The sequence below is a fragment of the Rana temporaria genome, chromosome 9, assembly GCF_905171775.1.
Source record: "Rana temporaria chromosome 9, aRanTem1.1, whole genome shotgun sequence".
Lineage (NCBI taxonomy): Eukaryota > Metazoa > Chordata > Amphibia > Anura > Ranidae > Rana > Rana temporaria.
Genome location: NC_053497.1, coordinates 141,079,317 through 141,367,674, shown reverse-complemented (window position 1 = coordinate 141,367,674; position 288,358 = coordinate 141,079,317). Strand labels below are relative to the sequence as shown.

The window sequence follows — 288,358 nt, the reverse complement described above, 5'->3', positions numbered from 1 at the left end:
ACTCAGTAGTAGCCCCAGCTCTGCTGATCCCCAACTCAGTAGTAGCCCCAGCTCTGCTAATCCTCCACTCAGTAGTAGCCCCAGCTCTGCTGATCCCCCACTCAGTAGTAGCCCCAGCTCTGCTGATCCCCCACTTAGTAGTAACCCACAGCTCTGCTAACCCCCCACTTAGTAGTAACCCTCAGATCTGCTGATCCCCCACTCGGTAGTAGCCCCAGCTCTGCTGATCCCCCACTCAGTAGTAACCCACAGCTCTGCTGATCCCCCACTCAGTAGTAACCCACAGCTCTGCTAACCCCCCATTTAGTAGTAACCCTCAGATCTGCTGATCCCCCACTCAGTAGTAACCCCAGCTCTGCTGATCCCCCACTCAGTAGTAGCCCCAGCTGTGCGGATCCTCTTGTTTTCTGATCCTCTTCTCTCTTCGGTCCTCACCTCCTGCTATATTGCTCTAATTCTGTGCTCCCCAGCTTATTGGTACTCTTATTCAGCAGATCCCCTGCTCAGTAGTACCCCAGTTCTGCTGATGCCCCATTCAGTAGTAGCCCTAGTTTTGTTGATCGCCCACTCAGTAGTAACTCCCAGCTCTGCTGATACCCCACTCAGTAGTAACCCACAGCTCTGCTGATCCCCCACTCAGTAGTAACCCACAGCTCTGCTGATCCCCCACTTAGTAGTAATCCTCAGCTCTGCTGATCCCTCACTCAGTAGTAGCCCCAGTTTCTGCTGATCCCCACTCAGTAGTAACCCACAGCTCTGCTGATCCCCCACTTAGTATTAACCCTCAGCTCTGCTGATCCTTCACTCAGTAGTAGCCCCAGCTCTGTTGATCCCCCACTCAGTAGTATCCCCAGCTCTGGTGATCCTCTGGTTTTCTTATCCTCCTCTCTCTTTGGTCCTTGCTCACCTCCTGCTATATTGCTCTAATGCTGTGCACCATGTGTGACTTCTGCTAGTTTCTCTGGCTCCAGTCGCCCAGCTTTGCTAATTCTTCGCTGCTCAGTCCTCTCTCTCTCTAGTCCTTTTTACCTTCCACTATAGAGTATCCATGTTGCATATCTCATGTGCCACCTGCTAGTTGGCCAAAATGTATTCTGCTACATGTCGTGGGTAAAAAATCCCAATAAGTGTAAATTGATTGGTTTGCGTGCAAATTATAGCGCCTACAAACTATGGTATATGTAGAGGATTTTTTTATACTACTAATGGTGGTGATCAGCGACTTATAATGAGAGTGCTGGGGACTGAGTGCGGCGGGAAATCTGACACTAACTGACACTGGGGGGGGACTGACTAACTGCCACTGACAATACCAGTGACACTAATACAGTAATCAGCTCTAATACTATACACTGCCAGGCTGGGTTCACACATGTGCGGTGCAAATTGAATCTCTGTTTTCACAGCTAACTGAAGAAGTTGTTCAGTGTTCCAGGTCAGTTTTTTATCAGGATCAGGTCAGGATTGCATCAGGATCAGTTCAATCCACACTGAATCCTCACTCCAGCTTCTTCCGACATAGGTGAACAGGCACAATAAAAAGCAATGTTCTTTCACATGTCATGCGAATTGGATCCGGTTCAAAACGCATTCCAATTAGCATATGTGTGAACCTAGCCTGAGGCCCCATACACACGATAGAATCCATCCGCAGATAAATCCCAGCAAATGGGTTTCTGCGGATAGATCCTATGGTGTGTACACGCCAGCGGATCTGTTTCCGCGGAGAAATCTCCTCTGGGATGGATTCCAGCAGATCGGATATTTGCTGAGATGCACAACAAATCCATCTGCTGGAATCCATTCCAACGGATGGATCCGCTCGTCTGTACAGACTTACCGGATCCATCCGTCCAAAGGGATTCCCCGCACGCGTCGTAATGATTTGACGCATGCGTGGAATTCCTTATATGACAGCGTCGCGCCGTCGCCGCGTCATAATCGCGGCGACGGCGCGACACGTCATCGCCAGAGGATTTCCGCGCGGATTTCAATGCGATGGTGTGTACACTCCATCGCATAGAAATCTGCGGAAATCTTTGAGAGGATTTATCCGTGGAAACGGTCCGCTGGACCGTATCCGCGGATAAATTCTCTCGTGTGTATGGGGCCTCACTGTACTAATGACACTGGCTGGGAAGGGGCTAACATCTCTAGGGTCATCTAGGAGTTAAATGTGCACCTAACAATGTTTAATGTGTGTAGTGCGTGCTGCTTTTTTACTAAAGATCTATTTGTTTCTTATCCCTACTTTGCAGGGATAAGAAATAGAGAGATTGTTCCCTCTGTACAGAGCTCTGTGTTGATTGCCAACACAGGGCTCTGGGCTGTGATTGGCCAGGGCCTGCTGACAGACTCCCGCTGTGTACAATCACAGTGGATGTTGGCAGGGATGTGCCCACCCTAAACCCGAAAACAGGCAGCAATGTACCAGTACCTCACTTTGCATGTACCAAAATACTGTTGTTGACAAGCTCAATAGTGTTTGTTGCAGTCACATACATTTTAGGCCAGGTTTACACTACTGTGATCCAATTTCGATCCGGCTTTTAGTGCGATTATGTAGTGTTACTTGGATGCAACTTGGATAGGGTTTGTATATTCTATGGGGCCAAAATCATGCTGGAATCCCAGCAAAGTAGTACAGGAACCTTTTCCAAAATCGCTCTGTGCTAAGTCGCACTGATGACAATGGGCACCATCAGGGCTGGACTGGGACAAAAATTTGGCCCTGGACTTCATCCAGACTGGCCCACTTTGATAGGTCTCTCCCATGGCGGCCGGGCAACTCCCGCACCCCCCCCCCGGCCACCCAAGCCCCCTCTCCCCATTCACTAGCCGTTCTATTTTATTAGAGTAGAACGGTTGGTACTGGTACTCTTATAGGCAGTACCAGTGGCGAAGCTAAACATTATTTCACCCGGGGCAAAGAATCAGTTTGGTGCCCCCCCCCCTTATGGGACAAGATTAGGCAGAAGTGAGAAACTCCCAGGCCATAGCTGTTGAGTCAGCTGTCTGTCCCCTCCCCCATGCTCCTCTGTCGTCCCCCCTGCTCCTCTGTCGTCCCCCCTGCTCCTCCCCCTGCTTCTTTGTCCTCCCAGGTGAGTGCTGCGGGGAGGGAGAGGAGGTGAGCGCTGCGGGAAGGGAGAGACAGAGGAGCGGCGGTCTGCTGTCACTGAAGCCGGCCCACTGAGCCATCGGCCCACCGGGAAACTCCCTGTAGTCCCAATGGCCAGTCTATCCCTGAGTACCATTGAAAACAATGTAATTTCCATTGTCATGCTATTCTCTGAGACTCAAGTCACATCTGAAATCGCTAAAAATAGCGTCTGTAAAGTGCCTTAAAACGCCTCCCTTGCCACCCCAGTGTGAAAGCCAGAGTGCTTTTAAACTGGGCTGGCAAGCTTGAGGGACGTTACAAAAACTCCTGCAAGCAACATCTTTGGGGAGATTTAGGAGCGGTGTATACACTGCTCCTAAACTGCCCCTGCCCATTCAAATGCATAGGCAGTGCTTCTGAAGCGCCTGAAACGTGCTTTGGAAGCGCTGCTACATGGGCAGTTTTAACCCTTTCTTCGGCTGCTAGCAGGGGTTAAAAGCACCCCGCTAGCAGCTGAAAAGCACCGCTAAAATGGCGGTAAAGTGCCGCTAAAACTAGCAGCGCTAATGCGGCGCAGCCCCAGTGTGAAAGGGGTCTAAGAGTTATAATTATTACTTAGAAATAAGTAGCTGTAAAACAGGGATGTTAATGAAAGTGAAAAACATCTTTAATGTGATCAACAATATCAGGAGTGTACAAAAGAGAACTTTGTCTCCATCTAGTGTAGGGAAAACAATTAACATTTTAAAGACATGAAGCACTTGACCTCCAGAAGATTTACCCCCCATGACCAGGCCATTTTTTGTTTAAAAAAATTAGAGCTTTCATTTGGTGGTATTTGATCACCTCTGCGGTTTTAAATTTTTGTGCTATAAACTAAAAAAGTCTGACAATTAAAAAAAAAACAATATACAAAATATCCAATAAAAAAAAATCAAAATTCTGCTACATATTTTTGGTATAAAAAAAATACACGGGACGCTGGCAATCATCCTGATCCCCATGTGAAGGTTGAGCGTGCTTTTACTACTTTGTTAGATTAATTATGTATCTTGTTTTGCCATTAAAATTCACTTACTGTTCCTAGTTGGTGTCTCTTTTGTCCTCTTTTTTTAAGCATACTCTCACGGCGACCATGGCACACCTCAGGTCGCAGTGGTTGGGGTTACGTCTCCTCCAGTATCTAGACTCTGACTACAAATATACATATATTTCTGCCATTGACACAAACAATGGGTCAGTATTTCTCCCACTGACACCAACAGTGGGGCACTATTCCCAGGGCCGTCTTTAATATTGATTGGACCCTGGGCAAACATTTCCCCCCAATTCAATTTTGTTCTCCACCCCCCAGCACACCCCCATACCCCCCTACCCCAGCACATCTCTGCACCTCCAGTACACCACTTCCCCCAAGCACCCCTCCATACCCTCTGCACATCTCGGCACCCCTCCATACCCTCTGCGCATCTCGGCACCCTTCATCTCTCTGCACCCCTCCATACCCTCTGCACATCTCTGCACCCCTTCATACCCTCTAAGCCCCTCCATACCCTTTGCACATCCTTGCACCCCTCTATACCATCTGCACTTCTCCACACCTTCTGCACCTCTCTGTACCCCTCCATACCCTCTGCACCCCTCCATACTCTATTCACCCCTCCATACCCTCTGCACCCCTCCATACTCTCTGCACCCCTCCATACCCTCTGAAACTCTCCATACCCTCTGCACCCCTCTATGCCCTCTGCACCTCTCCATACCCTCTGCACCAGTCTGCACCCCTCCATACCCTATATAGTCAATCCAAAGCAAATTCTAAGTTTTTCTTTCTTTTTCTTACATCTCTAAACATCATAACAAGTATTTAGCCACAAATAATAAAAACGTATTCATAAACATACTAAACACAAACAAACAAACAAAATAAATAAATAATAATAAAAAAACACAGGTTACTGTTCCATATCCTGCCCACTATAATATTCTATGTATCTGTACTTATATAAAAAGTTACCTCTGCCGGCTGCTCAAGTCAGTAAAGTGAAAAAATCAATGCCACTTATAACTTTATTAGCATGGTTGACTGAAAAAAAATGCTTAATCTCATCTCCATATGGCCAACTTAAGAGATCATATCGAGATGAGGGTGTCAGCCTGGTCAGAAGAGGGTGGGAGCTAGATATAGGGGATGATACTTGGCAAATAATATTAGAAAGGGAACCGCTAGTGTCATTATCACCAGCACAATGTTTGACGCAATTACTTATAATATACTGGGTATATAGAACGCTGGTCAAATTATTTAATTGGGGCAGGTGTGATTTCTCGGACTGCCCACGGTGCCAAAAATCTCCTGCTGATTTAATACATATGATGTGAAACTGTTCTAAACTGGCTAGATACTGGCGAGAGGTGGTGAATACAATTAATGAAACCTTTAATACATATATCCATAAGGACCCCAAAATCTGCCTGCTGGGTTACCTCGATGAATAATTTATACCCCTTGAGATTCTGATACCAGTTAGCAGATTACTGTTTACTGGCACAAACGCTGAATGCCCTAAGGTGGATATTTGAGGAATGGCGCCTTCAGATAAACGACAATATTTTGAAGGAGCAACAGATCTATTGTAACGGAGGTATACCCAAGGATTTTGGTTCCACGGCTAGCCCCACCCTTATTGGCTCTCGCTGATCTTTAGAAGGGCGGGCATGGAGGTAGAGGGTTATATCAGTGGGTAGAGAAAAAATTACTGATCTTGCATCATCTTATGTAACATCCCAATCTTTTAATCTTTGCAACCTGTTTAAACCCAATGGAGACATATCGTTCCGTTCCTCAGACTACTGTGGCTTCTTTGGTGGCAGTGGGACTGGGAGTACACAGGGGGAGTAACTCACACGCAACCTTGTGTAGTTGGGTCATTAGTGTTGATGATACTGACCTCTCTTTTCACCTCCGGCAGTGAGGTAGGAACTCAGAAGCGGCTTCAATACACTAACTTGGCTCAAGTACTGAAGCTGGGGCTGCCCAACACAGACACTCCTCTCTATTCCATAGTATAGCGTAAGTTGCTGGAGGTGAAGAGAGAGGTTCAGAGCAGCAGAGCTGTACTCTGGTCACCACTAGAGAAGCCACAGAACTGCTAGCCGAAGGTTCAGAGTGAGGGTCCAGGAACCGCCGCAGCTGCACCAGTGAGCCCGAGGCTGTGATCCCAGGACAAAGCCATAAAGGGCGTGTATGCTATTTGCGGGCAGAGGGGGCAGCTGCTTTTGGCCCCACAACAGCAATTGTGCCCAGGGCAGCTGCCCATTTTGCCCTGCGTTAAAGACGGTCCCTTACTATTCCTCCCACCGACTCCAAAGATGGAGCAGTATTCCCCCCACTGACACCAACAGTGGGGCACTATTCCTCCCACCGACACCAATGATGAAGCATTATTCCCTTCAGTGACACTAACAATTTCTCCCACTAATACCAGAGATGGGGCATTCTTTACTACCACTGGACACAGTCTGCCCCCCTAAAATCTGAAGGACAGTAAACTGTGCTGCTGTGTGCCTGGCTACTATTGCACTAATCTGGGACCAGTGTTAATTTAGTCGACTAAAACATTTTAGTCGACTAAATGAATACTATTTTAGTCGACTAAAACTAAAACAATTGAGATGACTAAAATACAACTAAAACTAAAATGCCTTTTTAGTCAAAAGACAAATGCCGCGTACACACGATCGGTCCATCCGATGAGAACGGTCCGAAGGACCGTTGTCATCGGTTAACCGATGAAGCTGACTGATGGTCTGATGTGCCTACACACCATAGGTTAAATAACCGATCGTGCCAGAACGCGGTGACGTAAAACACAACGACGTGCTGAAAAAAACGAAGTTCAATGCTTCAAAGCATGCGTCGACTTGATTCTGAGCATGCGCGGGTTTTTAACCGATGCTTTTGCATACTAACGATCGGTTTTGACCTATCGGTTAGGCGTCCATCGGTTCAATTTTAAAGCAAGTTCTAATTTTTTTGACCGAAGGTTAACTGACCGATGGGGCCCACACACGATCGGTTTAGACCGATGAAAATGGACCTTCAGTCCGTTTTCATTGGTTTTGACCGATCGTGTGTACGCGGCCTAATTAAAATTTGACTTCAAAATTACCCTGGTCTGTATTCATACCTCAATACCATAAATAATAACTTATTAGATTTTTTACTCTAGCAGTATATAATGGGGTAGATTCAGGTACATTTGCGCATTTTTTACGGAGGCGCAGGGCAGCGTTTTTGCCCTGCGCCCCCGCAAATTTTCTGCGCTACCCGCGATTCACGGAGCAGTAGCTCCGTAAATTGCGTGGGCGCTCCGGCAAAATGCCCGGCATAAGCGCGCGCAAATTAAATGATTCCGTAGGGGGCAGGAAACATTTAAATTAGGCGCGTTCCTGCAACGAGTGTAGAGCACATGCTCCGTCGGGAAACTTTCCCGACATGCATTGCGGCAAATAACGTTGCAAGGACGTCATTTGCTTCAAAGTGAACGTGAATGGCGTCCAGCGCCATTCACGATTCACTTACGCAAACTACGTAAAGTTCAAATTTCGCGACGCGGGAACGACGGGTATACGTAACATTGGCTGCCCCCTAATAGCAGGGGCAGCCTTACGCGAAAACCGCCGTACGCAAACGACGTAAACTGCGTACGCAGGGCTCACGTAACGTTGTGAAGTTTGCATACTATACGCTGAGCACAACGGGAACGCCACCTAGCGGCCATCGCAAGAATGCAGCCTAAGATATGCGGGCATAAGAGGCTTATGCCACGCATATCTTAGGCTGCAGTCGGCGTAACAAGGTTCCTGAATCAGGAGCATTCGTTACGCCGGCGCAAGTAAGCAATTGCGCTGCGTAACTATGGTTACGCAGGCGCAATTGCTCTCTGAATCCGGGCCATGAGTTTGGAAGTTGTAGAGAAATGTTAACTAATGCATTTACAATTTAATTATACCCATTAGATTTTAGGCAATTAAAATAAGTTTTAGTCGACTAAAATATACTGGAGATTTAGTCGACTAAATATGACTAAAACAAAAACAATTGCAGAACACAAAAATGGGACTAAAACTAAAATGCCATTTTAGCCCTAAGACTAATGCCTCGTACATACGACCGGTTTTCACGGCGAGAAAACTGCCATTTTTATTGGTCGAGAAAACCAGTCGTGTGTATGCACCCTAGCAGTTTTCTCGATGAAAAAACTGCCTGCAATTTTTTTTTAAACCAGCTCGTTTTTTTCTCGTCTTGTTTCACGTCAGTCTTTTACTCATCACGAAAAACAGTCGCGTGTACGCGGCATTAGACTAAAACTAAATTGAAATTTGCTGCCAAAATTAACACTATCTGGGACAGGAACCTGGGACAAATCAGTGGAGCCTTTTGGGAGTGAGCACTACAGTAACATGAAGGCTGAGAGGGGAAGAATAACAGCTTCCACCAGTGCCTTCCCACAAAGTATATATATTTTTTTAAGAGTCCTTTTTAAAAGCAAGCCTGTCACTTGGATGATTGTGTTTAAGTGAGAAAAGGACCTAAAAGTACAAACTTCAAGATGCTTATATGTACTCTACGAGCCCATTCACACCTAGGCGTTTTGTCGCCTGTAGCGCGACGCTCACAAACGCCAGAGGGACCAAAATACATGAAAGTCTATGGGGATGGTTCACATCTGAACGCTGATGCGCCTCGGGCGGTTTGGGCGTATTTGAGCGTTTCCATTTCCCATAGAAAGTAATGGAAACGCTCGATTCAAGCGACTTGCGCGACAACGGGCGTTTGCTACGGGCGTTTCGTCGCTTTAATCAATAGAACTTGTCGCCCATGCAGAAGATTAAAAAAATCTACCAACATAGCAACAAGTGATGAAAAGATGATAGTTTTTCCTATTGGCTGAAATAAAAAACGTCAAAGTACAAAAACGTCGGACAACGCTGTATGCAAACGCGCAAATAAGCATGAATACGCGCGACAAAACGCCGGAAAAAAACGCCGAACGACCGACGCTCAGGTGTGAATGCAGCCTAAGCCCCCATTCTCACCTAGGCGTTTTTACGCCTGTAGTGCTACGCCGCTGCCGCCAGAGGGATGAAAACACATGTCCCTCTATGGAGATGGTTCACATCTCCACGCTGAACGCCGGACGCCTGCCGCCTGAAAAAAGGTCCCGGACCTTTTTTTCAGGCGGCGTTCGGCTAGGAGATGGGAAGCATCTCCATAGAGGGGGTCAATCTGGGGCACATCTAGGCGGACAATACCGGCGTTTTGTCGCTGCAAATCGCGGTACAAAACGCCGCTATTTGTACCGCGATTTCCTATGCCCTGTGTGCCAGAAGACAGCTTTCCGATCTTCTCTCTAATGCAGCATTTGGGGGGAAACTGTCTCTCCCCTCAGGTTCCTGTCTGGCTGAGTCAGTCGGGGCTTTCAGTGCCTTTCACAGCTCCAGTACAGGTGGGAGGAGCAGGAAGAGGAAGTGATCAGAGTGCACCCACGATCTCTTTCCTCCTGTCCAGCACACAGCACAGCTCTCCTGGGGATGATGAAGAAGATCTGAGGACAGACAGCAGCTTTTTACCTGTGAGTACTGACCTCCTCTGCCTTTTCCACTATACAATTCTGTGCTGTAAACCTGCTCTGTACTTTGCAGGTTTACTGACAGAGAAAGTACAATTCTTGAACAGGTTAGAAATTCCTGGGACTTCTGAGGTGTTACACAAATGTATTCCACATACACATTATATCCTGTTAAAAATGTTTTTTTAATAACTTATAATGTGTGTGTATATGGAATACATCTATGGAGCAGCTCAGAAGTCCCAGGAATTCCTAACCTATCAAAAACTCTTGTCATAATAATACAGCCCAACTCCAGGACAGTAAAAAAGTCCAGCCTTGGGGCCCTTTCACACGTGTACAGATGAAAAAGGGACATACATTGGTCCCTATGAGATCGTAGGTGATCTCGCCCGCCTCCGCATTTTTCCATCCGTCTGGTGGATCGGATCAAGTGAACGCGGACAGACGGTCCGTGTTCATCCGATCCCCCCCCATAGGGGAGAGCGGAGAAAAGACAGGACGGTCCCTGCACAGTGTGCGGGGACCGCCCTGTCATCCGCAGGCTCAGCGGGGATCAACAAAGCGATCCCCGCTGAGCAAGCGGTGGTTCACGGGGCGGATCATTACTGATCCGACCCGTGTGAAAGGACCCTTACAGTGTGAGAGGGAGGGGGGTAACGTCTTTCACTTACCCGATTCTAATTTCTCTTCCTTTACCCCAAAGCCTTAACATCATCACATACCATACAGGCACATTAACCCTGTATGCTATGATGGGAAGGCTGGAGTGTGACCACAGCCAGTAATTTAAGACCCATTTCCTACTAAGGCATTTTTCAGACATTTTAGCACTAAAAATATTGCCTGTTAAGCGCCTGAAAAATGCCTCCTCAGTGTGATATACAGGGGTCAAGTCCTGGGGAAAAAAGTGTGGGAACTCCCACCCAAGATCCACTCCCCCACCTAAAAAAAAAAAAAAAAATTATGCGCTCATATGCATCATTACTAAACCGCATGTTTTTTCTAAATCCCGCGATAACTTGCGGCAGACCTCCGCAATGTCTCCTGGGAACAATGACAAAAGCTCCCAGGAGACATTGCGGCATCGAGGAAGTGACGGAATACCCGCACACTACCTGATGAATCCAGATACAGGAAGCGGCCAGTAACATTAAGGATTACTAAGGTTCACCTGCCCTTGACAGTAACTCGAGCTGGGCATCGCCGCCTAGTGAAGGATGGGCTGGGGCGGCTCGGCTGCTCTAGTCCTGCAAAGGGAACTGAGTTCCTGCTGTGAAAAAAGTGCAGGAACTTCGTTCCCACGCGTTCCCGCAGGACTTGAGCATTGGTGATATCCCAAGTACTTTCACACTGGAGCAGTGAGCTTGCAGGACGTTAGAAAAGGTCCCGTAAGCAGCATCTTTGGGGTGGTTTTGTAGCGCTGTATACACCGCTCCTAAACCGCCCCATGCCCATTGGAATGAATGGGCAGTGCTGGCGAAGTGACAGCAAATCGCTTTGGCAGCGCCACAACACAGACGGTTTTAACCTTTTCTTCAGCCACTAGGCGGGAGTTAAACGTGCCCTGCTAGCGTCTGAAAAGCGTTGCTTAAACAGCGGTAAAGCGCCGCTAAAACTAGCAGCACTTTACCGCTAAAGCATCCCACACCCCAGTGTTAAACGGGTCTAAAAGCTGAGGGGACAAGTCGCAGTAGTGGAGGGGGGCCTGCTGGAGCAAGTCCAGTTGAGCAGGCATGGCTTTAATTTCAGTTTGGGTAAAGCCCTCCCTGTAAGACAGAACCTTGTTCAATTAGTGGCTTGCAGCCAATCTGCTACAGCACTAATCAGTGTATTTTGACAGTGGGGGGTCCCCCCATCAGAATACAGTGTGTCAGCATCGTTTGTGTAGATACAAGCACCTGTCAGCTAGTGATCTAAAAAAAATTGTGCACGTATAGCAACTTTAGGCCTGGTTCACACCTATGCATTTTTTTTCAGAAACGCACTACAGTCCATGTAACATGGTTTCCTATGGATGTGGTTCACATCTGTGCATTTTATGGAAAGTTTCAGGGACCAGCAGGTTGTGTTTTTTGGTTCCATAGACTGCAATGGATCAAAAACGTGTATAGAAAAATGCAAAATGCACCTAAAATATGCATCAACTGCAACCTGCATAGGTGTGAACCAGGCCTAAAGGATGAGTTCACCTTTTAGAACATGTTGCATGTTACACCCGTATACAGGGTTTAACATGTTTTAGTTGCCCCCTCCCCTCCTCTGCACCCACACAGCCTCATCATTAAGGCTGGATTCACACCTATGGTATTTTTAGTGCTTTTTGCATTTTACACTACAGAACGTATTTTATACGAAACCATGTTAAATGGACTGTAGTGCAAATCTTCAAAATGCAAAAAATGCCATAGGTGTGAATCCAGACTTAGTCATAGGAATCTGTGAATGTATAAACTACAAGTTCAATCCAACATGGCAGCCGGCACACTGATCAGCACACCTGCCTACAGCTCTGCAATGACAGCCATACAGTTCTATGGGCAATAGAACTGTAGGCAGTGTCTGCAGGAGCCTGACACTTCACCCGCACTCTGCTGATTGCAGGCGCAATACTTTGCAGTCTCCAGTTTAAAAAAAAGAATAAATGCCCTAGCAAAAATCTATGGATTTATTATTTTTTAATAAAAAGGTGAGCGAAGGCACTTGGGTCAGGCAGGCACATAAATGGGTGGTTTTATGTACATATATGTGAGTGTTTGTGTATATACAGTGTAGCCCGGATTCACAAAAGCACTTGCGCCGACGTATCTCAAGATACGCCGACGTAAGTACAAATGTGCGCCGTCGTATCTATGCGTCGACCCACATACTAAAAATAGGCTTCCTACGACCGACGTAACTTGCCTACGCTGTCGTATCGTGGGCGCATATTTATGCTGGGCGCATTTGCCACTCCCATTGATTTTCTATGCACATATGCAAATGAGGGACATACGCCGATTCACGAAGGTACTTGCGCCCGGCGCATAATATACGCGGTTTGCGTAAGTCGTACGTCCGGCGTAAAGTTATTCCCCATATATGAGGCGCAACCCATGCAAAGGTATGGACCAGGGAACACAAGCCGTTGTATTTTACGTTGTTTGCGTTGTACGTGAATATGGCTGGGCGTAGGTTACGTTCACGCCGTAGGCAGTGATCCGTCGTATGTTAGGCATTCGTTCCGACGTGATTCTGAGCATGCGCACTGGGATGCGTCCACGGGACGGCGCATGCGCCGTTCGTTATTCGTATCTGTCTGGCGCTCGGCCCATCATTTGCATGGCTCACGCCCACTTCCACTTACTACGACTTACGCCGAGGAAACCCAGTGCAGATTTGGGAGCAAGTGCATGGTGAATTCGGTGCTTGCCTTTCTGTGCTACGTCGGCGTAGCGTATATGAGATACGCTACGGCGGCATAAATATGCGCCGATGTATGTGAATCCGGGCCATAGTGTGTGTGTGTGTATGTGTGTATGTGTATATATATATATATATATATATATATATATATATATATATATATATATATATATATATATATATATATATATATATATATATATATATATATATATATATATATATATATATATATATAATTAATTATACACATACATACATACATATGCGCGCATTTGTGTGTTTGAGTTTTGGGGTGCACACCCTAATGCATTAGGCTGTGCACGCCTATGCTCATGGTTAGTGTTTGGCTGAAGCCATTAATTATTAATCAAGTGCATTTACTCATTTTAAATTATAATGACAACAGAAACTACCCAAATGACCCTAATCAAAAGTTTACATACCCTGGTGATTTTGGCCTGATAACATGCACACAAGTTGATACAAAGGGGTTTGAATTGTAATAAAAGTTAACCATCCGGACCTGTGATCTGTTTGCTTGTAATTAGTGTGTGTGTGTGTGTATAAAAGGTCAATGAGTTTGTAGACTCCTGATAGACCCTTGCATCTTTCATCCAGTGCTGCACGTACGTTTCTGGATTCTGAGTCATGTGGAAAGCAAAATAATTGTCAAAGCATCTTCGGTGAAAAGGTAGTTGAACTGTATAAAACAGGAAAGGGATACACAAAGATATCCAAGGAATTGAGAATGCCAATCAGCAGTGTTCAAACTCTAATTAAGAAGTGGAAAATGAGGGGTTCTGTTGAAACCAAACCACGGTCAGGTAGACCAACAAGAATTTCAGCCACAACTGCCAGGAAAATTGTTCGGATGCTAAGAAAACCCCACAAATAACTTCAGATGAAATACAGGACTCTCTGAAAACATGTGGTGTGGCTGTTTCAAGATGCACAATAAGGAGGCACTTGAAGAAAGATGGTCTGCATGGTCGAGTCGCCAGAAGAAAGCCATTACTACGCAAATGCCACAAAGTATCCTGCTTACAATATGCCAAACAGCAAAAAGACAAGCCTCAAACCTTCTGAAACAAAGTCATTTGGAATGATAAGACCAAAATTTAGCTTTTTGGACACGACTATAAACACTACATTTGGAGAGTAGTCAACAAGGCCTATGATGGTATATTATTCCTACTGTGAAACACGGAGGTGGATCTTTGATGTTTTGGGGATGTGTGAGCTACACAGGAAACTTGGTCAAAATTGATGGCAAGATGAATGCAGTATGTTATCAAACAATACTGGAGGAACTTTTGCATTCATCAGCCAGGAAGCTGTGAATGGGACGTCTTGGACAAATCAACATGACAATGATCAAAAACACAAGGCCAAGTCGACCCGTCATTGGCTACAGCAGAATAAAGTGAAGGTTCTGGACTGACCGTCTCAGTCTCCTGACCTCAATATCATTGAACCACTCTGGGAAGCGCTCAAACTTGCAGTTCATACAAAACAGCCCAAGAATTTACAGGAATTTTTGCCAAGAGGAATGTGCAGCTTTACCATCTGAGAAGATAAGGAGCCTCATCTACAAATACCACAAAATACTTCAAGTTGTCATTGATGTTAAAGGGCGCAATACACAGTATTAAGAACTGGGGTATGTAAACTTTTTATCAGGGTCATTTGGGAAGTTTCTGTTGTGATTATGATTTAAAAAGAGTAAACACAGTTGATTGATAATAAATGGCTTCAGCCAAACACTAACCATGAGTGAAAGAAAAGTTTTTGTGTTATCATTCATATTCCCTGAAAAATGGCCAAGAAATCCTAAATTCTGCCAGGGTATGTAATCTTATGAGCACAACTGTAGTGCCTGCGTCTGGCTCCAGAGTGGGAGGTTTACTGCGCATTCTCCAAATCAGTGGTAAAGTTGAAATTTCTATATTGTGTAACCTGGGATCAGAGGCTTCCAGGTTGCTCAACTTTGCAGCGTTTGCAAAGCACAGACTGTCAGATTGGAAAGCCTATAAATTCATCAGACATCTGAACATCACATGCATTTATTGACCTGGGCTAGGCACTCATGCCAATAGCTTTTTGCTAGGGGAGTATTAGCAGCTCAGTCTGGTTGTTGGGCAAAATAAACTGAGTTTCTGGATGTGCATCCAACATGGATGCTTTCCAACTGTACCCATAAAGATAACCTGCCAGGATAAAAAAAAATGGTGCCTAAGTGAAGAGAAATAGAAAGGTCTGAAGAGAGCATGCATGCTCTTGATATGGCTCAATGTGTAAAGTGCTTGTCTTGTAAGTTGAAGATTGCGTGTTCAAATCTGCTTGTCTAAAACCCAGTTTTGTGTTACATGAGCCCCAAATGTTTTCCAATTGTTCTTATCATGTTGTATTTGGTATACAGTTCTACAGAACAAAAAGGTTCCTGGGTAGAGCATGTGGTGCATGGTGTTGGTGTGCTCCTGTTCAGGGCCGATCCTAGGCAGGGTGCTCCGCAAACAGGCGCCGCAGAGGTGAGGGCGCCGAAGCTCCAGAGTGCGCCCCTCCCTGCTTCTCGTCTGTGTCCAGAGGCGGAGCGCATGTATCGGGTGCTGTGGTTCCCCATCCCGCTTGCTCTCTCCGCTGGCAACTGACAAGAGCGCATACCTCTCACATTCCGGTACTAGGCTCCACAAATTATTCTGTCCGGTGGGCGTGGAGCAGTCTGTCTGTCCCGCCCCCTCTGCGTGTGTCGGCTCTTCTCCCATAGGCGGTGTAATGAAAGGATTCAGGGTTGGCCGGAGCTGCTGCCAATTATCCTGTGCACTCCCAGAAATGCTCTCCGAGTGCCACCCTCCTAGAATTGTCTGGGGGCTCGAACAGAAGCTCTCTCTGTGTGCATTAGAGCAGTGGTCATCAACCCTGTCCTACAGGGCCCACTAACAGGCCAGGTTTGCAAGATAACTGAAATACATCACAGGTGATATCATTTGCTGCTCAGTGATTGCAGTATTCTAGACTGCATCTCCCCATGGTAATACATAAAACCTGGCCTGTTAGTGGGCCCTGTAGGACAGGGTTGATGACCACTGAATTAGAGAGACCCCCCTCCAGGTCCCATTAGTGTACTAATTTTCTTTATAGTTAAAAGACCATCTGAGGATCCCAGGGTAATGAAGACTTCTTAGGGGAGCATCTCTGTGTTTGAGTCGTAGCCATAGAACCATTTGCAAAGGGGAGGAGTTAGTAAGATGACCACGCCCATGTGGGGGGCGCCAGAAATATTTTTGCACCCAGGTGTCTGCCTAGGATTGGCCCTGCTCCTGTTGAAAGCCCTGATTTTCTTAGTTAGAAGCTGATGTGGAAACAATTAAGTCTTTCCTGGGCCCCTAAATGTTTTTCAATTGTTCCCATCATGTCGTCTTCAGTATGTAGCACTACCCCTGAAGGAGCTGCTGGTTTGTTTTGGGTGGCATGTTACCTCGTGGCTCCTCCGCCGTCTGAGGGTGTGAGGGTGTAAGAATGTAAAATTAATAACTAATATTCTTATAGCTTCAAGGGCGTATCTGAATGAAGATCATTCATAGTCAGGTTGATTTGAAAATAACGTGTGAGTTTATTGTCACACAGGTGGCATCACAAACACAATGAAAAATAGTATAAAGTTCAGGTTAGCGTAGATGAAAATATCTGGAATTGGATCGATAGTGCTGTAGCAAGCTTATTAAAGCATGTGTGCTGCCTCAGGCCATGTTGTCTTCTGAGATTTTCCAAAGTGATGCAGGAAGAAGCAGGAAATGACGTTCTTAGACTTCTGGCTTCAGCTGTTCTCCTTGTCAATATGTCAGTATGTCAGTGTTGTCTTTCAAAGAGGGTGTGAATGAGTGTGTCTTAGTGTGAGTGAGTATCAGTGTGTCATGTAAGTGTGTGGTGCAAATGTGTCCAGCCTTCTTTAAAGCAAAGCTTAAATATATGTTACAAATGAACGTCATGACCTCATACGGTCCAGACTTAGACCCTTGTATGGCAAACATTAATATCTGCTATGTTCAGCAATATGTTATACCAAGGAAAGGTTTTAGCACATACGAGTGTCGTATGGAGTTTGATTGACAGGCACACATGTGACACTCTATAGTTAGAATATACTGAGTGGTGTGTAGATGATGCAATGTCATAAAACCTATATTATCAGCTATAAAGCTATAACTTCATTAAGTAACTATATACCAATACATACTAGTATAAATACGATTTTACTAAACTAGCTTAACAATAGATATGAACTAGTATATTATTGATATCACTACGTAAATACAGATCTATTCTGAATCTATTCTTGTCACCCTACACCAGGATTCCTTATATGTCATTCTCAAATTGGCTATCCGTAATACTCAGTTTTGGATAGAAGAATTATGTCATATCAATTGATCAAGGTCATTCATTCATACCTAATTACTATGATTAATCATAAATCAAAATATGTTTTGCAAGCTTGCCATAAATTATGAATTGCCGAATTATGAATTTGAAATAATATTCTAACAGAGGGTGTATGGTGGATGTAGCATTAACGGAATGTCCACGACAGGTGTCTTTTTCTGTGCTCTTTATTACCCAGCCGGGTAAAAACAATAAAACTTTGTGGCTATAGAAGAGTTGAAGTAAAAGGAGAAATAGCAGATTCAGGCGTATCAAAAGGGAAGTCCTGCTTCCAAAAACACTTATAGCTAGATTCACGTAGCCCTGCACAACTTTAAGGCGGCGTAGAGTATCGTATTTACGCTACGCCGCCTTAAGTCAGAGAGGCGAGTACTGTATTCTCAAAGTACTTGCCTCCTAACTTACGGCGGCGTAGCGTAAATGCGGCGGGCGCAAGCACGCCTAATTCAAAATAGGCTGAGGAGGCGTGTTTTATGATAATTTGGTTTGACCTGACGTGATTGACGTTTTTTTGGAACAGGGCATGCGCCGTCCGCCTACATTACCCAGTGTGCATTGCGGCTAAGTACGCCGCACGGTCCTATTGATTTAGACGTGGACGTAAGTGACGTAAATCCCTATTCACGGACGACTTACGCAAACAACGTAAAATGTTCGAATTTCGAAGCGGGAACGGCGGCCATACTTTAACATTACTATTCCAACTATTTGTTGGAATAACTTTAGGCCTGATAAAGCGTTACGTAAACGGCGTATCTGTACTGTGTCGGCCGGGCGTACGTTCGTGAATAGGCGTATCTAGTGATTTACATATTCTACGCCGACCGCAATGGAAGCGCCACCTAGCGGCCAGCCTAAATATTGCACCCTAAGATAGGACGGCGCAAGCCGTCGTATCTTAGATAGGTTTAAGTGTATCTCTGTTTGAGAATACACTTAAACTTAGGTCGGCGCAGATTCCGAGTTAGGTCGGCGTATCTACTGATACGCTGACCTAACTCTATGTGAATCTAGCTATTAGTCTTCTTCATCACTCCAGCCGGAGTGGGTATAGTGTACCAGGACAGGCCTCTCTCACTGACCTGGCAGCCAGAGTATCACTCGGAACTTGGAGGAAAAGTCTCTGCCACAGACCCTCCTTAGGATTGAGGTAATGGAGGTAATCCTCCTTAAAAGACTCTGGCCTGGATCTCCTTCAGGTAGTTTACAAGTGACAGACTGACAGGTGACCAACGTCCATCCTTTCAGTATTCGGTTCCCTTGATGATTGTCGAGACCCTATTGGATTGCCAGCCTCTCTTGGCTCTCCTCAGATGGACTCCCTACGAACAGCTATCTCGCTTGGGATCTTCTCAGGATTGGGGACCCAGTCGATTACTGGAGCCCCGCCACAGCTTTAAAGAAACACCGCGTGGCACGCGCACCCGGCATGGTAGGCCATTTCGCCGGGGGGGCGTGATGCAGTCACCCCAAAGATGGGTGCCGCACTCGAAGAAGAACCCAGACCAATGGCATCTGTCTCATAAAAATCCTCCCCCAGCTTGCACAGCGAGGAGAAACCCTCCTGATAGACTGCTGAGGAAAAGCACCCAAACCTTGACTCCCCTGCTGCCACCTATCGTCCTGGGGTGGTAACAGCATCCCAGGAACAACAGAATAAGCCCACAGCACAGCCAAGCTGAGACAGAGACCCAATTTGAATAGATTAACTGGATCAGAGCTACCTAACTCTCTGATCCCCCTCTAAATTTAACAAAGCACCGGTACTAAGTTGGAAGTAACCAGGTGCTACAAGTATATAGGTCTACAGAGAAGCTGTTTTGCTGGCTAGAGCTTGCGGTGCATATTGTGCTGCTGTTGAGTACAGAAAACCCTTGTTTTCTTGGTTCAAATCTCTGATGTGGTGATGGTTTAATGTTTCAAAGGGTTAGAGAGTCTAGATCCATGACATAGGTGCACTAGTAACAAATGCTGATGTCTTTTGGTTCTGTGGCGCAGCATGAAAGCTCCATATGTATGAATCTAACAACTGTAGGTTTGATTCCCATGAGTGAGCAATGATGGCTTCTTTGAGGGTTGTGTGAAGGGTGGATAAAACTGCAAGACAGTGGTCATGAACTGACTAAGTTGATGGTGTAGACCACTGTTGCTTAAAGCGGAGGTCCACCCGTTTTTTTAAAAAAAAGCCAGCAGCTACAAATACTGCAGCTGCTGACTTTTAAAAAATGGACACTTACCTGTCCAGCCCGCCCGCAATGTCAGCAGACGAGGCTGAGCAATCGCTCGGTCCTCGGCTGTTTCCACCACCATCCTCGGTGAGGGAATCGGGAAGTGAGGCATGCGCGAGGATCGCGGCGCGCTGTCACTGGTCCCCGCTCTCTCATGGGAACAGTGTTTCCCAGAAGACAGCGAGGGGGGGTTGACATAACGAGCCTGGACTCCCACGGGAGTCAGAACCCGGAAGTGGTGCAAATACCTCTTAGACAGGTATCTGCACCCCCCTCCCCCTGAAAGGTGCCAAATGTGACATCGGAGGGGGGGAGGGATCCAAAAAGCGGAGGTTCACTTCTTTTAATTAATAATGTAGCGCCTGGTTACTTTCCAGAACCGGTGCTAGTGTAAATTTAGAGGGGGTCAGTGTGTGACATAGCCCCAGACGCCCGAATGGCCGCCCGTGGACTGTGGTATAGCAGGCGTACCCAGGAAATATATGAGTCCCTGAAGCCGAATCGCATAAGAATTTCCCACAAATACTCCCACTCAACCCTATCAAAAGCCTTCATAGCGTCCAATGAAAGCAAGGCCCTCTGCCCTACATTATCCGCCCGGGATTGCATGTTGAGGTATAGTGTCCGCAAATTGACAGCCGTCAGCCGTTGTTGAGAGTTAGCTATCCTGGCCAACAGGTGCCCGTGCTCTCTCCCTCCCCAAAAAAAGCCAACTTAGAGAAAAAAAGTTTATTTTCTGCCGTTGAGGACAGCAGCCGCTCATAAGCTGATTGAGCCGACTGCCATGCCTCCTTGGCAGAATCCGTCAGGGTTTCCACAAATGCCTCTTCTAGAGCCGTTTTTCAAGGTCCTCTCTGAGCCCAGAAGAGTTCTTCTGTACCTTATCAATTTCAGAAATAAGCATCCCAGATATACCTTATAGGCATCCCACTGTGTCACCAGGGAGTCAGCAAAGTCCTGTTTATTGAGAAAGTCCCCCATGCTCCGCTCCACCTCTCCGTGAGTCTAAAATAGTTTCAGCTAAAAAGGAATTACATTTCCATGGGGCTCTCGGAAGGGTGGATGGTGGGGAGACAATCAAAGTGATCACTAGGTGTGAGTGATCCGACACACTGCAGGGCCCATATATCACGTGAGAGACGGATGGGAGCATGGCAGGGTTAACCACAGCCAGGTCAATTCTGGACAGCGTCCCGTGAGTTTTGGAGAAGCAAGAGAACTGTTTATCCAAAGGGTTTTTGAACCTCCATATATCAATCTAACCCACTTCATTGAGCAGTCTCAGCAATGGAGACTCCCTCAATGTGGCAGAGACCCCAGAGTTGGGGTGTCTGTCCATGGAGGGACTCAACCAGCAATTAAAGTTACCCATGATCAGTAGCGGGAGATCCGGCTTGCCATCCAAGTAGGCCAGCAACCACCGAAACACCACCATCGTAAACGGCGGGGGTATATACACACAAGCCAATATACAGTACACCTTTCCCACCCGGCAATGCAAAAATATAAACGGCCCTCAGCATCAATACATACATCAATTTCCTGGAAATCCACGGAGCCATGAATCATTACACTCACACCCCCTGGAATATGAGGTGTGAGTGCAATGGTAGTCCTTACCTACCCATGCATATTTAAGACAACATTGCGTTTCATTGTTTAAAGCGGGAGTTCACCCATTAATTAAATTTTTGCCCTTGTCCCCTTAGATTCCTGCTCGTTCAGTCTAGGGGAATCGGCTATTTGTATTAAAATATGATCCGTACTTACCCGTTTTCGAGATGCATCTTCTTCCGTCGCTTCTGGGTATGGGTCTTCTGGAGCGGGCGTTCCTTCTTGATTGACAGTCTTCCGAGAGGCTTCCGACGGTCGCATCCATCGCGTCACTCGTAGCCGAAAGAAGCCGAACGTCGGTGCGGCTCTATACTGCGCCTGCGCACCGACGTTCGGCCTCTTTCGGAAAATCGTGACGCGATGGATGCGACCGTCGGAAGCCTCTCGGAAGACTGTCAATCAAGAAGGAACGCCCATTCCCGCAGCCCATACCCGGAAGCGACGGAGAGGATGCATCTCGTAAACGGGTAAGTACTGCTCATATTTTAAAACAAATAGCCGATTCCCCTAGACAAAACTAGCAGGAATCTAAGGCTAAAAAGTGCCCTCTAAGGGTGAACCCCCGCTTTAAATGCATTTCGTGCATACATAAAATCATAGGGTGATATTTCTTTAGACAGGTGGATACCATCATGCGCTTAAGTGGGGAGCCTAAACCTCTCACATTCCAAGAAACAATTGGTAATTCAGCCATTGGGAGAAAGCAAACATATTCTTAATGGGGGGTGGAACACCAACACAGTGTCTAGAAAGGTGTGTAAGAGATCTGCAGGTAGGTAGGTAAGAGTGTCTAGAAATGTGTGTTAGGACAAAACCAATGAGCATGGACCGAGTTTCAGTTTCATCGGTCCAAACCGACCGTGTGTATAGCCCATCCGTCTGTTTTCCTTCGGTCCAAAATTTTAATGCTTCAAAACCGAACCGATGGACCGCTGCCCGATCGGTCCAAACCGATGGTTAGTACAGAAAGCATCGGTTCAAAACCTGCGCATGCTCAAAATCAAGTCGACGCATGCTTGGAAGCATTGAACTTCATTTTATTCAGCACGTCGTGTGTTTGACGTCACCACGTTCTGACCCGATCGTTTTTTGGAACAATGGTGTGTACGCACATCAGACCATCAGGCCACTTCAGCGGTGAACCGATGAAAACGGTCCGTCGGACCATTCTCATCGGTTTGGTCCGACCGTGTGTACAAGGCCTAAGAGATCTGCAGGTAGGTAGACTCAGGGGGTCTCCCACCGCAGAAGTGCACAAGAGACAATTGTAGCAAGGATAATCCCCATTTAAGGGGTGCAATTCTAGGACAGACGTCAAAAACTCTGGTAGTGTCCAGGATTGCAGGGTCACAGTTCCAGAATGCAACAGTAGGTATACATTGCTCTCGGTATAGGTACAGTAAGTGCAAAAAAACAAAGAACCAAGCCGTCAACAGGACAAGTAGCCTGAAAACAAAAAACGGCACGATGATCTTGAAAAAACATAAGTCCGGGCCGCCAACAGAGCAGGCCACATAGCTACAATAAGGAGCAGAAACAAGTGAGGCACATTTGTTCTACAGCTCACGTAGAGAAATCGCATTTTTCTTGCAACTTTACAAGATAGAGTGAGTAACTTGTATACATAGTTTGCTACAAATGCAAACTAAATCGCCTCAAGGCGCTGTAACCAATGTGATCATCCAACCACGCTTCAGAAAAGATGGGTCTTAAGTTTTTTTCTGAGGGCCCGATGATTTTCCTCCAACCGAATGTCTGTGGGTAGAGCATTCCATAACCAAGATAGCTCAAGGTTCACATACAAATATATTGTCTCCCAGCAGAACAAAATGAAGAAGGGGGGTAAAAGATAAACACATGGTGAGCTTTCCATAGATGAGCATGCAGGTGGTGCAGTAGAAATACAGCGTAGTGCCTTGTATCAACGCCATCAGGTTAATCACCTTCCTCCTCTCTGTCACGGTGACTTAAGGTCTGTTCATTGCGATCCAGCCATAGTGCAGCATCTTGGGCTGATTCAAAAAAGTGGGTTTGCCGATTGGCAGTAACTCTCAGCTTGGTGGGGTATAACATGGCGTAAGGTAGTTGTAATGCACATAGGCTCCTCTTTACATCAGAAAACTTGGCCTGACGTCGCTGCACCTCCGCAGATAAGTCCAGGTAGAAGGACACCCGGACTACATTCACCTGGACATTGGCCCTCTCCCTGGCATGTCTCAGCACCACCTCCCTGTCCCTATAGTGTAGGAGACGAGCAAGGATGAGCCTAGGGGTGGCGCCAGGCTGTGGTGGGCGGCCTGGCATGCGGTGAGCCCTCTCTAAAAAAGGGGGAAAAGGCCTCCTTTACGAAAATGTCCAGCAGCCACCCTTCAACAAAGGTGGTGGGGTCCCGCCCCTCAGTTTTCTCTGGCAACCCCACTATACGTAAGTTGTTCCGCCTTAAACGGTTTTCCATGTCATCGGCTCTTTTATTATATGGCTAGCTGATGTGCAACATGGGCCTCCCGAGCAACTGGGGGCAGCTTATCTTCAACCTCACTCACCTGGCTTTCCACCGCTGTTGTGCGTTCACAGATCTTTTGTAAATCCTGTCTCAGCAGGGATACATCCTCTCTTAGTCGCCCAAACAGCTCTTTAAGGGTATTCACTGAAGCGGTGCAAACGTGCACCGCCCTGAGTATCCCAGCCAGGGTCGGTTGCACCGTGTCCTCTGTATCTGTGTGCAGGGGAAGAGACTGCTCCACTGTACCGGCCTGTTCTCCATCGCTCCCCACCTCTCCAGCAGACTGCTCCCGTTAGGCCTGCACTGCCATGTGGGACTGCTCTGCGGCTCCCCCTCAGTCTGATCTTGGGGATCCCCCAGCTTTTAGGTATAGTAATTCATGTTCCTCGGGTAGTCCTTACCCTTAGCCTTTGATGTCTGCTTGCTGGTCCCCTCCTTGAATTTCTCCGCACCGAGCGGCGTGTGCTGAGCCAGGGCCGCGGCGGCGCCACCTTGGATTTCGGGCCCCGTGAAATCATCCTTTTTCTTTGCCATTCCGCGGGTGCAGAGAGCCGGCGGGTGGACCGGGAGGGTGACCGGGTTGGTAGCCAGTGGGATAGCTGTTTGGAGCCGTCGCATCACTGCTGGGAGAGGATCATTAGACTGTGCTGTGGAGGAGCTGTAAGACACACGTCTTCTCACATGCCGGTCTTGGCCATGCCCCGCCTCTTGTGATGTTAACATAAGCAAAGGCAAAGAGCAAATGAACTGGAAGGCTTTAAGTAGGCAGAGCTGACTAGCAGGATCATCAACAGGTGGATCACTGTGTAGAGATGGAAGCGGGCAATTAGCTGACAGCTGAGCTGCCAGCACAGAGAAGGAAGGGCTGAGCCCAGCCCTGACAGTACCCCCTCCTCAATGACCCCTCCCCCTCGGAGGACCACCGGGCTTGAGGGGAAAACATCTATGGAAATCACGGAGGAGGACAAGGGAATGTACGCCTGAGGATGGGACCCAAGAGCGTTCCTCTGGACCGTACAACTTTCAATGCACCAGCTACTGTATGCGTCCACGGAACCTACGGGAGTCAACCATGGACTTTACTTCATACTCCTCGTGGTTCTCAATCTGTATAGGGTGAGGACGTGGCACTGAGGTGGAAAAACGGTTGCAGATCAAAGGTCTCAATAAGGAGACATGAAACACATTAGAGATACGCATACTGGAAGGAAAGTCAAATGCGTAAGCCACTGGGTTTATCCTGCGAAGGATACGGAAAGCCCCAATAAACCGAGGTGCGAACTTCAGAACACGATGTCGGAGGTTGCAAGATGACAGCCAGACCCTGCCTCCAACCTGGTAGGAAGGCGCAGGCAGGCGTCTGTGGTCAGCATGGAGTCTGTACCTCTTGTTAGCCTGTCGCAAAGCCTCCTGGACTAGTACCCAAGTGGAACGAAGACCACGAAGATGTTCCTCTAACACAGGAATACTTTGAGGAACAAACGAGTCGGGCAACATGGAAGGTTGGAAACCATAGTTCGCCATAAACGGGGACAAACGGGAGGCAGAAATCAGAGCACTATTGTGAGCAAGCTGAATTCCCAACTGCACAAAAGGCTTGCACAAAGGACACAAACTGACTTCCCCTGTCAGAGACCATGATCTTGGGAAGACCATGTATGCAAAGGATTTCCCAAGCAAAAATGGAAGCCAGTTTCTTAGACGTAGGCAACTTCTTAAGTGGGATAAAGGGAAACTGCCGCTCCAGGTGAGTGCATTCAGCAATCAGTGTCCTCTCAGAAGCGTCGGTGTAGGCAATGCACGGAGCGAAGAATGGAGAAAAAGACTGGACAGCTGCACTTCCACGAAATTCTTAAAATGTTGCTTTTAATAGTAAAAAATGGAAACAGCACTACAAGTCACAGCAGACAGTGGGGTGGATAGCTATCCACCCCACTGTCTGCTGTGACTTGTAGTGCTGTTTACATTTTTTACTATTAAAAGCAACATTTTAAGAATTTTGTGGAAGTGCGGCTGTCCAGTCTTTTTCTTAAGTGGAATACAGTGAGACATTTTCGAGAACCGGTCTAATTCCATAAGGATAACTGTGTTGCCCTGGGAGTTGGGGAACCCCACAATGAAATCCATAGACAGGTGGGTCCGGGGCCTCTCTCCATTGGGTATGGGTTGTAGAAGGCCCACTGGAAGGTGTCGTGGAGTCTTACTCTGAGCACACACAGAACAGGCAGCTACGAAGGCAGTTACATCAAAACATAGACTAGGCCACCAGAATTGTTGGGAAATGGCCCAAAAGAGTTGATTCTTCCCAGGGTGGCCAGCAGCCTTGGGAGAATGGTAAGTCTGGAGCACGGCAGTATGGAAACTCTCTGGAACAAAGCAGCGGTCACAAGGTTTCTCAGGAGGGGCATCGACCTGAGCAGCAAGAACTTTGTCTCCCAAAGGAGAAGTGAAACTGGTGAGAACCGTAGCCAGAATACGATCACAAGGAATCACAGGAACCGGAACCGTATCCAAGTCGAGGAAAATTGTCGTGACAAGGCGTCAGCCCCTACATTCTTAGTACCGGGTAAGAATGAGACAATGTAATTAAAACTCGACAAGAAAACAGCCCATTGTGCCCTTCTGGGAGAGAGGTGCTTAGCCTCAGACAAGAATGTGAGATTTTTATGGTCAGTAAGAATGAGAACTGGCACAGTGGTACCTTTGAGGAGATATCTTCATTCTTTCAGGGCTAAAATGATCACCAACAGCTCTCTGTCACCAATCTCGTAATTGCAGGTGACAATTTCTTGGAAAAGTAGCCACATGGATGCATAGCGCTGTCAGAACTAGGACGTTGAGACAGAAGGGCGCCAACTCCAGTTTCAGAAGCATCAACTTCAAGGATAAAAGGCAACGTAGGATCAGGATGTGCCCACACAGGAGCAGAAACAAAGGTAGCCTTAAGACTCTCAAAACCTTAATGGACTCTGGAGACCAACTCTGTGGGTTACCGTCCTTTCTGGCCATATCAGTTAGGGGCTTGACCAGAGATGAGAAGTTACGAATAAACTTCCGATAATAGTTGGAAAAGCCAAGAAATCGCTGCAGAGGACGTAAACCCATGGGTCAAGGCCACTGTAGGACAGCAGAAAGTTTCTCTGGGTCCATCGAAAAACCAGCCGTGGAAATTACATAACCAAGGGATTTGACCTGTTCCCGATGGAATTCACACTTCTCCAGCTTACAATAGAGATTGTTCTCTCTTCGTTTCTGAAGCACTCGACAGACATCTGTGTGGTGGTTCTCCAGGGACTTGGAAAATATGAGGATATCATCGAGATAGACCACCACACACAACTGCAACAAATCTAGGAGGACGTCATTAATAAACTGCCGGAGCATTACAGAGGCCAAAAGGCATTACTAGATACTCATAATGACCTGTTCTGGTATTAAAGGCAGTTTTCAACTCGTCGCCCTCCTTAACCACTTCCAAACCGCTGTACGTCTTTATACGGCCTAACTTTAAAGATGGATATCTCGGTAACGGCAGCAGCTGCTGCCACAACCGAGGTATCCATCTTTAGTGTCAGCGGTTCTGTTAACGATAACGGTGGTCTCCGCGGCGCAACGAGATCGCCATTATCGGCGGCGGGAGAGGGCCCCCCCCCTCCCACCGCTCTCCCGCGCCCTCCGCCGCTTACCGGAGCCGTCGGTAGCGGCGGAGGAGATCGGGTGTGTTCGGCTGCTGACTGGGGACGAGACTGAAGGAAAAATCTCCTTCGCCCGTCCCCATAGGTCTGCTGGGCGAAAGTGACGTCAAAACGTCAGTCCCGCCCAGCCTCTTAAAGAAACATTTTTTTTTTTTGTCATTTGAAAAAATGACAGTTTCAATTTTTTTTTTTTTTTTTTGCATTTTAGTCTAAATATGAGATCTGAGGTCTTTTTGACCCCAGATCTCATATTTAAGAGGACATGTCATGCTTTTTTCTATTACAAGGGATGTTTACATTCCTTGTAATAGGAATAAAAGTGATCATTTTTTTTTTCCAGTGTAAAAAATAATAAAATAAATAAGAAATTTTTTATTTTATTTTTTTAAAGCGCCCCGTCCCGACGAGCTCGTGCGCAGAAGCGAACGCATACGCGAGTAGCGCCTGCATATGAAAACGGTGTTCAAACGACACAAGTGAGGTATCGCCGCAATCGTTAGAGCGAGAGCAATAATTATAGCACTAGACCTACTCTGTAACTCAAAAAATGCAACCTATAGAATTTTTTTAAACGTCGCCTATCGAGATTTTTAAGGGTAAAGGTTTGACCCCATGCCACGAGCAGGCGCAATTTGTAAGCGTGACATGTTGGGTACCATTTTACTCGGCGTAACATTATCTTTCACAATATATAAAAAAATTGGGCCAAATTTATTGCTGTCTTATTTTTTAATTCAAAAAAGTGTTTTTTTTTCAAAAAAAGTGCGCTTGTAGGACCGCTGCGCAAATATGGTGTGACAAAAAGTATTGCAATGATCACCATTTTATTCTCTAGGGTATTAGAAAAAAATAAATATATAATGTTTGTGGGTTTTAAGTAATTTTCTAGCAAAAAAAACTGTTTTAGTCTTGTAAACACCAAATCTGAAAAACATCCAAAGTAGAGAAGTGGTTAAACCTCACAAGATTGTATGCCCTTCTCAAATCAAGCTTCGTGAAAATCGTTGCTCCCTTGAAGCGGTAAAATAATTCCGTAATAAAAGGAATCGGGTAGGCATTCTTAATGGTGAGACGATTGAGACCCCTATAGTCAATGCAAGGTCTTAGTTCACCACTCTTCTTCACAAAAAAGAAACCAGCACCACCAGGAGACAAGGATTTGCGGATGAAACCTCGAAAGAAGAATTAAAGTCACTTGAAGTAACTAAAACCTGGACTCTGACAGAGCTCCCTCCTTACCTCAAAGCTAAGTAAGTAAACTTTCAAGGTAAAGTCGACACAGAAGGGAATACAAAGCCAGACTAGTTACCAAGGGTTACCCCCAGAAATTCCGTGAAGATTATGATTAAACATTTGCTCCCGTCGTAAAATACTCCACCATTAGAGTGCTTCTTAGCATTGCAGCTGGGAAGGGCATGCAAGTCAAACACCTAGATGTTAAAACTGCTTTCCCATATGGAGAAATTAAGGAATAAGAAACTGAATATAATTTGACAAATTACATGCTGTTGAGAAGGGGTGTTGGAAAGAACAGCATGATTGCATATAAACTGACTATACACTATGAATTATACCTATCTATGCAGCAGGTGGCGCTGTAGTTTTATAGTGTATAGTTCATGTATTCTATGATATGAGGTAATCAGAGGAAGTACTATCCTTATTATGTTAAATGCACTTGTCTGTGTTCTCTTCCTGTTCCATGATAAAGATATTCTCCATTAAAATACAGTCATTCTCTGCAAACAACAAGCTTCCAGCGCATCATTTCAATACTCTGACAACACTATAGAGATTGAACAATGCGATGCAATTTTAGATGTGGTTCCTGCACCAATGTACATGCTTATGTTATAAAAAGCACAAGAGCAGGCCCATTTCTATTCCATCATAAGCTAATTGCAAAAGCCGTTGCAGAGGACCAGGGTGGCTGAATTTTACAGTGGTAATAAAAGTAATTGTAGTTTTTCAAAATGTATTTGTCTTTAATTACTTGCGTAATTGTTCATCTACACTATGAACATTTTAATTAGCAGCTTGGAATTTTTCCATAATGCCTGTCATGTTTTCTGTTTGAACTTTAGGAAGGGACGGTTTATTGCCCTTTAATCATTTTACAAAAATGATCTCAGACTATCCTGTTATCCTGCATAAATCTCATTGTTCATATTCGGCACTGGGTTCCGGCATGTAATGGAATCCACTGGCATCTCTTTAAATTGGTTTTGCATGAAGTGTCTTGTTACCTAAAGTAACTCTTGTAAAAACCACCAGGATGGTAATTCCCCGAGTCTAGACTGAGCTTCAGCCTCCTGTCAACGTCACAGATAATCTAGCAGACGTCACAGACACGGCCACATTTAAAGGGAAACTAAACCTAAATGGAGTTGCCCCACCTAATGGTGTTATGAACAAACTTTAATCACTTCAGCTCCGGAAAGGTTTACCCCCCTTCATGACCAGGTAATTTTTTGGCAATATGGCACTGCATTGCCGAAGCCCAAAAAAATGTATGTCCTTTTTTCCCCCCACAAATAGAGCTTTCTTTTGGTGGTATTTGATCAACTCTTTTGCGCTATAAACAAAAAAAGACCGAAAATGTTGAAGAAAAAAAAAAAATGTTTTACTTTCTGCTATAAAACATTCCCAATAAATAATTAATAACAAAATGTAAAAAATCGAATTTCTTCATCAATTTAGGCCAATATGTATTCTGCTACGTGTTTTTGGTAAAACAAAAATCCCAATACGCACATATTGATTGGTTTGTGCAAAAGTTGCAGCGCCTACAAATTATGGGATTTTTTTTTCTTTTTTACTAGTAATGGTGGCAATCAGCGGCCTATAACGGGACTGCGATATTGCGGCGGACAAATTAGACACCTAACTGACACTTTTTGGGGACCAGTGACACTAATACAGTGATCAGTGCAAAAAAATATGCACTATCACTGTACTAATGACACTGACAGGGAAGGGGTTAACATCAGGGGTGATCAAAATGTGTTCCTTTAAAAGATCAGTACATTACCTTCTCACAAAACAGCGATCTACCTTGTTTACATAGGCAGACCGCCATTTGTCCTTTCTGCTGAACGATCGTCAGGTCCCACCGACATTGAGTCCACCAGACCCACTGATTGGATCCCGTTGTGTCCAATCACAGCGGGAGAGGGTTTCCGGCAGCGAGTGCGTGGGCCCCAAACCCAAAAATCCGTTAAAAAAGAACAGATGCTGAAATCACTATATATTACTACTTATAAGGCCAGTCTACCCGAAAGTGATATTTCAGTTTTGTTAGATGGTGAGAAAAAAACGTATCCACCTCTCGGAAGGCCCCCCCCAGTGTTTTGGCCTGTCGTATAATCACCAGACAGCAGCAGTGGGCAATCCTCAATACTGCGTGTAGGCAGGTGCAGTCAATGGGGCAGATGCTCATACAGCGGCGCATCTGTACGCTGGGCGCAGCGTATCTAAGATACACTAAGCCGCCGTAACTTTTTTTTTTTTCGAATCCTGAAAGAATTTGCGCCGCAAGTTACGGCGGCGTAGTGTATCTTTGGCGGCGTAAGGGCGCGGGATTCAAATGGATGTAATGGGGGCGTGTTTTATGTAAATATGTTGTGACCCGACGTAAACAAGGTTTTTTTTTAACTGCGCATGCGCCGTCCCTGGGGGGATCCCAGTGCACATGCTCGAAATTTAACCGGAACAAGCCAATGCTTACGACGGTGACGTCATTGTGACGGTATTGGTATGATATCCCCGTCAAAGATTCCCTTCTTCCATAAGAACGTCACCCAATATTCCACTAGGAGGAATATTCCTGAGATCGCCCATTAAGCCACACATTAGTCCAGGCTTACTGCTAGAACAAGACAGAATTTAATGTTATATCACACAGCTTATATGTAATTTCCAAAACTGTTAGAAATGACAAATCTCCGCCCCCTCACACTGGGGCTTCCATACAGATGATTAGGCAGACACGACGGAGCCGATCAGTGACGCTCGACCCCGCATATAGAGAGATAATTACCACAATGGAGCAATCAGAATAATTAACACAAGCCACTTAAACACAGATCTCCTTCACACAACACAATAGATCAATTAACCTTTAGAAATAGTGAGGGGACATTAGCACGTCAATAACCTGTTAGCCGAGGACAGAATCACACAGGGCAAGCAGGGAGAATTAAACTGAGACATATAGGCAAATGCATCACAGTCATTCTACGCAAATTCCTATTCGCGAACGACTTACGCAAACGACGTAAAAAATTCAAAATGCGAGGCGGGAACGACGGCCATACTTAACATTGAGTACGCCTCATAACAGTAGCTTTAACTATATGCTGGAAAAAGCCGAACGCAAATGACGTAAAAACAATGCGCTGGCCGGACGTACGTTCGTGGATCGCCGTAACTAGCTAATATGCATACTCGACGCGGATTTCGACGGAAACGCCACCTAGCGGCCGTGGAAAAATTGCAGCTTAGATCCGACGACGTACTAAGACGTACCCGTGTCGGATCTAGCCGAGATGCCGTCGTATCTTGTTTTGATACAAAACAAAGATACGACGCGGGAAATTTAAAATTACGCCGGCGTATCAATAGATAGGCCAGCGTAATGCTTTTGTGGATCTGCCCCTGTAAGTTGTGAGGAACTTTGTTTTTTTTAATTCCTGAGGTAACAAGGAGACAGCTGTCCAATTGGCACCGTCACCTACCACCAGATGCAGCTTTTCACCTGCCGCCGTCACCTGTCGCCTGATGCAGTGTCACTTGCCACTGTCGCCTGCCACCAGATGCAGCATGCCACCATTGCCTGCCTGCAGATGCAGTGTGTCACTTGCCACCGTCACCTGCCTCCAGATGCAACGTGTCACGTGCCACCATTCTGTGATTGAAGTAGAAAGGTGGGGTGGTGACATCAAAATCTCCAACTTGTACAATGAAGGCATTTATTGAAAAAAATGCAAGGCATTCTGTGAATGGCACTCGTGCTAGCCGACATATACATACAGTATATTACCACAAGTATTGGGACATCTGCATTTACACGCACATGAACTTTAATAGCATCCCAGTCTTAGTACGTAGGGCTCAGTATTGCATTGACCCACCCTTTTCAGCTATAACAGCTTCAACTCTTCTGTGGAGGCTGTCCATAAGGTTTTGGAGTGTGTCTGTGGGAATGTTTGATATTCCAGAAGTGCATTTGTGAGGTCAGCACTAATGTTGGACTAGAAGGCCTGGCACGCAGGCTCTAATTAATCCCAAAGGTGTTCTATCTGGTTGAGGCAGGCCAGTCAAGTTCTTCCACCCCAAACTCACTCATCTAGGTCTTTAGGGACCTTGCTTTGTGCACTGGTGCGCTGTCATGTTGGAATAGGAAGGGGCCGTCCCCAAACTGTTCCCACAAAGTTGAGAGCATGAAATTGTCCAACATTTCTTGCTATGCTGATAAATGCTGCTTAAGAGTTCCCTTCGCTGCAACTAGGGGGCCAACCCCTGAAAAACAACCCCAATTCATAATCCCCCTCCACCAAATTATTTAAGGCTGATCTCGGCTCATCGTACGTGTTGTACGTCACCACGTTCTTGACGGGTGTAATTTGGTGTGACCATGTGTATGCAAGACAAGCTTGAGCGGAATTCCGTTGGAAAAAGCATTAAAGGTTTTTCTGGTGGGAAAACCGATCGTGTGTACGCGGCATTAGGTTTAAAATGCCTCTCACGAGAACATTTATGAAAGAGTTAAAATTGCATGGATGTCAGCAAAAAAAAAAAATTGGGAGAGTCTGCAGCAAGCGTTCTCATTTAGAACTAAATTGTAGCCGTAAAAGTCATTCCAGATAACCACAGCTAACTCGTCTCCTGCGCAGAAATACATTAAAGACGTTTTAAGAGTTGGAAAGAAAATGTGAGTGCCAGACACAGCATTAACACTGGGGCCCGGGAAGAGGTAGATGGATTCTTCTGCCAACACTCTGTACCCCTGGGTACTCAAGAATAATGTTCCTGAGCAAACGTTGCATTCTCAGTTACAAATATGTGTTGTATTTATTTTGGTGTGTCACAAATCAGAGCTGGCATCTCAGGATTATACAAACATCTCAGGTTTTCTGTTACAGGTCAGGCCTTTGCTGGGTTCGAACAGACATTTCTAGGGAAGAACGTGCTTGGGACGGGACATGATGACAACGCAGTGCATTTCTGAAGAATGCTGTGAAGGGTGAGCATGGGATACCTTGTAATAGATGGGATTTAGGGGCTTGTGGTATTCATGCTCCTTCTTCACCAGCCCCAAAGTCTCACCAGCTGGATCTCATCACTCAATACCAATGTGATCTGGAGTGCAATATATAGCTGTCAACTTAGAAAAATCAGGAAAATCCTATGTATTTTTTTTTAAACTGATCCCTGAATCCAGGCTTGGTACCAGAAGGGGCTTGCGGGTCTATAGGCAGGACAGTGCTAAAAGGAAACTACAGTATAAAGAGTTTTGATTCAGTTGTATTTGTTTATAAAGTTATGTTATACAAAATCTTCAAAGTATAACCCCAGCTTCTAGTTGATAGAGACGAAAAAGGTTAATAACCTCAAACTTTATTGAAAGAGCTAAGCTTGTAAAACAACCCATTCAGTTTGAAATAGAAATGAAAGGCAAAACCTTTGTATATAGATATAAAAAAACATTATAAATAACTTCCCCCCCCCCCCCTTTTTTTAGAAGTGATCACATATCCTCTGTTCTCAGCTGCATATGAGCAAGGGAAGGAGAAACAGCAGTACACCAATCTTCTCAGTGAATGGCTGTCCAGGGACGGAGTGTGTCAGGACAAGTCTGATCAGTGGAGGAGAGCAGGCTGAGTTTCCAGCACAGCTAGAAAACTGACCACGATTTGTTCTCCATCTTAGGCCTTGTACACACGAGAGGACCGTTTCCGCGAATAAATCCTCTGGCGGATTTTGATCTGATGGTTGTACTAACCATCAGATCAAAATCCGCGCGGAATTCCCTCCGCGGTGACGTGTTGTGCCGTCGCTGCGATGATGACGCGGCGACGTGCGCGACGCTGAAATATAAGGACTTCCACGCATGCGTCGAATCATTACGACGCATGCGAGGGAGGGAATCGGACGGATTGATCCGGTAAGTCTGTACAGACCACCGGATCAATCCGCTGGACTGGATTCCAGCGGATAGATTTCTTAGCATAAATATCCGCTGGGTCGTACACACCAGCGGATCTATCCGCTGAAACCGATCCGCGGATAAATTCCAGCGGATAGATCCTCTCGTGTGTACGGGGCCTGAGTGTAGTCAGTTTTTAGGATGGACTGAAAGGAACACCAGGGATTTCACACAAGGGAGCAATACATAACAAACAGGTTACTTTTTCTTACAAGTGCATGGTACGGCAGGCACATATCAGGAATATGAAATGTTGGGTTTACATATCTTTTAATTGCTGCCTGTAATAAAATTTCTGTCACTAAAATAAAAATTGTGATGGAAAAAAAGGGCTTTGACTATAAAATCCTTTTTTTGGAGTATGTTAAAGGACACAGGGTGAATTAATTTGGGTACATTGGGATATCCAAAAGCAGTCCAACTATCTGGTGGATAACACAGCAAACAAATGCTAACAGGCCCACAAGTAACCATGACCAAAAGGTGTCAGGCCTCACATGAGGCCTGAACATTCATGTTTTTGATATGCTTTTGCATGCAGTTTTCTTGCAATTTGCTTTTTTTCTTTAAACACACTGTGAATAGATGGTTGCTAAGGATGGGCTGGGAAGCCTGCCACCGCATCCTTAACCACTGATGTGTCATCAGTTGTTAGCGGGATCCCCGCTGACAGCTAAATGTACAAAAAAAATTCCCGGCAAAAAAAAAAAGACAGGAAAAATACAGTGTTAGGTCTCCCCCAAATCCATACCAGGCCCTTTGGGTCTGGTCTGGTATGGATTTGGAGGGGAACCCCACGCCAATTTTTTTTTTAGAAATGGCATGGGCCCTCCCAAAACTCCATACCAGACCCTTATCCAAGCATGCAGCCCGACAGGTTAGGAAAGGCAGGGGACAAGCAAGCGAGAGCCCCTCCCCCTCCTGAATCATACCAGGCCACAGCCCTTAACATGGGGGGTGCTTTGGGTCAGGGGGACTCTGCCCCCCCACCCCAAATCGCCTTGTCCCCATGTTGATGGGGACAAGGGCCTCTTCCCCACAACCCTGGGCGGTGGTTGTGGGAGTCTGCTGGCAGGGGGCTTACCGGAATCTGGAAGCCCCCTTTAACAAACAATGCGTGTCCCACAGCCAGCCTGCTGATCCAATCCCATATAAGAAGGCTCACAGGGTCACAGCGATGGCACTCAAACAAAGAACAAGGAAGCCTCCATAGCATAAAATCATCTACAATTTATTGTATAAAAAAATTAGTATCACTCAGACAGAGCTGTATAAACAGCATGTGTAGTAGCATGTGTCTCCGCGCTGTGGTCGCGAGCAGATGATGTCACCAGCAACCCTCCTTCCTAGGAAGCAGGAGGGTTGCAGGTGACGTCATCTGCTCGCGGCCGCAGAGCGGAGACACATGCTACTACACATGCTGTTTATACAGCTCTGTCTGTGAGTGATGCTCGTTTTTTTTATACAATAAGTTGTAGATGATTTTATGCTATGGAGGCTTCCTTGTTCTTTGTTTGAGTGCCATCGCTGTGACCCTGTGAGCCTTCTTATATGGGATTGGATCAGCAGGCTGGCTGTGGGACACGCATTGAGCAGCATTTCTATAGGCTCAATACAAGCCTCTTTAAGGTAAGGGGCTTGCAAAAACACTCATCTTAACACTGTGGAAAGCCTGGCGTTTGTGTTTGCAAGCACGTGTGCATGCTTATCATCAAGCACTGAAGTATTATCTATGGACTTTTGATTATGAGTGGAGCACTTATGCACTTTTTTGGACCTATTTTATTTGCATGATTGTGCACTGGACACAATGTTTATTATTTATGACACTTGATTGTGTTTGATCCCTTGGTGTATTATATGGGACACCTTCACTGCAGAAAGATTATTGAGTGGGTCCTGTTCACCCATGCATGTTATTGAACATTTCATTTTCAAGGAATTTTGCCTACAAAACCTTTTTTTTGGACTATATTCACTATTTATTTCACAGATTATTGCACAATGTACTTTTAGTGGATGAAGCACTTTTATGGATTTTCACATTGTATTTATTTACTATTTATGAATAATTATTGCTTTTATTATCTGAATTTTTTCTTCATGGTGATTTTATTGTTTCATTTTTCACCTATTAACACTGTGCTGTTATTGGCACGTCTGTTTACCTGATTAGGTATTTTTATTATTATTTCACTCTTATTACCTTCCACATTATTACATTGATGTTGGGTGGTATTCTTGGTTATATCTAGAGTGGAACATATTTAGACCCACAGCAGGTGGCAGATATACTCATTAGTAATTGGGATTTGTTCATATTATTCTTGGAAAATTGGTTTTTACTTTATTAACAGGAATTGTTATTATGATTTATTTATTCACTTTAATATTTGCAAGCGCCATTACACCCCCCCCATTCTTTAATAGTCCAGCCGACTGCCGATAAAAGCATTGACCATGGGGACTTTATCCGCTTCGTCAATAAAATGGAATGTGGAATGCAGAAGTTTCAGTTGGTAGTGACATGAACTTACCACCTGGTTTACCTGCGCCTTCAGTGTCAATTTAGAGTTTAGGACAATTCCCAAGTCCCGAACCTGGGTGGCCGGGGACGGAGATGGAATAAACAAAGCCGACCAAGAGGGAAAGTCAGTCGAACTGACTTTGCTCTGATTACTGAAGATGATACATTCAGTTTTGGAGCCATTTAGTTTTAAGTAATTGGCTCCCATCCAGGACTGTATTTCCCCTAAGCAGGAAGCCAGATCCACCTGGACTTCCTCATTCTTGGGCAGCTTGAAGTAAATCTGTGTGTCGTCTGCATAGACGTGGAAGCGGAAGTTGTGGCGCCGGATGATATACAGCAGTGGCCGCATATAGATATTAAACAGGATCGGTGATAAAGCCGAACCCTGGGGGACCCTGCAAGACAGGGAACTATCAGATGAGTGAAACGTCCCCAGTTTCACCCTCTGAACCCTGCCTTGCAGGAATGAGGCCACCCATGTCAATGCAATATCATCTAGCCCAGCCACAGACACCAACCTCTCCAACAGTCTAGTGTGGACGATGGTATCGAATGCAGCCAACAGGTCCAGAAGTACTAATGCCGAAGCCTCATTTCTGTCCAAGGCCCAGAGGCAATCGTCCTGAATTTTAATCAGAGCAGTGTCTGGACCTCTACCAGGGTGCAATCCAGACTGGTAATCATCAAAAATGGTTCTAGACTCCAAATGAGGCTGAAGTTGCCACACAACGGCTCTCTCCATGAGCTTTGCTAAAAAAGGCAAGGTGGAAATAGGTTGGTTATTGCTCAAATCGGATCGTGGCAAGTTAGACTTCTTCAGGAGGGGGATTATTACCGCCTGCTTCAGAAAACTTGGCACTATTCCGGTAGCAAAGGACATACTGACAATGTCTGCTATAAATGGTGCCAAGGCAACAGCAGAGTCCTTCACCAACTGCGCAATGCAGGGATCAAGTGATGAGGATGAAGCTCTAAGAGACTTGAGGATGGTCAAAATATCTGCGCTAGTGACTGCAGAGAAACTAGTAAAACATACCCCTTCATACACAGGAGATCTTTCTGTATAGCAAGAGTCAGGCATATTATTTCTTATATCTATGATTTTTTGCTTGAAATATCCTGCTAAATTCTCACATAGTTCCGGAGAAAATTCCTCCTTAGTATCTAAGCAGGTGGGGTTAGCGAGGCTTTTAGCAACTTTAAATAATTCTGCAGCCTTATTTTTTGCCAGCTTAATTTTTTTGGCTATTTTTATTTCAACTTTATATTTTTTTAAAGCCGCAGTATATGCCTCTCTAGTGATGGGATTGGGATCTTTCCTCCATCTTTTTTCTAACGCTCTGCAACTCCATTTTAGCGTACGGGTATTCTGATTAAACCAAAGCAGGTTATTTGTTGGAGATCTTATATTTTGAGTCTTCTTTTTTGGAGCCAGAAGATCTATAGTTTTCGTTATAGCTAAGTTAAATACTTCTATTTTTCAACACTAGGTATCGTTTTAAATGTCATGATATCTGCGTTCTCTAGAAATATTCTAGAGAATGCCTCTACAGAAACCTTTGAATAATTACGTATTAAAAATGGCTTAAACTCTGTTAGGTATATGAGGATGCTTTTTGGGTGCTTTCCCATTATTTTATAACCAATAAAAAAGTGATCACTCCAGACCACCTCTAAAGGGGGTTCAGTCCTGATTACACAACCATTGTGCAATATCCAGTCTAATGTATGCCCAGCCCTATGGGTGGGTTTACTTACTTCCTGTGTGTATCCCAGACTATTAGCGTAGTGACTAGCTTAAAGCGGAGTTCCAACCACAATTAGCATTTTTTAAATGTATGTCCTTTCATCCTGCGTTTTTATAATATAAATCTGGTCACTTACTAATTTACAATCCGCCGCCGATCCACATAGATATTCAAAAAAGATAGTTTATAAAACTATATCTACACCGTTGTCATTTTGCTTGTGGGCAATGTGAAGCCTACAGGCACTTACTTCCTGGAAGTCTTGGATGGGGAGTGATAATTGGACAGCGCACTGCATCCTGGGAAATGATCACACACATTTCCCAGGAGCATTAGAGGGAGATGATGTCAGAATCCTAGGTGGATTCAAAGGCAGATTTCGTGGGACCGCATAGCAACAGGCATTTCCAGATGAGTAAAAAAAAAAAATCTTTTTTTTCTTTTTTAGTCGTAAGCTAGAGTTTAAAGCAAAATTGTTTTTTTGATGGAACCTCCACTTTAAAGGAACCTATTTAGAAAATAAAAAACAAACCTTTACAACCCCTTTAAGCCTTCATCAAGGGGTGAGAGGAAAGCAGTCTTGGGAAGAGAACTGGATTGTGATCTGACCCTAATGGTACTCAAGGCCAAAAGATTGGTTGAGGTCAGACTGGAGAAAAGACAGGAATCGTCCCATGTGGTACTTCCTGGTGTGGAATTTCCTTGCCTGGCAACATGAGAAATAACCTTTCCAGGTGTGATTATAGACTGTTCAAGAAGATGATAGCTTTATAGCTTTTAGGAGTAGAGGGATGAACAAATCAGGCAAGCCCCTGTCTTTTAAGAACCTGAGCTTTAACAGCCAAGTCTTTAACGACAGTAACTGAGAATCAGAGACAGAAGGTCGGGATGATCTGGGAAGGTCCACAAATGCCTCGTTTCCACTGAGCGGATTGTTTCGTGTTGGTTCAGTACGGTACGCTATTTTGAGTGTTTCTATTATGAAATTGGCCCATACAACCAAACCATACCGCACCATTCTGGGTACTGGTTCAGATGTGGGGCCATAGAAAATGGTACGGTTCGGTTGGGGCGTAGCTATAATACATTCCACTGATTTCTGAACCCTGTATGGACACTAACGGTCCGACTTGCAGTGGAAGCGCTCACCTGAATAGGCCCGACCATTCTAACCCTTCCAAACTGTACCGACCTGCACCGTTCTGCTCAGTGGAAACGAGGCAAAAGAGTCTGTCAGGAGTCTGAACAGATCCAAGTACCATGTCCATCTTGGCCAGTTTTGTGCAATGAGAATCACTGGAATGTTTTCCATGTTTCATCCTGTAGAGCAGGCGAGGAAGAAGTTTTAGAGAAGGCAAGGCATAGATTAGATTGAAATGATCTCACAGTCAGAAGAGCTTACGCTTCAATAGATAGCAGATTCCTGGACCTGGAAACAAACCTGATCATTGTTTTGTTAAACCTGGCAGCCAAGGGGCCACTTCCAGCATCCCCCACCTGCAGCAGTCTTAAAACATCTCTATGAGAAAAGTCCAGATGTTGATGACTGAGGACATTTGCCTACCAATTCCCATGCCTGAACACAGCAGACAGGGCTGAGAGATTGGGATATGCAAATAGGTGTCCTTGATGTCCACAGAGGCCAGAAGATCTCCCAGATGGAAGGAAGCAATACCTGACGTGGCAGACTCCATGTGCAATTTTTGTGATGAAGAAAGGTGTTGAGAACCTTTAGATCCACTATGTGCAAAATGCCCCTTTTGGGAACTGTGAACATGTTTCACCAAAAACAAAAAAACCTTGAATAGGTTTGTGTAGATCCTGGATTCTTTTCTCTAATGGAACAGGGGAATGACCCCTTGGGAGAGGAGCAATGTTAGAGCATCATGAAGATCTGCTGGTCTTTGCAGGGACTTTGGCAGCTTTGACAACATGAAGCAGGCAGAGATTAAAATTCTAGTTTGTAGCCCCTGGAAACCACATTCTGGATCCAAGTGTCTGAAATGTCCTGGGACCAGGTTTCCGCGAAGACAACAGATGTCCCCCACCTTTAAAAGTGAGGAGGACTTTTTCTTGGGTTTGGCGAACTTGGTAGTCTAGGACATATGGCATAACTGAGTCCCATGCTACGCCTTAGACTTGGAGGCCTGGAAGAAATGAAAGAGACTGTTCTTATAGCTAGATTCAGTAAGAGTTAGGCCAGCGTATCAGTAGATACCCCGACCTAACTCGGAATCTGCGCCGACCTAAGTTTAAGTGTATTCTCAAACAGAGATACACTTAAACCTATCTAAGATACGACGGCTTGCACCATCGTATCTTAGGGTGCAATATTTAGGCTGGCCGCTAGGTGGCGCTTCCATTGTGTTTGACGTTGAATATGTAAATCACTAGATACGCCTATTCACGAACGTACATGCGCCCGACGCAGTAAAGATACGCCGTTTACGTAAGGCATTTTCAGGCGTAAAGTTATTCCATCAAATAGCTGGACTAGTAATGTTAAGTATGGCCGTCGTTCCCGCGTCGAAATTTGAAAATTTTACGTCGTTTGCGTAAGTCGTCCGTGAATAGGGCTGGACGTAATTTACGTCCACGTCGAAACCAATACATCCTTGCGGCGTACTTTGCCGCAATGCACACTGGGATATGTACACGGACGTCGCATGCGCCGTTCTTAAAAAACGTCAATCACGTCGGGTCACAGTTAATCAACATAAAACACGCCCCCCACATCCTTATTTGAATTCGGCGCGCTTACGCCGGCCTATTTACGCTACGCCGCCGTAACTTAGCAGGCAAGTACTTTGTGAATACAGTACTTGCCTAGCTAACTTACGGAGGCGTAAGGGGAAATACGATACGCTACGCCGCCGCAAAGATGCAGCGGTCTATTTGAATCCACCTTTTAGTCTCAGAGCGAGATGGTTTCCCAGACAGAGGTTTAGCCCTCTTTTGCTGGGGCAAAAGGCTAAACTTTCCCTTTGCGGCGTCCTTGATGACGTTGTCCAGGTCTATAACATCTGCTAGTCAATCAAAACAACAGAGTAGGACCACAGGACTGAGTTCCAGTTGTTGGAGGACAGAAGGATTTGTTAGAAATCTGTTAGAAGAGCCAGGGTTCTGAGACATATGCTTGGACCAGATGTCCAAGGTTTGGCAGAGGGACAAGACCGCAATGGCAGGTTGCAGGGCAAAAACTGTAATGGAGCTATAAAGGGCTTTTAGCCTTGTATATACAGTGGAACCTCGGTTTAAGAATAACGCAGTTAACAAGCGTTTTGATTTGCGAGCAACTTTTTAAAATAAATTCTGACTCGGTTTACGAGTGTTGTCTCGCAAGCCGAGCAGAATTCAACCTAGTAGAGCCTGCAGTACCACATTTGGCCTGAGGCACGGGGGCGTCGCTGCCGAGCAGAGCCGAACAGCAACGATCGCAGCCGATTGGCAATGCTCGGAAAGACACGGAAATACACAGTTTCCGAGCCTTTCCGATGTTTGCCAGGGTTAGCTGACGTTTCCTCTGGCCTTTCCGGCTGTTTCCGAGGCTCTCCGATACCCCCCCCCTCTGGTCGCATGCGGTATTGCATCCCATTGAAGTCACTTTGATATGCAAGTTCTTTGGATTACGAGCATTCTCCTGGAACGGATGGGCAGTGGTGAACATGTAGAAATAGCTGTAGCAACACGGAAATTTAGAGATGAACTCTGGAGGGAGGGCATGGTAGTATGATTGTGACCCCTGCGTTCCGAGTCACCTAACATGACTGAAATTTTCATGGCTGAAATGTACATAAACTCAATAGGGACAGGTTCCAGTGGCAGAGAGTTATTTAACTCAAGGGCTTAGTTTTACAAAATGTTTTAAATATTCACAGAATAATACAGCCAACTTTTTTTACTGGATTGGGATTCCTTCTTCAGAGCTCCAAATCTTCCCTACTCTATTCAAAGCTTATTTTTTTTTACGTTTTTTGGCAGAGTTTCACTTTAATCAAAGATGAACATCTTTTATCTACTAACTGACATTTATTTTAAGGTTTATACATGACAATATGTTGACAAAATATGTTGGGCTTACTAATAAGCCCACCATTAAAAAAAAAAAAAAAAAACCTGCAAGACAAAGCAGTTTTTTTTTATTTTTTTATTGGGTTTACATTGCATACTAGCTCATTATGAAATACTTACCCTAGAACAATGCTGTTTCAGCGCTCATGGCACCCCGCTGTGACCGGCGACATGTCATCCCGGAGTTATTTCTGGGTTCGCGGGCTCCGGCTCTGTGATTGGCCGGAGCCGTGATGACGTCACTCCCGTGCACATGCACAGGAGCCACCGGTAACGGCACAGCAGCTGAAGAAACGTCACAAGCGAGCCTTTTCTTCAGTGCGCATGTGCCGATGACATCGGCACATGCGGACACACGGCTAGATTCACGTACGGCGGCGTATCTTTCTGCCGGCGTAGCGCATCCCATTTACACTACGCCGACGTATGATAGTGAGGCAAGTACTGTATTTACAAAGCACTTGCCTCCTAAGTTCCGTTGGCGTAGCGCAAATGGCCCGGCGTAACCCCGCCTAATTCAAAATAGGCAGGTAGGGGGCGTGTTGTATGGTAATGAATTCACGATTCATTACCATACATGTAAATGAAGCGACGATCGTACGGCGCATGCGCGCACATGCTTAGTATCACGTCGCAAATACTCCTTGATTTCGACGTGAACGTAACCTACGCCCAGCCCCATTCTGAATCGGCTAACGCAAACGGCGTAAACGATGTGAAATTCGGCGGCTGTCCGACGTCCATACTTAACTCAGACGGAGTTCCGATGCTTCCGAGCATGCGCCGACTTGATTCTGAGCAAGCATGGTTTTTAGTCTGTTGGTATTGCATCCATATGTACGGAAATTCCGATAACAAAAAATTCATCTGAAAAATTGAGAACATGCTCTCTATTTAATTCCATCGGAATTTCCGATGGGCCACACACACGGACGGAATATCCAATGAAAAGCTTCCGTCTGAAATTTCTGCTCGTGTGTACAAGGCATAGGGCTCCCATGGAGGCTGACTTGTCTTCTGCTTCAGCTAATGGCTGAAAACTAAGGCCCGGATTCTCAAAGCACTTACGCAGACGTATGTTTATATACGCCGCGTAAGTGCACAGATGTGCCGTCGTATCTATGCGCCTGATTCCTAATGCTAGATACGCCTGAAATGTGGCTCCATCCGACCGACGTAAGTTTCCTACGCCGTCGGAGCCTATGTGCATATATACGCTGGCCGCTAGGGGCGCTTCCATTGATTTACGCATCTAATATGCAAATGACCAAAATACGTCGATTCACGAACGTACTTGCGCCCGTCGCTGTAATCTACGCCGTTTACGTAAGGAGTACGTCCGGTGTAAAGTTATTCCACCATATAGGAGGCGCGCGCCATGCAAAGGAATGGACGACGGAACAGCCGTCGTATTTTACGTTGTTTACGTAAGTCGTACGTGAATGGGGCTGGGCGTAGGTTACGTTCACGTCGTAGGCAATGAGCCGTCGTATCTTAGGGAGTAAATTTGACGTGATTGTGAGCATGCATGCGCTGTTCGTTCGGCCCATCATTTGCATGGGGTCAAGCTTCATTTAAATGGATCACGCCCACTTCCTTCCTACTTTGAATTAGGCGCAACGTTGGGAGCGAGTGCTTTGTGAATACTGTTCTTGCCTCTCAATGTTACGTCGGCGTGAGATGCGCTAAGCCCGCACAAATATACGCCGATCTACGTGAATCCGGGCCAAACAGTCTATCCAGGCAAGCTAAATAGTGCCTTCAGCATGCTAAACTGCTAAATGTTGTATGTGTCTTCGCTATCCCCACCAAGAGAAAGCTGGAGGTATATAAAGCTCGGCACATTATTATTTCCTTTATATAATTCATTTTATTTCTTTGTTTTGGTAAAATACTGTACACATAATAAAAAGTCTATCATGTATTTTTCCTATAAACAGATAGAAACATTAACTTCAGAGCTACAATTCCCATGCTAATTCTTTAATTACACACAGATTATTGTAGCCTACATGAAATGTATTATGGGAGATATAGGTAAGCAGTCTTCTAATCTATCCAAGTCATGTTGTACTTAGTAATAGTTATTCACTTTCAACTGGGCTTGTTCTTTAATGTTGAAGACATTTCATGGTTCATCCCATAGCTTCTTCAGCTGAGTGTCAGGAACATGCCCAGCATTTATAGCCAGTCATCTTAATCCAATCAACGTGGAATGTGTCAAGGCAGACTTAGTTGTCCAAGAACATGATGGGAGGTGTGAAAGGGTAATTTCACAAATGTTCACACCTCCCATCTTTTTCTTGGACAATTAACATCTGCCTTGACACATTCCACGGTGGTTAGATTAAAGTGGCTGAGTTACCCGTATTATAACTTTAAATACTGGGCCATGTTCCTGACACTTGTTACAGCTGAGGAAGCTTCTATGTTCTGCAGCATACTAAGGGCTAGATTCAGCTAGCCCTGCGTAATTTAGTGCGGGCGTAACGTATCTCCGATACGTTACGCCGCCGTAAATTAGGGCGCAAGTTCCGTATTCATAAAGAATTGCGCCCTAAGTTACGGCGGCGTAACGTATGTGGGCCGGCGTAAGCCCGCCTAATTCAAATGGTGATGATGTGGGCGTGTTTTATTTAAATTATTGTTGACCCCGCGTATTTTACGTTTTTTACGAAAGAATCCCAGTGCGCATGCTCGAAATTCCGCCGCAAATCGTCATTGCTTTCGACGTGAACGTAAATTACGTCCAGCCCTATTCGCGAACGACTTACGCAAACAACGTAAAAATTTCAAAATTTGAAGCGGGAACGACGTCCATACTTAACATTGGTTGCTCCTCATATAGCAGGAGCAACGTTACGCCGGAAAAAGCCTTAAGCAAACTACGTAAAAAATTCTGCCGGGTGCGCGTACGTTTGTGAATCGGCGTATCTGGGTCATTTGCATATTCTACGCCGAAAACGACAGAAGCGCCACCTAGCGGCCAGCGTAAATATGCACCCTAAGATACGACGGTGTAAGAGTCGGATCTTAGGCTAATTTCGGTGTATATTGCTTTCTGAATACAGAAAGAAGATACGCCGGCGCAGCTTTGAATTTACGCGGCGTATCTATAGATACGCCAGCGTAAATTTTTGCTGAATCTAGCCCAAAGTATATGTAGGTTGCCATTACTAAATTGCTTATAAAAATGCTTTAACTTAGCTGATTCTCTGGCATTAACAATTTCTAAAGCTGGGTATACAAATGCCGAAATTCAGCTGGTTCAGCAGGAACCGGCAGAACTTTGGTACATGTGTACAGCTGTCTGTTCCACAGAAGCTGGTCTAACAATCGACTTCTATTGAATGGTCATGCTGAAAAAACAGCATTTGATCACCTGCTGCAGCCTAGTCAATGGCTGCTCCGCTGATCTGTGTATTCTCATAGGATGATGGGGGGGGGGGGGGGCCTGTCAGTAAAAAACCCAGTAGGAGAGATTCCTACATCCACATCGCTTTTGTGAATGCGGGGATCTGTTTTTTTTCCCTATTTAATCTGCTGGTTGAACGTTAAAAAAAAAATGATGCATGTATACTCTACCAATTCATGATCTGGAGCACCTAGTTAGGTCTGACTTCACTTGCTACATACTTGCTCCAGGTCAATGACTTAAAGCGTTTGTTAACCCCCCCAAAAAATGGATCCTGCTCCTTTAAAGCATGTTATATGACACAGTGCTTGTCCTGTGTAATTTGGCCCCCTGTAACACCTAAAAAAACGTGCTGATCCTGCCAGTTTCTACCCACCCCTCTGTAAACTGACCATGGTGTATCACGGCTAATGAAACCAGACACTGTGGTCAGTTTACGTGCTTTTGTCATCAGTTGCATACTATCTGCTCTCCTCTCTGCTCCTGTGTCCTCCCCCTCCCCTCTCTGTCTGTATGTGAGTGGGCCCTCCCACTGCGCTCGTAACCCTAACCTGTATACACCATCAGCACTGCCTCCTATTGCAGTGATGATTTATAAATATAAATGCTGTAAATACCTAATTTAAAGCGGTTGTATAGGAAAAACATTTTTTTCCCTGGCACCTGTAAAGGAAAAAGCATAATGAGCTAGTATGCACCGCATACTAGCTCATTATGAAATTCTTACTTTGCAACGAGGCGTCGTCACCGCTGCCGGTCTATGCCGAGGGAGATGACATTTCCCCTCGGCGTCTCTTCCGGGTATCGTGGCTCCAGCCACTCACAGCGCTGGTAACTCGCATGCGCGCGGGAGACTTCTGTCCGGCAAGTTCCGGCAGCTGCCGGGCCTTAAGCCGAACATCTCCTGTGCGCATGCGCCGCTGCATTCAGCGGCTAGTTGTGAGGGGAATATCTCCTAAACCGTAAAGGTTTAGGAGATTGTTTTTTACCTACAGGTAAGCCTTATTATAGGCTTACCTGTAGGTAAAAGAAAAAAAACACCCTATAAAACCACTTTAAGAGCCGAGTTTGCGATCACATGACCAGCCAGCTCTCTCCTTCTCTCCTCCCCTCCAGACTGACATCAGCAGAGAAATCTCAGCCAAGCCCACTGCATCTCTCAGAACAGGAAAGGAGAAAGCTGGCCAGTCATGTGATCGCAATCTTGGCAATGAAATTAGGTATTTGCAGCATTTATTTTTATAAATCACACTACAATAGGAGGCAATTCTAATGTGTATACAGGTTAAAGGGGTTGTAAAGGTTAGTTTTTTTATTTTCTAAATAGGTTCCCCTTAAGCTAGTGCATTGTTGGTTCACTTACCTTTTCCTTCGATTTCCCATCTAAATGTTTTTTTTCTTTGTCTGAATTTCTCACTTCCTGTTCCTCCTCAGTAAGCTTGCTCCCATCATCCAAGCCGTTCTAGTCAGCCAGAACAGCTTACTTAGGAGGAACAGGAAGTGAGAAATTCAGACAAAGAAAAAAAACATTTAAAAAGGAAATCGAAGGAAAAGGTAAGTGAACCAACAATGCACTAGCTTAAGGGAACCTAAGAAAAAAAATGAACCTTTACAATCCCTTTAACAACCACTTTAAAGTGTTAATGTCAGAACCTAGTGTTTTTAGAAGGAGGTCTGCAGCTTAGGCATTTCACTCATGACAAGTTTTGCTTATTCAGTAAAAATTTTTTTTAGGGAAAAGCGGTAATTTTTATATATTTTTTTTTTAAATGCAGTGTGTCGCAAAGCACTGTGTTTTGGTGTAACTCATCCCAAAAATATATGGACGGGCTTCAGACCCCATCGGTCCGCATTCTAGGACCCCCTCCCTGGAAAGCAAGTAGTATGATCCGTATCCCAGCAATCCCATATACTTACCTGTGTTTAGAGGAAAAATGGAATTGTAAATTGCAGCTTAAAAAGAATAGGATAAAACTGTAAATATTTTAGGGGAAAATAATACATTTTCTTTGGTTGTGAACCACTATTTTACATTTTTAATGTTGCGGCGCCATAACACATTGTTTGCATGTTGCATATCGATTTTCAAATATAACATTTTGTGAGTTTGGGTGCATGAAGTATGAATAGTTTGCAGGATTTCTCTGTGATATAGCAGTAGATGTGACTCTGCTGTCACGTAGTGGTTAAATGTGGTACTGCACATACTCACAGAATATTTTGCTTTCTGGATGAAGGAAGACTTTTTAATAAAGAGAAAAAACAAACAAAGATTATAAACCCCAGCTGTCTATATATTTCAATGACACTCAGTCAATCCTAGCGAACTACTTATATCATTGACTGTATATGTTAGCATTATTTGTCCTTACTAGTAAAACCTATATACTGTATTTCTCTTGATATATGATATTGCGTTTTGTGCCACTATTTTGTACCTAATAAAAAAACAAAAACAAAAATATTTCAACTTGTATTGCAACAGTCAGCTACTTCAGTGGATGGTCTATGGGCATTATAATAAAAAGTGGGATAGGGTTGTCAATTTATGTTTTTAACCACTTCGATACCAGGCACTTTCACCCCTTTCCTGCCCAGGACAATTTTTCAGCTTTCAGCGCTGTCACACTTTGAATGACAATTGTGCGGTCATGCTACACTTTACCCAAACTACATTTTTATAATTTTCTTCCCACAAATAGAGCTTTCTTTTGGTGGTATTTGATCACCTCTGGGGTTTTTATGTTTTGCTAAAGAAACTAAAAAAGACCAACATTTTTGAAGAAAAAAAAGTTTTTCTTAGTTTCTGTCATACAATGTTGTTTTCCCCTTCACTGACGGGCACTAATGAGGTGGCACTGATGGGCACTGATGAGTTGGCACTCATAAGGTAAGTGGAACTGAACAGTTGGCACTCATAAGGTGGCACTTATGGGCACTGACGAGGAGGCACTGATATGTAGAATTGATGGGCACTAATAGGCAGCACTGATATGCAGCACAGATGGACACCAATAGGCGGTACTGATATGCAGCACTAATAGGCCACATTGATGGGCACTGACAGGCGGGTGTGATGTGCACTGATAGGTGGTACTGATTGGCACTGTGGTGGACACTGGCACTGTGGTGGACACTGATGGCACTGTGGTGGGCACTTGCTGACTTTATTATTGGGGCACTGATTGGTAGCTGATTGGCACATCTGAGGGGGCTGTGCTGATAATGAATGTGCTGATTATCAGCACAGACCCCCGCCTCTGACAAGGAGAGCCACCGATTGGCTCTCCCTGTCAGCGCGAAACAAGGAATGCTGTTTACCGACACTTCCTGGTTCACGTGATGATCAGCTGTGATTGGCGTTACGTAACTAATGGCGCAAGTTCTTTCTGCATACGGAACTTGCGCCCAAAGTTATGCGCTCATCTTTCTGAATCCGGCCCATGGACTTCACATTTAATGTTTAATGCAATTCTTACTTGCTTTTTATTTACTGTTTTTGTGACTGTGTTACACAAAATAATTGCTGCTTATTCTTTAGGGATAGATGGTTTATAGCACAGTTTATATATTTTTTTATAAAGATTATATCTCACCGATTAGTATTATTTATTTTTGTCCTTTTAGCTTAATATGAATTAATGGATATAAATATTTAATAAGTACAGCTTCCACCCAGAAGAGAGGGTGTGTGAGAGTCTGGTACTCCAATGTTCCTGATTTCCTGCTTACTACAAGCTGTACAGATATTGGGCCAAATTCTCAGTGGAGATACGATGGCGTATCTCCAGATACGCTGTCGTATCTCTGCGTTGTGCCGTCGTATCTATGCGCCTGATTCTTAGAATCAGTTACGCATAGATACTGTATCTGTTAGATCCGACAGGCGTAAGTCTCTTACGCCGTCGGATCGTAACTGCATATTTACGCTGGCCGCTAGGTGGTGCTTCCGTCGAATTCCGCTTTGAGTATGCAAATTAGCTAGATACGCGAATTCCCGAACGTACGCCCTGCGGACGCAGTAAAGTTACGCCGTTTACGTTAGGCTTTTCCCGGCGTATAGTTACCCCTGCTATATGGTGGCGTAAGTGCAATGTTAAGTATGGCCGTCGTTCCCGCGTCGAAATTTAAAAAAGTTACGTCGTTTGCGTAAGTCGTCTGTCAATGGGGCTGGACATCATTTACGTTCACGTCAAAACCAATGACGTCCTTGCGGCGTACTTTGGAGCAATGCACACTGGAAAATTCCACGGACGGCGCATGCACCATTCGGGAAAAACGTCAATCACGTCGGGTCACAGAACATTTACATAAAACACGCCCCCCTGATCCAAATTTGAATTAGGCGGGCTCCATGATAATCATGAATTACATTATACTTGCTAACTGTTCCCAGATTTGCTGGGACATTCATGCTTTTTACTAAGCTGTCCCAGGATGGCCCGGGCAGAACCTGTATTGTGCCCTCCTGACTCCCTTTGTACTCTGTTATTCTGAAACCACCACCCACCTTCCTGTGCTCTTCTTATTGTTTATAATTCATTTTATTTAAAGCACTAATAAATATATGTTTAATTCTATCAACTTTTTATACTTTAATTCTTGAGAGTAGGAGTGTAAATTGGGGCAGACTGATAAGTGCCCCAGTGCATGGCTTTGCCCAGGGGCCTAGGATGCTATTAAGATGCCCCTGACAGTCACATGTCTAAAATAAAGATACTTGTCTTTAAACGGGTTCTAAAGGGAAAAAAAAAATCATAATAAGCATCCTTTACCTGCAGTCATTCCTCTTTTCACTTCCTCATTGTTCGTTTTTGCTCAGAATTTGATCTATTTCTTCTCTGTTCTGTTCACTTCCTGCTTGTCTGATTTTACTCACCACCGTGACGGGAGGCTTTACTGCGGTGGTCAGTGACGTGCTCGCCCCCTCCTGGGAACTACATCTGCGCGGCAGGACGCTCTCTACATGTTAGAGACTTTAAGGAGGTGTGAATTACTGGGCGTGCCGCAATGCATACTGGGAAATGTAGTTCTTACATGAACGAGCGCCGCAAATCCCGGAAGTGAATGTAAGAACAGAAACTAGAATGCCGGAGGTGATATAGATGAAGGAAATTAATAGGTATTTACTCGTTTTTTAACAGAATCATTACACTATTCTGTCTACCTTGCAGACATTCATTTTAGGCAAAAAAATGTTTTCCTTTACAACTCCTTTAAGCTTTGTGAATTAAGCCTAAAGTCTCTTCTCTTGGAAATGTATGAAATGCTCTGGAGATGTGTAAAGCCTTATTTACTGAACTCTGAATCATATAAGGGTTCTAACATGAAACATGATAAGATATAGGACAGTGATGGTGAACCTTGGCACCCCAGATGTTTTGGAACTACATTTCCCATGATGCTCAACTACACTGCAGAGTGCATGAGAAATGTAGTTACAAAACATCTGGGGTGCCAAGGTTCGCCATCACTGATATAGGATGTCATGATCCATGAAGATCTGAGGGGTACAGTCCCAAGGGGTCTCTGGTGCAGCTTGGAATGTCCTCTGAAAAAAAAAAAAAGAGTGAGGCGGAAGAGCCATTATAGTGTTGTAAGTTGTCCCCAAAAATTTGTGGTTGGCTCAAAAGGTTCAATAGGAAAAGGACATGGGAAAATAACTTGCCTCTATTGAGGCTGAGATCACCCTGCCGAGTGGAGATCTGCAACCTTCCAAGCATGTATGTGGAGAAAAGTTGTCTCCACTCAGGATTCGGTTGGTCACTCTGGATGCCGCGGGGTTCCCAATCCTGGATTCTCTACAGAACTCTCAGACGGGTTTGTGAAATCATTACATGACAAGAGGTTTTGAAAAAAGCTCATCATCGGTGGTTCGATCGGCAGAGGCGTCTGTTGTCATTTGTCTAAGGATAGGTCATATGGTTTAAAGGGGTTGTAAAGGTAAAAAAAAAATTCCCTGAATAGCTTCCTTTACCTTAGTGCAGTCCTCCTTCACTTACCTCATCCTTCAATTTTGCTTTTAAATGTCCTTATTTCTTCTGAGAAATCCTCACTTCCTGTTCTTCTGTCTGTAACTCCACACAGTAATGGGAGGCTTTCTCCCTAGTGTGGAGAAAGCCTCTTGAGGGGGCGAGCAGGAGAGTCAGGACACTCTCTACTTTGCAGATAGAGAAAGGAGCTGTGTGTTAGTGGGCGTCCTGACACTCCTGCTCGCCCTCTCCCCCCTCAAGAGGCTTTCTCCACACCAGGGAGAAAGCCTCGCATTACTGTGTGTAGTTACAGACAGAAGAACAGGAAGTGAGGATTTCTCAGAAGAACATTTAAGACATTTAAAAGTAAAATGGAAGGATGAGGTAAATGAAGGAGGACTGCACTAAGGTAAATGAAGCTATTTAGGGATTTTTTTTTTTTTACCTTTACAACCCCTTTAATCATTCAAGTTAATCAATCAATCAAGTTTCTTTATTTCACCAAAGAAAAAAAAACGTGTTTCATGGACACAAATTGCCAATTCCTCAGTTCAGGGTAATGTACTGATGTTGGAGAAGATGTCGTGAGGTCATCAGATCCAGTTTGAGGTGTAGAAGCCATTGCATCAAAGCACAAACTCTCCAGCAAAATGTATCAATTTTTACATGGATGAGAAAAAACACTTAACACTGGCAGAGGTGATGAAAATGATCAGCTTTTAATTATTCATGCAAAACCTTTATCTTAAAAGGAAAAAAAAATGTTTGCTGTAACTGCTTATAAAGTACGAGCCGGAGTTTAGCTTCAGTTTGTTAGCGTATCTAAATCTGCTAGTACATTTAACACTACCCCCCCCCCCCCCCTCACTGACAATGCTGCTGTCTGCTATGCCTCTTGTTTTTATTCCTCCAGAGTTGCGTTTCACTCATACAGAAGGTGTGTTACTGGCCAAATAGTGAAAAAGTCAAAGAAAACAAATGCAGAATTCACATCTAATGATTGGTAGGCTGCAATATATTACATATTTAGTTTTGAGTTTAACCGCTAAGGACTGACTAACGCCGATATACGTCGGCAGAGCGGCACGGCTGGGCATAAGCACATACATGTATGTCACCTTCAAGATGCCCAGCCGTGGGTCGCGCGCGCAGCACCAGCAGCGCACTCGCGACCTGATCCTGTGCTCCGTGCCCGTGGACCCGATCGCCGCCGGTGTCCCGCGATCGGGTCACAGAGCTGAAGAACGGGGAGAGGTGAGTGTAAACAAACCTTTCCCCATTCTTCCTAGTGAGAGTGTCTCTGATCGTCTGTTCCCTGTCATAGGGAACGACGATCAGTGATGTCACACACCAAGCCACACCCACACACAGTAAGAATCACTCACTAGGGCACACTTAACCCCTTCGGCGCACCCTACAGGTTAACCCCTTCACTACCAGTGTCATTTTCACAGTAATCAGCGCATTTTTATAGCACTGATCGCTGTAAAAATGACAATGGTCCCAAAATGATGTCAAAAGTGTCCGATGTGTCCGCCATAATGTCGCAGTCACGATAAAAATCGCTGATAGCCACTATTACTAGTAAAAAAAAAAAAATATTAATAAAAATGCCATAAAACTATCCCCTATTTTGTAGACACTAAAAACTTTTGCGCAAACCAATCAATATACGCTTATTGTGATTTTTTTTTACCAAAAATATGTTGAAGAATACGTATCGGCCTAAGCTGAGGGAAACAATTTTTTTTTATATATATATTTTTGGGGATATTTATTAAAGCAAAAATAAAAAAATATTGCATTTTTTTCAAAATTTACGCTATATTTTTGTTTATAGCGCAAAAAATAAAAAGCGCAGAGGTGATCAAATACCAACAAAAGAAAGCTCTATTTGTGGGAAAAAAGGACGCCAATTTTGTTTGGGAGCCACGTCGCACAATCGTCAATTAAAGCGACGCAGTGCCAAATCGCAAAAAGTGGTCTGGTCCTTTAGCAACAAAATGGTTTGGGGCTGAAGCGGTTAATACCACTTTGAGACAACTCTTGTTCATCTGCTCAGGAGCAGAGTATTTTGTACATTGTGAAGTAAGTCATATTGAAGGGTCTGAAGGTAGAAGCAGAATTATTTTATCATGTTTCATACATCTTTCTTACTATGCTGTATAGGAGGTGTTTGGAAGTCTGTGGCCACAGGGGGGCAGCAGAATAAATGTTGCCTAGGGGGAAATACAATTTAAATCTAGCTCTGAATAAAGTTGAGACACAGCAGTGCTTCCAACAAATGCCAGAAGTTCCATATAGTAAGTAAAAACCTGCCTGAGGCTATAAACAGGCAGATATTTTCTGAAAACAGTAGGGAAATGTATGCCTGTCCTCCCCCAGTGCCGATCCTGACCTCCCTGGGGCCCTAAGCAAAATGACATGTCACATTAAAGTCGAGATGGGGGGGGGGGGGGGGGGGTCAGGGATGTGGGGGCACTGCAGTGACATGTCACATTAAAGATTAAAGTTGAGAAGCGCGGAGAGGGGGTGTTCTGCTGTCAGAAATTACATCTTACATTAAAGTGAGAAGCGGGGGGGGGGGGGGGTGCTGACTTCTTACCTCTTCTCCCATGCAGCCAGCGAGTTGAGAAGCGGGGTGATGGGCCGAAAATGACTTCTTACCAGGCGGAGCCTCTAGTAATTTGGGGGGCCCTCCCCAGCTTTGCGGGGCCCTAAGCGGCTTGCATAGTGAGCCTATAGGGCGGATCGGCCCTGCTGAACCCTGTAGACTCCATCCTGGCTTTCTAGCAGCCCAATTATTGCAAGCAGTGCTTCCTGCTATTTTTGGGCTTGTGATTGCCAACATTATGGTTTGAAAAACAATAGATTCAATAACATGAACCTGTGCTTTGCCCAAAGGTGTTCTATCAGGTTGCAATCAGGACTCTTTGCAGGCCAGTCAAGTTCCTCCACCCCAAATTCCCTCATCCATGTCTTTATGAACCTTGCTTTGTTCACTGGTCCAAATCATTTTGGTGGAAGGGGGATTATGGTGTGGGGTTTGTTTTTCAGGGGTTGGGCTTGACCCCTTAGTTGCAGTGAAGGGAACTCTTAAGGCGTCAGCATACCAAAACATTTTGGACAATTTCATTCTCCCAACTTTATGGGAACAGTTTGAGGTTTGCCTCTTCCTGTTCCAACATGACTGAGCACCAAGGTCCATAAAGACATGAAGGGCGGAGGATGCAAGCCAGGCCTTCTCATCTAACATCAGTGCCTGACCTCACAAATGCGCCTCTGGAAGAATGTTCAAACATTCCCATAGACACCCTTCTAAACCTTGTGGACAGCCTTCCCAGAAGAATTTAAGCTGTTATAGCTGTAGAGCAGGGATCCTCAAACTACGGCCCTTCAGCTGTTGCGGAACTACACATCCCATGAGGCATTGTAAAACTCTGACATTCACAGACATGGCTAGGCATGATGGGAATTGTAGTTCCTGAACAACTGGAGGGCCATAGTTTGAAGACCCATGCTGTAGAGGGTGGGCCAACTTAATATTGAACACTACAGACTAAGACTGGGATGCCATTAAAGTTCATGTGCATGTTAAGGCAGACGCTTCAATACTTTTGGTAATATAGTGTGTGTGTGTGTGTGTATATATATATATATATATATATATATATATATATATATATATATATATATATACACACACACACATACAGTGGAACCTCGGATTACAAGCATAATCCGTTCCAGGAGAATGCTCGTAATCCAAAGTACTTGCATATCAAAGCGAGTTTCCCCATTGAAGTCTATGGAAGTGAAAATAATTTGTTCCGCACTGACTTCAGTGGCATGCAATACCGCATGTGACCAGAGGTCGAGGGGCGCCGGAAAGCCTCGGAAACAGCTGGAAAGGCCTGAGGACCTCGGAAACTGAGTATTTCCAAGTCTTTGTGAGCATTTCCCAACAGCACCGATCGACTTCTTCGATTTGGCCTGAATCCTACTGGTTTTGCGAGACAACACTTGCTAAGCGAGTTAGGATTTTTAAAAATACAGTGCTCGTATTGCGAAATGCTCTTTAACCGCGTTACTCGCAATCCGAGGTTCCACTGTATAGAGCTGTGTGGGGAGCACTAAAATGGACCAAATAGACCTGTTGCTTTGTTCTTCATGGGAAAAGCAAAGGTTCCCTTTAAGCCTAAACAATGATGTTACTATACCAATCAAAACAAATAAAGCCAATTCAACCAACCATGCCCACCTTTGAATCAAGAAGAAGACCTGCCCCTGAGGTCCAGGAATATGGACTTCCCTTCCAAAATATGGACAGATTTAAAGCATATAGCATCATGAACATTTAATTAGCATAGCAACAATATGACACACAATTAAAAAAAAATACAACAGGACTCACATACCACTGAAGAAACAGGACAAATAAAAGTTTCTAAAAACACTTCATCATTGTTCTGCACAATACACAATATTCTTCAGAAACCGTGAACACTATTATGGAAACAAAATGTCAGTCAATACTGTTAACATTGTTAGAGTACACAGTCTTTGCAGATGCAGTACTGAGCTGCATCCCAGCCACTGCAAGGAAATGGCACCTTTCACATGGTCCTAGTGGATTCCATTACTGGATTCTCATTTACCAGTAAGAAGTAACAGAGTAGAGAATCTGCAGAGCCATAGAGAGGCAGGGAAGCTGAGCGATGCTGTAGGCCAATGAACGTGTCGGAGCTTTCAAGGAAAACACATAAGCAACTGTGTGTACTAGACGGCCCACGAAGAAGATGAAGAAATGAATTCTGGCGATGTTTAGGTTGGGATCCAACAAGGAGTAGATGGCACCAAGGAACAGGAATGGATAGATGTTCTCCATGTCATTGCGATGAGCTCTGCGGAAAATAACGAAGATCATAGTGAACACAGTAATCAAGGTAATGTTCTTTAGACAGGTTAACTCCAGACAAAACCTAAGTAGATCAGTGAACAGCTTATCTTAACCCTCCTGGCGGTATCCCCAAGCGTGACTCGGGGTGGATTTTTTGTGCTAAAAACGGTAACTCCGAGTCACGCTCGGGGTAGCTATGCAGAGCCTGCAGCGCGCGCTGGCTTACCTTGTCCCTGGATCCAGCGATGCCACTGCGCTGTGTGAGCGAGCGGGACCTCGCTCGATTCACACAGTGTCCTCCTGTGCCACCGATCTCCGTTCCCTGCGACATTACAACGCACGGGGGCGGAGATCGGCGCCAAATTCAAAAAGGTAAACAAACACTTTACATACAGTATACTGTAATCTTATAGATTACAGTACTGTATGTAAAAAATACACCCCCCCTTGTCCCTAGTGGTCTGCCCAGTGTCCTACATGTACTTTTATATAATAAAAACGTTTCTTTCTCCCTGCAAACTGTAGATTTTCCATAGCAACCAAAGGTGTCCCTTTATGTCAAAAATGGTTTTAGAGCAGCTAGAAAACAGCGATAATAAATTATAATCACTTGCAGAATTGTGCGATAGCGATTTGTGGGGAAATTCGTCATAAAAAAATAAAAGTAATGACAGCGACAATTCTGCAACCGAGCAAATTTCACTGATTTTGAGTTGATTACATTATTGAACAATTTTTATTAGAATTATATTATTATTTGTTATAATTATTTATAATTATTTATTATATTATAATTTATAATTTTGTTTTTAAAAAAAATTCATACCCGGGATGCCTATTAGACTCTGGTTTGGTCAGATTTAAGTGAGTTATTCCTAAGAATTACTGGCCTACAGTATAAAACGCCAAATTTCCTTGCAAATAATGGTACTGCTTTCAGCATCTTTTTTCTGAAAGAATCATACCGCCAGGGAGGTTAAAGGGGTTGTAAAGGTAAAAAAAAAAATCCCTAAATAGCTTCCTTTACCTTAGTGCAGTCCTCCTTCACTTACCTCATCCTTCCATTTTGCTTTTAAATGTCCTTATTTCTTCTGAGAAATCCTCACTTCCTGTTCTTCTGTCTGTAACTCCACACAGTAATGCAAGGCTTTCTCCCTGGTGTGGAGTGTCATGCTAGCCCCCTCCCTTGGACTACAGGAGAGTCAGGATGCTCTCTACGTTGCCGATAGAGAAAGGAGCTGTGTGTTAGTGGGCGTCCTGACTCTCCTGTAGTGCACCAGTTTTAGTAATTTTCCCCCGTTGGAACTAACAATCTAACAGGAAAGAGGAGGAGATGTGCTCCAAATTTTCAGGGACATGTTTACATCCCTCTAGCACCTCCTATGCTTATATACACACTATATATATATATATATATATATATATAGACACAGTAAAACCTTGGTTTGAGAGTAACTTGGTTTGAGAGGGTTTTGCAAGACAAGCAACATTTTAAAATAAATTTTGACTTGATATACAAGTAGTTTCATGTCACAACTGAGTATAAAAGTGAAGAGAAGTGAAGTGTAGCAATATGGTTACATTTAATGAAAGTACAACATTTAGCAAGATATTTCTACACTTAGGCCCCTTTCACACTTGGCGCAGGTGGTGCGCTGGCGGTATAGCGGCGCTATTTATAGTGCCGCTATACCGTAATTTTTACCGCGATATTCGGCCACTAGCGGTGTGGGTTTAACCCCCGCTAGCGGCCGAAAAAGGGTTAATACCACCCGTAATGCGCCTCTGCAGAGGCGCATTGCCGGCGGTATTACCGCGGTTTCCCATTGCTTTCAATGAGAAGGAGTGGTGGAGGAGCGGTAAACATCCCACTCCTTCACCGCTCCAAAGATGCGGGTATCGGGTCTTTTGGAGCGGTCCTGCTAGCGCACCGCTTCAGTGTGAAAGCCTTCAGCTGTCGTAAATTTCTCACTTTTGCTGTCCTAAATTTCCGATCATGTGTATGGGGCATGGCAGTACTGAGCAATGTGTTTAGTCACACCCTCTCATTGGCTTTTCTAATCAGCTAACCTTGGTTGGTATTGGAATGAGAATGGTGGAAAATGCAGGATGATGTCAAAGGAGTGATGTAGTCCTCCAGGAAAAACGGGTAATGTGATGGTGGGGATCCATATTACCCTTAGAATGGTGGAAAGTGTAAGATGGTGTCAAAGGAATGATAAAGTCCTCAGAGAAAGGAGGTAATGTGATGGTGGGGATCCGTAGTACCCTTAGAATGGTGGACAGTGTAAGATGGTGTCAAAGGAATGAGGAGGTCCTCAGTAGACATGTGCACAACAAAAATGTTCGTATTTTTTTGTTCCGTTTCGTCTGCACAACAAAAAAAATCGTATTTTTTTGTTCCGTTTCGTCTCGTTCCGTAGATTCGTAATTTCGTAAGACTCAAGTTTTCCTATTTGGACGCGTTCGTATTTAGTAAGACGCAAGTTTTCCTATTCGGACCCGTTGGTATTTTCGTAACAGTTTTATTTTCGTTTATACTGAATGATTCATAATTCTATATAATTTATTTTCGTTGATTCGAAATTCGTAATTTTGGTAGATAATAATTTTCGTTTAGTGGATTCGTAATTTTGTACTTTCGTAAATACATAGCAACACGCGGCTAATCCATATTAAGATATACTTTCTCTTAAGCCCCGTACACACGGTCTGACTTTTTGCCAACAAACGTCAAAATGAGCGTTTTCCAAAAAATCCGACCGTGTGTACGCTCTATCTGACAAACTTTTTCGGTTTCAAAAGTCCGGCCAACTCCCTTCAGACAAAAATCCATGGAAAAGTTTGTTTGAAGTCCGATCGTGTGTACGAGGCTTTACACTGTACAATGTGACTCAGCACAAAAGAGATAAGCTGATTGGCTAAGATATTAAGTAATCACTCACTAACTACACTGCCCAGTGCCCATTCGAAAGAACGATACAAGTACACAGATTTACGAACAGACAAAGAAACGGATTTACAAAACACACAAATGAAAATACGAATGAAAATACGAACAGACAAAGGATTTAAAATGCGGAATGCAAATAGTTTGTTATAGATGTCATTTTCGTTCTTTTGCTTTTTCGGTGTTTCGTATTTTAGTAAGATTGTCCAATTATACGTTCGTATTTTTGCTTGTTTGTTATTTTGCTTATTAGTAATTCTGTAATTTTCGTATTTTGGTTCTTTCAGCTTTTCGGATGTTCGAATTGATAGGAATGTACGAAAACGAAGAAATTCGTACGAAAATCCATTAGTTACGAACGGGAACGCACATGTCTAGTCTTCAGAGAAAAGAGGTAATGTGATGGTGGGGATCCGTAGTACCCTTAGAATGGTGGACAGTGTAAGATGGTGTCAAAGGAATGATGAGGTCCTCAGAGAAAAGAGGTAATTTGTTGGTGGGGATCTGTAGTACTCTTAGAATGGTGGAAAGAGTAAGATGGTGTTAAAGGAATGATGAGGTCCTCAGAGAAAAGAGGTAATGTGATGGTGGGGATCTGTAGTACCCTTAGAATGGTGGAAAGTGTAAGATGGTGTCAAAGGAATGATGAGGTCCTCAGAGAAAAGAGGTAATGTGTTGGTGGGGATCCGTAGTACCCTTAGAATGGTGGACAGTGTAAGATGGTGTCAAAGGAATGAGAAGGGTCCTCCAGGGAAAAAAAGTTAATGTGATGGTGGGGATCTGTAGTACCCTAAGGCCCCATACACACGTCCGAGAAACTCGACGGGCTAAACACATCGTTTTGCTCGTCGAGTTCCTTGTGAAGCCGCCGAGGATCTCAGCGAGCCAAGTTTCCTCATTGACTAACGAGGAAATAGAGAACATGTTCTCTATTTGGCCAGACGAGATCCTCGTCGGTTTCCTCGGCCAAAAGTGTACACACGACCGGGTTTCTCGGCAGAATACGGCTCCGATCGAGTTTCTGGCTGAATTCTGCCGAGAAACTCAGTCGTGTGTACGGGGCCTTAGAATGGTGGAAAGAGTAAGATGGTGTTAAAGGAATGATGAGGTCCTCAGAGAAAGGAGGTAATGTGATGGTGGGGATCGGTAGTACCCTTAGAATGGTGGACAGTGTAAGATGGTGTCAAAGGAATGAGGAGGTCCTCCAGGGAAAAAAAGTTAATGTGATGGTGGGGATCCGTAATATCCTGCCAAAATTGGAAATCAAGCACAAACAAATGTTTCCACAAAAGCAGATTACAGACAACAAGGAAAAGACACAGTGTGGCCTGGTAGTCAGCAGATATGCCTGAATGATAAGCCAAAGGCCGGGTCATATTAGGGTGTCCCCCCCCACTGTAGTTTATTTTTTTACACTTTTGACTGCTGTGTACCTTTTAAATGGAGCATAAGCATGGAATGAACATCATTTCCTGAGCCCCATACACATACAAAATGCATGACTGTAAAAGACAAAGTTGCAATCATGGATCTTAGAGGAATTTCAGCTATTTTGCTATTAGCGGTATATTTATACAGCATTTTTTTCTGTTTTGTGACATTTACATTAAAAGCTCTCTTTCATTCAGTGTAGCGGTTTATACATACATCAACAGCAGTATGTTATTACAGAGTAAAGAGTGCTAAAACCACAACTTGATTCAAATAAAAGAACTACTAACAACATAGTAAAAAACAACATTCTGTATATATTATATATTGTACACATACAGCTCTGTAGTATGACTGGGCACATCGCATACATTCTTGTAACTTCTACAACAATCTTCGAATGTTAAAGAAAGTTTCTTTATCGTACATCACGGGACACAGAGCGGCATTCATTACTATATGGGTTATATGGAGTACCTTCAGGTGTAGACACTGGCAATCTCAAACAGGAAATGCCCCTCCCTATATAACCCCCTCCCATAGGAGGAGTACCTCAGTTTTACGCCAGTGTCTTAGGTGTTAGTCATGGTTTAGCTTGCCTCCGCATCCTTGGGATTAGGTGAGCTACCGGTTCTGTCCAAAAAAGCCTCAGCGCTAAAGTGGTCAGTAACCGGACCCCAAACCCTTGGGGTATAGCCCATAATGCTTTTCTTTTTAGAGAGCTGGACCCTGGGCCCAGAACTTAGAAACCTTTGGGTGCCTAATGTTTTCTGTTGCCAGGGTGCTATATGGGCCCAGGACAGTGGATCCTTCATAGGAACCCAGGGCCTGAAGGTCTAGACATCCCCACGGAGATGGGGGAAGATTGGGCCTCTTGCTTGGCAAAGTCCTGCGGCATGGAGCAGGTAAGTGAGGGGAAAACTTGCGGAACTTGGTTCTTAGCAGGTTTTTTCTGGGGGGTCACAGGGGACATGCCTAAAGTTATGCACTGCATCTGGCAAACTAGTCACATATCATAAAGATAGGATGGCTCTCTATGTATTATTCCCCATAAGATGTGACCTCCCTTGTAGTGTTGGAAAAGCATTGAGTGGGGCCTGTGTTATATAAAAATATATGTGTGTGTCAGAGAGCTGTGCTTACCTGCAAACCTCCAGGCGATGCTCCATTCAGTCTTCCTCCTCAAGGCCTGCAAAGCAGGCAAAACGCTGACCTCCTCATGGTTCCAGGCTGCAGGCTGCAGTTTGCTGGAACAGAGAGGTCCCTTCCTCCCAAACCCCCCCCCCCCCCCTGTCGGGAGGGGCATTTCCTGTTTGAGATTGCTGGGGGGGAAGGGCGGGTCAGTGGCTTAAAGGAAGGGGCGGCCCTTCCTTGTTTGTTCCATTCAATACTTTGGAACTGAGGAGAAAGACCAGAGCGGCAGCACGGGGGCGCCGAGGACACACAGTGGCCAGAAAGGATATTGCAGTCTTCAGAGGACTGTTTTTCAAGCCTAGAAATAGGCTGTTTCTTTCCATCTCATAGTTTTTCTTTGCAATACTACTCAGGGGGACAGAATGTTTTTTCTTTCCTGGATTTGAAAAAAAAAAAAAAAAAAAGTCATCTAGGGGAGAGGAAGCATTTTTTATCCCCCAAACAGGTGTTTGGGCAATTAACTTTTATAGTTCCAAATACCAATAGGTAGCAGGTGTACCTCGGTATTGTACCATGGCATCCGGGTCAGAGGGTACAAGAGGTGGGGATTCCCCCAGAGAGTCTGAGGTCTCGGACAAAGCTATGCCGCTGCTTTCCCCACAGGGAGCCTTGGGGCCATCGGGATCTGGGGCTGGAGCTGACGCGGGTCAGTCCAACCCTAAGATGGTCACGGAGGAGGTATTACTCACCTCTTTAAAAGAGATGCAGAAAAGCATGGGCCGCAGCTATGCGGGGCAGTAAGCGGAATAGATCTCCGTCGCCCGAGCGCGGACCCTCAGAAGAGGAGGTCCTTTCCTCAGGGGAATTGGACGACCTCTTGGACAAGGACCAAGTAGGTTCAGGGATCGAAGATCCGGATACAGAGGAGTCTGGGGCAGTTCAACTTGCCAGTACCAGATCTCCAGGTATCGACGGTTTCAGCTTTGGGCTCACTGAGGGCGCCTCAAAGCAATGCTGTGTTTCCGATCCATCCTCTATTAGAGGGAATTTTGTTCCAAGATTGGAACAAGCCAGATAAGATCTTCTTACCACCTAAAAGGTTCTCTGTCCTATATCCTATGGAAGAAAATTTTTCCAAAAGATGGGCTACTCCTGCAGTGGACGCAGCCATCTCATGTGTTAACAGATCGTTAACATGCCCTGTAGAAAACATACAGGTGTTCAAGGATCCAGTTGATAAGCGCTTGGAAGCACTACTTAAGAACTCCTTCACTACTGCAGGGGCAGTAGTACAGCCAGCTGTGGCTGCGATTGGGGTCGCTCAAGCATTATCGGATCAATTTAAGCAGATGCTTAAACTTATTCCGGCCCAGCAGGCAGAAAAATTTTCGGATGTCCCTAAGGCCATATGTTTTACGGTAGACGCAATCAAGGATTCTATCCAGCAAGCGTCACGTTTATCGTTATCCCTTATCCATATGAGAAGACTCTTATGGTTAAAAAAGCTGGGAGTCTGAGCCCCCATGCAAGAAGCTCCTGGTAGGGTTCCCCTTCCATGGAGGACGACTCTTCGGAGAAGACCTAGATAAATACATTCAGACCATTTCAAACGGCAAGAGTACTCTCTTGCCAACTAAGAAGAAGGTTCAGGGACCTGCGTTTAAACGACAGTATTCCCCTGGGCAGGGGCCCTCTAATGCCAAGCAGTATCGACGGCCTCCTGCAAAAGCAAACTTCGGCTTCAACAGCAAATCACAAGGACAGGCTGTTAGAGGCAAAAGGCAGTGGTTTCGCAAACCAGCAAAACCAGCCCCCAAGCCAACCTTATGAAGGGGCGCCCCCACCCACGAAGGTGGGGGGAAGGCTGCGACTCTTTTCAGAGATTTGGGAAGCCAGCATTCCCGACGAGTGGGTACGGTCTTCCGTGGCCACAGGCTACAAATTAGATTTCCTAAGGTTTCCTCCTCCTCATTTCCAGAAGTCGAGGATTCCAAACGATCCGGAAAAGGGAGCCGCATTAAGATCGGCATTAGATCATCTACTTTCCCAGGAAGTAATAGTAGAGGTACCAGTCCTGGAAAAACAGGGGCTGGGTTTCTACTCCAACCTATTCATCATCCCAAAATCCAAGGGAGATGTCAGGCCAATTTTGGACCTAAAGATGGTAAATGCATATCTAAAGATCCGCTCATTTCGGATGGAATCCGTGCGGTCAGCAGCTGCCACACTCCAGAAGGACGACTTCATGGCGTCCATAGACATAAAGGATGCCTACCTTCATGTTCCAATTTATCAGCCACATCAAAGATATCTACGCTTCATGGTGGCTTCGCGTCACTTCCAATTCGTGGCGCTTCCCTTCGGGTTGGCTACGGCCCCCCGGGTGTTCACGAAGGTCCTAGCTCCGATCCTAGCCAAGCTAAGGATCCAAGGGGTCACGATCCTAGCATACCTGGACGACCTCCTAGTCATAGACCACTCGTCTCCCGGCTTGGAGCGAGCAGTGGCCCTCACGGTCCAATACCTCGAGAGGTTCGGCTGGGTCCTAAATCGAGAAAAGTCAGCTTTCCAGCCCACAAGGCAGTTGGAATATCTCGGCATGAGATTAGACACAGAACAACAAAGAGTGTTCCTACCTCTGAGGAAGGTAAAAGCCATCAAGGAATTAATCCTACTGGTTCTAAGCAAGAAAGAACCGACTATTCGCCTATGTAGGAGGTTACTAGGCAAGATGGTGGCCACATTCGAGGCGGTACCATACGCCCAGAGCCACACTCGCATCCTACAGGCAGCCATCCTGTCAGCATGGAGCAGAAGGCCACAGGCCTTGGATATCCCGTTGCCGCTCTCATCAAGAGTCCGACAAAGTCTGTGTTGGTGGTTAGACCCTCAGAATCTACTGAAGGGGAAGTCTTTCAGCCCAGTGGCTTGGAAGATAGTGATCACAGACGCCAGCCTGACGGGCTGGGGAGCAATTTTGGATGGTTGCACTCGCCAAGGTACTTGGGCAAAGCCAGAGAAGCAGTTGCCCATCAACATCTTGGAGCTCAGAGCTGCTCGACTAGCCCTCAGGGCTTGGACGTCAAAATTGCAGGGGTTCCCGGTGAGAATTCAATCAGACAATGCCACGGCCGTGGCATACATAAATCACCAAGGGGGAACCAGCAGTCAAGCCGCTCAGAGAGAGGTGAGCTTGATTCTCCTATGGGCAGAGGCTCATGTGCCCTGCATATCGGCAATATTCATTCCAGGAGTGGACAACTTTCAGGCGGACTTCTTAAGCCGCCAGACTCTATGGCCGGGGGAATGGTCTCTGCATCCACAAGTCTTTCAAGCACTCTGCCAAAGATGGGGAGTGCCGGACGTGGATATCATGGCATCGAGACTCAACAAGAAACTAGACAGGTTCATATCCCGCTCAAGGGATCCGATGGCCTGCGGAACCGATGCGTTGGTTTGCCCTTGGCATCAGTTCAAACTTCTTTATGCGTTTTCCCCGCTCCAGTTACTACCCCGCCTGCTGCGCAGGATCCGGGTGGAGCACATACCAGTCATCCTGGTAGCTCCAGCATGGCCCAGAAGGGCATGGTACTCACTAATCTTAAGGATGGTAGTGGGAGACCCGTGGACTCTTCCTCTACGGCCAGACCTGCTATCGCAAGGTCCGATCCTCCACCCTGCCTTACGGCATCTAAATTTGACGGCCGGAAGCTGAATCCCTGATTCTCAGGGGAGAGGTCTGTCTCAGAAAGTAATCTCTACCCTAATCAGAGCCAGGAAACCGGTCTCTAGGGTGATTTATTACAGGGTCTGGAAGGCCTATGTAGGCTGGTGTGAGTCCAAGCGATGGCTTTCTCGCAAATTTACCATCGATAGAGTATTACGTTTTCTCCAGCTAGGAGTGGATAAAGGATTGGCATTAAGCACAATCAAAGGACAGATTTCTGCTCTGTCAGTGTGGTTTCAGCGGCCGCTGGCCACCCACTCGCTGGTTAAGACCTTCCTTCAAGGGGTCTTACGTATTAGACCTCCAGTTAAATCCCCACTTTGTCCGTGGGATTTAAATGTTGTTCTGTCAAGTTTACAGAAACAACCGTTTGAGCCGTTGGCTGATATTCCTTTGGTTCTACTGACAAGGAAGTTAGTATATTTGGTTGCCATAGTTTCCGCAAGAAGAGTTTCGGAGCTGGCAGCCTTATCCTGTAAGGAACCATATCTTGTTTTTTATAAGGACAGGGTCGTTCTCCGCCCTCATCCTTCCTTCCTACCGAAGGTCATATCCAGTTTTCATTTGAACCAGGATTTGGTATTACCATCCTTCTTCCCTAAACCTACTTCCAGAAAGGAAGGGTTGCTGCATACCTTGGATATTGTCAGGGCCATGAAGGCCTATCTTAAAGCTACAAAGAAGATCCGGAAAACAGATGTGCTGTTCATTCTACCAGATGGGCCCAAGAAGGGGCAGGCAGCTGCAAAGTCCACCATTTCTAGGTGGATTAAGCAATTAATCACTCAGGCCTACGGCTTGAAAGGGTTGCCTCCTCCAGTATCATTAAAGGCTCATTCTACTAGAGCCATGGGCGCATCCTGGGCAGCACACCACCAGATCTCTATGGCTCAAGTTTGCAAGGCGGCAACCTGGTCTTCTGTCCACACGTTTACAAAATTCTACAAGTTGGACGTAAGAAGGAATACTGATACTGCCTTCGGGCAGGCAGTGCTGCAGGCTGCAGTTTGAGACCCTCGGATTCCGGGGGCTCCTCTTGTTTGAGTTAAATTTAAAAATTTAAGATTATTTTTCTCAACTAAGTTGGATTTATTATGATTTGAGTATATCTCTAAATTAAATCCTTTTGTCTTGGAGATGTTCTCCCTCCCCTCATTGTAAGCATTGCTTTGGGACATCCCATATAGTAATGAATGCCGCTCTGTGTCCCGTGATGTACGATAAAGAAAAAGAGATTTTTAATACAGCTTACCTGTAAAATCTTTTTCTTGGAGTACATCACGGGACACAGAGCTCCCACCCCTCTTTTTTGAGGACCATTTTGGAGGCATACTGCTTGCTACAAAACTGAGGTACTCCTCCTATGGGAGGGGGTTATATAGGGAGGGGCATTTCCTGTTTGAGATTGCCAGTGTCTACACCTGAAGGTACTCCATATAACCCATATAGTAATGAATGCCGCTCTGTGTCCCGTGATGTACTCCAAGAAAAAGATTTTACAGGTAAGCTGTATTAAAAATCTCTTTTTTCCTTGAAATTAGAAGTATGGGACCCACTACTGAACTTACACTTCATTAGTGGGTTCCATACCCAAGTAGAAGTTGGAATTCGTTAGAAAATGAATAAACAAAACCTATTTTAATTGATTTCAATGAAATGTGTTACTATTCGTTAATTTTTCTTTCGGAGATTCGGATACATCCAAATCATCGAATAACCATAAATTCGTCTGAATTTATGTACGGACCGAAAGGAATTGCACATGTCTACCTCATATCAGTGGGAGAAATAGTGTCCCAAGGGCAAGCGAAGCAGTTTGGAGGCCACTGCGCTAAACGAACACATCTTCAATGCACCCATGTTGTAGGGCATCCCTACACACAGTAATGCACCACGTTGCAGGGCATCCCAACACACAGTAATGCACCACGTTGTAGGGCATCTCTACACACAGTAATGCACCACGTTGCAGGGCATCCCAACACACAGTAATGCACCACGTTGTAGGGCATCTCTACACACAGTAATGCACCACGTTGCAGGGCATCCCAACACACAGTAATGCACCACGTTGTAGGGCATCTCTACACACAGTAATGCACCACGTTGCAGGGCATCCCAACACACAGTAATGCACCACGTTGTAGGGCATCTCTACACACAGTAATGCACCACGTTGCAGGGCATCCCAACACACAGTAATGCACCACGTTGCAGGGCATCCCTACACACAGTAATGCATACGTTGCAGGGCATCCCTACACACAGTAATGCACCACGTTGCAGGGCATCCCTACACACAGTAATGCACCACGTTGCAGGGCATCCCTACACACAGTAATGCACCACGTTGCAGGGCATCCCAACACACAGTAATGCACCACGTTGCAGGGCATCCCAACACACAGTAATGCACCACGTTGCAGGGCATTCCAACACACAGTAATGCACAACGTTGCAGGGCATTCCAACACACAGTAATGCACCACGTTGCAGGGCATCCCTACACACAGTAATGCACCACGTTGCAGGGCATCCCAACACACAGTAATGCACCACGTTGCAGTGCATCCCTACACACAGTAATACACCACGTTGCAGGGCATCCCTACACACAGTAATGCACCACGTTGCATTGTTGCATACTGCGTTATGGTTCTTCCACAACCTATTCAAATAATTGGGTTCCTTTAATGCACTGCATATTTACTTTGGACATGACGCTCACCATTGGACTATCTAGGAGCAAAGGGGGCCTAACAGAGAAAGTTTTTGTCTTGAGGGCTATTTTTATTCTACTTATTTCACAAAACTGTCCATTGACAATAGTTCATCAGAGGATCTGCAACAGCTGCGACTTTTTACTGCGCGTCTCGTCTCCAATTTCCCATGTAGCCTTGAGCTCGGCAACTGAGCCAGCAAACCTCCCTGACAGAAGGCAAGGCTGTCTGTGGAGCTGAAGCTTTCCTGCTGCATGGTAATTAGGAGCATGTTTTATATATGGAGTGTGCCTTCTCCACTTTCCCCGTTGGAGAGTCAGACCGACAAGTGAGACGTTATATAAACAGATTCATATAAACACGAGAAGGGGAGTTCCTCTCTTCCTTGCAGTAAAAGCACAGGCTATGTATACACAAATCTGCGCTGTATATACACACAGGGTAGGCCAATGTTTGGGCTGTATCCGCATGTCCCAGGTCCTAATTACTAAAGTGCTCTGCTTACAACCTATTCGGAAAGGAACAAGACTTGGAAAGGACTTCAGACAGCAAGTGAAACCTAGGAGCCATTCAGGAAGCATGTCTAATAAACCTATTAAACATCTAGGAGGAAGGAAAAACAGGTACATAGGTAAAGCACCCAACTGTCTCTGATTTCGAGGGACTGTCCCTGATTTGGAACAAAGTCCCTCTGTCCCTCTTTCCTTCTCATGTGTCCCTCATTTTGGTCTGATCCATATAGTTGTAAACCTTTCATCCAATTTCTAAATTTCGGCATTTTTCCATTTCAAAAGCCAGTATAATGGAAGATTGATCTCTATCAGTGTCTGGCCGAGCATTGGTTAAAGCTTATAGACAGAGGCCCGGATTCTCAAACCAGTTACGCCGGCGTATCTCCAGATTAAGGATGAGCTCCGGCATGTTCGCATTGAACACGTGAGGAGCCCGCCAGGAAGTCGGCACCCGCGCTGCGCTAATCACAGCCAGGCAGACATTTCCTGATCTCTGCAGCCGAGCATCGGGAAATGTCTGCCTGGCTTTGATTAGCGCAGCGTGGGTGCCGTCTTCCTGGGGGGCTCCTCACGTGTTCAATGCGAACATGCCGGAGCTCATCCTTACTCCAGATACGCTGTCGTAACTCTGAGTCCGAGCCGTTGTATCTATGCGCCTGATTCTTAGAATCAGTTATGCATAGATTTGTATTAGATCCGACCGGCGTAAGTCTCTTACGCCGTCGTATCTTAACTGCATATTTACGCTGGCCGCTAGGGGCGTGTACGCTGATTTACGCCTAGAAATATGTAAATCAGCTAGATATGCGAATTCACGAATGTACGCCCCGACCGACGCAGTACAGATACGCCGTTTACGTTAGGCTTTTCCCGGCGTAAAGTTACCTCTGCTATATGAGGCGTAACATGCGGCGTACCAATGTTAAGTATGGACGTCGTTCCCGCGTCGAATTTCGAAAATTATACGTTGTTTGCGTAAATCATTCGCGAATAGGGCTTGGCGTCATTTACGTTCACGGCGAAAGCATTGTTTACTTGCGGGTTAATTTGGAGAATGCGCACTGGGATACTTTCACGGACGACGCATGCACCGTTCATAAAAAGCGTAATTTACGTGGGGTCACATAAAATTTACATAACACACGCCCACATCTACCACATTTGAATTAGGCGGGCTTACGTCGGAGGCGTAACGTAAATAGGATACGTTACTCCCGCACAAAGATACGCCATTCTACGTGAATCCCAGACAGAGTTTTCATTGTCCCCTAAATGGTCCAATGAGGTTGCAGGATCCCTGACCATCTTTCTGGATAATGCTGATTGGCCCTGTGCTGATCACATGCACCCTCCCAAGAAAAAAAAAAACTCTCTAGCAATACATACCAAACTGAGCATGTGCAGCTTGCCCCCAAGGTACTGTTCTATCAGGCAATGGTTTGGGGACTTTGGAAGGTGGGGTGGATCAGAGAAGACAGGATTGTAGCTGGCCAGCTAAGACCTGTCCTAGGTTGCTAATGTGACTTACATGCATATACAGCTAGACCTGCTAACAACCTTAATACAGTTCATATGCTCATAGGTGAGAGATAAAAACAGAGTTATTTACTGTGACTTTATGTATGGATGACATGTAACAGTTGTATATTGTGTTCACAGAAGCAAAAAGGGAGAATATGCCTTTTAAGATTTGTTGCGTGACTGTAATGTAAGATCAAGACCCAGCAGAATTGAAACCAGAAAGTATAGAGTTAAGCTGTTGTTATTCAGCAGGAGTTTTGGCCAATCACAGCCAATCTCGCACTGAGCAAGAGTCTTGGCCAATCACCACCAGCCTTACACCCATTTTTTGTCTGGGAAATCTCCCAGCACACTGCTAGAAATTATTACACCAGTTTGTTTTTTATTTTCTAAATAGGTTCCTTTAAGCTAGTGCATTGTTGGTTCACTTACCTTTTCCTTCCATTTCCCTTCTAAATGTTTTTTTTTTCTTTGTCTGAATAACTCACTTCCTGTTTCTCCTCAGTAAGCTTGCCCCCATGTTCTGGCTGGGGGTTAGTCAGCCAGAACAGCTTACTGAGGAGGAACAGGAAGTGAGAAATTCAGATAAAGAAAACACAAAAAAAAATATAGATATTTAGTGTATATGCAGCCGCTGGCGTCATCGGCGCATGCGCTCTGAAGGAACGGCCATTCCTTCAAAGTCCTGTGCTGTAAATGACAGCTCTCCTACGCATGAGCAGAAAAATAAATAGACTGCTGCACACCCTTAAGAGTTAACTACAAAAATGAATTAGAATAAATATCAAGAAAGAACACATGTATGCATGGTATAAAAACACAAGTCCCCTATGATGGGGTAAACCTATCCAAGAAATACCCCCATGGGATAAAAGTCTACAGCAAAAGGAAGCTAAATGGATATTCCTCTTAGATTCCATGACCCCTAAGGGGTTAAACAGTGATTTATCCTTGCAGTGCTTTCTGTAAGATGTAAATTTCTATGTATGTACAATATGGTTTGTCAATATGCTAGATCTTATATAGATGTATGAATTGGCATTGAAGGTGTCATTGACATACATCTATGAGTAAAAGACCCTATATGACCATATTTATATTGCAAACTAGATCTACTATGCTAGACGTTACCCAGACTGCATAGACAATTTGGGTTTATTATACAATCTATTTTTACTTTTATTTGTGATCCTCTTTCATCTCATGGATACACCACAATAGTGTTCTGCTTAGTGGGTAATAACATCTATAACTGGATATGATAGTTATAATGCTGTTTTGATTCGATCGTGGAGTGAGAGTTGGATGGTATGTGGAAAGGCTATACGATATGGAAAAGCTTATAACCACCATTGGTTTTAAAATAGTGACACTCTTAGATATGCTTTAAACTAATGGATATATGTTATATAGACGTATGAATGCACTACTATATGAATGTACTCCCATAGGGAGATAGTCTTTATGTTCTGTATGGGGCAGCACGCACTAACACCGGGTCTTTTGGTTATGGGTTTTTAAACATATGTTCTTAATTGAATTTGTTGAGCATCAGGTAACTCATGAAATAGTTAACCAGACAATGGGTTGGATACACCTGAATGTTATTTTGGTTGATTACAGATAGCTCCGGCTACCTTTTTATAGGAAGCATTGATCCATAGCTCCCCAGTTCTGACGAAGTTCCAATGCCTACGGAACGAAACATGTAAACTCTTGGGGAACAGGGACCCCCCTATGCACACTTGAGCCTCACGGTTTGTTCCTTCATCAGCTCGGTAACACTGTACCTTGAGCCGCTATACCACTATTTGAAGGATATCGCATGGAGACATGAATAGCACACATTGAGGACGACTACAACGCTCGGCTTAGAGCTTTTGTTTTAGGAGACTGAACAAAATTTTTTTCATCTTGGATATATTACCATCTATTATTATCAGAGACACTGCACTACCACTGTCCTATCTTGGATACTTTCACATTGATTCACCTGAAAATTGCAGCTTTAAGGAATAGCGCTTCAGGCTCTGTGTCAGTACACAGATGGATGGCTTGGCTGCAATCCCTCCGAGCAGCGCGTGATTGGCTGGAATAGCTACAACTCTGAGCTATGAGTGACAGCAAAACAGTGAGTAAACCCAGCACTAACACTGCTGTGGAATATAATTACAACACTGTCATTCATCAACTAGCATACTATATGCCCAATCACCTATCACTCATCCATACCTGTTGATTAAAATCTCATGGAATATGAGCTGCTTAATAAAATAAGGAAGCATTATATGGACATTTCAGTTTAAAATTCTGAATGGACTTTACCCATACGTAATGGGAATCTGCTAATGGTAACATTATTGCATCCTTACATAGTGCATTCCAGGTGAACCCGATGCTGAAGATAATTATCACTGTGCCTCTGTTATTTCATTATTCTTTGAAAGTCTCCTTAAAACTTATTCATCAATGAAATCACACTTACAAGGAAATAGTATCAAGCCTGACACGGCGATTTCCATGGGAGGACTTTCTTCAGCGAGCTATTAGGCTCAGGGTCCTTCTGATTTTTTCATTGTTTTTTCTGTCCATCATCAGCTTTCGGTGGATTAGGATTTTATCACCACTAGCTAGTGGATTTTTTCATGTCCCATTGTTTGGTATCCATCTAGGTTGCATTTCCCCATTTAGTCAGTGATTTTTCACCTGTGTTTACAGGGAACCACTGCCTGTTGTGGGATCCATTAGGAATATATTGCCAATAGTTGGGGCTCCTCTGTGCTTGTGTGTTTGGGGAGGGGGGGGGGTGTCTGTATGTTGTGTGGAAGGTGGGTGCGCTGCTTATAGACCCTGATCTCCATTTGGGATGATCGAGCGCTTTTCTTCCGTCAGTGACGGGTATATGCCGTTCTTTTGAGTGGGTATCCATGGGGGTATTTCTTGGATAGGTTTACCCCATCATAGGGGACTTCTGTTTTTATACCATGCATACATGTGTTCTTTCTTGATATTTATTCTAATACATTTTTGTAGTTAACTCTTAAGGGTGTGCAGCAGTCTATTTCTTTTTTTGTTTTATCCTTTTGTTACATTGTATTTTGGATTGCACCCCCCCGATAAATATCGGTGAGTACTACACTGCCTAATATTAGGTGGGAATCCCATACTCTCCCACTCTCTTTACTACGCAGGAGTGACATTATCGTTGCTCTGGTCAGTCCCAAAGCCGGAGTCCGCGGACCTGGAAGGAAAACGGGTGAAGATGGAAGCTTCCTCCAGCGTTGACAGCGCATCGCTGGAATGCTTCGTTTTCAGGTAAGTTTCACATAATGTGCAAGTACGCGATGCATACTAGCACATTATGCCTTTAAAGGGTAACTCCACTTTTGTTGAGAACAAAACATTCCCCTCTGGGTGATCTATGTACATTGCAAGGATTATAACAACCTTTGTTGCAGACTCCTACCTTTTGTTGTTCTGACGTAAACCACATGTGTTTGTCTGTGCCTCTGTACTGAGTGGGTCTAATGGGAGTGGTTTCATAATTAACTGTTAGGCCGTGTACACACGATCGGACAAAACCGATGAGAATGGACCGAGGTTCAGTTTCATCGGTCCAAACCGACCGTGTGTATAGCCCATCGGTCTGTTTTCCTTCGGTCCAAAATTTTAAAACATGCTTCAAAACCGAACTGATGGACCGCTGCCCGATCGGTCCAAACCGATGGTTAGTACAGAAAGCATCGGTTCAAAACCCGCGCATGCTCAGAATCAAGTCGACGCATGCTTGGAAGCATTGAACTTCGTTTTATTCAGCACGTCGTGTGTTTGACGTCACCGCGTTCTGACCCAATCGGTTTTTGGAACGATGGTGTGTACGCACATCAGGCCACTTCAGCGGTGAACCGATTAAAACGGTCCGTCGGACCATTCTCATCGGTTTGGTCCGACCGTGTGTACAAGGCCCCAGGTGTACAGCTGCAGGGCTCTAATAAGGAAATCTGCTGGGCCTGCATCCTTTAGACAGGTTCCTATTAAAAGTATCTCTTCAAAAATGAAATTTGTGTTGCAGGGGATGCCTGAAATCTGACTTTTTTTTATTAGGCAGACTTCTTGGAATATTGGTGAGCCAATCACACAAGCAGGAAATTATGTTTCTGGGGAGTGGTCAGTACACACTCTGGGCCAGATCCTCAAAAGAGATACTCCGACTTAAGTGCTGTTCAGTCTGTGTGTAACTTTGGAAACGATCCTCAAAAGGCTTTTTCCAAAGTTACACAGAAGATCCGGCATGTGTAATTGATTTACACTGCCTAATTTTAGGATGCAGTACCGCATCCGCCGCTGGGGGCATTTCGAGTCGAAATGCCGTTGCTAGTATGCAAATTAGCACTTAAGGCGATCCACAAAGCTTTCTAGCTTCTTTTTTGCGCCGTAGGTGTTATTTTGCAAGTGTAAAATTAGGGCTCGTTTTACAAAGTGTAAAGTTAGTCACACCTTGTAAAGGCCCATTGCGACGGCATTTGGTATGCTTTCCCGAGGGAGAACTCCACGTCAATTTGTAAAAAACAAAACCGGCATGGGTTCCCCCCCAGGAGCATACCAGGCCCTTAGGTCTGGTATGGGTTGTAAGGGGACCCCCCCTACGCCGAAAAATTGACGTAGGGGGTCCCCCTACAATCCATACCAGACCCGTATCCAAAGCACGCTACCCGGCCGGCCAGGAAGGGAGTGGGGACGAGCGAGCGCCCCCCCCCCCTCCTGAGCCGTGCCAGGCCGCGTGCCCTCAACATGGGGGGGTTGGGTGCTCTGGGGCAGGGGGGCGCACTGCGGGCCCCCCCACCCCAGAGCACCCTGTCCCCATGTTGATGAGGACAGGACCTCTTCCCGACAACCCTTGCCATTGGTTGTCGGGGTCTGCGGGCGGAGGCTTATCGGAATCTGGGAGTCCCCTTTAATAAGGGGGCCCCCAGATACCGGCCCCCCACCCTAAGTGAATGGATATGGGGTACATCGTACCCCTATCCATTCACCTGGAGGCAAAAAGTAAAAGTTAATAAACACACAACACAAGGCTTTTTAAAATAGTTTATTATTCTGCTCCGGACGCCCCCCCTGTCTTCGTTATTAGCTCAATTACCAGGGGGGGCTTCTTCTTCCGCTCTCCGGGGGTCTTCTTCCACTCTCCGGGGGTCTTCCGCTCTCCGGGGGGGCTTCTCCGGACTCCGCGGGGTTTTCTCCGGACTCCGGGGGGCTTCTTCCATCTTCTCCCCTCTTCCGCTCTTGACTCGGCGAACTCCGGTTCTTCTGCAGATGTCCGGTGCCTTCTTCTTCAGCGCTGGCTGCCTGCTATGTTTGTGTGTTAGCTCAATTTCAAACAGGCAGCCGGCGCGGTCTTCTGTGACGTCAGGGTCTTCTGGTCTTCTGTTCTTCCGATGTTGTCTCGTCGCCTGTTGTCGCTGTAATGATGGAAGCGCGCCTTGCATCCCATTTATATAGGCATCACCGACCCACGTGCACCCACCACGTGGGTACCTGCCGGAGCATGATGGGACGGTGATGCCTATATAAATGGGATGCAAGGCGCGCTTCCATCATTACAGCGACAACAGGCGACGAGACAACATCGGAAGAACAGAAGACCAGAAGACCCTGACGCCACAGAAGACCGCGCCGGCTGCCTGTTTGAAATCGAGCTAACACACAAACATAGCAGGCAGCCAGCGCTGAAGAAGAAGGCACCGGAGAGCTGCAGAAGAACCGGGGTTCGCCGAGTCAAGAGCGGAAGAGGGGAGAAGATGGAAGAAGCCCCCCGGAGTCCGGAGAAGCCCCCCCGGAGTCCGGAGAAGCCCCCCCGGAGTCCGGAGAAGCCCCCCCGGAGAGCGGAAGACCCCCGGAGAGTGGAAGAAGACCCCCGGAGAGCGGAAGAAGAAGCCCCCCCTGGTAATTGAGCTAATAACGAAGACAGGGGGGGCGTCCGGAGCAGAATAATAAACTATTTTAAAAAGCCTTGTGTTGTGTGTTTATTAACTTTTACTTTTTGCCTCCAGGTGAATGGATAGGGGTACGATGTACCCCATATCCATTCACTTAGGGTGGGGGGCCGGTATCTGGGGGCCCCCTTATTAAAGGGGACTCCCAGATTCCGATAAGCCTCCGCCCGCAGACCACGACAACCAATGGCAAGGGTTGTCGGGAAGAGGTCCTGTCCTCATCAACATGGGGACAGGGTGCTCTGGGGTGGGGGGGCCCGCAGTGCGCCCCCCTGCCCCAGAGCACCCAACCCCCCCATGTTGAGGGCACGCGGCCTGGCACGGCTCAGGAGGGGGGGGGGGCGCTCGCTCGTCCCCACTCCCTTCCTGGCCGGCCGGGTACCGTGCTTTGGATACGGGTCTGGTATGGATTGTAGGGGGACCCCCTACGTCAATTTTTCGGCGTGGGGGGGTCTCCTTACAACCCATGCCAGACCTAAGGACCTGGTATGCTCCTGGGGGGGGAACCCATGCCGGTTTTTTCTTTGAAAATTGGCATGGAGTTCTCCCTCAGGAATGCATGCCGCTGTCATTTTTTTTTTCCCCGACGCAACTTTAAGCCGTCGCGATCCTCAAAACTCGGCGTAACGTAACTTCGCGCATGCGCAGTACGGCCGACGCGCATGCGCAGTACGGCCGCCGCGGGAGCGCGCCTCATTTAAATGGGACTCGCCCCATTTGAATAGGAACGCCTTGCGCCGGCGGAATTTTAGTTACACAGCCTGAAATTTCTAGATAAGTGCTTTGTGGATCAGGCACTTAGGTAGAAACTTTAAGCCAGTGTAACTTAAATTGGATTTTTTAAGTTACGTCAGGTTTTTGTGGATCTGGCCCTCTGTGTACAGAACAACTCCAGGCAGCCATATCGCATTGCATTTATAGAAAATTACAGTGGCTGCAGACTGAAATGCAAAGGCAATTTTTAATAACATTCAATTACAATATGAAATTGTGTCGCAATTTTATGTGCGAAAGTGGAGTTACCCTTTAACCTTTCAGGGCAAAAAAAAAACAGCCAGTGGTTTACTACCGATTTAGTCACCTGATTCCATTAGCTACACACCCAGCTCAGCCAGGCCATCTCATTCTATGTCAGCTTGGCTCATTGCCTCAGGCTTTGCCCGAGCAACAGTTTGTTTTCCTAGTGCCAGGTCCTCCAGTGTTACTGAGAAGATTGCTTGTGCACCCCAGTAATTCCTTGTGTCCCTTGTTTCCTGAAGAAGACTCCTTTTGACCCTAATCAGGGTCGTCTTTAAGGCAGGGTAAAAGGGGCAGCTGCCCTGGGCCCTGTCATTGTTGTGGGGCCCAAAGCAGCTGCCTCATACTTGCCAACTATCCCAGTTAAAATTAATTTGTCCCTTGAAGTTTTAGTCCTGTGCTGTGTCCTGATATCTCAGTGTGAAGTGCTGCTAATAATTCTTCCCAGCTCTGCCATATTGTTGTGTACAGATGACTCACCTGCAGGCCATGTGTTTACATGTAAATACCCGTCATTCATTTGTAAATAACGGGAGCATTCAAATGTAAATAGCGATGTCATTCATATGTAAATAGCTGAGGCCAGTGGCATTCATATGTAAACAAAGGCGGCATTCATATGTATATCATGCCCCTCTGCAGTGAAGAGATGATGTGCTGTAACCTTTAGCAACTAATCAGTGAGCAGTATTACTGTACAGTAATCTCTAGCAACCAATCAACAAGAAGAAATCATGTGATGTAACCTCTAGCAACTAATCAGTGAGCAGTATTACTGTACAGTAATCTCTAGCAACCAATCAACAAGAAGAAATCATGTGATGTAACCTCTAGCAACTAATCAGTAAGCAGTATTACTGTACAGTAATCTCTAGCAACCAATCAACAAGAAGAAATCATGTGATGTAACCTCTAGCAATTAATCAGTGAGCAGTAATGATATGCTGTAAACTCTGGCAACCAATCGCAATCACTGCCTGATCTGATACAGTAAACTGATTTTAAGTCTAGCTGATATTTATTGTACCGTATTTTCCGGCGTATAAGACTGGGCGTATAAGACGACCCCCTAATTTTCCAGGAAAAATGTTGGTTTTGGGATATACTCGCCGTATAAGTCTACCCCCTTCCTACTAGTCTTTCTGGAAGCTGAGGGGGAGCCAGAACAACCGCTGACAGAAACAGTCTTTTTTCAAGCCTCACTATGCCATTACATGCCCCCACTGTGCCATTACATGCCCCCACTGTGCCATTACATGCCCCCACTGTGCCATTACATGCCCCCACTGTGCCATTACATGCCCCCACTGTGCCATTACATGCCCCCACTGTGCCATTACATGCCCCCACTGTGCCATTACATGCCCCCACTGTGCCATTACATGCCCCCACTGTGCCATTACATGCCCCCACTGTGCCATTACATGCCCCCACTGTGCCATTACATTACATGCCCCCACTGTGCCATTTCATGCCCCCACTGTGCCATTTCATGCCCCCACTGTGCCATTTCATGCCCCCACTGTGCCATTACATGCCCCCACTGTGCCATTACATGCCCCCACTGTGCCATTACATGCCCCCACTGTGCCATTACATTACATGCCCCCACTTTGCCATTACATTACATGCCCCCACTTTGCCATTACTTGCCCCCACAGTGCCATCACATTACAAGGAAATTTTTGCCCAGGGTCTAATCAGACGACCCTAACCCTAATGCCGCGTACACACGGTCGTTTTTTGTAATGAAAAAAAACGTCATTTTTAAAAACTTAATTTAAAATGACCGTGTGTGGGGAAAACTTTGTTTTATGTCTTCTGAAAAACGACAAAAAAAATTTGAGCATGCTTTAATTTTTTATGTCGTTTTTCAAAACGTCGTTTTTTGTGTCATAAAAAATGACCGTGTGTAGCTAAAACAACGTTTTTAAACCCGCGCATGCTCAGAAGTAAGTTTAAATGGAACAGAGTGCCGCCGTACGTGCTAAACGTAACCGCGCTTTGCTAGAGCTCTTTTAAAAAATTATGGTGTGTATGCTACGTCGTTTTTTAAAATTTGAAAAACTTTTTTTTTTCATGCTAAAAAATGACGTTTTTTTTCATCACAAAAAACGGCCGTATGTACGCGGCATAATACTCTTAGTGACCCTGTGCCAGATCACTCCTATTCCTGATGTGTTTGCTAGAATCTCCCAGTGCTCCCCAGTATGACCCTAGTCTGTACCCCCAGGCTGTCCCCAGTGACTCTTCCTGTGTTCCTGCTTGCAAACTGTATCCCTGCACCTGTTGTGTTCGTTTTGCATTCCAGTGACCTTGTGCTTCTGTTTTCCGCAGATGTTATTCTCCCCTAGGCAAGAAGTGCAGAAATGCTGCTTTGCAATGCAAGAAATCCCCCAAAATACTTCATAAATAAAAATCTATATCCAACTGGAAAAGAGTGGGGGAGGAGGCAGGGCAAGATAAGATTGGGTTGAGGGTGAAGGTCTGCTTTGTATTGAGGCTATATGGAGGATGCCTCCATATAAAATACTGATTCCCTGTCTGTCATCCTGATCCAGTGGTTTCATTTTTATTCAGTCTGATTAGTTAACAAATCAAGCAGAGAGAATGGGAGAGAGAGAATAGTTTACACAATGCCTTTACAGGAAGTGCCCACCCTTCCCACCGGTGAGGAACTCAGTGTAATCTGGCTGCATGGGACTATATGAAAAATGTTGGATGGTTTTTCCGACGGAATTTCGCTCAAGCCTGCCTTGCATACACACGGTCACACAAAAATTCGGTGAACTTTTGACTGCCAAGAACGCAGTGACGTAAAAGACTATGACAAGCCGAGAAAATTAAGTTCTATGCTTCTGAGCATGCGTCAATTTGTTTCCGAGCATGAGTCGCAATTTTGCACGTCTGAATTTGTACACACGATATGACATTCCGATCTGATTTTTTCCTGACGGGAAAATAGATAACCTGCTCTCTATCTTTTTCTAGGGCCCCGTACACACGAGGAGACATGTCCGATGAAAACGGTCCGTTTTCATCGGACATGTCTCCTGGGAGCTTTTGGTCTGATGTGTGTACACACCATCAGACCAAAATCCCAGCGGACAGAGAACGCGGTGACGTAGTAGAAGACACCGACGTTCTCGAACACAGAAGTGCAATGCTTCCACGCATGCGTCAAATCAATTCGACACATGCGCGGGATTTCGGGACGCTGGTTACACGTCATAACCAGCAGACATGTCCGATTAGGTGTACTAACCATCTGACATGTCCGACGGACATGTTTTCAGCGGACAAGTTTCTTAGCTTGCTAAGAAACTTTTGTCCGCTGGAAACCTGTCTGCTAGGCCGTACACACGGTCGGACATGTCTGCGAAAACTGGTCCGCGGACCAGTTTCAGCGGACATGTTCGACCGTGTGTACGCCGCCTAGCAGATTGGAAAAAGTCTGATGAAGCATACACACAGTCAGAATTCCAGACCAAAAGCTCTCATCTGACTTTTTCCAACGGGAAAACCGATCGTGTGTATGGGGCATTAGTCCTGTAGGGTTCAATCTTGAGTTGGCCCACCCTTTGCAGCTATAACAATTTCAACTTGTGCAGGCCAGACAAGGTCCTCCACTCCAAACTCGCTCATCCATGTCTTTATGGACCTTGCTTTGTGCACTGGTGCACAGTCATGTTGGGAGCATGAAATTGTCCAAAATGTCTTGGTATACTGACGCCTTAAGAGTTCCCTTCACTGCCCAACCCCTGAAAACAACCCCAAACCATAATCCCCCTCCACCAAATGATTTGGACCAGTGCAGAAAGCAAGGTCCATAAAGACATGGATGAGCAAGTTTGGCGTGGAGAAACGTGACTGGCCTGCACCTCCTGACCTCAACCTGATTACCACCTTTGGGATGAATTAGAGCGGAGACTGCTGGCCAGGCCTTTTTGTTCAACATCAGTGCCTGACTTTAGAAATGCACTTCTGGAAGAATGATCAAACATTCCCATAGACACACTCCTAAACCTTGTGGACAGTCTTCCCAGAAGAGTTGAAGCTGTTATAGTGCCAAACGGTGGGCCAACTCAATATTGAACCCTACGGACTAAGACTGAAATGCCATTAAAGTTCATGTGCGTGTAAAGTGTTCCTTTGATAATATATTGTAGCTCCAGTGTTTGCTGGATGACAATTATCACTTCATTGTACTTGCCCTTTAAAACTACTTTAAAGTCTGTGTGTGTGTATTTCTTAAATAACGTCAGGCTGATTCCACGCTGAGAGTTGTGCATGGCGTACAATTTACTTAGCAGACCTACCCTGTCATCCCCTGTACCTTTAACTGGTATGTAAAGACAGACACTGTTTTATTGTTATTTTAGTTAAGCAAGTCTGCTTAGCGAAGGAATCAACTATTCATTGTAAGGAAGATCCTGGCGCCCGGCTCCCTAATCCACAAAGATCAAAGTAAATCTCCATGATGACAAACAGTCTAAGTAGGTATTACAGATGACCAGCGCTAACTGTCTGTGATCGTCATCTGAATACAATGAATTTGCATATCTCTGTGTCTCTGGTAGAACTGGCAGTTATATTCAGTATGGCAGTACAGGGAGGATGCATAGATAGGAGCCCATCAATGCTTCTACCCGAGCACACGTTTAAAATGCCACTACACTGGCAGTGGCAAAACCTTTATCTCGTGTAACGTTCCCACATACAGTGGGGAAATTTGGTGCCCCATGTATGAATGGGCTGCCACAGACACGTGAGCACCATTGGACACCTTTCTAATGCCTCGTACACACAGTGGGATTTTTGACCATGCAAAAGTCTGCCGTGAGTCCGTTGGAAGTCCGACAGAAAGATAGAGAACAGGTTCTCTATCTAAGGTCTGTTGGACTTCCGAGGAAAAAAAGCCCATCTGACTTGTTTTCTCTGAAAGTCCAACCGTGTGTACGAGGCATTATGGTAACCCGTGCCCACCTATTTGGAGCTAAAGAAATATGCCAGTGGACTATTCCTGTTAATCTCCACCTATTTTTTGCTTACACTTGCTATAGGCATGTTGTTGCCAATGGTGAAGGTCAACACATATTGGTCTTATTAGGAGATAGGGTATCTAAGCTTCAATGCCATACTTACTGCTCCAGGTTTAGTATTTCCAACATAGTTACAGAGTTACATAGTTAGTCGGGTTGAAAAAAGACACAAGTCCATCTAGTTCAACCGAAAAAAAAAAAAATCATACATTCCCATATACACAATCCTATACCCACAGTTGATCGAGAGGAAGGCCAAAAACCCCAGCAAAGCATGATCCAATTTGCTACAGCAGGGGAAAAAATTCCTCTCCCTTGTCCTAGGGTGTAGAGGGGGTCAGAGTGCTGGGGGGATATCTAGGGTGTAGAGGGGTCAGAGTGCTGGGGGGATATCTAGGGTGTAGAGGGGTCAGAGTGCTGGGGGGATATCTAGGGTGTAGAGGGGTCAAAGTGCTGGGGGGATATCTAGGGTGTAGAGGGGTCAGAGTGCTGGGGGGGATATCTAGGGTGTAGAGGGGTCAGAGTGTTGGGGAGGCATCAATGTAGCAGATATATAATATACACAGGACAGCTTTGTTACTTTATGTATGTAGTATTTTCCCACTGTTTCTTTACTGTACAGCATGATTGTTCGTGTAGTTAATGCGGAGCTCCACCCAAAGGGGAAAGCTCCACTTGTCTGCCTCCTACCTACTTGATGTCTGTTTTCCTGCACTGTCTCCATTGTAGGGGTCCCTGAGCATTCCTTTGCCCAGGGGCCTATGATGCTATTAAGACGACTCTGATCTCATCAGTGTGCTGCTTCTCTTTCATTGTCCAATAAGAAAGCTAGGGGCATCTTGATGACCAAGCTGTGTTACTTATCTGCAGTAAAGAAAATTGAGCTCACCAGTCTAACTTACAGGACTGCCTACAATTATAATTTCACAAGATTTCTGGCAAGATCACTTGTGTATGCATAAACTGTTAAACCTGCCAACGGATTTATAATTTCTCGTGCTCTTCCTGACTGTTATTGGTTAGCATATTTTCCCGTTACCTGATACCAATGATGTAGCGATAAGGAGATGGGGGGTTATTTTGTAATGCCTAAACCACTTCCTGTCCTAAGGTGACAACACTGCTCCTCCATATCTAAAACTGTAGAGTGAAAAGTGTTGTCACTCAGGACAGGAAGTATGCTACTGGCAAGATCACCAGGTGAAAATAAATTAAAAAAGAAAATGAATGCAGCCACTACATCTAAGGACTGCTTGTAATCTATTACATTTATGGGGTTTAGAGGCTTTAGTTATGAAATGTTCGGTAGTAGGCAGCAAAACGTGGAGCAAAAAATGCACATCAGGGCCTGGGGGCAGGCATGTACTGACCATAGGGACTACAGGGAGTTTCCCGGTGGGCCGATGGCTCAGTGGGCCAGTTTCAGTGACAGCCTGTCAAAGTAATGGCTGTGCAGCTCGCCCTCCACTTCATCCAGTGATGTGAGAAGGATGAGAAAAATACAGAGGAGAATAAGTGTAATATTAAAAGAGGTGAATGAGGACTCCTTATGTTATGCTACTTATGTTTTTTTTCACAATTGCGTATAGTTTTGAATACTGTTTTTGTGCTTGTTTGTAAACTTAAAGTGGGCCGGTCTGTATGAAGTCCAGGGCCAAATTTTGGTCTCAGTCCAGCCCTGCCTGGGGGAGAGGAGAAGGGTAGAGCACGACTCTAAATTTTATTTTACTTGCCTTCACTGAACTTCTGTAACACCTAAAAACTAATAAAATACCATGCGAGGTGTCCAGCAAATTTGAACACCATAGATAATGTTTACGACTGCGATAAAATCAGAACATTTCTCAAGTTGAATTCTTTAAACTCGGCCAAACATTTATTCTTCTTGTAATCAACCCAACTGATGCTCTAAATAGGATAATTGGTCAATACTAATGAGGTCTTGGATCAATATATAGACTGGATCATCATTGGGGGTTATAGATGATTGTCAGATTGCCTACATGTCTCTTTTGAAACATCCAGTTGTTAAACTTCCTTGTTACTGCTTAAAGCGGAGCTCCACCCAAAAGGTCAATCTCTGCTTGTCTTCCTCCTCCCCTCTCTGCTGCCACATTTGGCACCTGTTGGGGGGGTACCTGGTTTTGACAGGTACTCGCTCCCACATGTCAAAACCAGGTACCCGCTCCCACTCCTGGCTCAGTTCGCCATGACGAACTGAGCCAGAAGTTCGGCCCCCTCCTCCTTTTCTCATAGCCTGCCCATTCACAAAGCACAGCGTAGTAAGAAACCGTCTTCCCTTAGTCAAGATAGCTGCGCAAGCACCCGCTAGCCGATTGAAAAATTGGCTCGGTGAGGAACCTGCTGGATTCCTGGACAGGTAAGTAAACACAGACGTGTAGAGGGGGATCAGATGTCCGTCCCTTGACAGTTCCTCCTCTACATGTTTCGCGCTATGATCGCTTCTTCCGGTGTATATTTTAAAAGTTTATATGTATAGATATCTCTGCAGAGAACCAACCCTGAGCAATAGGACCTCACAAGCCCCAAAGGGGCAGTTTCCTGGGCAAGTGTGGGAGCCAGGTCACAGTAAGAAATAGACAAACAGCAGAAATAATTATAAAGCAAGGGAAACCGCGATGTGGCTTGAGTGACAGAGGTCCCAGAGATGGAATTAGGAACCGAAAGGCTGAGAGGGGGAGAACCCGCTAAAATAGAGCTGGTGGATTAGCCGTTAAGACCCACAGTCCAGGGTAGAACAATATTTCTTCACTCTCTAAACAACAAGTCCAAAACAGGACAATGTAGAGAGGCTCACATCAAACCAGTTAGCACCAAAAACTAGGGTTGTCCAGATACCGATACTAGTATCGGTATCGGGACCGATACCGAGTATTTGCGGGAGTACTCGTACTCGCGCAAATTCTCCCGATACCTAAATAGAATACTTTTTTTGTATTTATCAACATGTTCTATGAAAATTCTTTGAGTTTTTTACTACTGCGTGACAAGCAAATAAAACATTTTTATTCATTTTTACTCATTTTTATTCTTTTATAATGTCTTGAGTTAGAGTTCTTCATAATTCTAAAGAAAATATCCTTAGTCTGTATTGTGGTTTGAAAACTGTCACATGACATTTAAAAAAAGTATCGGTATTCGGTATCGGCGACTACATGAAAAAAAGTATCGGTACTTGTACTCGGTCCTAAAAAACCCTACCAAAAACACCCAAGGGTCCTCTCCATAGTATAATGGCGAAGGACGGCATCGACTGCACGCTATCACAGGCTGACTTGAGGTTGTCCATCCTTGGGTGTTTTTGGTGCCTCTCTACATTGTCCTGTTTTGGACTTGTTGTTTAGAGAGTGAAGAAATATTGTTCTACCCTGGACTGTGGGTCTTAACGGCTAATACTCCAGCTCTATTTTAGCAGGTACTCCCCCTCTCAGCCTTTCGGTTCCTTATTCCATCTCTGGGACCTCCGTCGCTCAAGCCACATCGCTGTTTACCTTGCTTTATGATTATTTCAGCTTTTTGTCTATTTCTTACTGTCACCTGGCTCCCACACTTGCCCAGGAAACTGCCCCTTTGGGGCTTGTGAGGTCCTATTGCTCAGGGTTGGTTCTCTGCGGAGATATCTATACATATAAAGTTTGAAAATATACTCCTGAAGAAGCGGTCATACCGCGAAAAATGTAGAGGCGGAACTGTCAAGGGACGAACATCTGATCCCCCTCTACACGTCTGTGTTTACAGTTCCTATTTTCAGAGATATCAAATGATGTATTCTGTATCCTCTCTCTAAAGGACTACTTTTAATTCTGTGTTTTCTCTTAAAAAATTGATATTTTTGTATATATATCGCTTATGTGAGTCCTTATAGTTCCATGAAAGTCCAAAGTTGCCTCAAAACCTCTGCTCTCTTTTTTGTATAAATTGATAGGACGATGATGCACTATTTTTTTCATATAATTTTTCAGTAGTGTCAATCCACTGGATTTATTATTTATTTTATATTATGGGAAATGGGCTGCTGCAACCCTACGATTTTACTGCCCACCCAAACAAAGCTGTGGAGCTTCTAAGGCTCCATTCACACCTAGGCGTTTTAACGCCTGAAGCCCGACGCTATTGCAGCCTGAAATACGCTGGAGGGGTGATTTAACATTGTTCTCTATGGAGATGGTTCACATCTCCACGCCGAACGCCGAAACGCCGTACGCCTGAAGCTCAAAACAAGTCCCTGACCCTTTTTTTCAGGCGGCTTCGGCGTTCGGCATAGCCGACAATGTGTAAATCACCCCTCCAGCGAAAACCGCGGTAAAAAACGCAGCGTTTTGTCACGGCAAATCGCGGTAAAAAACACCGCAATTTGTCGCGGCAAATCGTGGTACAAAACGCTGCGCTAAGGTGTGAATGCAGCCTCAGAGCTATACCCATGCTATACCAGAAATGCTTTGCTTCTCTGCTGTGGCAAAAGTTAAAGGGCACATTTGGCAGAAGGTACCAAGTGAAGTCAAGTAAATAAGGCGGTCACTGCGCAGTTGTGCAGCATTCTGAGGGTTAAAACATAAGGAGGTGACATAGCACTTCCTCACTGCCTGTCAAATGCTTTCTGAAAAGCGATCCATCACGGATTATTAGCGTACTAATGCAAAATAACTCTTAATGCATAATCATGACGGTACTGTATAAATAAAACTAAAGTAATCCAGAGAAGATATTCCCCAGGTCTTCTTTTCCGAGTTTTGATCCACTCCTCTAGTATACCGCGTGTGGAGTTCTGGGCAGTAGAGGGGCTGTGTTTTCAGAAGCTGTCATTGAATTCTGGCATTCAGGGACTGCAGAATGTGAATAGTATGGAAAATTCTGTTCCCAGTAACTTCAAAGCAAGCAGCCGCAGAAAAACAGGAAATTCTGATGCTATGTCAAGCACGAGAAAATTAGCTACTCAGTTTCTGAACTTTATGACTTTATGATCATGTTTTTATGAACCTGAATCATTTCAAACAACCTTAGAGGTGCACATCAAGGAGACCTGTCAGTTATGATAACATTTTATCCAGCATAATCATGTTTATAGAGCAAATGATACAAAGTTTTGTGATATCTACTATTATGGTACTTTTAAAATACATGAGGCTTCTGCCATAAATATTGTGTTTTTTCAGTAATGATCTGGGCAGTTTTCTGTACTTTACATCAGTGGTCCCCAGCCTTTTTGGCACCGGGGACCGGCTGCGTGGATGAAAATTGTGCCAAGGCCCGGGGGGTTGGCACGCGGGGGGGGGGGGTTAAGCGATTTTTCGTGGGCAATTTGTCAGCACATTAGTTCCATTATTACATTGTAGTAATTAAATTACATAGTTCAACTCACCATAATGCAGAATCCATGGGAGCCCTGAGCTTGTCACTTGCCACGTCGCATGCCACCAGATGCCGAATGTCACTTGCCACGTTGCCTGTCACCAGATGTGGAATGTCACTTGCCATATCACCTGCCAAGCTGCCTGTCACCAGATGTCAATTTCCACGTCACCTGCCACTAGATGCAGAACGTCGCTTGACACGTCACCTGCCATGCTGCCTGCCACAAGATGCAGAATGTCACTCGCCACATCACCTGCATAATGTCACTTGCACAAGATGCGGAATGTCACTTGCCACGTCACCTGTCACGTTGCTTTTCACCAGATGCGAAATGTCACTTGCCACATCACCTGCCACCAGATGCGAATTGTCACTGCATTGGTGGCAGCACTGGTCCATATGGTGGGTACCAAATGAAGGCAGAAGAGCGGTGATGCAGGGGCGGTGAGAGATGATGTCATCTCTCTGCTCCCCGTACACCTCCGACATTGACGTTGAAAGGGCGGAAGAGCAGCAATGCAGGGGGGTGGTGAGAGATTATGTCATCTCTCTGCTCCCTGTGCACCTCCGACATTGACACTGAAAGGGTGTAAAAGCAGCTATGCGGGAGGGCGGGGAGAGATGATGTCATCTCTGCTGGTCCGCTCGCTTATCTCTTCCACCCAGTGCTAATATCCACCAGCTCTCTAATGCCGCCCATCCGCATCCGCGGCCCGGTTGTAGTTAGGCCGCGGCTGGGGGTTGACAACCCCTGCTTTACATGAAGTTTTTGTTGAAAAGCGACAACAGGGATATGGACAAATCTGCCCTTCATAGAGGATCTCCAGCCTTTTACTGTCACGTAGACCGGCAATTGTCATCTAAAGATCCGCTAACCTATCTGATTTACGATCCGCCGCCGCTATTTTTTGAAGCAAGTGCTGTATTCAGAAAGCACTTGCCTCAAAAGTTGCGGCGGCGTATTGTAAATCCCCTGGCGGAATTCAAATTCCGCGGCTAGGGGGAGTGTCAGGCGCGTCCCCGCGACGATCGATCAGCGCATGCGCCATCCGCAAATTTTCCCAGCGTGCATTTCTCCTCTAAAGCTGTTAAAAGTACAGAACTTACACAGTTTTTTTGGAGTTTTTTTGGAGCTCCAGAAGACAGGGGGCGGGAATCTGGTGTCACACACTGCACAGCACAGAACAAAGAGCTGAGTGTAATCTGAGACCTGAGTGGAGGGAATGGATACACTTCCCTCTACACAGTCTCATAGGGAAACATGCACAGCTAAAAAGTGTCAATCACTTGCTGTGGAGTGAAGAGGGGGAGGCAGGCAGGCTAGGCCCCCAGGATTCTGTGGTATAGAAGTGACTCATGTAGATAGCAGAGAGAAGAGAGAGCAGATAGGAACCACATTAAGTGCTTTGGATTGAGGCAAGTACACACTACAGAAGTATATGGTTTTGTTCCTTTTTCATGTCAGGGGTTTACAACCACTTTAAGCAGAATCCAGATCCTGTGTATGTAATGAGAAAATATGCCTTTGTCCATATACATAAACAATTACAAACGACATATGTAAAGTACCCGTATGTTTTTACATCATTTATATCTATGATGATCACTTTCAGGTGTTTATAAAAAAAAAACTGTAGCTTTGCTGTAATAAGTTCCTTCAAAGCTCTGAGATTTGGGGAGGTTGGAAGGTATGCTTCAGTGATGGGATCCTGGCCATGTCTATAATGACGCCGACAATGAACGCATATGTTCTGTACACTAATAACTATATCCATATGGAGCCCCATTGCCTAGAGGCATAAACTCTGTTTATTTAGTGTTATTATAAGCTGTTACAGACACATGTTATCACTTTATTCAGCACTAGTAACAGTGACCTGGCGATTATGGTGTGAATTTTTTATTCAAAAGGCTAAAACTAACATAAAGGACTTTGTGTGACCCTGTGCCATACTAAAGCATAGCTCAACGTATGATTACCGCTGCGCCGTTCTTTGCTCTCTGATCACTACATATACGCCGCTGATTTTTCCTGTCACATTGTTCGCGATTTGACCGCATAATATTCCAGACAGATGTATTGCAGTTCTTATGTTTCTACCCTCAATTTACTCTAAAATAAGTGTACCATGAAAGAATTGCTTCAGCAAGGTATCATTAACATGCACGATGTAGAATGCTTTATGTACAGGGATGATGGAAGATTTCTACCATGCTAGTAATAATTTTAAAGTGACTCTAGAGGTCCTTTCCGACACCCTCAGCTCTAATTGTTCTACATGTAACCTGTGTTGTACATGTCATAAGATTTCTTATCAGCCCTTGTGATTTACACACCCCTACCACATTACATAGCCAGGAGCAGTGGCGACTGGTGCTCCATCGGTCAGGGGGAGCGGCAAACAGACCAAACCCCAGACAGCCCGTCAGACCGCCACCCCGCACTAAAGCCCTGTACACACGACCGGGATGCCTGGCAGTATAAAGTGTGCCGGAATCCTGACGGGAAAACCGAGAACCTGCTCGGTAACTTTCCCCGTGTACACACGGCCCGGTTTCCAGTCGGGAAAACTGCGGGGAGAGCTTTGGCTGGGAATCCCGGCCTTGTGTATGCTCCCTCGCAGTATTTCCCCATAGGAAAACTGCTGGGTTTAAAATCGCCGGGAATCCCGGCAGGAAAATAGAGAGCAGGTTCTCTATTTTCCCACCGGGATTCCCGGCAGTTTTCCTGTCGGGAAAACTGTGAGGAACCAAACACACGTCCGGTTTTCCCGACCAAATGCTCTCCTGGCAGCCAGGAAAACCGGTCGCGTGTACAATTACGAGCCTTTACCCCCCCCCCCCCATTGCAGGAGCCCGCCACAGCACACCATATCCACCCCCCCAGTCGCCGACTTGCTCACTTGTCCTCTGGTCCACCAGGCCCCCCATCAGCTCTGCACTTACCCCATGCATCACGGCTGCGGCGACAGTTTCCCCCCCTCTATCTCCTCCGTGTCCTGGCCATTGCTTCATCAGGCCAATCGAGTCTTCGGATTCCCAGACAACGATGTCTGAGGACCCGCATCTTGTTTGGCCAGGAGGAGAATCAGGAGGACAACAGGGAAAATGTATTCACTATGGTTACACAACAGGGTGGGCTCAGGGCGCAGTGCCTTCAGCTCTAATCACGTGCTTAAAAAAAAAAAAACATTGGAAGCCATGCGTGCGGTGCCCTGCATGTAGATTAGGGGCTGGGCGCATGGATTAGGGGGGCACGCCCCGGCTGCACCCCTAATGAGCGGCCGCCACTTGGCAGGAAAGACCACATTTCTTTCAATTGCAGAAAAGCAGTATACATTGGTCACAAGCTCCTCTTCTCCCACATCTTCTGCCTGGACAATGAAGGAGCATAACTGACATAGTGATGGGATTACCTCTCTTAGGTTCCATTCACATGGCTGTATGGGTTTGGATAGTTTTTTACATTCAGAGACCAGCAGAGTACAGGCTCCACATGTTTCAAGTTTAGCTTCATGATGAGATGCTGTTAGATGAAATCAACAGCATTAGATTTACAACATACATACACTATATTACCAAAAGTATTGGGACGCCTGTCTTTACACGCATGCAAACTTTAATGGCACCCCAGTCTTAGTCCGTAAGGTTCAATATCGAGTTGGCCCACCCTTTGCAGCTATAATAGCTAAGGAAACTCTTAAAGTGAATGTAAAGGCTAGTATTTTTATTTATTTTTAATAGAAAATAACACACATTGCTATATTACGTTCTCTGTGTTTTGCACAAAGCAGCCCAGATCCTCCTGCTCTCGGTTCCCTCGTGGGAGCTCCTGGCCCCTCCCACCTGTTGAGTGCCCCCACAGCAAGCAGCTTGCTATGGGGGCACCAAGCCAAGTCACAGCTCCCTGTGTCCATTCAGACACGGAGCTGTGGCCTGGCCTTGCCCCTTTCTCCCCTCATTGGCTGACTAACTTTGACAGCAGCAGGAGCCAATGACGCCACACTGCTGTCCCAGCCATGGGGGGGGGGGGGATTTCCGGATGACTGAGACGGTCCTGCAACATCGCTGGCTCTAGATGGGGCTCAGGTAAGTATTAGGGGGGCTGCTGCACACAAAAGGTTTTTTATTTTAATGCATAGAATGCATTAGGATAACAAAAATCTTCTGCTTTTCCAACCACTTTAAGGCTTCAGCATATCAAAACATTTTGAAAAATGTCATGCTCCCAACTATGTTGGAACAGTTTGGGGATGGCCCCTTCCTGTTCCAACATGACTGCGCACCAGTGTACAAAGCAAGGTCCATTAAGACATGAATTTGCAAGTTTGGGGTGGAGGATCTTGATTGGCCTGCACAGAGTCCTGACCTCAACTTGATAAAACACCTTTGGGATGAATTAGAATGGAGACTGCAAGCCAGGCCTTCTCTCCAAAATAAGTGCCTCGCCTCACAAATGCACTTCTGGAATATCCAACATTCCCATAGACACACTCCTAAACCTTTTGGACAGCCTTCCCAGAAGAGTTGAAGCTGTGTTAGCTGCAAAGGGTGGGCCAACTCATTATTGAACCCTACAGACTAACACTGGGATGCCATTAAAGTTCATGTGCATGTAAAGGCAGGCGTTCCAATACTTTTGGTAATATAGGCCCGGATTCACATACAACGGCGCATATTTATGCGGGCGTAGCGTATCTAATAGCGCACAGAGGCAAGCACTGGCTTCACAAAGCACTCGCTCTTAAAGATACGCTGGGTTTCCTCGGGGTAAGCCAGCTTAGGTGGAAGTGGGCGTGAGCCATGCTAATGAGGCGTGACCCCATGCAAATGATGGATTGAGCGTCATAAAGATACGAAATAACGTACGGTGCATGCGCTGTCCCGTGGACGCATCCCAGTGCGCATGCGCAGAATTACGTCGGAACTACTCCCTAAGATACGACGGATCACTGCCTACGACGTGAACGTAACCTACGCCCAGCCCTATTCACGTACTACGTAAACGACAAAAGATACGAGGGCTTGTGTTCCCTGGTCCATACCTTTGCATGAATTGCGCCTCCTATATGGGGAATAACTTTACGCCGGACGTACGACTTACTCAAACCGCGTATATTATGCGCCGGGCGTAACTGCGTTCGTAAATCGGCATATCTCACCTTATTTGCATATGTGCATAGAAAATCTATGGGAGCGGCACATGCGCCCACGATACGACGGCGTAGGAAAGTTACGTCAGACAGATGAAGCCTATTTTCAGGCGTATCTCAGTTTATGGGCACGGCGCATAGATACGATGACGCATACTTACACTTACGCGGCGTATCTGGAGATACATCGGCGTAAGTGCTTTGTGAATACGGGCCATAGTGTATATGGTACATCAATATTTATATATAAAAAATCCAAGAGAAATATATGTATATTGCAAATGTTTTTGATTAATTCTAACATCAACTCGTCTCTCCAGATGAAGCTGAATGTGAAACGCGTAGAGTGGTAACCACACCCATATTCAACAAATATGTTCATTGTTCTGTAAATTGGATTTCAGTGTCATCACTATGGTGCAAGGTATAGGCAGTTGTGTTGATTAGTGTGCATAATATTAATTGGTTGTCCATGGAAGGTATCTCTAAAAAAATAAAAATAAAAAAATGTAACAATGCTCAGATTGTAGCCTTTTTTTATTTGAGCTTTTAATGATGTACAGTATTGTGTTGAGAGTTTATGTGAATACATACATGCTTTTACCAGTATCTATGTATGTGCTTGTTAACATTTGTGGGGCAGCACCTTTAAAAAGTCCTGCTTCTTTTTTCTCTAGGTTATTGTTTGCAATTTTTTAAATTTTTAAAACTTTAAGGGGCAGATTCACGTACATCCGCGTAAAATTGTGCGGGCGTAACGTATCTGATTTACGTTACTCCTCCGCAACTTACACGGGCAAGTGCTGTATTCTCAAAGCACTTGCTCCGTAAGTTGCGGCGGCGTAGCGTAAATCGGCCGGCGTAAGCTCGCCTAATTCAAATTTGAATCAGGGGGGCGTGTTTTATGTAAAATTACTGTGACCCGACGTGATTGACGTTTTTGCGCAACGGCGCACGCGCCGTCCGTGGAATTTCCCAGTGTGCATTGCTCCAAAGTACGCCGCAAGGACGTCATTGGTTTCGACGTGAACGTAAATGACGTCCAGCCCCATTCACGGACGACTTACGCAAACGACGTAACTTTTTCAAATTTCGAAGCGGGAACGACGGCCATACTTAACATTGGCTGCGCCTCATATAGCAGGGGCAACTTTACGCCGGGAAAAGCCTAACGTAAACGTCGTAACTTTACTGCGTCGGCCGCGCGTACGTTCGGGAATTCGTGTATCTAGCTAATTTGCATACTCGACGCGGAATTCGACGGAAGCGCCACCTAGCGGTCAAAAAATAAATGCAGTTAAGATCCGACGGCGTAAGAGACTTACGCCTGTCGGATCTAATGGATATCTATGCGTAACTGATTCTAAGAATCAGGCGCATAGATACGACGGCGCAACTCAGAGATACGACGGCGTATCTGGAGATACGCCGTCGTATCTCGGTTGTGAATCTGGGCCTAAATGTTGTTTTTGGTCAGTGGTGTTCTGACTTCTATTGTATTTTATATTATTTTCTTTGGCAGATAATGCAGGATCCCCCTGCTTACCATGGCTCCAGACGACTTGTCTAGCTGCAGCAACGGCCAGCAATTACACTGCAAGAACATTCTCCTCCTCGTTACTGCTTCACTTTGTGCTCTTGTCTGGCATTTCTAAACACAATAGCGTGTGCACAGTGCCCAGTTTCCAGAAGAAAATGTTCACCCACAAGCTATATTGGTTTAGGTATGCGGGCTTTATAATCTAGTGCTTTCACTCTACCTGGCCTTCTTGACCCCGTTATATGCCCCTTAGGCTGTAGTCCTCTAGTCTGCCTATTTGCAGTCATTTATATATATTCACACAATGTTCTCTTTCACAGAAATCTATTGGAACTGTCACAGAGTCTGTATCAATATTCAATTGCCAATTGGGGACTATACTACGACTTATGTCTCTTGTATCGCTTATTTGTGCCTCAGTGTGGCCGTGGATATGCGGCCTCAGCTCCCGGGGGATGTTGTTTCCCATGGTGCCTTCAGCCGCTAATACTAGTTCCTGTATACTTAATTTATATGTAGGTAAGAGTACTTGGGAAATATCCTATCCCTCCTCTTCATTCCCCCCCCCCCCTGTGTCAACCCATCTGTTCACTTTGCCTCATTTGTTTTATTATAGATTTATCCATTTCGTATTTGCTCCTGACGAAACGCGTAGAGCCCCAGCCTTATGCTACATCAATCCAATCATGTGATTTAATAACATGGAACTATATACAGTAAAACCTTGGTTTGCGAGCATAATTAGTTCCAGAAACATGCTTGTAATCCAAAGCACTTGTATATCAAAGCATTTTTTTACAGGGTATAAAAGAGAAGAGAGGCACCTCTTTAAATGTTGTACCTTCATTAAATGTAACAATATTGCTACACTTAGAGGCTCCTCTCCTTTTTTTTTTACTCACTTGTGACATGACGCTACTCTTATATCAAGATATTGCTTGTCTTGCAAAACGCTCTCAAACCAAGTTACTCTCAAACCAAGGTTTTACTGTAATCAATTATTACCTCCATTAACATAATCATGCTCATTATGAAGTGGAACAATTTACTATATATCTATGTATTTATTACTATTACAGTAAAACCTTGGTTTGAGAGTAACTTGGTTTGAGCGCGTTTTGCAAGACAAGCTACTTTTTTTGGAGAAACTGAGTATAAAATAGAAGAGAGATGCCTCTAAGTGTAGCAATATGGTTACATTTAACCACTTCAGCACCGGACCATATTGCTGGTCAATGACCGGGCCCCTTTTTGCGATTCAGCACTTCATTGCTTTAACTGACAATTGCACGGTCATGCGACGTGGTTCCCAAATAAAATTGGCGTCCTTTTTTTCCCACAAATAGAGCTTTCTTTTGGTGGTATTTGATCACCTCTGTGGTTTTTTATTTTTTGAGCTATAAACAAAAATAGAGCGAGAATTTTGAAAAAAAAATAATATTTTTAACTTTTTGCTATAATAAATATCCCCAAAAATATATAAAAAAAACAATTTTTTTTCTCAGTTTAGGCCGATACATATTCTTCTACGTATTTTTCATAAAAAAAATCGCAATAAGCATTTATTGATTGGTTTGCGCAAAAGTTATAGCGTCTACAAAATAGGGCATAGTTTCATGGCATTTTTATTAATATTTTTTTTTTACTAGTAATGGCGGCGATCAGCGATTTTTATCGGTACTGCGACATTATGGCGGACAGTTCGGACACTTTTGACACATTTTTGGGACCATTGGCATTTTTATAGCGATCGGTGCTATAAAAATGGATTGATTACTATAAAAATGCCACTGGCAGGGAAGGGGTTAACACTAGGGGGCGAGGAAGGGGTTAATTATGTTTCCTGGGTGTGTTCTAACTGAAGGGGGGGTGGGACTGACTTGGGGAAATGACAGATCGCTGTTCATACACACAGCTCACGGTTCTCGCTCTGTAATGAGCGATCGCGGGTGCCCGGTGGTGATCGCGCCCGTCGGGACCAGGGGCGAGCGGGGGGGCGCGTGCCTCCGGCGTCGCCCACACGTCCCTATTGGCTGATTTTCGAGATGACGTATAGCCACGTATAGCCACGTGATCTCGTGCAGCCGAGCCGACCTGCCGCCGTATAACTGTTATACGGCGGCTGGTCGGCAAGCAGTTAATGAAGGTACAACATTTAGAAACTCACATGGTTGATGATTAAGACAGCCATATCTAAGTATGCAGGCATCCGGGGTAATGCAGTCCACATAGACCATTCTCCTCACCGCCATTCATGTCGCCCCTTTAAAGAGCGGTTCAAGCCTCACTTTCAGATCGCTCTACTGCAGGGTAGTCTTCCTGGTCACGATTGTAGAATGACATTCATGAGAGCCGGAGGTGAGGAGGATCGTTTTACTCCGGATCCCTGCATTCTTAGATGTGCCTCTTTTAATCATTAACCATGTGAGTTGCTAAGTTTAGATAGAGAACATGTTCTCTTTTACTCCGATGGAATTCTTTCAGAAATCCGATGTGATTTTGGTCGGACAAAGGTCTGATCGAGTTTACGGGGCTTTACGTGTACCATGTTATTATTTTGCTAGTCTATGTATACTTGTTTGGAATCAATAAACATGTGATTGCATACCTTATTCTCTTAGCCATGCTTCATTTAAAGTCCCAACCAGCCCCCCTCTTTTTTAATACATACATTAGGGATGGAGGCAGATGAACCTACCCACTCGTTGCCTCACACAAAGTCCCAACCTCCTTTCCCCTCTTTTCACAAGCGATATTGGTAGAATGAATATGAGTTTAGCGAGAACAAGTTTGAGTTTTGCACAGGAATGGATGCATTTTTCTGCGTGGGGGTCAGTAGGGATGTAAACAGTGCTTAGAATTCTTCTACACAAGGTAGCAGAGATGAACTGTAAGAACTTGTGTGGTTTTCTTAAGCCCCATACACACGGTCAGACTTTTGGCCAACCAACTTCAAAATCTGCAACTTTTAGAATTTGTCCGACCGTGTGTACGCTCCATCTGACCAACTTTTTCGGGTTTCATCCGACAAAAAGTTGGGTCTGCAAACGGACCAACTTTTCGGCAACAAAAGTCTGATGGTGCCTTGTCTGACTGTGTGTACAGCAATCCAACCAACTTTTGGACAAAGTGCAAATACGCATGCTCAGAACCAATGTTAACCACTTACCCCCCGGACCATATTGCTGCCCAAAGACCAGAGTACTTTTTGCGATTCGGGACTGCGTCGCTTTAACAGACAATTGCGCGGTCGTGCGACGTGGCTCCCAAACAAAATTGGCGTCCTTTTTTTCCCACAAATAGAGCTTTCTTTTGGTGGTATTTGATCACCTCTGCGTTTTTTATTTTTTGCGCTATAAACAAAAATAGAACGACAATTTTGAAAAAAATGAATATTTTTTACTTTTTGCTGTAATAAATATCCCCCAAAAATATATAGAAAAACATTTTTTTTCCTCAGTTTAGGCCGATACGTATTCTTCTACATATTTTTCGTAAAAAAAAATCGCAATAAGCGTTTATTGATTGGTTTGCGCAAAAGTTATAGCGTTTACAAAATAGGGGGTATTTTTATGGCATTTTTATTAATATTTTTTTTACTAGTAATGGCGGCGATCAGCGATTTTTTTTTCGGTATTGCGACATTATGGCGGACACTTCGGACATTTTTGACACATTTTTGGGACCATTGGCATTTTTATAGCGATCAGTGCTATAAAAATGCATTAGATTACTATAAAAATGCCACTGGCAGTGAAGGGGTTAACACTAGGGGGCGGGGAAGGGGTTAAGTATGCCTGGGTGTGTTCTTACTGTGGGGGGGGGGGTGGCCTCACTAGGGGAAACACTGATTTTCTGTTCATACATTGTATGAACAGAAAATCAGCATTTCCCCTGCTGACAGGAACGAGAGCTGTGTGTTTACACACACAGCTCCCGTTCCCCGCTCTGTACCGAGCGATCGCGTGTGCCCGGCGGCGATCGCGCCCGCCGGGCACACGCACGGGAGTCGGGGGCGAGCGGGGGGCGCGCGCGCGCGCCTCCGGCGGCGCCCGTGCGCCCCTAGTGGCGGCTAATAGGCAGGACGTCCATTTACGTGGTCTCGCCTAGGAGAGCCACCTTGTGGACGTATTTCGGCGGTGCAGCGACGGCAAGTGGTTAAAAGCAATAAACAATAGCAGAAGTTAACCAAAGGATGGCGGTAAAGAGCAGAAAAGAGCAAAAAAAACACGTGATGTTAGGAAAGTTTGAGAAAAGTTTGCAGAAAAGTCTGACTGTGTGTATGCTATGGGTGTGGCCGGACAAATCAATTAGGACAAAAATCCAAGGGAAATTTTGTTGGATGTCTGACCGTGTGTATGAGCCTTTAGGCTCTTTCACCAACTTCAAAAATGTCTGACAAAAGCACAGAAAAAGCACCACGGAAATTATTATTTTTCACCTGCAATCAGTGGCAGCTGATTGATCGAAGGTAGAAGCAGACCCTAGAGATGATTAGAATGAGAAGTGTGCTGGCCCAGCAGAGGTGGTGTGACCGGGCGGGAAGGTGGCGATCTTAGGCCTTACATTATCCTTCTTGTCCTTGGTGTTCTCCCCGCTCTTGCTCATCCTGTGTTGACCACCGCAGGGCTCCAGGTGATAACCGTGCCCCCTGAGTGTCTGGTGCCGCCCCCGCTGTCAGTCCAGCCACAGCTGTCAATCTTGATGAGCTGGTGTTTGGAGGAGACTACGAGTCCCTCCTGGTTGCTGCTGTTGCTTGGTGGCCTCCTCTAGCTGTTGCTGCGGTAGTGGTGTGGGGAGGAGGACAATGAAGAGGTGGTGGTGTTGGTGCTGGATCCAGGGTAGGGATCCTGGAAGAGACTGTTGTTGCCCCTCTGCCCCTCCACCTGCTGCTCCTCACAGCACATGGCCCGCAGCTTGTGGAAGGAAGAGCCAGGGCGGTTGCTTCTCTTCCCAGCCAATTAGGAAGTGGGTCCTGAGCCTTGATTGGCCGGGAGTACTAAAACTCCCTGGCCAAATGGGTCTCAGGTCCCACTTCCTAATTGGCCGGGAGGAGAAGCAGGAAGACATTAGCGAATACTGTATTAATTAGCTAATGTAATTAATTAGCTAATGTCACACAAGTGACTTCAGGCTCTAATCATGTGCTTAAAATAAAGAAAACCCCATTGAAATCAATGCTTTCCGCGCCCGGATTGGGGGGCGCATGGATTCGGGGGGCATCCGTGAGCCCCTTATAAGCGGGACCCCACTGCTTGCGATGTGAGTCAATTTCCTAGCGCAGCACACACACCCCCCCCCCCTGCACATACTAGCCCTCTCCTCTTCTGGGAGAGTCTAATTACTCTGTGCTGACCCAGCTCCTCCCCACATAACCTTTTATATAGCTACCAGGGGAAGAGTGAAGGGTAGTAATATACAGTGTCACTGGAGTGATGAGACTGCTAGGGCTGCTGACATCACATCCAAGGTCACAGCATCAGGGCTTTTGGATGTTTACACAAGGAAGGCTCTACAAGTAATGCATGCATACAATACACCAAACACACATCATTTTATGGGAATTTGTTTTAAATGAATGGTCTGGTGGGGGTGTCTTTAATCAAACTGACCATGAAGGTCAGTCCTGCATAACTCCCCTAGATGTGTCACTCCTGTGTGCAAACATACCAGCCTAGAAACGTAGTAGATGCTTTTCATCTTCCTCTAAGCAAACAACATAAAGCAAATACACAGGAACTTCTCAAATATCTGACCACAACGTAAGGAATGCCATCATGACGGTTCCCCCTATGTTATATGATACCGTCTGTTTCATAAAAGCACAGGCTAAAAATTCAGGTCCTGGATTGGCTTAAAATGAATCATAACTTTTCCATATCACTAGGACTAAGGATTATTGTAAAAGTGTACATTTTTCTGCCAATCTGGGAACTCATTTAGAAGGAGCTGGGTGATGCTTAGAGCTAGAGGCTGCTTATCTGCAGATGCCACTGCCCTGTCTTTCCCCTGGAAGAGCTCTGGGCTGCAGGTTGCCCATCACCTGAGAGCTGCAGAGCCATAGGCTGTCCATCCCCTGAGAGCCATAGGCTGTCCATCCCCTGAGAGCCATAGGCTGTCCATCCCCTGAGAGCCATAGGCTGTCCATCCCCTGAGAGCCGTAGGCTGTCCATCCCCTGTGAGCCGTAGGCTGTCCATCCCCTGTGAGCTGTAGGCTGTCCATCCCCTGTGAGCTGTAGGCTGTCTGTCCCCTGTGAGTTGTAGGCTGTCTGTCCCCTGTGAGTTGTAGGCTGTCTGTCCCCTGTGAGCTGTAGGCTGTCCGTCCCCTGTGAGCTGTAGGCTGTCTGTTCCCTGAGAACTGTAGGCTGTCCGTCCCCTGTGAGCTGTAGGCTGTTTGTCCCCTGTGAACTGTAGGCTGTCCATCCACTGAGAGCTGCAGGCTGATTATCCCCTGAGAGCTGTAGGTTGTCCGTTCCCTGAGAACTGTAGGCTGTCCATCCCCTGAGAGCTGTAGGCTGTTCATCCCCTGAGAGCTGTAGGCTGTTCATCCCCTGAGAGCTGTAGGCTGTCCATCCCCTGTGAGCTGTAGGCTGTCCATCCCCTGTGAGCTGTAGGCTGTCCATCCCCTGTGAGCTGTAGGCTGTCCATCCCCTGTGAGCTGTAGGCTGTCCGTCCCCTGTGAGTTGTAGGCTGTCTGTCCCCTGTGAGCTGTAGGCTGTCTGTCCCCTGTGAGCTGTAGGCTGTCCGTCCCCTGTGAACTGTAGGCTGTCCATCCCCTGTGAGCTGTAGGCTGTCCGTCCCCTGAGAACTGTAGGCTGTCCGTCCCCTGTGAGCTGTAGGCTGTTTGTCCCCTGTGAACTGTAGGCTGTCCATCCACTGAGAGCTGCAGGCTGATTATCCCCTGAGAGCTGTAGGTTGTCCGTTCCCTGAGAACTGTAGGCTGTCCGTCCCCTGAGAGCTGTAGGCTGTTCATCCCCTGAGAGCTGTAGGCTGTTCATCCCCTGAGAGCTGTAGGCTGCTGTTCATCCCCTGAGAGCTGTAGGCTGTCCATCCCCTGAGAGCTGTAGGCTGTCCATCCCCTGAGAGCTGTAGGCTGTCCATCCCCTGTGAGCTGTAGGCTGTCCATCCCCTGTGAGCTGTAGGCTGTCCATCCCCTGTGAGCTGTAGGCTGTCCGTCCTCTGTGAGCTGTAGGCTGTCCGTCCCCTGTGAGCTGTAGGCTGTCCATCCACTGAGAGCTGTAGGCTGTCCATCCCCTGAGAGCTGTAGGCTGTTCATCCCCTGACTGTGCAAAGAGCTGCAGGTGGGCTACTTGCTGAGCTCTGCAATCTAACCTTGAGCGCTGTAGGCTGTCTATACACTCAGAACAAAGGCCTTCACATATGAACATCCTTTTTTTTCTTTGTCTGAAACGGCTCGGACAATGAGGGCAAGTTTTACTGAGGAGAAACAGGAAGTGAGAAATTCAGACAAACAAAAAAACATTTAGAAGGGAAATGGAAGGAAAAGGTAAGTGAGCCAACAATGCACTAGCTTAGAGGAACCTATTTGGAAAATAAAAAAAACAACCTTTACAACCCCTTTAAGCTACTATATTATTTGTTTTTGTTGTTGGTAAATATACTGGTATAAGTTATTATATATATTTTAAGTTATATACTATTATAGCCAAAGTGGCTACTCATCATCAAGTCCACAAGCTTAGAAGGACCCCAAACTGAAACAGCCACTGAATCTGGTGAACTAGGCCCAGATTCACAAAGACTTATATATATATATAAAATAAAAATATAATAATAATAATGATAATAGGAACTACTAGATGAATAATAATAAAAAAAGGCAATTATCGGGCCATATTCCCGTAGATTTCCGGCGGGCGTCGCGTAAGCCATTTACACTACGCCGCCCCAACCTACAGGAGCAAGTGCTGTATTCCCCAAACACTCGCTCTGTAGTTTGGGGCGGCGTAGTGTAATTGGCCCGGTGTATCCCCACGTATTTCAAAGGGGGCGGCTTATATTTAAATTAAGCGCGCCCCCGTTTCGATCGAACTGCGCATGCGCCGGGCTAAAAATAGCCCAGTGCACATGCTCCAGTTCTCGGCGGAAAACGTCAATGACGCCGACGTGTGCGTTATTGACATAAAGTCGTATTCAAGAACGACTTAGTAAAACGACGTACCCGACGGGAAAAGACGACGGGGACCCGACGCCATACTTAACATGGCATACGTGGGACTGGCGTAAGGTTACCCCTCATATAGCAGGGGTAACCTTACGCAAACGACGTTAGCGACGGTTACACGACGCAATTTCGTTCGGGAATCGGCGTATCAGGCTCATTTGCATAAACAAATGAGACCTGAACGTAAACGCCACCTAGCGGCCGGCGGCGAATTACATTTAGGATCCGACAGTGTAAGTGACTTATACTAGTCGAATCCTAGCCTAAATCCGGCGTATCTTGTTTTGTGAATACAAAATAATGATACGCCGGCGGGAAATTAGATTTACGCCGGTGTATCAGTAGATACACTGGCGTAACTTGTTTGAGAATATGGCCCACTATCCTTCATTAGAGAATAATGGCATCCGCCCAGTCAAAAGTATAATTAAAGGGGTTGTAAAGGTTTTTTTTTTCCCCCCTAAATAGCTTCCTTTACCTTAGTGCAGTCCTCCTTCACTTACCTCATCCTTCCATTTTACTTTTAATTGTCCTTTTTTCTTCTGAGAAATCCTCACTTTCTGTTCTTCTGTCTGTAACTCCACACAGTAATGCAAGGCTTTCTCCCTGGTGTGGAGAAAGCCTCTTGAGGGGGGAGGGGGCGAGCAGGAGTGTCAGGACGCCCACTAACACACAGCTCCTTTCTCTATCTGCAAAGTAGAGAGTGTCCTGACTTGCCTGCTCGCCCCTCCCCCCTCAAGAGTCTTTCACCACACCAGGGAGAAAGCCATGCATTACGGTGGTGAGTTACAGTCAGAAGAACAGGAAGTGAGCGTTTCTCAGAAGAAATAAGGACACTTAAAAGCAAAATGGAAGGATGAGGTAAGTGAAGGAGGAACTGCACTAAGGTAAAGAAAGCTATTTAGGGAAAAAAAAAAATCCTTTACAACCCCTTTAAAGAGGAGTTCCACCCAAATTTGGAACTTCCTCTTAACCCACTCCTCTCCCCCTTACATGCCACATTTGGCATGTAATTTTTTTGGGGGGGGAGTGAGGGCTTCAGGAAGAGTGGGACTTCCTGTCCCACTTCCTCCTTCCTGTAGGCGACTAAGCTTAATTGCCTACAGGAAGGGGCTGCTGTAGGCGATCGCCTAGGACACGTCACAGGTCCTAGGCGATCTCCTGGCCAATTACACGGCGCAGTGCCGCTCGCGCATGCGCAGTGCCGCTCGTGCATGCGCAGTGGGTGCCCGGCCGTGAAGCCGAAAGCTGTCACGGCCGGGTGCCCACACTGAGAATGAAGACGCCGGCCGGGGAGGGGGGGAGAGGAGCGGAGCCCCGGCCGGCGCGTCGCTGGAGCAGGTAAGTGTCTGTTTATTAAAAGCCAGCAGCTACACTTTTTGTTGCTGCTGACTTTTAATAAACATACAAATGGCTGGAACTCCCCTTTAAGAAAGAAAAAATTGTGGTAGAATAAATAAAAGAAAAAAATATATATAAAATGAAAAATATAATAATAATAATGATAATAGGAACTACTAGATGAATAATAATAAAAAAAAGGCAATTCTTATCCTTCATTAGAGAATAATGGCATCCGCCCAGTCAAAAGTATAATTAAAAAGTGAACTAGCTGAAGCCAAGTATGCATTTTGTTTCTCCTGCGTATTCATTAAGCCACATTTACGAAAGCAAAGTGTGTGGTTAAATAAGAAAAACAGATAATAATAATAAGAGGAACTACTAGATTAATAAAATATAAAAAAGTTGGCCTTTCACATCCTTCAATAGAGAATAATGGTGTCAACCTGATCAAAGCGAATTTAGCTAAAACCTAGCATAATTGATTTTCTCCTATTTATATAAAGGTAACAATATAGTAACAAAAAGCAATGAAATTCTGCTGAAAACAAATTGTTTTTATACACAGGGCAATAGGGCAAACATGTCAAAAATTGAAATATTTGTATCTGACCCTTTATATATAGGCTCCTATTAAATTACAATATCAGCATCTGGTATTGGTGTATACCTTCCGTTCTTAATATTAGTAATATGTATGCAATATCTTCTTCTCCTTTGAATGGGCTTTGAAAAAAACTTTAATAAAAACCAGATACAGGCAAGCGAACGGGTGGGGGGAAGGTGTAGGAAGGCGTCTTTGGGGTAACCAGATATCCCTGATTTGAGGGACCAGTCCTGGTTTTAGAAGAAAGTAAAAAGTGTTTGTGATGATGGTGTCTCTGGAAATTAAGATCTGAAATTATATCTAAATATACCAGAAGCCAGTCATGTCAGTCAATGGTTTATTTTCCTTTGGTGCCCATAAATTATTTTTGATTATCATTTTTTCTGGAATCAATGCACACAACGGATGACAAACTGATGTAAACTGATGAAAAAACTGATGTTAAAACTGATGAGCAGCAAGTGTCAGGACAAGGTCATCATAGAGCCCAGGGGGGACATGCCAAATTGTGCCCCCCTTCCCCCAAGATATATGGGCATTATGAGTTTTCAAAAATCCCCCCCCCCCCAAAAAAAAAAATTGACCGCTATTATGCATGCTTAGCTCAAATCCTCTCATTCCACATATGCTCCCAGCACAATCCCCCCCCCCCCCAAAAAAATCCCACTTCCTAGCACAAATCCTCTACCCCTCAAACTTGCCCTCCAAGCACAAATTCCCCACTCCAAATCCCCCTTCCCAGCACATCAATCTCCTTGTGATGCCCCTGAACCACACATGATAGCACAGTGCCCAGGGCAGCTTTCCCTCCTGCCCACCCCTTGTCCTGGACCTGTGAGCATCTAATGAGAAACTGATGTAAACGGATGAAAAAAATATTGTAAACAAATGAAAAACTGATGTAAACAGGTTAAAAACTGATGAAAACTACATCCGTTTTTTCTTTGAGAAAACTTGACTAAACTGATGAAAGGTCTGCATGGCTGAAAGGGACCTTAGGGCCTCAGTTTTTTAGGCGGACCTGAACGGGCGCTCCGTGCACCTCTATGGAGCCACGGATGTCAGCGGTGACATGCCCGCTTACATCCGACTCGCTTTGATCCGCCAAAGTGCGGTGGAGGAAAACCCTACTTTTCCATCCCCCTGGCGGATCAGATCGGATCGGATGACAACGGACTCCACCGCCCGTCGTCATCCGATCCCCCATAGGGGAGAGCGGCGCTTTGACAGGTCGGTCCCTGCACAGTGGGCAGAGATAGACCAGTCTTCTGCCTGCTCAGCGGGGATCGACGGAGTGATCCCCGCTGAGCAAAGCGGAACCCGCACACGGTCAGCCCCATGTGAAAGGGCCCTAAAGCAGAACTAAACCGTTTTAAACGGTTACATTCCTGGCATGCCATCTGTTACATTTGCTTGTGCTTTCAACCAAACTGTCAAACCATCCAATTGCTGGTGTCATAACTGATCCCCATGTGCAGCACCATGGCAGTTGTTGATCGAATAGGGCAGGGATATGCAATTAGCGGACCTCCAGATGTTGCAAAACTACAATTCCCATCATGCCTCTGCCTTTGGGTGTCATGCTTGTGGCTGTCAGAGTCTTGCTATGCCTCATGGGACTTGTAGTTCTGCAACAGCTGGAGGTCCGCTAATTGCATATCCCTGGAATAGGGGCTAAGATGGCGGCTTCGTTGGCTGAAAAGGGTAGGAGGGTTTAGTTCCACTTTAACCAAGCAAACTATTTAAAGTGACAGTTTAACCACTTCAGACCCGTAGGACGTCCTGGGACGTCCTGGACTTTGAGCGGTGATATCTGAATGATGCCAGCTGCAGGCATCATTCAGATATCTCTGTCTTCAGCCGGCGATTCTGTGCACCAGAAGAACGATCAAAGCGGCGCCGCTCGATCGTTCTTCTAGGCAGCGGGAGGGGACGTCCCCCCCTCCCGCCGCCATCCGGTGCTTCTCCGGGCTCTCCCGTGCCATCGGGGGCCCGGAGAGCGAATCGGCCGGCGCGCGTTGCTGAACCATAGAGATGACTGGTGACCAGACGGTCACAGTCATCTCTATGACCGTCGGAGGGCCGGGCGTGACGTTATGACGTCACGCCCGGTACCCGGAAGTAAACAAAGCCGCAATCCCGGCTGTCGGCATGTAATCGGTGAAATGTTTTTCACCGATTTCATGCTTGTAAGCCTGTAGGAGAGATGTGGGGTCTTATTGACCCCACATATCTCCATAAAGAGGACCTGTCACAGTGATTCCTATTACAAGGGATGTGTACATTCCTTGTAATAGGAATAAAAGTGATCAAAAAAAAAAAAGTGTAAAAATAAAAAAATGAAGTAAAAAAATAAAATAAAATAATAAAAAAACATTTTTAAAACGCCCCTGTCCTGGTCGCTCGCGTGCAGAAGCGAACGCGCATGCAAGTCCCGCCCACATATGTAAACACCGTTCAAACCCCACATGTGAGGTATCATCGCGTGTGTTAGAGCGTGTGCAACAATTCTATCACTAGAGCTACTCTGTAACTCAAAAATAGTAACCTGTAAAAAAAATTAAAGCGTCGCCTATGGAGATTTTTAAGTACCGAAGTTTGGCGCCATTCCATGAGTGTGCGCAATTTTAAAGCGTGACATGTTAGGTATCTATTTACTCGGCGTAACATCGTCTTTCACATTATACAAAAAAATTGGGCTAACTTTACTGTTTTGTTATTTTTTAATTCATGAAACTGTTTTTTTCCCTAAAAAAAGGCGTTTGAAAAATTATTGCGCAAATACCGTGCGAGAAAAAAAGTTGCAATGACCGCCATTTTATTGCCTAGGGTGTCTGCTAAAAAAAAATATATAATGTTTGGGGGTTCTGATTAATTTTCTAGCAAAAAAATTGAGATTTTTACATAAAGGAGAACAGTGCCAAGACCTGTGCAACTATGTAGCATGAGACTCAAGCATTTAGGTACCAGCAGCAGGCAAAGATGCACTGTCCACTCGTGCTTTTGGCAGCCTGTCAAACTCTGCTGCAGTTCGACAGGGATGGATGGTGAACCTAGCTATAAGAACATTTAGGGCAATATGCGCCCAGGGATGAATACAAGCGAACTGCATTCTGGACATTCGTCATTGGGCGCATACTGCCATAAATGTAAGTACAGCTCGGTGCACTGCCCAGCCCCATCCAGCTAAAGCAGCTGTCAGCCTCATATAGAGATTGACAGGCTGCCAGCAGCGGTACTGGACGGTGCACCTGTGCCTTCCACCTGCAACAAAATGGCCAGTATGCGTATGTTCAAGTTTATTTAAAAAAAAATATGTGGTAAGTTTTTGCAGTCTGAAATAATCATTCATAAAAATGTAAAATGTCTCAAACAATATAGCAACCCATCAATGTAATATATGCTGTATGCAAAATCTCCTGTTTAATAATCAGTCTGAGAAAGGGCATGATGAGATCATTTCTGCAAAAAAAGAGGATGGTTTAAAAAAATCTAAAAGGTCTTTTTTTTTTTGTCAACAAAACTGGAGTTACACTTTATAGCGTGAGGATGACGCCCTCCTGTTTATGTCAGACGTTTGCTTTTTATAGCAGGAAAAAACCCAATAATGTGGTTAGAATTGGCCCGGCTGACCATCAACACAGATGAGAATGAACAGCTTTCACTGACACTGCGGGACTGACTAACAGGAGAAATGCTGCTCTATCCACTAAGTTTCTCCTTTCTGGGCAGCATCTGCGTCCCGTCCTCCCCTCCATGTACCCATATACGGCCATCTAAGAGCAGGCGGACTATCAGCAATCTCTCTGGATGCTCTTAAACATTAAAGTATATCTAAACCCAAGTCTCATATAAGATTTAACACATTAATATAACTTAATAAGTAAACTGTAGCTTTCTTTACGATAATATATAGTGATCCTACCATTAGGGTTCTTATTCAGGAACTTCCTGTTATATGGTGACAACAGCCTGCCCCAGTTTTCCCATTGTGCTCCTGCATTGTTGCCCTGTCAAACTGATCCAGACAAGTGCCAATATAAACAAACCTTATGCAGGTATGGTCCACTGTTGTCACCGTCACTTGGAGATGCAATAAAAGGTGAAGCAAGTACTATATTTAAAAAGGCAGTTGTTTATAATACAAAGTGCTTTAGCAAACTCAATGTCATTCAGTTAAAGCCGGTTCACACAGGGGCAGCGCGACTTTCCGAGCGACTCGGCAAGACGATCTGCCCACGACTTCAGAGACGACTTTAAAAAACACTTCTGTATGGAAGTCAATGCAAGTAGCCCTAAAGTCGTCCCAAAGTAGTAGAGGAACCTTATTCTAAGTCGGAGCGACTTGAGTCGCTCCTATTAGAACTGTTCCATAGTACAGAACGAGGCGCGACTTGTCAGGCGGCTAAGTCGTCTGATGAGTCGCGCCTGTGTGAACCGGCTCTTGGGGTTTGCATCTACTTTAGAGCCCAATCCGCCAAGAGTGTTTTTCAGTTTTGTAGAGTTAGGCCTCGTACACACGACCGAGAAACTCGACGGGCGAAACACATCGTTTTGCTCATCGAGTTCCTTGTTAGGCTGTCGAGGATCTCGGCGAGCCAAATTTCTCCATTCCCGTCGAGGAAAAAGAAGACATGTTCTCTTTTTGGCTCGACGGGATCCTCAACAGTTTCCTCGTCAAAGTGTACACACGACCGGTTTCCTTGGCAAAAAAAAAAAACAGCAAGTTTCTTGCTGATTTTTGCAGAGAAACTTGGTCGTGTGTACGAGGCCTAAGGAAGGGTTTGAAACCCCTGTGTGTTCCTATTGGTGTCTCTGTTTTAACTTCTTCTCACTTTAAATTGAATGGGTGTCAGAAACAATAGAAAGTTATCAAAAATATCTGCACTTCCTGTCTGACCGTTGTCCCTAGTGGTGACATTTCCTCTCAGTTCCTGCTCAGTGATGGATGACAGACAGAACACGGGTAATCCTCCTAAATGCAGACAGAGACATTGTTTAAAACCTGGTAGAGTTTCTAACAGTTGGTTAGGGGTTTCTAAAAAAGATTTGTGAAGAAATTCGAATAGGATGAGCACCCGGTATCCAAAAGAATTGCAAGTTTGGAAGTCGATTCAAGAATTTGTTTTGGGAGTAGCAACAAGTACATCAATCCAATGGTTTTGGGAGAAAGGATTGCCCCTTCTTCAGGGCTCTTGATGCATGCTAGTTTACTAGGAGTAAACCCCAGGCCAGATGTGACAGCTGCAGTTGCAGTGGCAGCAATGAAAAAAAAATTGTGGACTATCTTGTCAATGGAATTCCAGGAAACATAAGTAGAAACAGGAAAATATTGAAAACGATGGACTGTCCTGTTTTTTGTCTTGCAGGTGGTGTTTTTTTTTTTGTTTTTTTTTGAAAAGTGGGTTTACAACTACTTTAAAGCAGTATTAAACCCAAAGATAAAAATGTAATATATTGCAGCTTACCCGTTCTTAGTTTCCTTTTTTAGTTTTTTTATACTTTATTTTCACCTGGTGATCATGACAATACATGTTGTCTTTCAAACAGGCCAAGCTGTCCAACAAAGGGGGAAAGTTAGAGAACTAAGAAATAACACGGTACGCGTTCACATCTATGGCCCGGATTCACGTAGATCGGCGCATCTTTAGAGCTGCGTAGCGCATCTCATATGCGCTACGCCGATGTAACATAGAGAGGCAAGAACAGTATTCACAAAGCACTTGCTCCCTTTGTTGCGCCGGCGTAATGTAAATTGGACGGCGTAAGCCCGCCTAATTCAAAGTAGGAAGGAATTGAGCGTGATCTATTAAAATGAAGCGTGATGTAAATGAAGGGCTGAACGAACGGCGCATGCGCACGCATGCTCAGAATCACGCCGCATATACTCCCTAAGATACGACGGCTCAATGCCTACGACGTGAACGTAACCTACGCCCAGCCCCATTCAAGTACGACTTACGTAAACAACGTAAAATACGACGGCTGTTCCCTGGTCCATACCCTAACATGACTTACCCCTGCTTTATGAGGCTGAACTTTACACCGGACGTACGCCTTGCGTAAACGGCGTAGATTACAGCGACGGGCACAAGTACTTCGAGAATCGGCGTATCTCGCTCATTTGCATATTCGACTCGTAAAACAATGGAAGCGCCCCTTGTGGCCAGCGTAAATATACGCCCAAGATACGACGGCGTAGGAGACTTACGTCAGTCGGATAGAGCCAAAATTCAGGCGTATCTAGCTTTAAGAATCAGGCGCATAAATACGACGGCGCATCTGTGCACTTACGCGGCGTATATAAAGATACGTCGAGGTAAGTGCTTTCTGAATCCGGGCCTATGTGTTTTGCAGCCGGACCATTTCTGGAAAGGGTCTGGGACTTTTTTCCTGCGTTTTGCGTGTAATTTACTTCAATGGAATCGCACCAGATTCCAGTGTTTGTGATGCGATTTTTGATGTGTTTTTCATTTTGTGTTTTTATTTTTCTGTTGAAACACTGTAAATAGCTGATTGCTAAGGAGCGGGCCAGAAAGTCGGCTGCCGCATCCTTAACAAGCGATGAGTCATCAGCTGTCACCGGGGGTTGACAGCGGAATAAAAAAAATGCTGGCAAAGGAAAATGTGGGATCCCCCCAGGTCAATACCAGGCCTAGTCTAGTATGGATTCTGAGGGGACCCCCCATGCCAACATTTTTTAAAAAATTGTACCCCAATGTACATGGGGGAGGCCGGGATCTGGGGGCCCCCTTTCTTAAAGGGGGTTTCCAGATTCTGCTAAACCCCCTGCCTGCAGACCCCCACAACCACCGGTTAGGTAATAGCCCCTCCCCCCACCCAAAGCCAACATTCCCCCATGTTGAGGGCATGCGGCCTTGTATGGTTCAAGGGCGCTTACTCCTCATTTTCTTGACCTGCCGGACAGCATATTTGGATGAATTTTGGGGGGACCCTATGCCATTTAAAAATTTAATTTGGTGTAAAATTCTGAATCCATACTAGACCCGAAAGGCCTGGTATGGACCCCACGCCGCTGTTTTCAGTTTTTGCTTTTGGTGCGAATTTTTTTTTTTACATTCAGCTGTCAGCGAGGAACCCCACTAACAGCTGATGACTCATCGGTTGTTAAGGACACAGTGGACAGCTTCCCGGCCTGCTCATTAGCAACCAGCAATGTACAGTGTGTATACAGTGTGTTTAAAGAGAGTGGAACATTTTTTTAAATACATGGAAACTGCATGCAAAAACACAAACACATAAAAAACGAGGGTTTAAAAACGGAAAACACACTGCAAAACATGCCTGAAAAACGCATCAAGCGCAGCCACATAGATGTGAACCTAGACTAAATCTGCTAGTCTAACACTACCCTCCCCCCAGAATGATAATCCTGCAATCCAAAGTTGTCTCCATTGCTCCCCCGTCCAGAGTGGAGACACCCTAAGACAGGAAATGTGTTACTGGTAGGATCACCAGGTAAAAATAAAGAATAAAAAGCCTAAAAAGAGAAAATTGCAATATATTATGCCTTGTACACACGACCATTTTTCCCAACGTGATTCCTTTTCAGCCTGGTACACACGACCGAGAAACATCGTTTTGCTCGTCGAGTTCCTTGTTAGGCTGTCGAGGATCTTGGCGAGCCAAATTTCCCCATTCCCGTCGAGGAAAAAGAAGACATGCTCTCTTTTTGGCTCGCCGAGATCCTCAACAGTTTCCTCGTCAAAGTGTACACACGACCGGTTTCCTCGGCAAAAAAAAAAACCCAGCAAGTTTCTTGCTGGTTTTTGCTGAGAAACTCGGTCGTGTGTACGAGGCCTGACTTGCATACACACGTTCATGCAAAAAAACTTCCGACCAAAGCGCGGTGACGTACAACACATACGACGGGACTATAAAAGGGGAAGTTCCTTTGGGCTTCTTTTGGGCTGCATACTTGATTCTGAGCATGCACATTTTTTTTCCCCCTCGGAATGAAGGCCCCTTGACCCGCCCTGCACTAAGGAAAGGGAGCCTTGACTGCTGGATGCTTGGCAACCAGTCAGGGCGTCAACATGAGGAGGGAGTCGGAGTGGCTCCGCTGGGATTGGCTACGATGGCACGAGGTGAGGGGGTGGAGACAGAACTCTAGAAATAGCTACGCAGGGGCACGTCCCACTAATTCCGAAGAATTGACGTCACAAGCGTTGCCCACCCTCCCGCCCATGGTGTTGTTGTTTCGTCACAGCTTCTTTGGCGGTTTTACCTGGCCAGCAATTGGCATTACTTTTTGGGCTAAGCCCTCACGTTAAATCACAGGGTCAGTTTAATGCCCGTCTCGCACTGATGGTGGAGACAGGCCTCTTAGACTAGACATTTTTGTTTATATGCTCACGGTGTAACCGTGACTGGCATGGTTTTAGGATTGTTGGGATTTGAAGTTTGTTATAACAATATGTTTTAATAAAGCTGTGGCCTTGCCCACTTCCAACTTTAAATGGTCTGTGCGTAATTATTGGGGGGGGGGGGGGGCAAGGTTTTTTGGTATGGTTGAATTAAGAGCAAGTTAAGCCTAAGCTTCTCAGCAGTCAAAGCATACACAGGACTGTTTTTCACGTTGAGAAAAAGACTGGCGGGAAACACGGCGAGAAAAAAGAGAGCTGGTTTCAATTTGTTGCGTGCAGTTTTTTAGTCGAGAAAACTGCTAGGGAGCATACACACGACCGGTTTTCACGACCAATATAAAAAATGGCAGTTTTCTTGTTGTTAAAACCGGTCGTGTGTATAACACATAAGGCATAACATTTTTCTTTTCGGGTTTTTTACCACTTTAACTCTCTCCTTCAAGGTGGTCATGTGCCATAATGAAGTAGGGGCTTCCTCATCATGTTCTATACAAACTGCGCTGTCAGCATAATGTAGAGGAAGGGGCAGGCCCGGGTACAACATTTTTTTGGGTGTTGGATCCTGAAACAGGAAACGCCTAAATGTCATGTTTTGTTTTTTCTTAAGAGGAGTTAGGAAATATGCTCAAATCATTACAGAAATGCCAGAAAGATTCTTTTGTGAGAAAGCATATCCAAAGGAGTGAAATATTAGATTACACAAAAGCGTTTGGAAAAAACAACCTTTCACTGCTAGATTGCTTCATGATGTGGCTGTTGGCAAACAGCATTAACATTTAATGCCTGCCAGCAAGTAATTCTCCCCAGACTCGGAGAGATATTGAATTTCTCTGTGTAATAAACTACAAGGGTCTAATGGCTGTGAGTTCTGGGGGAGGAAGAATTTGACTGGATGCAGAAATTGCAGGATTAAATCGTAGTGGCCTACGGGAAGATGATGACAGCAATTGAAATACTAGGCCTCTATTGAAATGCACGGTACCCCCCTGTGCCTCAGCACAAGAAACGCTGCAGACAGGACATAAAATACATTAATAAAGCCAGCCACAAACACCGTACAGTCGTAAAATTACAATAACCAACAGGGTGGATGGAGTTATTTTCAATTTAAGGCCTGTAGATTATTGCCAGCCATTATGTCTGTAAATGGTGGAGGATTTAGAAGGACACCAAGCTGTATTAAATCACAACCCCACCAATTTTTATCACGCTCCATTTCAAATTATCTTCTGCTACAGTTGTCCTATTGAACTCTCAGCTTTGTAAAATATTTTACCTCCCCTAGCAAGTCTTAATGCATAATACAGCCATATGGCTAGATTTCCTTACCACACACAGTTGCTGCTTAGCCCAGGTCCATTTAAAGGGATTTCCAAGAACAATGAAAATCTCCAATTTTACTGGGACCTATCCACATTGTAACCTCTCTGTAAACCCAAGTAGAGGCAGCCACCTCCCACAGCCTGCTATTCAACCACAGCGGGAGGCTCATCCCTTTGTTGCTTGCATTAATGGTGGGCTGGAGGCCAGCCTGTGGAATAAAGTGGTTCTGACATAGAACCAAAGTACAGTAAAACCTTGGATTGTGAGTGTAGCACTACCCCCAGAGGAGCTGCTGGTGGTTTTGGGTGGCACGATTACCTCATGGCTCCCCCGAATTCCTAGGGGTGGATGATGTGTATTGCATTTGGTAGAAGTAAGGGAATGTCCACAATAGGTGCTCTTTGCTGTGCTCTTTATTACCCAGCCGGGTAAAAACAATAAACTTGTGGTGAGGAAAGTAAAGTTGAAGAAGAAAGGAGAACAGCAGATTCAGGCGTGATGATAGGGAAACAGTCCTGCTCCCAAACGTAATGCTTCTCTGCGCCACGCCTGCCGGAGTGGGTTTAGTGTACCCGGACAGGCCTCTCTCACCGACCTGGCAGCCGGAGTATCACTCAAACATTTGTAGGATAAAGTCCCTGCCACAGACCCTCCTTGGTGAACTTGAACTTGAGGAAAAGTCTCTGCCACAGACCCTCCTTGGTGAACTTCGGGGAGACACCTGTCACAGGCCCTCTCTCATTTGTAGTTATGGAGATAATCCTCCTTAGATGAATTACGCCTGGATCTACTTCAACTTGTCGCCCAGGTACCGACTGACAGGTGATCAATCCTTAAGGCAGTGTACACACGACCAAACACGTCCGCTGAAACTGGTCCGTCGGACCAGTTTCCGCGGACATGTCCGACCGTGTGTAGGGCCTACCAGACATGTCCCGGCCTAGCAGGCAGGTTTCCAGCGGACAAACGTTTCTTAGCATGCTAAGAAACTTGTCCGCTGGAAGCCTGTCCATTGGACATGTACGATGGTTAGTACGACTCATCAGACATGTCCGCTGGCCCGAAATCCCGCGCATGCGTCGAATTGATTCGACGCATGCATGGAAGCATTGACCTTCCGTGTCAGAGAACGTCGGTGTCGTCTACATCACCGCGTTCTCTGCCCGCGGGGATTTTGGTCTGATGGTGTGTACACACATCAGACCAAAACCTCCCAGCAGACATGTCCGATGAAAACGGTCCGCGGACCCTTTTCATCGGACATGTCTGCTCATCTGTACAAGGCCTGAGTGTCCGGCTACCTTGATCCCCGGTGGTTTGTCGGGGCCCTTTTGGATCGCCAGCCTCTCAATGGCGCTCCTCAGACGGACTCCCCACCGAACAGCAATACAACTTGGGATCCTCAAAGGTGGGAACCCAGTCGCACACTGGGTCCCCGTGGCTGTTCAGATGCTCCGGGCCAACATGGTCCCAGAACCAGGAGCACCTCGTGGCCCGCACGCGCACTGGCCAGGTAGGCCATATCGCCCGGGCCCCGTGATGTGGTCACCCTAAAGGTGGGTGCCACACTCGAAGAAGAAGACCCAGAACCAATGGCGTCTGCCCCATAAATACCCCTCCCCAGCATGCACAGCGAGGCCGAACCCTCCTGATTGGCTACTGGGAAAGAGCACCCAAACCCTGACTCCACTGCTGCCACCTGCAGCACCGGGGTTGGAAGAACACCCCAGCGCAACAGAATAAGCCCACAGCACAGCCAAGCTGAGACAGAGACCCTGTTTTTCACACAACAATCTGGATCAGAGTTTAACTACACTCTGATCTCCCTCTAAATTTAACTAGCACCGGTACTATAAAGTACCCAGGCGCTACACAAGCATAATTTGTTCGGGAAACATGCTTGTAATCCATAGCACTTGTATATCAAAGCAAATTTTCCTATAAGAAATAATGGAAAGTCAGATGATTCGTTCCACAACCATTTATTTATAAGTTCTTCAGTTTATAGTCCATATAAAAAGATTATAGCAATGTGATGTTTGTGTAACCATAAAATGTCCATCCACAAATGGCAACCTCCACAAGGGGATTAGAGGCAAAATCCTGCAAGAGCTACACCGTATAAAAGAGAACAGAGGCACCTCTAAGTGTAGCAGTATGGTTACATTTAATGAAGGTACAACATTTAGCAACTCACATGGTTGATGATTAAAAGAGGCACATCTAAGTGTGCAGGCATCTGGGGAAAGCTGTCCACATAGACCGTCCTCCGCACCGCCGGCTCTTACCGCGGTCGGTCTGCAATTGTGACCGGGAAGACTATCTTGCAGTAAAGTGATTTGAAAGCGAGGCTTAAAGCACTCGTGGAGCGCAGCTTGGAAGGGATGACGTCGATGGTGGGGAGGACAGTCTATGTGGACAGCTTTACTCCAGGCGCCTGCATACTTAGATGTGCCTGTTTTAATCATCAACCATGTGACTTACTAAATGTTGTACCTTCATTAAATGTAACCATATTGCTACACCTAGAGGCACCTCTGTTCCTTTTTTCACTCAGTTGCGACATGACGCTACTTGTATATCAAGACATCGCTTGTATATCAAGTCAAAATGTATTTAAAAATTCTGCTTGTCTTGCAAAATGCTCTCAAACCAAGTTACTCTCAAACCAAGGTTTCACTGTATTTCATGGTACCATTTCCATATTAACTTTCACCACCAGGTGGCAGAATTTCTAATCTCTATACTAAGAACCCAGAACCTGCCAGATAGGAACCCCCTCTGTTATTGCGTGAAAGTATTCTAAATTAGTGTTTCCCAACCAGGGTGCCATTTGAGTTCCTTGAGTCTGTCCCGGGAGCCTTCATTCTGGGACAATACACTGTCCCCTAATGATTCTGACACAGCCACCCTAACGACGAGCTGACAATGGAATCTGTCACTCCTTTCCCAGGGTGTTCGACACACCAAATGCCCTGCAATGCACTGCACGCTGCACAGTGCATTCTGCGTCCTGACTGGGTAAATCTTTGCCCAATCAGGGTGTAGTAAAAGCTGGTTGTTATCAGCTGTCAATGGGCTTCCCCGCTGACAGCTGGATAATAAAAAAAATTGCAAGTTAAATAATTAAATTGCTCAGGGCCCCCCCCCCCCCCCCCAGTCCATACCAGACACAAACCAAAATTAAAAAAAAAAATAAATGGTGTGGGATCCCACCAAAAGATCAATACCAAACCCTTATCCAAGCATGCAGGAAAGGGGGAGGGGTAAAAAAAAAGTTGCTCACAAATCAAAACGCTCTCAAATCAAGTTACTCTGAGGTTCCACTGTACAGTTACTCCCCGTCAATCAGGAGTCAGGTCAGTGAGACCCGTTTCTCGATTGGCCAAAGCACCAGACGATCCTATTGGATGCCCAGCACTGTGAAAGAGGAGATACGCTGGAGCCGGACCCACCGCTGCTGCTGCCCAGAGGACACAGGAGGAGAGGAAAGGAGAACACAACCCCCTGCATAGTACCTCCCGAGATGATGGCTGACAGGGCCGCGAGCTCCGCGGCTGCCCCTGGTGCGCAGGGGGGTGCATCAGTGCTGCCGCGCTGCCCAGGGGACTAGTGCTGGTTGATTGCTCCCCCCCCCCCCGAAGAAAAGCCCACCAGCCACCACTGGTTATAAGGCTTTACTTATACTTTAGGAACTGGAGCTGCTTCCTCCCCACCAATTAGATTCTTCTCTGAAAGTCTGAAGTGGATTAGCGGCTGAATAAGTTCTAGGTCTTAGTGACTTTATGTTGATACATCAGGCTCTTTGTTTCACAAATAATAGAATGAAACCCTTCCAAATGAAAACAGAGTTTGGCACCCGGTGCCATACGAGCTCACCTTCTATAGCGCTCAACGTCTGGATCTTCGCGGTAGTATTCAAGACCTCCATGTCTCATGGCATCCTCGGGGTTGGCAAAAGCCTATAGGAAGAACAATGGAATATACAATTATTAAAATAAATGTAAACACAATGGGCCAGATTCAGAAACATGCTTCGATACGTTACGTCGCTGTAACTTTGGGTGCAAGTTCTGTATTCAGAAAGAACTTGCGCCCTTATTTACGGCGGCGTAACGTATGTGTTGCGGCATAAGGCCGTGTAATTCAAATGGGGATGTTGGGGGCGTGTTGTATTTAAATTTTCCTTGACCCCGCGTTTTTTATGTTTTTTTGAACGGCGCATGCGCCGTCCGTAAAATATCCCAGTGTGCATTGCGCCAAAGTACGCCGCAAGGATGTATTGGAATCGACGTGAACGTAAATGACGTAAAGCCGTATTCGCGAAGACTTACGCAAACGACGTAAAAATACTTAACATTAGCTACGCCTCATATAGCAGGGGTAACTATACGCCGAAAAAAAGCCGAACGTAAACAACGTAAAAAAATGCGCCGGCGGGACGTCCGTTTCTTAATCGCCGTATCTACCTAATTAGCATATTCCTTGCGTAAACATACGGAAGCGCCACCTAGCGGCCAGCCTGAAATTGCAGCCTAAGACACTTACACCTGTCGGATCTTAGGGCTATCTATGCGTAACTGATTCTCTGAATCAGGCGCATAGATACGACCGACCGCACTCAGAGATAAGACGGCGTATCAGGAGATACGCCGTCGTATCTCTTTTCTGAATCCGGCCCAATGGTACTGGGGCTTATTTACTAAAACTGGAGTGCAAGATCAGGCTCACTTCTGCATAGTAACCAGCTTCTAACCTCAGCTTGTTTGGCAATAAAACCTGGAAGCTGATTGGTTTCTAGGCAGAAGTGAACCTCATTAGTAAATGAACCCCAAAATGACACTAAACTCTGGTTAAAAAATATTCTATTCAGCGTGTATCTTTCTAGTGCACTCAGCTTCCTACAAATTCCTTTTTGTGCTTCTGTGATCTGACTTCCTGTAAGAGGGTGGCTACGTTCATTCTCCATGGTCCCACTGTGTATGCTCACCCCTGGAATGGACTATGGGATTTGTAGTGTACATAGAGCTTTGGACATGACCACAGCTTATTCCAAACAAACAGTGAGAGCGAGAAGGAGAGGTTCAGGAGCTCAAATAGGACATTCAAAGACAGCAGAAAAGCGCAGTAAGAAAGAATTTTATGAAAAATAGATTAGCCAATAGATTCCATTAAGTAGTGGATGTGTATAGATTATTTTTGAAGGAAATTATTCAGTGTCATGTTAAAGAATATGTTACCCCAACATTTCCTATTCCTAATATGTGTCTGCTGTACCGTGTACTTGTATGAGAAAGTCTCCTGTTCTCTTTGAATTGCTTCCTTTGTGTGAAATCCCTGGTGTTCCTGCCAGTCTCTTTGCTTTCCTGTTAAAAACTGACCACACTAGGCATGAGAGCACAGCGTGGTCAGTTTTATGGCTATGCTGGGAACTCATATGCTGCTCTACTACAGTGATCAGACACTTGATGACACACCCCCTCCCCCTGCACAGCCATTCACTGGGAAGATCAGTGTACTGCTGTTTCTCCTCCACCAGCTCTCTGAGCGTCTTATGCAGCTGAGAACAGAAGGAAAGAATGCATTTATAATGTCTTTTATATCTATATACAAATGTTTTGCCTTTCATTACTATTTTAACCACTTAAGACCCGGACCTTTAGGCAGCTAAAGGACGCGGACAGGTTTTGCGATTCGGCACTGCGTCGCTTTAACAGACAATTGCGCGGTCGTGCGACGTGGCTCTCGAACAAAATTGGCGTCCTTTTTTCCCCACAAATAGAGCTTTCTTTTGGTGGTATTTGATCACCTCTGCGTTTTTTTTTTTTTTGCTCTATAAACAAAAATAGAGCAACAATTTGAAAAAAATGCAATATTTTTTACTTTTTGCTATAATAAATATCCCCCAAAAATATATAAAAAACATTTTTTTTTCCTAAGTTTAGGCCGATACGTATTCTTCTACCTATTTCTGGTTGGTTTGCTCAAAATGTATAGTGTTTACAATATAGGGGATAGTTTTTTTGCATTTTTATAAAAAAAAATGTTTTTTTTATATAAAAATGCAATAAAACTATCCCCTATATTGTAAACGCTATAAATTTTGCGCAAACCAACCAGAAATAGGTAGATTTTTTTTTTACTCCTAATGGCGGCGATCAGCGATTTTTTTTTCATGACTGCGACATTATGGTGGACAATTTTGACACATTTTTGGGACCATTGTCATTTTCACAGCAAAAAAATGCATTTAAAATACATTGTTTACTGTGAAAATGACAATTGCAGTTTGGACGTTAACCACAAGGGGGCGCTGAAGGGGTTATGTATGACCTAATATGTGTTTCTAACTGTAGGGGGGTGTGGCTGTAGGTGTGACATCATCGATTGTGTATCCCATAACAGGGATCGCACGATCGATGACGGAGCCACAGTGAAGAACGGGGAAGCTCCAGCGGTGATCGGGTCCCGGTCACGGAGCTTCGGACCGCGACCCGCGGCTGGGTACTAGCACAGGACGTACCTATACGTGCATGTGCCCAGCCGTGCCATTCTGCCGACGTAAATATGCAGGAGGCAGTCCTTAAGTGGTTAACAGCTTGCCAACTGTATAACATGTATATGTTACACAGTGGGCAAGTTGTTGAAATAGATATGGGGGCAAGGCGGCCCTGCTGCGCCAGATCACATACCTAGTATGTGATCTGGCGCTTCTGGGTAAGGGGCTTTCGCATGCCATGGTGATGATTTTACACAGCAGATACCAATCAGCAGGTGTCGGCCAATAGATTACCACTGGCACCCACCAATCATCCGGAACACACAGGACAGGGCTCTGCCTATGTAAACAAGGCTGAGCTTTGTCCTGTCAGTGGGGAAGTAAAAGATTTACTTTCCCTGTAGGCACACATTTAACCCTTTAGTCACCTTAGATGTTTAACCCCTTCCCAGCCAGTGTCATTAGTACAGTGACAGTGCATATATTTAGCATTGATCACTATTAGTGTCACTGGTTCCCATCAAAGTGTCAGTTCGTGTCAGAATGCCCGCCACATTTTTGCAGTCCTGCTATAAGTTGATGGTCGCCGCCATTACTAGTAAAAATAAAACATTTATAAAAATGTCCCATAGTTTGTAAACGCTATAACATAAACCAATCAATATACAGTGGAACCTTGGATTACGAGCATAATCCTTTCCAGGAGAATGCTTGTAATCCAAAGCACTCACATATCAAAGCGAGTTTTCCCATAGAAGTCAATGGCAACAAAGATAATTCGTTCCACATTGACTTCTATTTTATGCAGTACAGCATGTGGCCAGAGGTGGGGGGGCGCTAGAGAGACTCAGAAACTGCTCAAGACCATTTGGATGCACTCGGAATCCCTTGGAGAGGCTCGGAAACACTCGGGAACGGAAGGTTTCTGAGTGTTTCCGAGTGAATGTCTCAGAATGGCTACGAACGGCTCAGTGTCACCGGCGCCCCCACACATCTGCCCAATTGCGGTACTGCACACCGCAGAGGCTTAACCACTTCCCTACCGAGTCATTGTAAAATGACGTTGGCGGGAACCTTTCCTCCTTCAGAGTGGATGTCATATGACGTCCTTGCATTACCGGCCGCTAAGGGGCGCACCCCCCCCCCCGCCGCATTGCTCAGGACCCGGTGCGCGTGCCCAGCGGCCGCGATGTCCGCCGAGCACCCGCGATTGCCCGCAATCACGGCAGGACCATGGATCTGTGTGTGTAAACACACAGATCCATGTCCTGTCAGCAGTGAGGAGACAGATGTGTGTTCCCAGTACAGAGGAACACACATCGATCTCCTCTCCTTGTGAGTCCCCCTACAGTTAGAACACACTTTAGGGAACATATTTAACCCCTTCAGCGCCCCCTAGTGTTAACCCCTTCCCTGCCAGTCACATTTACATGTATCGGTCTAAACTGAGGAAAAAAACTTTTTTTTTTAAAAAAATAATGATATTTATTAAATCAAAAAGTAAAAGATATTGGGCCGGATTCATAAAGACTTGAGCCGACGTATCAGTAGATACGCCTTCGTAAGTCCAAATTTGCGCCGTCGTATCTCTGCGCTCATTCCGAAAATGAGATACGCCTGAATGTTGCCAAGATACGACCGACGTAAGTCTCCTACGCTGTCGTATCTTGGGTGCATATTTACGCTGGCCGCTAGGGGCGCCTACTTTGATTTACGCGTCAAATATGTAAATGAGCAAGATACGCTGATTCACGAACGTACGTACGCCCATCGCAGTAAGCTATGGCGTTTACGTAAGGCGTATGCCGGCGTAAAGATAAAACACCTCCATAGGTGGCGCAGCCCATGCAAGGTATGGACGATGGAACAGCCGTCGATTTTTACGTTGTTTGCGTAAGCCGTACGTGAATGGGGCTGGGCGTAGGTTACGTTCACGTCGAGGGAGTATTTGCGACGTGATTCTGAGCATGCGCCGTATCAACGACCCTTCATTTACATGGGGTCACGGTTAATTTAAATGTAGCACGCCCACTACCAGCCTACTTTGAATTAGGCGGGCTTACGCCTACTCATTTTCGCTACGCCACCGTAACTTACGGAGCAAGTGCTTGGTGAATACTGGACTTGCCTCACTATGTTACGTCGGCATAGCGCAAATGGGATGCCATACGCCGGCCAAAAGATGCGCCGATCTCTCTGAATCTGGCCCATTGTGTTTTTTTCAAAATTGTCGCTCTTCTTTTGCTTATAGCGCAAAAAATAAAAACCACCAAAAGAAAGCTCTTTGGGCCAGATTCACGTAGGTGAGCGGCGGCGTAACGTATCGTAGATACGTTACACCGCCGCAAGTTTTCATCGCAAGTGCCTGATTCACAAAGCACTACGCTGGCAGCCTCCGGCGCAAGGCGGGCCAATTCAAATGGGCGTGTGCCTAATTTGCATACCCGACGCTGGTTTACGACGCAAACTCCCCCCAGCGGCGGCTGCGGTACTGCATCCTAAGATCCGACAGTGTAAAACAATTACACCTGTCGGATCTTTTGGATATCTGTGCGTAACTGATTCTTTGAATCAGTCGCATAGATAGAAACAGAGATACGACGGCATATCAGGAGATACGCCGTCGTATCTCTTTGGTGAATCTGGCCCTATTTGTGGGAAAAAAAGGACGTCAATTTTGTTTGGGAGTGACGTCGCACGACCGTGCAATTGTCATTCAAAGTGTGACAGCGCTGAAAACTAAAAATTGGTCTGGGCAGGAAGGGGGTGAAAATGCCCTGTATGGAAGTGGTTAAATCCTGCTCATTTTGCGAGACAACACTCTCAAACCGAGTCAGGATTTCTTTAAATAATAGCTTGTATTACAGAACGCTCGTTAACCACGTTACTTGCAATCAGAGATATTACTGTACGCTTATTGGGATTTTGTTTTACCAAAAATATGTAGCATAATACAGATTGATGATAAATAATGTCCTTCGCGCTACTTGAAGAAATAAGTGAATATCTCAAATATACAAAGTGAAAATGCAGCAAAAACTAACGGTGTTTACAATACACCAAATAAAGATAAAGGGGTAGATTCACAGACAAGATACAACGGCATATCTCCAGATACGCCGTCGTATCTCTGAGTCCGGCCGGTCGTATCTATGCGCCTGATTCATAGAATCAGTTACGCATAGATTTCTATTAGATCCGACCGGCGTAAGTCTCTTACGCCGTCGGATCTTAACTGCATATTTACGCTGGCCGCTAGGGGCGTGTACGCTGATTCACGCCTAGAATATGTAAATCAGCTAGATACACAAATTCACGAACGTACGCCCGGCCGACGCAGTACATTTACACCATTTACGTTAGGCTTTTACGTTAGGCTTTTCCCGGCGTAAAGTTACCCCTGCTATATGGTGGCGTAAGTGCGGCGTACCAATGTTAAGTATGGCCGTTGTTCCCACGTCGAATTTTTTATTTTTTACGTCGTTTGCGTAATTCGTCCGTGAATGGGGCTGGACGTCATTTACGTTCACGTCGAAACCAATGACGTCCTTGCGGCGTACTTTAGAGCAATGCACACTGGAAAATTCCACGGACGGCTCATGCGCCGTTCGGGAAAAACGTCAATCACGTCGGGTCAAGCATGATTTACATAACACACGCCCACCTCTTCACAATTTGAATTAGGCGGGCTTACGCCGGCCTATTTACGCTACGCCGCCGCAACTTTCTTTTAAGAATACGGCACTTGCCTGTAAAAGTTGCGGAGGCGTAACGTAAATAGGATACGTTACGCCCGCACAAAGAAACACCGATCTACGTGAATCTACCCCAAAGTGAATAAAGGTTCTTGCACATAATCTATACACGCATAAATACTATTAAATTGAAGTGAATAAAACAATAACAATGATGTGTAATAATCAAATTGTGTGTAACACTAAAAAGGTCCATATACATAAAGCAGATAAACTGCTGAGAAAACGAAAAAATATGTGTAAAGGAAAAATAAACGTCCATTGATCTGTGAGCCCAAAAAAAAAAAAAAACATGGTCTGATCCCCAGCGTGTCTGGTCTCTCAGAACTCTCACCTCATATATATATATATAGATACAGCAACAAGTAAATCAATAAAGAGCTTCACCTCCATGCATCCAACGATATCCCCTACTAATCCCAGTGGAGGTGTATAAAGTGGGGATATCGTTGGATGCATGGAGGTGAAGCTCTTTATTGATTTACTTGTTGCTGTATCTATATATATATATATATATATATATATATGAGGTGAGAGTTCTGAGAGACCAGACACGCTGGGGATCAGACCATTTATTCATTTTTTTTGGGCTCACAGATCAACGGACGTTTATTTTTCCTTTACACTTATTTTTTCGTTTTCTCAGCAGTTCATCTGTTTTATGTATATGGACCTTTTTGGTGTTACACACGATTTGATTATTACACATCATTGTTATTGTTTTATTCACTTAAATTTAATAGTATTTATGCGTGTATAGATTATGCGCGAGAACCTTTATAATACAGATTGACCTAAATTTATGAAGAAATTACTGTCATTTCAAAAATCACTTTAATATTATTAAACCTACAGCCTTTATTAAAACAATACCTGCTAATCATGCCATGAAAGTGTTTGTTCAGGCACTTCCTGGTATAGGATGACAATGATTTGTCATCCGATTTGTCACCCCATCTCATTCTGGTGGATAGGTGGCGGTTTCAACACAAACACCGGGGTAAAAAACCCCCTGAACCCTACAAAGGCAGACTAGAACAGCCATATGGTGGAAACATATTTAAAAAATATTTGACAAAGTTTATTTATACAATTTAAAATCACCTACAAATATATTGTCCTCTTCCCACAACAAAAGGGTGGACTAGACAATACACATAATAAGACATAGTAAGTGGTTGTAAGATATACAAGGTTTTAGTGGAATAATCTGGTGTTATCTGTATGGTCGACGATTCTCCAAGAAAGATGGCTTCTTCAGGACCCAGACACCAAATTAATTAATGTTAACTAGTTAGATCAAATAGTCAGCAGGCCAACCACAATGCCTAGGGCTGGCATAGTGGACAGAAGAACAGGACTAGCAGTAAAATGAAGCAGTAGTCTGAATTGTAAACATAGTATTTAGACCAAGTGATGACAGGCCAGGTAACAAGGGAAGGGACCAAAAGCAGCATAATATGTAGAATCTGGGGAGTCCAATGATATCGACTGTAATGGACTTCAATATATGACTGCATCGTATTGGGGAGTAATCCACCACAAGTTATATGTGACTATCCATATTTCTCTTAGGCCGCGTACACACGGTCGATCCATCCGTTGAGAATGGTCCGACGGACCGTTTTCATCGGTTCACCGCTGAAGCAGACTGATGGTCTGATGTGCGTACACAACATCGTTCCAAAAACCGATCGGGTCAGAACGCGGTGACGTAAAACACACGACGTGCTGAAAAAAACAAAGTTCAATGCTTCCAAGCATGCGTCGACTTGATTCTGAGCATGCGCGGGTTTTGAACCAATGCTTTTGTGTACTAAACATTGGTTTGGACCTATCGGTCAGCGGTCCATCGGTTCGATTTTAAAGCAAGTTCTTTAACTTTTGTCCGAAGGACAAAAGACCGATGGGGCGTACACACGGACGGTTTGGACCGATGAAACGGAATTTCGGTACGTTTTCATCGGTTTGGACCGTTGGTGTGTACGCTGCCTTAGTGTGCCCTCTGATGAGTGCTGCGCCAAATTGATCAACACGCGTGCCTGTCGCCAAACGCTGTTTGGTTCAGTAGGTTACACAATCATGGGGCAGATTGCTGACTTGACAGTTGTCCAGAAGACAGTCACTGACACCCTTCACAAGGAGGGTAATTCACAAAATTTAATTGCTAAAGAAGCTGGCTGTTCAGAGTGCTGTATCCAAGCATATTAACCACTAGAGGCCCACGCTATAGTTAAATGATGGCTACAACGCGGCCCTGAAAATCCTTTGCACGCACAAGGCGGCACGCACTATGATCACGAGTCACTGAGACTCGTGGATCACAGATCCTTGTAACGGGCCGGTCTCGTCCCTTACCACGTGATCAGCTGTCAGCCAATGACAGCTGATCACATGATGTAAACAAAGGATCGGTAGTCGTTTTTTTTTCTCCTTGCGCTGATAGCGTGAGGAGAAAAAAAAGCCAAACACCGGCTTGTTTACAAGGGACATCGGTCCCGAAGAGGAAGGAAGCACATCTGCCTCCTCTGTGCCCAAAAATACTGCCTGCCAGTGCCCACAGTGCCACCTATCAATGCCCACAGTGCCACCTATCAATGCCCACAAGTGCCACTTATCAATGCCCACCTGTGATGCCAATCAGTGCCACCTAGTAATGCTGCCTATCAGTGTAACCGATCAGTGCCCACTATTGCCACTCATCAGTACCCATCACTGCCACCTATCAGTGCCCATCAGTGCCACCTATCGGCCTGAACTCTATCATCCACTACCTTGACGATTTCTTGTGTATCAGGCCGTCGGATTCGGCGGTGTGCGTGGTGCTGCTGGGGACGCTTCAACACATTGTGGATCGTTTCGGGATTCCTTTAGCTCCGAGTAAAACGGAGGGCCCGGCGACGGAATTGATTTTTCTGGGCATTACGATATATTCTGTTGCCATGAAGTGTCGTTTGCCCGTGGACAAACTGATGGCTCTGCGGCGGGAGGTGACCCATTTGGCCGGCAAGCGGAAGGTCAGGTTGAGGGAGTTGCAGTCCCTGCTGGGTAAGCTAAATTTTGCCTGCAGGATAATTCCTATGGGAAGGATATTTTGCCGGCAGCTATCTTTGGCTACGGCGGGTGTCAGCTGCCCAAGACATTTTATTTGTTTGTCCAAGGATCTCAGGGCAGACCTTAAGGTGTGGGACGTTTTTCTGGCTACCTACAATGGGCAATCGTTGTGGATGTCGGGGCCGGTGAGCGCTCCGGAATTGAAGCTGTTCACAGACGCGGCAGGGCCGGTTGGGTACGGGGCGTTCTTTCAGGGAAGGTGGAGCGCCGGTCGGTGGCCTGAGGCTTGAAGGGAGGTGGGTTCACTGCCTGGTTCCCTCACCGAGGATGGCGGGGGCAGCAGAGTGACGAGCGATCGCTCGTCCTCTGCTGCGGACGGCGCTGGACTCCAGGACAGGTTAGTGTGCCGAATGCCGATATTAAAAGTCAGCAGCTGCAGTATTTGTAGCTGCTGACTTTTAAAGAAGTCATGTGACCACTCAAGTTTTGGTGTTAGGCACAGAAAAACTTGTTAAAATATAAATAAATAAAAAATATATATATTATTCTTCCCTAAGTAACCCTGCACAATTACAATCAAATTTGAATGAATATTCATAATATTCTTGCATAAGCTCATCAATGACTGGCTGTCTTTAACCCTTTCACGCCGAGCGTACGCATATATGCGTCCTCGGCTTTCAGGGGTTTTACCGGGATGATGCCTGCAGCCGCAGGCATCATCCCGGTACCGTTGTTTAGAGCGGGCGATCGGCTTTCCAAACATAACAACCGATGCGGCTAAAAGCCGCTCGGTTGTTATGCCGGAGGAGCGGGAGGGGACATCCCCCCCCTCCCGCCGCCTCTCGCCGCTCTGACCGGGCCTCCCGTCCCACCGGGAGACCCGATCCACGATCCGGCGCCTCCAGCGTCTCAGCGCGCTCTGAAACAAAGCCGTAAACGGCTTTGATTCAGTGTGCGCATTGAAACCACGGAAGCGGCGTCATGACGTCACTTCCGGGTTTCTCGGCTGCCAATGGCGCCGGATTTAAAAAAGTACACAGTATTCAGAATCGCCGTTTTCGGCGATCTGAATACTTTGAAGTGCAAAGGAGGGCTCGGAGGTCTTTTAGACCCCGATCCCTCCATAAAGAGTACCTGTCACGACCTATTGCTGTCACAAGGGATGTTTACATTCCTTGTGACAGCAATAAAAGTGATCAAAATGTAAAAAAAAAAAAAAAAAAAATGTAATATTAGAAAAAAAAAATAAATAAATAAGAAAACAAAAAAAAATTTTTTTTAAAGCGCCCCCCTCCCCGCGAGCTTGCGCAGCAAACAAAGCGCATACGGAAGTCGCGCCCGCATATGAAAACGGTGTTCAAATAACACATGTGAGGTATCGCCGCGATCGTAAGAGCGAGAGCAATAATTATAGCACTAGGCCTACTCTGTAACTCTAACCTGGTAACCGTAAAAAAAAGTTTAAAGCGTCGCCTATGGAGATTTTTAGTTACCGTAGTTTGTCGCCATTCCACGAGTGCGTGCAATTATAAAGCGTGTCATGCTTGGTATCTATTTACTCGGCATAACATCATCTTTCACATTATGCAAAAAAATTGGGCTAATTTTACTTTTTCATTTTTTTAAAATTCATGAAAGTAAATTTTTCCCAAAAAGTTGTGTTTAAAACACCGCCGCACAAATACCGTATGACATAAAATATTGCAACAATCGCCATTTTATTCTCTAGATTCTCTGCTAAAAATATATATATAATGTTTGGGGGTTCTAAGTAATTTTCTAGCCAAAAATATGGATTTTAACTTGTAAACACCAAATGTCATACATAGGCATAGGCATGAAAGGGTTAAAAGCTGCTTTGCTTGTACACTAAAAACAACAAAGGAAATAGAAAGCAGACTCTATTTACTAGTAATAACCCCAGGACATGAGTAAATTTTTATTACATGTTAAACAGTAACTGTACTGACATGCCCTATACACTCCATTTGTCACATTTGTTTTCTATAGCTTTTTTATGTGACCTATAATTGCATTCTAGTGTTCGCATTATTGGCCATGTGTGTGTGTTATTTATTGGCATAAACAAACTAAACAGACTTAAAATGTAGAATGCTATACTTAGCAAATTATTCTAGAAGGTAGTTGTAACATTAATTGGTGGTGATCACATATACAAATAAACCTTCTATCAAACTATGATGTAAATCCAGGCACACAAAAGTAGATTTTCAAAGTTTATAGGTAAAGCTTTTGATGTCAGATTTCTCTCTTTGGCTCCTAATAGCCAGCAAAATTCCTATGCAAATCTTGACTTTTAGAAGAAAGTCAAGAATAAAGCACTACACTAAAGGTGCATTTATTTGATATCAGAACTGGACAGCAATGCAGAACACATTCTGGTGACACTCAGGATCCTTAGTTAGCCCAGGATTCCTTTAGCTTGGGTCCAATGTAAGTATCTATTACCTTTTTCATAATGTAATGGGGGATACATGGTGGCAGGGGGCTACCAATTAGGGCTTCATTTGGAGGGAGATTAGATATCACTGCCTATTTTTTGTTGAAAACCACAGTTTTGTGGTTAGGTTAAGAGGGCTTTGTGTAAAGGAAGGTATCCAGTGGTGGCTGGTGCTAAAAAAAATTGCGGGGAGGCGCAAACAAACTGCTCCAGGTCTGCACTCACCCTACAAACGGAGCCCTCCAACGGTCACAGATACCCAGGGCTTCTGTGTTAACCCAGTCTTCTTTCCGTGTTCTAAATCTTCAGCCTCCTGTCCAGAAACTGATGGCGAAAAATGATTCGCTAATATTGGCCTCGGTCTCCCTTGCTTTAGGCCCCTTTCACAATGGGGCGGGAGGTGCGGTGGCGGTAAATCGCCGCTAAAAATAGCGGCGCTTTACCTTTGGAATTGCGGCAGTATTCGGCCGCTACCGGTGTGGTTTTCCCCACCACTAGTGGCCAAAAAAATGTTAATACCGCCTGCGATGCACCTCTGGAGAGGCGCATTGCCGGCGGTATAGCCGCAGTTACCCATTGCTTTCAATGGGAAGGAGCGGTGGAGGAGCGGTAAACACCCCGCTCCTTCACCGCTCCAAAGATGCAGCTGGCAGGACTTTCGGAGTGGTCCTGCTAGCGCACCACCCTCTGGCTCTCACACTGGAGAAACAGCAGCCGCTGTTTCAGGTCAGTTTGCAGGCGCTATTTTTAGCGCATTAGCGCCTGCAAACCGCAGCAGTGTGAAAGGGATCTAAAGGTGACCCAAGATCCTCGGATTTAGGGCTACCTCTTGTCCACAAGCACCCATCGTTTCTATATTACAATTTTTTTAGTATCCCTCTACCGAATGTTCACCCTGACACGCAATACCCTCCGCTGTTATCCAGTGCACCTGCATCTAGGGCCCTAGTTAGTCGACCCTTATGCTCTGGAGATTTATATGGACCTTTAAGTTATCCCATTCGGTCGACCAGTAGACCGCTAATACCTATAAAAGTTACTTGATTGTTATACTCATTGCACTATACCCCTGCGCGGGTGAACATTTGTCAAAATGTTATAATTATTACAATGAAAATTATTGTACCTGAAAAACAAGCCTCCCATTTATTCCTGTATCTATAAGTATTGTGAAGAAGTTATTTTTCAAATTTCACAACACTGACAGATTGCGCATGTGCAGGAGTGACATCATCGCAACTCGGCTATTCAAGTAGCCAGAGTCCGCAAACCCGCAAGAAACCCTGTCAGCGGTGATAGTGCACCGCTGGAGAGGTTAGTTTTAAGGTAAGTTTTTCATAATATACTAGTATGTAATGCAAATAAGCACATTATGACATTATCTTGCGGGGGGAAATTATTCTTGTTTTGAGACTTTAGTACTGCTTGAGTTTGGTAAATAACCAGCTTTTATCAAAGAAGAAAACTGACAGCCTGTAAAAATCATGGAAGAGCCCAAAGCTCTACCTGCTGGCTAAAAAAGAGAATGCAAACAAATTCATATGTTGTATTTACCCGAATAAATAAAAAATATTACATTTTTTAACATGGTCAGGCTATAATGTTTATTGCTTATTGCTTGTATAGCGTAGAATCACCCGAAGGTATGGAAACGCTTCCAGACCTCAACAATTCACAACAGGACCGAGTGTTACAGGCATAAATTAACATAGTAACAATATAAAATATGTACCACAATTAAAATCAAATAATAAAACAACAATATAACACCATAAAACCAATACAGTACAAAAACCATAGAAATCACATAAGACCAAAGGAGAGACAACACACAATTCCCAACAGATCTAGCAGTGCTTCCCGCCAGAATGACCCTAACCTCACTCTTCCTATCAATCTGCCTCTGCCCACAGATAGGTTTTTAGATCCCTCCTGAATGTGGGTAGGTCAGGACTCTGTCTAAGACTTAGGGGAAGTAGATTCCATTCTCTCGGGCCAAGGACAGAAAAAGCCCTGCCCCCCCATTTTTTCAGCCGACTCTTTGGCTGTTCCAAACGGAATTGGCAGCTCCATCTAAGGGAGCGGCCAGTAACATGTCTATTCAATTTCTCACAGAGATAGGCGGGTCCTAGTCCGTGAAACACTTTAAAAACAAGTGTTAGAATTTTAAAACGCACCCTCTGACCAACTGGCAGCCAATGCAGGGCAGCCTGATGTCTCGCGGTGGGGCAGTGGCCTCTGAGATTTAATGCAAGCCTTACCGCCTGATTCTGGACTTTTTGAAGTCTCCTAATCTGGACTTGAGGCAGTCCAGCCAGGAGACCATTACAATAGTCCAGATGTGGAAGGACCAGAGCGCGCACTACCAAGATCCTTTCCAGATCTGACAGAAAAGGCAAAATGCGGTAAAGAAGCCGCATCTTAAAATGGCAGGTCTTGACAACCTGACCGACATAGGGGATTAGCGTCAAGTCGCTGTCAATTAGGAACCCTACTGTCCCCACCGTGTCGGCCGTCCGCGGGCACACCCCTGCCCCATCGGGCCATGATAACACCCAGTGTCCCTCAGGAATATTCCCTGATCTCAGAACCTCGGTTTTGGCCTGGTTTAGCTGCAGGTAGTTAGCTGCCATCCAGTTTTTTATGATCTCTAAACCTGCTACCAACTTGGCCTCCGCTTCTGGCTCATTGGTCGAGATTCTGGAGAACAACTGGGTGTCATCCGCATAGGACTGAAATCGAAGTCCCAGATTTGCGATCACCGCCAGCAGAGGGCGAAGATAGATGTTAAAGAGAAGAGGGGAAAGTGGGGACCCCTGTGGGACCCCACACGTCACCTTGATAGGCTCGAAGTAGAAGTCCCCCAGTTTCACCCTATACTCCCTCTCCTCTAAAAATTACTTAAACCATTTCAAGGCCTGGTCACTCACCCTCGCCACCTCCTGAAGCCGTGTCAGCAAGATCTGGTGATTTACTGTGTCAAATGCGGCTGACAGGTCCAAGAGAATAAGGATTGAGTGGGCCCCCCGGTCCGCGTCGACCAGTAAATGGTACTTTATATGATAAAGGATATAAAGGAAATTGTGTACAAAACCACTGTGCATTTACTTGTTTATGGGAGATAAATGTACAACTTTGTTTCATTTACTTTTGGATAGAGTAGGAAAGGTTTAGTAGTGCTTATGTCAGGTTTCCCAATGTTGTTTTGTCTGAAGTTATATGTGGGAAAATCATAATTTGCCAGTCTTGCTCCATGCATAAAAATTTTCAGTGAATTCTGGCTCATCTAATATATAGAAGTACGTAATGTTGACATTAACCATAATTCCATAACACTTGTACGCACGCACACACACTCACTCGGCACCCTATCCCCCCACATACATTCGCTCATCCTGGCTTCCTGTAGACACCCCCCCAATATTACACAATGCTTAGTAACAGTAAGGGGATGTCAAGAAAATGGTGCAGCTGCAATGAAGGATCAGAGGTGTGTTATTTTACGAGTATTGTGGATGAGAGAAGTTCACTCCGCCCAACACATCTGTTTTCTCTCACTTCATCGCCGCCACACAGAAATGATAATCAAATCCCTCCAAGATAACAGTACAGCTTAAACAAGATCTGCACAGCTTTGCTAATGCTCTGGCTTTAAAGGCCCACTATCACATTTAATATTGTAGTTTTATAACTGGATGTGATTCATCATTCATACCTGTATTGATGGTACGAAAGCTGTGCACCAGCCAGGAATCTCCTACCTTTTTCCTATCGTTTTAGCCCCCAAGTAAATTACTTTTTCATTTTTCAACTTTAAACCTCATTTGCCATGCAGTTGCCCACCCCATTATTTAATTCAGGTCTTCTTGTAAAGTTTCTATATCCTGATGTGAAGTTATGCCATATGTATGGCATATGGAATTACCCCACTTACCACTCCAGACAATTATAAGTGTACAATATTTATCACCACTCTTTGGACACACCCCTGTAACTAGTTTTCTATCTATTAACAAACTCTATGGTCCATGCCTACAGACCTCAGTTTGTAGATTAGGCGTTTGTGGAGGACTGTATCAAATGCTTTTGCAAAATCCAGGTACACCACATCCACAGGCCTTCTGTTATCTAGATGGCAGCTCACATCCTCACATAATGTTAACAGTTTGGTCTGACAGGAACAACCCTTCGTAAACCCATGCCGATTACTGCTAACAATACCGTTTCCATCAGCAAATTCTTGGATATAGACCCCTATCATCCCCTCCAATAGTTTACATACTATCGATGTTAGACTGGCGGGCCTGTAGTTTCCTGGTATATGTTTCTGCCCTTTTCAGAATATTATATTCCCCGTGGGCTTTTCTCCAATCAGCAGGTACCATTCCGGTCAGTATGCTGTCTATAAAGATTAGGAATAGGCTATGTCCTGACTGAATTCTCTGAGGACTCAGAGACATAACATTGGTCTGTGTGCTTTCATTAAAAATTGGGACTTATAGTCAAATTGTTGGAATATGTTGCATTAAAAGCACAGTCTGTGTAAAGCAAAGGGAAAAACAAAGCCCATTCTGCATAAGAGATACAGTAATCTCTGTACATGAAAAAGCTGTAGAAAAGGGCTCTGCATAGGTAAACTCAATTTAATCTAAAACCTAAAAAACCTGCATACCAGCTGAACGAACATTCTCATCCAATTGAAGGAGTCAGAATAGTTATACAATACTACTACTTACTGCAACTAATGTGCATAAAGTAAATGCAATCTACCTTGTGAAATATCTCTTTCATTGCTAAGGTTGACCACAAGCAATTTACAAATGTGCATTGAGGAACATTGTAGTAATATTTAAAGATTTGACTTTACATCTTTGATAGATATAATTTTGCGACAGTATAATGCTTTCTGATTGAAATATACATTGATTAAAGCTGAACTTCAGGAATTATCTGTATTTTTTACTTACATTGGTTCAACTTGGCACAGTGTAAGTATGCATCACTCATTACTGATGGATCACTAGGGTAGATGTAATTCAGCGTAGTCAGAGCTACTAAAGTGATAGCCATGATCAATATCTGAGACCTGCTTGGCTTCTTTGCGGATGGCTTCCACAAGCACAGTGGTCATTCGCTTGACACTGCCACCATTTATAGACTGCCTTATATTTTTTTTAGTGAATGCAGGACCTGGGAGATCATGATTGTCATTGTAGTAGCACCTACTAATACAGTCAGTGGCGGCTGGTGCTAAAAAAAATTGTGGGGGTGCAAATAAACTAAAAAGAATTTGAAAAAAAAAACATCAAATGCTGCTACTGTGCCATTAAACGCTGCCACTGTGCCATCAAACGCTGCCACTGTGCCATCAAACGCTGCCACTGTGCCATCAAACGCTGCCACTGTGCCATCAAACGCTGCCACTGTGCCATCAAACGCTGCCACTGTGCCATCAAACGCTGCCACTGTGCCATCAAACGCTGCCACTGTGCCATCAAACGCTGCCACTGTGCCATCAAACGCTGCCACTGTGCCATCAAACGCTGTCACTGTGCCATCAAACGCTGTCACTGTGCCATCAAACACTGCCACTGTGCCCACCCAATGCTGCCACTGTGCCCACCCAATGCTGCCACTGTGCCCACCCAATGCTGCCACTGTGCCCACCAAATTCTGCCACTGTGCCCACCAAATGCTGCCAGTGTGCCATGTGCCAAATACTGCCAGTGTGCCCAATGTGTCAATGCATGAATCTATGTATTGTTGATTGATGGGTGCAGGAGAGAGGGGGTGGCACTCCTGTGCCCACAATGGACCCACCGCCACTAAATACAGTGATTTACAGCTTCCACAAGTATGAGATACACACACTTTGTGTCAAGCTGGACCAATGTAATTATGCAATACAGATAATTCTTGGAGTTTAGCTTTAAGCATGGCAAAAGACGTGCATTCATTCCAGAAGGACATCACATCATGAATTATATTCAATATATAAAATCAGGGATTTTTTTCTCAGAGAATAGGTGCAGGAATTCCCTCCTTCTGGGTCACCCCTTGTCTCCTCCTACCTACCTCTAAGCGCCATTCCTTGGTTCCACCTCCTACCAACCTCCCAGTACTGCCCCTTTTAGAGCCAAGTATCATCTAGCACACTTCAGTACCTCTTGCATCAGTGGCGGCTGGTGCTCACATTTTTTTGGGGGGGTGCAAACAAACTGAAAAAAAAACCCCCATCAATTGCAGCCACTGTGCCCATCAATTGCCACCAATTTGCCCCCACAAATGCAGCCAGTTTCCCCCCACAAATGCAGCCAGTTTCCCCTCAAATGCAGCCAGTTTCCCCTCAATTTCAGCCAGTTTCCCAATCAAATGCAGCCAGTTTCCCAATCAAATGCAGCCAGTTTCCCAATCAAATGCAGCCAGTTTCCCAATCAAATGCAGCCAGTTTCCCAATCAAATGCAGCCAGTTTCCCAATCAAATGCAGCCAGTTTCCCAATCAAATGCAGCCACTTTCCCCATCAAATGCAGCCACTTTCCCCATCAAATGCAGCCAGTTTCCCCCTCAAATGCAGCCAGTTTCCCCCTCAAATGCAGCCAGTTTCCCCCTCAAATGCAGCCAGTTTCCCCCTTAAATGCAGCCAGTTTCCCCCTTAAATGCAGCCAGTTTCCCCTTAAATGCAGCCAGTTTCCCCCTTAAATGCAGCCAGTTTCCCCTTAAATGCAGCCAGTTTCCCCTTAAATGCAGCCAGTTTCCCCTTAAATGCAGCCAGTTTCCCCTTAAATGCAGCCAGTTTCCCCTCAAATGCAGCCAGTTTCCCCTCAAATGCAGCCAGTTTCCCCTCAAATGCAGCCAGTTTCCCCTCAAATGCAGCCAGTTTCCCCTCAAATGCAGCCAGTTTCCCCTCAAATTCAGCCAGTTTCCCCTCAACTGCAGCCAGTTTCCCCACCAAATTCAGCCAGTTTCCCCACCAAATTCAGCCAGTTTCCCCACCAAATTCAGCCAGTTTCCCCACCAAATTCAGCCAGTTTCCCCACCAAATTCAGCCAGTTTCCCCACCAAATGCAGCCAGTTTCCCCTTAAATGCAGCCAGTTTCCCCTTAAATGCAGCCAGTTTCCCCATCAAATGCAGCCAGTTTCCCCTTCTGGAAGGCGGAGACAAGGGTTCCACCTCCTACCCACCTCCCAGTACCACCCCTTTAAGAGTATATAGAGCCAAGTATCATCTTGTGGTGCTAAGTAATTTGTATGGAATTTGTTAATAACAAAAAAAGCAGTAAAATAGATCACCTCATCCACCCAGCAACAATAGATCCCAGCCCCCACCAACCCAGCGACAATAGATCCCCACCAACAAAAGACCCCTCCCAACAAGATACCACCCAGCAACAATAGATCCACCACATCAAACATACACCCTGATAGGATTAAGCCACCAGATAAAACAGACCTCCCAGCAGCCAGCAACAATAGACCACTCTCTCAACAGTAGATCCCTCCCAGAAAACCCAATCATCAATAGGCCATCTAGCACACTTCAGCAACTCTTGCCATTACATAAGTGGTGGCTGGTGCGCAAACATTTTTTTTGGGGGGGGGGCGCAAACAAACTGAAAAAAAAAAAACATCAATTGAAGCCACTGTGCTTATCAAACGCAGCCACTGTGCCCATCAATTGCCGCCAGTTTGCCCCATCAAATGCCGCCAGTTTGCCCCCTCAAATGATGCCAGTTTCCCCTCAAATGCAGCCAGTTTCCCCTCAAAGTTCCCACAAAGTTGGGAGCATGAAATTGTCCAAAATGTCTTGGTATGCTGACGCATTAAGTGTTCCCTTCACTGGAACTAAGGGGCCAAGCCCAACCCCAGAAATACAACCCCACACCTTAATCCTCCCTCCACCGAATGATTTGGACCATTGCACAAAGCAAGGTAGTGTATGTAGACAGTATAGTGTATGTGCAAACCATGACTATATAACTTGCTGCTGTATAAGTACTATTTTTTTATAAAATAATTTCTGAATCACATAATGTGTGGGCATTACTGTAATTATACTCATTATTAAATAATGGACATTTATAATGTCCTGGTCAGCTCTTGGTTATTAAAGAGTTAATTTTGCAGTTTTTAGCTTAAAGTCTTTTTTTTTAAATGACACATTTTCCAAGTTTGCTCTTCCATATTTTTAGTATTGCATTTAGAGATTTATTCTCAAGATTATTCTGTAGAGGGAGCTCTGTACTTAAGCGCAATCATTCTACCTCCCTGCTAAACGAAGGCACAAAATCAGCCACATAAAGAGGGCATTATTTTTAGTGAATTGGAACTTGCTCTGTGAAAAGGAGCAGTAAACCACAAACTGGCAGCACTCTCTGCATGGCTGTTCCAGGTCAGTGACTCCCAGGGGCAGCCAGGTACAGTGGACCCTCTGATTGCGAGTAACGCGGTTAACGAGCGTTCTGCAATACGAGCACTGTGTTTCCTAAGATCCTAACTCGGTTTGCGAGTGTTGTCTCGCAAAACGAAAACGCATGCAGTACTGCGTTTGGCCTGAGGTGGGGGGGAGCCGGAGCCGAACAGCGCAGTTTGGAAAAAGCCAGAATGGCCCGAGGACGTTTCAGCTGACCTCAGCAAATCTCGGAAAGGCTCATGAACGGAGTCTTTCTGTGGCTTGCCGAGGTCAGCCGAACTCTCCTCGGACCTTTCCGCCCGTCTCCGAGACTCTCCGGCGCCCCCCGCCTCTGGCCGCATGCGGTATTGCATGCAATTAAAGTATTTTTGCTTTGTATTGACTTGGGAGAAACTCGCTTTGATATGCGAGTACTTTAGATTACGAGCATTCTCCTGGAACAGATTATGCTCGTAATCCAAGGTGTGAGCAGGGAGCTGGTGACTGTCAGCCATCGTTGTCTGCTCTGCCCCCCCCCCCCGCACGCTCATTGAAGCACTGAGCTGTACAGGGGGTGGGACTGGCCGGCTTAGGCTCTCAGCAGCTTGCTGAGAGCCTGAGCTGGGTGCCAGTCTAGACATGTGGGCGGATCCTAACTTTCCATGTCACGATCAAAGCCTGGACTGGCTTTGGGACTTCAGCCTGCTTTCTGCTGATAAACAGGTCTCAGAAGTGCAGAACGTACTGCACTGCTGTGATCCTTAGCAGAGGCAGCTCTAGGCTTTGTGAGGACTTAGGGAAAGTTTTGACATAAGCCCCCCACTCATATCTCCAAAATGAAAAAAAATATTCAAGCAAGAAAAATGGCTGCAGAAAGATGCACGGATCTAGCAGACAGGTGATCAGCACCACTTCTAGTGCATCCTCCTCACCCATCAGACATATGCAGCCAATATAACATCTGGGACCCAGCAAGGTGACAGCAAGTGAACAAATAACACAGGGCAGCACCGGAGGTGGTAGCACGCCAACCTGGTGATTAATCACAGGCAAATTAGGCGGCCACGAGGCCCCTGTGAGTGTGAGGCCTTAGGCGACCGCCTAATTAAAGAGCCGCCTTTGATCCTTAGGAGGAGTACAGCTTGGCAAACTTTGGCTGTTCTTCTCCTTTAAAGAGACCCTGTCACCAACTTAAAAATGCAGGTGAAGGCACAGAACATTTAATTAATAGTAATTTTATTGCTTAGTGTTTTTTCTTTTTATAAACAATTTACTATATTTATTGGTGTATAACACTCACTTTTTTACCCTGAAACATATTCCATGAGGCTGTTTGCATAATTCTACCAGCAGTCAACATGCACAGTTGTTAAGATTTGAGAGATCAGGTCTATGCATTTTGCTGGGGTTTCCACTTCCTCTCTTGAACAGATGTAAATGGTCAAGAGGAAAAATTGTCTAAGAATAGAAAATACATACAGTATATTATATGTGACATCTTCACAATCCTTACATACAGTGAGGAGAAAAAAGTATTTGATCCCCTGCTGATTTTTTACATTTGCCCACTGACAAAGAAATGATCAGTCTATAATTTTAAACAATTATATATGTAAATATTATGTACTACATTCATATCATCGCTAACCACATATGTGTGGAAGTGAATAGAAATATAGATGAACATAATTACCTTGCGCTCCATTGTGAAACACATTGCGCCGTTTGTCACAAATACCCTCCCTCCTAGTCAGGGATCACTGCCCGGCGGCCGTGGGTTAACCACTCCCTCCAAGGTGTGGTATTTATATGGGACTGTACCTGGCCTCTAGATGGGTTACTGTTTACACCATCAATTCATGGGACCCCCTAGATTTGTGTGCTATGTTACCCTGGTACCTAAGATAGTGATATTTTGTCTGGCATACAAATTCTACTGACTATGGCCTCTTGTATAACATAATATATATATAATATATATATATATATATATATATATATATATACACACACACACACACACACACACACACACACACACACAGTATCTCACAAAAGTGAGTACACCTCTAAGGCCCCGTACACACGACCCAACATGTCTGCTGAAACTGGTCCGCGGACCAGTTTCAGCAGACATGTTCGGTCGTGTGTACGGCCGATCGGACAGGATTCCAGCGTACATTTGCCCGCCAGACCATTTTCGAGTGGACAAATGTTTCTAAACTTGCTTAGAAACATGCCCGCTGGAATCCTGTCCGTCGGACATGTTCGGTCGTCTGTACAGACTTACCGTACATGTCCGAGCGGCCGCCATCCCTCGCATGCATCGAATGACTTTGACGCATGCGTGGAAGCATTGACCTTTCAGCGTCGCGCACGTCGCCGCGTCATTGTTGCGGCGACGGCGTGAACACGTCACCGCACTGTCTGTCCGCGCGGATTGTCTCTCATTTCTGTATGATGGTGTGTACAGCCATCATACAGAAATCTCCGGACGGGCATGTCCGCTGAAAACGGTCCGGCGGACCGTTTTCATCGTACATGTTTGCCCGTGTGTACGAGGCATAAGTGAAAATATCCAAATTGGGCCAAAGTGTCAATATTTTGTGTGACCACCATTATTTTCCAGCACTGCCTTAATCCTCTTGGGCATGGAGATCACCAGAGCTTCACAGGTTGCCACTGGAGTCCTCTTCCACTCTTCCATGACATCACGGAGCTGGTGCATGTTAGAGACATTGCGCTCCTCCATCTTCTGTTTAAGGATGTCCCACAGATGTTCAATAAGGTTTAAACTTGTCCACCGCCCCATCTATAGCTGGCCATCGCAGTAAGTAGCATTGGAAGGCTAAAGCAGATAACAACAAAACCTGGGGAATGCCCAGGGAAAAACCAAGCCTACTTACCGACCAGCTCGCAAAACAACCAATTAACCTGTCTAACAGTAAGCGTTAAAAACAGGGGTTTTGTCCGCACGCTTTTGCAAACGCATGCGTGAGCCACGCCAAGGCACCCTGCAATCTGTGGTCCTAACACTAAACAATGGTGGATAGATGAGGGCAGGTGGACTGAACGGGAGCCACCCCTCCTTAAAGGTGCAGGAGCACACCAAACACCCAGCATGTAGCACAATGGCTGCAAAGGTGCGCTGCTGGACCAATTGAAGCACCACAGGTGAAGCATAAACTTGTCCACCGCCCCATCTATAGCTGGCCATCACAGTAAGTACTGTAGCATTGAAAGGCTAAAGCAGATAACAACAAAGCCTGGGGAATGCCCAGGGAAAAACCAAGCCTACTTACCGACCAGCTCGCAGAACAACCAATTTACCTGTCTAACAGTATGCGTTAAAAACAGGGGTTTTGTCTGCACGCATTTGGCTCTGTGGCTCACGCATGCGTTTGCAAATGCGTGTGGACAAAGCCCCTGTTTTTAACGCTTACTGTTAGACAGGTTAATTGGTTGTTCTGCGAGCTGGTTGGTAAGTAGGCTTGGTTTTTCCCTGGGCATTCCCCAGGTTTAGTTGGTATCAATAAGGTTTAGATCTGGAGACATGCTTGGCCAGCCCATCACCTTTACCCTCAGTTTCTTTAGCAAGGCAGTGGTCATCTTGGAGGTGTGTTTGGGGTCATTATCATGCTGGAATATTGCCCTGTGGCCCAGTCTCCAAAGGGCGGGGATCATGCTCTGCTTACATATGTCACAGTACATGTTGGCATTCATGGTTCCGTCAATTAACTGTAGCTCCCAGTGTCGGCAGCACTCATGCAGCCTCAGACCATGACAATCCCACCACCATGCTTGACTGTAGGCAAGACACACTTGTCTTTGTACTCCTCGCCTGGTTGCCGTCCCACACGCTTGACACCATCTGAAACAAATACGTTTATCTTGGTCTCATCAGACCACAGGACATGGTTCCAGTAATACATGTCCTTAGTCTGCTAGTCTTCAGCAAACTGTTTGCTAACTTTCTTGTGCATCATCTTGAGAAGAGGCTTCCTTCTGGGATGACAGCCATCCAGTGTGCAGCTTTATGCACTGACAGGCTGACCCCCCACCCCTTCTACCTCTGCAGCAATGCTGGCAGCACTCAAACTTCTATTTCCCAAAGACAACCTCTGGATATGACGCTGAGCACGTGCACTCAACTTCTTTGGTCGATCATGGTGAGGCCTGTTCTGAGTGGAACTTGCCCTGTTAAACCGCTGTATGGTTTTGGCCACTGTGCTGCAGCTCATTTTTAGGGTCTTGGCAATCTTCTTATAGCCTAGGCCATCTTTATGTAGAGCAACAATTCTTTTTTTTCAAATCATTAGAGAGTTCTTTGCCATGAGGTGCCATTTTGAACTTCCAGTGACCAGTATGGGAGAGTGAGAGCCATATAACTAACAGACCTTGTAACACTAATGAGTCACATGACACCAGGAAGGGGAAATGGCTAATTGGGCCCAATTTGGACAGTTTCACTTAGGGCGTTCGCACTTTTGTTTCCAGCGGTTTAGACATTAATGGCTGTGTGTTGAGTTATTTTGAGGGGACATCAAATTTACACTGTTCTAGAACCTGTACACTATCTACTTTACATTGTAAAACAGTGTAATTTCTTCAGTTTCTTCACATGAAAAGATATGATATATTTACAAAAGTGTGAGGGGTGTACTCACCTATGTGAGATACTGTGTATACCTTTTGTGGCTATATGATGGCAGGACGAAGAAAAACACCTTCAGCTGTTTTCTCAGACTGGATCACACAGGAGATAATAGGCAGAATCTACTCGGCTTTGCTAGACACTAGGGCCGCGATTCAGATACATTGTCGTATCTTTGAGCAGTGGTAACGCATCTCCTATGCGCTAAGCCGACGTAACATTGAGAGGCAAGTACTGTATTCAGAAAGCACTTGCTCCCAAAGTTACGTTGGCGTATCGTAAATGGGCCGCGTAATTCAAAGTAGCAAGGCAGTGGGCGTGTTGTATTGTAATGAAGCGTGACCCCATGTAAATGCATGGCCGATCGAACGGCGCATGCCCGCTCAATGCTTTGTTGACGTGAACGTAACATACGCCCAGCCCCATTCACGTACGACTTACGCAAACAACGTAAAATACGACGCTGTTCCGACGTTTCCGACGTCCATACCTTAACATGACTTACCCCTGCTTTATGAGGGGTAAACTTACGCCGGACCGACACCTTGCGTAAACGGCGTAGCTAAATCTGACGGGCGCAAGTACGTTTCTGAATCGGCGTATCTAGGTCATTTGCATATTCAACGCGTAAATCTACGGAAGCACCCCTAGCGGCCAGCGTAAATATGCACCAAAGATACGACGGCGTAGGAGACTTACGTTGGTCGTATCTTGGCCAAATTCAGGCGTAACTGCCTTTCTAAATAAGCGCAAAGATACGACGGCGCTCATTTCCAAAGCTCACCTGTGAGCTTTGGAAATAAGTGCAGGGGGTGAAAAGAACTAGGCCCGGATTCACAAAGCACTTACGCCAACGTATCTCGAGATACGCCGCGTAAGTGTAAATATGCGCCGGACTCTGAAACAAAGATACGCCTGAAAATTGGCTTCATCCGACCAACGTAACTTTCCTTCGCCGGCGTATCGTGGGCGCATATTTACGCTGGCCGCAAGGGGCGCTCCCATTGATTTTGTATTCACATATGCAAATAAAGGAGATATGCCGATTCACGAACGTACTTGCGCCCGGCGCATAATATACGCGGTTTGCGTAAGTCCTACGTCCGGCATAAAGTTATTCCCCATATATGAGGCGCAAATCATGCTAAGGTATGGACCAGGGAACACAGTCGTCGTATTTTACGTTGTTTACGTAGTACGTGAATAGGGCTGGGCGTAGGTTACGTTCACGTCGTAGGTAGTGATCCGTCGTATCTTAGGGAGTAGTTCCGACGTGATTCTGAGCATGCGCACTGGGATACGTCCACAGGACGGAGCATGCGCCGTTCGTTTTAAGTACTTCTATGATGCTTGGCCCATCATTTGCATGGGGTCACGCCTCATTAGCATGGCTCACACCCACTTCCACTTACGACGGCTTACGCCGAGGGAACCCAGCGCAGTTTGGGAGGCAAGTGCTTCGTGAATTCGGTGCTTGCCTCTCTGCGCTACGTCGGCATATATAGCATGTAGCATATATTAGATACTCTACGCCGGCATAAATATGCGCCGATGTATGTGAATCCAGGCCCTAGTGTCTAGCAAAGCCGAGTGGATTCTGCCTATTATCTCCTGTGTGATCCGGTCTGAGGAAACAGCTGAAGGTGTTTTTCTTTGTCCTGCATCCCTCCCTGATTTGAGTGGTCCGTTACCGGAGCCGCCAGGCTGATGCACACGCTCTACTGATCTCCTTAACCCGAGATCCTTCTAGTCCGGTAAGAGGCAGTATTATCACACTTTTTTGGCTGAAAATAAGATCCAGGCTTCTTCTAGATATTCCATCGAATATTTATTACAGCGATCATTGGATTAATCCCTAGAAGTGTCCTACTGTTAATAATTTCCTCACTTCATGTTTGGGACTTTATTCTATTATCTTTTTTACACAGTGGTTTTTAACACTTAGTTACTTTGGTAACAATTTGTTTACTGTTTTTTGTGTATCTATACGTACAAACATATATAGTTACTTGGATAACTATTTTTTCACTGCCATATATTTTTTACATTTTATATGCACTAATATTTTGAGTTAAATTCACTTGAATATTTGGTTTGATTGCGCGCTTGTTTATTGTTTGTATGTTTCTTTGGGCTTTAAGTATTTAGGCTTTCACGAGCAGCAGCAGCACCCTCTGAATAATATATAATTTTTCACTCATCCTATAATATTTTCATATTATCTACTCAATTTACCTTCACTTCATATTAGGTCTTGCCAAATTTGCCAAATTTGTTTGAGAGCCGACATGGCTCTCAAACAAATTTGGCATTCTTTTTTTTTTTTCACAAATAGAGCTTTCTTTTGGTGATATTTGATTACCTCTGCGGTTTTTATTTTTTGCGCTATAAACAAAAATAGAGCAAAATTTTGAAAAAAAATCTATATTTTTTACTTTTTGCCATAATAAATATCAAAGAGAAAGAACTCTGCGTTTGACCTAATATGAGGTGAAGGTAAATTGAGTAGATAATATGAAAATATTATAGGATGAGTCAAAAATTATATATTATTCAGAGGGTGCTGCTGCTGCTCGCTTCAACTGACAATTGTGTGGTCGTGCGACATGCACGACCACACAATTGTCAGTTGAAGCGACGCAGTGCTGAATCGCAAAAAGGGGCCAGGTCCTTTACCTGCATAATGGTCCAGGTCTTAAGTGGTTAACTCGATCATTTCTTCTGTCCCCCTCAGAACCCCATCTTGGGCTTGTTATTCCCCCACAGGCCAGCAGGACCATACCACATGATGTGACCCACTGATTGCACTGCCACATTTGATCTGGCATAGTTGAACTTCATATTTGACAGATATATTATTATTTTTGTAATGAGGTAATTATGTTCATCTATATTTCTATTGACTATCGCACATATGTGGTTATAGATGATATGAATGTAGTACATGGTATTTATTTATTGGTATAAAGATGAGGGATGGACAGCCGCACTCCAAACCAAATGGGTTGTCTTTATTCAAATCAACAGCAAGAACACAGCAGATCACAGCAATAGGAACAGGAGAATACCGACGTTTCGCACTGGCTTCAGTGCTTATTCATGGCTAACATGCATTTAAACTGTTCAGTATATATAGATTTTCTTTTGCGTGCTGACTCCTCTCACCCCCAGCATACCATCAGAGGAATCCCTTTTGGGCAATTCCTCAGATTGAAACGCTTGTGTAGTAACACTGATGATTTCATTCGGGAATCTTCTGATATGGCGTCCAGATTTAAAGATAGGGGATACCCTGCTGGGACCATCAATAGGGCACTCTCCAGAGTCAATTCTATTCCCAGGTCATCTCTGTTTGACAATAAACGGCGTATCAAAACATCATCCTTTAATGACACCATCCCCATATTCTCCACACCCTATAGTCCAGAATTTAACGGCATTAAAAACATCATTAACAAGTACCTTCCGGTCCTGTTTGGTGACACCACGTACCAGTCGATTCTGACACAAGGGGTTAAAACAGTCAGTAGAAGGGCCCCGTCTCTAGGTAGCATTCTGTCCCCCAGCCTTTTTCTCAGCAGGCCGACTGGAAACAATTGGCTTTCATTCAAAGGCACCTTTAGATGTGGAGTAGGGGGATGTAGGTATTGCAAACATATAACAACTGGTCCATCTGTACACTCCCACTCTATGAACAAGAATTATGACATTCAGCAGTTTATTAACTGCAATACTGCACATATAGTTTATGTCATCAGCTGCGATCTATGTCATGTTCAGTACGTGGGCCGCACGATTAGACGGTTAAAAGATAGGCTTAGAGACCATCTTTATGATATCAGTCAAGACAACAACACTAATGTAGCAAAGCATTGGAATTTGGTCCATCACAAGGACATCTCCAGCCTATACATACAAGGCATGGAGAAAATCACCCGCCCGGTTAGAGGGGGAGACAAATTCCGCTTGCTCTGCCGGCGAGAGGTTTTTTGGATTTTCCTATTAGGTACTAGAATGCCTGAGGGGTTAAACTTTCAATGGGACGTTTCCCATTACTATGACTAGGGGGCTATATCCATTACACCTGACATCGCTCTGACAGTGACAATGCACTATAAATCATTCCTGTGTATAGCACCCATCCTAAGTGCCCCAATAACCATCTTTTGAACCACCCCAATACCGTCTTCTGTTCATACACATCTGCAAGTTACACAATACACCCATGAGGAGCGCCCCTTTTAACATCACTATATTTTGTCTGGCCATTTCCTTCCATTCCCATTCCCATTTTTACTGAACCCTCTGCGTTCATTATTACTCTGTCTTCATATATGCCCCGGACTTAAATACATAGTAGCCTCGTGTTATTACACAAACTGGCTATTTTTTACATAGTTTCATTTTTTGAGGGGCCCTGCTTTACAGTGTCCACATTTAGCGCGAATTACTATGGTTCCGTTTGGCTGGCTACTATAATTGCTTTTTTATCTTTGTGCATATATTTGCAAGAATTGATATGACCGATTAGTGGCCAACGATAACGGCAACAATCGATGTGTTACTTATAACATTAGAGATATTGGTCTCATATACACAACATTTCTTTTCATTAACCAATGCACATCCATTACCATTATGTCAAAAGTCTTCAATGACCATGCGCGCTATGCGGACACTATTTCATGCATTTTTCTGTTTTTATAGATCTTTTTGTATATGTGCATGTGCAGTTAAATTTTATTTTTTTACATATCTGCACACATAAACATGCACATTTTTCAATGAAATTTTACTTAAGACATATCTTATCAGAGCCTATGTCATGGTTCCTCTAGCTCGGCCACACTCCATATGTCAAAGGCACATGCCTGCATTCATTTCATGCAGCATTTCTTTTAGAGTTATTTTACTACAATTATGCATTTTTAAATACTTGCATATGTGTATGAGCCACGTTCTCTAGTCTTGATGCTCACTTTGGCCCATTATGTTTCTGTTAGTGTTTAGTCCGGGCTTGTGTATCCATGACATTTGTCTCCTCCCCCCCCTCCCCCCTTTTTTCCTTCCCCCTCCCCCGTCCTTCCCACGCTCCCCCCCCTTCCCACATTTTTATTTTTATTTTTATTTAATTACATATGACGGGACCCACAGATCCATTAATATGCAGACACAGACAATCTCAATGTTTAATATTTCCATGTTCCATGGGGTATTATACCACAGGGCTTTATACTACGGGTGCATCTGCAGGTCGCATATTCATTTTTGGAACTATTTAGTTTTTGGATTTTCATACCCACTTTCCGTTATACACTATAATCGTCCTTTTTTCATATGTTGTCCATTTGTGCTTTTCCACATTTTCACAGGACGGTTCGTCACCGCTCTACACTGCTTTATTGAGCATTTTTTTATTCTCAATATAAATTAACAAAAAAATGAAAATTGTTTAAAAAAAAAAAAAAAAAAAAAAGATGTTCTCCACTTGAATATACCATAGATATACACTGCATTTTTTACTTACTTCTTTAGAATGCATCACTTTGCATCAATACACACTCACATATCACTGGGTTTCCTAGTTAACAAGAGGATCTATAGTACACCTCCTTTATTATTTTTTGAATCATCATCGGGATGAAGGTCTGCTTAATGGACTCACCATTGCAACCATAGATACTTGAGTTTATACACTCATACAGCTTAACCCCCAAGATATTCACACACTTTTTGGCATATACGGCCAATGTGGCAATCTAGAAATAGCGTTTCACCATACATGTATTCGTGTTTATATTTATTTCATTGTTTTATTCTTCTATATTCACGATCTATTTAACTCGTTGCCACATCCATACTGGCATATATTGTCTTGTTAAGAGGTTTGACAGTATTTATTCTCACTATGTTTATTTTACTCATATATGCTTAGTCTAAATAATGTTTATGTGGATCACATCTGTTTTTTGGCACCTTGGATTTTTGTTCAACAACATTTCACATTTTGGTTTTTTTTCTGTGTTTTTTTTGTTTTTTTTTGTTTTCCTTTCTTTTTATGTTCCCTTGGATATGTATAGGCAGTTTGTGATCTGATATTGATGTCTGGTGTGCCCAATGATTGCGGACAACCCTCAGCCAATTATTCAATCAGGTCACACCCTAGCCTTTGATCTCTATATATACTGAACAGTTTAAATGCATGTTAGCCATGAATAAGCACTGAAGCCAGTGCGAAACGTCGGTATTCTCCTGTTCCTATTGCTGTGATCTGCTGTGTTCTTGCTGTTGATTTGAATAAAGACAACCCGTTTGGTTTGGAGTGCGGCTGTCCATCCCTCATCTTTATACCAATATTTGCCTTAGTGCATTGCCTGCACCCTTGGAGTCCTATATTTGTGAAACGACCCTACAATAGACCTACATTGAGCGGTGATCTTCTCTCTCATGGTATTTATTTACATGTATAATTGTTTAAAGATACAGAGGGTTATGCCCCGTACACACGACCGGGTTTTCCTACGGGAAAACTGCGAAGGAGAGCTTTTGGCCGGGAATCCCGGCCGTGTGTATGCTCGGGAAAGCTGCCAAACCCGTCGGGATTCCCGTTGGACTTTTTACCCGTTGGAAATCCCTAGCGTGTGTAGAGGGCATTAGTGTGTGAGCTGGGGTGAGTCTCCTCCGCTACCTTTGGGGGTTAGCTATTATGTATTTATGTAAGGATTGTGAACTTTATTTATACAGTTTAAGATGTTGCATAAAATATATGTATTTTCTATTCTCAGACCATTTTTCTTTTTGCCCATTTACATTTGTTCAAGAGATAGGAGATCCAAAGGAAGCACGAACCCCTGTGAAACACGTCAACCTTATCTCTCAAGTCTGATCATCTACTGTGCATGTTGACAGTAGATGTTTACTGCTGGTATTAATATGCAAACAGACACATGGAATATGTGATTTTATTGTTAGTGTAGTGATGTCATCAAGAAGAGCAGAGGATGGCAAGGGGTTTTATGGGTAAGTGGGTGGAGAGAGAGAGAGAGAGAGAGAGAGAGAGCAATGAATTCCTGCTAAGAGAACACAGGCTGTGTAAGTGCTGCAGATTCATCTCACTGAGACATACATAGAGACTGTTAATGATTTCATGTTCCTGATTGGAAAATACTTTATGTTGAATGGGTCACTGAATGTTATTTCTTCAATACATGGACTTTAAAATACAATGCTGTGTGGATTACTGTCTATGTGGAGATATATTTCTCAATTGGGATTTCACTTGCTATTCACAAGCTCCAATTAAAGGGTCACTAAAGGATTTTTTTTTAGCTAAATAGCTTCCTTTACCTTACTGCAGTCCTGGTTTCATGTCCTCATTGTTCCTTTTTTGCTTTGATGTTGCTGTAATTCCTCTCTGTTCCTGGTTGTCTGTTTTCTGATCACCACATACTGGGAGATTTCTCACTGTGGTGACTAATCAAGGAGGTGTGATTACTGTGTGTCAGCACCATCCAGTTTCGTTTTACAAAGCATCAATGCCCTCTATTGGCTCTTTGTCTCTGTACATCAGAGAACCAGGAAACAACAGCAAAAACAAAACTAAACTGTAGGTACATTATATGATTGTTTTTTAATCATTTTTAAAGGGAATCCGTTAACTATTATGAGCCGGATTCAGATAGCCTTTACGCAGGCGTATCTATTGATATGCCGCGTAAGTGCTACGAAGCGCCCCGGCGTATCTTCTTTCTGTATTCAGAAAGCTAGATACGCCAGAATTTCACTGAGATCCGACCGGCGTAAGTGTCTTACACCATCATATCTTAGGCTGCATATTTACGCTGGCCGCTAGGTGGCGCTTCCGTATATTTCCGCAAGGAATATGCAAATTAGGTAGTTACGCCGATTCAGAAACGTACGTCCACCCGGCGCATTTTGTTACGTCGTTTACTTTGGGCTTTTTCCGGTGTAAAGTTACCCCTGCTATATGAAGTTACCCCTGCTATAGGGTATCCTATGTTAAGTATGGACGTCGTTCCCGCGCCAAATTTTGAAAATTTTACGTCGTTTGCGTAAGTCGTTCGCGAATAGGGCTGTACTTAAGTTAGGTTCACGTCTAAAGCATTGACGATTTGCGGCGTAATTTCGAGCATGCGCACTGGGATTTTTTCACGAACGGCGCATGCGCCCTTTTGTAAAATACGTCAAATACGTGGGGTCACAGTGAATTTAAGTAAAACACGCCCACATCATCCACATTTGAATTAGGCGGGCTTACGCCGGACCACAGACGTTACGCCGCCGTAACTAAGGGCGCAAGTTCTTTCTGAATACGGAACTTGCACTCTAATTTACGGCGGCGTAACGTATCTGAGATACGTTACGCCCCGCGGAAAGATACACCAATGTATCTGAATCCGGCCCTATGTCTCTATACCCTGTAAACAGTCATTTCAGCTAAAAAAATGTTTTCCTTTAGTGACCCTTTAAGTGGAGGCACTGTGCTTGTTAGTGTCATGGACATGCAATAATGTCTGGCAGCTTACCTTCTTCTCATGTCTCCATCAGAGGCCTGACTCTCTTCTGGCTGCCTTTTTATCACCTCTCCTTCCTGTATGGCCCCACCCCAGGCCATCCCAGGAAGTCTATATTAACTTTTGCACTGCAGGTCTGCTTTGTTGTTCAACCGTGTTGTTAGCTTAAGTTTCTGTCTGAAGTGTGCTACGTTTACCTTCCTGTGTACCGTTTTTGGCTCGTCCCTGACTTCTCCTGTTTGCCTGTGACCCTGACCTTTTGCCTGTCCCTCGGTTACCCTTGTCTGCCCTGACCTCGGCTTACCCATCACTATCGCTTGTCCTGGTTGCTGCTTCCCCTTTCTCCCTGTGGAGCGTGACCTAGGGGATCCCAGGGGTCACGACCTGGATCCAGCTGCGGCAAAGGCCATCCTCACCACTAGAGGCTCTGGTGAACACAAAGCTGGGTCTTAGACTCCGCGCCCTGGGGAATCTTGGGTTCACGCTTCCTCTCTGATTGCAGCAGTCGGCTATAGGGTTCACTACCCTGTGGTGCATCCCTGACCCCAACGGGGTGCACTTGTCACCTGGCCACAGGTGACCTGACAGTTAGAGATCCTGTCCTGGTCACACAGATTATGACGACTCTGCTCCTAAATACTATACAGGTGACACCATCATACCTAAGTAGCCGCAGAGAGAAAGAAAAATAGTGCTACATTAGAAATAAAGGCCCAGATTCTCAAAGACTTACGACGGCGTATCTCCAGATACGCCGTCCTAAGTCCGAATGGGGGCCGTCGTATCTATGCGCCTGATTCATAGAATCAGTTACGCATAAATTCTGCCAAGATACAAGCGGCGTAAGTCTCCTACGCCATCGTATCTTGGGTGCATATTTACGCTGGCCGCTAGGTGGCGCTTCTGTTGATTTCCGTGTTGAATATGTAAATGAGCAAGATACGCCGATTCACGAATATACGTACGCCTGTCGCAATTAGTTACGCCGTTTACGTAAGACATACGCCGACGTAAAGATAAAGCTGGTCTCTAGGTGGCGCAGCCCATGCAAGGTATGGACATCGGAACAAGCGTATCTTTTTACGTTGTTTACGTAAGTCGTACGTGAATGGGGCTGTGCGTAGGTTACGTTCACGTCACAGGCATTGAGCCGGCGTATCTTTGGGCGTAAATACGATGTGATACTGAGCATGCGCGTGCATGCGCCATTCGTTCGGCCATGCATCTACATGGGGTCAAGCTTAATTTAAATACAACACGCCCACGACCTGCCTACTTTGAAATACGCGTGCTTACGCCGGCCCATTTACGCTACGCCGCCGTAACTTAGGACGCAAGTGCTTTGTGAATACAGCACTTGCCTCTCTAAGTTGCGGCGGTGTAGCGTAAATAAGATACGCTACGCCTGCACATAGTTTCCCCGCCCTACGTGAATCTGGGCCAAAATGTGTACCTTTATAATATTCTTGTATCTCTTTGTGTTCACTGAAGAGGTATATAAAGTTCTATTGTTTCAAATTTTGAGATACATTGTGGAGGAGCGAAGACGAATACTACAGAGTTTTACGGACATAAAATATGCTAAATGCAGATATGATCTTATGGGAAGATTGTTGTTGAAATGAAAGATATGGTGACAACTGACAAGGTCTTTGGAAGTAACACTAGTCAATGTGACAAGTTTCAGGTATTTCTTTACTAGCTGAGGGCTGAGCAGAGCCTCCCACCTTTATCTACATGCCCTGTGGCCCACTTTCCTAATAGATCATTGAAAGGAGATGTAATTTGACCTTTTCACTAGGATATGTGAACCATGGGCGTGGGAGTCGGGGATTACCTCTAAATACAAGCATTTTAGCACATGAAAGATAATGCAAAAGACACCACAATGCATGACCAGAAGTGACGCACTACAACTTTTTCTTAGCTACTTTCTGGTTAACTCAATCACAGAGACATGAAAGAAACCCTGAGGCTAACCACAGACTCAAGATATAACATTAAAGTGTTACTAAACCCACAACAGTAAAATCATTCTGTATGTGCAGTAAAGCATGCTTGTTATACTTACTGTGGAACCAAAGGGTTTAATCCTCTGCATTGTGTAGAAAGGCTGTTTGATCATGTATTCTCTGATCCTCCCCTTCCACTGTCCCCTATTCATCTGCTGATAGTACAGAGCCTTGGGGCACTCTGTGCATGCTCAGTTTGGTGTTTTGCTAGAGTGTTTTTTTTTTTGGGGGGGGGGGGGAATGCATGTGATTAGCACAGGGCCAATCAGCACTGTCCAGACAGAAGGTCAGGGGTCCTGCAGCCTCAGAGTAGAATGAAAACTCCTCCTACAAACCAGACACTGATAGAAGTCACAAGACTGCTATATATTGCTGATGAGAAAATTTATTTAGCAGTTTATGTTTACTGAAATAATAGCATTTCCGTGCAAGGTCCTGGGTTTAGTAACACTTTAAAGGGTTTCTTATTGACGTCTTTGTGCTTATTTAGGAAATTTGTCCCAGTTCCTGTCCAGGAGATGCAACAGGAATTGGGAAGCTCCCCAAAATGAGGACATTTCAGTCCTGACAGTTGTCACAGAAACAGGTTCCCCCATGGAAAGATGTTTCTTCTGTCCCGTTGACCTGTAGTCACTTCAGAGTCAGCAGGAGCAACCACATTGTACGTAGGGGAATGGATGGAGCAGTCTGCACTTGCACAGCAGCATGAATCGGCACGCATGCACAGGGCGCTCTATCAGCACTATTATTGAATTGCCACTTGAGCAGTGAGACTAGTTGAAGCCTGCACGCTGCAAACTTTAAGGTGCCCGGCTCCCTAAGACAAATTTTCGGGTTCCCCGTTTTCCGAGGACAGATCCCTCACACCATGAGGACTGTCCCTGGGAAATGGGGACAAATGGCAACCTTAAGTTTTGGGACACAAAACCATAATTTCTTTACCGCTTGTAGTTCGGCCACAGTACATTTACTGCGGCAGGGCATCACAGGCAGGCTGGATCACGTACATTTACGTCATCCAGTCTGTTCTGGGTTAGGGGCTGCTGATCCACGCTGTCACTGGCTACAGCGGGATTTTGTCAGCAGGTTCTGGCCAAATATTTATGGCCAAGACACATTCTGTTCTGGGTTAGGGGCGCGCATACTCCTTCTGCTGATCCACGCTGTCACTGGCTACAGCGGGATTTTGTCAGCAGTTTCTGGCCAAATATTTATGGCCAAGACCTGCTGATCAGCTGTAACCAAACGCAGCACAGAGCCCTGTGTTTACATACACACAGGGCTCTGTACACAGATCAGAAGTAAAGTTTTGTTGTGGTAACTGCAGCAGGTTGTGAAAGCAGACTATGTCGAAGGGGCATTTCCGAAAAAGGTTTGCCATGGGGGGCGCCCCCCTGTCTAAACACAATAGAACAGCAGGGGAGATTGCTGTACTAACATTGGATTGTAGTAGTCACCCAGCTTCAGTTCCAAAAAGCAAGACCGAAACTATTCTTCTCTAAACAAAAAATCTTCGAACACAGGGAAAAAGCCGGCAAGTTACTAGTGTACCTGATACACAGTGAAGACAGGCCCCCAGTGGTTATCACACTACATGGCCCTGATGGACAACGCATAGCGGACCCTCCCACGGTAACTTCCATGTTTAGTGACTTTTTTGCCGACTTGTACACAACGACAGCCCCTACCGAGTCGGAATCGATGTCCCTCTTTCTAGAGGGGTTTGCTTTCCCGCAACTGACCAGGGAACAAATGGACCCTTTGGAGGCACCCCTCACCACAGATGAAATCACAGAGGCAATTGCTAGCTTTGCCAGGTCTAAATCTCCGGGATCAGATGGGCTTGAGTTTTATTCCCAATTTAGCGAAAATCTCGTTCCTAAATTACTAGCATTGTACAACCATCTCTTCGAGTCTGGTATACTACCTCCATCCATGACAGAGGCTACCATAGTCCTCATTCCCAAACCTGAAAAAGATCCAGGATACCCAGAATTGTACCGCCCCATATCCCTATTGCAGGTTGACATCAAAATACTAACCAAAGTAGTGTCCATCATGCTCAATCAGGTCATCTTGTCCCTAATACACACGGACCAGGTGGGTTTCATGCCCGGCCATAATACATCATTTAATCATAGGAAATTATATATAAATCTGCAAGCCACGCATGAGGAGGTTGGGTCCCGAGTTGTAGTTGGATACAGCAAAAGCTTTCGACTCGGTGGAGTGGAAATATCTCTGGAGATGCTTGGAGGCATATGGCTTCAGTCCCAAATACATTAAGTGGGTTCAATTGCTATATCAGGCGCCCACAGCCAAGGTGGTGGCAGTCTCGAATGTTTGACCTCAGTAGAGGCACGAGACAGGGGTGCCCTCTATCCCCGCTGCTATATGGTCTTGCGGCAGAACCCCTTGCGGTGTCCATCCGAGCAAACCCAAAGATTAGGGGTCTGAGACTGGGCTCCCTGATTGAAAAAATCAGTCTGTATGCATATGATACGTATTTAGCAGATTCAGGCCCATCTCTGCATACTGCACTCCACACTATCGAAAAATTTGGGATATTTTCAGGATTAAAAATCAATTGAGACAAGTCCCAAATCCTCCCCATCTACAGCTTCCCACCCTCGGAATCCCAAACCAGATTGCCACTACAAAGGGTCAATGTCATTAAATACCTAGGGATTCATATATCTAGGTCCCCGACAGACTACATTTCCCTCGATATAGAACCCCTTCTCTCCATGGTTAAAACCAAAGTACGGATCTGGTCCCGACTTCCACTTGGGATCTGGGGCCGCATAAAACTAACATTGGATTGTTAGTACCATGGCTCCGACCTGAGCTGTCAGTTTTTTTTTTTTTTTTCGTTCATTCCGCTGAAAACCTTTCGTGTGTACTAGGTTTAAAGCTCCTGCCAAAACCACCAGCTAAATACACTTTGATTGGGAAATCACAGGAGCTGGGCAATAACACGTTGGCTAATCAGCTTCAGTCATCATTCAGGTATTCTGACAGCTACAGATAGCGACTGTCAGAGTACAATAGCCTCAGTGTAAGATGTAACTGCTTAGCGTGAATAGAGGAATATATGTATTTATATTGTTTTGGATAGAGTGGAGAGAGATTAAAATACCTGTCAGGTTTCTTTTTGCTGTCTGTTTCTCCATAAGGGAGATTCACCATCTTATTTTGTCCTAGTGACCGTTATCAATGAGAATGAAAGTGAAAGTAAACTCCAAACCACCAGAACAGGAATAGAGGGAACATTTTCAAATGGGGACACTGGTTGTGGTGCCCCAGGAGGCAACCAGGAATGTCCTCGCTTCCTGCTTTGGCTATGGGACAGGAAGTGAAGGCAAATCTCTCTATAGAGACATAAAAACTGACATGAGTTATAACCCTCCTTTACTCTATCCAAAATATAAAAAAAAAGTGTTACCCTCTGTTCTACTTTAACCACCTCCCACCCGGCCACTGCACATATACAGCCGGGTGGGCACTTCCTCCTTCTGAGTGGACTTTTCAGGAACGTCCTTCAGAAGGAGAAGGATCACGCATGCGCATTCCCGCGCAGCAGCGCGATCCCAATGCGTTTGTGTCACCCAGGCACGGCGCATCTCATAACGGCAGGAGAGCACTGTGACTGGCCATCCTGATCACATGACGGCTGTGTCCAATCACAGCCATCATGTGATGCAAATAGAGAGCAGGTTGCTAGGCGATCAGCTCTCTTCTCCTCACATGGAAGTTGTCAGTGATCATCTGCACACATCTGTACATGATCATCTGCGTACATATGTCCGTGATCACACCAATTATTATACACTTATCAGCATTTTTTTACCAAAGACATGCAGCAGAATACATTTTGGCTTAAAGCGGGAGTTCACCCCTTAGATTCCTGCTCGCTTGGTCTAGGGGAATCGGCTATTCGTTTTAAAATATGAGCAGTACTTACCGTTTTCGAGATGCATCTTCTTCCGTCGCTTCCGGGTATGGGTCTTCGGGAGCGGGCGTTCCTTCTTGATTGACAGTCTTCCGAGAGGCTTCCGACTGTCGCATCCATCGCGTCACTCGTAGCCGAAAGAAGCCGAACGTCGTTGCGGCTCTATACTGCGCCTGCGCACCGACGTTCGGCTTCTTTCGGAAAATCGTGACGCGATGGATGCGACCGTCGGAAGCCTCTCGGAAGACTGTCAATCAAGAAGGAACGCCCATTCCCGCAGCCCATACCCGGAAGCGACGGAGAGGATGCATCTCGTAAACGGGTAAGTGCGGCTCATATTTTAAAACAAATAGCCGATTCCCCTAGACAAAACGAGCAGGAATCTAAGGCTAAAAAGTGCCCTCTAAGGGTGAACCCCCGCTTTAAATGTATGACAAAATTTGATTTTATTCGATTTCTTTTAAAATAGAAAGTAGAAAATATTCTTGTTTCTTTTCAAAATGTTCACTTATATCGCAAAAAATAAAAAACTAAGTAGTCAATAAATACCACTAAAATAAAGCTCTATTTGTGTGTACAAAATGATATAAAATGTATTTGGGTACAATGTCCGCGCAATTGTCAGTGAAAGTGCGAGAGAGCTGAAAGCTGAAAATTGGCCTGGGAAGGAAAGGGGTGAAAGTGCCCGGTATTGAAGTGGTTAAGTGTCGTCACCCTAGGGAAGGAAGTGCCTACACCTTGATTTAATTGAAAGCAGGACATATGAAAAAAAAAAAAAAGCATTACAGGAATATGTGCAACAACATATTCGTGTAATGAGGTTGATTTACTAATACTGGGGATTGCTAAATATTTTGCAGCTCCGCATAGAAACAGCTTCCAGGTTTTATTGTCAAAGACTTAGGGCCAGATTCACAGCAGTAATACGCCGGCGTATCTACTGATACGCCGGCGTATTTTCAAATTTTCCGCGTCGTATCTTGATTTGGAATCCTCAAACCAAGATACGACGTTTTTTGGCAAAGATCCGACAGGCGTACGGCTTCGTACGCCTTCGGATCGTAGGTGTCATTTTCCGGCAGCCGCTGGGTGGAGTTTGCGTCGTTTTCCAGCGTCGGGTATGCAAATGAGCTGTTTACGGCGATCCACGAAGGTACGCGCGTTCGTCGCATTCTCTTACGTCGGTTTTTCGCGTCGTAAAGTTAAGAGTGCTATTTAGATGGTGTAAAATTACACCATCCATGTTAAAGTATGGCCGTCGTTCCTGCGTCAAATTTTATTTTTTTAAATTTTTTTGAGTAAGTTCCGGGAATACGAAAGTACGTTACGCACGTCGCCATTCAAAAAACACGTCGGGGCGCCGTAATTTCGCGCAAAGCATGCGCAGAACGTTCGGTGTGGGAACGCACCTAATTTAAATGGTACACACCCCATTTGAATTAGGCAGGCTTGCGCCGGACGGCTTTACGCTACGCCACCGCAAGTTTACAGGCAAGTGCTTTGTGAATCAAGCACTTACACCGAAAACTTGCGGCGGCGTAACGTAAAGGGGATACGTTACGCCGCCGTAGATATTCGTGAATCTGGCCCTAAATGAATAGCTGAAGGGAGAAGCTGATTGGCTACCATACACAACTACACCGGATTTTGCACTCTCCAGTTTTTTAAACAAACCCCATGTGTGTTGGGTTTAGATACACTTTAATAAAGGTAACATAATTAGCACTGATGCTTTAACTCTCTTCTCACTAAAGCCATAGGGGTCACCCAGGCATATGACAAAACAAGAGTAACCCATTCTTTGTTAATACTGGCACTTAAGGGGCCATTAAATGTAAGCTATTCAGGACTTTCCTGCTTAGGTTTCCTGAAAATCGGAACTGCCAATTATTTCACTATCTAATGTCAAGTGGGGTATTTAAATGCTTACAAAAATATTTTTGAAGGGGGTACTGGACTGGAGCCGGCACTTCTTTCAGAGCATACAACCTTCGCGTCAAAATACCAGTGTACACAGGCCTTAGGCTCCATTCACGCAAATGCGTTTTTTTATGCTTTTTGCAGAAATGCAGGGAAATGTTTTAACGTGGTTTCCTATGGAACATGTTCACATCAATGCTTTTTTGTGCCTCTGCGTTTTTGGAAAGGGTCGGGGACTTTTTTTCCAGCAAAAAGCAGCCTTTTGCATGTATTAGAATTCAATGGACCCGCATCCAAAACGCGTTTTTGACGCGATTTGCTGTTTGCGTTTTAACCTGTTTATAGCTGGTTACTAAAGGGAATGTAAAAAAAATAAAATTGCTGGCTAAAAAAATTTAAATCTGTAAAAAAAAAAAAAAAAAAAACGCAAATTGCAGTAAAAAACGAGTGTCAAAAAACGCAGCAAGTTTTTCGACATGCGTTTTTACCACGATTCTACCGCGATTTGCACTTTCAGTTTTTTTGTATTAATTTTAATTTTTTTTAGCTGTCAATTTTAATTTTTTTACATTTCCTTTAACAACCAGCTATAAACAGGTTAAAAAATGAACGCAAACTGCAAATTGAGGCAAAATCGCGGCAAAACAGGGTACTTGCATTTTGGATGCAGGTCCATTGAATTCTATTACATGCAAAACGCTGCTTTTTGCGGGAAAAAAAGTCCCTGACCCTTTCCAAAAACGCAGAGGCACAAAAAAGCATTGATGTGAACATGTTCCATAGGAAACTATGTTTAAAAATTTCAATGCATTTCTGCAAAATGCATCAAAAAACGCATTAGTGTGAATGGAGTCTTAAGGGTATGTAAACCCTAAAAAATGTACTTCTTTTGTTTGGTCCCTTTTGGTCTGTTAGGCCGGGTTCACACCTATGCAAATTGGTTGCGGCTTAAAGCGAAGGTTCACCCGCACATGACACTATTTCCCCTTAGATGGACGCTCGTTTTGTCTAGGGGAATCGGCTAGTTGTTTTAAAATATGATCCCGACTTACCGTTTACGAGATGCATCTTCTCCGCCGCTTCCGGGTATGGACTGCGGGACTGGGCGTTCCTATTGTGATTGACAGTCTTCCGAGAGGCTTCCGACGGTCGCATCCATCGCGTCACGATTTTCTGAAAGAAGCCGAATGTCGGTGCGCAGGCGCAGTATAGAGCCACACCGACGTTCGGCTTCTTTCGGCTACTAGTGACGCAATGGATGCGACCGTCGGAAGCCTCTCGGAAGACTGTCGATCAAGAAGGAACGCCCGCTCCCGAAGACCCATATCCGGAAGCGACGGAGAAGATGCATCTCGAAAACGGTAAGTACAGCTCATATTTTAAAACAACAGGCCGATTCCCCCAGACAAAACGAGCATCCATCTAAGGGGAAAAGAGAAAAAAATATATAATTGGGTGAACTCCCGCTTTAAACCACATCCAATTTGCACAACATTATAAAATACATAGATTTCAATGAGGCTGGTTCACATACGTGCGATGCATTTTAACTGCGCATTGCCGAAAAAACGTGTGCGTTTTCTAGGCATTGCAGTGCGGCTCAGGTGCAAATCTTCTATGGGCACATATTTAATTTGCAGATGTGTTAATTTCTCTTCAGGATTTCTCTCATTCACCTCAATACACTTCCCCCCTCCCCTCTCCCAGGTCTCCAAATTCGCAGCTAAAATGGAGATGATCCGCTGAACAGTTCTCTTATCTCTCTGCAGAGATAACAGAGCTGGAATTCGCACCACACTAGTGTGAATCCGGCCTAAGACCTCTTTCACACTGAGGAGTTTTTCAGGCGGTACAGCTCTAAAAATAAAAAATAGCGCCTAAATACCGCCTGAAAAACTCCTGCCCAGCAACCTCAATGTGAAAGCCGGAGGGCTTTCACACTGAGGCGATGCGCTGGCAAGAGATAAAAAAAATCTCCTGCAAGCAGCATCTTTGGAGCGGTGAGAGGAGCAAAACAATGGGAAACCGCGCTAATACCGCCCGCAATGCGCCTCTTAACCCTTTATCGGCCACTAGCGGAGGTTAATACCGCACCGCTAGCGGCCAAATCCCGCTGCAATTCCGACGGTATAGCGCCGCTGTACCGCCACCGCGCCTCCCGCCCCAGTGTGAAAGGGGCCTTAAGCTGGATTCACATCTATGCATTTTTAGTGCTTTTTGCATTTTGCAGATTTGCATTACAGAACGTGTTCCATAGAAAACCATAATTAATGGACTGTAGTGAAAATCTGCAAAATGCAAAAAGCACTAAAACTGCATAGGTGTGAATCCACCCTAAAATATATTATTGCATACTGATGGGTCTGTTTAATAAGTGCAAAAACATTTCAGTTGATCCTGCCGGAAATCTTGTGAGCGTTGTTACCTTACTGGAAGGATTAGCAGGTAAAAATAAACCAAAATAGTTTGAAAAAAGCCCAGATTCACACATATGCAAATTGGATGTAAGTTTCGCATGATCCAATTTCTTATAAGAGGAGAGTGTAAGCGGCTCTCAATGGATCCTGTTCACACAGCGCCGTCGGCGTCCGCGGTCCGCATTTAAAAAAGGTTCTGTGCGTCTTTGGTTACGATTCAGGTGCGAATTTAGGCAACATTTCTGACCTTATTTGCACCTAAATCGATGAACGGGGACGCACCGGACCCCCTGCTGTGAACCACGGCCGCAGCATATGTGAACCCGGCCTAAGTAGCTGCTAAGCTTGAGTGGTACACTGCAATTTAAACATGTTTTGTTCTTGCTTTTAGATATCCTTCAAATGTTGGCTATACTGATAGCAATTGCAAACTGCTTTAAAAGTGTCCAAAACCATGAAGTGATTGAAACTGTGGGTTCTAGGTTGACTTTTTAATCCAATGCTGGTTTAAAGTGGTTAAATTGGTATGAGTCCGATGTTCGAGTCGAACGTAAGTTCAACTTGAACATCGGGTGTTCGCTTGTTAACGGTGTCTCCCATTGCGTCAGAGGGGTGCGGGGTCACCCGTACATGTCACTGGGTACCCCTGCGGTGTTTCCCCGTTGCGTCAGAGGGTGAGGGGCCACCCCGCCCTCAGGTATTTAAGAGCTGTTACAGCGGGTGTAGCGTCATTCGGCAGGCACCTCCCATGGAGGCGGATTGTGTCAGCTTTTTTTTTATCTCCGTATCCTCTATTCGAGAATAAATTACATCGCTGGAATTTTTTTATTTTTTTTAATAAAGGACTTGTCCCAAGTTGTCTACTGTGTTTTTTAACATTTTTGTCATTTTTTGGGGTGAAATGATAGGGGTACAATGTACCCCCTTACCTATTCACATAGGGGGGGCTGAGATCTGGGGGTCCCCTTTGTTAAAGGGGGCTTCCAGATTCCAATAAGCCCCCCGCCCGCAGACCCCCACAACCACTGGGCAAGGGTTGTGGGAATGAGGCCTTTGTCCCCCATCAACATGGGGACATCCTCCCTATGTTGAGGGCATGTGGCCTGGTACGGTTCAGGAGGGGGGGTGCTCTCTCACCCCCCTCTTTTCCTGTGACATGCCAGGTTGCCTGCTCGGATAAGGGTCTGGTATGTATTTTTGGGGGGGAACCCACGGCATTTTTTTTTCATTTTGGTGCGGGGTTCCCCTTAAAATCCATACCAGACCTAAAGGGCCTGTTATGGAACTTGGGACCCTCATGCATTTTTTTTTACAATGTTGGTTCGGGATAATGGACTGGGGGGGACCCATGCCATTTTTTTCAATGACTTTTATCTGTATTGCTGGGACCCAACAATTCATTGTAGTTTTAAATAACTTTTTTTTCCTTTAGAAATTACATTTTGTGCAGGGACTGTTCTAAACTTGGGAAAAATGCACCACTTTACAGGCATACTATAGACACCTCGCAGGTATGAAATTTAAAGGAATATTTCACTTTTATTTTTTCACTTTAAGCATTATTAAAATCACTGCTCCCCGAAAAAACGTTAGTTTTTAAAACTTTTTTTGCATTGATACATGTCCCCTGGGGCAGGACCCAGGCATATTAACCTTTAAAATTAGCACTTTTGATTTTTCACGTTCCTGTCCCATAGACTTTAACGGTGTAATTTTGCCTGTTCGCATGTTCTGCTGCGAACTGAACCAGGGGGGTTTCGGCTGATCCCTACTAGTGGGGAATGGAGAAGAAGGTGGACTGCAGAAACGATCAGGCATGTTTATGGAGAGATTTTTGTAATAAAGCTATTTGGCAGTAGGATCTAATAACTATCTCTCGTCTATGGTCAGCCTAATGCAAAGGCACTCCTGGGCACTGCCCAAGGGCCCCAGGAACATGGGGGCCCCACAATAATCTTGCATTACATCATACTTGGCAACTGTCCCGGATTTTCTGGGACAGTCATGCTTTTAACTAAACTGTTCCGATATGGTTGTATCCCGGGGAAACATCCCAGAACCTATACTGTGTCCTCCTGAGCCCAGTATTGTGCCCTCCTGACCCCTCTTGTACTGTGCCCTTTGTGTTGACTAGTCTTTGATTTATGGAATGTTTTCCTTTTGTAAAATCGATTTTATTGAAAGTACTAATTAATATATGTTTAATTCTATCAACTATACTTTATTTCTTGAAAGTAGGTGCGTAAATTAGGGCAGGCTGGTAGGGGCCCCAGTAAATCACTTTGCCCAGGGGCCCATGATGCTATTAAGATGGCCCTGTGGTCAGCCATACTTCGGTCATAGGTAAACCAATGTATGATCTATGTCTTTGTCAAAATTGCCAGTCTTTACCCTACTTTTTCTATCCAATTTCTACACATGTGAAAAGTCCTGTGCAAGAACTCATGTTGCAAAAAAATAGGCAGTTAAAGTGGATTTAAACCCACTCTCCTCCTTTATAAACTACTGCCATAGTGGTTATCTATAAGGATCTGCATGCCTTCTGCATGTATTCTAAGCTGTCAGATGTCTCCCCTCTGTCTGTTATGAGACCCAAAAACTGCAGATTCTGTGGGCGGGTCTTTGTCCGAAGCTCGTGGGTGGAGTTGTGATGTCAGTAGACTCCCTCCCACCTCTACACTCCCCTTGTCACCATGCATTTTCTCCTGTCTATTTCTTAGGCCCCATACACACGATAGAATCCATCCGCTGAAAAATCCCAGCAAATGGGTTTCAGCGGATAGATCCTATGGTGTGTACACTCCAGCGGATCTGTTTCCACGGATATTTCTCCCCTGGGATGGATTCCAGCAGATCGAATATTTGCTGACATGCCAAACAAATCTATCTGCTGGAATCCATCCCAACGGATGGATCCGCTGGTCTGTATAGACTCACCGGATCCATACCGTCGGAAGGGATCCCCCGCATGCGTCGTAATGATTCGACGCATGCGTGGAATTCCTTATATGACAGCGTCGCCGCGTCATAATCGCGGCGACGACACGTCATCGCCAGAGGATTTCGGCGCGGATTTCAATGCGATGGTGTGTACACTCCATCGCATAGAAATCCGCGGAAATCCTCGAGAGGATTTATCCGTGGAAACGGTCCGCTGGACCGTATCCGTGGATAAATCCTCCCGTGTGTATGGGGCCTTACACTGAACTTCTGCTATGATCACGAACATCCAGTCAAAACCCAGAAAAGTCACCACATGACTTCAGCATGCCCAATCATGCTGAGGTGTGGAGCAGCCAATCCTGGGAGAGCTTGAGAAGAAAGGAGGAGGGGATCTGAAGTACACAGAATGCCTCTCTCACACTGGTGCATGAGATATGTAAAGCACCTGTCACTCACAGCAAGGGGGAAGAACTGACTACTATTTCTCTGTGTGTCAGTTTTTATCTCACTGAAAAAAGATAAGAGGATTGTTTAGAGCTGGATTAACTCTTCGTGGCAAGACTGGGCACAGATGACATGAAATCCTATACTGTACATGGTGCAAGCCTTAATTTAAAAAAAAAGTGGGTTTACATCCACTTTAAGAAAGACTATACTTACCTCTCCTGCCTTCTGTACCATTTATCTTTGCTCTTTGTAAGAACCACGGTGCCTGGAGAATCCTCTTAATCCGACAACCTGCTGGGAGTGTCAGATTGCTGGTTCACCATGTGGTTCCATATGTTAGTCCCTTCATCACCACTGTGTTGTGCACATACGGTCATATGCATGTATGGGCCACAGGAAGGGTCTATAGTGCTCAGCTGGAGATCACAAATATGATTGTTCTGCAAGTGTGTTAGATAAAGAGAATTTTCCAGGCATTATAAGTCTTGAAGAGTTGGTGGCACAGGCAACTATAGGTCTTCTTTCCAACGTGTATTTTTTTATCACAGGGTGGCTTTAAAGGGGTTTAAAGGATTTCCCCCCCCCCCCCTAAATAGCTTCCTTTACCTTTGTGCAGTCCTCCTTCACTTACCTCATCCTTCAATTTTAAATGTCCTAATTTCTTCTGAGAAATGCTCACTTCCTGTTCTTCTGTCTGTAACTCACCACCGTAATGCAAGGCTTTCTCCCTGGTGTGGAGAAAGCCTCTTGAGCGAGGAGGGGGCGAGCAGGCAAGTCAGTACACTCTCTACTTTGCAGATAGAGAAAGGAGCTGTGTGTTAGTGGTCCTGACACTCCTGCTCGCGCCCTCCCCCCTCAAGAGGCTTTCTCCACACCAGGAAGAAAGCCTTGCATTACGGTGGTGAGTTACAGACAGAAGAACAGGAAGTGAGGATTTCTCCGAAGAAATAAGGACATTTAAAAGCAAAATGGAAGGATGAGGTAAGTGAAGGAGGACTGCACTAAGGTAAAGGAAAATTTAGGGGAAAAACATTCCTTTACAACCCCTTTAACTATGGAACTGATGGGAAGCAATTCAGTGTGCTGGAAAACATTTGCAGGAAACAAGAAACTGTCATTATTTGTATGCTCACCATCACTGGGGTAGATTCACATACATTTTGCAGCGGCGTATCTCCAGATACGCCGCCATAATTTGAAATCCGCGCTTGCGTAGCGTTACGCCGATTCTCAAAGGCAGTTACGCTGAAAAAATAGGCTTCCTCCACCGACGTAACTTGATTGCGGCGGCGTAGAACTGTGTGGAATATAACTTCGGCGGCTAGGGGCGCTTCCGTTGTTGTCGGCGTAGAATATGCTAATTTCCTAGATAGGCCAATTCACAAACGTACGTGCGCCCGGCGATAGTTTTTTATGTCGTTTGCGTAAAAGCTTTTTCATGCGTAAGGCTGCTCCTGCTATTAGGAGGCGCAGCCAATGTTAAGTATGGACGTCGTTCCCGCTGCGAAATTTGAATTATTTACGTTGTTTGCGTAAGTCGTTCGCGAATAGGGCTGGACGTAATTTACGTTCACGTCTAAACCAATACGTCGTTGCGCCGTACTTGGAAGCAATGCACACTGGGATATGTACACGGACGGCGCATGCGTACAAAACGTCAATCACGTCAGGTCATCATAAATTTACATAAAACACGCCCCCTTCCACATTTGAATTACGCGCTTACGCCGGCCCCTTTTACGCTACGCCGCCGCGACTTACGGAGCAAGTGCTTTGTGAATACAGCACTTGCTCCTGTAAGTTACTGCGGCATAGCGTAAATACGAAACGCTGCGCCGCCGTAACTATGCGCGCCCGTACGTGAATCTACCCCACTCTCTTTAAAAGTGTATCTCAAGCTAAAACCTTTTTTGTTTTTTGGTCACCATTTTCATAAACTGGTCCATGTAGACAAGGGTCTCCACTGTAGTTTAAAATACACTGTGCCATTTGTAAAAATATTTTTTATTGCAAATACCAGACCTGTAGGCCTTTTCTGTCAACCATAGCTGAAATATTTCCAATGTTTACATTTCTACTTCCTGGCTTATTTCCAAGACATGAGCTACAGCAAAGGCATAAGCCTTCTTCGTTGAGGACAACTAAAAATATTATTTTTTGCATGGGTCAATTTATATAAAAGGTGAACTTAGCCTTAAAAGATTTAGCTTAGATCTGGCATTTTTACATAGTTACATTGGTTAATGTGCTATTCTGTGGGAACCCCATTCAAGCTTGAAATCACATTAGTAGGTATAGATTCTCCGGTGATTTCTAGTAGTTTCCAGCCTCCATTATGAGAACACTTTGCATTTTATTACTGAATGCAAAGCATTCTCTGATTAGATGAGGTGGATATGTGGACTGGTTTTGTCACAATCTCCACCTCATTAAATCAGAGAACATTTTACATTTATTGAAAAAACACATTTTGTTTTCTAAATTGCAAAGTGGGCAACCTCCTGGGTTCAGTAAGCAGCAGGGATCGACCAGGTATGCCACATACATACAATACTTACACTGGTCCTAGCTGGTAAACATTGCTATATTTAGACTTCAGCTTTAAGTTTCAATGTAATAATAAAAGGGTTAAAACCCCTGTTAAGTTTACTGCAGCCAGTCCATTCGGCCAGCAAGGGGCAAGACCAAATAAAGGAGGTCTACTGTCCAGCTCCCGATTAGTGCTCCCAGCCAATGGTGTCCCCTTGTCAGAACACAATAACTCAGCAGGAGAGATCACTGCACTAACATTGGATTGTTGGTACAGAAGCTCCAACCTGAACTGTCAGGTTTTTTTCGTTCAACCTAGCGGTTGGAAAAAAAATTGTAGTATGTACGAGGCTTGAATCTAAATGTAGCGCTCACCCCCGAAGGAGCCGCTGATTAGTTTGGGATCGGCACATTGAGTTACCTTCTTGGCTTGGTCTAGGGGTGATATCCGTGAGTGTGAATGAAGAACAGGTGTCCAGACAATTAACTGAGTTTTCAATGCTTTATTCCAAGGCCCAACATGGCCAACATCAACATGGCACACAATAGAGAAAGGTTGATGAGCGTAGAGAGAGAACTTTTAGTATCAGGCCTTGGATGTGAAAAGAGAGCAAGCCTGCTTTCAGCAATAATGTAACTCGGCTCATCGCCAGCCCAATCAGGGTGGGTAAAGTGCCCCCCGGACAGGCAATTATCACAGGCCTGGCACCTGGAGCGCCACTTACAGATCACTGGGAGGAAACAGGCCTCTGCCACAGGCTTGACAATTTGAGATTTGTGAGATTAGGTTTAGCGAATCCTCCCAGTTAGTTCAGATAATGTCACCCACTGACAGCGTAAGCATACCTGTCATGCAGTGTGGTGACTGGATCCCCGATGGTTCGTCTAGGCCTCCTGGGTAACCTCTAGTTCTAGGTTCTCCCCGAGCCGATCCCCCATCGCACAGCTCCCAGCTTAGGATCCTCTCAGAAGAAGGTTGGGACCCAGCAAGACGCTGGGGCCCCTCTTGTCGCTAGGATAAGGCTCCGCATGGTGCATGACCTCGGTGAAGCAGGCCACGGTGGCGGGGCCCATGGATGCGCGCACCCTGAAAGTGGGTACCGCACCGGGAACTCGGGCCCCGCACAGAACATCCCGCCAAAGGCGGTTACCACAGATATATCCCCTCCCAGCATGCCCAACAAGGGAAGAACTCCTCTGATTGGCTGCTGGGAAAGGTGGGTCTGTCAGAATCCCTCTAGCGCCAACTGCCGCCCAGGGGTGATAACGCACCCCTGGAGCGCAGACTGACCTACAGGAAAAATTCTAAAATTGGCAACAACCCAAATTTCCACAAATTATGAATGGGAGTAACTAACCCTCCCATTCCCCACTAACTTTAGCGTAGCACCCGTACTGAAAGTAAGGGGGCGCTACATAAATGTGGTTTGTTTCACACAAAAAAATAGCAAGAAAGTAGCACAGATATTTTAGGCTTAAGCTGCCCATAGACTGTTTGGATCGCAGCCGGTTCAGCAGGGACCAGCCAAGATTCAAACCATGTATGGGCAGGCTCATTTGTACCCAAGTCAAGGTCAATCAACTTGGGTACAACCTGTATGACAGGTTTTTCATGCGATTGTTTCCAGCAGCTAAAACCGCTAGCAATAAGCACTGAGCGTTATCCTTGCCGGGACAACACATAAGCACTGCGGGCTGAATTGATAGATTTTCTTTCCTGCAACCTGTCTATAGTTTCAAACATTTCATAATTTGTAGAGAATGTTCAAGGGGTAGATATATCACTGAAATGTTTTGTCTGAGAACGTCATAGACAATCCATGAATCTCTTATTATTGACCAACTACAAGACCCAACATGTTGGCAGGTTGTCTGTGCCATGTTACAGTGCATTTGTTGTGCCGTACTGTTTGGTTGCATTTTAAGCTTTTCCCAGAGATATAATGCAATCATTTACTGCAGAGGAAGTATAGTAATCATAGAAGTATCATAAAAGGCAACCGGGCAAAGCAGCCATGCTGAATTTACAGTTCTCTGCAAGGTACAGTATTCATTTATTGCTGTAGCCTTCATCATTGTCTTTAGCATTTGACACTAAAGCCTCGTACACACGATTGGTTAACCAGAGGACAACGGTCTGCAGGACCGTTTTCATCGGTCAAAACTGATCGTGTGTGGGCCCCATAGGTTATTTAACCATAGGATAAAAAAAAGCCAACTTGCTTTAAAATTAACCGATGGATTCCTAACCGATAGGTCAAAACCGATCGTTAGTAGGCACGACCATCGGTTAAAAACCCACACATGCTCAGAATCAAGTCGACGCATGCTTGGAAGCATTATACTTCGTTTTTTTCAGCACGTCGTTGTGTTTTACGTCACCGCATTCTGACAAGATCGGTTATTTAACCAATGGTGTGTAGGTGTGACGGACCATCAGTCAGCTTCATCGGGTTAACCTATGACAACGGTCCTTCAGACCGTTTGTCCTCTGGTTAACCTATCCTGTGTATGAGGCTTTACAGGAGTGTTAGATGCCTATGGGTACCGAGCTACACGCTCCATCCTCTTATCCCCTACAGCATTACCACACTAAGCAATGACATAGGGAGAACAGAACCACAGTGCATGGCAGAGTTTACAGACATTTGACACTTCCTGAAGTGTCAAATGCCAAAGAGAGGCTACAGCCATGGAATGGAGAGATGGAAAGCAACATGGTCACCAAAGAGATAAGCGTAAGGCTGTATTTATGTAAAGATAAAAATATGTGCAGCGCAATGTCTGTAATGTCCATCGGTTATAAAACAACCAATCCTATAAGGAACCACAAGTCCCAGAAAAGATAATGATGAAAACCACGTGAGAGGGGTGACTTCAATCCTCTCTGTGTGATGAGTGACAATCCCTCCACCGGCCAGAAGATGAGCACTCACCAAATGGGATGGACCCCTAAATTACCAGGAAGTCAAACCAGCTCATGTCTCCACAAGAGAGAAATCAGGGATAACCAATCAGATAGGACGTACCAACCGGATGATATAGGGAAAAATAAATCTAAGTGCTCTATTTTACCACTCTTAAAAGACTGTTTATTAGATAAGATGTGCACTCACATGTGTTGCTGCATATATAAGCATGAAAACAGGCATGTAGAGCGCCAGTGATGGTGGATCGCTGTTACTTCGTTTGTGCAAACCTATGCACAGGATGGCAGCGGGTGACGTCCTCAAGGTAGCTCCTCCCCTGGATTTAATCACATAGATGTGAACCAGCCAGATAGGATATCTGCAACGCTACTACACAGACACTACATTTCACATACCCACCTGTGTCTCTGAAAGGTTTCAGGCTTGGAGGTTACACAACAGTTGTTGGATTTTTAACAAGCAAGCTTGCCCCCCAAAAGGTGTTGGATATATATTTTCTACTGGTTGTGACTTTGCTATCAGAAATAACGTTTGTATGAATTTCTGATTGATCATCTTGCTCAATTCCTTCCATCAGAACCTCTCCTATTCTATGGAACTTCCTACCTCAAGCCGCAATGACGTCACTCCCACGCATGCGCATGTGAGCCGTAATGGCACACGGACTGAAGCAACGGCACATAGTGCAGGTTTAGGAGATATCTGGGTAGCTACAGGTAAGCCTTAATATAGGCTTACCTGTAGCATAAAGTGGTTGTAAAGGGTTTACAACCACTTTAAAAACCCTTCTCTTCAGAGAAGCTTATCCTGCCTCCACCTAATAACTTTTATTTTCTCCATCAGCTCCTTCCCCACAGTTATTACCTTTTGTATCACTTGACCCTCCCTATTAAATTGTAAGCTCTAAATTGTAAGCTCTAATGGATCCGCTAATCCCTCCTGTATTGAATTGTATTGTAATTGTACTGTCTGCCCCCGTGTTGTAAAGCGTTGCGCAAACAGTTGGTACTATATACTGTACCAGTGGCGGCTGGTGCTCAAAATTGTTGGGGGGGCGCAATTGAACTGCAAAATTCTGAAAAATACTGTAACAAAAACATTATATGCAGCCACTGTGCCCATCATATGCAGCTACTGTACCATCAAATGCAGCCACTGTGCCCATCATATGCAGCCACTGTGCCCACCCTATGCAGCCAAATGTGTCCAGCAAATGCAGCCACTCTGCCCATCATATGATGCCAACTGTGCCCCATCATATGCAGCCTCTGTGCCCATCATATGCAGCCTCTGTGCCCATCATATGCAGCCTCTGTGCCCAGCAAATGCAGCCAACTGTGCCCCATCAATTGCAGCCTCTGTGCCCATAATATGCAGCCACCGTGCCCAGCAAAATGCAGCCAACTTTACCCCATCAATTACAGCCTCTGTGCCCATAATATGCAGCCAACTATGCCCCCCACCCACCCGCTCGCTGTCTGTCCAGCACTTACCCCATCATGGTGGGTCAGGCGGCGAGCTGTATCCCATCCCGGGTAGCACGGTGATGGCTTCTATATCCTCCATGCGCGTCTTCTTCCTGTAGTTATTGGCTGAGAGGCAGTTCTGTGTTAGGCCTCGTACACACGACCGGATCTATCCGCTGGGATTGATCCGCGGATCAGTTCCAGCGGACAAATCCGGTCGTCTGTACGGCCTAGCGGATATTTATCCGCAGAGATTCGTCCGGCCGATCGATTTCAAGCGGATAGAAATTTCTTAGCATGCTAAGAAATCTATCCGCTTGAATCGTGTCCAGCGGATTGATCCGGTCGTCTGTACAGACTCACCGGATCAATCCGTCCGCTCCCCTCCCTCGCATGCGTCGTAATGATTCGACGCATGCGTGGAAGTACTTACCTCCTAGCGTCGCGCACGTTGCCGCGTCATCGTCGTGGCGACGGCGCGACACGTCACCGCGGATGTATTCCGCGCGGATTTTGATCCGATGGTGTGTACAAGCCATGTGTCCGGACCGTTTCCAGCGGAGATCCCCTCGTCTGTACGAGGCCTTAGTAAAGCAAATATTCATTTGCTTTGCTAACACACCTGGGTGCACTGTGAGCGCAATGGTTTGCGCTCACAGGTCAACTTTTTTGACGCCTATTGGCTCTAATCAGGTGCTTTAAAAACACCCCCCCCCCCCCGCCCCTGTAATTCATAAACCCGGTGCCTGAAAAGGGGCTGGACGCCTGAATAGGGGGTGGCTACAGCAGCCATGGATAGATTCATGCAATGCATGAATCTATCCATACTACACAGAGGGGGTGGCTGAAGAGAGGGGGTGGCGCCCTTGTACCCCTAATGGATGCACCGCCACTTTACTGTACATTCTGTATAATAATAATAATAATTCAGATATGAAATAATGGGATTTCTACTTGACACGCATTTTCATGCAACAAAGCAAGTTTTGATACAACAAAACATGCCTTTTCTAATGCAGGGAACTTTAACTACTTACGGACCGCCCACCACACATATACTGCGGCAGGGCGGCCCGGCTGCACAAAACAACGTACCTGTATGTTGTTTGTGTTCCCTGGACTAGGGCGTGTGCGCTGCTGGCGACCCGCTCCTGCTGTGATTGGACACAGCAGGAGCCAATCAGCGGGGCCTGTAGTCGCGATGACCGCCGGCCACCCGCCATCATTCTCGGGAATGACAGAATGGTGATCTGCTTATGTAAACAAGGCAGTCTATCGTTCTGTCAGACAGGGGGAGAGAGATCTGTGATTCCTACTAATCAGCAACTCGGATCTCTCTCTTTGTCTAGTGTCAGCATCCCGCACACAAAGATTTGGGTATGTTTTATAGCAGAAAGTAAAAAATATTGTTTTTTCAAAATTGTTGTTGTTTTTTTTGTTTATAGAGCAAAAAACAAAAGCCGCAGAGGTAATCAAATACCACCAAAAGAAAGCTCTATTTGTGGAAAAAAAAAAGGACTTCAATTTTATTTGGGTACAGCGTTGCACGACTGCGCAATTTTTTAGCTGCTGTGATTTGACTTCCTGTTAAAGGGTGGCTACGTTCCTTCTCTATGGTCCTATAGTATGTAGGAATGTAGCTCTCTAGCTCACTCCTAAAATGGGACTATTGGATTTGTAGTGTCCATTATTATTATTATATAGGATTTTTATAACGCCAACAATTTGCGCAGCTCTTTACAACATGAGGGCAGACAGCACAATTACAGTACAATTTATTATAGTAGAAATCAGAGCCCTGCTCATTAGAGCTCACAATCTAACGTGTACTGCTCATTCCAAACTAATGGAAATGAGGGGGAAAAGGAGAGGTCCCGGTGTTCGGGGAGGAAAATAAAAGGAGACAAGAAAACTGATTATTAATCTCTTCAGCCCCGGAAGATTATACCCCCTTCCTGACCAGAGCACTTTTTACAATTTGGCACTGCTTGCTTTAACTGACAATTGCGCTGTCATGCAATGTTGTACCCAATCAAAATTTGCGTCTTTTTTTTCATACAAATATAGCTTTCTTTTGGTTGTATTTGATTACCTCTGCAATTTTTATTTTTAGCGCTATAAACAAAAAATGCATACATTTTGGGGAAAAAATACAATATTTTTTACCTCTTGCTATAATAAATATCCTCAAAAATGTTTTTACAATTAATTTCTTCATCAGTTTAGGCCAATATACAGTATATTTTTCTACATATTTTTGTTTAAAAAAATCGCACTAAGCTAATATTGATTGGTTTGCGCAAAAGTTATAGCGTCTACAAACTATGGGAAAGATTTATGGCATCTTTATGGATTTTTTTTTTTACTAGTAATGGCGGTAATCTGTGTTTTTTTAGCAGTACTGCAACATTGTAGCAGACAGATCGGACACTTTTGACACATTTTTGGGACCATTGACATTTATACAGCGATCAGTGTTAAAAAATTGCACTGATTACTGTTTAAATGTCACTGGCAGGGAAGAGGTTAACGCTAGGGGACGATTAAGGGGTTAACTGTGTTCCTTACTGTGTGTTTCTAACTGTATGGGGATGGGAGTGACTAGAACTTAGTAGGAACAAATGATATGTCTCCTCTCCCCTGATAGAACAGAGATTTGTGTGTTTACACACACAAATCCCTGTGCTGGCACCGCTCTGGCCACTCATGCAGACGGTGTCTGCAAACCCGGAAGGAAGACGGATGAAGATGGAAGCCTTGTCAGCAGTGACAGCTCGCCACTGGAAGGGTTCATTCTAAGGGAAGTGTCACATAATGTGCTAGTATGTGATGCATACAAGCACATTATGGCTTTATTTAGCAGGTTCCAGATTATAAAAAAAAAGCGCTTTAAGTAGTGGATGTGTATGGATTATTTTTGGAGAATAAGGACATTCTTTCTTTAGTGTCACTTTAATCTGGATATCTTATTAAACTGACAGAGTCACTCTAGTGTACAGTTTAACTTTAGAAATGCATGTTAATTCAATACATCTTGTTTTAACGCAGCAGAGCATATGCGTGTGGGCACGCACCCGCCGCGTGCTCCGGGACCGTGCCCACAGGACCCGAGGACTCGATGTCCGCCAGTCTCCCGCAATCGTGTCACGGAGCTGCAGAACAGGGAGATTCCTATGTAAACAAGGCATTTCCCTGATCTGCCTAGTGACAGGACAGTGATCTACTGCTCCCTGTCATTGGAAGCAGTGATCACTGTGGTGTTATTTGTAGCCCAGCCCCCCCACACTTAGAATCACTCCCTAGGACACACTTAACCCCTTCATCGCCCCCTAGTGTTTAACCCCTTTCCTGCCAGTGTCATTTACACAGTAATCAGTGCATTTTTATAGCACTGATCTTTGTATAAATGACAATGGTCCCAAAATAGTGTCAAAAGTGTTCGATGTGTTCGCCATAATGCCGCAGTCACGATAAAAATAGCTGATCGCCACCATTACTAATAAAAAAAATAATAATGCCATGAAACGATCCCCTATTTTGTAAAAGCTTTAACTTTTGCGCAAACCAATCAATATACGCTTATTGAGATTTTTTTTTTTTTTACAAAAATATGTAGAAGAATACATATCGCCCTAAACTGAGAAAGACATATTTTATATATATATATATATATATATATATATATATATATATATATATATATATATATATATATACACACCGTATTTATCTGCCTATAGCGCGCACCGGCGTTAAGCGCGCACCCCTAATGTAGAAGGGTAATTCCTGGAATTTCTTTTTTTTAATTACTTACAGTTTTGGTGTCTTGTCCGGCGTCCATCGGCGGCCTTCTCCGGTCCGGTGTCCGTCTGCGGCCCTGGTGGTGTCCTCCCCGCTTCTGCGCTGTTCTTGAGCCGATCCCCGCTTCCCGCACTGTGTTTGAACACCGCCGACGACATATACCGAGCGCAGTACACTCGGCCACGCTTGGCTCCTCTCGCATAAAGGCTAGGAGGCGGCACAGGGCGTGACCGCGAGCGGAGCCGAGCCTGGCCCAGTGTACCCGAGTGTACTGCGCTCGGTATATGTCGGCGGCCGGTTCAAACACAGCGCGGGTATTGGCGTATATCGCGCACCCACGATTTTCCCCTGATTTTAAGGGGGAAAAAGTCTGCGGTATACGCCGATAAATACGGTATATATATTTTGTGGGGATATTTATTATAGCAAAAAGTAAAAAATATTGCTTTTTTTTCAAAATTGTCGCTCTATTTTTGTTTATACTGCAAAAAAAATTAAACCGCAGAGGTGATCAAATACAACCAAAAGAAAGCTCTATTTGTGAGGGAAAAAAGCACACAAATGTTGTTTGGGTGCAACGTCGCACGACCGCGCAATTGTCAGTTAAAGCGGCGCAGTGCCGAATCGAAAAAAGTGCTCTGGTCAGGAAGGGGGTAAATTCTTCCGGAGCTGAAGTGGTTAAAATAACGCAGTGTCGTATCACAAAAAATGGCCTGGTCATAAAGGGGGTGAAACCTGGGGGGGTGAAGTGGTTAATAAATGATCATATCTATGACTAATCGTTTTTAACGTGTTAAAACTTTGGAGTGGGAGGCGGCGCCCCTGCGCCCTTTATTGACAGGCCGCCACATTGATAACATTCCGGCATGCATGCTGTGCCAAGCGTGAATTCAACAGCTGGGTACCAACGGTGTGCTGCAAACAGCTGTACCTGAAAGGGTTAAATCCTTTGCGTAGCGCACACTGCAGCCCACATTCACCTCAAGCACTGACTGCGCTTTTTCTGCCAGTTAGTTGTTGACATCCCTTCCTATCAGTAGCATTGTATTTACCATCATCGGCACGCAAAGTGACAAACAGCAGCCTAAGACTATAACAGAGACAGCTGCTGTCTACCGCTTGCTGCTGCGTCTTTTCTTTTCTTTGCTGTTTCAAATCCCCCCTTCAAATTTTTGGAATGACTTTTTTAGCACATGGATCCAAGCTGGAAAAAAATTGAAAGTTGCATTCATGAGCCCCCTGGGGCTTTTCAAGTGTTCCAAACTATTCACAGAAAATGTAACCCTGCTTCTCAATAGATACGTTTTTCAAACATCTACTTTAAAAGGATACTGCATTTACGTAAAAAAAAAAAAAAAGTGCGAGACTTACTTTTTTGCGTAGCCGGATCTGCCCTGTTATTATAGCCAAGGTATACATTTTCAGGATTAGGAGGGTGCTGTAGAAGGCGAAGGACAAAAATACTTGATTTTCCATGTTGCCTGCTGGAGTTGCGTCCAGACAGAAGTGAATGCGAAGTAAAGACAGTGCAGGGAGGGGAGAGAGGAAGCAGGAGTGGCTTTGACTTAAATAACTAGTGACCCAAGAAGGGGGAATCTAGCTCTGTCTTCCCACTGGAAATACTGGAAATGGTGAAAAAAAAATGGGATCAAATTCTGAGACAAAAGTGACCAATCACATTTCTTCTTTCATTTTTAGAAAATTAAAAAGACAAAAAGGGAATGATCACCTTAGGCAACAATGTTATTCTCTGCTTTGTCTCTTTCTTTTTTATAATTGAGGGGTAATTCATTTCACAAGGAACCAAAGTTGCAAGTGTCACTATGATGGAAAATGTATTTTCCTAAAGCAACTCTTTAGCCCTGTACACACGGCCGGGAATCCCGTCAGGAAAAAAAACGTTGGTTTTCCTGACGGGATTCCCGGCAAGCTTGCCTTGCAAAGCCGTGTATACAGACGGCCACTCAAAAGAACCGCCGTTCTTTTGAATGGCAAGAACGCAGTGATGTCATCGACTATGACGAGCCGGTGTATTGTCACAGTTTGCTGCCTATCCTAGAATGCTCCGGAAGTCACGTGGCGGTCAACTGCGCATGCGCGATGCGTTCCAAACGCAAATGCGATGCGTTCCAATGGATTCACGACCGTGCACACCAGTGAAACATGGGTCGGCATCCAGGCTCTTTCCTTAACATCCCCGTGGATTGGAGGATGTTAAAAAAAAGAGCCAGGAGGCCGAGCGAGCGGAGGGAGCCGTCCGAGCGAAGCGCATGCGCAGTTGGCCGCCACGTGACTTCCGCAGCATTCTACGATAGGCAGCAAACTGTGACACTACACCGGCATGTCGTCACATTCGATTCCGTCGCCGCCATCTTGCTACACCCCACACTATCTTTGTATGCTACCGCACATGCGTCGAAGTGTTATGGAGCATGCACGGTTTCGTTACCCTGCAGATAAGCGGTTTTCTCGGTAGGAAACACTCTGCCGGGAATCCCGACGGGAAAATAGAGAGTAGGGTTCTCTAATTTTCCGATCGGGATTCCCGGCTGTTTTCCAGACGGGAAAACTGCTAGGGAGCATACACACGGCCAGGATTTCCGGCCATATGCTCTCCTGGCAGTTTTCCTGCCGGGAAAACTGGTCGTGTGTACGAGGCTTGACTTTCCCAGTCAAGCTTTCCTTATAAAAGAGTGAACATGCTTACCTCTTCTGCTGCCCGTGCTGCCAAACACAGATCAATTTATAAAAAATTATCTCTTAAAGCGGGGTTCACCCGTACATAACACATTTTCCCCTTAGATGGATGCTCGTTTTGTCTAGGGGAATCGGCTAGTTGTTTTAAAATATGAGCTGTACTTACCGTTTACGAGATGCATCTTCTCCGCCGCTTCCGGGTATGGGCTGCGGGACTGGGCGTTCCTATTTTGATTGACAGTCTTCCGAGAGGCTTCCGACGGTCGCATCCATCACGTCACGATTTTCCGAAAGAAGCCGAACGTCGGTGCGCAGGCGCAGTATAGAGCCGCACCGACTTTCGGCTACTAGTGACGCGATGGATGCGACCGTCGGAAGCCTCTCGGAAGACTGTCAATCAAGAAGGAACGCCCGCTCCCGAAGACCCATACCCGGAAGCGACGGAAGAAGATGCATCTCGAAAACGGTAAGTACAGCTCATATTTTAAAACAACTAGCCAATTCCCCTAGACAAAACGAGCATCCATCTAAGGGGAAAAGAGAAAAAAAAAATCATTGGGTGAACTCCCGCTTTAAAGTCTGCTGAAAAGCCAACACTTCCGGGAGTGTCAATGGGCTTGTCTCACATACGTGTTGGAGATCGGGCTGAAGAGTGAGCTTCTCTTGCACCTCTTCTCCAACACCGCTGGCAATGGTGACAAGAGGTATTAGAACACAGAGTGGCACAAGTAGAGCTGCTGTTGAAAATCACAGCCAATGCTTCAGTTATGAATGAAAACAGTTAGTGATCATTACCTATCATTCATTGTGTTCACTCAAGAAAGGAAAGGGCTGGTAAATATGACATTTACTAGACCTTTACCCCACTCTCCATCTTGAAGGATCCTATTGTTTGCTTGCAGCTGCCCGCAGGAAAGAGAGGGAAGAAGAAAGAACTGAGGAGGTAGGGGGGCACACAGGGGGCCTGGGCAGCAGGGGGAAATGTATGGTGCACAGGGAGGGTGATCAATGTGGTCGTGGTGGTGGTGGGGGGGGGGCAATTACTGGAGCTGATCCCCTGTATGGCTCTCTCTGCAGCAGCTGAAAGCCAATGGAAGGGAGAGGAAGCCATATTTAGCTGCTCCATGGAAAGCCATATGGATTGGTTCCAGTAAATGCCCCCCTGCCATGTCAATCACCCTCCCTGACCACATCCAACTCACCCTGCTGCCTGGGCCCCCCTGCTGGCCAGGACCCCATACAGGAGGACCGGTTGTACCCCATTATCCACGGCCCTGGGCATTAGAACTTGTATAACAGGCAGCGCCGGGTGTTGGTTGCAGGATCCGGATGACTGTGGGTCACCATACAGGGACCAGAGACTAGTACATGGTAACTCTTGATCAATGGGCAGGAGCGAAGCCAGGACACAAGCCAAAAGTTCATCAACAGCCAGGCATCAAGGTACAGGTACATCAGGCAGAGGCAGTATACATGCCGGGGTCAGTTCACAGCCGGGCAGTGAAGAACAGGCAGCAACGTAAGGCAGAAGCGGAGTCGAGGTACATGCGGAGGTCACAACAGGTAGACAGGAATGCAAAGACAGGTCAGAGGCAAGCCGGGTCATGCACATTTAAATATAGCAGATAGTGTAAATCAGGCAAATTACTTGTTCTTGATATTGTCTGTTTCTATATTGTGTTTATATATTGATTCAATAGGAGTTCTGTCATTTAAGGGCCCTTTCACACGGAGCGGATCAGTAATGATCCGCTCCGTGTGTCCGCAAAGCTCAGCGGGGATCCTCTGTAAAATCCCCGCTGAGCTGGCAGCTGACAGGGCGGTCCCCGCACACTGTGCAGGGACCGCCCTGTCTTTCCTCCGCTCTCCCCTATGGGGGATCGGACAAACACGGACTGTATGTCCGTGTTCATCCGATCCGATCCCGCAGACGGAAGAAAAATAGGATTTCTTCCGTCCGCAAATGCGGATCTTTGCGGAGGCGGATAAATTACGGGTGTCAGCGGATGTTCATCCGCTGACACCCGTAATCACATAGGGACCCATGTATGTCCCGTTTTCATCCGCAAACGGACGGATGAAAATGCGGACATACGGTCCGTACGTGTGAAAGGGCCCTTACAGAGACACGGGATGAGTGAGGACAGTAAAGTACAGAAATAGTGGAGATGAGTGAGGACAGTGAAAAAGGACAGAGACACAGGACATGAGACTGCCACATTTGGCACTTTTGTGGGAGAGAGGAGGTACTTGGTTTTGACATGTACCCACTCCCACTTTCCGTTCAGATCGCTACAGCAAACTGTTCGGCCCACCCTCCTTACCCGCAGTCTTTTGAGACAAATCACATGTCCCGGAAGACTACGGGACTATTCACCAGGGGCAGCCCGAGTCACGCATGCTCAGTAGGAAAAAAGCTGTGAAGCCTTCCTGTTTCCCTTACTAGAGATGCCAGTGCCTGCCCCCGAAGGTGATTAAAGAATTGGCTTGGGTGAGGACATTGCGGGATTTCTAGACAGGTAAGTGTCCTTATAATAAAAGTCAGCAGCTACAGCCGTCATGTTGGTCTTGAACACAACTTTGAAATCAACATAATTAAGTTCACCGCTCTCGAGCATGTACTGTACCTATACATGCAAGAGGTGGAGGTTTCTTTATGCTCTTTTTTTTTTTTTTCTCGGAATTTCTCACTTCCTGTTCCTCCTCAGTAAGCTGTTCTGGCTGACTAACCCCCAGACAGAACGGCTCTGGTGATGGGGGCAAGCTTACTGAGGAGAAACAGGAAGTGAGAAATTCAGACAAAGAAAAAAAACATTTAGAAGGGAAATAACAAAGGAAATGGTAAGTGAACCAACAATGCACTAGTTTAAAGAAACCTATTTAGAAAATAAAAATCAAACCTTTACAATCCCCTTAATTCCCTTTGACCCCCCCCCCCTTTTTTTTTCTCATTTTTGCATGTTGAAGCTTAACTTGGATTCTGACATTTTAATGACCATGTTACATTATTGAGCCTTAAGCATTTCTTGCATATCCACATACGTTACTTCTCTGTATATTTTCAGTTGCAAGTCTTGAATCCCCGCCCCCTATATTAGGAGGATCGGGATCCTAGATTGTTTTATTTAAATTTGTTCTATAATATTCCTTCTCCTCCATGATATTGTGATTTTGCTCTATCTTTCTTTTTTATATTTCCGTGTTTAATATCCTGAGATATCCTTATTGTATTGACTGGGACTTTTTTCCATACCATTCTTTTGAAAATATAACTCTATGGTCGTCACTCGTGAATTTACCTCCATGTAATTTTGAGCACAGTAAGTCCCTTGTTGAGCCATGTTGACCTCATTTCACTGGACTTTAACATGTCAGTTTTAACTTTAAATATTGTGCATAGTATTAAACCTATGCTTATTTTCCATAGCCTGGTCTCTAACTAACTTTTGTGGTTGGACATGGCCCTCCGCTTTTACGTAACCCTGATCACTGGGCTCTTCTTCCATTCTTGTGGGGTTACCTCATCCATTTACCCTCCGTCCCGTGAGGTAGATGTGGGTATTTGTTTTTTTCACAAGCCATGGCAATATGGGCGTCCGCTGAATTTTTTTCGGGGGGGGGGGGGGGGGCGCTTCCGCAGCGGCAATACGCATTTAACCATTTCTTCAAACGCTAGCAGGGGTTAAAAGCACCCTGCTATCGGCCAAATAGCGCAGCTTAAATGATGGTAAAGCTGAGCTTTACCAATAACGCAGCCAGCTGGCAGTGTGAAATAGCTCTTAAGATAATTCTGCTTCACTCAATGCCCATATGAATATAGGCTAGATAATGTACAGACCCCCCTTCAGCACAGACCCCCCCTTCAGCACAGACCCCTCCATTTAGCACAGACACCTCCATTCAGCACCGATGGACCCCCCCTTCAGCACAGCCCCCCCATTAAGCACATACCCCCCCTTCAGCACAGATGGACCTCCATTCAGCATAAATCCCCCTTCAGCACAGATGGACCCCCCCCAATCCCATTCAGTACCTCAGATCAGCCATAAGCACGGCATGGGCACAGCAGGTTCCCCTGTGTACACATAAACACTGGAGAGGGAGGTGGCTTCACTCTGATCGCTGTGTCTGTGTGACATCCGGCCCGGGACTGCTCAGACAGCCCACAGCCACGAGACTCTTCAACACCTTCTTGATTTTCCAGGGGGGGGTCAATTGCCCCCCCTTGCCCTATGGAGCGGACTCCCATGCATGGCAACATGAATATGTAAATTAATACAATTCTTGGTTATGTCTATATATGAGATGCATTACTCTAACATTTGTATTTGTATTTTATGTCAGAGCTGGGTTATGGACTGGTGGTCCCAGAATAAATCCCCTGAGGAAGCCAATTTGGCGAAACATGTAGGGATAGGACACTTCACTGTGACCACCATATGTTGAATTTTGGAAACCATTGACCCACTATTTCTAGTATATGCTCAGACAACCATTTTTTTTATTGAACCTTTTCATACATGTTTGATACTTTTTTTTATATATAATGTTTATATGTATTATTTGTCTCTAGCACCAATCCCACCCTTTCTCCTTGCTACTAAAATAAAAATCGGGATGGGGTGCATAGTTTTTTAGAACCACTTTTGATTCAGCAGCTACAGTATTTGTAGCTGCTGACTTGATTTTTTTTCTGAAGGAGCCTGGAGTTTCTCAAGTCTGTTTACATCTAGCATTCCATAGAGGAGAATAGAGGGTCCGATCGGGTCTGGCTGAAAAACAACCAGACTTGATCGGACCTCATCGGACCTCTTGTGCGAAAGGGCCTAAGATTTACCTGCCTGGTGAGACTGCCTGTTAGTGGGACTTTGAATAGTGTGGGTGCTGTAGCTAATTGCGCTGGGGCTTATTATTATTATTATTATTATTATTATTATTATTATTATTATTATTATACAGGATTTATATATCGCCAACAGTTTGCGAAGCGCTTCACATCAGGGAAGACAGTACAGTCACAATACATGCTTATGCATATTGAACTCATGGGAAGCTTTACGTGTCTTGCTTGAGCTGAATCTGAAGACAAAACCTTTTATTTTCTATTTGTTGACCAATAAAGCAGACTTTAACCACTTCAGCTCCGCAAAGGATTTACCCCCTTCCTGAACAGGCCTTTATTTGCTATGCAGCACTGCACTATTTTAGCTGAAAATTGCTCAGTCATGCAACACTGAACCCAAACAAAATTTAGATCATTTGTTTCATACAAATAGAGCTTTCTTTTGGTGGTATTTGATCACCTCTGGGTCTTTTTTTTTTTTTTTTGGCGATATAATAAAATGTAGAAAAAAAAAAACACAATTTTCTACTTTCTGTTAAAAAAAACCTATCCAATAAAAAATATCAAATACATTTTGGCCAAAATGTATTCGGCTACATGTCTATTGATTGTTTTTTTTGTAAAATGTTATCTACAAACAATGGAATATATGCTGGAATTTTTTTGTTTATACTACTAATGGCAGTGATCAGCGACTAATAACAGAACTGCAATAGTGCAGTAGCCAATCTGACACTAACTGACGCTGGGGGGAACTAACTGCCACTGATATCACCAGTGACAAGTATACAGTGATCAGTGCTAATAATATGCACTGTCACGATAATTATGACCCTGGGTAGGAATTGGTTAACATTTAGGGTGATCAAAGGGTTAACTGTGTTTCTAACTTAGCAGGGAATACACAAACTGAAAGATTCCCTGTCAGTGAACACAGCTCTGTATTGTTTACAATCACAAAGCTGAAAGACTGAGCCAATCAGCGGGTCCTGGTGGGCAATCATTGGCCAAGACACAGGGGCAGATTCACATAGAGCCGCGTAAAATTGTGCGGGTGTAACATATCTGATTTACATTACGCCTCCGCAACTTACACGGGCAAGTGCTGTATTCTTACTTGCCTAGTAAGTTGCGGCGGCGTAGCGTAAATCGGCCGGCGTAAGCCCGCCTAATTCAAATTTGGATCAGGGGGGCGTGTTTTTATGCAAAACTACTGTGACCCGACGTGATTGACGTTTTTTCGGAACGGCGCATGCGTCGTCCGTGGAATTTCCCAGTGTGAATTGCTCCAAAGTACGCCGCAAGGACGTCATTGGTTTCGACGTATACGTAAATGACGTCCAGCCCCATTCACGGACGACTTACGCAAACGACGTAACTTTTTAAAATTTCGACGCGGAAACGACAGCCATACTTAACATTAGCTGTGCCTCATATAGCAGGGGCAACTTTACGCCGGGAAAAGCCTAACGTAAACGTCGTAACTTTACTGCGTTGGCCGCGCGTACGTTCGGGAATTTGCGTATCTAGCTAATTTGCATACTCAACGCGGAATTCGATGAAAGCGCCACCTAGCGGTCCAAAAAAAAATGCAGTTAAGATCCGACGGCGTAAGAGACGTACGCCTATCGGATCGAATGGATATCTATGCGTAACTGATTCTAAGAATCAGGCGCATAGATACGACGGTGCAACTCAGAGATACAACGGCGTATGTGGAGATACGCCGTAGTATCTCGGTTGTGAATCTGGGCCCTAGTGATCAGCATGTGTTCTAACACATCACAGTACAGCCAGGCCCGCAGGTGTGCGGATCATGTACAAGGTACTAGGTACGTGATCCAGTGCAGCAATGCCACTTTGCCGCGCCATGTCTAGGTGATGAGGTTGGCAAGAGTCTAAGTTTACTGAACTGCCTGTTTATACTTCTGATCCTGACAAGGGGAAATTCACAACTGCATTTCCTCCAGAATCCTCTGTGTTTTTACTCATCCCTATACCAAACGGTATGTTTAGTTCTGCATGCAGTTTTCCTTTATTGAAACGTATTTGCCATACTGGTATTCACTTCAGTGTACATGCCATTGAGCCCATGTGCTGATGTGCCCAGACGTGCTCCAGGCTCTGTTTATTCAGAATGAATAGATTGTGGCTTCTACTGCCCCTTGGATTGACAAAGAATGTAGAAAATGCAGCCCAATTACTTTTTGGTAATTGAGAATGGCTACAAGGCATTGTGGCTATCTGTCAGAGAAGAAACAACACAGCTGGATATTTGTTTTTCATTTGTGTCCTTAAAGGTAATCTCCACTCATAATGAAAGTGCTGATTGGTCGGCTGCTGGTTTTCCAGCATGCTCATCAGACAGAAGTCGGCCAAGCCATACACACAGGCCGAATGTTGGCTGGTTTTCATTGAACTGGCCGATGTCACCTATCATTTGACCCGTGTGCACTGCACATCGCATTCCCAGCACAGAGACTGGGCTGTCAATGATATCCTCAGGTCTCGTCAGGGGTGGCCCATCCATATGGGGTGCAGGGGCGCCACCCGCCTAATCCATGCACCCTACCCCTGATCTAATCACATGATTGGAGCCTGAGGCTCTAATTGGCTTCAAAAAAGAGTGGGCTTGGTTCGCAGAGCACTTCACCCTGAGCCCACCCAGTTGTGTGACAATAGCTAATTAATATTCACTATTGTCTTTCTGTTTCTTCTCCCGGCCAATCAGAAAGCGTACTCCTGACCAATCGTGTCTCAGGAACCACTTCCTGTTCAGCCGGGAGGAAAAGCAATGGACCAGAAGCGAGGAGCAGCTGGAACAGCAGCCCTACCCTGGATCCTTGTCATCTGCCTGCTAAGGTAAGGAGGCCTCTGATTCGTCCGTCTCCCGTGCAGGAGGTGGTGCTGTTGGTTTGCCGGCCCCCCAAAATATCGAGCATCAGCCGCCACTGTTTCTAGTTCGTACTTATGACTGAGAATAGGGAGATCTGGTTTCTGATCTCTTTGAAAGCCTCTGATTGGCTATCACAGTGGTCATTAAGGTTGATGTAAACCCAAATTGTTTATTTATTTTTTATGTCACGATGTAGAGTATAAGATTTCCTATTATCTGTACCCGGTCTTACCACAAAGAGTTAATCCAGCTCTGAGCAATCCTCTTTTCTTTTTTCAGTGAGATAAACTGACAAACAGGAGAATCTTTTGTCCGTTCTTCCCCCTTGCTGTGAGTGACAGGTTATTTACATATCTCATGCACTAGCCTGGAGACAGGCATTATTTTTTAATTTCCACACCCACTCCTTTTCTGAAGTCATGTGGTTACTTTTCTGGATTTTGACTGGATGTTAGAAATCATAGCAGAATTTAGTGTGAGGAATACACAGGAGAAAATGCATGTTGACAAGGAGTGTAGAGAAGGGCGGGAAGTCTACTGACATCACGACTCCACCCACCGAGCTCCAGACAACAGACCCACCCACAGAATCTGCAGTTTTTCAGATTCTTATAACAGACAGAGGGGAGACATTTGACATGTAAGGATACATGCAGGAGGCATCTATATCCTTATAGATCAGCACTATGGCAGTAGTTTAGAAAGGATGAGAGAGGGTTTACATCCACTTTAACTGTACAGCCCAACCTGTATCTTTCTTTCTTAAATGGGGAGAGAGATACATTGTATCTTTTGCTCCTTGCTAGAGGAGAAAAATGTAAACAAGCAAAAGTGTGTGTAAATACAAATAATATTAAAAAAGATCAGGGTTTAATCTAGGTCAGTGTCGGGGTTAAAGTTAGGGTCAAAGGTCAGGGCCAGTGTATTTTAGGTAGGTTCAAAAACATTTTTTTTAACCACTTTAAGACCAGGCCTATTTTTCAAACTTGTTGTTTACAAGTTAAAATCCTTTTTTTGCTAGAAAACTACTTAGAACCCCCAGACATTATATATATTTTTTTCTAACACCCTAGAGAATAAAATGGCAGCCGTTGAAATTATTTCTGTCACACCGTATTTGCGCAGCAGTCTTAGGCCGCGTACACACGGTCGGTCAAAACCGATGGAAACGGACTGAAGGACCGTTTCATCGGTCCAAACCGATCGTGTGTGGGCCCCATCGGTCAGTTATCCTTTGGTCAAAAATTTTAGAACTTGCTTTAAAATTGAACCGATGGACGCCTAACCGATAGGTCAAAACCGACGGTTAGTATGCAAAAGCATCGGTTAAAAACCAGCGCATGCTCAGAATCAAGTCGACGGATGCTCAGAAGCATTGAACTTAATTTTTCTCAGCACGTCGTTGTGTTTTACGTCACCGCGTTGGACTCGATCATTTTTTTAACTGATGGTGTGTACGCACACCAGACCATCAGTCCGCTTCATCAGTTAACCGATGAGAACGGTCCTTCGGACCGTTCTCATCGGGTGGACCGACCGTGTGTACACGGCCTTACAAGGGCACTTTTTTGGGGAATAATACCCTTTTTTTAAGTAATAAAATAAGACAACAGTAAAGTTAGCCCAATTTAATTTTTATATGGTGAAAGATGATGTTACGCCGAGTAAATTGATACCCAACATGTTACGCTTCAAAATTGCGGCCGCTTGTGGAATGGCGACAAAATTGTATTCTTAAAAATCTCCATATGAAACGTTTAAAAAGTTCTACAGGTTGCATGTTTTGAGTTACAGAGAAGGCCCACTTTGACAGGTCTCTCTAATAACGGCCAGACAACTCCCGCACCCCCCCCCCCCGGCCACCCAAGCCCCCTCTCCCCCTTCACTAGCCACTAGCCATTCTACTTTATTAGAGTAGAACGGCTGGTACTGGTACTCTAAGGCCTTGTACACACGACCAGACATGTCCGATGAAAACGGTCCGCGGGGGATTTTGTCTGCTGGGGGATTTTGGTCTGATGTGTGTACACACCATCAGACCAAAATCCCCGCAGACAGAATACAAGGTGACGTGGCGGCGACGTGCGCGACCCAGGAAGTTCAATGCCCAGCGGACATGTCCGATGAGTCGTACTAACCATCGAACATATCCGACGGACAGGCTTCCAGCGGACATGTTTCTTAGCATGCTAAGAAACATTAGTCCACTGGAAACCTGTCCGCTAGCCCAGGAATCCGGTCCGCTAGGTCGTACACACGGTCGGACATGTCCGCGGAAACTGGTCCGCGGACCAGTTTCAGCAGACATGTTCGGTCGTGTGTACGAGGCCTCATAGGCAGTACCAGTGGGGAAGCCAAACATTATTACACCCGCGACAAAGAATCAGTTCGATGCCCCCCCCCCCCCTTATGGGACAAGATTAGGCAGAAGTGAGAACCTCCCAGGCCATAGCTGTTGAGTCAGCTGTCTGTCACCTCCCCCACGCTCCTCTGTCGTCACCCCTGCTTCTCTGTTCCCCCCAGGTGAGCGCTGCAGGGAGGGAGAGGAGATGAGCACTGCGGGAAGGGAGAGACAGAGGAGCGGAGGGGGGGCGGCGGTCCGCTGTCACTGAAGCCGGCCCACTGAGCCATCACTGGCTCCCTGTAGTCCCTGTAGTCCCAATGGCCAGTCCATCCCTGCTAATGTATGCGTTTGTGAGCTTGGCGGGACAGGGCATGTTCAAATTTTTTACTTTTTTTTTTTTCTTGTTTATTTTAATCTTTATTTTTTATTTTTACACTGTTCTTTAAAAAAAAAAATCTGTCACTTTTATTCCTATTACAAGGATTACAAAAAAAAGCATGACAGGACCTATTAACCAGTTAGCAACCGCCCTATAGACGAAATACGTCTACAAGGCGGTTGCTTAACTCTGGGAGGGCGTCAATGTACGTCCTCCCAGAATCGCGCTCCCGCGCGCCCTGTGGGGCACACACGGGAGTCTCCGTGACCGCCGGATCACGGTAAATCGCCGCAGATAGCGGCGGTTTACCACGTGATCGCTCCGTCCAATGACGGAGCGATCACTAGTAAACAAACCGGCGTCATGTGATGACGCCGGTTCCTCCCTCTCCTCTCTGTACCGAACGGTACAGTGTGAGAGAGGAGAGGGGAGAGAGCGGAAGCAGCAGCAGCAGCTGCTGCGGGCTGGATCTGTGACACATGCAGTCACAGATCCAGCCATCCATCCCTCCCTGTGCAATACTCTGCAATGCCCCCATACTCTGCAATGCCCCCATACTCTGCAATGCCCCCATACTCTGCAATGCCCCCATACTCTGCAATGCCCCCATACTCTGCAATGCCCCGCAATACTCCGCAATGCCCCGCAATACTCCGCAATGCCCCGCAATACTCCGCAATACCCCGCAATACCCCGCAATACTCCGCAATACCCCGCAATACCCCGCAATACCCTGCAATACCACACAATACTCTACAATACTCCGCAATACCCCACAATACTCCGCAATACCCTGCAACGTCGTCTATCGGGATTTTTAAGTAGCAAAGTTTGGCGCCATTCCACAAGCGTGTGCAATTTTGAAGGGTGACATGTTGGGTATCTATTTACTCGGCGTAACTTCATCTTTCACATTTATGCAAAAGAATGAAGAAAAAATACTAAATTTGCCAAATTTTATAACAGAAACAAAGAAAAATTATTATTTTTTACAGAATTTTCAGTCTTTTTTCTCTTATAGCGCAAAAAATAAAAAACCCAACGGTGATTAAATACCACCAAAAGAAAGCTCTATTTGTGTGAAAAAAAGGACGAAAATTTCATTTGGGTACAGTGTTGTATGACTGAGTAATTGTCATTCAAATTGTGAGAGCACCGAAAGCTGAAAATTGGTCTGGTTATTAAGGGGGTTTACGTGCCCAGTGGTTAAATATGAGATCTGGGGGTCAAAAAGACCTCAGATCTCATATTTACACTAAAATGAAATAAAGAAAAAATTAATAAAAAAAAAAAAAAAATTGTCCCTTTAAGAGCTATGGGCGTAAGTGATGTTTTGACTGCAATGTTATGGAGCTGGGTGGGGGCCATATTCCTCTCACTCAGCTCCATACCGCAGAGGGGAGAGGATCCGATCGCCTCCGCTGCTGCCGGCGGCTCCAGTAAGTGGCGGAGGGCACCGAAGTGTGGCGGGGGAGCCCCTCCCACCACCAATAAAAGTGATCTTGTGGCAAATCAGCCGCTGAGACCACTTTTATCTTGTAGCGGACCGCCCGCTGAAGAAGTGGAAGTGCAGCTACCTGCTGCCATAACAACGATATTCCACTTCAAAGTGCCGCGTATAATGATGGTGGGCGGTCCGTAAGTGGTTAATTAGTATCAGTATCAGTGTTTTTTATGTAAGCAAAATGTGCACCATTGTTTCTGTGCCCTACCAAAAGGTACAGACAACAAATAACTCACACATATGTGATATCACTGCAATCGTGTGGGTCTTGAGAGTAATGGAGAATGAATGTTTAAATAAGGGGATAATACATCCTCTTTACAGGTAACAAGAGCCCAGGATAAAGCCCTTTACATAGACACACAGTGCTATTGTCTTCAAGGACTATTGTACACCTGACCTCTTGAGACCCAAGTGCTAACTCAGCACAGAGAGAATTTGCATACCAGCCAGGTTAGTATGTGTGAAGAATGTTGTTTATATAATAGTTATAGAGAGTAAAAAAACAAAAAAAATGTTTTGAATAAAGCAATTTCTGATTGGTCCCCTTCTCACTCTGTGAGGACACAGTGAAAGGAGAAGTAGCTAATTTCTCCATATATCTTCAAGGACAAGGCAATAGAATAACCTTTTTGAATGACCTGAGAAGCTCCCTGGAGTACCGTGAGCACAGAACCCAAATTCCCCTGAATCAGTCATGAGATGCTATGGTGCAGGAAGGCGTGCTGCCAGCACCACAACAGCCAATGATGCTCTAGGGCAGAGAGGCAGGGGCATCATTGGCTGCTATGGTGATGGGGGCAACAAAACAATGCACGACTCTGATCCAGGGCAAGCCGTATAAAGAGCTGCCCCATCCTTCAGAAGACAGAAATCTGCATTGGAAAATACAAGAATTTGCCATACAATAATAACTTTTAATATAGATCAATTTGATAATTTCTTGAATTGTTCACATATTAAAGACAAGTCAAGCTAAAACATTTTTATTTTTTACCTTTTTTATTCATAAACTGAATGGAAAATGGTTGTAATCTCTACGGGATTTTATCACAAGATATTTGCACTTTCTGCCTCTCCCCATAACAGGGACATGATGGGTCTGCCCAATGAGGACATACCAACAAAATCAGCCATTTGTAGAATATGGGAAGAATAAAACTCTTTTTTAAGGACACCTTCTCCCCAATTTCTGTCCTTGCATCATAACCACTTGCTTACTGGGCACATAAACCCCCTTCGTTCCCAGGCGAAATTTCAGCTTCCGGCACTGTGTCGCTTTAACTGACATTTGCGCGGTCGTGCGACGTGGCTCCCAAACAAAATTGACGTCCTTTTTCCCCCACAAATAGAGCTTTATTTTGGTGGTATTTGATCACCACTGCGGTTTTTATTTTTTGCGCTATAAACAAAAAAAGAGCGACAATTTAAAAAAAATATATATATTTTACTTTTTGCTATAATAAATATCCCAATTTTTTTTATATTTTTTTTCTCAGTTAAGGCCGATACGTATTTTTCGACGTATTTTTGTAAAAAAAAAAAAAAATCACAAATAAGTTTGTTATAGCGCCTACAAAATGGGAAACAGAATTATGATTTTTTTTTATTATTTTTTTTTTACTAGTAATGGCGGCGATCTGCGATTTTTATTGGGACTGCGATATTGCGGCGGACGTATCGGACACTTTTGACACAAATTTGGGACCATTCACATTTATACAGTGATCAGTGCTATAAAAATGCACTAATTACTGTATAAATGTGACTGGCAGTGAAGGGGTTAACACTAGGGGGTGAGGAAGGGGTTAAAAGTGTATCCTGGGTGTGTTCTAACTGAGTGGGGGGAGGGGGGTGACTGGGGGAGGTGACCGATGCTGTGTCCCTATGTACAAGGGACACAGATCGGTCTCCTCTCCTCTGACAGCACGTGGAGCTCTGTGTTTACACACAGAGCTCCACGTCCCTGCTGTGTTACCGACGATCGCGTGTACCCGGCGGACATCGCGGCCGCCAGGTACACACATCGGCTTCCCAGCGATGCGCCGGGACAGTGTTTACCCGCTGCGCGCCCCCCAGAGGTGCGCGGGTAATGCACTTTAAAAGACGTCCAAAGACGTCCACTTGGCACTTGAGAGCCGCGCTGTTGACGTCTTTTGTCAAAAGCGCGGGTCTCAAGTGGATAAAGACCGGAGGTGAAGGGAAATCTCCCCAATAAAAATCGGACAAAAGTTTGAATTTTTCACTGCGGTATCCATAACTGTAAAAAAAAAAACTTTCTGGGACCTGTCAGTTTTCCAGAAGACTCCAGGGGGGAGGGAGGGGGGAGAACTTCCATTTCCGAGCGCCGCGATGGTTGGAACGGAAGTGGGAAGTTGGTACCTGTCAAAATCGGGTACCTGCCCCCCTCCCCCGCCCCTCAAAAGTGCCAATTCTTCAAGAGGAGCGGCGAACAATGCCTTAAAGCAGAACTTCCCTTTTTGGGTGGAGCTCTGCTTTAAGCAACTTGACAGCAATAATACGTCTGGCCCAGGGGACTGGGACATGGATTTCTCTGGGAACAGTGTGTGATATCCTATGTCATATGCCACTGGTTGGGCAACCCTTCGGTAGGATATAGACAGGCTGTATGAAGCAATACTGCGATGGTAAATACCTCATGGATTCGGCGAGCTTCACTGTAAGGGGAAAACCAATGTATACAAAGCCAAGTGCTTCCAACTGAAGCTCCGGTGGTAAGTGGCGAGATGGCCATGGAAGGAGGGGGAGCCGAGGGGCAGTATGAAAAACCACTAACAGGAGCCGGTGTTCTGTCAAGAAGTGCCCCCCCATCGAAAATAGTACCCAAGACGAACTGCACATGCGCCGTACGTCATAGCACAGCAACTGATTTTACGATCAGCTGGGCTGACGTAACCATGGTGCATGCACAGATCGTAGGAGGTATCTCTCAATGGGAGATACTATTTCACGGGCACAATTGAAACCTATACAAACAGCCGGGGGGAGACCGTAGTTCTCAGATTGTGCCTCGCTGTTGTGGGGTGACTTTACAGTGTGCTGATGGTCTGGTTTTATCTGTCTTGCAGGGCGGGTTTGCTGTGTTGAACGACTGGTTTTGCCTGTGTGAGAGTGCGGGTTGCAACACAGACAAAACCAACCCTTCAACACAGCCACATGCCGCCCTCCAGTAGCAGCTATGCACAATCTGAGAACTACGATCTCCCCCCCGCTGTTTGTACAGGTTTAAATTGTGCCTGTGAAATGGTATCTCCTATCAAGGGATACCTCCTTCGATGTGCGCCATGGTTAGGTCAGCCCAGCTGATCGGCAAATTAGCTGTTGTGCTGTTCCCTACGGCGCATGCGCCGTACATCCTGGGCACTTCTCGATAGCGGGCACTTCTCAACAGAACACCGACAGACAGAAGCGCCCAAGCGCCCTCCAGTAGCAGCAATGCACAATCTGAGAACTACAATCTCCCCCCGCTGTTTGTACAGGTTTAAATTGTGCCTGTGAAATGGTATCTCCTATCAAGGGATACCTCCTTCGATGTGCGCCATGGTTAGGTTAGCCCAGCTGATCGGCAAATCAGCTGTTGTGCTGTTCCCTACGGCGCATGCGCCGTACATCCTGGGCACTTCTCGATAGCGGGCACTTCTCAACAGAACACCGACAGACAGAAGCGCCCAAGCGTAAAAAACTGACATATGATTTTATCCTACCGACTTCATCTAAGAATTTATCCATATGGGATGGTTCCGATCAGCGCTTCTAGTTGAGGTTGTTTTTGAATGCTTTAAGCAACTTGTAGTTTATTGTATGTTTACTGGCTGTAACTAGTCGTAAATGGTGTTGTAAAGTTTTGTTTTTTTAAATAACAAACATATCATACTTACCTCCTCTGTGGCCCCGATCCTCCTCTTCTGGGGTCCCTCCGCGGTGCTCCTGGCTCTTCCTCTTCTTGAGTGCCCCCATGGAGAAGCACTTTCCTAATGACACTGGGGTAGATTCAGAGAGCATTTACGCAGGCGTATCTATAGATACGCCGCGTAAATTCAAATCTGCACCGGCGTATCTTCTTTCTGTATTCAGAAAGCAAGATACGCCGACATTAGCCTAAGATACGACTGGCATAAGTCTCTTACGCCGTCGTATCTTAGGATGCATTCTCACGCTGGGCGCTAGGTGGCGCTCCCGTAGTTTTCGGCGTAGATTATGCAAATTACCTAGTTACGCCAATTCACAAACGTACGTGCACCCGGCGGTAGTTTTTTACGTCGTTTGCATAAGTTGTTTTCGGCGTAACGTTGCTCCTGCTATTAGGAGGCGCAGCCAATGTTAAGTATGGACGTCGTTCCTGCTTCAAAATTTTTATTTTTTACGTCGTTTGCGTAAGTCTTTCGCGAATAGGGCTGGACGTAATTTACGTCATTGCGGCGTACTTGAGAGCAATGCACACTGGGATATGTACACGGACGGCGCATGCGCCGTTCGTAAAACACGTCAATCACGTCAGGTCATAACACATTAGCATAAAACACGCCCCCCCTTCCACATTTGAATTACGCAGGCTTACGCCGGCCCCATTTACGCTATGCCGCCGCAACTTACGGAGCAAGTGCTTTGTGAATACTGCACTTACTCCTGTAAGTTGCGTCGGTGTAGCGTAAATACAATACGCTGTGCCGCCGTAACTAGGCGCGCAGGTACCTGAATCTGCCCCCCAGACAGCAGAACTCGGTCCTGCCCCCCTTGACTCCCGCATCATTGGATTTGATTGACAGCAGTGGGAGCCAATGGCTTCTGCTACTATCAAACTATCCAATGAGGACCTGAGACAGCGGCTGGAGCTGCTGTGCTCATGCCTGTCGCTGGAAAGATCGGGTTCAGGTAAGTAAAAGAGGGATCTGGGGGGCTGCTGCACTACAGAACTTTTTTCACCTTAATGCATAAAAGGGTTTACAACCCCTTTAATACAACAGTGTGCTATATTTGTGCAGAACGCATGCTGGAAACAACATTTTTGTCTGAATTGCATGTGTGGACTGTAAATACAAAGAAAGGATGGGGGTCAATTCATCTTTGACAGGATAGTTACATGTTACGCTCATTACTTTAGCCACTGACCTAATTGTTGAATTGCAGTTATGTGTGTTCCCTGAGGCTACATTCCAAATGCACATAGATACGCGTACATCCGAAAAAAAAGTATGCTTGAGAGTGCGAGTCCTACCAGGTGTTTCAAAATTATGGACAGTGGAAGAAAAAATGTGTGTGTATATATATATATATATATATATATATATATATATACACACACAGTATCTCACAAAAGTGAGTACACCCCTCATATGTTTGTAAATATTTTATTCTATATTTTCCTGTGACAACACCGAAGAAATTACACTTTGCTACAATGTAAAGTAGTGAGTGTACAGCTTGTATAACAGTGTACATTTGCTGTCCCCTCAAAATAACACAACATACAGCCATTAATGTCTAAACTGCTAGCAACAAAAGTGAGTACACCCCTAAGTGAAAATGTCCAAATTGGGCCCAATTAGCCATTTCCCCTCCCCGGTGTCACTGTGACTCGTTAGTGTTACAAGGTCTCATGTGTAAATGGGGAACAGGTGTGTTAAATTTGTTGTTATCGCTCTCACAATACCGGTTACTGGAAGTTCAACATGGCAACTCATGGCAAAGAACTCTCTGAGGATCTAAAAAAAAAAAAGAATTGTTGCTCTAAAATAAAAGTCCTAGGTTATAAGAAGATTGCCCATACCCTGAAACTGAGCTGCAGTACAGTGGCTTAAGCCCTGTACACACGATCGGATATCTGATGGAATCTAATCCGATGGATTTTTTCGTCAGATATCCGATGAAGCTGACTTTCATCTTGCCTACACACCATCGGTCAAAAATCCGTCCGTGTCCAACGCGGTGACGTAAAACACTACGACGTGCTGAGAAAAATGAAGTTCAATGCTTCCGAGCATGCGTCGACTTGATTCTGAGCATGCATGGATTTTTGACCACAGACGATCGTTTTTTTATCCATAGGAAAATTTAAAAACATGTTCTATTTTTTTTCACCAATGAAAAACAAACCGATGGGGCCAGCACACGATCGGTTTGTCCGATAAACGGTCCATCGATCTGTTTTCATCAGACAAACCGATCGTGTGTACAGGGCTTAAGACCATACGTCGGTTTAACCGGACAGGTTCCACTCAGAACAGACTTCGCCGTGGTCAACCAAAGAAGTTGAGTGCACGTGCTCAGTGTCATATCCAGAGGTTGTCTTTGGTAAATAGACGTATGAGTACTGCCAGCATTGCTGCAGAGGTTGAAGGGGTGGGGGTCAGACTGTCAGGGCTCAGACCATACACTGCACACTGCATCAAATTGGTCTGCCTGACTGTCGTCCCAGAAGGAAGCTTCTTCTAAAGATGATGCACAACAAAGCCCGCAAACAGTTTGCTGAAGACAAGCAGACTAATGCCGCGTACACATGGTCGCAATTGGACTTTTTCCGTCTGAATTTCCGACGGACTTAGAGAGCAGGTTCTCAATTTTCCCCAGGGAAAAAATTCCTATCGGAAAATCCGTTCATCTGTATGGAATTCCGACGGGAGAATAACATGCATGCTCGGAAGCACTGAACTTCTTTTTCTCGCCTCATTGTGGTGTTGTACGTCACCATGCTCTTAATGCTAGAAAGTTCAGAGTACTTTTGTGTGACCGTGTTTATGCAAGCCAAGCTTGAGCGAAATTCCGTTAGAAAAACCATCTAACTTTTTTTTTAACGGAAACTCCGCTCGTGTGTACAGGGCATAAGGACATGGATTACTGTCTGATGAGACTGTCTGATGAGACCAAGATAAACTTATTTGGTTCAGATGGTGTCGAGCGTGTTTAGCGGCAACCAGGTGAGGAGTACAAAGACAAGTGTGTCTTGCCCACAGTCAAGCATGGTGGTGGGCGTGTCATGGTCTGAGGCTGCATGAGTGCTTCTGGCACTGGGGAGCTACAGTTCATTCTGGGAACCATGAATACCAACATGTATTGTGACATACTGAAGCAGAGCATTATCCTCTCCCTTCGGAGACTGGGCCGCAGGGCAGTATTACAACATGATAACGACCCCGAACACACCTTCAAGACGATCACTGTCTTGCTAAAGAAGCTGAAGGTAAAAGTGATGGACTGGCCAAGCATGTCTCCAGACCTAAACTATATTGAGCACCTGTGGAACATCCTCAAACAGAAGGTGGAGGAGCGCAAGGTCTCTAACATCCACTAACTCTGTGATGTTAGAGGACTCCAGTGGCAACCTGTGAAGCTCTGGTGAACTCCATGCCAAGGGGGTTAAAGTGCTGGAAAATAATGATGGCCACACAAAGGATTGACACTTTGGGCCCAATTTAGACATTTTTACTTAGGGGTGTACTCACTTTTGTTGCCAGCGATTTAGACATTAATGGCTGTTTGTTGAGTTATTTTGAGGGGACAGTCAATTTACACTGTTATACAAGCTGTACACTCACTACTTTACATTGTAGCAAAGTGTAATTTCTTCAGTGTTGTCACATGAAAGACATAATAAAATATTTACAAAAATGTGAGGTGTACTCACTTTTGTGAGATACTGTGTATTATTATTTGACTGTGAGCCACTATTGCCCGTTTGCTGCCCATGTATTTTTATGATGACCTGTTTGTTGCCCGTGTATTGACATGATGCCCAATGTGTTGCTCACCAACTTGGGGAAACCTTTCTACTACAGCCTGTCACCCGTAGAGGTCACTGCTAACACAATGCATAGGGCGTGGCCTTTTACGGCATCATCACGCACAACCTGTCAATCGCTGTTGTCGTTCTTTCCATGTGAACCATCAGCCTGCTGCCTTATTCTTGCTGTATTGGATTGCTTGACAATTGAGTAACTAAGAGTTTCACAATAAATAAAAATCTTTTAAAACAGACTTCATGATGGAAGCGTATGTTCTTATCTTTCGGTACCATACTACCATTGACTGCTGAGTGGTGATTGTCTCCCCCAATGGAAGTTAACCTTGGAATTGTACTATATGCGTGTCTGGTCATTATAATCTATGGACCAACTGTTCTGGTAAGAGGCACCTGGTAACTTCTACTATCTAGGGGTAGAGTCCATTTTCCTGCATATGTGATATCCCTTGGAGGATTACACACTTTGGATGTTCTGTGATGGGACCTTGTTTATTCATTAATGGATGAATTTTTGATATATGGACTTATTTATGCTCTGTTAATTGCACCTTTGCACTAATTTCTCTGCACTTTGTTTTGAGGATTTATTTCTTTGCACTTTATATTTTGATGATTTAATTTTTTCATTTTAATTGATTGCACTTTTGCACATTCTTTAGAGCCAGTTCACACTGAGGCAGCACGACTTGCCGAGCGACTCGGCAAGGCGATCTGCCCACGACTTCAGAAGCGACTTGCAAAATTACTTCTGTATTGAAGTCAATGCAAGTTGCTCTGAAGTCGTCCCAAAGTAGTACAGGAACCTTTTTCTAAGTTGAAGTGACTTGAGTCGCTCCTATTAAAACGGTTCCATTGTACAGAACGGAGCGCGACTTGTCAGGCGGCTAAGTCGTCTGACGAGTCGCGCCTGTGTAAACCGGCTCTAACAGTTTTTTGTTGGAATCATATGCACTTATACTTTGTAGCACTGCTTTTTATTCTCTACTGCTTGTAGTTAGATGTTGGATACATACAGGGCCGGTGCTACCACTAGGCAAACTAGTCAGCCGCCTAGGGCGCCCTGCTGCCTAGGATGGCCGGCCACTGGTGTTCCTACTCTCTTCTCTCTGCAGCAAGCAACTAAATCTCAGCATCAGCAGGCAGCCTCTGTTCTGTTCAAACATAGTGACAGAAGCGCAGTGCCTGGCGGAAGACTGTGTCTGTGTCTCGACTCCAGAATAAATAGAAGCAAGCAAACATTCATTGATGAACATTTATTTTTGAACACCTTCTCAAAATTCTAGTCGCATTTTAAGCATTCATTCCTGGATGCATACTGCGTTACACGTAAGTACATCTAAGTGCACGATCCAGTCCTGTCAGCCTCAGCAGCTACCTCTCATAAATTTTGACAGGCTGCCGGTAGCAGGGCTGGATATTTCACCGTCCTGTGCCCACCACCCACAGCTAATTGCTGCAGCCTTGTATACCAGGGCTCAGTGTGCATGAGACCATACTGACCTTAGGGCTTAATTCTTATTTAGCAATGTGTTCAACAGCAAGCAGCACAAATCATTGCATTTGTATGACTCCCAGTCTGTGTGTGGGAACCATCTATGCATTGTGGTGTTAAACAAAAAACGTCCATGTCTTGTTTTGCGTTTAGCCCATTCACAATGCATGTAAACATATGGCATACCGTACATTAACACGCACTGCAGCACACTGCAATGTAATGGGCCCTCGTAGATGAACTGTTCACTCATCTGAATACAGGTGTAAAAAACTTCTGCTCGGATTTGCTGATGTAAAAAGGGACATTGCGTAGGTGGTTTGGATAGCATGAAAGTCAAAGGCCTGGAGCAAAAAGTGCAACTTGGAGGAGGGCCAGCATGACTGGGATAGTGAGGCGGAGAGAATAGTGGTGTGATAGGGGGAGGTATTAAACCACTTACCCAGGTTGGTGGGTCTCGAGGGTTGGGGGGTGTCCTTTGGATGGTGAGGGGCGGAGGTTTCTTGTCAGAGCTTCTCACAGAATCAGGAAGGTTTCTCCCACCCTCCCTTTGTTTATTGTTTTTGGGGGGCCACCTTCCAAACTTTTTGAGAGTACAAGGTGGGATGTTTTTTTCCCTGGTGGGGCAGTTCTTAGTGGGGTATGTTTTTTTTCCCTGACCATTCGCGATATGGGTTCCTGTATTACTAGTATTAGCAGCAGCAAGAGGTCTATGGGGTCTTTGAAGGCGGTGCTGGATAAAATAATAGAGAATTAGGGGGGTTGGGCCCACCTGGAGGTATGGGTGTCCCTTCCCTTCCTGATAATACAATGGTAACAATAGTTTTAAGTTGGTTGTATCTGGTAGGAAGTAACTGGAAATTGTCCCTGAGCTGGTGTAATATGTGGCGGCTGGGGACCTTTTATGAGGTGACAGATACAACCGGTTGATCGAGAGAAAATAGCTCTTTAAAGACCTTAGACTGAGTAGGTTAAGCTGAGGTTTTTTGCTTTATTGGTGATGTAAAGGTAGCGATGGCCCTGTGGGGTTGCTTCGTGTTACAGCATCCACACATCTCACCCTGCTGCCAGACATCCATTAGATACACTTCCCAGTCAATGAACAGACAGTCTCTTGCTTGTTTTTGTTGTTTTTATTGTTTTTATTAGGGGATTGAACTTGGATGTGGAAAAGGGACATGGGATGCCCAAAAAATTAATATTGTTTGGCAGAATAAAAGTAGCTGCGCCACACTTCTCAGCAGGACAAGATGGCTGACCCTAAACTTGACAGACTTTTACCTCAGAACACTTCTTCCAGCACACTTGCTCCAGCATATTACTTCACTGTCCAACTTCAGTACTCCAGTCACACCATCAGCACATGACTAGGCTTCACTCTGAATAAGTCTGTGTCTTTACTTGATAGCCTTTTGTAGGCCGGGGTCTGCAGTACCCCTTTTGTGGTAGCAACTGATCTGATAGAGAAGAATAAATGTTGATGGACTACTGATCCCAGCAAGTCTGACTGCAAATCCTGCCCGCCCTCCTGGCTGCAGCGACTTGACACAAAACTCCCACAGTCTCTCCCTCTGGCTCTACATCCAGCTCCCCTGGCATGTTTCTTCCAGAGCTTTCCACTGTGCTTTTTTCACTGACCGATACATGTACTAGATCCTTCCTGAATGACTTTACTCCAAACGTGCTGACCAACTGTCCTTCCAGCTCCTGTTCAAGAACACCTCTCCATGACCGTGTAAGAAGAGGCTCCCTCAGAACAGGGGTTCCCTCAGACATGACAGTCTAACACTCCATCATCCAGTTCACCCAGCCGACAACTCATCCCCCAGCAGGCTGACCATGGGTATATGTAGGAGGCCTTCCCCCTGCCATACCTAGTTGGGGATTGGTCAGAGCTCCTCACATGCCCCCCTTGTCACTCCAGCTCTCTTGCCCTGCCCCTTTTCCGGAACCTTCTCCCTGGAAACAGAGGAGGCGCCCAAGAGCTGAGGCACATGTCAGTCAACTACTGCTACACTAAACCACTGCCCTGCCCCCAAATTAAAACAAACCGGCCTAGCTCACAGCATAGGCCTGCTTAAATGTACCTGCGCTGGCAGCTTACACAAAAACGTACACTAGCACCTATCTACCTAAGATAGAGGGTGCTACAAAAAAATTTATTATATGCAATACAATTGTTTATGTTGTGATTTGTATTTAATTTTGGTTGTAATAAAAGGCTGCTATGGCCATTCGACTCCAAAAAATAATATGTTTTGTCTGGTCAATCTCGGGTTGGGGGGTGAAGGAATGGGGTGTTGGTTGTTTATTTTACAGGAAGCGAGAGCCTCAGTAATCTGCACATCCCTCAGTCATGAGAATAAATATTGTCTCCGTACTTGATGCATTCATCCATACAAGATTCAGAGTAGAAGTGACAGCCCCGGATGTGGAGACAGGTAATGACAGGCTTCTGCACAGCCACATCACTGTGAATGGTGAAGCATGCACATAACATGTAGCAATAAAGGGAAGGGGAGGATATGACCAACTACCCCTCCATCCCCTTCCAGGAACAATAGCCAGCAGCTTTGATCTGGTTATTGATAGCTACTTTTTTTTTGTAAAGTGACCCTTTGTGACAAAATGTATTCTGTGGTTGAGATATTATGCCGTCAAAGCTTTCAAAGCTTTCTGCTGAAAGATTCTCTATGAAATGTCTTTAAAGCTGAACTCTAGGCAGATACACTTGTAGCACTACCCCCGCAGGAGCTGCTGGTTATATTTTGGGTGGCACCTCTATATTCTCGCTGTCCAGGGTGAAAGGAGAGTCCAAAGAATTTCAATGTCCACACACAATGTACCTCTTTACTCTTTGGGTTTATTTGGGAGAAGTTTAGTAGAAAAGAAAGATTAGGGGTGAATGGGTAGGTAGGTTCAGGTGCACAGTCACAAATAGGAAACACTCCTGTTTCCAGCAAACAGTTCTCGTCGTCACTTTAGCCAGAGTGGGTATTGCTCACCCGGATAGGTTCCTCTCACCGGCCTAGCAGCCGGGATGGCGCACAGAATAAAGTACAGTCTCTGCCACACAAGGGCGGATCCAGAGTCTAGTCTCGGGAGGGGCACTGCCAGAAAATAAGGTGTTGCTTACAGAACTCAATTAGGTGTCCTGTGTGTCCGCTGCAATGTTGCAGTACAGCTAAAAAATCAATGATCGCCGGCATTACTAGTAAGAAATATTTAAATATAAATGCCATAAATCTATCCCATAGTTTGTAGACGATTGTCGGGGACTGTAGACATGGTACAAGAGATGGTCAGAGACTGCAGATGTGGTGCAAGAGATGGTCAGAGACTGCAGACGTGGTACAAGAGATGGTCAGAGACTGCAGACATGGTACAAGAGATGGTCAGAGACTGTAGACATGGTACAAGAGATGGTCAGAGACTGCAGACATGGTACAAGGGATGGTCAGAGACTGCAGACATGGTACAAGAAATGGTCAGAGACTGCAGACATGGTACAAGGGATGGTCAGAGACTGCAGATGTGGTACAAGGGATGGTCAGAGACTGGAGACATGGTACAAGAGATGGTCAGAGACTGAAGACATGGTACAAGAGATCAATGCAGCCTCATCAGTGCCCATCATTGCAGCCTCACTGTACATATGAATGCAGCCCCACTGTATATATGAACGCAGCCCCACTTTTGTATATGAATGCAGCCCCAATTTTGTATATAAATGCAGTCCCACTTTTGTATATAAATACAGCCCCACTTTTGTATATAAATGCAGTCCCACTTTTGTATATAAATGCAGCCCCACTTTTGTATATAAATGCAGTCCCAATTTTGTATATAAATGCAGTCCCACTTTTGTATATAAATGCAGTCCCACTTTTGTATATGAATGCAGCCCCACTTTTGTATATGAATGCAGCCCCACTTTTGTATATGAATGCAACCCCACTTTTGTATATGATAGCAGCCCCACTTTTGTATATAAATGCAGTCCCACTTTTGTATATAAATGCAGTCCCACTTTTGTATATAAATGCAGTCCCACTTTTGTATATGAATGCAGTCCCACTTTTGTATATGAATGCAGCCCCACTTTTGTATATGAATGCAGCCCCACTTTTGTATATGAATGCAGGCCCACTTTTGTATATGAATGCAGGCCCACTTTTGTATATAAATGCAGGCCCACTTTTGTATATAAATACAGCCCCACTTTTGTATATAAATGCAGTCCCACTTTTGTATATAAATGCAGCCCCACTTTTGTATATAAATGCAGCCCCACTTTTGTATATGAATGCAGCCCCACTTTTGTATATAAATGCAGTCCCACTTTTGTATATGAATGCAGTCCCACTTTTGTATATGAATGCAGCCCCACTTTTGTATATGAATGCAGCCCCACTTTTGTATATGAATGCAGCCCCACTTTTGTATATGAATGCAGCCCCACTTTTGTATATGAATGCAGGCCCACTTTTGTATATGAATGCAGGCCCACTTTTGTATATGAATGCAGCCCCACTTTTGTATATAAATGCAGCCCCACTTTTGTATATAAATGCAGCCCCACTTTTGTATATAAATGCAGCCCCACTTTTGTATATAAATGCAGCCCCACTTTTGTATATGAATGCAGCCCCACTTTTGTATATGAATGCAGTCCCACTTTTGTATATGAATGCAGTCCCACTTTTGTATATGAATGCAGCCCCACTTTTGTATATGAATGCAGCCCCACTTTTGTATATGAATGCAGCCCCACTTTTGTATATGAATGCAGCCCCACTTTTGTATATAAATGCAGCCCCACTTTTGTATATAAATGCAGCCCCACTTTTGTATATAAATGCAGCCCCACTTTTGTATATAAATGCAGCCCCACTTTTGTATATAAATGCAGCCCCACTTTTGTATATGAATGCAGTCCCACTTTTGTATATGAATGCAGTCCCACTTTTGTATATGAATGCAGTCCCACTTTTGTATATGAATGCAGTCCCACTTTTGTATATGAATGCATCCCCACTTTGTATATAAATGCAGCCCCACTTTGTATATGAATGCATCCCCACTTTGTATATGAATGCAGCAGCCCCACTTTATATATTAATGCAGCAGCCCCACTTTGTATATTAATGCAGCAGCCCCACTTTGTATATTAATGCAGCAGCCCCACTTTGTATAATAATGCAGCCCCACTTTTGTATATGAATGAAGCCCCACTGTGCATGGCACTCACCATGGGATTGCCTCGATCACACACAGCAGGTATCTCCTCTCCCGACGTGTGTCATGGAACAAACAGGAGCTGTAGGTCTGTGTTCGGCAGGGCAGTGTGCTCTAGCAAGGTCCCCCCTAGACGGCAGGGCCAGATTAAGAACATCATGAGCCTGGTGCTGAGGATTTTGGTGGGGCCTTTTAGGCTGCATTCACACCTCCGTGACAAGTAACGCCGCGTACGCAGAACAAAAATGGGGCAGAACAAATATGAGAACTGAGATTTCCTTTAGTTGAACTAACAAAAGTGTGTCCATTCTAGAGCTGGTAACATTGAGGATATTCAGTATAATTTTAAAGAACTGTTTTTGTGGGTAAGCGACATAGGGGAGGAGTATGGACGGTATATAAGTGGGAAGTATGTGCAGGTGAGGGAGAGGAATGTGGAGGGTCTAACAGTGGGCACTATGTACAGGAGAGGAGTACAAAGGGTACGGAAAAAAGCACTATGTACAGGAGAGGAGTGTGAAGGGTATGACAATGGGCAGTATGTACAGGAAGAGTGAGGGGGTATGACAGAGGGTAGTACGTACCAGAGAGAAGTGTGGAGGGTATGATGGGGCAGTATGTACAGGAGAGGAGTGTGGAGGGTATGACAGTGGGCAGTATGTACAGGAGAGGAATGTAGACGGTATGATAGTGGGCTCTATGTATAGGAGAGGAGTGTGGAGGGTATGACAGTGAACACTATGTATAGGAGAGGAGTGTGGAGGGTATGACAGTGGGCACTATGTATAGGAGAGGAGTGTGGAGGGTATGACAGTGAGCAGTATGTACAGGAGAGGAGTGTGGAGGGTGCGACAATGGGCACTAAGTACAGGAGGGAAGTGTATGACAGCAGGCACTATGTGAAGGGTATGACAGTGGGCACTATGTATAGGAGAGGAGTGTGGAGGGTATGACAGTGGGCACTATGTACAGGAGAGTAGTGGTTAAGCGGGTCATACATGGATTGAAATTACACCAATTATGCAGAGTCCAGCCATAGTCAATCTATGTATGGGCTAGCTGGTTTTACACAAGTCAATCTATTAATCAACTTGAGTACAACCAGCCCTGTTTTTTTTTTCTTAAAACAATCAGTGCTGCCAGCTAAAGTTAGCAACACTGATCATTGTACGCACTGGCAGAACACAATAACACTGCAGGAGTGATTCCCCCATCCACAGGTCAGCAGGTGAGAGGGTGTGTGGGGACAGGCTGGGGAGAGATAGTAATCAGTGGCTGGGTAGGCACTGGTAGTATCAGAGCCAGATACATACAGGTTACATACGCCACGATCGTTAGAGCGAGAACAATAATTCTAGTACTAGACCTCCTCTGTAACTCTAAACATGTAACCTAAAAAAATGTAAAGCATCGCTTAGGATACCAAAAAAAATTGTGCTAACTTAACTAACTAACTGTTTTTTTAATGAATGAAACATTTTTTTCCAAAAAAACATGTTTGAAAAATTGCTGCGCAAATACCGTGCTAGAGCTGCACAATTAATCGTTAAAAAAATCGTGATCTCGATTCAACCCCCCTGACGATCTTCAATGCAGAGTTTGCTGATTCTTTCATATAACAAGTGGAGAGACTTTCAGCTGTCAAAAGAAAATATCTGGGCAGTCTGCCAAGTTTTTAACAGGAAACATTGTAACTGACACTTCCTTCTTAGATCAAAGGGATACACTTCTCTGTGTAAAGAACAAATCTGGGCAGTCTGCGAAGTTTGTAAACAAAATGAAACATTGTAACTAACTAACATTGTAACTAAATTTAACCACTTAAAGTCCAACACTTGTTTCTTAAGTTAGAAAGCAATATTATTTGCTAGAAAATTACTTGGAACTGCCAAACATTATATATATTTTAGCAGAGACTCTAGGGAATACAATGGCTATTGCTGCAATATGTTATGTCACACTGCATTTTCCCACTTCAATGAATAATAAAAACCATAAAAACAAAACAGCGAAGTCAGCCCATTTTTTTTTTTTTTTTTTAATGTGAAAGACAATGTTACAACAATCGTGAGAGAATCGTGATCTATCTTCTAAGCAAAAAAATTGCAATTCTCATTTTAGCCAGAATCGTGCAGCTCTGTACCCTGCAACATAAAAAGTGCAAAGACCACCATAGAGTAATTTTCTAGCAAAAAACAAATGATGATTTTTACATGTAGTAGAGAAGTATCAGAATTGGCCTGGGTGGCAAGGGGTTAATTACCATGAGTAATATACAAATAATTATTATAAGCACTGTGATCCTATCAGTCTGCTGTAGTGTGTCAGCTTGTATTTATATTGGCCGCTCTGAATGTAGCTTCTGACAGGCTGTGCAAGCAGGCCCGTATCTCCGGAACCATAAATGATAGCCGTCCCATATTTTAACCAGTTGTGGGGTAGCTCTTCCCATGCCTACCCCCAAATGTGGGGTTTCTGTGACCTCTGGTCATCGAGATACAACCCCCCAAATTCGATCTTAGAAAAAAAAAAATCTTAAAATTTTTTTTTTTTTGGGGCAAATGGGCCTATCTTGAGAAAGGGGCCTGGAACTGCAGCTCCATCAGCCCCATTGTTAATCCGGCCCTGCTAGACGGGCTTGTGTGATAGACAAAACACTGATTCAATCAGCGTTCCATCTCCATCTACTATCACACAAGCAGGTCTAGCACAGGCAGCACAGCCGAACACAGACCCAGCTCTCACACACAGCGAGAGATGCCCGGTGTCATACACGCAGGAGAGAGGGGGAGCGCTGCAGTCAGCTACAGCTCAAAGCAGCCTAAGGACAGGCAGCCTACCGGGCTGGGCCAGTCCCGCCCTGGTAATGAGAGAGAGTGAGAGACTTGGCAGCGGCAGCTGCAGGCACCACAAAGCAGTTTAAAAAAAAATGATTTTTTTTTTAAAGCCAATGTGACATGATTGTCTCGGGGGGGGGGGGGATGCATCTGACAGGCAACACTGTCAGGCCTCTCGGTGTACGGTGCATTCTCAGATCAAGTTCCCAGGCCTTCTCCCAAGGTACTAGCCTCTTGCATGGTCCTTACCAGGAAAGGTCCTCCCCTGGTTTCCTTCATCAAGTGGCTTTCTCCCGCAGGACAGACAGCACAGGATTACCTTTGCAGTACAGGCCCCAGCCAGACAACTGGGCCCAGCAAACAAAGCCGCAGCCCCGGGCCAACGTGGTCCCGGAGCTAGGATTCACAACGCGGACCAACGGACCCCGCGCCAATGGCGTCTGTCCCTTAAGTACCCCTCCCCACCATGTACAGCGGGGTGACCACTCCCACTAATTCACCGCCGAGGGGGGACACTCAAAACACCATGACCTGGCTGCTGCCACCCTTGGCCTGGGGTGGTAACAACAGGAATTTTTCTTTTGGAATTTCCGCCAAGAAAAAATTGAGAGCTGGTTCTCAAATTTTCCGACGGGAAAAGTTCTTGTCGGAATTTTATTGATTTGCATTTTAACCACTTCCCATCCCACTCATAGTCATATGACGTCAGCAGGAGGGATCTTCCATCCTGGGCGGGCGTCATATGACATTCTGGGCTTCCCGGCCATCTAGGGGGCATGCGCGCCCGCCGCGTTGCTTGGGAGCCGGTGCGCGTGCCCAGCGGCCGCAATGTCCGCCGGGCAGCCACGATTGTCTGTTAACACAGGATCTGTGTGTGTAAACGCACAGATCCACGTTCTGTCAGGTGAGGGGAGACCGATGGTGTGTTCCCAGTACAGAGGAACACCGAACGGTCTCCTCCCCTTGTGAGTCCCCACCCCCACAGTTAGAATCACTCCTTAGGGCACACAATTAACCCCTTGATCGCCCCCTAGTGTTAACCTCTTCCCTGCCAGTGACATTTACACAGTAATCAGTGCATTTTTTTTAGCACTGATCGCTGAATAAATGTGAATGGTCCCAAAAATGTGTCAAAAGTGTCCGATATGTCTGCCGCAATGTCACATGATAAAAATTGCAGATTGTCGCAATTGCTAGTTAAAAAAAAAAAAAATGCCATAAATCTACCGGTATCCCCTATTTTGTAAACATTATAGATTTTGCACAAACCAATCAATATACATTTATTGTCCCACTCCTCTTTACTGATCCTCTCCAAGTCATTAAGGTTTTGGGGCTGATGTTTGGTAACTTGAACCCTCAGCTGTGATTAAAGTGGAGTTTCACTTGTTTCTCTGTTTATTAAAAGTCAGCAGTTACAAAGTGTAGCTGCTAAATTTTAATAAACACACACTTACCTGTCCCACGATGCGGCCACCTGAAGCCTCAGTTCTCTCTCCTGTCTCTCCCCAGCGTCGACATCATTAATGTAGGCACCTGGCTGTGATAGCTTGCGACTCCACAGCCGGGTGCGCACTGTACATGGACGAGTCGCGCTGTGCGTCCTGAATGGCCGAGCAATCTTATGGTACCTGTGACATGTCCCAGAAGATTGTAGGGAAGGAGGGGGAAGAGGAGGAGTCGGAAGTGCGAACTAAATAACTCTCAAAACTAGGTACCCCCCCAAAATAAAAATTACATGCCAAATGTGGCATGTCAGGGGGTTAGGAGGTCTTAAAGCGGACGTTCCACTTTTGGGTGGAACTCTGCTTTAAGGTCTGGAGACTGGCTAGGCCACTCCAGGACCTTAATGTGCTCCTTCTTGAGCCACTCCTTTGTTGCCTTGGCTGTGTGTTTTGGGTCATTGTCATGCTGCAATACACATCCACGGGAAGGAGGTCCCCCCCCCCCCCAAGATTTGACAGTACATGGCCCTGTCCATCGTCCCTTTGGTGCAGTGAAGTTGTCCTGTCCCCTTAGCAGAAAAACAGTTGAGTTGATGCCAAAGAGCTTGATTTTGGTCTCATCTGAGCACAAAACTTTCACCCAGTTTTCCTCTCAATCATTCAGATGTTCATTAGAAAACTTCAGATGGACCTGTACATGTGCTTTCTTGAGCAGTGGGATCTTGCGGACGCTGCAGGATTTCAGGCCTTCACGGCATAGCATATTACCAATTGTTCTCTTGGTGACTATGGTCCCAGCTGCCTTGAGATCATTGACAGGATTCTCCTGTGTAGTTCTGGGCTCATTCCTCACCAGTCTCATGATCATTGAAACTCCATGAGGTGAGATCTTGCATGGAACCCCCAGACCAGGGAAGATTGATAGTTATTTTGTGTTTCTTCCATTTGTGAATAATCCCACCAACTGTTGTCACCGTCTCACCAAGCTGCTTGGCGATGGTCTTGTAGCCCATTCTAGCCTTGTGTAGGTCTACAGTCTTGTCCCTGACATCCTTGGACAGCTCTTTGGTCTTGGCCATTGTGGAGAGATTGGAATCTGATTAATTGATTTCTTCTGTTGATAGGTGTCTTTTATACAGGTAACAAGCTGAGATTAGGAGCACTCCTATTAAGAAAGTGCTCCTAATCTCAGCTTGTTACCTGTATAGAAGACACCTGGGAGCCAGAAATCTTGCTGATTGATAGGGAATCAAAGATTTATTTTACTCATTAAAATACAAATCAATTTATAATTTTTTTGAAATGCGTTTTTCTGAATGTTTGTTGCTATTCTGTTTCTCACTGTTAAAATAAACCTACCATTAAAATAATAGACTGATCATTTCTTTGTCAGTGGGCAAACGTACAAAATCAGTAGGGGATCAAATACTTTTTTCCCTCACTGTATTTGTACTTGGGGGGGGGGGGGGGGGGGTGTGTATGCTCCCTATAGGTTTTCTTGACGAAAAAACTGCCTGCAAAAAAATTGAAACCAGCTCTTTTTTCTCGTCGTGTTTTTCGTCAGTCTTTTTCTCGTTGCGAAAAACGGTCGTATGTATGCTTTTCCGAGGGGGGAAAAAATGCGCATGCTTAGAATCAAGTATGAGACGGGAGCGCTCGTTCTGATAAAACTAGCATTCAGAATGGAGATAGCACATTCGTCACGCTGTAAATTATTGCCTCGTTTAATGCAGCGCATGAAAAGCGTGAATCGTCTCTCATCAAACTTTTACCAACACGAGGATCAGCAAAACAGCCCAAAGGGTGGCGCCATTTGAAAGGAGCTTCCCCTTTATAGTGCCATTGTGCGTGTTGTACATCACCGCGCTTTGGTCGGAAGTTTTTTTGCATGAACGTGTGTAATACAAGTCATGCAGGAGAGGAATGACGTTGTGAAAAACAGTGGCTTTTTGAACGTCAGGAAAAATGATGGTGTGTACGTGGCATCACAGTTACTTTGCTGGTCAGCTTGGCCAGCAAGGAAAATACAGATGCAATTACAAATAAAGACATTTAAAAAAAAAAAAAAAAAATCATATACTAAATACTATCATTAAAGGTTATGATTACTACATTCATATACTGTATATTATCATTACATATACTATATTACTCGATTACAATTAACAGAATACAATACTTCTAGATTTGTCATTTAAATAACTTTTGCTGGAATATATAATTTTTTTAAATTCTTTATTAAAGGCATGCGTTACATTACAATATGACATGGCAATAGTCTCAGGTACAAAATGTCCAACAATGGGTAAATACAATAAAAGTAAAACAGATAAAAGCTACAAAGCTGCTCTATGCTTCTCTGTATGTTCTTGGCTACAGGCTATATAACGTTTACTCCACTATGTACTGTGTGACAAAATCAGGGCTGGTGCAAGGATTTTTGAAACCCTAGGCGAAACCTAATTTTGACGCCCCTATTGGCCCCACCCCTGACTCCACCCTCTTTACCCTACCCATGTGACAGGAGGCAGCGCTATATCGGAAGCATCAGCTCCTGTCAGGAAAGGTTCCTCCCGCTGGTGATACTGCCTGGTATTTGGCGTGCAGTACTGTGGTCCACCACCAGGTGTCTCCTGACAGTCTGGAACTGCCAGGGGAGCTCTCCCATGGTGGTATTATGTGATCCTTGGGCTGCAGTACTGGCGTCCACCAGCGGGGGGGTTCTTGGCAGTGTGGGGCCGACATCTCCTGCAATCAGGCTCATCTCCTGCAATCAGGCTCATCTCCTGCGATCAGGCGTCACCTGAGCCTGATTGCAGTAGATGTGTATAAATACCTGGCAGTGACAATCAGACCTTGCCTTGATATCTTTCTTGCGCCCTAAACCTAAAACCTGTACCTGAACCTGGAATCCTGTACCCTGTGCTCTGTACCTATACCTGTTCCCCCTGTGATCCATTCATCCCCTCCTTGTCCTGTTTGTGCTCCCTTCCCCCAGCTGCTGACCTCCCATTGACGATCCTGGCCTGGCCCTGTTGTGATTCCGGTTTGTCCCTATTACTGTTATTATTTGTGGTTTCTGTTGGTGTTGGTTGGAGTGTTTTGGAGGTTGTTTTAATATATTATTTCACCATCCTTAATAAATCATATTTTCACTTAAAACACGTCTGGGTTCCCTCTTTTGCAGTCCACACAGTTCTGATCACATCTGATTCATGATAGCTCCCTTTAGCAGCAGTGCGCCCTAGTTTGCCTAGTGGTAGCACCGGCCCTGGACAAAATATCCATAAAAACAATGCTTGAAAAAAAGTAAAACAACAAGGTACCAAGTTGCTTTTCGTTACCCTTGTGCTAAGACGTGGTTGGCTCATACAAAAACTGGGGCCATCAATTACATGCCACAATAAGCAGATAGCGAGTGGGTAGTGTTCAAATAGTGTGGATGACACAATACAAGGTAACAAGGTTTTCCTATCAGTCATACCCACGTTTACCTGGTGCTTAGTTAAAGGCAAACTATAATGGTCTTGGTACAAGTTTATTGTATTTCTGTCTTCATTTCATAACATTTCAAACTAATGTTTTCCTTTTTCTTCTTTAAGTTTTAATTATACAATTAATTGATGACAAAGGATTCTCAGAGAACTATAAGTTAGCTAATGAGAGAGCATTGCCATATCAGCCTGCTTTGTGGCAAGCTTTGTTCAACTGAAACTGTCAATTTGTTCACTAGACTGGTAATCAGTTTCTGGAAGAAATGTAAAAAGGATAATAAAGCTTACCTAAAAAGGACAAATGGGTATAATACTACTACATATTTACCTGACTATAAAAAAACAGAAAAATACATTTTAATTGTTTATATAGAAGAAAATGTATACAAATCACTGTACATTTCCTTCAAGCTAAATGCGTATCCTTTACTTGTAGATAATTTTCTTGCTATAAGCAGAGTTCCAAGGTTCCATTACACTGGACTGAAGATATGCTGAACATGGCTGTCACAAAAATGCACCCATCAGATCACATTTGATTACTGTAAAAAACATGTTCAGCAACCGGATATATTCTTTGGCAGCTATAAGAACATGGAATACACACAGCTTTCACACTTGTCTGGCACAGACGTGTGGGAAATGTGTGGAGGAACAATAGCTTGGTGTTAAAAAGTAAGGTCTCACGTGTCATTTCCTGTTATAGAGTTTAACAATTGTGTAAATACATGGATTAATCCTTCCAGGGTCAGACTGCCAATGTCAGAGCAGCTTTGCTCATTCTCTGTTGATAAGCTCATAGGCAACTACCATTGTATATGCATGCTGACTGCAGTGGAGTATCAGCATGTGTACGTCCACGTTGCTACCTCTGCAACTAAAGGGGAGCAGTTAGGAGTGGTAAAAACAGATAAACCGCATGGTTTTACTACCCCTCCATCACCTCACATATGAAGAAGGCCTTGGTTCACATATGTGCTGCTACTGTATGTGCTGCATGTAGCGCAGCCTATTTATTTCAATGGGCCATAGCAGGGAAAAAAGTCCCTGACCCTTTTTTTAAATTGCGGCGCAGTGACAGTGTTTGCGGCGGCCCCTTTAGTTAAGCTGTGCCCCTTTCAGACCTCTCATCAGTGCAGACCTGCAGCGAAAGACAGCACCTCGCTGCAGTCACATGTAAAGGAAAAAAAAAAAAAAAAGAGCCATGGCAGAGGTACCCTTCCTATCCCACACTACCTCACTCCGTATGCCATGCTGTACATTTTCTATTTCACCTGCCTCATTCTATATGCCATGCTGTAAATTTCCTATTCCATGCAACCTCATTCCATATGGCATGCTTTACATTCTCTAATCAACACCACCTCATTCCATATACCATGCTATATGTTCCCTATTCCACACAGCCTCATTCAGTATGTCATGCTGTACGTTTTCTATTCCACCCACTTCACTCTGTATACCATGCTCTACATTCTCGATTCCATACCACCTTATGCCCTATGGTATCCTGTACTGTACATTCCACACTGCCTCATTCCATATGCTGTTCCACACAGCCTAATTTTGTACACCGTGCTGTATTCCCCTTATTCCACACTGCCTCATTCCAAATACTGTGCCATACATGTCCTGTTCCACACTGCCTCATTCTGTATGCCATGCTGTATTCTCCCTATTCCATACTGCCTTATTCCATATGCCATGCTGTACGATGCCTATTCCACCACCTTCTCATTCCATTTACCAAGTCACAACGCCTGATTCCATACACCATGCTGTACAATTGCCTATTCCACTCCAGCTTATTCAATATGCTATACTGTATATTCTTTATTCCTGATTGCCTCATTCCATATACCATGCTGTACATTCCCCATTCCACACTACTTCATTGCATATACCTTGATGTACATTCCCTAGTTCACATCACCTCATTCTGTATGCCATGATGTACGCTCCCTATTCCACACCTCCTCATTCTGTATACCATTGTGTACGTTCCCTATTCCACACTTCCTCATTCTGTATGCCACTGTGTACGTTCCCTATTCCACACCTGCTCATTCTGTATCCTATAGTGTACATTCCCTAGTTCACACCACCTCATTTTGTATACCATTATGTATGTTCCCTATTCCACACCTACTCATTCTGTATGCCATTGTGTACGTTCCCTATTCCACACTTCCTCATTCTATATGCCATTGTGTACATTCCCTATTCCACACCTCCACATTCTGTATGCCATGGTGTATGTTCCCTATTCCACACCTCCTCATTCTGTATGCCATGGTATACGTTCCCTATTCCACACCTCCTCATTCTGTATGCCATGGTATACGTTCCCTATTCCACACCTCCTCATTCTGTATGCCATGGTGTATGTTCCCTATTCCACACCTACTCATTCTGTATGGCATAATGTACGTTCCCTATTCCACACCTCCTCATTCTGTATGCCATGGTATACGTTCCCTATTCCACACTTCTTCATTCTGTATGCCATTGTGTATGTTCCCTATTCCACACCTCCTCATTCTGTATGCCATTGTGTACATTCCCTATTCCACACTTCCTCATTCTATATGCCATGGTGTACGTTCCCTATTCCACACCTCCTCATTCTGTATGCCATGGTGTATGTTCCCTATTCCACACCTACTCCATTCTGTATGCCATAATGTACGTTCCCTATTCCACACCTCCTCATTCTGTATGCCATTATATACGTTCCCTATTCCACACTTCTTCATTCTGTATGCCATGGTGTATGTTCCCTATTTCACACCTACTCATTCTGTATGCCATTGTGTACGTTCCATATTCTACACCTACTCATTCTGTGTGCCATTGTGTACGTTCCCTATTCCACACCTACTCATTCTGTATGCCATAGTGTACATTCTCTATTCCACACCTCCTCATTCTGTGTGGCATGGCAGGGCTGCTGACCAAAATCATGGGGCCCCGTACAGTCTACCTGATACGGGCCCACCCATCCTCATCACAGTGCCTATCCATTCTCCACACCTAAGCTCATCCCTAACAGTTAGAATGCTGCAGCTGATTTTAAGGCTTATGTGTGTGTATGCTCGGGGCAGGCAAGTAGTATTATTTTGCCAGAGAAAGGCTGTAAGTAGGCATGTGCAAAAGGGAAAAAATCATTTTGTTTCATTTTGTTTTAATTCGTCATTTAATTAATTTTGTTAAGTTAGATTCGTTACATGTGTTTAATTCGTTTTCGGAATTTGTTCGTTTTCGACCGAATTTGAAAAATCCGGTCGAATTCGAAAATATTTTGATCGGATTCGATAATATTTCAACCGGATTCAAAAACAAATTCTATTCGATTCGAATTCGAAAACAATACTTCTATCAATCTTCTATCTATCTTCCATTTTCTGAAATTCGAAATTCATATAGAATGAATACAAATTCGAATAGAAAAATATTAGAATAGAGTAGAATAAAATATATATATATATATATATATATATATATATATATATATATATATATATATATATATATATATATATATATATATATATATATATAATTTTATTATTCTACTCTTCTAATATTTTTCTATTCGAATTTGAGTTCATTCTATATGAATTTTGAATTTCAGAAAATGGAAGATAGATAGAAGAAGCCAGGTCATATTCTATTGTATTTGATTACATTCTATTAAATTCCATTCTGTTCTTTACTATTCTTTGATTTTCATTCTATTGTTTTATTATTTTATAATCTATTTTATTGTATTCTTTTTTTAGAAATCGATTTATATTTTTTAGATTTTGATTCAAATTTGCTTTAAATTTTCATTGGAAATTTGTTTTCGAATCAAATTGTTTTCGAATTCGAGTCGAATAGAATTTGTTTTCGAATTCGATCGAATTTCGTCCACGGGTTTTTGATTCGAAAACGTTCGTTCGGATTCGGTTAAATTCGTTAATATTACAATTCGGGAATTCGTATGCGTCTGAATGTCCGAATAATGAAAAATTTGTCCGAATTTCGATTCGAAACGAAACGAAATGCACATGCCTAGCTGTAAGTAACTGTGGCTGGCCGAAACTTTAATGGGGTTGTAAAGGTAAACGTTTTTTCACCTTAATGCATCCTATGCATTAAGGTGAAAAAACATCCAACAGTACCCCACCCCCCCCCTGAGCCCCCGTTTTACTTACCTGGCCCCTCGAAAGTCCCGTGCTTGCTCCCGTCATCCTCCTCGGGTTCTCAGCCCGGCCGTTGATTGGCTGCACTGGATGGATTGAAAGCAGCGCAGCCATTGTCGTTACAACCAATGTTTGCAGAATACCATCTCTGAACACACAATTCGTTGAACCTTGAAGCAGATGGGCTACAGAAACAGAAGACCACACCGGGTGCCACTCCTGTCAGCTAAGAACAGAAAACTGAGGCTACAATTGGCACAGCTTCACAAAAATTGGACAATTGAAGTCTGGAAAAACGTTGCCTGGTCTGATGAGTCTCGATTTCACTTGCAACGTTCAGCTGGTAGGATCAGAATTTGGACTAAACGACATGAAAGCATTGATCCATCCTGCCTTGTATCAATGGTTCAGGCTGGTGGAGGTGGTGTAATGGTGTGGGGGATATTTTCTTGGCACACTTTGGGCCGCTTAGTACCAATTGAGCATCATTTTAACAAAAAAATTTAACTTTATTGAGATGAATGTCAGGTCACCCGTGGCCAGGTGACAAGTGCACCCCGTTGGGGTCAGGGATGCACCACAGGGTAGTGAACCCTATAGCCGACTGCTGCTAGCAGAGAGGAAGCGTGAACCCAAGATCACCCAGGGTGCGGAGTCTAAGACCCAGTTTTGTGTTCACCAGAGCCTCTAGTGGTGAGGATGGCCTTGGCCGCAACTGGATCCAGGTCGCGACCCCCGAGATCCCCTAGGTCACACTCCACAGGGAGAGAGGGGAAGCAGCCATCAGGACAAATGGTGGTGATGGGTAGGCCGAGGTCAGGGCAACAGGCAGACAAGGGTAACCATGGGACAGGCAAATGGTCAGGGGCACCGGCAAACAGCAGAAGTCAGGAACAAGCCAAAAAACGGTACACAGGAAGATGATCATAGCACACTGCAAACAGGAACTTAGCAAACTACACTATTGAACAGCACTGCAGACCTGCAGTGCAACAGTTAATATAGACTTCCTGGGATGGCCTGGCTGGGGCCACACAGGAAGAGGAAGTGATAAAAAAGGAAACCAGAACAGGGTCAGGCCTCTAATGACCACATGGAGATGAGGTAAGCTGCAGACTTTATTGCAAATCCATGACAATGAAAACATGTTCTACAAGCGTACATGTAATGGAATTGTGATGAACAAAAATAAAAAATGCATCAAATAAAGAATACAACAGTCTTATATTAATCATTTTTATAAGTGTCTCACTCAACCAGGCTGGGGTCATTTAAGTACATGTTTTTCCATCCTCCAGCCATCCCAAACTCTAGAAATATTTTGGGGGCAACCTCTGTGGGTGCATATCATCTTCTTAAACGGAAGGGTCTCATTGACTTAATTTTTTCAACTCTGAGAGGGCAATGCCTGCATCCACACCTTAGCAAGAACTTTTCAAGCTATAAACAAGGTCTCATACATAAATATTGCTTGGTATTTGTCCACATCAGTGTCAGGCAAAAGGCCCAATAGACAGAGCTTTGGGTCCAGACCTGCCGGCGACCCCATGGTGTCGTGAAGAAATTGAGCTACTTGCAACCAATAGGTCTGTACGTTCGGGCAGCTCCAGATCAGATGGTAAAATGTACCAGGAGTCAGTAAGCAAAGAGGACATAATGGATTTCTTGGCTACCTTCAGTGGTGTCCCAATTGAGCATCATTTACATGCAATGGCCTACCTGAGTATTGTTGCTTACTATGTCCATCCCTTTATGACTAAAGTGTACCCATCTTCTGATGACTCCTTCCAGCAGGATAATGCACCATGTCACAAAGCTCAAATCATCTCAGCACTGTTTTCTTGAACATGACAATGAGGTCACTGCACTCCAATGGCCTCCATAGTCACCAGATCTCAATCCAATAGAGCACTCTTTGGATGTGGGTGGAATGGGAAATTTGCATTACGGATGTGCAGCCGACAAATCTGCAGCAACTGCATGATGTTATCATGTCAATATGGACCAAAATCTCGGAGGAATGTTTCTAACACCTTGTTGAATCTATGCCACGAAAAATTAAGGCAGTTCTGAAGGCAAAAGGGGGTCCAACCCGGTAATAGCAAGGTGCACCTAATAAAGTGGCGGGTGAGTGTATATTGAGGTATATTGCCTGAGAATATTGGGCCACCCAAAGGTTTACAGCTATAAACATTTCACAGATGAAGACAACATTGTGATCAGTCACAGGGCTATCCTTCAACATGTGTCTGTAGCCATACTAAATCTGAACTTCTACTGGCAAATTTTTGGGAGGCGTACAGAAGATTTCACATTCCAAATGGAATGAGGAGCCAGAATACCGGAAATTAAGAACATATCTGCTCGTATTCTAAGATTTCAAAGCAGACGGGCAGACTTAAACAGATTCAGAAATCTCTTTCAGTGACGGCCAGAAATATAAATAGAGCCGTATATTGATGGAATTGCATAATATTTTGACCTTTTGTCATTATAATACTGCAGCATTGCGTACAAAGCTCTGTCATCAGATCCATAAAGTCAGTGTTGTTTTAGCGGGTTACAACTCTGAATTTCTGGAGGCGGTTGGAGTTGTTTTTGAAGGAGATTAAAATGCAAATTGTTATGGTGAACTGCGTTCACAGCCAATGGTGTCTTTTTCGCCAGGTTCCAGCCTTTGCCAGGTACAAAAGGTTGTGGACCCGCCACTGCATTACTGCAGTGTTTCTCTATGTTTTTCAGTCAAAGCACCCTTTTAAATGCTGCACAATCTTGAGGCACCCAATTCTAAAGGGTTAAAACGTAAGTAATAGTTTTTACATAATGCAGCAACATCTACACATGTAGGACACACAATGTTAGAGGCACTTTATTGTTCCAAAGAAAAACACAACTTTGCACACTGGCAATGACTGGTATTCCAATGTTTATTTCCTTCCTCACTCAGATAATGTGACCTCAGTGCTGACTGAAAAAAGGATGCTGTACAGGTGCCTGATGTCTTCCTTATCAACCAATCATGTCATTAGTTATTAGGACGCTGACAGCTAGGGGATTGTAATGGTTCACAATGAAACCATGTGGCTTTGTGTAACTAAAAGGCAGGTTTCATCCACTCGCTGGCTTGTATACAATTTTTGGGAAATTTAGAGGCATTTTACCAAGGCACCCAGGTTGAAAAAGGCAGCTTTGAAGAACCTCAGATCTCCACATATTTGCAGTGCTTAAAGAGACTTCTGATGGGTCCACAGTGACACTCTCCCAAAATATTAAAACTTTAGCGGGGAATATCAATGTGTATTTTAATCCATAGCTTTAGAGCTTGAAGCTATAGGTCTAGATATCACCTGTCATTTTCTAGTTGTCCTCTTTCAAGTTCCACTTTATGCATTGACATACCATCCATAAGATCTTGGGGCCAGATTCACGTAGAGCGCATATATAGACCGGCGTATCGCATCTCTGTTACGTTACGCCGGCTCAATTTCGTGCCGCAAGTACCGTATCCACAGAGTATTTGCGCCCAAATTTGCGCCAGCGTAACATAAATTCCGAGGCGTAAGGCGGGGTAATTGAAAGTGGGAAGGAAGTGGGCGTGTTCCATTGAAATGAGCCGTGACCCCATGCAAATGAAGGGACGGCCGGACTGCGCATGCGCGCATGATTCTGCACCTCACTGCGCATGCTCAGAACTCGGCCCGGCGCAATCAGTGAGATAGGAACTAGGCTCGGCGTACTTAGTGAGATACGCCCTGTGTATAAATAGGCCCAGACAAATGCCCTTCCATTGCAAAAGTACATCCATGTGTTTCCCTTCCTGAAGCATGGTGCTTTTGTTCTGTTGTCTGTGGCTGTGTGTTGGTTTGTGTAGGAGTGTTATAGGAAAGATTTATTGGAGTAGGAGATTGTATTAGCTGTTTGTTTTTTCTGAGTGTTTTTTGTGTCTTTTTTCTGTGTGTTTTTTGTGTCTTTTTTCTGTGTGTTTTTTGGTGTCTGTATTAGCTGTCTGATTTTGGTGTCTGGTTTTTGGTGTCTGTTTTTGTGTCTGTGTGTGCTGTCTGTTTTTGTGTCTGTTTGGTGCTGAGTGTTTGGTGGTGATATGGCACCAAAGAGGAGAAAATTGAACTTCACTGTCCGTGAGAAGGAGATCCTTGCCAGGGCCATCACTCGAAATGGGCGTTTTTTGCATGGCCCTGAGAGCCAGGACACCACCCCGGCCAGGAAGAAGCAGATCCTCCAAGAGATAGTTGATGATATCAATGCCTTGGGGGGGGGAGACGAGGACCGTTAGTGGGATCTCCAAAAAGATTAATGATCTGAGGAGCGTGGTCCGTGATAAGCTGGCCAAACTTACAGCACATTCCAGGGGCACTGGAGGGGGACCACCTTGCACCATCAGGTTGACTGATGAGGAGCGTGCAGTGGCCCGGTGCTTCAACAGCCAGCAAGTGGTGGGCCTGCCTGGCTTTGACTCCGATGAGGCCGTGAGGACAGGTACGTTTTTTTTTTCTATCTGATGTGTAGCATGTGTGGGGGGGAAGGGAATATGTGACAATATGTGACAAGTGTGTGGATCCTCCAACCTGTGTATGTTTTGTGTCATCCACAGATGGCCAGGAGGGTGCTGGGCCATCTGGCCAGTCTGCACCATCCCCCGGACATCAGGCTGCTGAAAACCCCCAGGAAAGGCAGGAGTCCTCAGGGGAGGGGAGTGGCCACAACTCACCTCATGAGGAGGATGAGGGGGAGGAGGTTGAGGAGGAGGAGGTCACCATTGCCAGTGAAATACTTCGCCTTTTGGATGAGGCTCCCCCTGTGGCTGGCAGCAGTCAGGCCTCCATCAGGGGTAGCCCCTCCTACTCCTCCCCCAACAGGGCTCCCCCCCCAGGGGGCTCCCCTTCTCCCAGGCCACAAGCCTCATCTGCAGGCAGGAAGGCCACCTGGAAGACCAGGGGGGTGGCAGACTTTCTGTCGGCCAATCTTAGGAGGGACCAGGCCCTTCAGACCCGCCATCTGGGTCAGGTCACCCAGACTTTGGCCCAGATGGAGGAGAGCCTGGTCTCCATAAAGGACTCCGTGATGGACGTGAGCACGAACTCCTTGGCATTCATAAACTGTTTTAATGAGCTGCAGACTGCCACATTAGGCGTGGGTCAGAAGGTGCATTCCCTGACCCAGGCTGTCCAGGCCAATGTGGCAGCCCTGAATGTTGGTCTCAACAGAATACCCGTGGCCTTGGAGGGCAGGAGGCTCCTCCTTCCCCTGATTCCCCCCCCCATGAGTCTCCCCTGAGGGGCCAGGGCCGTGGCCGTGGCCGGCCCAGGCCGACGTTAATTTGTGATGTACTTTTGTTTTCAGTGTTTTATTATTTTTTTGGGGTTTTTACTGTGATTATGATTTGTTTTATGTTTGTGAATGATGTATGAATGTGGGGGTGACATTCCTGCCAGAAAAGGGGTGTCGCACTCAGTTTTGGTGGAGAAGGGTTCCCCAGGACCAGGGAGAAGTGATCCCAGGTCCATGTGAATGGAGTATGAATGAATGTACAGTGACATAATTGGAGCCTTAGCGTGGCGTTGCTGCTCCCTAGTACCGTGCGGTGTACTTTGGTCTAATCCAATTCGATGAGGATGTGGGGTGTGTGTGCTAGGGACCACAGTGGTGTGCATGCATGCATTCTACTTGTGCCATGATTAATGTGTGTGTTTAACGTGCAAAGGTGCCTTCTGCCTGCCTCTAAAGTCACTAGTATAGCTTTGAGCATGGATGCCCCTGGCATGTTGGCATACAGATTGTTGTCCTGCAAGTGTGTGTGCTCAGCTCGTCCCTAACGGTGTTGCTTTAGCTGACCTGCACACGTCTGGTGCAAAGTTAAGCCTGCTTTTATAAGGGGTAACTTTAGACTGGACATTCAGCTGATGCGCACATGGTGTAGCCTGCGCCACACAAGCGTACTTTTGTGGATCGCCGTATCTCCCTCATTTGCATATTTGACTAGCAAAACAATGGTGTGTCTAGCGTATTTTTGCGCCCCAAGGTGCGCCGGTGTAATCGTTTTACGTCGGTCGGAAAAAGCTGGTTTTCAGGCGTATCTCATTTTGAGGATACGGCGCATAGATACGCACGGCGCATATTTACAATTACGTCGCGCATCTCTAGATACGCCGGCGTAAGTGCTTTGTGAATCTGGCCCTTGGTCTAGAACAGTGATTCTCAACCTGGGGGTCGGGACCCCTTTGGGGGTCAAATCATGATTTGCCAGGGGGTCACCAAATCCTGGGCTGTTCCTGGAGCCCGCGGCCGCCCATTCAGTTCACGGCATGGCTGGGGGCAGAGACTAGAAGTCGGCTGACGTGAGAAATGTGAAGTGGGAGAGGATGGAGGAGCATAGGTGTCACTGCTACGAGACACCACAAAGTCTGAGACACCGTGAATGCGGAGCAACACTACTTGTGATTATATTTACCATTAAAAGTCCCCACTACAGTTCTCAGATCAGCAGATGACCTTGATTAAGGGCACCTAAGTTGACTGATCAGAATTCCCCCCAGCACTGCCACTGATCCTATTAACCCCACCCACCAAGAAATAAGAGAAGGAATAAAAATAGAGACTACATGGAAGGGAGAGAAAAAGAGGTTAAGGAACAAAGAAAAAAAGGGCTAGCGAGGAATAGGGAAAAAAAAGGGGGAAAGAAAAAGGAGAACAAAGAGAAAGAGGGGTACATCCTCAAATGTACCATAAGGGGTTTTAATACTGTATGAGTGGAAGGGACTCAGGGAGCGCTAAATGTCCATGGGTTAGGGGCACAAATTACTTGCCTTGGATGCCGACAACCCACTCCACGAAAATAATTTTACCGTTAGGGAATTTTATCAAGGGTCACGGCACTAGAAAGGTTGAGAACCACTGGTCTAGAAGCTCCCTCCAAAGAGAGCTCAACTCACCAATAAGATGCAGCAGTTTAATGCAACATAGTTTTATTTTTGAAAATTGGGTTCCTTGATGTTAACTGGTCTTATCAAAGTGTACAATGAACTTCTTACACCTTGTGCCCACTATAAAGGCTGGAAACTAACTGAGGGCACAAGAAGAAAAGAGGGGTCTTGCTAACCACCAAATCAACTAACCATAGACACATACAGTAGTATAGATAAACTGGATTGTACCACTTTGCAAGCCTGAAAATAACAAGTTGTAGTTACAGTACATATTAAATACATCTTGAAATTTCCACAACAGTATTGACTCAGGGGGGCTGAATACAAATGTACCCCACACTTTTCACATATTTATTTGTAAAAAAAATTGAAAACCATTTATCATTTTCCTTCGACTTTCTCAATTATGTGCCACTTTGTGTTGATCTATTACATAAAATCCCCAAAAAATACATTTAAGTTTTTGGTTGTAACATGACAAAATGTGGAAAATTTCAAGGGGTAAGAATATTTTTTACCCTACTGTTTGCTCTCTGTTCTCCTTTCTTCCCCTTTTCTCTCTCTCCCTATCCATCTTTCTTGTTCGTTCTATCCCTTCTTCTTTCTCTCCATTTTTCTTTGTCCCCTCCCCCCACATCTCTTTCTCCAGGACCGGAATTCACATCTCAGGAGCCATTAGGCCAGGGGCGTACCTAGAGAATTTGGCACCCGGGGCGGATCCAATATCCACCCAATATATTAAAATGTAAAAACACTCCACTGTGCCCCCTGCATACCTCTGCATCCTTCAATATCTTTTTGTTACTACTGTGTACCCCCTCTCCACAACTACATCTCTGGACCACTTTACATTGCACAGCACCCTGCATCACTGGACCCCTTTACATTAAACAGCCCCCTGCATCACTGGACCCCTTTACATTACACAGCCCCCTGCATCACTGGACCCCTTTACATCTCAAAGCCCCCTTCACCTCTGGACCCTTTTACATTACACAGCACCCTGCACCTCTGGACCCTTTTACATTACACAGCCCCCTGCATCACTGGACCCCTTTACATTACACAGCGCCCTGCATCACTGGACCCCTTTAAAATTACACAGTACCCTGCATCACTGGACCCCTTTAAAATTACACAGCACCCTGCATCACTGGACCCCTTTAAAATTACACAGCACCCTGTATCACTGGATCCCTTTACATCTCACAGCCCCCTTCACCTCTGGACCCTTTTACATTACACAGCACCCTGCACCTCTGGACCTCTTTATATTACACAGCCCCCTGCATCACTGGACCCCTTTAAAATTACAAAGCACCCTGCATCACTGGACCCCTTTACATCTCATAGCCCCCTGCACCTCTGGACCCTTTTACATTACACAGCCCCCTGCACCACTGGACCCCTTTACATCACATAGCCCCCTGCACCTCTGGACCCCTTTACATTACACAGCACCCTGCATCACTGGACCCCTTTAAAATTACACAGTACCCTGCATCACTGGACCCCTTTAAAATTACACAGCACCCTGTATCACTGGATCCCTTTACATCTCACAGCCCCCTTCACCTCTGGACCCTTTTACATTACATAGCACCCTGCACCTCTGGACCTCTTTATATTACACAGCCCCCTGCATCACTGGACCCCTTTAAAATTACACAGTACCCTGCATCACTGCACCCCTTTACATTACACAGCACCCTGCATCACTGGACCCCTTTACATCTCATAGCCCCCTGCACCTCTGGACCCTTTTACATTACACAGCCCCCTGCACCACTGGACCCCTTTACATCACATAGCCCCCTGCACCTCTGGACCCCTTTACATTACACAGCACCCTGCATCACTGGACTCCTTTAAATTACACAGCACCCTGCACCTCTGGACACCTTTACATTACACAGCACCCTGCACCTCTGGACCCCTTTACTTTACACAGCACCCTGCATCACTGGACCCCTTTACATTACTCAGCCCCCTGCATCACTGGATCCCTTTAAAATTACACAGTACCCTGCATCACTGGACCCCTTTAAAATTACACAGCACCCTGCATCACTGGACCCCTTTACATCTCACAGCCCCCTTCACCTCTGGACCCTTTTACATTACACAGCACCCTGCACCTCTGGACCCTTTTACATTACACAGCACCCTGCACCCCTTTACATTACACAGCACCCTGCACCTCTTTACATTACACAGCCCCTGCACCACTGGACCCCTTTACATCACATAGCCCCCTGCACCTCTGGACCCCTTTACATTACACAGCACCCTGCACCTCTGGACCCCTTTACATTGCACAGCACCCTGCATCACTGCACCCCTTTTACATTACACAGCCGCCTGCACCTCTGCACCCCTTTACATCACATAGCCCCCTGCACCTCTGGACCCTTTTACACTACACAGCCCTCTGCACCCCTTTACATTACACAGCACCCTGCATCACTGCAACCATTTTACATTACACAGCCACCTGCACCTCTGGACCCCTGCATGTTACACAGACCCCCCCTCAGTGCAAATCCCCCCCTCAGTGCAAACCCCCCCTCAGTGCAACCCCCCAGTGCAAACACCCCCCCACCTTAGTACAACCCCCCTCAGTGCAAACCCCCTTAGTGAAAACCCCCTCAGTGCAAACACCCCCTTAGTACACCCCCCACCCCTTCAGTGAAATCCCCCCAGGTGCAAACACCCCCCCCTCCCCTTTCAGTACCTCAGATCATTGCAGGCACATGTCAGCTAAAAAAAAATAAAAAAAAAAAAATGTTTTTAAATCGGGATGGTGTCACCCCTCTAGTGGGTGTCACCCGGGGCGGCCCGCACCCCCCTAGCAATGCCTCTGCCAGAATGCACTGTGGGGTGCAGAGAAACCTTGAGTGGTGACCAAATTGCATTTGTGAGATGTGCTGTAGGTATTCTACAATGCCTTCATTGCTGAAAATGGAAACACCTAGGTGTCAGAGATCCCTGGAGGTGCCTAGAATGACATTCTAAAATAAATTACGCAGGTACATAATATATAAAAATAACAGTAACAATAACACATTTCTTTAGTTAATGTTTTTTTCTGCCAGCAGGTTCTGACTCCCCCAAAATTATGATTTTAGAAAGGTTTATGGACTGTAAACACAGTTTAGAATGTTCAGAACTGGTACAGGGCAGTAAGTTCCTGATTCTAATCTGTGCAATTTGAAAGAAATTAAGCACTTAAACTGTCCATCAACTTAACTCAGATAGCAGAAATAATCATAGAATGAGATTGGTCAACTGTACTTTGATGTTTCATTGCAGTCTGTTAAATATAAATGGTAATAAATTCCTCTGACCTAGTGCAGCATTCTAGTGAGGCCCGGAGTAAAAATTACTGGAAGGAAAAGATAACGCAGGGCCGGGGCATGACCGTGTGCAAGGGAGCCTGCACAGGTCCTTGGTCTTTGATGGTGGGAGATAACAGATCTGATGGAAGTTTTGGGGGGTTCATATGTGGTATGGGTCCCTCTGGGGTATTCTAGTGGAACGGTGTCCGCTTGAATACGGGTATGGTGGCACTGCAGGAAAAAGGGGGTTGTCTCCGAGCTGTATACGGCTGGAGGCCTGGTATGGTAAAATTGTCCCGCAGTGTGGTGGTGGTAATGTTTTTAGGTTCGGGGGCCATCAAAGACCAACAGGCTGTGTGTGTATGTTTAAAAAGTTGCTGTTAAAATGTTTATTTGGAAATGATTTAATTAATTTAATTAATTAATTATTTTGGTAATAGTAAAAAGGCTGTTATGGCCATTTATACTCCAAACTCAGGTGTGATCTCATTATTATTAACATTATTATCATTATTATGGTTATGTGATTAAGTTGGGGAAAGAAGAAGGGGATGGGGAAGAGGTATGTGGAAATAGGGGTATCCTGAATACACTGATCATGAGCGGAGAAGCATTTTGGAAACAAATTCTTTATACATTGGTAATCCTCTGCCATAGGATTTCAATCCGGCAGATCCCTTTCCTTAAAGAGGTCACCAGGCCTATCCCGAGACATCAGCTTGCGTTGCTTGGTCTCCTCCAGGGCAGGTCCTCCCCCTGTTTCCTTCGCTAAGAAGCTTCCCCCGCTTGGATAGACGGCTAGGGATCCCTTGTATTACCATAGGCCCCAGCCAGCGTAGCTGGGCCTACCTGATAGGAATACAGCCTCGGACCAACGTGGTCCTGGGGCTGAAATTACGCACACTCGCCTCGCGCCAGGAGGGCCACAAGGCGAAGGACCCCGAAAAATGGCATCTGCCCTTAAGCATCCCCTCCCAGCATGCACAGCGGGGTACCATTCCCACTGGGTTGCTGCCGAGAAGGGTCACTCAACACACCATGGTTCGCCCGAGTTCCAACATGGGCCTGAGGTGGTAACGCCACCTACAGGCAACAAGGGAAAACTTCTACCGAGCACAACCACAGCCAGAACAGAGGCGAATTTACACAGAATTAGCAGAGTCTGAGCCCAACTATGGCTTAGACACCCCCTAAATTTATAGTAGCGCCCTTGTCATTGGGAGCCTGGCGCTACAATTGTTTACATTTTTTACCATTCGCTGATAAATGTCCCAGGGCCTGTTCCTTCCTTAGTCCTTTACTGGACCCGGGGAGCTCTGTGAAAGACTTAGGAAGAAACAGGCCCTGACTCATGAGGTTAAGTTGCAGCAGATCTCTTTCTAATAAATCTGGCCCTTGACCTTCTTATAGTCAGAGATACCTTGATTTGCGGACAATTAATAATTCTTACTATGTCCAGCAAGCAGGGCAGCCATCACAAATGATGGGGACACTTACACAGCTTTAGGCAGGGCCCCCTTGGATCAGAGAACCGGGGGGCCCTCCTCTCTACTGCCGCAAGATGATAAGCAGGATGGGACGGGGGGGGGGGGGGGAATTGGTGCTGATGAACAAAACAAAGTCAGGTCTTCTCTTCTCTCTCCTTCCGCAAGTTGCTAAGGTCAGATGAAAAAAATGGAAGGGGCGGGCCCCTGTCGCGAGTTGCCAAAGATGGGGGGGGGGGGGGTCGGGCCCTCTGATCAACTAACCAAAATCTCCTCCAAATCCCGCTACAAATCTAAAGGAGAACGAAGATTCGCAGTCCTAGGACCATCATCATGACTATGGAAGTCGGGATCCGCCAGGTCCCTGGACCGACACCTGGCCTAGCCTCTCAGGGAGTTGCTGAGAGCCTGAGCTGGCCATTCAGCCCCCTTCACAGCCCAGCGCTCCAATAAGTGAGGAGGGAGCAAAGCAGAGAGCTGTGACTGACAGTTAGCAGATTTCTGCTCACAGAGCTGTCAGAACCGAGCAATCATCGGTGTTCGATCGCTCGGTTCTCATTGTAGAGGCGTCGTGGGACAGATGCAGCATCGGACCAATGCTACATCCACCTAGGTATCTTTAAGAAAAAAAAAAACAGACTTCTCTTTTGAAGTGGGTTTTCATGTAAAAGTGTGTGCAAAAGAAATGGAGATAAAAGGGCCTGCACTTGCATCTGACCATAGTGAGTTAATGGGCACTCTGCTACAAAACTATGGGCAAAATTAAAAAAAAATGCATAAATACTACAGTCTGTCACTTGTGTAGCCATGTGCTTACTGTGACTTTCATTCAACCAGGTGAGGTTTTTTTTATAATCGAGGTGCAGAACAGAGAATCCAAATTACCAAGCAGGTCCTTTGGGGGTAGCACTTAATTACCATTAACACAGCAATCTTTGTTTTTCTGAGTACCCCTGTAGCATAATTCTATCACCTGTTGATCCTGCCAGCAGGTCTGGTATTTTTCAACTTTCTTTAACAGACTAAGCTATGCAGCAAGAGTGTTAACACAATAAGATTGTTACACATACTGTGTAAACTGTAGTCAATAGCTTGGACTTGATGGACTTGTGTCTTTTTCAACCTCACCTACTATAGAGGAACATGGCTATACAGTAAAACCTTGGATTGCAAGCATAATTCATTCCAGAAACATGCTTGTAATCCAAAGCACTTGTATATCAAAGCAAATTTCCCCATAAAAAACAATGGAAACTCAAATGATTTGTTCCACAACCATTTATTCATAGGTCCTTCAGTTTATAGTCCATATAAAAAGATTATAGCAATGTGATAAGTTGTATAACTATTAAATGTCCATCCACAAATGGAAGCCTCCACAAGGGGATTAGAAGCAAAATCCAGCAGGAGCTACAGAAGAGAAGAGAGGCGCCTTTAAGTGTAGCAATATGTTGCTAAATGTTGTACCTTCATTAAATGTAACCATATTACTACACTTACAGGCGCCTCTCTTCTCTTTTATACTCAGTTGTGACATTACCCTACTTGTATATCAAGACATTGCTTGTCTATCAAGTCAAAATGTATTAAAAAATGTTTCTTGTCTTGCAAAACGCTCTCAAACCAAGGTTTTACTGTATAGTAATTATTGGACACTTGAGTTGTATAGACCGCCTAAAAGAGATGGACACTGGAAAACAGAAAACAATGTTGCCATGCATGTGAGCAACACTCACCCTGGCAGATGATTTCCACGCTGACTTCCCTCTGATGTAACCATTGTCTCAGAAAAAAGCTGAAATTTTAAAGATACAATGGCGCCCAGTGGTTACAATTGTAAGGTAGTTCCCACTAATACAGCCTGAACTGCCTAACTCATTAAATTAGTTTTGACGACCGGGTCACTGCATAAGGCTGTGCAACAGCCACAAAACTGGATTGTTCCCTGTAAATTACAAATACAGGGCCAGATTCACAAAGGAGATACGACGGAGTATCTCAAATACTCCATCGTATCTCTGAGTATCAATGCGACTGATTCATAGAATCAGTTATGCATAGATATCCATAAGATCCGACAGGTGTAATTGTTTTACACTGTCGGATCTTAGGATGCAGTACCGCGGCGGCCGCCGCTGGGGGGATTTTGCGTCGTAAACCAGCGTCGGGTATGCAAATTAGGAGTTACGGCGATCCACGACGGTTTTTCGCGTTCGCTACGTCGCTGCTAGTCTAGTTTCCCGTCGCAAATTTAGTCGTCGTTTTGGGTGCCCTAACTTTACACAGCACACGTATGTGCTGTATAAAGTATGGCCGTCGTTCCCGCGTCGAAATTTAAAAATTGACGTCGTTTGCGTAAGACGTCCGGGAATACGGAAGTACGCTACGCATGTCGCAGTTCGAAAAAATGACGTCACTTCGCGCAAAGCACGGCGGGAATTTCGAAACGGAGCATGCTCAGTAGGTCCAGCGCGGGAGCGTGCCTACTTTAAATGGCACACGCCCATTTAAATTACGCGGGCTTGCGCCGGAGGCCCGCCAGCGTAGGTTTTCATTGTAAGTGCTTTGTGAATCAGGCACTTGCGATGAAAACTTGCGGCGGTGTAACGTATCTACGATACGTTACGCCGCCGCACTTCTACGTGAATCTGGCCCACAGTACCCAAGGCGATAAGAAGCGACATAAGGTAGCGTCCAGCATATAATTAACAATAGGTTAGCTTTGTCCTAGTTTGCATAAAGTGGTTGTAAACCTCAGTCATGAAATCTAAGCAAAGCACGTATATATGTAGGGCCAGATTCTGGTAGATCGCCGCATCTTTGCGGCGGCGTAACGTATCTCATTTACGTTACGCCGCCGCAAGTTTTACGGGCAAGTGCTTGATTCACAAAGCACTTGCCTGTAAAGTTGCGGCGGTGTAACGTAAATCCTCCGGCGCAAGCCCGCCTAATTCAAATGATCCGGGTAGGGGGCGTGGATCATTTAAATTAGGCGCGTTCCCACGCCGAACGTACTGCGCATGCGCCGTCCCTAAAATTTCCCGACGTGCTTTGCGCTAAATGACGTCGCAAGGACGTCATTGGTTTAGACGTTAACGTAAATGGCGTCCAGCGCCATTCAAGGACGACTTACGCAAACAACGTACATTTTCAAATTTCGACGCGGGAACGACGGCCATACTTAACATTGACTGCGCCTCATATACCCAGGGGCAACTTTTACGCGTCGCAAATCTTCCGTAAACGTTGTAACTTCACTGCGTCGGTCGGGCGTACGTTCGGGAATTTGCGTATTTTGCTAATTTGCATACTCGATCGGGAAAACGACGTTGGCGACACCTAGCGGCGAAAAAAAAAAATGCATTTAAGATCCGACAGCGTAAGAGCCTTACACCTGTCGGATCTAATGGTTATCTATGCCTAACTGATTCTATGAATCTATGAATCAGGCGCATAGATACGACGGGCGGACTCAGAGATACGACGGCGTATCAGGCGATACGCCGGAATATCTCTTTTGAGAATCTGGCCCGTAGTGTTTACTTGTCTATCTCCAAAGTGTTGTTTCTCTCCACTGCCTCATTCCTCTGTTATCAGCATGTGTCCTTCCTGAGAACTTATACATTTGTGTCGGGGGGGGGGGGGGGGGGGTAGCTCAGCAGACAGCTTGTCTATTCTGAACACAGTTCTTCTGCTGTGTGAAAGGGGGTGTGTGCCTTTCCTCCAATCAGCTCCCACTCATTGTAACTGCACCCTTTCTGCCCCCTCCTCTGTGCACCTGACAGATGAAGAAAGGTGCCACTTTCGATGTGGATAAAAGACTACCGTTTACAGATAAAGAAGGAACTCAGCTCCCTACAGTGGCCAATTGTTGTTATAGCCACCTCCTGTTTGGTTTTACCCTGGTGCAACAATGAATGATGGGAATTGAAGTACAGGGAGATATAGACTCCATTGCCCTGGTTAACTGACAGACTACAATGTCCAGAGTGCAACTGTGCCATCCCAAGTACTTTGCGCTTCCGCACAGCCTGCTAGGTGAAGGAATTTAAGGAGGAGGACATCTTCGGCTTGCTCTCTTGGGACCGCCTCTTCGAGCAAGTAGGAGGCCTGTGTTGAGACCTGTCTCTGGAAGCATAGGCCTAAGAACCTTGAGCCTACACATGCCTGTGCGGATCACCAATCCTGAAAGGGGAATTCCTGATGGAGAGTCCAGGCTGCATTCAAGAGCAACCGGTGACCTGTTTTATGGACAGTGTGTGACGGCTGTGTGAAGACCGGGAACTGTCGTTGGCGGAGAGGCCAAGGATCTGGATTTCGTATATGGAGCATTCCGGAGAGGGCAGGCCTGGTGGGGTGAGCCGGGCACCTCCCCAACAATATTGACTGTGTTGCAGGAAGGTGGATCGTGTAGACTCCCCATTGTTACTTTAAGGCCAACACGCCACGTGCGGGATACGTAGCACCCGGGAGTGACAGTGTAGCTGGCGAGTTGAGTGACTAATTCGCTTTGATCATTCAGACGTTCTTTGCCAGTTTTATCTGTTTCCCTTTGGATTACAAATTTCTTATTGTGCACCAACTTACTGTATGCTAGCAAAGATAACAGCTAACTTTTGAGAAACGATCGTATTGAGGTTTGGTCTGATCAACCAAACCACTATAGTAAAACACGTGTTCAAGGATTGTCTGTTAGGTAAAGTTAGATATTGACCTATATATCTATATATATATATATACTTTCAGACTTACAGTATTTAGTATACTAATCTACTCAGTGTTGCTGTTGCTGAAACCTGGGTGAGGCCTGGCGAAGAGGTGCTTCAGCATTGTATATACCTTGCTGGAAGGGTCCCTTTGTGGTGTGTTTACACAGGTCTGTGTTAATTGTGATAATCTAACCTGTTAAATTTTTATTATCCTAGACTATAACAGGGCCCTGTAAGCAGTCCACTGTACCTTATTAATTTGTTCATTTACTTTTATTTCTTACCAAGTAATGTTTTTCTTGTGTAGCGCCTGGTTACTTCCAAGTACCGGTGCTTTGTTAAATTTAGAGGGGGATCAGAGCGCAAACCACACTATATAGAGAATAGCTAAAAATAATATAATAAACTACCATCCACCATGACAATACTGATAAAGTGAAATTAAAAGGAATGATGGTAGAAATTCCCTAGCAGCGGCCACAACTAAATAATGTTCGCACACTAATAGTATATGAGGAATGGGGGGTTGTTGGGGCGCTTGCTATTAATACAAGTAATAAATACCAATAATTACCAATACCAATAATTAACAACTAACAATATTAATAGTATTAATAAAAAATATATAAAATATTATTAATAAATATTGAAATATAAAGTGCATAGATGAATAAAGTGCATATAGATCAATTTACGGTGCTTAATTAGTAAAGTGTTAATCTTGAGGAATAGACAATGAAAAATAACCATAAACATAAAATCTTCATGCAGCCAATTCCAAAACAGTGATCCTCAGTAATAAATCCAATTTCATGCAAGAATAAATAAATAAGTCCATACAGTTCAAAAAGTGCAAAATTACAAATTTTTCTTCCACCGCAAAAGTGACAGGTGCTCAGGTGCTCCACTCGGTCTCTCACAAGCCTCTCACCTCAATAGGCTTGTAAAATAGGCCTCCCAATATTGGCAGCAGCAGCATTTACGACCTTCCATCAACCGACAATGCATAATTCCCCAGAAAATTAGACTGACAGCTCTATTCTCTGCTTCAAAATGTATGAACACTTTTAATAGTTAGCTCTCAAGTTTATATACAGTTTACAAGGCATGTTTCAGTAATCACAGGAACAATCAAACTCTCCACCCACACATCACACACTGGGGGGGCTTCAATACACCTTCAGATGGGCTAATTACTAAACATTCCAGACATTTTGGTGTCGGTCTATAATTAACATGACCTAATGACTACACCTGAGAAATCACATTCCTTTATTAATAGAATTCAAACAAAACACCATCACACAATGATTTCCCCTCAATCCACATCTTTAGCCAGACGGTCTGTCTCCGACAGAAAGGTATTCACATCTGATCATCAATAGGCTTTAAACAGTGTTATCACACAATGAAAGGCCTTTCAGGAGCCAGCCTCATTTAACAACTCAATAGCCTGGGCTAAGCATTGAAAAGGTCATTCTATTGACCGGTAGGGTCAGAATAAACCAACACTTTGCAATATCTCAAGATCCTGCAATATGAGCCATCAGTAATGTCCCCTGTCATGTAATTTCTAATTAATATTTCTCAGTCACCCTATGCCCAAAAGGGACACAGGGTGACCCTAGACACAAGAGTTATTAGTGACGCTGGCACAGGAGTACCCCTCATCCTTCCAAAGTCTCTGTTTGTCACGGGTCATTTCGTTACATCTCTCCCCTTTCGGTGGGAGACTGACACAGGAGGGAACCCCAAACGGGTTGACTCCGAAGTTAGTCAGTAGTTCCAGTCCTCCAATGCTGGTATCCATACCATACCCCAAATAAATTGCTCCAAGCAGAGCATTACTCACCCCGCCAACCTCTGCCTCTCTCAGAGAACCTAAAAACAAAAAGAGAATGCAGCGCTAAAAAGTGACAAATCAACAATATAGGTGAGTAATTGGTGATGTTAGCAGAAAAGAATCAATAATAAAAATGATCATTCCAAAGAATAAACAATTTAAGAAATAAATAAAAAGAGAAAATCACCAAGCTGCAAATAGTCCAGAAATTAATGAATGATTGCACTTAATTTTCTCTTAATTGTCCCACAAGTGAAAATGTGAAAAAACTAAAAAAAGAAAAGATGACACAGAAAATCCATATAAAAAAGATCCATAAAGGTTTCCAAGACGGTGAAGATAGGGTGATGAGAGATGAAATTCCACACTGCACCCGTGCTTATAAAATGCCTCCTTACCGCAATTAAAGACTGTATCTCACCAGTCTCATAAAGCCTATGGGAATTGAGGTATCCCACAACCCATCCACCTGGATGATCAGAGGGCTCAGCATAGGATCCGAACGGAACCGTGGATAATGAAAGAGAAAGGGATTCTCATAGCGTATAACGTTTAAAATCACTATCGATATTTATTAAAAGTTGCACTTACAATTAAGTAGTGTATAATAGGCAGTAACAAGCAGTCACAGGAAGGAATCCTTCTCCGATGCTCCAATGCTACGATGCTTCCTCGCTACCAGGACTCACACACCGCTGGCGTTCAGGGCGAAAACGCGATGACGTCACAGCAACCCGACGATCGTTTCGTCTCAATAGGACATCTACGGGGGTTTGGCCGGAATCCCTTTCTCTTTCATTATCCACGGTTCCGTTCGGATCCTATGCTGAGCCCTCTGATCATCCAGGTGGATGGGTTGTGGGATACCTCAATTCCCATAGGCTTTATGAGACTGGTGAGATACAGTCTTTAATTGCGGTAAGGAGGCATTTTATAAGCACGGGTGCAGTGTGGAATTTCATCTCTCATCACCCTATCTTCACCGTCTTGGAAACCTTTATGGATCTTTTTTATATGGATTTTCTGTGTCATCTTTTCTTTTTTTAGTTTTTTCACATTTTCACTTGTGGGACAATTAAGAGAAAATTAAGTGCAATCATTCATTAATTTCTGGACTATTTGCAGCTTGGTGATTTTCTCTTTTTATTTATTTCTTAAATTGTTTATTCTTTGGAATGATCATTTTTATTATTGATTCTTTTCTGCTAACATCACCAATTACTCACCTATATTGTTGATTTGTCACTTTTTAGCGCTGCATTCTCTTTTTGTTTTTATGTTTGTAAAATTGTGGTACACAATTTAATGCTAGCAGCTCTTCATTAATATAACTATTAATTTTTATTGTTACACTTTTTAATCACTCAATTAATTCAGCGCAGCGCCAACCTTAGGGTTTTTTGTTTTGTTCTCTCAGAGAACCTGCCTGCCGCTGGGGAGAGGCCTGGACTGGCCCTTCTCCCTGGAGTCTTTTCAGCCGCTGGAGAGAATACAGGGTGACTGGGCTCAGTCCATCGTGCTGTTGGGGATCTGGGCCAATCGGCCTCCATCCCTGGGGTATACCAGTGGAGACTGAAGTCCCATCCACTGCCCCAGGAACTCCCTCTTCCGTTAGTTGAGAGCAGAGGCTTGTGGCACTCTGCTCTGTTGCCAGCTCTTCCGCTGGGTTGCTTTGAGTGGAGACCACAGTCCCATCCACTCCCACAGAAACTCCCTCTCCTGCTAGTTGAGAGCAGAGGCTTGTGGCACTCTGCTTTGTTGCCAGCTCTTACTCTGGGTTGCTTTGAATGGAGACCACAGTCCCATCCCCCGATATCAGCTCAAGCTGCAGTGGTGTGCAGCGGTCAGCAGCATCCTGCCCCGCTGCCAGCGATTCCGCTGGGAGTAAAAGCTTTACCACCTCAGCTTGTTGCTGGAGAGAGGGGCCAACTGCCCCGGCTCCCTGGAACTCCACTTTCATGGCGACTGGCATCTGTACCTCTCCTCTCTCTTCAGTTGGTGCTGCTGTGACTTCTGCTGCTGCAGCACCTCTTTGCTGTAGCCAAGTTGCATCCACAGCTGCTATAACCCGGTCTATGATCTCCGGTGGAGGATTAGGTCCATACTGTGCCAGTCCACGTTTAACAGCCCGGTCAAAAAAAATCTTCCTCAGGTGTCCTCTCTGTTATGCTGGGCCTTTCTGTTACACTGGGCCTTTCAGCTATATCCATTTGGACAAGCTCTGCAATAATGTCCCTTCTCTTACGGTTGCAGGCCGATCTGCCCCCGGGTCTCCAGTAAGTCCTTGAGGGAAGAGAGCTTCAGCCATTCATACAGCGTCTCCATTGTCCTGTGTCCTTGTAGCCGTCCTTCTGACGATGGAATTATCCCACTGCTGTGCCACCACTGTAACGGTCACCACCGCTTAAGACCTTCCATCAACCCACGACAGCTTATCCGACACACAGACAAACCAGCAGACACGATCCATATCAATTCCCCAGAAAATGAGACTGACGGCTCTATTCTGTGCTTCAAAATGTATGAACACTTTTAATGGTTAGCTCTCAAGTTTATATACAGTTTACAAGGCATGTTTCAGTAATCACAGGAACAATCAAACTCTCCACCCACACATCACACACTGGGGGGGCTTCAATACACCTTCAGATGGGCTAATTACTAAACATTCCAGAAATTTCAGCGCCGGTCTATAATTGACATGACCTAATCACTACATCTGAGAAGTCACATTTATTAATAGAGTTCAAACAAAACACCATCACACAATGATTTCCCCTCAATCCACATCTTTAGACAGACGGTCTGTCGCCGACAGAAAGGTATTCACACCTGATCATCAATAGGCTTTAAACAGTGTTGTCACACAATGAAAGGCCTTTCGGGAGCCAGCCTCATTTAACAACTCAATAGCCTGGGCTAAGCATTAAAAGAATCATTCTATTGACCGGTAGGGTCAGAATAAACCAACACTTTGCAATATCTCAAGATCCTGCAATATGAGCCATCAGTAATGTCCCCTGTCATGTAATTTCTAATTAATATTTCTCAGTCACCCTATGCCCAAAAGGGACACAGGGTGACCCTAGACACAAGAGTTATTAGTGACGCTGGCACAGGAGTACCCCTCATCCTTCCAAAGTCTCTGTTTGTCACAGGTCATTCCGTTACAGTGATCCTCAGTAATAAATCCAATTTCATGCAAGAATAAATAAATGATAAGTCCATACAGTTCAAAAAGTGCAAAATGACACATTTTCCTTCCACCGCAAAAGTGACAGGTGCTCAGGTGCTCCACTCGTTCTCACAAGCCTCTCACCTCAATAGACTTGTAAAATAAGCCTCCCAATATTAGCAGCAGCAGCAGCAATAGACTATCAGGGGTACCACTCCAGCACTTCCAGGGCTGACGATGTTCTAGCAGATCTCAATGGTATTACCAGGCTCCCAGCAGTGGATACAAAACAAAGAGGGGCTTCATAGTGCAGTATTGATTAAAAACCGTTTAATCCAATATTTTACATAACAGTTGAATGATAACAGCATTGAAACGAATCCACCGCTCTCGGCCGCGAACGGGGGTGACGTCACCGTTGTCTCTTTTCCTCCCTCACGCGTTACGTGGCTGGTCACGCCACTTAATCATAGGGTCTAGAGCCATAGGTGAAGGTGGTGACTCATATACTACGCCGCGCCGTCATGGAGACGGATGTCAATATGATGGCGGGATCAATCCATAAATACTGTATTTAATATCAATAATTTAATTGGCGAATTATGCCATCTCGGACAGAAATATATAAAGGAATAGTTCAAATTGAAATATAAAACTCTGTATTGCGGCCATCAGGTGCTCCCTCATGTGGTGAAATAAGGTAAAGACACTCAATAATAAATAATATTGAGGACATACTCCCTCCTGTGGTTAAAAGCCAATATAGCAGTATTAATTAAATTGACCATCTAAGGCAGGGATATGCAATTAGCGGACCTCCAGCTGTTGCAGAACTAAAACTCCCATGAAGCATAGCAAGACTCTGACAGCCACAAGCATGGCACCCAGAGGCAGAGGCATGATGGGACTTGTAGTTTTGCAACAGCTGGAGGTCCGCTAATTGCATATCCCTGATCTAAGGGAACATCGAAGAACCTCCTCTAATGAACATTATGTATCAAAGAATTGTGTAAATACATAAATCACAATATTAAAATAAGACCATTTATTCCTAAAAATATAATGATTTAAAAAATAAGCTCCACAACGGTGTTCAATTCATAAAATAATTGATTAAAATCTGTTAAAAACCAGACCAGATGCTCAGGGCAATAATTTTAACCTCAAGAAACAAACAAAGGGGGTCAATATGAGATAGTAGATCGAGGTATAAATATCTAAGGAACGGATGGAGCTAAAATAGTCGAAGCTAACAGGGATAAGACATAACTAAAATCAATCTTCAGGATCTAAAAAATTATGGAAAGGAGACTACAACTGCAGATTAAAAATTAGAAATAAAACAATTTAAATCAAAATCCACGTTGTGCCCATGAGGTAATAAGGTGCAAAGTTCATGTATCCAACGGGATTCGGCCTGACTGATTTTTTTGATCATATTGTCCCCCCTCCAATGGGGTTTGTATTTTTCTATACCCCATACCTTTAGGGACGAGGGATCTCTATTGTGATACTGGTCATAATGACGGGATAGGCTGTGCTTGGGAAAGACATTTATTATATTCTGGGTATGTTCACAGAGTCTTTTCCAAAGCTTTCTTTTAGTTCTCCCTACATACTCAATCTTGCAAGGGCACTCCAATAGGTAAACCACCCCTTCAGTATTGCAACAAATAAAATCTTTAAATTTGTATTCTTTTCCTGTAAAGGCAGACCTAAAAGTTTCCTTTTTCCCTTTGCTTTCTTAAGTATGTCTGCAGGTAAAGCATGTATTACATGGAAAGTAACCTTTTTCATTGAAGAAAATTTGTGTCACTTTGCACTTTTTGAACTGTATGGACTTATCATTTATTTATTCTTGCATGAAATTGGATTTATTACTGAGGATCACTATTTTGGAATTGGCTGCATGAAGATTTTATGTTTATGGTTATTCTTCATTGTCTATTCCTCAAGATTAAGGGCCAGATTTAGAAAGAATTACGTTGCGCAGCGGCGGCGTAGCGTATCCCATTTACGTTACACCGCCGCAGGTTTACAGCGTAAGTGCCTGATTCACAAAGCACTTACCTGTAAACTTGCAGCGGTGTAAGGTAAATCCGCTCGGCGCAAGCCCGCCTAATTCAAATGGGGCGGGCACCATTTAAATTAGGCGCGTTCCCGCGCCGAGCGTACTGCGCATCCGTCAAATTACCCGATGTGCATTGCGCTAAATGACGTAAATGGCGTCCAGCGCCATTCACGGACGACTTACGCTAACAAAGTGAAATTTAAAATTTCGACGCGGGAATGACGGCCATACTTAACATTGCTTAGACCACCTAGGAGGCAGCCTTAACTTTACGACGCGTATCGCTACGGAAACGACGTAAATTTAGATCGACGGGCATCGCGGACGTTCGTGAATTGCCGTAACTAGTCATTTGCATATTCTACGCCGACCGCAATGGCCTCGCCACCTAGCGGCCGGCCTAGAATTGCATCCTAAGATCCGACGGTGTAAGTCAATTACACCTGTCGGATCTTATGGCTATCTATGCGTAACTGATTCTATGAATCAGCCGCATAGTTAGGACGGGCGGATCACAGAGATACGACGGCGTATCAGGAGATACGCCGTCGTATCTCTTTTGTGAATCTGGCCCTAACACTTTATTTATTAACCACTAGCCGACCGCCCACCGCCGTTATACGTCGACAAGTTGGCTCGGCTGGGCGAGAGCGCGTAGTATGACGTCCTCTCTCCCAGCCGCCACTAGGGGCGCGCGCGCGCCCCCCGCTCGCCCCCGACTCCCGTGCGTGTGTCCGGCGGGCGTGATCGCCGCCGGGCACACGCGATCGCTCGTTACAGAGCGGGGACCGGGAGCTGTGTGTGTAAACACACAGCTCCCGGTCCTGTCAGCAGGGAAAATGCTGATCTTCGGTTCATACAATGTATGAACCGAGGATCAGTTTCCCCTAGTGAGGCCACCCCCCCCCCCCACAGTAAGAACACACCCAGGCATACTTAACCCCTTCCCCGCCCCCTAGTGTTAACCCCTTCACTGCCAGTGGCATTTTTATAGTAATCCAATGCATTTTTATAGCACTGATCGATATAAAAATGCCAATGGTCCCAAAAATGTGTCAAAAGTGTCTGAAGTGTCCGCCATAATGTTGCAATACCGAAAAAAAAATCGCTGATCGCCGCCATTACTAGTAAAAAAAGTATAATAAAAATGACATAAAAATACCCCCTATTTTGTAAACGCTATAACTTTTGCGCAAACCAATCAATAAACGCTTATTGCGATTTTTTTTTTACGAAAAATATGTAGAAGAAAACGTATCGGCCTAAACTGAGGAAAAAAATTTTTTTTTTATATATTTTTGGGGGATATTTATTATAGCAAAATGTAAAAAATATTCATTTTTTTCAAAATTGGCTCTCTATTTTTCTTTATAGCGCAAAAACTAAAAACCGCAGAGGTGATCAAATACCACCAAACGAAAGCTCTATTTGTGGGAAAAAAAGGACGCCAATTTTGTTTGGGAGCCACGTCGCACGACCGCGCAATTGTCTGTTAAAGCGACGCAGTCCCGAATCGCAAAAAGTACTCTTTGGGCAGCAATATGGTCCGGGGGGTAAGTGGTTAAGCACCGTAAATTGATCTATATGCACTTTATTCATCTATGCACTTTATTCATCTATGCACTTTATATTTCAATATTTATTAATAATATTTTATATATTTTTTATTAATACTATTAATATTGTTAGTTATTAATTATTGGTATTTATCACTTGTATTAATAGTAAACGCCCCAACAACCCCCCATTCCTCATATTTATGAGACGGATGCCATTGGTCTGGGTTCTTCTTCGAGTGCGGCACCCACTTTTAGGGTGACGGCGCCCCGGCGAAATGGCCTGCGCGTGCCACCCGGTGTTCCTGGTTCTGGGACCATGTTGGTCCGGAGCATTTAAAGCTGTGGCGGGGCCCCAGTGATCGACTGGGTCCCCGATCCTGAGATTTCCCTGTCCAGTCACAGGCTGGGGAAGGGACAAGACCTGTAAGCTTAACCTAAAGGATATATTCACCTTTACACACATTTCCTAAAATGGTTCTCATGCACTACAGTGTCCTCAATATATTAAAATACTGTGCTCTTTTGCCCAAACAAATGTCCACCTTTTCAGCAGCTGACAGCATTCCTCAATCTGTTCTGCAAATTATAGGATGCACCCAGCCCCAAATGCGTGGCCCCTGAAATCCATGAACAAATACTCCCTGCCTCCCCCCAACTGTGCATTGCCGTGCAAAAACACTGTCCTGTGAGCGGACTGCGCATACGGATTGGGGGGAAAGGGCGGGGGGTGCTCATTCATGGATACTATGGCCCAGATTCACGTCCAGCGGCTTATCTCTGCGGCTGCGTAATGTATCCGATTCACGTTACGCCGCCGCAACTTAGACGGGCAAGTGCTGTATTCTCAAAGCACTTGCTCCGTAAGTTGCGGCGGTGTAGCATAAATTGGCCGGCGTAAGCCCGCCTAATTCAAATTTGTATCAGGGGGGGCGTGTTTTAAAGAATATTTGCAAATCTATTTTATTCATAGCTTTCAACATTAGCTTAAACAAAATACGATATAGTATATATGCTGTATGACATATACAGTATGCATATATGAATATGATTTTTAGATTTTTTATGTCTGTCTAAATGTTAGCCCATAACATTCTATTTCTTGAAACCGGTGTTTAGGCCTATCTTATTTTTTCATCAGTGATAATTATCACTTAAAAATTACCATTCTTTTATCACGAGTGCAATAACGGCTAGAGAATACATTTAATAATTGTCAGTAAAAGAATATATCTGAAGTAAGATTACTGTCTTGTCATTCGTTTATCTCTTTTATTGTCTTTCAGAGAAGTCTTATCTCTGTATACCAGTTGTACACAACTCTAATAGTTGAGGCTCCCTAAGGTCTAGCTATTATGGACTACACTTTGTATACCCTGGTCTGAGGAGCAATGTGTACAATAAGCATTTATACAAATTTTAGACCTTAAAGAGAAATTTCAGGTCTAAGCAAGAATGGTGGCAAAGGGGCGGAGCAGGAACATATTTTTTTCTATGATGATTTTTTATGAAGGGGGGAAGGAGTGCAAGGATGCCCAGTGCATCCAAGGCGTTCCGCTTTAAAGGGAAAGTACAGTGTATTTTCAGTGACATATATTCAGTTTGTAGGAGGATGTAGGCCCCTTTTAATTTATGTCCTGCCCTCAGGGTGCCTGGCAATCCATGCTATGCGTTTTGGACCCAAGACTGAGCGTATATAAAGTATGAGAGGTGGAGTTGTTGGTTGCCATTGGGGTGCAGACCTAAAAAGGACATTTCCCCTCCTAGAGCAAGGACTGAGTTGTCACAAATACCCAGGAATAAAGTACAAAGGGACCATAGAAGGCATTGGAATGCTCAGGCCTGGGGCAGCTGTGCCCAACCTTGGCCCCTCAATAGGTTAACACTTAAGGAATTGGTTTGATCAGAGATTGAGCGAATAAAGCAGAATAGCTTTAAAAGTCCCCGGGAGGCCTTTTGCTTTCCGTGGAGCTCTTAGATAGGTAGGGAGGGGGGATGGTAGGGAGTAGGATTGGGAGCAATGGAATATTTGTTAATAATGCTGTTAAATGTAAGGGGATTAAATATCCCTGAAAAACTTCAGATGTTATTACAGGACCTCAAGAGACAGCATATTGACATTACTTTCATTTAGGAAACCCATTTTAAGGAAACAAACCTTTCCATGCTGAGGAATAGAGATTATTCAGTGGTGTACCATGCAACTGACCCAGTCTCTAAAACAAAGGGTGTATCAATTTTGATATCTAATAGGGTGGCCTGGGTCCACAGAGACTGCTTGATAGAAGGGGAAGGAAGATATCTGTTTTTAAAAGGAACAATTGGAGGGATAGGAGTGACGTTGGCGTTCTACTATGCCCTCAATCTACAACAAGAAGTATATGTTAAAAAAATGATGAAATGATTAGTGGAATTCAAAGAAGGGCAGTTACTGTATTTATTGGCGTATAACACTCACTTTTTTACCCTGAAAATAGAGGGTAAACTGTGCCTGCGTGTTATACGCAGAGGGCTGTGTAAAGTTTTTTTCCCGAAACTTCCCTCTTAAAGTTAGGGTGCGTGTTATACGCCTGTGCGTGTTATACGCTGATAAATACGGTAATTCTGGGAGGAGATCTCAATGTTCCGTTAATACCTAGTGAGGATACTTCATCAGGGACATCATCAGTACCACCTAAAGTAAGGAAGGGGATTACAAAGGCAATGATAGAGGCACAATTGGTGGACATATGGCCAATGCTGCATCCGAGGGAAAGAGATTTTTCTTGTTATTCTTAATCTCATAAGGTATATTCACGAATAGATGTTTTTTTTTATTCCTCACAAACAATGACATTCAGTCAGGGAAACCACTATTGGTATGATCACCTGGTCAGACCATGCACCGATCTTTCTGAGATATGATTTGATATTTTATGGGTCAGGGTTTTTTTTAGGCATTCCAATGCCAGATCTTGGCTGAATAAATTATTTTTTTGGGAAAGAAAAATTCTAGAAAAAAGGGGGGTTGCCATCCAGGGCCCCCTTTGAACAAATTCTGTGAAGAACTCCTGTTCTCTGAAGGCCTCCATTATTTCTGCAAGTCAAAATTAAGCAAAAAAAGCTAATGTCAGTCAAGCCTCTACTGCTAAGCTTTCTCCCCATATCTAACCCACAAACTCATCCACTGATCATAAAGTCCTAAATCAAGTTACATACCGTCGTACTACACGATCGTTTCTTCCGCCTTTTTCTACAGACTGTGAACGACGTTTTCACTCACGCGATATCCCTTTATACACTGCGCATGCGAGAAGCTCCGCACGTTTCCCCGCCCCTGACGATCGTTCTAGTACTTTCCACGCCCCTTTTCGGTCGGTCAATGCAAGACAGTGAAGACACCATGGAGGACACACAGCAAGCTGCAACCTCAAGCCAGGAGCGAGGCCAGGCGGTAGCACAAACCAGACCTAGGAGCAGGAGGTACAAGGCCACAAATATGGCGTTTGAGGAGATGGTAGAAATGGTGGCAATCCTAAGGAGGGAGGACTATGATGGAAAACATGGTCCTTACAAGAACCCAAACAAACTAAAGGCCCAGATCATGGACAATGTGCAGAGGAGTATCCGTCATAAATTCGGGGTGCACAGGTCAAGGGAACAGTTGCGTAAAAGGTGGTCTGACCTTAAATTAAGAGAGCCGGAGCAAATGGAGAAGATTAAAAAAGTCATCAGAAGAAGTAAGTAATTTTCATGTGTACTCTGATTATTTGTTTTTATTATTGTGCGGCATGTGCTTTTTCTTTCAGGTTGTATATATACAGTTCAAGAATAGATATCTCAAGGTTCATGTTTGTGGGCATAATAATTGGTTGTTCATACAGGCATATAAAAAATATAAAAACAGGGCGTTCGCCGACGTCACCTCCGGTACCTCTTAATGGGCTCTTTGCAGTGCTCAAGTCCTGCGGGAACGCATGGGAACGGAGTTCCTGCACTTTTTTCACAGCAGGAACGCAGTTCCCTTTGCAGGACTAGAGAAGCCGAGCCGCCCGAGCCAATCCTTTACTAAGCGGCGATGCCCAGCTCGAGTCACTGTCAGGGGCAGGCGAACCTTAGTAATCCCTTTATGTTACTGGCTGCTTCCTGTATATGGATTCATCGGGTAGTGTGCGGGTATTCCGTCACTTCCTCGATGCCGCAATGTCTCTTTGTCATTGTTCCCAGGAGACATTGCGGAGGTCTGCTTAAATTTCTTTCTAAATCCCGCAATAACTTGCGGCAGACCACCGCAATGTCTCCTGGGAACAATGACAAAAGCTCCCAGGAGACATTGCGGCATCGAGGAAGTGACAGAATACCCGCACACTACCCGATGAATCCATATACAGGAAGCGGCCATCAACAAAGGATTACTACGGTACAGTGGATTGAAAAAAAAAAACATGTGGTTTAGTAATTATGCATATGAGAGTATCATTTTTTTTTTGGTGGGGGAGTAGATCTTGGGTGGGAGTTCCCACACTTTTTCCCCCAGGACTTGACCCCTGGCTCTTTGTTACACTCATATGTGCATTCGTCACTTCTCGTAACTTCTTTAGGAGTAGTTAGAGGTAAAACTAGGGTACTGTTATATAGGGTGGCTTGTTAGTAGGACTGAAAGTGGGGCACTGAGCTACTTCCGCAGGTGACGTCGGCGAATGCCCTGTTTTTATATTTTTTATATGCCTGTTTTTTATCACAACAATGTGAGTACCCAGTGTATTATCTTGTTTGAATAAATCCCCTTTTTTTAAACGATACTGCACTATTGGGCTTTTTATCTCCCTGGGTGCGAGTCACTGTCACTGTTTGGGCGCGACTACCTTTCCAATTACAGCCCCTTTGTATGACACCGTATGTGGATTTGACCAGAAAAGTGTACCTGGGTTTTTATGCTGTTACCTTACAGGGGACAGCCTCACTCTGAAGAAAACACCGGAAATCAACTTTTTTTCACGTCACTTTGGTATTTACACCAGCACTTTTATTTTGGATTTTCTCCTGCTGTTATGTTTACAGCTATCTGCTGCATGGACATTTAATTTAGTGTTATTACAGTCACCGCTGTGTGTCGTATTTTGCACGTTGTACACCTTATTGTGTATCAGTACATTTGGTACCATTACATTTCAATCTATGACACTTGCACTGTCACTCTGTACTACTTCACAATTTGGCAGCTAGCCTCGGCTGCACTGTAGCACGTTTATTTTGATGATATTCACTTGTTATGGTATATTATCATTTTTCACTATTGTGATTACCAGTCAGACAATTTTTTCCATATTTAAGGATTTGCCATACTTTCTTTGCACTTTACCCCATTCCCTATTCACAGCACAGCACTACCTCTCTATTCTTTATTTGCTCTTGGTTTGATACACCACCCAGTGCAGCAGCTGTACCCCTCTCCCTTCCCCATTCCCCCACTCTTGTGGTAAGCGCGGTAATACTCACCCCATCACTTACCCCATCTTGGTGGGGGATCAGGTAGCGGATAAGCGAGTGAGTGAGTGAAAAACTTATATAGCGCAGCACATGCGAACTGAATCGCCTCTGGGCGCTGTATCCATTCCGTGAGTGAAACCCCTTGACCTCAGAAGAGATGGGTTTTAATCTTTCTCCTGAAGGCCAAGTGGTCCCCCTCCAAACGGATGGTGGTTGGGAGAGCGTTTCACAGTCGTGGTGCCTGGACGGCAAACCTTTGGACTTTGGGAATCTGGACAAGGTTTTGATTGGTGGATCGCAGAATACGATTGGGGTTATGAGCTTTTATTTTTTCGCATAGATATTGGGGGACGTTTCCTTGAATACACTTATGCATTAGGCACAGTGCCTTGAAGGAGATTCGGTCTTTTACTGGCAGCCAATGAAGGGCTCTCAGTGAAGGTGAGATTGATTCCCATGTTTTTTTGCCGGTCACTAATCGTGCGGCCGTATTTTGAACGACTTGCAGACGAGTGATTTGGAATTAGTAGAGGGCATTTGCATAGTCAAGTCAAGTCTGGAATTGATAATTGTTCCCACCACGACTGCAATGTTCTCTTTGGGGATAAAGGGGGTGAGTCTGCGTAGTAGGCGCAGCAGATGGTGTGATCCGCTGACTACTGACCCTATTTGTGCATCCATTGTCATGTTGGTATCAAAGATGACTCAGAGACTTTGGGGTGACGGCGGCGAGCTGTGGGATGAGCAGCGGCGGCTCATGTGTCCTCCATTTGTCTCATCTTCCTTCTGCTAGGCATCCAATCAGAGCGCCTGTACCTTCAGCCAATCAGGTGACGGGTATTAGACATGCGCCTCCTGATTGGCTGAGAGATGGTTCAGTTAGAAAAGTGAATATTAATGCGCTTTTCTTAAACACCTGTGTGGACTGCGAGTGCAATACTTTGCGTTCCAAGTCCACCTTTTTTGAAGCCTATTAGCGCCTATGGCTCTTATCAGGTGTTTCAAAAAAACACCCCCTCCGTTGGAATTCAGGTGTCCGAAAAGGGGTCAGACGCCTGAATAGGGGGTGGCTACAGCGGCCATGGATAGATTCATCCAATACATGAATCTATCCATTCTACAAAGAGGAGGTGGCGCAACAGAGTGGGGGGGCACCCAGGCGCCCCTAATGGACGCCACTGTTTATAGGTAAAGTTGATCCAGGGAATATTTGAGAAAGGAATTTACTTTCCCCTGCTGGAGTAAATTGTATCATGCTTTTTTGGAGTTTTTCTGCCTTTCTCTGGATCAACTGTGAGTATTAGATAGTGTACAGTATATGGAGGTTTTTTTTGTTTCTTTGTTGGTTGAACTGGATGGACTTTTTTTAAGCAGATTAACTATGTAACTATGTAAGGCATAAATTCAGGCAGAATGGTCCAATTGTAGTTATCCTTAGTTAAATTTTAGGCAGCATAAAGCTTCAAATGCCCAGTGGGCATAAGGCCTTATACATGTAGGGATCTGCTGTCCGCTACTGTCTGAATTTGTAAATGCCCATTTATATATTATTCATGCACTTCTTGTCCCTGGCTTATTGGCTTTGAAGGAGGAAGAAGTAGAGAGAAAGTCTCAGTCACATGTCCTGTCCATGCTGCTAAACCCCAAGCCAAAAGGGACTAATATGCAAGTATTCGTATGATCTAATAGTGTAGCTTCAGTTATTGAGAATATCTAAGTCTTTGTAATAGATAGCATATCTCTGCCCTGTCCTTGTTATTATTTCACATGCACAGTGCTAGATTGCCTGGACTGTATGTTTAGTGGTCACCTTCCAGGATATTGGTAGGTGAACCCTCTTATTGGAATATAGATCATATGCAGCTCCTGTTATTTTAGTTAACCCTGTCTCTTCTGGTTTGGGATTCTATCTAATTTTAGATTGGGGCTGGATAACCAGCATAGGTTAGAGCCAGGTTAGGCATCTAGTGGCCACAAGGGGATTATAGGTTTAGAGGTTCCAGTCGCATTTCAGATTAGAAACTAATTTGGAGGGACTAAAGTGCAGAGTAGATAGGCTGCCTCTGAGTTTCAGTGGAAGTGAGAAGCTCTTTTCATAGACTTGAAGGAGAACAACACTGTCATCTTCTCCCCTGAGTTTTTGGCCTATTGATTGGCCTTCAAAATAGTAAAAGGTTGTAAATGTAAAAGCCTATGATACCACTGGAGGTCTCTTGGGCAATGAGGAGTTAACGTCACCTGGAGATTCAGGCTGTGAAGCATGACAAAATCAAATGACAAAGCGCATATGTGCAAAACGCGTTGTCACGGCAACAGACAAGCCTGTGTTCCACGCTGGTTCCTGGGTCTCCACCTCCCCTGCACTTCCGACTGACATAGCCCATCATCCAGACACACCTGTTTTATACAAGGTTTGGCTCTCCTGGCTTCTGGCTCCAGGCCCTGGTTGATTGGTCGGTCGATCTTTTTCATCCACAGAATCTGCGCACACGAGGCAGCATCATCAGGCTTTCACTGGGCTTCCAGTGTCTACATGCCATCCCGCAGTCCGCGGCACCACCAGCCTTCATGCCAGCCTGTATCTCTGCCTCAAGCCAGTGGGCCCTTCCCCCTGTTTACACTCTGCATAGCATGGAAATTGCCCCCCCCCCCCATGTGCTTCACAGCCTTAATCTCCAGATGACGTTAACTCCTTATTGCCCAAGAGACCTGCAGTGGTATCGTAGTTTTTTTCAATTACAACCTTTTATTTACTATTTTATTTCCCAGTCATAATTGTGTATTGAAGATATTAAACATTACCCCAGTATTTATGACTTTTGGTCACATTGACTTTGTACGCACCCCCACATCCAACCCATCGAGCACTGTCCACCCACATCTCCCTTGTATACCACATTTCCATATGTTTTTTGGTCAGCTGCACTGGGTCTGGTAATTTTCTTACTATTAAATTAGACTTGTATGACATGATCCATGGTTTAGCGCTTGAGGATTCTATGTTTCTTCTTTCCCATATATTCTTTGTCCTTTAGTTAATTAGCCCTAATGTCTCCACTGAAAAGAGCCAAAAACAATAGTTTCTATGCTGTAGTGCACTTATGCAATCATTGGAGATCACAAACTGTTAGAAGCATGCAACCCTTACATGAACTTCTCTAAAGCTAGCCATAGATGGATCTTTTTTTTCTATCAGCCAACTGGCTAATCACACAAAGAAAACAAAAAATATATTGATTTCCCCATCCACACATTTGAGGTAGATGAAGGAATCTTTCCTGCTGCGCTATTGTATTCTGACCATGGGGATCCCTCTACAGTCAAAGTACACTGATCAGCGCTGCAGCTGATTGGCTGCATGTATTGATTGAATGAAAATGTTCCAACATTCCCATTGAAGAGAAGCTGATCATTAAATGTACTTCTCTCTAGCAGAAATGGCCATATATGTGTAGCACTACCCCCGAAGGAGCTGCTGGAATATTTTGGGCGGCATGTTACCTCTATTTCCTCTCCGTCCAGGGTGATGGATGAGAGTAGAGAAAGTTCAATGTCCACACTTTACACTTCTTTTTTAAAGATTTATTTGCTGAACTTGGTAAAATAATAAAATAAGTGGTTGAAGAGGTGGAAGGGTAATAGGTAAGTTCAGGTGCAATATTTCATTCGGGAAATACTCCTGCTTCCTGCAACACAGCTTTCGTCGCCACTCTAGCCAGAGTGGGTATTGCGCACCCGGATAGGTTCCTCTCACTAGCCTAGCAGCCGGAATGGTGCACGGAATAGGGTGCAGTCTCTGCCACAGACCTTCCCACAAATGGAGACACTTTTGGTCCAAAATCCTGGTAGCACAGGATTCAGCACCCGGATCTCTCCAGACTAACTTCTTTCAGAGTGACGGAACTGACAGGCGATCACCATCAAGCCTTTCAGTAAACGGTGCATCCTTCGATGAAGTTCAAGGCCTCTCTTGAGACACCAGCCTTGTGCTTGGTCCTCTCCAAGATAGGTCCTTCCTCAAGTGGCTTCCTCCCTCCAGGACGGACAGCACAGGATCACCCTTGAAAATGTAGGCCCAATCTGCTTACTGGGCCTACTTAACAGATCACAATGAACACGCATCCCCGGGCAGGAGGGCCACACACGGGGTGGTGGGACGACAGACCCAGGATTGACGACGGCCCCGGTCCAATGATGTCTGTTCCTTAAGTACCCCTCCCCAGCATGCACAGCAGGAAGATTAACCCCCACCGATTGGCTGCCGAGGGGAAATATCGAAATCACCTTGACCTAGCTGCTGCCACCCTTGGCCTGGAGTAACAACTACACCCCAGACAAACAATAGTGGTCACTCACAGCACAGCCATGGCTGGAACAGAAGACAAATTTGCTCAAAATCATACATGTCTGAGTTAATTAACTCCCAGACTTCCCCCAAATTTCAAATAGCGCCAGCCCAACAGGAGCAGGCCGCTACATATCAAAAACCAGCAGGTCCTTGTTGAACTGACCAAATTTTGATCTATCTATGGCCAACTTTCGTTTTACCTACCCTTCCATTCCAAACTCCCTTTTGTGAAAAACAGAATATACATTAAAGCGGGGGTTCACCCAAAAAAAAATGTTTAACATTACATTCAGCCGAGTTGTGAGAATGACATTAGGCTGTTTTTTTTAAATCCTTGCCGTACATACCGTTTTATCTATATTTTCACCGCGGCTTCCGGGTATGTAATCTGCGGGACTGGGTCGTTCCTAATTGATTGACATGCTTTCGACCGGCGCATACAGCACGTCACGAGTTACCGAAAGAAGCCGCACTGCGAGTCGGATATATACGGCGCCTGTGCACCGACGTTCGGCTTCTTTCGGCAACTCGTGACGCGCTGTATGCGCCGGTCGGAAGCATGTCAATCAATTAGGAGTGCCCAGTCCTGCAGATTACATACCCGGAAGCCACGGTGAAAATATAGATAAAACGGTATGTACGGCAAGGATTTAAAAAAAAAAAACGGCCTAATATCATTCTCACAACTCGGCTGAATGTAATGTTAAAAAAAATTTTTGTGTGAACCCCCGCTTTAAGGACCCCAAATACCTTTCTTTCTCTGGTCTGGAATAATGTGCTGTCTGCAATGTAACTAAGCACTGGCAAAGGCTGCCTTCTTATAGCAGTTTAGTTACCATTATAGCACCTGTTGATTTCCAGACCTTACCTAAGTGACATTTAAAGAAAGAAAGAGTAAAGCATATTCACTAAAGCTGCTGAATGAAAATTCTTAGAAAAATAATGCTATGTTCATGTGGGTAGTTAGTGGTCGATAGTCCAAATAAGAGTACGGCACCTCATCCCTTAATTGAGTAAAAAGAGGGAATGGAGGAGTGTGGGATTATTGCGGTGCCAAAATAGAAACCAAACAAAGCAGATATATAAAAATAAAAAAGTTTTATTGGTTACACAAAGATAAAAAAGTTTAGTTCAGACATAAGGGCAATATACAGATATTGTGGGAGCGATACATTAAGGTACAAGCCAGTGGTCAGGTCTTCCCAACTAGTTCCGCCAATCCTTTGGCTTCATCAGGGGATTTATGACGTGACCATCACAATGAATTGCTCTAAAGAGATAAGACGGAAATTATTTATCAATTCATTCAATAAATACATCAATGTAACACTATTCATAATTCTTGATATGAATGTAGTTTGGCTAGGAAATGTGGCGGAGTAAAAGAAAGCCCAGGTGCCAATATACAGACCCTAATAGATCCCAAGCCCCCGCACTGAACCCCACATAGTGCAAGCAAGCACTAAAAACCCTGGAGGGTAAGAAGATTTACATTGTTACATTGATGTATTTAATGAATGAATTGATAAATAATTTCCGTCTTATCTCTTTAGAGCAGTGGTTTTCAACCTGGGGTCGGGACCCCCTCGGGGGTCAAATTATGATTTGCCAGGGGTCACCAAATCTTGGGCTGTTCCTGAAGCCCGCACCGTTCTCCCAGGAAGAAAGATGATAAAAGGAGGAGGAACAAAGAAAAAGGGAGAGAAAGGAAAAAAAGAGAGAGCAAGAAAGACAGTAAGAGAGAGGGATGGGGGTAAGAAAACAAGGAATTAGGATAGAGAGAGATAAAAGGCAAAGAAAGGAGAACCAAGAGAAAGAGTGGTACAGCCTAAAATTTACTATAAGGGGTTTTAATACTGTACGAGTGGAAAGCACTCAGGGAGAGCTAAATGTCCGCGGGTTAGAGGCGCAAATTACTTGTCTTGCCTTGGGTGCTTTCAACCCACGCTATGAATATAATTTTACTGTTGGGGGTCCCAACAACTTGGGACATTTTATCAAGGGGTCGCGGCACTAGAAGGTTGAGAACCACTGCTTTAGAGCAATTCATTGTGATGGTCACATCATAAATCCCCTGATGAAGCCAAGGGATTGGCAAAACTAGTTGGGAAGACCTGACCACTGGCTTGTATCTTAATGTATCGCTCGCACAATATCTGTATATTGCCCTTATGTCTGAACTAAACTTTTTTATCTTTGTGTAACCAATAAAACTTTTTTATTTTTATATATCTGCTTTGTTTGGTTTCTATTTTGGCACCGCAATAATCCCACACTCCTCCATTCCCTCTTAATGCTATGTTCATCTTTCTAATCATTAGTTTGTCAAATCAACGTTCATTTTCAACTGCAGTGAAAACAAAATTCGAAGCAGTAGGATAGAAATTTCTTCTCATATGAATTTCTAACAGTTTGCTTTTAACTTAATTTTTGATTTTTGAGTGAATGGACTTTACCAAACAAAAACGAAATCCTCTGAATGGCATTCAAATGTTCTGAGAATTTTTGCACAAATTTTCCTAAGATTTTTTTCTCAAAATGTTATATTTATCTCTGGCCAGCTCCAGGAGGGGACACGGCATTAATGTTTGGCTTTCACACTGGTGAGCAACCATTTTGAGCTGAAAACCATCAATGAAATGAACCCCCCCCCCCCCCCCCCCCCACTATTCCACAAATCCTTACAAAGCAGTTATCAATCAACATGCTGACCGGGTCTGAAGTCAGGTCCTACAAAATAGTCAGGAATCTTCCAAAGTTGCAGATAACAATTACAGTGTCCCCTTATACACATTCCATGCTTTTATGCACAGAAGATACAGTAATATTAACAGGAATTCACATGTAAAATATTTAACTTTGCAATATTTGTTAGGATAGGTTGATACATTACAGTGTTGCTCTGGACATAATACCTAAACATAGATAAGCTTTATATACATACACATACTGTAGATTGATATAAACTGTTATATCCGGGAGATTTAGATTATATATAAGGCAATAGAATGTTTCCATTTCCTGATCATCAGTTAAGAATAAGTAAATATATATACTGTACCAGCCTGTAACTTCTACATGGCAGGTTGCTGAAAGAGATTCCTCATTGATTATTATGATTTCATCCTCAAATTATAAACTGATTCATGCCTGGGGTCTCTGTACCCCTAAAACAAATAATTTTGTGTTATATGGGAATTATGTAGGTGAATGTTAAGCAGGTTACTAGGAGGAGAATGAAAATGTTGTGCACAGGGCCATAAATGCACAATCCTGCCCCTGTCCTGAATGTCACGTTTACCCCAACACAGGTCAGACATTATAGCTGGCTACTGTGTGCTTCACCTATAGCAGCCCCCTTTCCCTTAAGACAAGCAGGCCTACCAGTACTTGGTTGCTCCCAGGACTTATATACAATGCTATAGTGTCTGGCCACCACGTCAGGGCAGATGCGAACTAAGCAAAGCAAACAGGTACTTGCAGTTTAGCAGGCAGATAGCGTGGTTCAAAGGCAGTTCAGGTAATAAGGCAGGCTGAGTTCAGGGGATAATCCAGTATCCGTTCCAGGTAAAAGGCAGGCCGAGTTCAGGGGATAATTCAGCATCCAATCCGGATCATACACAGGGGATCCAACAGCAAGCAAAACATACTAACGGGAGGCTTGATCTAGAACAATGCAGGTAAGTCTGTCTCTATCACAAGTGACTAGATCAATCAGCTCACAGGTGAACACAGACAGGGGAAAAGCAACAACCAACACCCGGGTGCTGGAATGAGGAACAGGGGCACTAACTGATCATGACAGCCACAAAGAGCGACCTATATTTGTTTTGCTTTCAAGCAAAAGGCCATAAAGAATAAAATGGAAATGATACCGTAAAACATTTCCTCACCTCTGAAAACATGTCATAAGTCACTCAAGTGTGAAAAAGGACCTAGACAATTGGGTGGTGTCCCTCTTGTTCTGTTACAACTGAAAAATGTTGTCTTTTTCCTCTATTTTCTACACCAGAGGCAGTGGTCACCAGGACAGATAGTCCCAGTTAGACTTGAAAAATTGACAGAGGTTCTAACACTTCCAAATTCTATCCAAAACTACAAAAAAAATGTTTGGCTATTCATATTAAGGCATGTGGAATGGGACTTTTTGATTACCAAATAACAATATAGAAGAATGGCTATTTACTAAACTTTAAAATGTTACCATACATATAAAAGGTTGCAATCAAATAAATCAATGGTTATCTGCATCATATATTTATTCCATCAATAAAGATCACTTCAATGTCAACTTGAAAAACAACACATTTCAACTTCATCAGGAGGTAAACAGTATGGGCCAGATTCACGTAGGAGAGCGAATATTTCTGCGGGCGTAGCGTATGCTATTTACGCTACGCCTCCGCAACTTAGACAGGCAAGTGCTGTATTCACAAAGCACTTGCTCTGTAAGTTGCGGCGGCGTAGCATAAATTGGCCGGCGTAAGCCAGCGTAATTCAAATGTGGAAGAGGTGGGCGTGTTTTAGTAAAATGATCCGTGACCCCATGCAAATGAAGCGCCGATCGTACGGCACATGAGCGCGCATGCTCAGTATCATGTCAAATTTACTCCCTAAGATACGCCGGCTCAATGCCTGTGACGTGAACGTAACCTACGCACATCCCCATCCACGTACGACTTACGTAAACGACGTAAAAAGATACGCTTGTTCCGACGTCCATACTTTGCATTGGCTGCGCCTCATATAACAGGGGTAACTTTACACCGGACGTAAGCCTAACGTAAACAGCGTAGCGGGCGCAAGTACGTTCGTGAATCGGCGTATATACCTGATTTACATATTCGACGCGTAAATCTACAGAAGCGCCCCATAGCGTCCAGCATAAATATGCACCCAAGATACGACGGCATATTAAGACTTACGTCGGTTGGCTGAAGCCAGATTTCAGGCGTTCAAGAATACCGTGCATAGATACGACGGCGCATCTTGTAACTTACGCGGCGTATCAATAGATACGCTGGCGTGACCTGTACGTGAATCTGGCCCTATATTCTGATTATATGCCAAGCATGTAATATACATTGCGAAAGGCAGCATACCTTTACAACCCCTTTAAGTTGCATAGGGGGTTTTCAATCTCAGGCCTGTAAGGATGTGGAACTCTCTTACACAATTGGTGGTGTCAGCAGGAAGTATGGACAGTTTTAAAAGACTCTTGGACGTGCATCTTAGCAAACACAATAAATAGGGAAATGGAAAATGATTTTCTACACGCACACACACACACCAGAACAGGTTGAACTGGATGGACTGTTGTCTTTCAACCTTACCATCTATGTAACTTACAAGTTCCTATATGTAAAGCTACTTACACAAAACTTAGTGATGCTTTGGTACAAAAGAAGAGAGAATGCAAGTCCAAAAAGAGACCCTGAAAACCGTATGGCCTTGTACACACGACCGAACATGTCCGCTGAAACTGGTCCGTCGGACCAGTTTCTGCGGACATGTTCAGTCGTGTGTAGGGCCGACCGGACAGTTTCCCGGCCTAGTGGACAGGTTTCCAGCGGACAAAAGTTTCTTGGCATGCTAAGAAACTTGTCCGCTGGAAGCCTGTCCGTCGGACATGTCCGATGGTCAGTACGACTCGGACATGTTGGGTGGTGTGTACGAGGCCTATGAGATGCAAGGGATATTAGCCCATCCAGACAGGACTTTGCTGTGTGGTAGAGTTAGGAACATTTTTGAGCTGGATGAAAATAAATACAAACCGGCAGGTTACACACAGGTTTATATGTATATTTCATCTGTATCTTCAGCTCTTTCTCTGGAGTTTCACGTTATCTGTAATGGAGTTCAAGCTGCGGTGACATTGAGCATTTCCAATCATGTTTTTTTTTCAATGCACTTATATTTTATTATAGTTCATTTTAGGGCTGTTACTGATTAAAATTTTTGGGTTTGATTAATCTTTTTTTTTAAATCGATTAATCTACTAATTTTGTTTAATTATAACGCACATACAGATACAACTACTTTTAGCTGATCTCCTTGCATTGCAACTCTGCATTAGTCAGTGGTAAATGTGGTATACACTATATACAATCACTCGATTGTGTGTGTATATATATATATTAGTGCTGTCAAGCGATTAAAATTTCTAATCGCGATTAATCGCATTAATGTCATAGTTAACTCACGATTAATCGCGCGATTAAGGAGGTTCACCCTTTAAAACATTTTTTTTTTGTTTTCTTATTTTTTATTTTTATTTTTATAATATTAAATTGTGTTTTTTTTATTTTTTTACATTTTGATCACTTTTATTGCTGTCACAAGGAATGTAAACATCCCTTGTGACAGCAATAGGTGGTGACAGGTACTCTTTATGGAGGGATCGGGGTCTAAAAGACCTCCGAGCCCTCCTTTGCACTTCAAAGTATTCAGATCGCCGAAAACGGCGATTCTGAATACTGTGTACTTTTTTAAATCCGGCGCCATTGGCAGCCGAGAAACCCGGAAGTGACGTCATGACGCCGCTTCCGTGGTTTCAATGCGGAGACTGAATCAAAGCCGTTTACGGCTTAGTGTCAGTCTCCGCCTGAACACAGAAGGCGCCGGATGGAGGATCGGGTCTCCCGGTGGGACGGGAGGCCCGGTCAGAGCGGCGAAAGGTGGCGGGAGGGGGGGATGTCCCCTCCCGCTCCTCCGGCATAACAACCGAGCGGCTTTTAGCCGCATCGGTTGTTATGTTTGGATAGCCGATCGCCCGCTCTAAACAACGGTACCGGGATGATGCCTGCGGCTGCAGGCATCATCCCGGTATAACCCCCGAACGCCGAGGACGCATATATGCGTCCCGTCGGCGTGAAAGGGTTAAGAGGTACGTGCTGACAAAAAAAAAATGTTTTAAAGGGTGAACCTCGTTAATCGCGCGATAAAAAAATTGACGGCGTTAAAATGGGTTTGTGTTAACGCCATTAACCACTTAAGCCCCGGACCAATACGCTGTCTAAAGACCCAAGGTGTTTTTACAATTTGGCAATGCGCTGCTTTAACTGGTAATTGCGCGGTCATGCAATGTTGTACCGAAACGAAACTTGCGTCCTTTTCTTCCCACAAATAGAGCTTTATTTTGATGGTATTTGATCGCCTCTGCGATTTTTATTTTTTGCGATATAAACGCAAAAAGACCGTAAATTTTGAAAAAAAATTATTTTTCTTATAACAAAAAGTAAAAAAAATCGAATAAACTAAATTTTAGTCAAACATTTAGGCCAAAATGTATTCAGCCACATGTCTTTAGTAAAAAAAATCGCAATAAGCGTATATTTATTGGTTTTCGCAAAAGTTATAGCGTCTACAAACTAGGGTACATTTTCTGGAATTTACACAGCTTTTATTTTATGACTGCCTATCTCATTTCTTGAGGTGCTAAAATGGCAGGGCAGTACAAAACCCCCCCAAATGACCCCATTTTGGAAAGTAGACACCCCAAGGAAACTGCTGAGAGGCATGTTGAGTCCATTGAATATTTAATTTTTTTGTCCCAAGTGATTGAATAATGACGAAAAAAAAAAAAAAAAAATGTTTACAAAAAGTTGTCACTAAATGATATATTTCTCACACATGCCATGGTTATATGTGGAATTGCACCCCAAAATACATTCTGCTGCTTCTCCTGAGTACGGGGATACCACATGTGTGGGACTTTTTGGGAGCCTAGCCGCATACGAGGCCCCAAAACCCAAGCACCGCCTTCAGCATTTCTAAGGGCACAAATTTTTGATTTCACTCCTCACTACCTATCAAGGTTTCGAAGGCCATAAAATGCCAAAATAGCAAAAAAAAAAAACCAAATGACCCCATTTTGGAAAGTAGACACCCTAAGCTATTTGCTGAGAGGCATGTCGAGTCCATGGAATATTTTATATTTTGACACAAGTTGCGGGAATATGACAAACTGATTTTTTTTTTGCACAAAGTTGTCACTAAATGATATATTGCTCACACATGCCATAGTTATATGTGGAATTGCACCCCAAAATACATTCTGCTGCTTCTCCCGAGTACGGGGATACCACATATGTGGGACTTTTTGTGAGCCTAGCCGCATACGGGGCCCCGAAAACAAAGCACCGCCTTCAAGATTTCTAAGGGCATACATTTTTGATTTCACTCCTCACTACCTATCACTACCTATCACAGTTTTGAAGGCCATAAAATGCCAAGATGTCACACAACCCCCCCAAATGACCCCATTTTGGAAAGAAGACACCCCAAGCTATTTGCTGAGAGGCATGTTGAGTCCATGGAATATTTAATTTTATGGCCCCAAGTGATTGAATAATGACCAAAAAAAAAAAAAAAAAAAATTTTACAAAACGTTGTCACTAAATGATATATTTCTCACATATGCCATGGGCATATGTGGAATTGCACCCCAAAATACATTCTGCTGCTTCTCCTGAGTACGGGGATACCACATGTGTGGGACTTTTTGGGAGCCTAGCCGCGTACGGGACCCCGAAAACCAATCACCGCCTTCAGGATTTCTAAGGGCATAAATTTTTGATTTCACTCCTCACTACCTATCACAGTTTCGAAGGCAATAAAATGCCAAAACAGCACAAAACCCCCCCAAATGACCCCATTTTGGAAAGTAGACACCCCAAGCTATTTGCTGAGAGGCATGTTGAGTCCATGGAATATTAAATTTTTTTGCCCCAAGTCACTGAATAATGACCAAAAAAAAAAAAATACAAAACGTTGTCACTAAATGATATATTTCTCACACATGCCACGGTTATATGTGGAATTGCACCCCAAAATACATTCTGCTGCTTCTCCTGAGTACGGGGATACCACATGTGTGGGACTTTTTGGGAGCCTAGCCGCGTACGGGGCCCCGAAAACCAAGCACTGCCTTCAAGATTTGTGTGAGTGAAATCAAAAATTTATGTCCTTAGAAATCTTGAAGGCGGTGCTTGGTTTTCGGGGTCTCATACGCAGCTAGGCTCCCAAAAAGTCCCACACATGTGGTATCCCCGTACTCAGGAGAAGTAGCAGAATGTATTTTGGGGTGCAATTCCACATATAACCATGGCATGTGTGAGAAATATATAATTTAGTGACAATGTTTTGTACATTTTTTTATTTTAATTTTTTTTGGTCATGATTCAATCACTTGGGGCAAAAAAATTAAATATTCCATGGACTCAACATGCCTCTCAGCAAATAGCTTGGGGTGTCTACTTTCCAAAATGGGGTCATTTGGGGGTTTTTTGTGCTATTTTGGCATTTTATGGCCTTCAAAACTGTGATAGGTAGTGAGGAGTGAAATCAAAAATTTGCGCCCTTAGAAATGCTGAAGGCGGTGCTTGGTTTTCGGGGTCCCGTACGCGGCTAGGCTCCCAAAAAGTCCCAAACATGTGGTATCCCCGTACTCAGGAGAAGCAGCAGAATGTATTTTAGGGTGCAACTCCACATATAACCATGGCATGTGTGAGCAATATATCATTTAGTGACACATTTTTCTTTTTTTTTTTTTTTTTCTCATTATTCAATCACTTTGGACAAAAAAAAAAAAAATCAATGGACTCAACATGCCTCTCAGCAGTTTCCTTGGGGTGTCTTCTTTCCAAAATGGGGTCATTTGGGGTTTTTTTTGTGCTATTTTGGCTTTTTATGGCCTTCGAAACTGTGATAGGTAGTGAGGAGTGAAATCAAAAATTTACACCCTTAGAAAGCCTGAAGGCGGTGATTGGTTTTTGGGGTCCCGTACGCGGCTAGGCTCCCAAAAAGTCTCACACATGTGGTATCCCCGTACTCAGGAGAAGCAGCAGAATGCATTTTGGGGTGTAATTCCACATATGCCCATGGCATGTTTGAGCAATATATCATTTAGTGACAACTTTGCGCAAAAAAAAAATATATATATATATATATATATTTATATTTCCCGCAACTTGGGTCAAAATCTAAAATATTCCATGGACTTAAGATGCCTCTCAGCAAATAGCTTGGGGTGTCTACTTTCCAAAATGGGGTCATTTGGGGGGGTTTTCAATTGTCCTGGCATTTTATGCACAACAATTAGAAGCTTATGTCACACATCACCCACTCTTCTAACCACTTGAAGAAAAAGCCCTTTCTGACACTGTTTGTTTACATAAAAACATATTATTTTTTTGCAAGAAAGTAAAGTTGAACCCCCAAACATTATATATTTTTTTAAAGCAAAGGCCCTACAGATTAAAATGGTGGGTGTTGCAAAAAAAATTTCCACACAGTATTTGCGCAGCGTTTTTTCAAACGCATTTTTTGGGGAAAAAATACACTTTTTTTTATTTTAAAGCACTAAAACACACTATATTGCCCAAATTATTGATGAAATAAAAATTATGATCTTAGGCCGAGTACATGGATACCAAACACGACATACTTTAAAATTGCGCACAAACGCGCAGTGGCGACAAACTACATACATTTTTAAAAGCCTTTAAAAGCCTTTACAGGTTACCACATTAGATTTACAGAGTAGGTCTACTGCTAAAATGACTGCCCTCGATCTGCCCTTCGCGGTGATACCTCACATGCATGGTGCAATTGCTGTTTACATATGACTCCAGACCGACGCTTGCGTTCGTCTTTGCGCAAGAGCAGGGGGGGACAGGGATGCTTTTTTTTATTTTTTTATATATTTATTTCGCTTTTTTTATTTTATTTGTTAACTGTTCCTTCCATTTATTTATTTTTTTACCATTTTTATTGTTATCTCAGGGAATGTAAATATCCCTTATGATAGCAATAGTTAGTGACAGGTACTCTTTTTTTTTTTTTAAATGGGGTCTATTAGACCCTAGATCTTTCCTCTGCCCTCAAAGCATCTGACCACACCAAGATCGGTGTGATAAAATGCTTTCCCATATTCTCAATGGCGCCGTTTATATCTGGGGGGGGGGGACATTCCCTCCCACTGAATGTAAAAGCAGTCTAGAGGCTAATTAGCCGCTAGGACTGCTTTTACATGAAAGCCGACCGCTGGCTGAAAAGAATGATACCAAGATGATGCCTAAACCCGCAGGCATCATTCTGGTATAACCATTCAAAGTCCTGCAACATACCAGTACGTTGATGGTTCTTGTTGGACATGTATTGTAATCTTTTTTTTTTTCATGCAGTCTGTTGGCTGAACAAAAAAAAGATTGATCGGTGGGTATGCCCACCATTAGAATACCTCCCTTCATCCACCCACTTCTAATGATGGGCATACATGCACCATTTATATATGCCGAAGCATGGGGGCATCCTCCCGCAAAAAAGTTATGCCGCGTACGGTCGGACTTTTCTATGCCGCGTACACACGGTCGGACTTTTCTATGCCGTGTACACATGGTCAGACTTTTCCACAGGAAAGCCTCCGTAGGAATGTCAACCGTATGTACGCGGCATTAGGAGCAAAATCGCTCCTCCGCCCCTAATGCCCCCATGCTCCGGCATATATGCTCTTTTTTGAACTGTAGTGGTGAAATCACCTCCTACAGCATTGGAGTCGCGGCTTTATATATCGTGGGAGCAAACGCTGTTGCTGTCACGCTAAATAAATCCGCACTGCAACTGAATGGCGTACCTGCTAAGCAAATGATGGTTAACATTAAAACAAAGTAACATTCCAGTATAACAGTAAGATCATACCATACCTGCAAAGCAAATACCTATAAAAAAACATAGTAAAAAATAAAACATTTTTTAACGCAACCTGTGCCTAAAATATATATATATGCCAAAGCATGGGGGCATCCTCCCGCAAAAAAGTTATGCCGCGTACGGTCGGACTTTTCTATGCCGCGTACACACGGTCGGACTTTTCTATGCCGTGTACACATGGTCAGACTTTTCCACGGGAAAGCCTCCGTAGGAATGTCAACCGTATGTACGCGGCATTAGGAGCAAAATCGCTCCTCCGCCCCTGCTGCCCGCATGCTTCGGCATATATGCTCTTTTTTTTAACTGTGGTGGTGAAATCACCTCCTACAGCACTGGAGTCGCGGCTTTATATATCGTGGGAGCAAACGCTGTTGCTGTCAAGATAAATAAGTCCGCGCAACAGCTGAATGGCGTACCTGAAAACAGTAAAATAAATTACATACCTGAAAAGCAAGCATGAAAAAACATAACAACAATAAAACTTTGCAGAATAGAATACAGTAAAAAAGAGCAGAACAATAGAGAGAGAATAGAGAGGGAGAGAACAATAAAACGACAACTATTTTTGGTTTTTTTATTTTATATTTTTTTGTGTGTTTTTATTTTTTACTTTTTTTTTTTTTTTTTTTTAACACTTTTTTTTGTAACTGTGAACTGTAACTTCAACTTTTCGGTTCCAGGTTTGGGTCTCTCAAAATGCGATGGCATCTTGGGAGACCCTGTGTGAGTGTGCCTAGCCTGTGAAATGTTTCACCCTACACTAATAATTAACGTGTGTGTGGAAGCGTTCAAAACATTCACCAATACAAAGACCAGGATTGCCAGGACATTTGGGACAAAAATAACGGGTGTCACGCCTAAATCCGCGCTTGGTACAGACACGACATTTTCTTTGGGGGGCTCGTTGGGTAGGGGTACTCTCGAGGACATAAGAAAAATGCCTCTCATGCAGTCGGCTTACTGCATTTGGTAGGAGATGGTGAGGTACAGTACCGCCTGGATACAGGAGTTCTGTGATGATATCCCTCTGGAATTGAAGGAAGGATTCATTCCGTCCTGAAGCTCTGTATACGACATGAGCATTCAGTAGAGCCAATTGAAATAAATGTAGAGACACTTTTTTGTACCAGCGTCTCGTCTTACGGGCAATATGATACGGCGCCATTAACTGGTCGTTGAGGTCCACCCCTCCCATGTTTTGGTTATATTCGTGGACACAGAGGGGTTTCTCCACAACACCAGTCGCCGTACGAATTTGGACTGTCGTGTCTGCGTGAAGGGTGGTAAGAACGAAAACATTCCTATTGTCCCGCCACTTCACAGCGAGCAAATTTTTACATCTGCAGCAGGCTCTCGCCCCCGGCCTAACACGGGCATCTACAAGCCGCTGGGGGAAGCCCCGGCGATTAGGTCGCACGGTGCCACATGCTCCAATCTGTTGATCAAATAAGTGGCTAAAAAGTGGCACGCTGCTGTAAAAATTGTCCACATACAAATGGTACCCCTTTCCGAATAAGGGTGACACCAAGTCCCAAACAATCTTGCCAGCGCTCCCCATGTAATCTGGGCATCCTTCCGGCTCTACCTGACTATCTTTTCCCTCGTAAACCCTAAAGCTCCATGTGTAGCCTGTGGCCCTGTCACAGAGCTTATAGAGCTTGACCCCGTATCTGGAACGCTTGCTGGGAAGGTACTGTTTGAAAGACAAGCGGCCAGCAAATTTAATCAGGGACTCATCAACGCATACAACCTGCTGGGGATTAAACAAGGCTGCAAAACGTTAGTTGAAATGGTTTACGAGGGGCCGAATTTTGTAGAGCCGGTCAAATTCAGGGTCTCCACGTGGACGACAAAGTGTATTGTCACTGAAATGCAGGAACCGCAGGATCGCCTCGTATCGTTTCCTGGCCATGTGAGCAGAGAAAATGTACATATGGTCAATGGGATGTGTGGACCAATACATCCGCAATGATGGAAATGGGTGTATGCCCATGTTGAGGGTAAGGCCCAGAAAGGTCTTAAATTCGGAAACCTCGAGAGGTTTCCATTGTTTGGCAAGGCGAGACTGGGGGTTAGCGGCGATGTAAGTACCAGCATATAAATTAGTCTGGTCCACAATAGATCTATAGAGATCTTCCGTGAAATACAGCGAATAAAAATCAAGTGACGTAAAGTTCGCTGTATCCACCTGAATACCGGGTTGGCCAGTGAATGGGGGAAGTACAGGTGCTGTAGAAGTGGTGGGGACCCAATCAGGATAGGCAAATTCTACAGGAAGGGCACTATGGGCACGACGGGCCTGTCTCTGTCTTCTTCTTGGTGGCAGCGGGACACTACTTGTGCTTGCCACATCGCCAGCTTCAACTGCACTTATGGGACTCGCCACGTCACCAAGTGTTACTGCAGTGCTGGATAAACGACCAGGGTGTACTAGGCCGCTGGTGCTTGCCAATTCACCAGAAGGAATAGCGGCGCTAGTACTGGATCTCTGCTCCATACGAGGGTCCTGCGGTTCTTGCTGCTCAACAACATCAGAATGGGATCGGGTACGCCTGGCCTTAGCAGGGACCTCAACTTCGTCGTGCGAGCTATCTGACATGGAGCCGCTGTCGTAAACGGGTTCGTATTCTGAGCCAGAATCTGTCAGATGCGTGACCTCCTCCTCTTCACTCTCTGACATGCACATGAACTCCAAGGCCTGCTTATCATTGTACCTTCGGTTTGCCATTTTGGACTCTAAATTTAGTGGTACAATGGTAAGGATTCACAGGTAAAAAAAGCACCTGATCTGTAGAAAAGCAAACGTAGAAAACGCTTCAAAAAAAACTGTAAGCGATCGCAGGGATCAGGCCTGTCTCTGCGAACGCTGCAGTTATGTGTCTTGTGTTTTGTAAGTGACAGTGATCGATCGATACTGCACTTGGGTGGGTTGGGCTGGGCAGAGGGGGAAAACGCAGGTGCTAGCGGGTATCTGGGCTGATTCCGCTAACAATGCGTTTTTGGGTACCCTAAACTGCTGGGTACGCTAGTATAGATCTGATCAGATCAGGTATCGATCCGTTCAGATCCTATACCACTAAGGGGGGTGTATGCTTAGCGAGTGGGTGTAAGCGGTACTGGCTCTAACCTAACGCTGCCTGGGGCGACGCAGACCCTGACTGGCGCTAAAATTAAATTTATATCACCCGCCGGGTGATCAGGGGGTTAAACCTATTGGGTTATATACGGCGGGTGCTCTGATGCTATAAACAGCAAACTAACCAACCAGCGTCAACCGTAACACTTATACGGTGATCACTGGTGAAAGGGTTAACTAGGGGGCAATCAGGGGGTTAAAACCTTTATTCGGTAATATATGGGGGTACCTGACGCTTTCTAAAAACCTGGTGGCGAACCTAAAATAACTAAATAACTAACTGGCTAACCACGTCACCAGTGACACTTATACAGTGATCAGTGGTGAAAGGGTTAACTCTAGGGGCAATCAGGGGTTAAAACCTTTATTTATGGGGGTACCTAACGCTATATAAACCTGGCGGCGAACCTCAAAAAAAACTAACTACCTAGCGGCAACAGTGACACTAATACAGCGATCAGAAACCGATCGCTTAGTGACACTGGCAATAGGGGTGAAAGGGTTAACTCTAGGGGCAATCAGGGGTTAAAACCTTTATTTATGGGGGTACCTAACGCTATATAAACCTGGCGGCGAACCTAAAAAAAAACTAACTGCCTAGCGGCAACAGTGACACTAATACAGCGATCAGAAACCGATCGCTTAGTGACACTGGCAATAGGGGTGAAAGGGTTAACTCTAGGGGCAATCAGGGGTTAAAACCTTTATTTATGGGGGTACCTAACGCTATATAAACCTGGCGGCGAACCTAAAAAAAAACTAACTGCCTAGCGGCAACAGTGACACTAATACAGCGATCAGAAACCGATCGCTTAGTGACACTGGCAATAGGGGTGAAAGGGTTAACTTTAGGGGCAATCAGGGGTTAAACCTTTATTGGTAGGGGGCTACCCTGGACCTAAAGGGGCCTAAACCTAACTGCCCTGACACTTTTTTCTGTCACACTGACACTAAAAGCAGTGATCAGAAAATAAATGATCACTGCAATCAGTGACACTGTGACAGGGGGTGATCTGGGGGTGCTGGGGGGGTGATCGGGGGGGGTTATGTGCCTATGTGTGCTGTGTCAGTGTGCTGTTGGTGCAACTCACAGTACTGACGTCTTCTCTCCTCTGGAACCGGACGAAAAGACCGCCAGAGGGGAGAAAACGTCACTTCCTCCCTGCCTGTGTTTACAGTTACACAGGCAGGGAGGGCTCAGCTGGAAGCTCATTCGCTGACGGAGATCGAGAGGGGACGGCTGGAAACCAATAGCCGCCCCCTCCTCCCGGACCTCCCGTACACCGTTCCCGGCCCTCGCATGTACCGGAGGGGGTCCCGATCGGACCCCCGAACCCAGGTAAGGCGGGGACGTACCTGTACGCCCATGTGCCTGTACGTGCCATATTGTGGACGTATATGTACATGCGGGGGTCGGGAACTGGTTAATAACGCGTTTAACTGACAGCACTAATATATATATATATATATATATATATATATATATATATATATATATATACACATCTGCCCCATACTGTAATATACACATATGCCCCATACTACTGTAATATACACATCTGCCCCCATACTGCAAGAATATACACATCTGCCCCCATACTGCAAGAATATACACATCTGCCCCCATACTGTTACTGTAACCACACACAGGACGGTTGTCCGCGGCCTTTCCTATGGGCGAGACCGTGGAGCTCACTCCGCGCATCGTCCTTGATCAAAATTATTTTAATCGATCAAAGAAATTTACGATTAATCGAGAAATTAATCTTTAATTTCCGCAGCCCTAGTTAACTTACATGAATAATTTTTATATATATATAAAAAAAAAATAGTCACATCAAGTAGTTCAAATACAGGGTTATCATTCATAACTTGTCACAAATAATGAGAGTATTAAAGGCTAACGGTCCCCGTTTCAATGTCCCTGTACATTTAGTTCACTGATATCTAATATTTTTTTTGTAATTTATCTACACTTCCTGCTGACACCACCAACTGTGGAAGGGAGTTTCACATTCTTATTACTCTAAAAGTAAAGGACCCCTTATGCAGTTTAAAATTGAGCCACCTCTCGTTCAACCTTATTGTGTAGCCATGTGTCTTCTTTAGAGACCTTAGGCTGAATAATCTCCTCCTAATGCTAGAGTCACCATTTAAAGATTTGTATAATGCGATGAAAGTGGAGCTAAACTTACTTTTTCTTCAACGGTCCCTACCCTGGGTGTTGTTCTTTGGGCATCATCATTAATCCGCGCAGGATGTCAACTTTTTTAATGGGACCTGGAGGGGGTCTCTCTACAACAGTGTGCATTAGACAGTATGTTTGAAAGTGTGACCTCCAGGCCCCATTACAGTCTACAAAAGAGTCTAATGAGACCTGGGGGGAGTCTCACTCTAACAGTGTCCATTAGAGATTTTCTATTAGAGAGAGACCCCCTCAGGACCCATTAGAGACTAAAAAGTCTAATGGGACCTGGAGGGGGATCTCTCTAACAGAGGCCCTTTCAGTGTCTATTATATAGTCTGTTAGAAAGAGTCCCCCACAGGTCCCATTAGAGACTACTAAGGCCCCGCACACACGGTCGGACAAAACCGATGAGAATGGACCGAGGTTCAGTTTCATCGGTCCAAACCGACCGTGTGTATAGCCCATCGGTCTGTTTTCCTTCGGTCCAAAATTTTAAAACATGCTTCAAAACCGAACCGATGGACCGCTGCCCGATCGGTCCAAACCGATGGTTAGTACAGAAAAGCATCGGTTCAAAACCCGCGCATGCTCAGAATCAAGTCGACACATGCTTGGAAGCATTGAACTTCGTTTTATTCAGCACGTCGTGTGTTTGACGTCACTGCGTTCTGGCCCGATCGTTTTTTGGAACGATGGTGTGTACGCATATCAGGCCGTCCGGCCACTTCATCGGTGAACCGATGAAAACAGTCCGTCGGACCATTCTCATCGGTTTGGAACAACCGTGTGTACAAGGCCTTAGGGGTATAATTTGACCTGGAGAGGGGCCTCTTTCTAACAGAGTGTACAGTGAACACCTTCATTCACTCTGGACCTCACAGGAACCCCCTCTTTGTGTCATGACTCTCACCCTTGCCCCAACCTCTCACAAATTAGAAATAAAATTGGCACTCCTCTTAACCTTAACTATGGGTACTGTACCTGTGGCTGGTTCCTGCGTTCTTCTGTGGCTAGCTGGCTCCTGTGTTCTCTGTGGCTGGCTCCTGTGGATGGCTGGCTGGCTCCCTGGTGTGGGTGGGTCACCGTCAGTGGCTGGCCCTGCTGTGGGTGGGTCACCGTGGGTGGTTGGCTGGCACCCTGGGCCTGCTGTGGGTGAGTCACCAGCATGGGAAGCTGCCTGGCCTATACCCTAGCCCTGCTGTGGCTGGCTGGTGTGTCCTCTCCTCTTCCGCCATTTCGGGGCACTGTTTGCCGAGGTGAGGGAGGAACTTGGAGGCAGAAGGCGGCCTTTGTCTTATCCTGGACAGTAGAACTAGAAGGTTTGCAGCAGGTCCAGTGCATGGAGACAACACATAATGGCGTCGCATGTGCAGGTCCTCTCTGTGTCCATTTGAGAGTCTATGTTGGAAAGAGCCCCCATCAGTGACCATCAATGCAGCCTTATCAGTGTTCATCAATGCAGCCTTGCCAGTGCCCATAATGCAGCTTTACCACCAGTGCCCATAATGCAGTCCCACCACCAGTCCCCATAATGCAGCCTTACCACCAGTGCCCATAATGCAGACTTACCACCAGTACCCATAATGCAGCCTTGCCACCAGTGGTGGCCTGCCCATTAAGGGCACATGAGTGCCGCCCCCTCTATCACTCCACCCCCCTATATTTAGAATAAATAGATTCATGCATAGCATGAATCTATCCATGACCCCCTATTCAGACATCCGGCCCTTTTTCGGACGCCGGGCACCTGAATTACAGAGGCGTGGGTGTTTTTTTGAAGCACCTGATTAGCACCATAGGCTCTAATAGGCTTCAAAATATGGTGGACTCGTGGCGCAGAGCCTTGCACTACGAGCCCACCTAGGTGTGCTAGAAAAGCAAGTGAATCGGCGTGGCCGTGATGGCGGACTGAACAGCCGTGTTCCCTGAGCTCTCCTGGAGTGTGATCGGCTTTTTATCCCGTATCTCCTGATTGGGCCTGCCTGCGGGGCCCCGCGGTGCTCTGGATGCCGTCCAAAACCTTTGGGAGTCAGAAGAAAGCTAAGAAGTTGAAGTTCCCCCAGTATATCCCGGAGGACATCAATCTGCTGGCTCCCTGCCGTCTCCTGCGCACCTTTGCAATAATGCGTCACAGACTCATCACGAGGAGGACCCTGCTCCGGCTCCCCCTGGCATACCTGAGGTGATGGCGGCGATCACGACGTGCCAGGCGGCCTTGACTAATAAAATCGAGGAAGTCCAGCTGGATGTGAGCTTGATCCGGCAGAACTTTGACAAGAAACTATTGCGGCTGTCGGAGGCGGATCGGCGAGTGGGCGAGGTGGAGGATGTCGTCTCGGGCCATGATGCTTCTATTCGGGCCCTGCAGTCTAAGGTCAAGGCCCTCGAATACCGTGCGGAAGATGCCAAAAATAGAAGCCCCTGGAACAATCTCTGGATAGTGGGATTGCCGGAGGGAGTGGAGGGATGATCACCAGCCCAGTTCGCTGAGGATCTCCTCTGCTCCTTGCTGCCTGCGGCCCTGCTTTCCCCGTACTTTGCAGTGGAACGAGCCCACCGAGTTCCTCCCAAGCCTGGACCTGAAGGGTCCCCTCCTCGCACCTTCATACTTCGTCTACTTAACTTCCGAGACCGGGATGAGCTGCTCCGGGCCTCTCGTGCTGCGGACGAGCTACCGTAGCGCAAAGTTAGGCTTCTGCTGTTCCCTGACTACACTATGGAGACCCAGCGACAGCGTCGCTCCTTCGATGGGGTCAAGGCTGCCCTCCGACGCAAGGGGATCAAGTATAGCATCTTGTTTCCGGCGAAGTTGCGGGTGGTGGACAGGGAGATGGTATGCTTTTTCACTACTCCAAAGGATGCCTCTGCCTGGGTGGAAACCTTACCTTAACCAGATGGCCCTACTGTGATATTTCTTTGCACTCCTTGGTGGGATGGTGGGCTTGGCCCCCTCAACAGTGGAACCAGGTAACACTGACTAATTCCCTATGTTGGATCCCTCATAGCGCACGGGCACTGTTGCTACACTGGGGTATCTGACTGCCCCCCTGATGCTGGGTTTTCCTGGTCGATGGCTTCCGGCTCCCCTCCCCACCTGACCCTGCTTATGTTGACACATGACACATACAATGTATAATGTTGATAATGTTTTGGTTATCGGTGACTTCAATTTGGTTCCGTCCAGGGATCTGGACAGACTACACGCCTCTGGTCCCCAGCATCATGGCCTCGCCAATTGAGCGTCTGCATTCCATATGACGGATGTTTGGCATCACCTACATCCCTCCACTAGGTAGTACACCTGTCTTTCTAGCACTTATCGGACCATGTCCCGCATTGACCTGGCGTTTGCCTCCCCCACTCTGATACGGAGGGTGGTCAGTGCTGAGATCCTCTCTAGGGGCATCTCGGACCATGCTCTATTATCTGTTACTATCCAGCTTTCTCAGGTGGCGGGCGTGCGGTTGTGGAGGCTGTCCAGGTACTGGATTATGGACCCTGTGATACAAGAGGAGATGCCGGGGGCTCTATGTGCCTTCTGGATGGATAACGCGGGCACTGCTAATCCCCTAATTGAATGGGATGCTTTTAAATGCTGGCTTAGGGGTGACTTTATTGCTCGGGTGGCGGCGCGCAAACGGGAGTCCGTGCAGTCTCTGAGGGAACTTGAAGACCGGGCGAAATTACGGGAGGCAGCATATATTCGATCCCCTGACTCAAAGAGCTATGTGCCCTGGCAGCGGCCCGTGACTCATGTTGGTAGACTACGGAGTCGGAATGGCGGGTTACTGACATCCCCCACGGACATGGGTGTCAGATTCCTGGAATACTATCGGGCCCTGTATTCTTCTAGGGAGCACTATGACTGCTCTAAGCATTATTTTATCAGTATTTAGACCGAGTTTCGCTCCCCTCCTTAGATGAAGAGAAATGTAGGCAGTTGGATGTGGATGTCTTCCTGGAAGAGGTGCAGGAAGCCCTAAACTCATGCAGTCCGGGAAGACCCCTGGGCCGGATGGTATCCCAATTGAATTTTACCTGGTGTACCAGGAGCTTATTGCTCCCAGACTTACCTTAATGTTGCAGCAATTCTATACCATGGACTCCTTTCCAGACTCAATGTCTGACACTATAGTGGTGTTGGTGCCCAAACCTGGCAAGGACCCTGAGGAGTGTGCCTCGTATAGGCCTATCTCCTTGATTAATGAGGACGCCAAGCTCCTCGCAAACATTTTGGCTATTAGACTTGGTAAGGTCATCGAGGACCTGGTTCAAATTGATCAGACCGGGTATATGCTGGGGACGGGCCCCAACATCAATATCCGTTGCCTATTCCTGAACCTGGCCACATCCCATAGTTACGGAGGGACTAGGGTCATAGCCTCTCTTGACGCAGAGAAGGCTTTCGATTCCGTAGAAAATACTTATGGGCAGTATTAAAGAAGTTTGGTATAGGGCCTACATTTCTCAGGTGGCTAGGTATGCTCTATAGGTCTCCTAGGGCTAGGATCCGGGTGAATGATTTCTTGTCAGACTATTTTCTCCTCCAGAGGGGCACCCCTTGTCACCCAGTTTGTTCGCTCTGGCTCTGGAGCCCCTGGCGGTCCTGGTCAGGGAGTCGGACCGTATTGTGGGACTCCGGGTTGGCCCTCTGGAGGAGAAGATATCTTTATAAGCAGATGACACCCTCCTCCAGTTGTGGGCCAGTTGGGGCATTAAGTTGCTGAGGGATATTGTCTCTAATGGGTTCTTGCTCCCCTTTCTGGACTTGGCAAGCCAGTTTGGACTTCCAACCTGGATGCTGTTCCGCTACTATCAGCTGCGGCATGCCTTCCGGGCCCAATTTCCGACACCTCCCAGCCTCAAGGTGGATGCTGTTGAGGACTTGTTAGCTCAGGGCTCTCTAGTTAAACCCCTTTCTACCTTGTACCTGACGATTATTCAGAAGCACTCCCCAAAGATGGAGTCACTTTGGAGAAAGTGGGAGGGAGATATCCCGTCCCTGGACAGGGAGTCGTGGGAGGAATGTTTCGAAGACAGCTACAAATTAGTGATTTCCTCTAGGTATAAATTAATACAGACTTAGGGCCAGATTCACGTAGGAGAGCGTATCTTTATGCAGGTGTAGCGTATCCTATTTATGCTACGCCTCCGCAACTTAGACAGTGCAGTATTCACAAAGCACTTACTCCGTAAGTTGCGGCGGCGTAGCGTAAATGGGCCGGGGTAAGCCCGCGTAATTCAAATTTGGAAGAGGTGGGCGTGTTGCTTTCAAATGAGCCGTGACCCCATGTAAATGAAGCGCCGATCGTACGGCGCATGCGCGCGCATGCTCAGTATAACGTCTAATTTATTCCCTAAGCTATGCCGGATCAATGCCTGTGACGTGAACGTAACCTACGCACATCCCCTTTCACGTACGACTTAAGTAAACGACGTAAAAAGATACGTTTGTTCTGACGTCCATACTTTGCATTGGCTGCGCCTCATATAGCAGGGGTAACTTTACGCCGGACGTAAGCCTAGCGTAAACGGCATAGCGGGCGCAAGTACGTTCGTGAATCGGCGTATCTAGCTAATTTACATATTCGACGCGTAAATCTACGGAAGCGCCCCTTGCGGCCAGCGTAAATATGCACCCAAGATACGACGGCGTAGGAGACTTGCGCCGCTCGTATCTTGGCCAAATTCATGCGTAACTGATTCTAAGAATCAGGCGCATAGATACGATGGCTCGCATTCGGACTTACGACGGCGTACGTGGAGATATGCTGGTTTTTGTCTCGCTTCCTCTGACATCATCCCCAGGCTCCAGCACTATTGTGTCCCCTGAACACTCGCAGCACAAGTTGGCTGTTATCTCGTGGACTTCCCTGGAAACTTTGCCTTCACAGACTGGGACTGCCCTGACACTGGAACATCTTCTGGACGCACTTACCTGCTACATGCCTGTTTCATCCACCATCTTAGAAGCTGATCAGAGATCGTGGCTGAGATTGTACTGCTGACACGCTGATATATTTTCGCTCTAGGGTAAGAGGATACTCAAGAGGGGGTCTCTCTTCGTACATCACCCTCTAATTTCTACGAGCACACGCGTGGAGGTGTTTTTTTCTTGCATCTAACCTCTCATTTTGGACTCCGCTTTGAAATAGACTTTTTCATCCCAGTCTTTTCACCAAAGATTGATACTATTATATAAGGACTTTTTAACCAGAGACACTGTTTGAAATTTGTTGAAAGTTTTAAATTTTGTTTTCTGCTTAGCGCTGCCTGGTTAATTTTGATACACTTTCTGATATAATATTTTCAGGTTTCATTATTCACCCTACAATTGATGTCTTTGATTGGTCTGTGAACCAAGTTAAATGGTAGCAGCTGCAGCCATCTATTGTGGCCATTTCTGAAATCAGGCATTTTTTCAATTTACTATTAGTGCATTCCATGAGCGCTTGTATTTTGTTTAGGTGTGGGTGCAGTGCCTGAACATAACTGGTTTTGTTGTACGTGGAGATACGCCGTCGTAAGTCCTTTGAGAATCTGGCCCTAAGTTCTTGTATAGGGTGTACTTCATGCCTCAGAGACTCCATGGGATCTACCTGCAACGCTCCCTGAACCGCCCGCGATGCTGTTCTCCTGATGGTACATATATCTATATGTTCTGGGCTTGTCCCAAACTCTCAGACTATTGGTCTGCCATTTTTCAGTTCATTAATGTCTGTCTCCGCCTAGATATCACGGTTTCTGCTGAACTAGCTTTACTAGGGCTACCGGATGATGGCCAGAGTCCTTGGTGAGTGAGTGAGAAACTTATATAGCGCAACACATGCGAACTGAATCGCCTCTGGGCGCTTGGTATCCATTCCCTGGGCCCTCAGAAGAGATGGGTCTTGATCTTTCTCCTGAAGGCCAGGTGGTTTACCTACAATCGGATGGTGGTTGGTAGAGCGTTCCATAGTCTGGGTTCTTGGACCGCAAATCTTCGTTCTCCTTTGGACTTGTATCTGGCTTTGGGTGTCTGGAGTAGATTTTGGTTGGTGGGTCGCAGAATGCGATTGGTGTTGTGAGCTTTTAGTTTCTCGCATAGATATTGGGGGGCAATTCCCAGAATACACTTATGCATCAGACAGAGAGCTTTGAAAGTGATTCTGTCTTTTACAGGCAACCAATGAAGGGATCTCAACGAAGGTGAGATTGATTCCCATGTTTTTTTCCCAGTCACAAGTCGAGCGGCCGTATTTTCAACGACTTGCAGACGAGTGATTTGGTATTTTGGGAGTCCAAGATAGAGGGCATTTGCATAGTCACGTCTGGAGTTGATAAGTGTCCCCACCACAACTGCTATGTCTTTTTTTGGGATAAAGGGGGTGAGTCTGCGTAGTAAGCGCAGCAGATGGTGCGATCCGCTGACTACTGACCCTATTTGTGCATCCATGGTCATGTAGGTGTCGAAGATGACTCAGAGACTTTTGACTTTGGTGCTGGGGGTGATGGATTGACCCAGAATGGGTGGGGGCGTCCATGTTGTTGCGGGATGAATCTTCCGATTGGCCTGAAACAGGAGAAGTTCTGTTTTTGAGCCATTGAGTTTAAGGTAACTCTTTGTCATCCACTTTTCTATCATAGTAAGGCATTTCTCTAGACCGAGATAATGATCCTTTTTGTTGCAGATGCGAAAATATAGTTGTGTGTCATCTGCATAAGAGTGATAAAGTAACTTCTGGTTGCTGATGATTTCAAAAAGCGGGCGGAGATAGATATTGAAAAGAACAGACGACAGAGGGGATCAGGCTGTTGTCACTGCTGTTTTTTTATGCCAAAAAGGTGATTTTGTTCAAATGGACTTGAAGGGCTCCTCCTTCAGGGGGGATGTGGATAAACTCAGTTAATGCTGTATTGTCTCTGTACAAATTGACGTACATGAATAGAGGGTGCCCTACGAAGTATGAACATGTGTGGAGACTTAGCTCTTCTTCCTCCTCCCTCTCCCCTGCCTCTTCCCCCCCCCCCCTCCTCCTTCCCTACTCATACTTTTATGTCTGTTTAAAATATCAATGATGATTTTTCTCTCCGCGGCACGTTGTAACTCTCATATTAGTTCATATGCTCTGTGTATCATTTTTTTCTGCTTTGTGATACCTGAATTATGTCTTGTACCATTCATACATCAATAAAGACCAACCTTGTTGTGAAAAAAAAAAAAAAGCAAGTGAATATTGCTTTTCAAACACTGAACCGCCTCTCTGCCAATCAGGAAGCGCAGGTCTAATAACCGTCACCTGATTGGCTAAAGGCACAGGCGATCCTATCAGACGCCTAGCAGAAGGGAAAAAGAGATGCATGGGAAGCATGGAGGACACAGAAGCCGTTGCCTGACCCATCCCACAGTGGCTGCATTTTATGGGGCCCTGTGGCTGCATTTGATGGGGCACAGTGGCTTCATATGATGGGCACAATGGCTGCATTTGATGGGCACAGTGGCTGCATATGATGGGCACAATGGCTGCATTTGATTGGCACAGTGGCTGCATGTGATGGGCACAGTGGCTACATATGATGGGCACAGTGGCTGCATATGATGGGCCACAATGGCTGCATTTGATAGCACAGTGGCTGCATTTGATGGGCACAGTGAGACTGCGAAAGATGTTTTTTTTTCAGTATTTTTCTGAATCTTTCAGTTTGTTTGCACCCCCCAAAAAAATTTGAGCACCAGCCGCCACTGCTTACCACCAGTGTCCCTCAATGCAGCCTCACCACCAGTACCCATAATGCAGCCCTACCACCAGTGCCCATAATGCAGCCTCACCATCAGTGGCTCTTAATGCAGCCTGATCGGTGCATGGGGGTTAGAGAGGGGAGCAGCTGGATCACACAGATCTCCTGCTGTTACTCCTAGTGCCCCTGTCATCCGATGTCCCGCCTGATAGACGTCACACCTCCCCAGTGTGGACCAGTGTGACGTCTGTCAAAGGAGCCGGGAGGTGGGACATCGGATGACAGAGTTGTTGCTGGTCATCCCCGCTCTTTGTGATCCATGGCGCTCACCCTCCCCCTTACCCTCCAGGGCAGCACTGGGGCCCGGGTGGACCGAAAAAGATGGTAGGAGCTCAGAGAGTTTCAGCAGTTGGCGCTGGCAGGCCCCCTGTAGCGACCGGGCCCTTGGACCATGGCCGAACTGACCCACCGGTCAGTCCTCCCCTGCAGGTAGGTGTATTTTATTGCAGAAGAGGCATTGCACATGACTTCTGCAATAAATACCTGCTCACAGTTTGTGAAAGTGGAACTTTAGTCCTGCTTTAAGCATCTCTTCCTTAGGTAGAATATTGTTTTTAATTGTTTCTCATAACTGAGGTCTTCCAGCCCCTTATTACCTTCATTGTCCTTCTCTGGACTCTCCTCATAGTTACATAGTAGGCGAGGTTAAAAAAAGACACAAGTCCAAGTCCAACCTATGTGTGTGATTATATGTCGGTTCAAGGGCATCCATTTTTTTCAATATTAATATCCTTATGCAAAGTTATTTCCCTGCTTACCTTTGTATCATTAGTGAACACTGAGATTGAATCATTTATTCCAACCTCTGTACTGTTTATGAATAAATTAAACAGCATTGGTTCCAGGATAGGGTCTTACATCACACTGCTCACAGCTCTAGAGTAGACCATTCAGAAAATAGGTCAATAAACACAAATCTCTGGACGCATATTTCCTAAAGGCAATAGTCATGTGTCTCATAGGTAGTTCATGGAATATTGTGCAAGGTTTAAATCATTTTGAATGAAAAACATGAAGATAATTTCTTTATCAGGTCCCATGAGGTATTGTGTCCTCTTATGCCACGTACACACAATCCGATGTAACAAAATCCGATAGAAATTTCCGTCGGAATTCTGATGAAGCTGACTTCCATCAGTCTTGCATACACACTGTCAGACCAAATTCTGACCGTCCAAAACCCGGTGACGTAAAACACTACAACGAGCCGAGAAAAATGAAGTTCAATGCTTCTGAGCATGCGTCGACTTGATTCTGAGCATGCGTGGGTTTTTTCTCCGTCGGAGTTGCACACAGACTATAGGAATTTCTGGTTCGTTTTTTTTTTTTCCCATCGAAAAAAAATGAAATATGTTCTATTTCTAAACACTGATGGAAAAAAGTCAGATGGGGCCCACACACGATCAGAATTTCCGATGAAAAAAGTCCATCTGACTTAGTATCAGTACATTTTACTGGGATCTTTGGAACAGCCTTTGACAGGGACTACTAAAATTAAGCAAGACTAATGAAACAAAAGGAAAAACGTGTCCCTGTAATGTCAGAGACATTTAAAGTCACCTCATTTAGCAATAATATTTCTGCAATCCTGTCTTTATAAAATGTGCTGGGTTTATATCACTTCTGTTTTTTAAAGACTACCACTAGACCTGTGAATTCTACAGATATTATTTATATGCATATTAAGGTCTTTGCTGCCCTCTAGTGTTCAAAAAACATAACGTCAAAACTAGCCGAAAAGTTATAATTGTAATTTATGTAACTTTTGTGACATTTAAAGTAGAATTCTAAGGCCCCTTTCACACAGTCGGACCGTTCAGGCCCGCCTGTCGTTTTTTTCGGTAGACCTGAATGGCCACTCCATGCAAGCCTATGGAGTGTCAGATGTCAGCGGTGACATGTCCGCTGACATCCAAACAGATCTGCTAAAATCGGACGTATGGCGATACGTCGCCATTCATCCATAGCGGATCGGGTAAGATCTAATGAAAACTGACATGCTGTCCGTTTTCGTCTGATCTCTGCATAGGAGACAGTGGCGCTGGACAAGCCCCTTCCCGCTCAGTGAGTAGAGTGCTCCCGCTCACTGGAGCACTGGGCTGTGGAGGGCGGCCAACTCAGGCTCTCAGAGGAACACAGAGAGGCTGAGACGGAAGTCAGTCCAAGCACCTGGGGGATCCAGACTTCCATTGCCATGATGATGCAGTGCCTGGACTGATTTCTGTGAGGTCAGCAGAGAACGGACTTCAACCCACTATCTGCTGAAAACGTGGTTGTATCTGGGGTATGCCATATACAGAGTGCAGGGTTTAGATGTGCGTTACGTACAAAGTGTAGGGCTCATGGGTGCGCTATGCACAGGGTTCAGTTCCAGGGGTATCCTATGCACCGAGTGCAGGGTTTAGGATTGCATTACGTACAGAGGGCTAGATTCAGATAGCCCGTCGTAAGTTTGTGCGGGCGTAGCGTATCTCAGATACGCTACGCCGTCGTAACTTAGTGAGGCAGGGGCTGGATTCACAAAGAACCTGCGCCCTAAGTTACGGCGGCGTAGCGTAAATCTGCCGGCGTAAGCGTTTTATGTAAATGACGTCTCTAACAAACGGCGCATGCGCCGTCCGTGAACGTATCCCAGTGCGCATGCTCCTAATCACGTCGCAAATAGTCAATGCTTTTGACGCGAACGTAATTTGCGCAAAGCCCTATTCGCGAACGACTTACGCAAACGACGCAAAATTTGACGCTGTCCCAACGTCCATACTTAACATTGGATACTCCTCATATAGCAGGAGTAACCTTACGCTGGAAAAATCCTTACGTAAACGACGTAAAAAAAATCCGTCGGGCGCACGTACGTTTCGGAATCGGCGTATCTAGCTTGTTTGCATATTCTACGCCGAAATCAACTGAAGCGCCACCTAGCGGCCAGCGTAAATATGCACCCTAAGATACGACGGCGTAAGAGACTTACGTTGGTCGTATCTTAGCAAAATTCTGGCGTATCTTGCTTTCTGAATACAGAAAAAAGATATACGCCGGCGCATCCTAGAAGTTACGCGGCGTATCAACAGATACTAGCCCAGAGTTTATAAATAAATCTCAAACAGTGTCGGCATTTATGTATACAGTACACTAGTGGAAACACAAGTAGTGTGAGCAGAAGTAGTCTATTTTTTATTTATTTTTCAAATATTCAGACATTTGTAGTTGAATCACTAATATTTTAATTTTGAGTGAATTTACCATTTATCCCAATCCTAATATATAGTGGTAGCACCATACAGTACTCTCCCCTAGAGTGACTGCAACTGTGGGTTTTATTATTATGTACAGTGTTCAGAGGTGCACTATGTACAGATTGCAGGGTTTAGGGGTGTGCTACGTACAGAATGTAGAATCCAGGGGTGTGCAGTATATAGAGTGTAGGGTTTAGGGGTGCGCTATGCACAGTGTGCAACCTAACCCTTCCTTCTCCAAAGCTTTCTTTCATCTTTTTCTCCTGCCTGGCATGGCTGTAGTACCTCCCTGTGAGGATGGCTCTGCCCCGCCTTGCAGGTAGATTGTTCCCTTAGATTCTGAAGATCTGACCCTACTGAACCCTGCTGTGAGCTCATGCTGGTATCTGTTAGTTTCCAGGAGCTGCTGAGAGCAAAGTTGTCCCTTGTAAACACAGAATGTTTCTATTTTTACAAGTGACAGCAGTGGAGGGTGAGAGCCAGATATGGCGGAATGGAGTTTCGCCATGTTCATGCTGCAAAATTGGGTGCAAGGACCACATGACAATGTGTTTGACATATGTGCTTTAAAAGGCAATATATCACTTTGCAGGGCACAGGGAAAGTGTCGGGTTCTCTTTATAACCTTCTCTGCCATCACTGATACTTGTCTTTGTCATAGGGTGACCACATTTCCAAACTACCATTCAGGGACACCATCTTTTCCCAAAAATCAGCTTGTGCTGTAACAAATCACAGCACAGTGATTGGACACAAGAGGCAGGATTTATGATTTCTCCAATCGCAAGCAGGGGGCGGGATTGTGCTCCTCCAAGCATTCCCGGCCAGGACAAGTACTGTCAGTGAGTAAAGCTGTGATGTGGCGGCCTTTTTTGGGGGTATTAGATTGGCCGGGGGGGTGGCTGTGTCAGTTTCATTCTGGGACACTGTATTGTCCTGGAATAAAAGTGCCCGGAACAGACCTGCAAAATGCGGGACTGTCCCGGGCAATCCGGGACACGTGGTCACCCTACTTTGTCACGCTGTCTTGTTGCTCCATTCCCATTGGAGCCGTGGATCCTAACCCTGTGTAGGCTTTGTGTCTGTCACTATATGAGCTTACACTGGGTTAATGACTCCCTCCCTTACATTATATTCCAGGGTTTACACCTATCTATTAACCACTTAGGCTTGATCACTGCATTCTGGGAGTATTAGTGTAGTGCTAGCCCTGCTGGATAGGGTGACCAGACATCCCCGGTTTCAGGGGACAGTCCCCAGATTGAAGACACTGTCCCCGGACCAAGTCTGTCCCTGGTTGTGTCCCCGGATTGGATTTGAACAGAGGCAATTTCAAAGACAGTCAGTGCAGAATAAAAAAAAAAATAATTGAATTACACCCCCCGCTCTGCCACTCCTACTAGCTTAGGGGAGTGTATTTTTTTCCATTATCTGTTCCCCTTTCTGATGATCATGTGCTGGTCGGAGCGGAGGGAATATTTCTTTAGTTTCGGAACATGCCCATTCAGCTCCGCTTGCATGTTCTTCTCCCGGCCAGCCGCCTGCCTGCTTATCTCCTTGCCTTCCCTGGTGGAGTGATCTTCCTCCGCTCCCCACCCAGTAGTAGCTGGGGCCCGGAGAGTAAAGCCTTGTACACACGATCGGACAATAATTGTGTTATGGACGTGTTTTGTTGGATAATCCGACCATTTGTACGCTCCATCGGACAATTGTTGTCGGATGCTCTCAAATCTTCTGACAACAAATGTGTTCTGTCTGATTTTTCCAATCGTGTGTACACAAGTCCGTCGGAACTAAAATCCAAAGTACAAACATGCATGCTCCGAACCAATGCTAACCATAGCACAACATTAGCAGAAGTTGCCCAAATGGTGGCGCTAAAGAGCAGAAAAAAACACGTTGTTTCGTGAATGTTGCCTGAAAAAGTCTGATGGAAATCTGATAGTGTGTACGAGGCTTAAAACTTGACAGGCTTTGAGGCGGGTGGCGACAGGCAGAAAGTCGCTGATTGCAGCCATTACTAGTAAAAAAAATAAAAAATATGTCCCCGGATTTCATTTAAAAAATCTGGTCACCTTACTGCTGGAGCCACTGGTAAATAAGGGATCCCCCCACCCTGCACAGCCGGGCACACAGAACTTTCCACAGCACTCTGGAGTCAATAAACAGTCCTTGCAGCTTTGTTTTTGTGTTTTTGTAGGGGAGTTGTACTTGGATAAGGATAGGCGTATTATGGGATGCCCTTTAGAATTTGGCAGAACTTTCCAGGAACAACTTCTTTTGTACAGACTGTTTACACACTTCTCAGTTTTAACAGTACAACATTTTCTTAAAGCGCTACAACTCCCAGGACCAGCTGGCACACTGCTAGGTGATCTGACAATAGGGCTCAGTCGCATTAGTAGCAAATGCACTTTACAGGCAGGGACCGCTGGCTCCTTTGGTAGTGTAGCAAAGTGTTAGGGCCAGATTCACAAAGGAGATACGACGGAGTATCTCTCAGAGTGTCTATGCGACTGATTCATAGAATTAGTTACGCATAGATATCCCTAAGATCCGACAGGTGTAATTGTTTTACACTGTCGGATCTTAGGATGCAGTATCGCGGCCGCCGCTGGGGGTAGTTTGCGTCGTAAACCAGCGTCGGGTATGCAAATTAGGAGTTACGGTGATCCACGACGGATTTTCGCGTTCGCTACGTCGCCGCTAGTCTAGTTTCCCGTCGCAAAGTTAGTCGTCGTTTTTTGTGCCTTAACTTTATACAGCAATCGTCTTGCTGTATAAAGTATGGCCGTCGTTCCCGCGTCGAAATTTAAAAATTAACGTCGTTTGCGTAAGCCGTCCGGGAATACGGAATTACGCTACGCGCGTCGCCGTTCGAAAAAATGACGTCACTGCGCGCAAAGCACGGCGGGAATTCCGAAACGGAGCATGCGCAGTAGGTCCGGCCTACGATATGTTACGCCGCCGCACTTCTACATGAATCTGGCCCTTAGTGCCCAACTGTCCTTCTGTGGCTACTAATCCCAGCACCACCTCTTCAGGCACTACCAGCCCACCTGGCCACAGCTGCCCCTTTCTCTAGCCCTCTTGGCTAAGCCTCCACAGTCCTCCCAGACTGACAGTCACCAGCCCACATAGCAGTCTTCTCCTTGGAGGTCTCCCGAACAAACATGGTCTCTCATATTCACAAGCACAAGCTATTTTCAAGGGCTCATCTGGAGGAATAGAGCAGAGGAGAAGCACAGCAAAAGTAGGTACCACTACGTAATGGCAAAAACAAATAGCTATGATTAAACACTAAGTATAGTGTGAAATGCGTCAGTTTTCCAGTGTGCTGTGACTTGTAGTGCTGTGTTGGATTTTACAATAAAGGCAATTTTTTTTGGAGTGCGGCTGTCCAGAAGATATTCTTCCTTTTTTTTTGCCTCGTATTTGCATTGCCTGCACCCATGGTTTCTGCGATCAGGATCACCTTTGAAGACGACCACACCTGAGCGGCTGCCCTTTCTGTTCACTACGTAATGGCGAAGGTCTTTTAAGTTAACCTGGGACAAGTTCTCCTAAAAATGCACTGCAGATCAGCTGATCTATCATAAAAATCCAGTAGTCTGCATGTCATGCTGATCATCTTCCTTTAATATTTTGAGTCACTAACCCAAAATAATTTATAGATAAGCAATCTTGACTTCACTTGGACTTTCCTGATCTACATACTTGTTCGAGAACAGTGATCAGCATTTTTTTGGGAGATCAGCAATGGCAGAACCTATAATTATCTCATGAATTCGTGCACACAGATAATTACATTTTTTTTATTTTTTTTGTTACATTCTTTTTTAATTGAAGGTTTTCAATCATTACACAAAAATTAACAATACAAACTAACAAAATACAAATTGAGGACAAAAATTGGAAAAGCAAAACAATATAGCACAATAATAAAGAAACCCATGACCAGTAAAGTGCAATCTTCGCTTAAGCCCCATACACACTGTCATGCCCCGTACACACCATCACTTTATGTGATGAAAAAAAACGACGTTTTTCAAAACGTCACTTTAATTGACCGTGTGTGGGGGAAAACGTTGTTTTATGTCTTGTAAAAAACGACCAAAAAAAATTGAAGCATGCTTCAATTTTATGTGTCGTTTTTCAAAACGTCGTTTTTTACTTCACAGAAATTGACCGTGTGTAGCAAAAAACGTAGTTTAAAAAGACGTTTTTACACCCGCGCATGCCCAGAAGCTAGTTATGAAGCGAGCTTCAATGGAAAAACGTGGTGGAACGTAACCTCGCTTTGCTAGAACATTGTGAGAAAAACGATGGTGTGTAGGCAACTTCGTCTTTGAAAATTTAAGTTTCAAAAAGGTCATTTTTTACTTCACAGAAAATGTCGTTTTTTTTCAGCACATAAAGTGATGGTGTGTACGGGGCATCAGATTTTCTGAAGAAAAGAAAATGGTTTACCAAAACCATAAAATATGAGGTCAAACCTTAAAAGGGTTGTAAAGGAAACAATAGCTTCCTTTACCTTAGTGCAGTCCTCCTTCACTTACCTCATCCTTTCGATTTTGCTTTTAAATGTCCTTATTTCTTCTGAGAAATCCTCACTTCCTGTTCTTTTGTCTGTAACTACACGCCGTAATGCGAGGCTTTCTCCCTGATGTGGAGAAAGCCTCTTGAGGGGGCGAGCAGGAGTGTCAGGATGCCCACTAACACACAGCTCCTTTCTCTATCTGCAAAGTAGAGAGTGTCCTGACTTGCCTGCTCGCCCCCTCCCCCCTCAAGAGGCTTTCTCCACACCAGGGAGAAAGCCTCGCATTACGGTGGTGAGTTACAGACAGAAGAACAGGAAGTGAGGATTTCTCAGAAGAAAAAAGGACATTTAAAAGCAAAATGGAAGGATGAGGTAAGTGAAGGAGGACTGCACTAAGGTAAAGGAAGCTATTTAGGGGGAAAAAAAATTCCTTTACAACCCTTTTAAGAGTTTCAATTTGTATGGAATCAGGCAGGTCCTTGTACTTCATGTTTTTGGTAAATCTGAAGACAAAAATCTGCAGAAAATCTAATAGTGTGTATGGGGCTTTAGAACAGTGTAATAAGAATAAAAAAAAATTTGCAAACCCCACCCTCACCATCCCATCAGTGAAAAAGTTGTTTATTGCATAGGAAAGACAGCACATGCATAAAAGGCGGGCTTATAACAAAATAAGTCAGGTTAGTCCGACCGATAGCTAAACATCCCAGTATACAGGATCATGAAACCAGAATCTAAGCAATGCTCCCTCTAGGAACCACTACAAATAGTTATACTCAATCCAAAATAGTGGAAGTGGAGGACAGCCGCGCTCCTGAACTTTGTCATATTTACAAAATGCACCCCTTTTGGAATATGTGGCCTTGTAGAAGGGGACAGCATTTCATTTCTTTAAGGTGTTTAAATTTATGAATATTTACAGTACAAAACAAACCTGGTTGAAAGTTGGACATCATTGACCCAACAGACTTCTGCGTGGATCTGTTTATTTCACATGCCCTCACATTCACACAGTGGTCTCTGCCTGCTCCCCCCAAAATAGGAAAAATTATGTATTATAAATGCATTTGCACTTCTAGTACAAGGCTGGTTGGTTGAAAACTTATACTGTGATCGGAACTGTTGTTAAACATGGATTCCAAATTTGTGAAACATGCATGACCAGCTAATATAAAGTCATTTGTATTTAGGTAAAATATTTGTAAAGAAATGAATGAAAGCTTTTTATGTCCTGAGTTGTTGGATCCTTCCATTTTAGTAACATTGCCTTTCTGGCATAAAATCGCATAGTTACATATAGCTAGATTCAGGTAGGGCGGCACACCTTTCAGGCGGCGAAGCATATCGTATTTACGCTACGCCGCCATAAGTCAGAGAGGCAAGTGCTGTATTTACAAAGCACTTGCCTCCTAAGTTACGGCAGCGTAGCGTAAATGGGGCCGGCGTAAGTGCGCCTAATTCAAATGAGGATGAGGGGGGCGTGTTTTATATAAATGATTGGTGACCCGACGTGATTGACGTTTTTTACG

General features: G+C 45.0%; 1 protein-coding gene across 1 annotated transcript; it reads right to left on the bottom strand.

Annotated features, from left to right (window-relative positions):
* Positions 1-56,908: 56,908 nt before the first annotated feature.
* On the bottom strand, positions 56,909-178,760 carry PTGES (prostaglandin E synthase). The gene is made up of 3 exons (XM_040324671.1): positions 178,562-178,760; positions 119,302-119,384; positions 56,909-57,470 (listed from the first exon to the last, which is right to left on the bottom strand). Exons 1-3 carry the CDS (start codon positions 178,664-178,666, stop codon positions 57,221-57,223), a joined length of 438 nt encoding a protein of 145 aa, XP_040180605.1. The 5' UTR covers positions 178,667-178,760; the 3' UTR covers positions 56,909-57,220.
* Positions 178,761-288,358: the final 109,598 nt, after the last annotated feature.

Bases quoted from the DNA above. Each gene is read 5' to 3' on its own strand.
- PTGES (XM_040324671.1), bottom strand. From the start codon at position 178,666: ATGGAAAATCAAGTATTTTTGTCCTTCGCCTTCTACAGCACCCTCCTA. The intron at 119,385-178,561 runs GTAAGTCTCGCA...TTCTTCCTATAG, and splicing joins AGATCCGGCTACGCAAAAAA to GCTTTTGCCAACCCCGAGGA. The intron at 57,471-119,301 runs GTGAGCTCGTAT...TATTTTCCGCAG, and splicing joins GACGTTGAGCGCTATAGAAG to AGCTCATCGCAATGACATGG.